This window comes from Pinus tabuliformis, chromosome X, assembly GCF_031772625.1.
Source record: "Pinus tabuliformis cultivar Carrire ecotype Pingquan chromosome X, CPIR1, whole genome shotgun sequence".
NCBI lineage: Eukaryota > Viridiplantae > Streptophyta > Pinopsida > Pinales > Pinaceae > Pinus > Pinus tabuliformis.
In genome coordinates this window covers 481,081,788-481,370,145 of record NC_142308.1, presented here as the reverse complement: position 1 = coordinate 481,370,145, position 288,358 = coordinate 481,081,788, and the positions used below count along the sequence as shown (strand labels likewise).

General features: G+C 39.8%; 1 protein-coding gene and 1 pseudogene across 1 annotated transcript; both read left to right on the top strand.

Annotated features, from left to right (window-relative positions):
* The first annotated feature begins 51,797 nt into the window (after window positions 1-51,797).
* LOC149140774 (integrator complex subunit) lies at window positions 51,798-284,776 on the top strand. Its single transcript, XM_089447315.1, has 10 exons — window positions 51,798-52,027; window positions 52,114-52,533; window positions 103,424-103,638; window positions 146,582-147,328; window positions 158,081-158,177; window positions 158,254-158,345; window positions 199,658-199,778; window positions 199,963-200,048; window positions 283,967-284,018; window positions 284,163-284,776. The coding sequence occupies exons 1-10, from the start codon at window positions 52,019-52,021 to the stop codon at window positions 284,712-284,714; spliced, it is 2,391 nt and encodes a 796-aa protein (XP_089303441.1). The 5' UTR covers window positions 51,798-52,018; the 3' UTR covers window positions 284,715-284,776.
* Window positions 235,674-252,038, top strand: LOC149140775 (cleavage stimulation factor subunit 77-like; annotated as a pseudogene).
* Window positions 284,777-288,358: the final 3,582 nt, after the last annotated feature.

Here is a 288,358-nt window from a genome sequence, read left to right as displayed (position 1 = left end):
CAAAAGACAAAAAGACAGTACATAAAACTCATTAGATCTAGATTTCTGCCCTGAGATGTAATGGCTACAAAGAGTAACAACAAAAAACATATAAATCAAAGACATGAGAAACTATTATGAATGTTCCGAGTTAGAAACTGCAATTTGAACATGTGCTTTAGCCTTCTCTTGAGCAGTGCTTCCCATAGGAGGTAAGCCAATGTGTTGTTCTATTTGCTATAATTTGCAATCCATGGTGTTCAAGTGGCTATGAAGGCACTCTAGAGAGTGGAGGACAATGTCTTTATGCTCTTGTTTGTCAACTAGTATGCACCCCATAATAAACTTCATCTGCTAGTATAAAGCAATGGTCTTCATATACTAGTTGAAGCACCCTCTGGTGTGCCCTATATCAGGGATTCAATTGTCGCATTCAACCAACACTTCAGTTTCAAAGAGGGAGGAATTTTGGGAAGGAGCCTCACTCTCCACTCTAGCAATTTCTTCTTGAATCAGATTAGGAGTAAGCACCCTGTAGCAACCTACAAAGTCCTGCAAATACTAGTGCCTATGAGATTGTCCTCTTTGGGCCCTCTCCTGATAATATGTTTCCCCCCTATGAACTCTGGCCTGTAACATATTGACTAATATTAACTAGTCACAATGTTGCTGACATATAGGAAGTGCAAGCTTCCAATGATGTAACCATAGTACACTTAAAAAATAACTTGTTCCGAATAGAGAGGTCCACAACTTAACTTATAACATCATTCTATCAACTAAGACAAAGGTGTATATACTTTTAGGTTGCTTACTTTTCTGAAATAAAACATCCGACTATACGCCCTCCCAACAAGAGCGACCTTAGGACCAAAAGTTTCCAACAATGTCAATGAACCAATTTTGAAGTAGTGTTAAGAAATGCAAGCCCAAATTGCAACTAGCTCAACCTTGTAGGCTCGAATCAGTGTTCAGAATGACTATACAAAGATCGCATAACTACCAACCTCTCGATCACTACTCCGGAGTAGAATCAATAAACCTCCTTACACCTGACTGAAACTGGCATGCTTGCAGAAAGGGGGAGGAAAGATGCTAAGACCAAAGACCAAATATATCAAGTAAATTCCCATAAACTAGTTTTTCTCTTGAAACTTGGGATAAAAATTCGTTCTAGATATCTCAGTGTCTGAGGTGGCTACAAACCAGCAACCCCAAGTCTTATGTAATCAAATTCCATAGCCATCCACAGTCCAAAGCAGGAAATAAGAAATCATCAATGCCTCAAGGGCCTCCTCCCATTTTTCCTCGTGAAATTCCAGATTGAGTGACACTAGAAGTGAGCAATCCTTTGTAGCTAACTCACAATTGTTGATTTCCTGAGCTACCTCTATCTGCTGTTAGGGATTTAACATGGCAGTTACCATAATTCCTCTGTTAAACTTCATATGATCGCGTCAACCTTGATCTCCATCTACAGTTTCCGTCTCATTCTCCATCTGCTCTTTCATTAATTCACATATAACAACATTCATCAACGCTTTTACTATCATAATTAAATCTCCCTGGGGGCTAGTGCCACATCCCCATCGTGCTTTCCAAATGGGGCAGTGACGTCTCACTCCCCCCCTCCATCATGTTAGTCTCCTATTCGAGGTTGTGTGGTCCTTCTGAACTACTTTCCAGCAAGCCCTTTTCAAAGGTGATTCGGGTAAAAGATCCCATTCTGAAGCTACCTGCTCCAATGATTCAAAACACCCACAATTGGCTAGGAAATCAACTATTTTGTTCCCCAATCTTCGTACGTGGCCAAACACTAGAGCTAGAATATAAGAAATGATGGTTGAGACCTATTCTAGAGGCGATTCTAGTCTCTAACTTGATGACACCATTTGAATGTGGGATTCATTCTGGAGTTTCCACACCATGTTTATGATAATTTGTGAGTCTCCTTCCACCATGATCTTCGAAATTCTCTATGCTCGAGCATATTCCAATTCCATACAGAGGCCCATTAATTCAGCAACATTGTTACTATTCACCCTAATTGTTCCAAAATAAATGAATGCCGACATGCCACTAGAATCACATATTATTCCTCCATAACTTGTAGGCCTCATGTTTCCTTCTGATGCACCATCAAAATTTAGTTTAATGAACTCAAAAGGTGGGGGGGGTGGTGTTCCAATCAGTTGGACTAGCAACCTAACTAGAGGATGTAGAAGAGAGTAAGATTCCATTAGGAGGTGAAGGGAACCATTCCTTTAACAATCTTGCTTCCTGGGATGTCAGCTGCCAATTTGGAGTTGACCACACCATTGGTACAATTGATTCCTTGATTTTCCTAACTACACATTTCTAGGTAGAATCCAAGGGGAAAGAATTTCCTTTGAATATTATCCTATTGCACTCTCTCCGCTTCCCTCACATTACAAATCTAGGGAACGAAGTCCAAATCTGGATGAGAATTGGATTGGAGAAGGTCTAAGATCTCCAACGAATTATGGTATTAATTATGATACTAGGCTTCTATATAATCTCCATAAGTGGTCTGGTGTTTTATTCCACAACCTCATAGAGAAACTACATCCGTTAAACAAATGCTCCAAGTCCTCTGAATGTAGAAGGAATAAGGCACATCGAGATGGACCTTGGAAGTTCCTCTTTTGGATATTTTCCCGTGTTAGTGGTTTATTTTGAAGTAGGAGCCATAGGAAAATGGAGATTTTTTTCTATACCTTTCGCTTCTAAATTTTCACCCATACCTCTTCCCTTTAAATCTCTTGAAATCCCGCTTCCAGTTGATAAACTTCATTCATGAAGAAGGTGCTTCTTGGTTGGTATCCCAACAATAGCTTGTCTTCCAGGTTGGATGCAAGAATCCTCTATTTCTGTAAATGGATCCAGAATTGTTGCCACATCATTCCCTCTGGTTTAGGGTGATAATTTTCCAACATGATCCATGGGCGCCATTTCTAATCTGGTTCTCCCTCCCTCTTATAATCCTCCATCACTACTCCTCCATAGGCTACATATGTTGCCTTAACATCTCTAGATCCGCTTGTTCTCTCAATTTAAGTAGTTTATGCTAGATATTATCCTAAAATAGTGTTGAATTTCCATTCTTAACCTCCCAAAAGCAATGTTTCTGAATCAGTTCCAGGCCTTTTCTTAACAAGTTCCAAATGGACAACTCAAGGGCAATGGTGATCAGACTTATTAAGTTTTGTTGGGGATTATTGGGGGCATACTTATTTTTCCAACTCCTTTTCCATAGATCACGCCCCCCCTACAACCATCTCCACCAGATATTTCCCCGAATACTATCACTACAACGGATGGGTCTTGCAATCCCAGGCTTCCCTTGAGTTTCAATTTACATAGATTATACCAAGCTACTACAGGCCATTTTCTCTCCATCATAGCTCGCCCCCATAAGAATGCCCTCTGCATTCTTCAGAGTTCGTGCAAAATTGAAACTAGGACCATTATAACCGATCATATAAATATTGGCAGGGATTGGAGAACCGCCTTCAACAAGACTAGTATCCTAGCCATATTCAAGGATCAAAAAGTCTAACTAGCCAATTTGTTTTGAAATTTAGTGACTAGATCTGACCATAGGCTCCATTTAATAGAGCTCTCTACTAAGGGGGGTCCTAAATATTTAGATGGGATCTTACAAATCTAAATCCCCATAAAATGTGCCACATATTGTTAGAGTGTCAAAGAAAAATACATGTGATTTTCTTTTATTAATCTCCATAGATTGAAGTTGTAGCAAACTTCTCTATTACTTTGTTGAAAGCTCGAGCTTCCTGCACCGTCGGCCTACCCATACCCATTATGTCATCCACAGACTGTTGGTGTGTCAAAGTCAATTATTCTCCAAACAATCACAGTCCATAAAGCTGATTATCCACTACCACTACCTTGGAAAACCTCTCTAAGCCCTCAATCGCCAATATGAAAGGGAAAGTAGAGAGGTGATCCCCTTGCCTCATTCAAAGGGAGGATGTGAAGGGGGTAGATGGAGATCCATTTACTAAAACCAATAAGCAAGACGAGGCTATAAGGTTATATATATCAAGGAAATCAATCTTTTGCAAATTCAAAGGCTCGAAATATTTTACACATATAATTCCAATTCAGTCTATCACGTGCTTTTGATAGATCCAACTTAATCATCATTCATGTTTTTTTAGTAATCTTTAGGGAATGAATCGCTTCATGAGTGACCATTATGCCATCTAAAATATGCCTACCTTCCACAAATCTTGTTTGTTTTGGAGTAATTTGCTTGGGGAGGAATGACTTAAGTTTGTTGGCTATAATTTTAGTGATTATCTTATATATCAAATTGCATAATGCAATGGGTCTATAACCATTAGGATCCTCCATTTTTTTCGTTCTTGGGCACTGTTACCCATCATTTTGTGGGTGATATCCCTAGGATAATTTTTTTCTCTATGATAGTCCTCAACCAATAGTCAGCAGCCCCTCGCAACCACTAACTAGCTCGATGTGCCATTTCTCTCCACCTGAGCCAGCCATGTGGTCCCTCACCCATCTTTCATGATCGTATGTTTAAAGTGTTGGAAAATCAGAAAGGCAATAAAGATTTTCTTTATCTTGATAATTACTTTTGATGTTTCTTATTATTGTGATTTTTTATATCTACTTTCTTTAGTTCATCAAGCAATTACCAAAAGCAGCAACACATAAAACAATGGACACAAGATGTAGGCACATGCCAGGGAAAAACCCCCTCGAGGAGAAAATCCAGTCAAATTAATTCTTCCTTTCAATAGTATTCTTTGAGACTTTTCACCCTAGACCAAGACCAGACCTTCCCTCCACACCAAGTCAGCCTCCAGAAGTTCGGCCTCTTCCCAACAATTCCGACTATGCAGCAACTTGCAATAGCTAAAAGCTTCTCGCAGTAGTCCAACTTAGAATACTTTGATCTCCCAATCCAGAGCATGAAATAAAGAGAGACCACCACCAAAATTTTGATTTTCCTTGACTCCTTAGACTCACCCAAACTCACATTCACTTCAGCTTCCCGACAATAAACTTTTCCAGCTACCCACTTCGCACTTCTACGCAACAACAAGATTTTTCGCACTTATGCCCAGTAGAGAAAATTCAAACTTGTTGAGAAATGTTGCTCCAAATGAATTCGATGTCCTTATAGGCATCTTGTGGGTTTGAATAGGGTCTTAGGCTGACGTGGTATGGAGGTTACATAATTCATATTTGACTCAATACTTAACCCTTTTACATGATTAAAAATCCCAAGAAGGGTCTCTTTAAATGTACAATAATTCTATAGACTCAGAATAAATCCTAGAAGTCCTCAATGGGGACTTTGACCTAAAACATGGTGACCTAAGCATGAAACCCATGCCTTAATAAGTCACAGTAATAATAATAAAAATTATTTTCTTTATCCTTTTGACAAGTACATTACATGATGACTCAAGTACATTATTGAAGACCGAACATAGTTACTTTTTCAAAGATGAAGGTGGGCCTCTGAAACCTAAGGGTATGCCTTGTTATTTGGTAATTGAGTACTCTAGTTTATTTACCATGGAAATTTTGGGCATGGATTAATGGGGGGATTCAGCGAAAATAGTGGTCTAGATCTGTGCTCTTGTCCCCTAGGTCTCTTTTGGGATGTTAACCTTCAACCATAGTCTCGCGGGTTCTTTTTTACTGACCTATTGGTTTTAGGGATGGTACTACATGGGAAACCATAATTTTAGTTGCGTGGTATCGCTCCCTGATTCACATATATTATTTCCCTTCCACTTATTACACTCCCAATCATCTCTCCTCCCACCTGGGTCCACATAGGGTTAACCACCCCATCACCTTGCCCCACAACTTGGGTCGAGCCTGGAATGATGCTCGAAGGTTGATGCAACTAAAAGAAAAAGAAAAAGCATAATTACCCACATTCAATAGGAAATTGTACCACAAAATGCAAAATATGGTTGCATGACATGAGCTTTATACCATTCCATGGCCATCACCATCGTTCCTACATGGCCCTTGATGAGCCTCCTTTATCATTAAGGAGCCCATGTTTGTCCCAACCCTCGGTGGGTGATGAATTGCCCCTCCTTATAAGGGGGTATCCATTGCTATACTTTACGCATCATGCTCTCATTACTTAGGGCCTCGAGCAATTAACCAAAGAAATCCATAAAAAGGCAAGAGGCATATGACGAAGGGTGGAAAAATCAAGGTCGAGGTAACTCATGCACCATGATTTCTCCCTCATACACATTATTTACCCAAGTGTGGGCTTCCCTTTTATTAGCTACCCTTGTACCATGTAATGTGATCCAAGTTTCCCCCTTTCATTCTCTACTCCATTCCATCATTATTCCACATGCCACCACCATTTGAAGGATGTACCACAGACATACCACCCCCTTTAGAGGTAGAAACCACCTAATAGGATGCCTGGTTAACCCTAACTGGAGCTGGGAGACATTAGCGCATGCCAAAGCCCACTATGGAAGGGCATGCCATTATGAAGTGCTCACTTTTTACCCATGGTTTATAAACTATTTTACTTGATTTATTTAATGACTTGGTGTGCTGGAAGGCACGGGGACGCATTGGATCTTATGCATGATTGCAGGTGGTTTCCATTTGGATTTGGTCTCTCTATACGAGGTCTTGACCATGTTAGTGTCAGTGTCTTCACACTGCCATCAGTGATCAAAATTCACTCTTTTGCATTCATATTAGGAGTCCCATTCTCAATGAGTTGCATTTCATTAGGTCATGGATCAACTGATGGTAGGCACATTTCAATTTTTCCCTCATGACACATATCTGCTGACCATTTTTCATGTGTGATTCAATCAATGGTTCAGGTCCAGTTTCCTTTTCAGTCTATTTCATCAAATAGGTCTTAGGGTTTCAGTTTCAGTAGGTATTAGGGTTTCACCATGTTAAATTTTCAGTAACCATTGACCAATAAGGGTCAGCAGACACATGAGGATGACAATAACATCAGGAAAGCTTTAAAATCATAATTTGTAAATTTAATAAGTTTTTCACCTCAAAACCAGTTTGAGGTGAAAAACAGAGCATTTGTATTTATTTGTAATTTCATGTAATTTCATCATTTTTTATATGTAATAATTAAGTCTCATGCTGCTCCTGGTCACCCAGCGACATTGCCTAGTACCTGCCACTGCAAAAGTCAAAAATATGAATATCAGTTCACTTATCAAATACAAAAAGGTCAAGCATCCAAAAAACAGAGTATTTGAAAAGAAAAAGCAAATAGACATTATGAAAGTGGGTTTTCACCATCAAAAATAAAAAAAATTGAAGAGATATATAAAGCCCATCCTTATTGATCATTTCATTATGAAGTTAAAGTGCCAAAGGAGAGCAAAAGTGATTTTGAAGTGTTATTGAACAAAAGAGGGTGATTTCTGCATTTTTTGGAGAAAAATCGCCTGGCGCTACGCACCTAATCCCGGCGCTGCGCATAGGATAGGTGTTGCGCACTTGGGCTTTCTCCACTGTGTATTTTTACATAGGCGTTGCGCATAGGATCGGCGCTGCGCACTTGTGCAGTCAAGCTCCAGATTGCCCAACGAAGCTCCACAATTGCAGATTTCTCTCAAAATCATTCATTCCACCTTCTTGCAAGTAAGTTCCATTACCATATCACTTGACCTAGGGTTTGCTTTGCTAGAGTTGGTTTGTTAGCATCTTTGAAGTTGAAACCCTAGTTTCTAGGGTTCTCTAGTTTTCATCATCACTCCATTGCTTGCTTACCCTACCCTCACCATCATTCCCTAAACTAATCCCCATTCCCATTCATCTATTTCCCAAACCCCATCCCCCTCATACATTTTCCCTATTCCCATTTTCCCACTTTCATTATCCCCAAAAACCATACTATCCCATTCACCATTCCCTAAAACTCTATTCATTTGTAAAATCTCTTCATACTCATCTTCATTTACCCCTCCCATCATTGACCACAAGGGATCACAGCCATCAAGAGCAATGGAAAAGGACAGTGAGTATGAGTTGGAAGAAGACACCCTTAGTGACAGTTCTAGGGAAAGAAATTTGTAGCAAAAGAAGCCTCACAAAGGGGGAAAGATAATTAGGGAGGAGCCCACTAGTTTGAGGGAATTTCTTGCTTGTCCACTTGCCATCTCATGTTTCAAACATCAGTCATGTTTTGGTTTCTGTGAAATGGTGGAGAAAGTTAAGTTTCATCATGAATTAGCAAGGTTGTTTGTGACACATCTGGACAACAATGAAGTAAACCTTGCTGGAGTTACATTTACTTTGTCACCTACTATTATTTCAAAGGCTATAGGCATCCCAAATGTAGGTGAAAAATGGAACAAAGGACAGTATATTGACAAAGAGTAATATGAGCCTTACATCAAGGCTAAATACCATGGCAAACTGAAGAGAGTGTTCCCCTTCAAATTCTTGGAGGACAGGCTTGCTCCACTTATGAAGATAATCATCAAATACTTTACTTGTGAAGGTAGATTTTCTCGCTTGTATGCCTACCACATTAGATTGTTGATGCATTTTACTAGGGTGAGGATGATGAATATTCCTTACTTCATGTTCCGAAATATTGAGAAAATGGCACTCTATGTCAAGAAGAAACCATATCCCCAACAGTTAAACAACATCTACCACTTCTCTGTCATTAAAATCATTGTCTTACATCAGCTGAATCTACTGAATATACCATGGGAGACCTTCATTTCTCATGAAGTGTTCAAAGGCCCTCAAGTATTTTCATCAGTGCATCAGGAGGAAGGTGGACCTTCAAGACATGAACAAGCCAAAGAAACTGAAACTGTTGGAGTGCCAGTGTTTGTGACATATCAGAGGGGCACTAGGAGGCTCTTTGCAGCTACTAGGCGAGTATTATCTCCACAAGGTGTGGAAGGGGTCTCGCCTTCATCTTCAGGCCACAGGAAAATGCTATCTCCACAAGGAGTGGAAGGGGCTTTGCCTTCTTCTTCAGCAAAACAGGTACATGTTGGGCAGCACAGCAAGGGCAAAGGTAAAGGCAAAGGAAAAATGCAGGAGAAGGATCCTAGTGATGAGCAAGAGAGGGACTTTGACCTAGTTGATCATGAGGAGACACAGGGAGTTGATATCATTGATTTGGAGAGTCAAGGTACAAAGATAACTAAAGACATGATCATCAAAGAGCAAGAGGCCGATATTCAAGCCTTGTCAATCAATTTAGAGAGGGAAAAGTGGATCATCAATTACCTTGAGCAAGAAAATAAGTAATTGACCGACAAGAAAGTCCTCATGGAGTTGCAAATGATCAAGGAGAATCGGTAAAAGGCAAAGAAGGCAAAGGTCAAGATGACCTCCATTGAGCAAGAGATTGAGAATGATTGGGAAACTTGGCTTGCAAGGGTCAACATACATCTTGAAAAGTTGCTTGAGAAGGCCAATAAAGAAAAGAAGATGCTTCGACACATGGCCTATCACTATATGACTCGAACAAAATATGCAATATAAGGATGAGGAAGCTTAAGGCAAGGTTGAGGAAGGCCTTGAGAAGCAAAAAGGAGCAAAACAAGTTGGAAATCCTAGCTGATGCCTCATTAGCTCATCAAAGCAGTGCATGAGGGTGCCTTGTGCCAATTTTGGGAAAATTTTGGTAAATTTTTGCAATTTTCAAATTTTAAATTTTGCAACACAGGAAATCACAATAGGTGCGCAGCACCACCGGCGCTGCGCTTTTGACTGGGGCACTTGTTGGAAGAATGGCTTGCATATTTGGATTCAGCATGAAAAAAATAAGCAAACCCAGAAAGTTTCAACAAATTTGGAGCAAATCTAGGTCACCTAAAGGTCAAAAAACCATCAAAAAATGCCCTCTCTGCCACTTTTTGGACACACAGGAAGCAGCCTTGGGAGATTCCACTTTTGAGGGGGCAAATGACCTCCAAATGCAAAAATTCAAGATGTTCCAGAAACTAGATAGGAAGACCTTTCCAACAAGCTATCTTGGGCTCAATTTGGTCAAGGGGAAGGCCTCCAAAACTAGGTCTGAAAAGGCGTTGTGCATAGGAACAGTGGCACTGCGCATAGGATGAATTTGGCCAGTTTTGCTTAAAAAATCAAAATTTCGCCTAGTTTTTCTACAAGTTGACTTTTTCTTTCATCTTGGATGAATTTATGAATGTAAATGATGCAATGCTATGTAAGTGTAATTGTAAAATGACTCTAGAGGGTAGATTCATCATTTTGAGGTGGTTTGGGGTTGAATGAATCAGTTTCCATGGTTTTAGAGGCAAGCTGTTCCACTGCCTATATTCCTGTTCTTAGTTTAGAAATGGTTGAAACCACCCCTTTTCTCATGGATTCGACCCTTGATGGTTAGCATAGGTGGTTTGATGTCTATATTATGTATTTTTTCAGTCATTAGCAAGGGTTGGACTTTTGTGGATGCTTTGAGCTACATTGTACATCTCTATAGCAGTTTGGCAAGGAAATATACCAGGATTTGTAGCTATTTTTGTGGGATTCTTGTGGTAATGTGTTTTTGCATTGTTTCTCCTTCAGTCATTTAGTTTTTCTCATGTGTTATATGTGCCAAAATCTCTTTCATTCTTCTTAACTAAATGAAATCAAGATAGATAGGTAGAATATATTGGTAACAGTGCTCTGCCTTGGGAATACATTTAGTTTTTGATGTTTTCAGTTGTCTGAAGAGGACTCATGATCCTTGCATGCCCTCCTCACCTTCTCACTATTCTTAGACCTACCATCTCACTCAATTCCAAGTGCCAAAACACCTGCCTACCTCGCTCCACAGAACACCCTGCAATTCTAACTTGATTTCCCAGACCCAAAACTACCTGCTCCATTTGATCTAGCAACAAAACCTTCAAAATCAAACAAAAACCCTAGAGCTACTATACCTAGCCTAAAATTCATATTCAATTCAGTCATCTCCATTGAGATTGACAAGGAGAGAGCCCTCTCCCGACCTGGTAGGGCTAGCTACCAGGTTAAGCTTGGTTTGTGGTTATCCTAGGATTGTCTCCTTTCAGCCTGAGGTCGATCTAGGCTCTAACAGACCCTAGAGGGATACATTGAAACATTTAGGGTGTGTGTAGAGATCCATGGTCCTCCATAGCAGTAAAAAAAACTCCATGTATCCCCACAACCATTCAGAGATTACTCGTGGTTCACTTATTGGACGAGGAAGATGCACCTGACCCATCATGTCCAACTGGCCCCAGAGTTGCACCATACACTGGGCAGATGATCCAGGGTTTGCACGATGATGTGGTACCACCTACACCATCATCTTAGCCCTTATAGACAATCTAAAAGCATCTTCTATTTTCTTCGAGACCCATGAGGACACTTATGTGCCCCCACATGTCATTTGGAGCACCACAGGTTATTACAAGGGGCCAACCCCTTGTCCACTGCTTTTGGGAGTTCAACTACATATTATGACACATACATACTCCATTAGGCCTCCTTCAAAGCCCAACGACATGCACTATTCATTATTCGACCTCTTGAGAGGCATATTATTTTGTTTATGAGCTAGTTTGGTGGGCTTGTCACTAAAAGGTAGTTATTTTGCACATTATTTATTATAGGGGCTAATGTAAGCCTAATTAGCTAAATCAAACTCATTAGAAGTGTATAAGTACAAGTGATGTGAATTCATTTTAGCATCATCGTTTGGATTTGGAACTAGTATCTCTTTAGAGATTTTCGCTATCCTTCTTGGAGGACAAATTTTTGGAGCATGGAATGAATTTTGATGTTTGGATAATTTTCATATGTCTTGGAGATTCTTGATGGCAAGTTTTTGGATGGTTGGATATATTCTTATACATGTAAGTACATTTTAATGCTATTCTTTCTTTCTAATTTTGTCACATACATTGTTGTTGGGATTTCGCTATACGAGGGCTTATTTGTTGCATCTCTTATGCGAAGTTGTGGAAATTTTGTTTCTATATAGTGAATGTTTCATGTATGGGCAATGTATAATGAATCATTGTTCCTAGGGATGTTTCATTATTGAAATTCATTTTGACAAGCCATTTATCTTGCAAAACGAAGTATAAAGTCTTTGAAGTTGCTTTTGTTGTTTCCCTAGTGCCAAGAAAAGTTGTCTTTGAGGCCTCCTTGACTTAGAAAATTCAAAGGTCCATAGTCATAATTCTACCTGAATCCAATCTCCCCAAAGGATGAGGCATTGTTCCAGCCAAAGGTGATCACCTTAAACCTATTTTCCTTCTCCCCTTTCCTCTTCTCTAAGACTAGTCACCTAGGGCATCACTTATCTCACGATCTAGCCATCCAAATACTTTAATTTTTGGTCCACAATTGCGTTGGTGTGTCCTTAATAAGCCCTACAAATTTCATGAAATTCTGATGGTGGGATCTTGAGATATCGCAAGCCCTAGCTCGAAAACCAATTCTTGCCCTTAGTTTCCCTTAGGCTAAAAATATCACTGGGATCCTTGCATTGCCTTTCATTGAAAATTCATTCCTTGATCCCTTTCCCCTCCCTAATTAGGTAAAGCATATCATTGGTTGCTAAACTCCCTCCCCTTGACCTAACCTGGGTCCACTTGGTCCCGTGTGGTCCCATATCTTATCAAAGTCAACTCTTCAAAAACCACTTGGGAAACCAAGTTCCACAAGGATTTTAGGGTTTAGGAAGCTCCTTTACAAGTCACATTCCCTAAGCAAATCCCTCAAATCCCTATTCCCATATCCTAGAGAACCTTGCACCTTGCTTAAGAAGCAAGCAAGTCCCACTCTTGAGTCTCTCTTAGGAAAGGATCATCGAGATCACTTCAAACCCATCTTAGTTGATCTATCCTTCATAAGTGATTCTCTATATATCGGGTCTCCTCCCATTGGTGAAAGTTCATAAAGAGTAGGAAACTTTAGCTATGGTGACAGTGGGCTTTAGCTTCATTGTTGCCCTTAGCTTAGTAGTAACCCTTCAAGGATCCCCGTTTAGGACTCCTGCTAGTTTGAGCGGTAACAAGAACTAAGGTGAGGAAAATGGTATCTAGGGCTTCGAGGATTGTTCTAGATTGACAAAAGTCCTCAACTACTTTCCATACCTCTTCTCCTATCATTGGCTCACAGTTTTGGTAAAATTATGTAGTGAATCCATCCTGACCTAGAGCTTTGTTGCGGGGCATAGCCATAACCGTTGCTTCCACCTCCTTGTACTCGATATTCCTTAGCAACAATTCATTTTGATCTATTATAATTAGCCTAGGGATGTGCCTTGATCTGTCATAAATAACCTTGCCTTAAGATATTGTGATAAAATTGAACCAACTCTTGTGTTATCTCCTAGCGAGTCTCTAGGTTTTTGTCCTCTGAGTCTAATAATGCAGAGATATGGTTGCGGTTCTTGTGTTATCACATGGAGTTTTGAAAAAAAATTGTATTTCTCTCCCCCTCTTGCAACCATTAGATTTGAGCCTTTTGTCTCCATAAGATATCTTCTTGCTTTCTCTTCTCCTCCAACTCTTGTAGGGTTTCTACTTTAGCCTTGACCAAGCTCTTTGATTTGCAGAATAATATTGCCTCCTACTATATTTCCTCCATTCTTTGCTCAATTTTATGCTTCTCCTTTAGTATGTTACCAAACTGATCCTTGTTCTACCCCTTCAGCTTCCCCTTAATGCATTTTAGTTTTTTATAAATCCTGAACATAATTGAGCCTCTTATACCATCTAGTTCTTCCCACCATTATTGGATGTTAAAGAGGAAATATGGGTGTTGGATCGAAATCATTTCAAACATAAAAGGGCAGTTCTACGTTTGGCTTTGAACTCAATGTCCAATCTTATGGCCACCCAATGGTACAACACATGACTAGGTAGTATGGTTTCCTCTATGAATAGGTCCTAGCACAAAATGTTCTCAGAGATGAGAAATAGATCCAATTTAGAGGCAACCTGATGCAATGCTCCCCTCCTATTATTCCACATATATACCCCATTCTTGGTTTCTATCTCCACCAATTTTGCTTCATCATCTATTTACTGGAATAGGGTAGCCTCTATATCTAGTCGCCTAACTCCCCCTTTTTTCTCCTTGAGTCACTTAATGACATTGAAGTCCCCCTCGATTATCCATGGGGATCGGGATATTAATTTACTAGTGCTAATAATGGATGACAGGAATAGGGCTTTATCTTATGGAATATTAGGGTTGTATGCATTTGAGATATGACAATACTCCCCTGTATCTATATACTAAAATTGAATATTTATGATACATAATGATGCAAACATATTTGTGACTCGAATACCCCGTTCATTCCATATTATAACCATACCTCTAATGTATCCCTTAACATATGTTGTGACTGCCTGGAAATTCCTCCCCCATTTGCTAATGATATTAGATAGGGTTCCACTTGGTAATTTGGTTTCTTAGATCATCATGATCAAAGGGTGTTTAACTTGCCACTCCTCTCTAAGGAGCCCTTTTTTTGCTCCATTGTTCAAGCCCATCACATTCCATGAGATGACCTTCATGACTAAGGTTTATTTAAGCCATGAAAAACCTCTGAGATAACCCTAACTCATCCTAAATTATATAATGTTCCTCTAATCTTATCCAATAATTGCAAATTGGTTTTTCTGCCGTGTTTCCTTTCCTCTTTGTGTGGTTTCATCAACTCTTTGAGCAGTTGTGACTGTATTCCTAGTGATCTGCTACTTGTCACATTTTATTTGGATTTCACTACTACTAGCTTGTATTTTATATAGGATTTTCCCAAGAGGCAGACTTGGTGTTCAAATAGAGTAAAATAGTCTTTCCTTTCCCATGCCTTTGCCAATTTGGGAATGTCAAGTGAGTCTAATTCCATATCTTCCACTTGGTCTACGAGTTGATCTATGGTCTTAGGCATCACATGTAGGAAGGTTGGAGGGAAATGCAGTTGATTATCTATATTGGTTGTTGTATGTGACACTAATTGTATTGGTTATGGTTATGGTTGTCGAATATCTTCAGAATGTGTTACGTGGGGTTGGGCCGACAATGATGGTTACCCCAAGGTATCTTTCACCTCCCCTTCTATCATTTTTTATGGCCTTGTTGAGTCACAGGTCTCCAAATCTTCCAATGCCTCAAATTTAGTTTGGGCCTTCCTACTCACTCCCACCCCCGTTTGTGGTTATGAATTTTGAGTTGTCACATGAAGACTTAGGGTTTATGTGGTTTCTTTCCATTACCATAAACCCACCATTGTCATGAGCCTCAACCGAATCAAAGTTAGCATTTGAGGCCACCAAAGGGAACTATGGTATAGGTCGTCATATTTGTGGCAACGCTTGAACCTAAAAGGTATATGCTCGCAATCTAATGTTTGCTTCCACAAGTCATCCTGAAAGTAAAGATCTATTGATTCCAAAAAGGGCTATGGGATGTTCATATATAGATATTCTTACATATGAGATATATTTTGTATGCGTTGTGGCCTTAGATATCTTGACAAAGTGTTGTAATTTGTTCCCAATACTTGCTAACATCTCCTCATCCCAAAACTCACATAGTAGTGAATGTATAGAAATCCACACCAGTGTCACAGTGAAATCTTCCGTGTCTAGAACAAAACACTCTATCCAAAACCACAGGTAAAGTCCTACTGAGTTAAAAAGTACGAGTCGTTTTCAAAAACCTGATTGCGATCCTCTAAGCTTGAAAACACAATGGTAAATAATTTGTTTGCTCCCAATTACATCTTTTTTTTGTTTTTTTTGTAACACAAAGGAATTGACAACTAGGTCATTCTTGTACTTGTGTGACGTGGGGTTGATTATGGTCTCTACCAGTATACCTCTGGGGGGCTACGGCTTGTCCTCCTCACTATAGACCAAGTCACGACCGAGAGATTGAACCTTGGATCTCTTAGTTTGCACTATTTCATATCACTTTGATCACCATTTGAGTTTCCCCCATGGGACTCTCCCAATTCTAAGGTTATCTAACCGTTGGGTTTCCATTTATTGTAAACCTAATCGGTAAGGGATTTTTCAATTGGCCATATCTGCAAAAACTTGCCGATGAGTGCATGATCACGCATATAGAATATGAATTCACCAATGCAATTTGAATTAATTCTAAACTTTAGATCAACAACTGCCTTTAGGTGGGATCGTCATGGTTGCCGCTTATTGGCTTGGCCACTTGAATTCTGGTTAGTATTATGTTCTCCATTATGATGAGTTCTTTCAAAAAATACTTTACTATAGGACGCATTTCCGCTCCCTCCTCTGGCCTTGGTCATAAAAAGAACGACTAGGAAAAAAAAGCCGCAGAAATTAGGGTTTGCAAAAAAGATGCAGAAATTTGGTGATCGAATTGCAAATGTTTAAGAAATTTAATCTAAAGTCAAGAGACACAATTCTACCCTACTGATCTATGGAATTTAATTCACAATTTAGAACAACATTCACAAACATGCAATAATAAAAACCACATATGCACATTATTTTTTCTAGGGGAACCCAACTGGGAAAAACCCCTCAATCTTCTTTTCATTAATTAGATGAATAGAGATGTATTGCAATTGCATGCCTACTCTGAGCACAACCTGTAAGTGAATAACCTATCTCGATGCTCAATGAGAAGCTCTGACCCAGACTAAGTCAATTTCTGCTTCTGTTGGAGCCCTTATTTCCTTGCGCAATTCCTGAGGAATTAGCCCCTATTTTTTAGGAATTTTTCTCCAATTGATTGCACAATTCCCAAGGATTGCTCATTCAATTGCATGCATGCAACACCTACACACTCAAACTAGTTTACAACTTCTTGTTACACTGCCCTGAAATTTCCACCATAGTTGGGGAACTCAAATTCTCTGCATGCACTAGCTATTTTGAGTTGATTGATCAGTTAATTGGATTATCCATGAGTTAAACTAACCTTCCACTAGTTCCATTAACTGTTACAACTGGTTGAACTGAACACAACTGGATATAACTGAACTGGAATACTAAAATTTAGGAGTCACACATGCTTCACTGAACTCCAAGTCCTCTAACTCGAATTTATTGAGCTAACTGAGTGGCAAGAGCCATGTCACACAAGTTAACTGCCTCCAAGTTGTTTGTTGATGTGGAATTTCATTTTTTCTCAATTTCACCTAGGCAAAGTCAAATTGATACTATCTTGCTACACTTCTCAACAAAAGAAACTAGAGTTTTGCAGAGCTTCTAATACAATCAACTTGTCATTTTTCCAACGGTGAATTATATTGTTGATTTCTATCTCTAATATTAATACTATAACATACTATTAATAACTTTATCCTTATTAGTCCCTGCCGGGGACTATATGCGATCGATCGATCGCTGACCGTTGGTTGACCAACGTGATTTTTCATTATATGAACAATATAACCTAAGTTGAACCAAAGTTTTGGGGGTGGAAAGGTTTTGGGGTCTTATTGCGGACTTCGCATCGTTCGAGGTGAAGGGCACGTGGTCCTGCGACTCCCAAGCGGACGGCATGTACTGTGGTGGTCTTATCGGCGGACAACTGTCCCTCCTCGAGATCCTGGAAAGTTAGTCGGCTTGGGTTTTACCCTGTTCGCGCCCTTTGGGTTATTATTGTTACTTGGTTGTTTAGCTCTGCAGTCTCTGCGATTTTTCCTTTGTATTTGTTGTATTGTCTGCGGTGAAAACACAATGCGGTTCCTGCCTGCTCGGTTAACTGTATAGCAAACGTTTGGTTGCGGTTCTGTTGTTCCAGGTCCGGCTTGTATGCCTCGACTGTCTGGTGTCACTTTGGTAAGTTCGGCTACTGTATTGTTTAGATGTTTGTTCCTCTGTCGTTTGGCGTTTTCCAGTGGCGTTGATGTTTGTCACAGTATTGTTTGTTCGTTTCCCTCAAGAGTCCATGGTTATTTGAGCATTATAAGTTAATGGCATTCTGGTTAAATACTGAGGGTTTCTCTTACCTGCATGGGTTTTATGGAAATTTCCGTAAATGTCGGTTTCGACCACCATGTGACTTCCTTATCATTTGGGCCGAGACGACCTGGGTGAAGCTGTGATTCTTGGTACAGATTGAACTCCCAAGCGGACGGCATGTACTGTGGTGGTCTTATCGGCGGACAACTGTCCCTCCTCGAGATCCTGGAAAGTTAGTCGGCTTGGGTTTTACCCTGTTCGCGCCCTTTGGGTTATTATTGTTACTTGGTTGTTTAGCTCTGCAGTCTCTGCGATTTTTCCTTTGTATTTGTTGTATTGTCTGCGGTGAAAACACAATGCGGTTCCTGCCTGCTCGGTTAACTGTATAGCAAACGTTTGGTTGCGGTTCTGTTGTTCCAGGTCCGGCTTGTATGCCTCGACTGTCTGGTGTCGCTTTGGTAAGTTCGGCTACTGTATTGTTTAGATGTTTGTTCCTCTGTCGTTTGGCGTTTTCCAGTGGCGTTGATGTTTGTCACAGTATTGTCTGTTCGTTTCCCTCAAGAGTCCATGGTTATTTGAGCATTATAAGTTAATGGCATTCTAGTTAAATACTGAGGGTTTCTCTTACCTGCATGGGTTTTATGGAAATTTCCGTAAATGTCGGTTTCGACCACCATGTGACTTCCTTATCATTTGGGCCGAGACGACCTGGGTGAAGCTGTGATTCTTGGTACAGATTGAGCGGCAGTCTTTTGTAGTTTGAAGTGTTTTTGCACATGAAGATCTAAATAAATTGGGGTTTTTGAACTGTTTGAACTGTTTGTGCCGCATATTGGGTTTTTAATGGAATGTATTGTGGTTTGGAGAAAGAAATAAAGACCTGCAAGTATTTATGTATGTATGTGCCGTTTGCCTGGTACTCTTCTGTTAAATTCAAGGGTCTGGTTTCACCAGTTGTCAGGCTTGAGCGGACTGCTCTTCCTGTCGCTAAGTTTTGCTGTTCTACTTGCCCGAAATGTTAAAATATTTAAGATTGCAGTCTGTTTTGTAACTGCACGGTTTCCTATCTTAGGCGTGTATTCAAGGTTTTTCGCTTGTATAATTTATCTGTATGCTTACTTTGGTGCATAATGTTTTTTTAAGTTTGTAATTCTGTTATGGATGTATGAATATTCGACTCTGACATTACTCCTAGAGCGGAAGGTTGCTTTGTTAAGAACTCTGTTAAGTTCATTTAGTTACTGTTAAGTTCATTTGCTTTGTTAAGAACTGCTGAATTTGGAGAAAGGAATAAAGACCTGCAAGTATTTTTCCAGGGGCTTCTGGAGACTTCGTTAACCAATTTCGTCATTTGCACATTTTCTCATGGTACTCGCACAGGCTGGGTTGTGCATGAATATGGTCTAGACGAGAAGGAATTCGAACCCTCGGCTTCGTTGCAGGTACGGCGTTATTCTACTAATTGCTTTTTGTCAATTTTTCTATTAATTGCTTTTTGTCAATTTGTTAGGCTTTTAATTTTTGCATTGTGTAGGTTTATGGTCCAGTTACTCTAGGTTTATAGTCGAGTTACTCCGTGATCCCTGCCGGGGACTATATGCGATCGATCGATCGCTGACCGTTGGTTGACCGACGTGATTTTTCATTATATTAACAATATAACCTAAGTCGAACCAAAGTTTTGGGGGTGGAAAGGTTTTGGGGTCTTATTGCGAGCTTCGCATCGTTCGAGGTGAAGGGCACGTGGTCCCGCGACTCCCAAGCGGATGTGTAACGCTCCTATGAATCGGACAGTATACAATTGATTTTGGTAATAAATTCAGATTGATTTACAATCAACTTGGGTTACGGCGTGTACTGTGGTGGTCTTATCGGCGGAAAACTGTCCCTCCTCGAGATCCTGGAAAGTTAGTCGGCTTGGGTTTTACCCTGTTCGCGCCCTTTGGGTTATTATTGTTACTTGGTTGTTTAGCTCTGCAGTCTCTGCGATTTTTCCTTTGTATTTGTTGTATTGTCTGCGGTGAAAACACAATGCGGTTCCTGCCTGCTCGGTTAACTGTATAGCAAACGTTTGGTTGCGGTTCTGTTGTTCCAGGTCCGGCTTGTATGCCTCGACTGTCTGGTGTCGCTTTGGTAAGTTCGGCTACTGTATTGTTTATATGTTTGTTCCTCTGTCGTTTGCCGTTTTCCACTGGCGTTGATGTTTGTCACAGTATTGTCTGTTCGTTTCCCTCAAGAGTCCATGGTTATTTGAGCATTATAAGTTAATGGCATTCTGGTTAACAGGGCAGAGATAGGAAGAAGGTTGGCATGGTTTCTGAGAAGGACAGAGAACGAGAGCTTACCAATTGAATTAGCTTAGTTTGTTGTTGTTTATATATTGGATGAAATGTTTCCTTTGTGAAAATTATAAGCTTTTCCGTGATACTGAGGGTTTCTCTTACCTGCATGGGTTTTATGGAAATTTCCGTAAATGTCGGTTTCGACCACCATGTGACTTCCTTATCATTTGGGCCGAGACGACCTCGGTGAAGCTGTGATTCTTGGTACAGATTGAGCGGCAGTCTTTTGTAGTTTGAACTGTTTTTGCACATGAAGATCTAAATAAATTGGGGTTTTTGAACTGTTTGTGCCGCATATTGGGTTTTTAATGCAATGTATTGTGGTTTGGAGAAAGAAATAAAGACCTGCAAGTATTTATGTATGTATGTGCCGCATATTGCCTTTTTTTTTATTAATGGAATGTATTGTTATTAATTGAATGTGTTATGGTTTGGAGAAAGGAGTGTTGTTTGCCTGGTACTCCTCTGTTAAATTCAAGGGTCTGGTTTCACCAGTTGTCAGGCTTGAGCAGACTGCTCTTCCTGTCGCTAAGTTTTGTTGTTCTGCTTGCCCGAAATGTTAAAATATTTAAGATTGCAGTCTGTTTTGTAACTGCACGGTTTCCTATCTTAGGCGTGTATTCAAGGTTTTTCGCTTGTATAATTTATCTGTATGCTTACTTTGGTGCATAATGTTTTTTTAAGTTTGTAATTCTGTTATGGATGTATGAATATTCGACTCTGACATTACTCCTAGAGTGGAAGGTTGCTTTGTTAAGAACTCTGTTAAGTTCATTTAGTTACTGTTAAGTTCATTTGCTTTGTTAAGAACTGCTGAATTGAAGGTTTGCTATACTGGTACTAGATGTTCTTCGTTTGTTGTTGTTTATATATTGGATGAAATGTTTCCTTTGCGAAAATTATAAGCTTTTCCGTGATACTGAGGGTTTCTCTTACCTGCATGGGTTTTATGGAAATTTCCGTAAATGTCAGTTTCGACCACCATGTGACTTCCTTGTCATTTGGGCCAAGACGACCTGGGTGAAGCTGTGATTCTTGGTACAGATTGAGCGGCAGTCTTTTGTAGTTTGAAGTGTTTTTGCACATGAAGATCTAAATAAATTGGGGTTTTTGAACTGTTTGAACTGTTTGTGGCACATATTGGGTTTTTAATGGAATGTATTGTGGTTTGGAGAAAGAAATAAAGACCTGCAAGTATTTATGTATGTGCCACATATTGCCTTTTTATTAATGGAATGTATTATGGTTTGGAGAAAGGAATAAAGACCTGCAAGTATTTTTCCAGGGGCTTCTGGAGACTTCGTTAACCAATTTCGTCATTTGCACATTTTCTCATGGTACTCGTACAGGCTGTGTTGTGCATGAATATGGTCTAGACGAGAAGGAATTCGAACCCTCGACTTCGTTGCAGGTACAGCGTTATTCTACTAATTGCTTTTTGTCAATTTTTCTATTAATTGCTTTTTGTCAATTTGTTAGGCTTTTAATTTTTGCATTGTGTAGGTTTATGGTCTAGTTACTCTAGGTTTATAGTCGAGTTACTCCGTGATTGTTTTAAAAAATATAGATATTTAAGCTGTATTGGCTCATTTATATTTTTTCTCTCATTCAATTATATTGGAATTCAAATCTGGAATCGTCGTTGTTTATTCTGTGTTTACATTAATATTAATATTAATATTATTAATTATTATAATCATAACAATAATATTATTTGAGATGATCCCAACAAGTAGAAGTTGGGTAATGCATCCAACTAGCTCCGTATAATGATGTATCAAGACATTTTGTCTATTTAAACCTTAGATTAAAATCTCATGTTAGCTAGTTATAACCAAATTGGTTCTGATATGATGTTCAACTACCTTATTCTCCTCAGAGAGAAAAAATAATTTTATTATGAAAACAAAATTACATTTACTATATATGTTTCTGCATTTCACAGATATCCTTAAGCATAGGAAGTGATAAAAGTATTGCTGAGAACATATCTTGCTTCATAAACAGTTTTCAAAAATGTCAATATGACAGCCCTATCATAGTCATTCTAACATATATCAGAGCTTTGAAGCCAGTTTTGTCTCATAAGAAATTAGCTCCTAGATATGTCCATAAACAGTCCCATAAAAAAATATACATATAGAGATATCCTTAAGCATAGGAAGTGATAAAAGTATGGCTGAGAAGATATCTTGCTTCATAAACAGTTTTCAAAAATGTCAATATGACAGCCCTATCATGGTCATTCTGACATATATCGCAGGTTTGAAACCAGTTTTGTCTCATAAAAAATTAGCTCCTAGATATGTTCATAAACAGTGCCATAAAAAAATATACATATAGATATTCACATTTAAACAGTCCCATGATTATATGAAAAGTGTGTCAAGACATTCCATGAGCTGCCCTTCCACTTTCTCTTGAATCATCCAAGCTCGTGCTACCAAGTGTAATCTAGCTTTTGACACTCAGTCGCATGATTATATGAAAAATGTGTCAAGACATTCCATGAACTACCCTTCCACTTTCTTTTGAATGATCCAAGCTTGTGCTACCAAGTGTAATCTAGCTTTTGACAGTCCACCAGTTTCCATGTTCCTGTCTTTGTAGACATGTTGAAAGATAATGTGTTAAATACTCTGTTCAACCAAGTTGAATCTCCTGAAATATAGGCTGAAATTTATAATTATCCAATGAATTTGTTCCATTCATCCAATTCACCACAATTTGTGAATCATCAAAGATCTGTAATTTTTGGGCATCTTTTTTCACGTGCCAGAATTGGCAACAGTCTTGGGACAATTTGATTAGGCAGATTGTTGCTGTGTTTGCCAAAGCTGTCCTTTGAACATATTACATGTTCATCATTTATATGAATCATACCTCCAGCATCACATAATGATGGATCTTCTTGACAAGCCTTATGGAAGTACGCGTATGCACTACTCGTATCTGGTTCTCAATGCCTTGTTTGGGTTCCTTGATCCTTGAATTCTGTTTAGATCCATATAGTATAACCATACTCTGATACCGAATAGCAGGAAACTTTTTACCTTGAAATATATTGGAGTTGCAACCTAGCACAAATTGGAGACAATACTTTTTATATTTTGACAGTTGAATTGGTGCACCACTTATGTAAAACTCATTAATAGCCTCACAGTTATTTTATTTCACAAATGCAATTGACAATGATGTTAACTTTCAGAAATATTCTTAAAGTTATGCTGCATTTCTTCATTTTGTCTTTCCATTGCTTCCTTTTGTTAACTTCATTTTGTCTTTCCATTGCTTCCTTTTGTTAACTTGCACAAATATTCTTAAAATTATGCTCCATTTTTTCATTATGTCTTTGCATTGTTTCCATTTCCAATTTCTTTGTTATTTATAAATATGGCTTCTTGCTAGAAATTTGATATTTGTTTAGCAACATAATGCAATAGCCTATTTTTTTAATATACATACATTTTGTTCAAAACAATCATCTTCAGTTTTTGCTAACTTCATCAATATTTTTTGCAAAGCTGTACAAGACAATTGCAAAAGGCAACTCTGGTAAGCAATTGCAAATGATGGAAGAAATAATAGATGTTGACAATTACAAATTCAGATTGCAATGCATTTTTCCTGAGAACATTGATATTGTATTAAAAAGAAATGGTCTTTTTAGACTAAATGCATTTTCATATACTGTAGGAGATTGTCTATTTGACTCATTCGAAATGCTTCTACATTTTCGTTATACTTCAAATGAATTGTGAAATGGGTTAATAGACCACTTTCTTTTTTGCTTAAAGAACAATGACGTTGAAGTAATACAGTCATATCAGTATGAACTAGCACCTGACTTCCTATACGAGTTACATGGTGTTAATGATATTGGTACATATCTTCATAAAATGCGTTATTCTGCATCTACAAATATAAAGGAGTCTGACCGAGGTTTATGGGGTGATACCTTTTGCATACGTTGGTTAGCTAAATGGCTAGATATATCAATTGCAGTTTGGTCATTGACAAGAAAAACGAGATATTTTCTCTTTAATCAACATGAAAATGCAATTCCATATTGCATTCTCTTTCATGATGCAAATCCTGTTAGTGGTCATTATGAACCATTGGTTTACCAAAAGTTTCCAGTTTACATTTGCAACCAGTCTAATATCTACCTGTCACCTATTTGCAAAGATATTGAAAGCCATTGGATGCACATTGCAAATAATATGCTTTTAAATGGACTAACAATTGCAAAGCAAGTGACATCTAATTGTGGTGACAGTCTCTTTAATGCAATTTGCTATTTAGTAGCAACAGAATTCAATGCAGAGTGTTTGCGACTTTACATTGTGCAATCTTTTTGCAATGCACTTATGCATAAGAATCAAGAGGCATTGCATTGTTTAGAGCAATACCTAGTAGTTGATGCGATACACTATACAATGAATAGCAACTGGCAACAATATCTGATAAATATGGCAATGCCATATGAAAAAGGACAAGTGGAAGGCGGACCATTTTGTCTACAATGGATATCTGTGATATTCAAAATCAATATCCAAGTATGGTCCTTTGTTGCTAATAACTTTGTCAATTACAGTTCCGCTTATTCGAGATGCAATGATATTGTTAACATCTTGTCATTCATGACAAATACATCACATATTCACTACCACGCAATGATACAAGAATATGTTCACAATTCTCAACAACTGCACATGGAAGCAAATGACGTTTGTAATCAATTGCGTCATAAGCATATACTAGAAAAAGAGCAATGTATATCTCAAGTACATTTTAGCAATAATATTGCATTTGAGATAGCATGTCATTTAGATCAAATGCAACCAACTAAGGATTGTAGGCTGAATTATCACAAGCTAAAGCAATTCATACGTACAAAACGCAAATGCAATGACAAATGTAAAAAACCATTTTCTAATAAGAAGTCAAGAATTACAAGCAAGAAAAATGCAATACAAATTTATATGGAAAAAGTCGAAGACACGCCTAGGAATACATGTGCAGTTTGCAACAAATTGCATTTTGCAAAAAATATTAGATTCTTCACTATAGATTTGCAAGAAAAGCATATGAATTTGACGTTGAACAATAGGACCTTTAGCAATGAAAACATATGTGTTTCTTACAAGAAAGCGCTCGAGAATGGAAAGCTACCACAATTTGCAACACCTGAACAAATAAGACGTAACATTTCATTGCCAACTGTAAATATACTTTCAGACCTAGAAGAAAGACTTGTGTCATTGAGAATTGCATTTGCACAAATCAGACAATGGGGACATAGACGATCACAAATTGGCTTAACAAGATCAATTATAAATGTACCAGTTCATATGGACATTGTGCAAAAAGCATTGCCACAATATCTAAATGATACAATGACAATTGCAGTTGCATTGAAAAGACGATTGCAATACAAAAATGCATACCAAACAGGTAAAGTACGTCCAATTATTGTCATGAAAGCATTGAACGAACTATGTTCTAGAAGTCTTTATAAAGCTAGCAACATTTGTATAAATGAGAATTGGGCCCATGTTTTACAAGAGAATAATGAATACATTGTACAAAATTCAAACAGTGACAATGAAAGTGATACAGATAGTGATGCAAATAATGAAACACCTACTGAAACATTGGTGCATGGATTAATAGAATCACAACGCATCTACGATTTGCAAGACAAGATTATTGAATTGGCACCTGCTGAAGGACAACGACCATTAGGCATTTTCAAGGACAAATATGCAGAAGAAATGAACTTTCCAACATTATTTTATGGCAATGCACGTGATCATGACATCACAAATAGGTTTAGTTACCAAAAAATTGTACAATGGGAATTGTTACAAGCAAGTGGTGACTTCCAATATCATACAACAAATTTGTTTTTCAAGACAATGCGAATAATAATTGATAAAGTGCTTTCTTGCATATGGGTACGAATAAGAAAAGGACAACTAAAAGGCAGGAAAATATTAGCAAAAGATGTCAAGTATCGAGCAAATTTGGAAAAGTTATTGAAGTCTGACATTGGATACATAGATTTCAAAAACATTCGCATATCTTCTGACCATTTGGAACAAATTAGGAAAAACATATTTGCAATGATACGACAACTGGGGCCTCCAACTTTCTTTGTGACATTCACAAGTGCAGAACATCGATGGAAACCATTAGTAGATACACTCGTCACATTGTTTAGAAATAAAGCAAATAAAAATGCTATTGATATATTAGAAGATGATGACATTGACTACCTTATAAGAAAATATCCAATCACATGTAGCCAATACTATAGACATAGAATTAATGCTATAAAGCGATTGATATCTCAAGATACTACATTCTTTGGAAAAATATCTGATTACTATTTCGTAACAGAATTCCAAAATAGAGGAATTGAACATGAACATGGACTGTTATGGATAGAGAATGCTCCAATATATGGAAAAGAAAGCAATTCAGAAATTGAGAAGTTTCTTGACAATTACATCACTTGTAATACAGATCATTTGGAGCCAGATGTTGCTAAATTGCATAAACATCACCATACAAAAAGTTGTAAGAAGCGAAAAAATTCAAATTGCAGATACAACTTCCCCATGCCACCAATGAAATCAACAATGATCATTGAACCAACCAATGCAGAAAATAAAAAAATCGTAGAGAAATCAATATCGTTTTTTGCATTCTTGGAGCAAACAAACTACAATGATTCAATAACACATGACAATTTCCTCCTAGAAATAGGGCTACTAGAAAATGAGTACATAGAACTATTACAACATACAATAAAGCAACCAACAATTTTCCTGAAACGAAAACCTTCTCACATTTGGAATAACAGTTTTGCAAAGGCTATGCCTACTTTATGGAATGCAAATACAGATGCACAATTTGTGCTAAATGCATATGCCGCAGCGTCATATTGTAGTTCATATATGACCAAAATTGACAAGTCTATGACAAATGCATTTAGAAGAATACGCAAAGAGCATCAGAAAGATGAAATTGATGCTATGCAAATGATTCGTAAACTTGGAAATACATTACTCAATCTACAGCAAATGTCAGCTCAACAAGCAGTGCATATAGCACTTTTATTGCCATTGAGTTGTAGTTCAAGGGAATGTATATTTGTAAACACGTCTCCAGTTGATGAACGCACATTTATGCTTAAACCGCCTATTCTTTTGAAACAAGAACCTGATGATTCAGAAGATGTTATGTGCCATTCCATTGTTGACTACTACATTGGACGACCAAGTTCCATTAGCAAAATCTGCCTTGCAGAATTTGTATCAAATTACAAGAAAGATGGCAGACCCATATCTAAAAGGAAAAAACCAAATGTTATACGATTTGTCAAATATAACAAACACAATGATATTGAAAACTTTTGTCGAGAGAAATTATTGTTATATATGCCATTTGAAAATTGTGAAGATACATTGAAACAAGAATTGCCTACATGGCTCTCTGCATATACATTACATGAAAAAACAATTCAAGTCAATGAAGCCAAATTTACATATAACATCAATCCAACATGGGGTGATTTAGAGACTGCAACAAATGAGTAAATTAGTTCTTTGAATACTAACCAAATGAATATGCAAAACCAAGAGAACAATTCCCATTATGAGGAATATGATTTGCAATCGGACTTGCAATTTCCAAAACAATTTGAAATGAAGAAAAAAATCAATCTTGGATTTCAAATTATTGCCCATCCATTTTTAATGGAGAACAATGAATATTACAAACTTAGAAGAATCTTGAACAAAGAGCAACAAGCAATTGTAAAAGACATTGCAATTAAAAAAAAAAAACCCCAAGGAACCAATTTACCTTTTTATTACAGGTGGAGCAGGTGTAGGTAAAACGCTCACAGCAAAAGCGATTTTCCAAATGCTTATACGAATTTATGATTCACAAAACACAACTGATCCTATGAAACCAAAAGGTCTAATATTAGCATACACAGGAAAAGCTGCATATAATGCAGGTGGAACAACAATCCATTCTGCATTGCTAATGCCTTTTAACAAGTCTCAACTGTTCTCACTGAGCAAAGAAGTATTGGACAACTTATCAAAGCTATATCAAGAATTGCAAGTAGCTTTCATAGATGAGATCTCGATGATTGGAAGTCGGTTCTTATATTCTATTGACAATAGACTCAGAAACATAAAACATGTCCAAACGAAATACTTTGGGAACATTGACATCATATTTTGTGGTGATTTCTATCAAGCACAACCTATTCAAGACTCTCTTATTTTTGAACAACCAACAATCAACAATCAAACAATAACACATGATTTCTGGAAGGATAATGTCAAGTGCTTCCAATTGCATATGACGATGCGACAAACAAATAAGAGATTCATATCAGTGTTAAATAGAATGCGAACAAATTGTCAAACATCTGACGATATAACATACATGAATACAAGTTGCATGCGCCCTGTACCAAATGATCCAACATTTCCCTATTTATTTTACAAAAACAAAGATGTTGCAATGCATAACAAGAAAATGTTGATGCTGATGCCTGGCAAAGAAATTTTAATTAATGCAATTGACGAAAATGAGGAGAATAACGACAATTTCCCAACTCATCAACATACGGCTATTTTTCCTCCACACCTTTTGATAAAGTTGAACATGTTAGTTGAAATGTATGCTTGCAATTATGATGCACCAGATGGGCTAGTGAATGGTGCAGATGGAATAGTTAAAGCATATACCCATACAGATAAGGTCGATGTTCTATGGATTAAGTTCCATGACCCTAATATTGGTCATCGACAATCTAGAAAACTAGCTCATTTGTATACTTCAGAGATAGCACATGATTGGACACCAATATTGCGAATATCAAAAGCAATGCCTATGACATCAAAGATGGCCCCATTGAAAATACGAAAACAATTTCCAATTCAACTTGCATGTGCACGCACAATACATAGATCACAAGGCTTAACCTTGGATAGGCTTGCATTCGACCCTACTGGAGTACAAGTGCATGGCCTAGTATACACAGCACTATCACGTGTCAGAAACATAGAATCATTGTATTTGCTTAATCCTATTAAACATAATAATTTCAAGGTCAAGCAAAAAGTAAATTGTGAAATGCAACGTTTGCAAACCACTGCAAAATGGCAATTAGAATATGACTCTTCATCAATACAATCATTGCGATCCATCTTTATTCTTTCATTGAACACTCGCAATCTTCATGCGCATCTTACTGACATATGCAATGACTATGACACAATGCAATCTGATATCTTGTGCTTACATGAAACACATATGTTGCTGTGTATGGAAAATGAATACTTCAAAAATTTCAATTGCATCTCAAGTTGCATTAAGCATGGAGTAATGATATTGATAAAGAAAAATATCATTATCCTTGAACATACCCATTTTGAAGACTGCTTTGTAGAAGCATTGCTCGCAAAAATAAAAGTTCACACATTACAAATTGCAATACTCAATATATATGCATCGCCACATGCAAACCTAAACAATATCCTCAATGTCATTGCAAAAGCTTTATACCACTTAGATCTAAACAATATCATAGTTATATTAGGGGACTTCAATATTGATATGGTACATTGCAATCAAAAAACAAAGCAGCTAGAAACCTACATGCAAAACTACAATCTTCATTTCCTAGTTGACAAAACTAATAGCATGCACAAATCATTGATTGACCATGTTTGGGCAAATCTAGCTAATATAAAATATAGAATTTTCGTATTGGATACATATTGGTCTGACCATGATACAATATCTCTTGTCCTTCAGCTATGATATACACATGAAACAGTTTACAAAATTCCAAATTTTGACATTTTTGCAATACCTCATTGGTTTTACCATATCTATTTTACTAAAGCATACTACAATATCCTTTTTGTACTAAACGAAGTGATAACAGCATACATACTATGCATTCTATTGTACATTTACATATATGGCGTTCTGTATTGATCAATGCAAGTTATGCCAAAGACAGCCTTTTCAATTAACCAACACAAGTATCCTATCATAAATTTGCAGATATGACCTCATCTATTTATGGATGCAGATTCTGCTAGTAAAACCCTTTTCAATTGAACAAAACGACCAAGAAAAAAGAACAACAACATGCAACATAAACAAACAGAGTATATTCTTTTTGCCTTTCCTTTCCTATGGATCTTCTGTTCTTGTTCAAGTTTTACTTTTATATGTTCTTTTGACTTGCACTAAATATGTCTTACTATTCTATAACATAGCATAAATCTTGAAAAAGGAAATGAAACAATTGAAGAAATAGAATGCATAAGCCAATTAGAAAGCGCAACCCAACCACTTGTTTTGCAAAGGTATGTCTATGAGAACTACACAAATATGCTAATTTGTATTTAGAATATTAATGTTTACTATATATGCATTCTATTTTTATTTTTACATATGTATGGTTCTATGGTTTTAATGTTCTTGTTCACTTTTTACTTCTAATTTGCACTAAATATATGTTACTATTCTATAACATAGCCTAAATCTTCAAAGACGAAAAGAAACAATTGAAGAAATAGAATGCATAACCCAATTAGAAAGGGCAAGCCAACCACTTGTTTTGCAAAGGTATGTCTATGACAACTATACAAATATGCTAATTTGTATTTAGAATAATAATGTTCACTAAGGTATGTCTATGACAACTATACAAATATGCCAATTTGTATTTAGAATATTAATGTTTACTATATATGCATTCTATCTTTACATATGTATGGTTCTATGGTTTTAATGTTCCTTGTTAACTGTTTACTTCTATATGCTCTTTCAAATTGAACTAAATATATGTTGCTATTCTATAACATAGCATAAATCCTGAAAAAGGAAAACAAACAACTGAAGAAATAGAGCGCATAACTCAATTAGAAAAGGCAAACCAACCACTTGCTTTGAAAAGGTATGTATGACAACTATACAAATATGTTATTTTCTATTTAAAATATTAATGTTTACTATATATATCTTCTCTTTTTACATATCTATATTTAAATGTATATATATCAGATTAATGTTTACTATATATATCTTCTCTTTTTACATATCTATATTTAAATGTATATAAATTAGAAAATCTTGGACGAGTGAAGAAAGCACTAGTAGTAAATCCCCCCAAACAATGCAGCAAGAAGACATGTACAGGTTACATATCACAATTTCTTTATTGATTGCTTATCACAAAATACATGTGATAATATCCACATCATATTGAACCATGCGTTTGCCTGTGTTAGTCCAACTGAAACAATCGCAGCCAAACTTCATTCAACAAATGTACAAAATGATACATCAAAAAGGTATGCATATGAAACACAACACTCTAATCTATTTCTACTTATTCAGTCTTTAGGAGAAACATACTATTCTACAAATGTTTATAGCAATTTCTAACTAATCAATTTTAATAGGCAAAAACAGATACTGCCAATTAAAGTATCAATTGAAGATCTCAATAGTCGTAAAATTGGGCAGCTATTTGTTGGAGACATAATGGTTGTCTATACTGCATTCCTTGATAAAGCAAACAAATCACGTCAAGTATTGCGAGCTGATTTGACAGATGCTCAAGGAATGATGACTATAATGTTGAGTGTACCTGCACATTTGGTGGAGCGACATGAACACAAAATTTTGCAAGGCAACAACATCTCAATTACAAATTTCAGGATATTGCCTAAAACTGTTTATGATCGCGGTGACTGTGACAAAATAATATTGCTTAATGAATCAAGTATCATAGAAACTGTACCTGAAGTTTGCAAAGAATATTGCTTCATTCCCAATACAACCATTAGGCAATTTGCAAACAAAAAAGAAATGTACCCAATTGGCACAATCGCTGCCGCCGTTACACTTGCCAAACGAGTTGGATTGCATTACATAGTTCATATCAAAGATGGAGATTCTGAAAACGACAATGCAACTGTATGTATTCAGATGTTACTTATACCTAATTTTCAGTAGATAACATGCATCACTTCAATACATAGTTGTTGTAATTTGTCTATAGTTTTTGTAATTTGTCTAGTGCAATTGCAATTTTTCAATGCATACGAACAATGTATTTGCATATTACTTTTTGTATTTTTCAATACATAACAATTTTTGTTTTGCAGTTGCAACTCTTTGACACATATGAACAATTTTTCCTTTCAATGGAAAAACAATTGCAAAAAGGACACTTTCCGCTCATCCTTTTCAAAAATTTAACAAAAAAGGTAAACACAAAAGAAACAATATTCAGAGCATCGAAGTCAACGTTCATGACTGAACTTAACACAGATGCACTCAACAATCTCAGAAAACTAACTACATCTACCTATGCTGTAAGTATAGCAATAATAATGTTTTTGCTGCCTTTGCATTTGCCATGTAATAATGTAAATTAACACTTGAATGTTTTATAAACAGGTCGAAGGTATTCTGATCGCAACAAATCCATATTCAACTCCTTTCGAACCTGTTTGTGCAATTTGTAACTCCCCAGTGAATTCATCCATAGCAATAGCCAATGCAACAATTTTCTGTTCACAATGCAATGATAATTGCCCTTTCCTCTACAAGCATTGTATAAATGCTGTAATAGAATCCATTACAAATAACTTTGTCCAGTGCATTATCAGGGAACCCTTATTACATGACTTGCTTCCTGATTTAAAATCAATGTCATATGAAACATATTTGCAACAGAAAGCTACCACTGTTTACATCTTACGTGACTTCAAAATTCAGAGCAAGTTCACACTCAATGAAGATAGTGAGCTATTACATGTCAACTAACAAATGGAAGGTACATCAACATATGCCTTAACATGTTTTCTCTCAAATATGTCCTCTCTTCAATTTACAATGTTATCATTTTGTTCTAACTAACCATTTGTTATACAGATTACAAAATCCAGGAACATGGCAGCCTTCACATCCACAACAAATGCAAAAGTAATATGAATATGTTTCTTCATATTATGCTCTTACTATAATACAAGTATTTGACTTGCAATTTTGACTCATTTACAAAGAATATGTAACGCAACGGTTGATGAAAAAAGGCTAGAAAGTCTTTATGCATCTGTGTTTGTACTGTTTCTGTTTCTGTTCTCTATCTCGAATGGAACGCATTCTGCATCATGCTTCAAGCTTGACAACCAGAGATTGTCTTGCCACCTTTTGTATTTATATTTTTGCCGCATCTTAAAAAGTACCATGTTTGGTTTAAATTATATCATTGAATACAGCAAATGCAACATCAGATTAGCAATAATTTTGTATCTACAGCTGCTGAATGCAAACACCAAAGATTCCATAGATTGATTAAACATGGCACTTATTATCTACTCAAGTTAAATGACATTGTATATTGAATCGGCTAGTCATTTCTGTTTCTTCCTATGTTATGGCTGAATGCTATGTTAGTTTTTGTTTCTTGCATAGTGTAGGTAACGATTCAGGAAAGAGGGCTAGAAAGTCTTTATACATGTCTGTTTGTACTGTTTCTGTTTTTGTCCTGTATTTGAGATCGAACGCATTCTGCAACATGCTTGAAGCTACGCTTTATAAATAGCACCAAACTATATGGACTTTAAAATGAATATATGTTGTTTGAAAATGGAATTATGGCATAATGCATTTGGTATTATTAGTCCTTCCCTGGGACTATATGTAATCGATCAATTGCTGACCGTTGGTTGACCGACATGATTTTTCATTATAATAGCATTATAACCTAAGTCGAACCAAAGTTTTGGGCTCGAAAGGTTTTGTTTTATTTTACCTATGTTTCTGTTTACTGTTTTTTTTTTCTCAGTGAAACTATTCTATTCTATTAAATTATGTACATAAAAACATTACAGACAGAAAAGCATGATGCCCAAGGCCTACTGTGGCACTGTGGGTTGGCGTCTTGCAACTCCATAACAGCCCTTACAGGGGCGACATTTCCATCCGGAGTTGTGACCAGTACAGCAAAACACATCATAGTTTTCATTCCAGACCATAATCACCCACGCAGGGGCCTTTAAGCAAAAACTGCCCGCGCAGGGGCGACCAACTAGCTGAACCAAAGCATATAAAAAACTGGACATAAACTTTAAAGATCCAGACATAAACATATAGCTTATCCCATACCCAGACACAGGTGGCAACCGAGACAGAAAACTTAAACAGAACCTGAACAAAAAGATGGTCGACGGAGCCTGCCGCTGAGTGCTACTCCTCAGGCTTCTCCTCAACAATCGGAACCCATCCATAGTACTCAGGGAGGCCATCCCCTTCTTCCCCTGCAGCGTTCTTCGAGGACGACGCCTCCGGCTTCTGAGATTGGGTGGGAGCCTGCTCCATAGTTCCCTCTGCCTTTTCCTCAGCAATTGTCGGTTGTTCAGCGTATAGCATCGCCCTGCTGCCCTCACCGTCTTCATTTTCCTTGGTATCCTTGATGAATAAGACGGAGAGGTGTGCACTAATGCTTCCAATAGTAAAAACTGCTATGCCAAATGCTGGAAGGGAGGGTGGTTCTGTTGTGGGGCTGCCCGCGTCCATGAATTGGGTAGCCTGCATGTGGGTAGCCCCGGCTCTCCTGTGACAGTAGCAACAGCAGCAATGGTGGTGGGCATCCGCTGCTGGATGGCGTGAGGAGCTCCCTCGACCAGAGCCGCGTCTACATGGCATTCTTTCCCTTGGCTTGACCATTTCGACAGTGGAGCTGGAGGTGCGGAACAGAGCTTCAATTGCTGGCAGCCCCTGCTCGAGTCTCTTCCCAACGAAGCTAAGGACTCTCTCCTCGGCTCTTGGCAGTAGCACAGTGATGCCCGCAATTCTTTCAACAGGGAGAAACAGCACGAGATATTCCGTGACCTCTTGTTCACTGTCTGAACCAGCCGCAGCGTCTGCCAGAAGGAAGAAATTGCCCACACCAGCCTGCGCAGCGTGCCTCTCACTCTGAATATGGTTCTTCCCCATACAAACCTCCGCTTTAACCCTCTCAACATTCTCTTGAACCTTGGGCGCCATAAATGCGCACTGCAACTTCCCCAATTCGTCTCAGATCTCATTAAAGGCCCTGAGTTAATGCCTCGGAATTTAATTCCTCGGCGGCGATCAGAGTGTCCTCCCATATATCAACGCGAGGCGTCACATGTTGGCCATGTGGCCTCACACCTTCTGCCGTGCGAACACCCGCATCCGGGGATGTTTCTGTTTACTGTTACCTGTACAATTTGCTTAGATTTTTTCCATGTTCCTAAACACATCTGATTCAAAGTCAAACGTAGAGTTATATTTTCGAAACGAATGCTACAGGGCAACTGCTTTGCATAAAATCTGGTAACACTACCAGGAAAGAATTTATCCCACAGACCATCTGAATATGCCATATATCTGGAGACTGCTGACATGATTTGCAATTTACAATCTGAAGAATGGTCACATGGTTTCCAATCTACAAAGCACGAAGAGCACAATGACTGATATACATTTCTGGTAGCTTCCACTCATTCCATTGGTATTCTTGCTCGGACTCAATGCTGAATTTCAAACCAGTAAGTTTATCTCAACCCATTTCATTTTTTATATCATTTGAAGTCCACTTCACACAGAGAGTAAGTTTATCTCAACCCATTTCATTTTTTATATGATTTGAAGTCCACTTCACACAGAGTGTCGTGTATCAAGAAACTACCTTTGGAGTTCTTCGACAAGGGGACTTAAAGGTTTTTATGAAACCCGTGCCTAGAATTTCTAGTCGGCTATTTGCATTTTCTTGCACCATTTTGCCCCTTTGTTGTATACTAAGACAATGGCAATCTCATAATTGCCTACATCCTCAGCACTGTGGAATATTTTGAGCCAATGTTTGTATTAGATCTCGTTGAAAAGCAAGCACTCCAAGCCTTATTTCAGAAGTTTATGACTTTGTAGCCTCATGGTTTTGATCTCTCCTTCTGCATTGTCATGTTTAGCTACTTAGCGTGAATGTGAAGTTTGATGACACATACAGTTCTGTAACCAGTAATAGGATTGCATGTGATAAAGTACCTTTGAACAGCTTGATCTTATTTTGAAATTCTGTTGTCTAATTAGCAGCGCTGCTGCAGTGACTTCTGAAATGATGCACACAACAGCTGCCAATATTAGAATATTACCAAGAGAAGACCTTCCTCGGTGTGCTTTCGAAACTGATCAGTTGGTTCAGGTATATACAATACTCAGTTTCTAATAAATTGTTTTTGCAAATTAAAAGAGATCTCATCAAGATTGGAAAGCTGGAACAAGCCATGTTAGAGATCTGTTTTACTCTTATACAGCTTTAGTCAATCAAATACTCTTTTTAATGTTAAACAAGCTTTTGACACATTGTACATGATATAAGGATTGCACAAGAAGCTTTAGTTCACATAACTCCTTAAGATGTTTTGTCTCAAATATGTCCTCTCTTCAATTTACAATGTTATCATTTTATTCTAACTAACTATTTGTTATACAGATTACAAAATGCAGGAACATGCTGGCCTTCACGTCCAGAACAAATGCAAAAGTAATATGAATATGTTTATTCATATTATGCTCTTACTGTAATACAAGTATTTGACTCATTTACAAAGAACATGTAACGCAAGAGTTGACGAAAAAAGGCTACAAAGTCTTTATGCATCTGTGTTTGTACTGTTTCTGTTTCTGTTCTGTATCTCAAATGGAACGCATTCTGCATCATGCTTCAAGCTTGACAACCAGAGATTGTCTTGCCACCTTTTTTATTTATATTTTTGCTCCATCTTAAAAACTACCATGTTTGGTTTAAATTATATCATTGAATACAGCAAATGCAACATCAGATGAGCAATAATTTTGTATCTACAGCTGCTCAATGCAAACACCAAAGATTCCATAGATTGATTAAACATGTACTTATTATCCACTCAAGTTAAATGACAAATTGTATATTGAATCGCTTACTCATTTCTGTTTCTTCCTATGTTATGGCTGAATGTTATGTTAGTTTTTGTTTCTTGCATAGTGTAGGTAACGATTCAGGAAAGAGAGCTAGAAAGTCTTTATACATGTCTGTTTGTATTGTTTGTGTTTCTGTCTTGTATTTGAGATCGAACGCATTCTGCAACATGCTTGAAGCTAGACTTTATAAATAGCACCAAACTATATGGACTTTAAAATGAATATATGTTGTTTGAAAATGGAATTATGGCATAATGCATTTGGTATTATTACTACCTCCCTGTGACTATATGGGATCGATCAATTGCTGGCCGTTGCTTGACGGACATGATTTTTCATTATAATAGCTTTATAACCTAAGTCGAACAAAAGTTTTGCAATGGAAAGGTTTTGTTTTATTTTACGTAAGTTTCTGTTTACTGTTACCTCTACAATTTGCAAAATTTTTTTGCATGTTCCTAAATACATCTGATTCAAAGTCAAACGTAGAGTTATATTTTCAAAACGAATGCTACAGGGTAACTGCTTTGCATAAAATCTGCTAACACTACCAGGAAAGAATTTATCCCAGAGACCATCTGAATATGCCATATATTTGAAGAGTGCTGACATGGTTTGCAATTTACAATCGGAAGAATGGTCACATGGTTTCCAATCTACAAAGGACGAAGGACACAATGGCCGATATACATTTCTGGTAGCTTCCACTCATTCCATTGGTATTCTTGCTCACACTCAATGCTGGATTTCAAAGCAGTAAGTTTACCTCAACCCATTTCATTTTTTATATGATTTGAAGTGCACTTCACACACAGTGTCGTGTATGGAGAAGCTACCTTTGGAGTACTTCGGCAAGGGGACTTAAAGGTTTTTATGAAACCCGTGCCTAAAATTTCTAGTCGGTTGTTTGCATTTTCTTGCACCATTTTGCCCCTTTGTTGTATACTAAGACAATGCCAATCTCATAATTGCCTACATGCTCAGCACTGTGCAATATTTTCAGCCAATGTTTCTATTAGATCTCATTGAAAAGCACGCGCTGCAAGCCTTGTTCCAGAAGTTTATGACTTTGTAGCCTCACGGTTTTGATCTCTCCTTCTGCATTGTCATGTTTAGCTAGTTAGCGTGAATCTGAAGTTTGATGGCAGATACAGTTCTGTAACCAGTAATAGGATTGCATATGATAAAGTACCTTTCAGCAGCTTGATCTTATTTTGAAATTGTGTTGTCTAATTGGCAGGGGTGCTGCAGTGACTTCTAATATGAGGCACACAAAAGCTGCCAATATTAGAATATTACAAAGAGAAGACCTTCCTCGGTGTGCTTTCGAAACTGATCAGTTGGTTCAGGTATATACAATACTCACTTTCTAATAAATTGTTTTTGCAAATCAAAAGAGATCTCGTCAACATTGCAAAGCTGCAACAAGCCATGTTAGGCATGTGTTTTAGTCTTATACAGCTTTAGTCAATCAAATACTCTTTTTAATCTTAAACAAGCTTTTGGCACATTGCACGTGATATAAGGGTTGCACAACAAGCTTTAGTTCAGATAACTTCAACACTGCCCGAAAATTTAAACCATGAAAAGTCCAGTTATTCCTTTCTCCAAACCACAATACATTCCATTAAAAAGCCAATATGTGGCACATACATACTCCAGCTTCAATCTAAATACCCATGAACCCCAATTTATTTAGATCTTCATGTGCAAAAACTGTTCAAATTACAAAAGATTTATGCTCAATCTGTACGAAGAATCACAGTTTCACCCGAAAAGAAGAAAAAAGAAACCCTACAACGCTGTACCAATGGTTTCTTCAGCTAAAGCTCGCCAGACTTCGCTCAGGCTTCGAAGAAACACGACAGCTTCTGTAAAAATCCTCACACTCCCACCCAAAAACAAAAACAAGAAATGTGCAAATGACAAAATTGGTTAACGAAGTCTCCAGAAGGCCCTCGAAAAATACTTGCAGGTCTTTATTCCTTTCTCCAAACCATAATACATTCCATTAAAAACACAATATGCGGCACATACATACTCCAACTTAGTGATGTACCTATGTAGCCATGGGAATGTACATCCGTCTGCGTTCAAAAGGACTCCCGTCTGTACCGCAGTAACGTCAAACACTGAGCCAAAGCCTGCCATTCACCTCGAACAATGCGAAACCTGCAATAAGACCCCAAAACCTTTCCACCCCAAAACTTTGGTTCGACTTAGGTTATAATCGCTTGGTTCAATGTATCATGTTTCAATTTCAGAATTTTAGCAAATGACAGTTTCTGTCATTTTCAGAATTTTGTAGTGGATCAATTTTTGACAGGACCTGTTCTGTATATTTAAAACTGCTGCCACATACTGGTTCCTGTATACCTTATGAGTTTTCTATTTTGAATATTCTTTTGCCCCAATGAAATAACATGGCAGCAGTATCAGATTAGCGATAAATTTGGCTAGTGATTAAAGCTCGATTGTTGATACCTTGCTATGAAGATCCTTTATTGATCATGTTTTCTTTGTATATTCAGATTTCTCGTGCCAAAGCTAATCTCCTTGAAGTTAGACAACTCATGTTAGGGATGTCTCTTACTGTTATACAGCTTTAGTCAATCAAATACTCTTTTTAATGTTAAACAAGCTTTTGGCACATTGTACATGATATAAGGGTTGCACGAGAACCTTTAGTTCAGATAACTTCAAGACTGCAAGAAAATTTAAACCATGACAAGTACAGTACTGCACCTATGGTTTCTTCGTCTCTGCCACCATCAAGTACTAGAACAAGGTTTGAATACCGCTCTCCTCGTACATCTTTCTCTTCTAGCATCCCGTTTCAAGATTCTGGCCATTCATCATCAAGCTATCCGACTATGCAGTCTTCACCAGCCCCATGGTCATCAAAGGTCAGCTTTGTTTAAACATTTTTATTTATTTTCATCCACTGTTAATTAAAACAAGGTTTTTTGTCTTTGACGACTGTTATCAACTATTCGACATTATTTCTGCTCTGGTATTTGTACTGGATCAATTTTTGACGGGACCTGTTCTGTATATTTAAAACTGTTGCCACATTTCGCCGCAATGAGATAACATGGCACCAGTATGAGATTAACCATAAATTTAGCTTCAATGCTAGAGGAAATAACAATGTGTTAAATCGCTAGTGATTCAAGCTCAATTGTTGATACCTTGCTATGAAGACCCTTTATTTACTGATCATGTTTTCTTTGTATGGTCAGATTTCTCATGCCAAAGTTAATCTTCTTGAAGTTAGACCAGGAACATCTGAAGCACTGGTTGAAATTTCAGGCACTCCACAGCAAACAAGTGCACCCATTTTGTATGCAGTTCTTGATTTCCCTCCGACATTTTCCAACATTTGCCAACAATTCCTCTACTGTCCCTCTGTTGCTACTTTTTGATTTTGATTTCTTAGAATAAAAGCAGATTCCTTGCTGCAATTAAATTTCTATTTAAGATAATTAAGCATAAATATGTTTGCAAACACCAACCCCTGTAGTACTAACTATATGCTTTGTTTCAAAATTCAGTCAAATCGCGATATAAACAGTATTGGCAATTTCTCTGAGTTTGAGGAGCCAATTCTTCGTCAAGGGAGTTCTGCCAGATTTGGAAGGTACACAAGATTTGCAAAACTTTGTCGATTGCTGCTATCATGGGGGTTTTGCTGATCACCATTTCTGTACTAATGTCCCTGGCATTGTATATCACCTTTGGCAGTGTCACAGCAGCTGGTGAGCTTATCACAAAAACTACAGTTGAAGTTGTAATATCTGAACGCACAGTTGCAGCCATTCTAGGAAAGTCTGGAAATGATGTTGTTAAAATTCAGCAGCTAAGCTCGTATAAAGAAGCATAAATTTCTGCAAATTCCATGGGATCCCCTTCAACTGAAATTTTTGAAACATGGAGACTTGGAATGAAGTGTTGTCATTGCTGACAAAATGACATTGTACTGACAAAATGACAAAATGTTACAGCACAAAATTTGACATTGTACTGACACAATACTTCTTTATCCAGCCTATAAAGTGCCATTTCTTTGACTTGACATAAATGTATTTTGCAACAAAAATGACAGAACGATTTTGATAAACATGAACTGCATTATATTTTGAATTTGGATTCTACTGCCACTGCTTATGCTCCAAAACCAATGTTCTCTGTGTAAAAAATATATATTTTTATATATATTCAATATATTATTACACAATGTATTAGCTTATCAGTTTAAATTATAAATTATATTTTTTAATTCGAATACTATGATATTGCAGAGAGCAAGAGTATAGAACACCAAAAGATAATGAATTTTTTCTTGGAGATCATGATCAATTTACATTTCAACTCGTAAAGTTTAAATGTTTTTTTAATTTTAATTTGTTTATTTTAATTTTTAATTTATAAAATAAACTTATCAAAATTATTTTATTATTGTACTTAGATGCTATATTTACTAACCCAAAACTATAAAAAAGGCCAAAAGTCATGTCCTTTTGCATCACAACAAATTATTAATTAAATGCAACAAATTACTAATTAGAAATTAGATGCAGGGTTTATTTTCTTTGCTAATTAGTAATTGGACAAATTTAAAGTTCACACTAAAGTTATGATAAACAATATTTTTAAATAAATATATCTTTTGTTCTTTTGACCATGGAATAATTCCTCAATCATTGAGATTAACCTGAATGGTATCATTTATGTCCAAACATGTTACTAGATATGTAATCTTTCAATCATGGGTTCAAGACTCCATAACTATAATTTTTAAATGCTTAAGTTCTTCTTTGACCTTCGAGAATGATCTATGTAAATATTGAACACTCTCCACCACGAATTTAATTAACAAATTTATATTCATAATAATGTTTATTTGGTCATTATCATTTTATGAATATTTCCATAATATTCAAATGTAAAAAAATAAGAAAATTCTATGTTTTGTGCACCATGGTTATTAAAATACATAACTTACTTTAACACCTTCCTATTATTTTAATATGTTTTGTGCACCATGGTTATTACAATACATAACTCACTTTAACACTTTCCATTATTATGATTCATTATAATTCATTATTATGCATTTTTATTATGATTCATTATAATTTAATGTTCGTACATTATAATTCATTATTATGCATTTAAATATATTTTATACCCCGTGCTTATTAAAATACATAACTTACTTTAACACTCTCTAATTCTTCATACATTATAATGCATTATTATTACCTTTTATAGTTTTTTTCCCTCAAGTTTTCTATGATTCATTGTTAAATTTTATTATATTTTAATTATTAATCTAAGCGTTTTTTAAATCATGAGACATTGGAAAATTATATCTAAAACTAATCTTATTTTAAGAAATACAAACTCAACATTACAAGCATTTATCAGTTCAATGACATTTATGACAATTCTTACTTAACAAAGGCAAAGTTCATTATATTTCACTCTTCGCATAAAGTCAAAAAGTTCATACAACAATTGGCCATCCAATTCATTAAATCTTAATACAAGTAAGCATGCCTACAACACACTAGTAATGGAAACCAGCTCTCATGATAACGCAAATTAAATCTCATAATAATAACTGACCAAACTGTTCTGTTAACCGGCAGGGACTAGCGCCACAACAGTGGCTCCTTGTTTTAAAAATTATTTAGTATTTAACAACATATTAGGGAAGTCAATCAAAAATAAAAATGATAAGTATTAATATATCTTAAATCATATAGGATTTTTTCAAGAGCATCCAAAAATAAAATAAAATAAGTATGGTAAATTTTGATAAAAAGATGAAAAAAAAACTAGATAGATATAATGCTTATATATATATATAATTAATTAATATTTTTATCTAAAATTCATAAGGATATAAGATATTTTTTTTTCCTAAATACTTGAGATTAATACAAAATAGTGAGTATTATGTTTTAGTGAATTGTTATTTGTGAAGTTTTTAGTTTTGGATGCTATATACAATGTAAAGTAGAGTAATTATTTGAAAGTTAATAATGATTATATGTTTTTTTAAATATTTTTGAATATCAAATTTATAAGATAATAGATTAGAGACGGAATTGGATTCAAAAGTATGTCATCACCTTCTAATGAAAGAGACCTTGCTTTAGCTCTTATTTATATTTTTATTATTATGATACTGTTGGGTATACGACCAAAGTCCCACATTGACTAGAAGTGGGGAGGATCATGGGTATATAAGGATGGACAAATATCTCCATTGGTATGAGGCCTTTTGGGGTAAAGCCCAAAAACAAATCCATGAGGGCTTAGGCCCAAAGTGGACAATATCATACCAATGTGGAGATATGTGGTGTCCAGAGTCCTTACAAGTGGTATCGGAGCCATGCCCCGAAGTTAGCCAAGTGGATGAATCCTCGGAATGCCGAACGAAGGTGGTGGGCCCCGGTAATATCACGATGGGATCCGTGGATGAGCTCGGTTAGACAGGCAGTGTGCTCCAGATTCTTCATGGACGTGTCCTGGTCCCAACACGGTGAAAAGGAGTTGACCTGGGATAGAGCAAGCTCTCGAGGCAGGTGGTGCTTCCATGTAAGGCGTGTGCTTCCAACGCATTGGAGCGGAGAATCCTGGTTGGTAGAGAGTGGACGGATGGATAATCGTTTGAGGGGAGGCTCGATGGTCCTTTGTTCGAGGGGAGGATTGTCGGGTATACGACCAAAGTCCCACATTGACTAGAAGTGGGGAGGATCATGGGTATATAAAGATGGACAAATATCTCCATTGGTATGAGGCCTTTTGGGGTAAAGCCCAAAAACAACTTGTATCAGAGCCGAAGGTCTATTTGGCTGATAAACTCGCAGGAAAGAAGGGTTCCTGGTTCGAGTGGGAGCAATGGCGGAAGATGGTAAGTTTAGGGTCGAGAAATTTAACGGCCAAAACTTCTCGCTGTGGAAGATGCAGATGGAAGATTATCTGTATCAGAAAGATCTATACCTACCATTGGGCGGAAAAACAAAGATGCCGACGAGTATGAAAGACGAAGAATGGAACCTTCTCGATAGAAAGGCACTCGGAACAATACGGTTATGCTTTGTTGCGACAGTCGCCTTCAACATTTCGAAGGAAACCACGACAGAGGGTTTGATGCAGATGTTGTCGAAACTATATGAAAAACCCTCGGCCTCAAACAAGGTATTTCTTATGAAACGGTTATTTAATATGAATATGTCGGAAGGTGGATCTGTTGCAAACCATTTAAATGATTTTAATACAGTTACGAGTTAGTTAAGTTCTGTAGGGGTAAACTTTGATGATGAAGTTAGAGCTCTGTTATTTTTGTGCTCATTACCAGAAAGTTGGAATGGTTTGGTAATGGCCATTAGTAACTCCATTTCTGGATCTAGTACTTTAAAGTTTGATGATGTTGTCAGTGCTATCCTTAGCGAGGAAATGCGACGGAAAAGCTCCGGTGAGACATCGGGAAATGCTTTGAGTGCAAAGTCTAGAGGAAGAAAAATGGAAAGAGGAAAGAGCTCAGGATATCGCAGTAAATCAAGGAAAGGCAGATCCAAGTCCAAATCGGGGATAGTGTGCTGGAAATGTGGAAAGAAAGGACACCTAAAGAAAGACTGTAGATCTCGGAAGGGAAAAGAAGGAGATGCACAACAAGAAAACAATCATGAAGCAAATGTGACAGGTGAGGTGTTACAAGATGCTTTGATTCTTTCTTTCGAAAATATTACTGATTCCTGGGTGGTAGATTCAGGGGCTTCATTCCATGCCACACCTGATAAGAAATACTTTCATGACTATGTTCAAGGAGATTTTGGACAAGTTCGTCTGGGTGATGATAAACCCTGTAAAATTGTTGGAATGGGTAAGGTTCTTGTAAAATAGCAGAATGGAAACCAATGGCTATTAAAGGAGGTAAGGCATGTTCCAGATCTAAAGAAAAATCTGATTTCAACAGGGCAGTTAGGCGGTGAAGGTTGTGTGACAACTTTCACAGATAAAACTTGGAAGGTCACCAAAGGAGCCCTGGTAATAGCAAAAGGCGAAAAGGTTGGTACATTGTATTTATGCAATGGTATTTCTAACTCTGTTAATGCTTTAACTTCCAAAGGAGCAGATGCAGCATTATGGCATCATAGGCTCGGACACATGAATGAAAAGGGGATGAAGATTCTTCACTCAAGGAATTTGTTGCCAGGTTTGAAGAATGTTGATTTGGACTTCTATGAGAATTGCATTTATGGAAAACAGAAGAGAGTCAGATTTCTCAGAGTTGGGAAAGAAAAGAAGAATGGAAAATTAGAGCTTGTGCATACAGATGTATGGGGACCTGCTCAGGTATCATCTCTCGGTGGCTCTCGTTATTATGTTACTTTTATTGATGATGCAACTAGAAAAACTTGGATTTATTGTATTAAGAATAAATCTGATGTATTTGATACTTTCAAGAAATGGAAAGCTTTGGTTGAGATTGAGACAGGAAAGAAATTGAAGTGTCTTAGATCAGACAATGGAGGTGAATATTGCAGCAAAGAGTTTGATAGGTACTGTTCAGAACATGGAATTCGCAGAGAGAAGACAATTCCAAGAACACCACAAGAAAATGGTGTGTCAAAAAGGATGAACAGAACAATCATGGAGCATGCAAGGTGCATGAGATTGCATGCAGGATTGCCTTTACAGTTTTGGGCAGATGCTGTAGATATTGCTGTTTATCTAATAAACAGAGGGCCTTCAAGTTCCTTGGATGGTGGTGTTCCGGAGGAAGCATGGACAGGTAAAAAGGTAAACTACTCTTTTTTAAAGCCTTTTGGTTGTGAGGCCTTTGTCCATATTGATAAAGAAAATAGAACAAAGCTTGAGGCAAAGTCAAAGAAATGTACCTTTATTGGATATGGTGTTAATGATTTTGGTTATCGCTTATATGATTACGAAAATCACAAAATCATTAGGAGCAGAGATGTAATATTCAATGAAAAGGTCTTGTATAAGAATCAGTTGCAGGAAAAGAAACAGGAAAAAGAAAACAAGGAATATGCAGTTCTTGATGAAATCACTGAAAAGGTAAAGGTGCCTGAAAATAATAATAATCAACAACAGCAACCACCACAACAGCAACAGGCACCCCAAACACCTGAAAGTGGTGTTAGAATATCTACCAGGATAAGTAGACCCCCTGAACGATACTCTCCTTCATTATATTATTTATTGTTGACTGATTCCGGTGAACCCGAATGTTATGAAGAAGCAATGCAGGTTGAAAGCAGGAAGAAGTGGGAGGTAGCCATGGAAGAAGAGATGGACTCCTTAATGCATAACCAGACTTGGGATTTAGTCAGGTTGCTTGTAGGAAAAGCTCATTGAAGAATAAATGGGTTTACAGGCTGAAGGAAGAAGATGGAAGAAAACAAAGGTATAAAGCTAGACTTGTGGTGAAGGGGTTTGCACAGAAGAAAGGTATTGATTTTGATGAAATATTTTCTCCTGTTGTTAAAATGACTTCAATCAGAACCATTTTAAGTCTTGTAGCAGCTGAAGATTTGCATCTTGAGCAGTTAGATGTAAAGACAACCTTTCTCCATGGGGATTTGGAGGAAGAGATATATGTGCAGCAGCCACAAGGATATGAGGTGAAAGGGAAGGAGAAACTAGTGTGCAGGTTGAAGAAGAGCTTGTATGGCTTAAAACAGGCTCCAAGGTAGTGGTATCTAAAATTTGACAAGTTTATGTCTGAACAAGGTTATACTAGATGTCACTCTGATCATTGTGTTTATTTGAAAAAGCAAAATGATGGCAGCTATATTATATTGTTATTGTATGTAGATGACATGCTTGTTGCAGGATCTAACATGCAGGAAATAAATGTGCTCAAAAGAAAATTGGCAAATTCATTTGCAATGAAGGATTTGGGAGCTGCAAAACAAATCCTTGGTATGAGAATCACTAGAGACAGGACAAATCACAAATTAACATTGTCTCAAAATGAGTACATACATAAGGTGTTGAAAAGATTTAATATGCACAATGCAAACCAGTTAGTACACCTTTTGCTAGCCATTTCAAACTTAGTAAGGAAATGTGCCCAAAGACCCAAGAAGACATGGATTATATGTCTAAAGTTCCATATGCATCAGCAGTTGGAAGCTTAATGTATGCAATGGTCTGCACAAGGCCTGATATTGCACATGCGGTGGGAGTTGTAAGCAGGTACATGAACAATCCAGGAAAGGAACATTGGATGGCAATGAAATGGATTCTCAGATATTTGAAAGGTACCACAAATCAAGCATTATGCTTTGGTGGTGCAAACATTTCTCTACAGGGATATGTTGATGCAGATATGGCAGGTGACAAGGATAACAGGAGGAGCACTACAGGATATGTATTTACTGTTGGTGGAACAGCTGTCAGTTGGATTTCAAAAATCCAAAGTGTTGTTGCACTTTCAACAACAGAAGCAGAGTATGTTGCTGCTACAAAGGCTAGTAAAGAAATGATTTGGTTACAAAGGTTTATGGGTGAATTGGGTAAGGAGCATGATATGGGCACGTTATACAGTGATAGTCAAAGTGCCATTCATCTTGCAAAGAACTCAACATTTCATTCCAGGACTAAACACATACAGCTCAAGTACCATTTCATACGATCAGTGTTGGAAGATGGAGAGTTGAAGCTGGAAAAGATACACACTAGCTAGAATCATGCAGATATGCTAACAAAAGTTGTAACCAGGGAGAAACTGAGAATATGCTCAGTTTCAATTGGTCTTCAAGGATGACGATGAAGATGAGAAACAGCCAGGTCCAAAGAGGAGTCATTGTCCAGCAAATGAAGCAGCGGTGGAGTTTCTACAATCATTCTCCAAGTGGGAGATTGTTGTGTGCGGAGCATGATTGTTCAGAGGTCTTTGTTTCAGTCGGATGTATACCCCAGGAAGTTTGTACACCCCTCCACGCGGGGGGGACTTGTCCCCCTGCGGGGGTCTGGGGGGGCCGATCCCCCCCAGCTGGGGGGTCCGGGGGCCAGCGGTCCCCCGGCGGGGGCTCGGGGGCAGCGCCCCCGAAGCCAAAAATAAATGTAAAATTGCCTTGTAAAAGTATAGTAATTTCTAGTCAATCTGGGCCGTTCATTAGGCGGACGATCTGACGGTAGAACTTATGTTTAGCTTAGGGTTTTTTGCCCTAGAAGGCAACCCCCTCTCTTTGTATGAGGGCATTGTATTTGAGGCTGAGATATAGATGTGTATTTTGTGAGCGAGAAATAGAGAGGTGAGACTGTGAGAGAAAACAAAGGATATTACAGCGGATTTGCTGTAGGTTGTGTCTCTTCATTTTGCTGGATAATAGAAAGGAAGGACTGGCTGTTCGGGGTGGACGTAGCCCAAACTGGGTGATCCACGTATATCTGTGTCTCTCTTGTTTTGTGCGTTTTCTGTGTTTATATTTCTGCAATATTTCATATGTTCTATTATCTTATATGTTTTAGTGAATTGTTATTTGTGTAGTTTTTAGTTTTGGATGCTATATACAATGTAAAGTAGAGTAATTATTTGAAAGTTAATAATGATTATATGTTTTTTTAAATATTTTTGAATATCAAATTTATAAGATAATAGATTAGAGACAGAATTGGATTCAAAAGTATGTCATCACCTTCTAATAAAAGAGACCTTGCTTTAGCTGTTATTTATATTTTTATTATTATGATACAACTTTCGTGTTATTAGGTTCAACAATTATTTTCAAACCCTACCATGAATTTTAGAGACAAGATATGGCATGGTTATTAATTTTATGGTAAGATGAGAGGTGCTTTGTGCACTTGAGAGAATCTAATTTTTATTTGTAAAATCATTATAACTAGAGGAACACTCCAGTGGGGAACATTAGGAGGGTACATGTTTCAAGGGACCAACTTGAGGTGGCAAGTTTGAATAAATTTTTAAAAATGAAGCAAATTAAATGTGGATGGTTTGTTTTCAAATGACTAGGCACATAGATTGTTTGACATTAATGAAAAATTAGTTGAAGTGTTTGAGAGAGAGATTTGCAAAGGGACATGTCCTTTATTTTCTTGTAATGCTACAACATGTAGGGTTTTTTTTTCCATATCTCAAAAATTTGTTGATATAAAGCAAAAAGTCCAAAACTTGTTCAAATTGTATGACAAAGGCCTTTGATGATGGTTACTCCTGCATTAGATCCTTGATCAAAGGTAAAAAAATCAAGTTTGTTCGTTTAGATCTTTCTCTTCCAATGTCTTGCACATCATGTGTTAATATCTTTTTATGGCCACAACAACCAATTAGCATGGCCAAATACACAACATCACAATGCTTAGTGGATTCAAAGCTTTAAAATAGAAAATTGATGAACATAAAATTAATAAAATTAGGTTTAGCCAAATTTAGGAATATAAAAGGGAAAATTTTTAATACATGCGCTTCACATATATGAGAATTGAGCTACCATTGTCATGGTACTTTTGTTAGAATAGTAAATGCAACATACTAAATTTAAGTTTTGAATAGTTTAACCATTTAGCAAGGAGGAGTAGGTTGTTGGTGCAATTACTTTTCTTATAGAAATATGATTTTGAAATGGCTGTGAAAATAAAAAATTCATATTTAACTTTCCATAATTTAATTTTGTTTCTTTAGTGCCCTGTACTTAATGCACTCCTTTCACTATACAATCTTCCTTAAAGCAATATTGGAACAACAAAATAAGAGATAAATGAGAAAACTACATTATCACCTTTAAAGCATTTGTCCTAATCACTACTATAAAACTGACATAATAAACAAACAAAATGATAAATCTGATAAAAAATGAGTCAAACATAAACTTGATAAAGAAATGAGACATAGAAAGATTGCAAAGAAAAACAAAGAACTATAACTTCTATGGATTTCCCAACATGTATTTTTGAACATCATGGCCATATGCAAGCTACCTAGTCTTTTTGCAAATGGATTGATGCCTTGTTTGACATAAATGTATACATACTACTTGTAGTTAATCATTGGCTTCAAAGACTCTATTATAAGGTTGCAAGTTGCATATGAAGGGGTTATTCATAACATATTGGTTTTCTTGTAGTTTCTCTTACTCTAATTTACAAATAACTAAAGATAAAAATAAGCACAAAATTGGAAAAATTAATTAAGATAAGATAAGAACCATAGATATAAGGTACATCTATGAAATATTTGTATTTCAAAATGTTTATAAAACATAATTGGACTTGAAAATGTTATTCGAATATCATAACCCACATCACACTTCCAAAAAGAACACTCTACTTTTCTTTTACAACATATCTAACATGTATTTTCTCCACTATTCCTATTCCTTTCCCTTGCTTTAAAGGTATGCTAATTGCACCGAGAGGTGCATTCTATAATCGAGTATGAGGGGATGTGAAAGTATGTCATGTCCCCAATAAAGTAATAAAAAAAATAAAAAAAATTAATGTTGGCCCAAAACAAAAATGAAAATAACCATATAGATAACAAAACTGCAATACAATTCAACACAAAAAATTGAAAATCCTACTCTAAAATCTTTTAATATTTCTTTTAATTAAATAATTGTAAAATGAATCTTTAAAAGGAAAAACCATATCCTATGGATATATTAAAATTTTTAAAGACAAAAATATTTTCACGGCAAAGTTGTAATATTTGAAAATATTAATTTAATGTAGTTTTAATATAATTTTTATTAGCATACAAAGTAAAAGAACATCATTAAATATAATAATAATATTATTATATTTAATATTAATATTAATATTTATAAGTAGAACTTTGGCGTAAATCACATATAGAAAGACCTTTGTCGACGCGTTTCGAACCAACCAGTGTGGTTCATCGTCAGGACAAGTTGAAGAAACAGATCCAGCTTTAACATGCAAAGCTGGATCTGTTTCTTCAACTTGTCCTGACGATGAACCACATTGGTTGATTCGAAATGCGTCGACAAAGGTCTTTCTATATGTGATTTACACCGAAGTTCTACTTATAACTATTATGGATCACAGAAGTCTCAATTCAACAATATTAATATTGTTAGATTAATAATTTGAAGAAAAATTTACATATCCCGAAATTTAATTCCTCTCAACACATGATAAATCCATAATTAAATGATTCTAAACTGATACAATAACACATTTAGTTTCACACCAACCTTACAAATTACCATTCATTGAAAAATCTCTTTAACTTTCAAAAACCAAATTACCATTTATTTAAAAAACTCACTAACTTTTAAAAACCTATATTAACTTTTTAAAAACCTCAAAACTAAAAGCTTGGATACACAAAATCAATCCTTACCCATTATAAATCAATGTAACATTGTAACCATTTTTGAAATTTCGTTTCACCTCACGATGGAAAAGTGTGGCGCTATGTATCAACCACTTTTAACGACTATCCCTTGCTACTTTTTTCAGAAAGTGTTTTTATAAATTGTTTCCGATGCTTGACAAAACTTACGCAATTTATAAAATCTTTCTATACAACTCTACCAATGTCACGTTCAAGCTGTGAAACTGGTCGAGGATCCTGAGGACCGGATTTTTTCATACTGCTTCGGGGAGGCTAATGCAGTGCACCCAAATCAAGTCATCACGTGGAAGATGAAGCTGGTAAGTCTGGTAATCCAAAATTTTAATTGCAAATCTCTATCCTGTTAAATCCATCCAATTAAGTTTTCCTCGATTGCATGCTGCAGACTTGTCTCAATACCGGAAAAGGTTATCATTTCCCCGCCTGCCATTTGCTTCAAATGTGCGGGGTTCGAATTCTGCTGGAATGCCCGCTTGACTTGTCATCCTTAGAGCTCTTTCTGCCCGTCAGCTGGTCTGTTCGTGGGAAGCTGCCCTCTGTTCCATTTTCCCCGCAAAATTGTTCCTTTCACGATGCATCTCAGCCACGAAAGCAGCGCAAGACAGAGGGAGTGGGGAATTTAAGGGATTCAGGCTGCCTATTTAAATATTGTGAAGGTTCGGTGCTAATAGATGCAGAGCCTTGGTACAAAACTGCAGACCTGCACATGTGGGATCTTTCGTTAATTGATGTGGTCTTGGTTTCGAGTCCCGCTGGCATGCTTGGCTTGCCCTTTCTTACTCGCAACAAGTGCTTCTCCGCTAAGGTATGCTTTACCAGTGTCCTGGTTCTTGTGTCGAAGTACACTTGTTATGGTCACGAGGGTTCCTTGTTGTGTAGTTAGGCAAAATTGTAAGTATTAGTGAAATTCAAGAATTTTAATGCATTCGTGTTTGGGTCCTTCCATCACCCGATTCATCGTCCTCGTTGATATGATGCTTGATGCTTACTTCCTTGGTCGCTGTAAATTATGTTCTATGATAATTGTACACGAAAGTGCATGGTTTAGTCAGTCCCTAAATCCCATTTGCAAGCAGTTATCATTTTTTTCGTGGGGAGTTGGGGAGGGCAATCTGTGACGATGACCACAGATTATACTGTTGCTCTCAACTTTAAGCAAGTGTCAAAAAGCAGTCAGGGAAGCCAGGAAGGGTTAGCATAGGGTTTAGGAGGAATTGAAGGCTGTAGGATATCCATAGTGTAAGAGAACTTAGAGATATTACGTAAAATCTTTTATTCCAATAACAAATCGGCAAAATGGAAATTAAAACTTTAAATAGGCCTTTAATGTTTTATTGCAGATGGTCTGCGATAAATGGACTACTTTGCCAAGTGCAACACCCATACCGATCGTGGAGATTCCTAGGTCTAAGTAGGCTTCTACGTTGCTTCCAATTTCAGGCATGGGGGGACGAGTTTGAAGGACACCTTGAAGGTACCCCCAATTTTCTTGGACGGGGGGGACAGGGTCAACTAAAACTATATTAAATAGTTCAGAACTCACTAGGACAAGTAAATATGTAAAAACCTAACACAAGAATATAAGATAAGATAATTTTATTAATGTCCTTCAAATGACCACAAAAGTAGGTCAAGGGTCAACTAAAACTATATTAAATAGTTCAGAACTTACTAGGACAAGTAAATATGTAAAAGCCTAACACAAGAATATAAGATGAGATAATTTTATTAATGTCCTTCAAATGACCACAAAAGTAGGTCAATGGTACAGCCAGTGTAAGTAGGTCAATGGTATTAAAAGGTACACCCAGCGTGTTGAATCTTGATAGCATGGAAGTGCAAAAGCAACTCTTGTATCAATGCCGAAAACCCAAAAAATAAGTGATAACAAGGAAATATAACTGAATTTATAAGTGATAACAAGGAAATATGACTGAATGACTGGCTAAGCTATTTGCAATACACAGTAAATGAAGGAAATCCAAGTGCCAATAACTTACAAATATAAACAATGATCATATTTGGACAGTTTCTGTGAAACATATTGATTATACCAATAATATTCATGCTTCCATAACATTATGAATGACAAATGCTGATAAAATGAGTTATTGTAGTACTTAGTCCAAAATGGAAAAATACTAAGGCTGATACAGTGATATGTGTATACCGATTTATCTAATGGAATCAATAATATTATTTTCCATTATTAAGTGTTTTTTCTTTCTTTAGTGGATGCTTCTAGTGAACATGAGCACAAGGACACAAACTTGTGAAAGCAAGCCTTTTGCGATCGGGTGATATGTATTCAGCCAAACTTGAAAATGTCGGCAACTTAGAAAAATCGGTAGAAAATTGAAATTAAAGATATTTGTAACACTGTGGGCCACAACAATGATATAAAAATGAAAAAATAAGAAAGATAAAAAATAGTACGAGGAAAGAGATTAAAAAGGAAAAACAACATGTTGCAACAACATAAATCTGATACATTAACAATTGTTCTTATTGTTGAAGTTTTTAAATTTAGAAAGTTAGAAACCCTTCATGCACTTTTTCTGATTTATTCCTACCTACTTGTTATTTTTCTTTAACAAGTTATTTACAAAGTAAATACTAAAAATAAACACTAGTGCATGCTCAACATATTATAGATCAACAACTAAAAGAAACAAGAACAAACACACCACATGACACCATTATTTTTGGACCAATGTCCCCGGAAAAACCCAATGCGGGAAAACCGGTGCAACTATCTGAGGGTCTTTTTATTAAGCAATATCAGAGTACAATTTGGGCGCCGAAATTGGCCTACCCAACAGAGAATTTCCTTAGCAGCTATACCTCGCAGTTTGAGAGAAATCTCCTGGCAGAAACCCCGGAAAACCCTTTCGGGAGCTCCTTAGCACAAAGCTACTCTGCAACCTTAGCGTTTGCCTAAACTGGACTGCGTCAGTTCCTCTCTGTCTCATGCTCGCCTTGCGTCAGCCCTAGGAGGCCCTGCGTTAGCTCTGGGAGCCTCTGCGTCAACTGTGCTGATCCAGGTGGATATTGGTGGCCACCTGCCAAGTCCACTTGACCCCCACCATTGTTTCTCTCAGCATTTTCAGTTTCCTTAATTGTAGCACAACTTACTATTTTTAGTAGTTTTTTGGGTCCTGAACTTCTGGAGCCGTTTTGAGACCCTAAACGACGTTTTTTGGGAAATCTGGGGGTAACATGGGCCCATATACCGATGTTGCCCTTCCCAAAGTTGTAGTGCTCGGATAGGTCTTTCTAACGAGCTATTGTACGCGTCAAACAGAGATCGTATGCCAAAGTTACGACCCCGGGAAATTGATGTACCAATTTACCCAAACGGAGCCCACAATTTGGCATTTCACCTTCTAGGGTTAGGTTTTGGGATGTGAAGGGTTTTTCATTGTTTCTCAACAGTAAATAGGCTTTGGAGCTTCATTGTAACACAATTTAGAGGCATGTAGCTACCACATCTCTTCTTAGAGATAAGCTACCATCGCCCTAGCTGGTTTATTTCCATTACTGTTTATAAGCATATTTCAGTATTTTACATTAATGAAATGAAGTATTATTTCCGCTGCATATCTGTGTTTATGGTTATCTCTGTAATTTGTTGTGTTCCTGTTTAAATCCGGATGAGTGGTATCAGAGCGGTCTGCTTTGTCTCTGTTTTTCTTTGTATGTCCCCAACGACGTCGGTTTAGGGCTTGAACTGGTCGAACCTTTGCAAGACCAGCCTCGCAAATCCCGACGGCCTCCCATGGCGGATGAGAAGAAAGATGAGGGGGCAGGAGATCCTATCAAAATCTTGCTCCAAGAAACCCTCGAGCGACAAAGGAACGCGATGATGGACAACTTTGCCCAGATCCTTCAACGGCTACCCAAAAGCGACGCACCGGCTTCCAGCAGCTACTCTGGAAATGCCACGCCCTTTAAGGTACAAGTTAATTTTGAAATCCCCATATTCGAGGTTCAGATAGATGCAAATGCCGTAGATAAATGGTTAAATCTGCTAGAGGGTTATTTTTCTGTTCATGAATTTTTGAGTCGGGAAAAGATTATTTTCGCTCTTCTCAAAGCAGCCCCCCACGTCAAGGACTGGTGGGAAACCTACTGCGAGCAGAAGGATGAAAATACCGGCTCACTACCCTGTCGGAAGCTATGAGGATCAATACATAAAGTGGACCACGCTGCGGCAGGGAAGGGACCAAGACGTGCTGGAGTTTACCAATCTTTTCGATACACTTCGCACAAAGTTGGGTATCAAGGATTCGGAGCAGCATTTGATACTCAAATACCGCGGTTGCGTGCACAAGTACATCCAGGAAGAAATAGAATTCCTGAACATCTCCTCACTCGACACAGCATACCGATATGCCGTCAAGGTCGAGCAGAAGTTTAAACAGAAGAAGCGAGACTTTGGATCTGCGAATCCGAAGCAAGGGAAAGGTGCCCCTAAACCACAGAACAAAGGACAAAGCCAAGGCGGGGTAGCCTAAGACAACCTGCCAAAGTTGCAAGCAAAGAACAATGTCGCGAAGCCGAAAAAGGACACAGGAAAATGGTGCGAGTTCCATAAGAGCTCCACTCACAACACAAGTGAGTGTTGGGCCAAGCAGTCACTAGTGGCTGAGCTAAAGGTTTCAGAATCAGATGCATGTTCCGACTCTGAGTCAGAACCCGACAAGGGGAATGACAAAGGGACGCAGATTATCGATACGGAGCCCAACGCCACTGTTGCCACCACGAAGATACAGAAGGAGGAACCTGAAGATCCAGAGGAGGAGGAGCGTCTCTTCCACTCCCAGATGTGGGTAAACGGCTCCCTGCTACAGTTCATTGTCGATAGCGGGAGCCAAAGAACCTCATTTCGGCAGAGGTAGTGAAGCGGTTGGGCTTACCGACCACAGCACATCCACAACCGTACACCATCGGGTGGCTTCACCAAGGACGGGATCTTCGCGTGAGCCAACAATGTCGCCTTCCATACAACATCAAGCCCTTCATGGATGAGGTATTGTGTGACATTGCTCCCCTTGAAGTTTGTGATGTATTATTAGGACAACCTTACTTGTGGAAGTGACATGCTGTGTATGAATCAAGACCCCGTGCTGTTATTGTTACATTGGGAAATAAGTTGTACAGGATACTGGAGGTAGCACTGCCTACCGCCATCTCTTTGGTTACTGCAAAACAATGCAGTAAGCTCATTTCCAAAACTGGGAAATTTGTTTTCCTGATGATACGCCCTCAAGGAAAGAAGAAGACGGTGGCCATGACCTCTAGACAGGGCCCCTCCGCACGACAATTACAAATGGACAAGGTCGTGGAGGAGTACGAGGACATCTTCACCTCCCCCGCAGGGGTTCCTCTGCACTGTTAGGTTAAGCACTCCATCGATCTGACCCCAGGTGCACCACTACCCAATGGACCAATCTATCGACACTCCGTTCTGGAGAACAATGAAATCAAGAGGCAGATTCAGGAGCTGCTGCAGAAAGGTCACATCCGTCCGAGTTCATCGCCTTGTGGGAGCTGGATCGTGTTGGTACAGAAGAAGGATGGGACTTGGAGACTCTGTATTTACTATCGGGCATTGAACAAGATCACGATCCGTAATAGGTACCCGATACAGCGGATTGATGACTTCCTGGACCAACTAAAGGGGGAAAAATATTCAGCAAAATCGATCTGAAGTCAGGATATCACCAGGTACCAATCGAACCCTTTGATGTGTGGAAGACTGCCTTCAAAACCAAGGAGGGCCTTTTCGAATGGTTGGTTATGCCTTTCGGATTGACGAATGCTCCTGCAACCTTCATGAGGCTAATGGATGACATCTTGCGGCCATTCACCAACTCATTTGTAGTGGTATACTTGGATGACATCCTGATCTTTAGCCAGAGTTGGGAAGAGCGCACCTCCACCACATCCAACCAGTGTTCCACGGGGATGCACCCGGGACGGGGAGTCTCTTGGGGGTGCGTTTCCCCACGCACCCTTTTTGGGGAGTCTCGGGGAGACGCAAGGGGGTGCGTTTCCCCAGTGTGGGAGTCTAGACTCCCCAAGACTCCCCAAAAAGGGTGCTTCTGGGTGTCCCCCTTCAGTGTGGGAGTCTAGACTCCCCAAAAAGGGTGCGCCTGGGCGTCCCCCTTTAAATTTGTCTAATAAGACTTAAAAATTAAAAATCAAAAATTCAAAAATCAAAACCATTAATTTTTTTTTTAAACTAAAATTAAAACTAAATAACTAAAACTTAAAAGTCTAAGCTGAGGGACGGTGAGCCGAGTCATTGCCGTTGAGAGACGCTGAGCCGAGACAGCGTGTTGCGTCCCCTTGCAGGCTTGCTGTTGGCAGTTGCTCCAGCCGCTGTTGTTTAAAATTTTGACCACGACTTTCAAGTTTCAGCCGCAGCCCAGCATCCTCGGACCTCCTGAGTCCTTTGCCGTCAACCCTCTGTCCCTGACGCTGTGCGGCTCCACCTCCAGGTAGACATTAAAGCTTGAAATCTGAACTGTTTTAATGTTGTAGTTTAAAAAAAAAATGTTGTAACAGTGAACATACAGCCTGCGGCCCTGCTGTAATTTTTAAAATTTTTATTTTAAAATTTTTAATTTTTTTTTGTTTATTTTTTAATTTGATATCATTTGTTTAAACTATAATTATAATGTTTTAAATTTTAATAGTTTTTAAATATAAATTTTAATTAAAACTTCAAAATGCTTCAAAACACAGTCACTTGACTTTAATTTTTATTTTTTGTTTATGTTTTTGTTTTTAAATTTTAATAATTTAAATTTAATTCTACTATATTTGCATTGTAAATTTTAATTTACATGATGAATTTTTTTTGTTTAAACTCTTCCTGCTGGGCAGAAAAACAAAAAAAATTTGCAAAATAACTTAAAACAGTGACACAACAAGCTGCAAGCCTGCAAGTGTAAAATCTGATTACAACATGAGCATTATTTGAATATTTTATTATTGATTTTTATTTTTGTTTTTCGAATCTCATGGTATGTATGAATAATAATTAATTCAATAATGAGACTTGTCACTTGAGTATGTCATATGAATGATGTATGTATCAAAATGAATGATGAGGATGGATCAATGATTCAAATTTCAATTGTCTATTTAATATTTTATGCTTTCATTATTGAACAGTGAACAATGAATATGAACTTGAATTTTATATATATATATACCTCGACGACTCCCCGCACCCCCGAAATTTCCCTAAAATTTGAGGGTACTTCCACACGTCCCCCCTATGCGTCTCCCCGCACCGGAGTCTTGGTGGAACATTGCATCCAACAGGTTCTCTAAACACTGCGGCAACACAAGCTATGTGCCAATTTGGAGAAATGCACTTTTGGCATGACCCAGGTTCAGTATCTGGGATACATTATTGATGAACGGGGGGTGCATGTGGATCCAGCCAAGATCCAAGTCATTCAGGATTGGCCATCTCCAACCACTCTGACAGAGCTTCGCAGCTTTCTAGGCCTTGCCAACTTCTACTGCAGGTTCGTGTTGGGGTTTTCTCATATCACTTGGCTCTTGAGTCAAGTCACCGAGCGAAAGCAAAATTCTTTTGGTCTGAATCTCAACAGAAGGCATTTACAGAGTTGAAAGATTGTCTCTGCACGGCACCAGTGCTTGCGTAACCAGATTTGCAACAACCATTTGAGGTCGAGACAGATGCCTCTGATTATGCTATTGGGGCAGTCCTTACTCAACACGGGCATCCAGTGGCATATCACAGTGAGACACTTTCAGACATAGTCCAGAAGTATCCCACTTATGACAAAGAGATGTATTCCATTGTGCAGGCCTGCCGGCAATGGAAACATTACATTTTGCGGAAGGAAACAATCATCCACACAGACCACTGACCCCTGCAGTTCATACAGACCCAAGGGAAATTGTAGAATGATCACCATCAAAAGTGGTCAACATACCTGCAACAGTTCCATTTGAATATCAAGTATAAGAAGGGCAGCACCAATAATGTTGCAAATTGGCTCAGTCGACCACCGATCATGGCGTTAACCATCGTGCTCAACTCTTGTGGGCACGAGACTTCTGCTTGGCCACTTCTCTACAAAAGCGACCCGGAATTCAGCCACACATACCAGACACTCTTGGAGGGTCGGCATGTTCCAGATTTTCACCTCCAGGATGCCTTGTTATGCCACCTGGGTCACCTTTGTGTTCCTTCAAGTGAGCGTGCCAAGATGATTTGGGAAGCACACTACAGTCGGGCTGCTGGGCATTTCGGGGTCGAGAAAACGGTGGCAGTACTACAAAAGTATTTCTATTGGCCGAATCTTCGACAGGATGTCAGGAAGTACATCAGATCATGTACTGCTTGCGCCATTGCCAAACCAACCATCAAGAAGCAAGGCCTCTATAACTCGCTGCCTACCCCTAGTCAACCTTGGGAATCCATCTCCATGGATTACATGTTAGGCCTTCCTTCCACTAAGCATGGAAATGACTGTGTTTTTGTGGTCGTCGACAGGTTCTCGAAGATGGCCGTTATGGCGGCCTGCAAGAAGAATATCACAGCAGAAGCCACTGCTAAACTCTTCTTTGAACGAGTGTGGGTGCACTTTGGGATCCCACAGTCTATCATCTCAGATCGGGACAGTCGGTTCCTCAGTACATTTTGGTCCAGTGTCTGGTCGATGCTGGACACCAAACTCACTAAGTCCATAGCCTTCCATCCTCAAACTGATGGCCAGACAGAGGTTGTTAACAGGATGATTGTACACATTCTGCGCATGTACAACTCAAAGCATCCACGCACATGGGATGAGAGCCTCCCCTATGTTCAGCATAGCTACAACCGAGCTCTTCACAGCTCGACTGGCCACAACCCTTTTCAGGTGGGCTTGGGATTCCAGCCACGATGCCCCATTGATGTGGCCATGCCATTTGCAGCTACCCACATAGATTCGGCTCATGTCCAGTTCGAAACAGATAAGGCAACCAACTTCATTGAGCACATCCAACATATTTGCCAACAGGTACATGACATTTTGGAGAAGTCAAATGCCAAGTACAAGCAACGACATGATCAACATCGGGTGCCACACAAGTTTCAGGTGGGCGACAAAGTCTGGTTGCATTTGCAAAAGGAACACCTTACTGGAGCCTATCGGAAGCTGAGACCACTTCGATATGGTCCTTACACCATTACTAAGGCTGTGGGAGACAAGCATTTGAGCTCAGCATTCCCCCATTCCTTGCCCTGCACCCAATGTTCAATGTGGACCGCCTTCGGCCATACTTTCCACCATTACTAGACACATTCGACATTGCAAAACAGCTCACACCCACAAAATTAAATCTAGATTGCATGGAACAAGCTGCAACTGATAAGATCATGGACACACAGATCAAGCACACTCGCCAACAGAATATCCAACTGTATCGAGTTGTCAAAGCGGGTCAACTCCTTCACCAGGGCAAGTGGCTCACCAGGGACCAAGTTCAGCAAAAGTTTCCTCATCTCATGGAGGAACTCAACGCAATGGGGACCATTGCTTCCTAAGGGGGGAGGAATGATCCAGGTGGATATTGGTGGCCCCCTGCCAATCCCACTTGGACACCCACCATTGTTTCTCTCAACATTTTCAGTTTCCTTAGTTGTAGCACAACTTACTATTTTTAGCAGTTTTTCAGGTCTTGAACTTCCGGAGCCGTTTTGAGGCCCTAAGCGACGTTTTTTGGGAAATTTGGGGGCAACATGGGTCCATGGAGCAATGTTGCCCTTCCCAAAGTTGTAGTGCTCGGATAGATCTTTCTAACGAGCTATTGTACGCGTCAAACGGAGATTGTATGCCAAAGTTACGACTCCGGGAAATTGATGTACCAATTTACCCAAACGGGGCCCACAATTTGGCGTTTCATCTTCTAGGGTTAGGTTTTGGGATGGGAAGGGTTTTTCATTGTTTCTCAACAATAAATAGGCCTTGGAGCCTCATTGTAACACAGTTCAGAGGCATGTAGCCGCCACATCTCTTCTCAGAGATAAGCTATCATCGCCCTTGCTGGTTTATTTCCATTACTGTTTGTAAGCATATTTCAGTATTTTACATTAATGAAATGAAGTATTATTTCCGCTGCATATCTGTGTTTATGGTTATCTTTGTAATCTGTTGCGTTCCTGTTTAAATCTGGATCACGTGCTGACCCCTCTGGTGCTCTGCGCAGCACTTCGCTGCCTTTGCGTGGCCCTGCATGAGCCCTTGCTGGCTCTGTGTCACCCTCCTTGGCTGCTGCACTGCTCTCTTGGCACAATCTCTGCCTTCTCTGTACTTAATGCCCCTCAGCTGCTCTCCCGATCACTGATTTTATCTCTCTTAGCAAACCCCGATCTAGAGAATAGAATGACTAATCATCTGGTGTGTTCTCCAAGTGACCCTCAAGCCTCCTCTTATACTTTTCCTGTTGACATCTCAACGGCCGAGATTAAGTCCCTAATCAACAACTAAGATTAGATCTGGCTTAATCTATGTCTTTTGGACCATTCTAACACAGATTCATATTAATACACATTAATACTGAACTTAGGGACTCCATTAAAAAATATTAATTATTTTAATATCTCTTGATTTGTTTAGAATCTGCCCAAACCCTTTCTGGGTATTGGAGATCTCATGTGCCCCAATCTCTCCACCAAATTTCGTGGCTAGAGCACATCCAATGCTACCCCAAATCAACACTCTCTCTTAGCGAGGACTGTGCTATAGCAATACTCCTCACTGAGTATAACTCTGATCATCCGGCATCGGTACTTGTGCTAATGCTAGGAGTTCCTACCCATCATCCTCTGCAATATTGCATCATGCGCTGTTGCCCATGGCTCTGCCACTGCCACTGCTGCATCTGTACGACAACTCCCTCTGCATCCGTGCTGCTGCTGGTCCTTTCTCCCAGCATTGCATCCGCACTACACCTCCTCTCATCATGTTGCATTGTGCTTCTCACTGCTGCACTGCAACTCAGTTACTGAGAAGTAAGTAACTGATCTCCCAACTGACCTACATGTTGGGCTAGAAACACCCATTGATGCTGAAGCTCCCTCTGCCGCTAACAAGTGCTCCCTCTCTCTGACCTCTGCGCTGCTGCAACAACTCCCTGCATCTGACACCGTTGCACACCTCTTTGTGCCTTCCTGCAGTGGTGCAACACTCCTGTGCCTCTCGCACTGTTGCAGCCTGCTAGCTCTGCGCTGTCTCGGGACACCTGCACTGTAGCTCTCTCTACCGCTCCATCCACATCCCTCTCTACCCACTCAGCGAGTCTCGCTACTCCTCGTCAGGGCTCTCGTAGCAAGGTCTAATCCAAGAGGGTGGGTACCTCAAGGATCCTGCCCCTCATCGCCTGTAGTCTGCTTGACTACAGCTCAATGTCTTCCTACTTCCGCTCAAGTGGCGCGTGTGCACTCATGGCACAATCATCGTCTGTCAAAACTTCCTTCTCTGCCCATGCTGGCACTGCTTTAGTCTCGGAAGACTCTCCCTTACTCTTCTTCCTTGCGCACCGGGTCACATAATGACCCATCTCCCCACAGCGGAAGCACTTGATCTTGGAGAGATCTTTCTTCTTCCGCTTCTCATGCTTTCTGTCACGCCCCCAGGCCTACGGTAGTCTTTCAACTGTACTTGGCGAGGTGCGACACCACCGAACACTTTCTTTTCACCAATACTTATGTTCATGGACTACGCCTAACCACTTGTCCTACTTAGTTTGTGTTTCTCAACCAAGTAATTATTATGTTTCCTTTATACCAATGAACACCCATACACATTCATTATCATCAGCAATTATACAAGAGAACACAATTGCACAGTATAGAGGGAGGGGTAACTCCCTGAACAATGAGTCTGCCCGAATACAATATATTATACAACTTTACAACAGTTACAATGCTTTACAAGTATACTTGGAAACACCAAGTTTCATACTTAGCCAATTTTTACATCAAGGTCACACCTTCGTGTGCCGACCAAAGTTCCTTTCCCGAGTTGGGCGAGCACGCCCTTACACGGACCGCCAACCGCATTCCTCAACCGAACTTTGCACGACGGGCGGGCAACCCACCCGAGTCACCCGAGTCACCCTTGTTTCGTTTTAACCGGCGAAGACCTCACCCAAGTCTCCACTGCATATGCTTTCGCACGGCAGGCGGGCGACCTCACCCGAGTCGCCACATGCGCTCCTTCACCAAACGCCGGGCACCTGCCCACCCGCGCCTTCACCTACACCCAAGTCTGCGTGCTAATGCCATGTAGCGTCGCCCAAGAGCGGGCTGCGACCTCCTACACCTCCTTCGCACTTCTCTTTGTGATGTAGAGCAAATGATTCGTGTTCGAATGAGTTCCATCAAGCTCCAACGCCTTCATTATATATATGAATGGTGGGGCGAGTCGAGCTGCCCAAGCCGACTCGTCCCTCATGTGCCAATGCCCTCATAATGCTTGCAACTTCGTTTCGTTTGTTGGTCGGCCAACAATCTCCGTTCAAGTCGCCTTCGCATACACGGTCGGCTCGTGGGTGTGTCCAAACGCTCCCACGTTATAAACAACCTTCGCTCAACCTCTAACGCGCATTATTTCATTGTGACTTTGCACATTTGGTTCAAGCTGTCTTCACACTTCGTGTGGCGGTCGTGCCTTGGACCGCAGGTCCTTATATCTTTCCCCACTTAAAATCATTGTCGTCCTCGACAATATCTCGTCCCGGCAACCATATGTCACCAAGATCACCATACCAAGGTATACACCCCATCGGTATGTCATATATCGGAAATCATCTCAATCCATGATCATCAACCACCCTGTTACGATCTCCACATGCTGCTCCCCATTGTGGAAGGGTGGTCCCTCCATCTCAAGCTACATGCTTCCTGCAACCTCTCATGTCGACCTTATCATGTGTCGTCCTCGTGTGAACTGCTGCCATGATACTCCAACTCAATGCTAACACATCTCTGCACATTGAGCTCCCTCATGTTTGAACTAGTCGGGTGATCAGTCCAACTATCACGCTCAAACCATGAGAATGCACATGCTGATGCCATCATCAGTCGTTTCTCAGAACATCCCGTCACATCCTCAACTCGACCAAGAATCCATCTCCATATAAGTAAGCCATGCTCAGGTCCATGAAGTAGTCCTCATCTCATCTGCAACACACTGTTCATGATGTTTGGTACCAATGTGCTGCATGAAATCAGCCGCATCTATCCCAACATCATCCATCTGTAAAACATCCATCTCCTCAAGTGAAGAGATCATCTCATCAAAATTCCGACTCTCGATGTGCCACATCCAGGTCCATGAAGCAATCTCCATCATATTTGTATGTGCCATCCCTCAAGTCTGCTATAGAAACAAGTATACACCTATCTCATCTATCCATGTGCTGCCCATGATCATAGATCAATCAGCTCCCATGTGTCAAAAGTGGTTAAGTCTCGGCTCAACCCATGCCCAAGTGTTGCCACCAAAGCATCAACATCGTTGTAACTCCATCTCCCAAAGTCACAACCTCATGTCATCATGAGCTGCATGTGTCATCTCCAACCAACATCCCAGCGAACATACAAGTCTCGGCCCAAAGGTCTCTGCAAGATGCTTCAGCTCTACATGTAGTAGGGGTGCTCCATAGTCTGCTCACAACTCCATCCAAGTCCATGGCCTTGTTGTACATAAGTGCACAACCTCTCGATCGGCTCATAAGTAAGTCATCTCCATGTCACACCAGCAAATCCACCTGCATAACATCCCTGCCTTGGCACTTCTCATTGGATGCCCATAAGTGACACCTCTACAAGTGCTCCTGCATCATGTCCGTGCATAAGACTGCCATGCTTCATGTCTCCAGCCTGATGTCCATGACTAAGTTGCCCATGTTGTCCAACCAAGTAGACCCATCACAACAATCGGTAATCCTCATCCAAGTCCGCAATCTTCGGTCTAGTGAACTCGGTCACCCAACCATATCATCATCATGAGTCCCTTCATCATAGCTCCCCCACTAAAGGTTCCACCAAGACTATCTCTTGGTCTCGGCCATGAGAAGTCCACCCAAGCAACTCAAGTGTGTGTTTTCCTAAATCTATCCATGAGTCATGCCGGGCACTTAGCCAATTCTTCATGTGGCTAAAGCATGACTCTATCCTCCGCAACGATCATCATGTTCCTCCCTTGTCACGGGCCTTTGTACCTTCTATCACAAGGCGCAAACAACCCCAACAAGTCCTGCAACAGTCAACAATCCTTGCTTCTCCATACAAGGTCTCATCATAGACATCCATGGTAAGATGCTCCCCTGCGTTAGCAAACTGACTTTGCCTTTCCCTGCATACGGTTCATCTACCAAATGCTCAAGTGAAACACAAGTATCAAACACAAGTATCAATAGTACTTACATCATTATCATGAGGTTCCTCCATGTGAGTATCCTCATCCATCCATGTCTGCAAACTACACGATCCTGGTCCGACTTGATCAACCTCAAGTTCATCCTCCATCGTTGTCACATCTACAACATCCTTAAACATCACAGCTTCCTCTTTCTTGTCAGCACAATCTGCAACTTCATCCTGCTCCATTGTCCAACCAAGTTGAAGAAGTTCGTCTTCAACATTCTTTTCCAAGACTTCAAGTTCCTTTCGAATCCGGGGGTTTTCTTCTTTCAATCTCTTCAACCTGTATAAGGTAAGCAAGAGCTTCCCTTCGCATTTGTCCAAACCTGCCATGCCTTGTCGTTTAGCTTGGTCTAAGCACTAAGCTTCACCTCGGCTAAACCTGTTTCACCATTCACCTGAATCACCCTGATATTCCACTTGTCACCTGCAAAACTTGAACTCCCTTTCAAGTCTTCGGTCTTCGTAGAATCAGCTCCTTGATTCAGTTCTCCAAGTTTCCTGCAAAACTTGGACCAGCTTTGATACCAACTGTCATGCCCCCAGGCCTACGGTAGTCTTTCAACCGTACTTGGCGAGGTGCGGCACCACCGAACACTTTCTTTTCACCAATACTTATGTTCATGGACTACGCCTAACCACTTGTCCTACTTAGTTTGTGTTTCTCAACCAAGTAATTATTATGTTTCCTTTATACCAATGAACACCCATACACATTCATTATCATCAGCAATTATACAAGAGAACACAATTCCACAGTATAAAGGGAGGGGCAACTCCTTGAACAATGAGTCTGCCCGAATACAATATTTTATACAACTTTACAACAGTTACAATGCTTTACAAGTATACTTGGAAACACCAAGTTTCATACTTAGCCAATTTTTATATCAAGGTCACACCTTCGTGTGCCGACCAAAGTTCCTTGCCCGAGTTGGGTGGGCACGCCCTTACATGGACCGCCAACCGCACTCCTCAACTGAACTTTGCACAATGGGCGGGCGACCCACCCGAGTCACTCGAGTCACCCTTGTTTCGTTTTAACCGGCGGCGACCTCACCCAAGTCTCCACTGCACACGCCTTCGCACGGCGGGCGGGCGACCTCACCCAAATCGCCACCCGCACTCCTTCACCGAACGCCGGGCACCTGCCTACCAAAGCCTTCACCTACACCCAAGTCTGCGTGCTAATGCCATGTAGCGTCGCCCAAGAGTGGGCGCATTTGACTGCGCCTTGCTGCGGCCTCCTACACCTCCTTCGCGCTTCTCTTTGCGATGTAGAGCAAATGATTCGTGTTCGAATGAGTTTCATCAAGCTTCAATGCCTTCTTTGTATATATATGAATGGTGGGGCGAGTCGAGCTGTCCAAGCCGACTCGTCCCTCATGTGCCAATGCCCTCATAATGCTTGCAATTTCGTTTCATTTGTTGGTCGGCCAACAATCTCCGTTCAAGTCGCCTTCGCATACACGGTCGGCCTGTGGGTGTGTCCAAACACTCCCACGTTATAAACAACCTCCGCTCAACCTCTAACGCGCATTATTTCATTATGACTTCGCACATTTGGTTCAAGCTGTCTTCGCACTTCGTGTGGCGGTCGTGCCTTGGATCGCAGGTCCTTACACTTTCCCTCAGATGCTAGGGCCACATCCTCCTTCTCCTGTTGAACTTTGATCCCTTTATTGCTGTTACCTGTCTTCGACTGCCGTCTGATCTCTTCCTGGCGAAGCGCTGCCCACATCTCGTCCTAAGATAGGAGAGTCCCTTTGCCCAGGATACTCTGGACAAACACTTCCCAATCTTCTGAGACAACATTTAGGGTTGTCCTCACCATAAGCTTATGATCCGGTGTCGCTCCTATAGCAATCAACTGGTCTCAGATCTCATTCAGTCCTCCGAGGAAGGTGTCAATCGATTGACCCTTCTTCATCTGATATGACCTCATCTGGTTCTCGAGCAACATTCTTCTCTACACAGAAGTATGCTGGTACAGGTTCTTGAGAGCCTCCCACATCTCAACTGCCGTTTCCTTCTCGGCTATATGTGGTACCACATGATCCTTGACCTCGTCAAGGATAATGCACTTGGCCCTCGCCATCGCCTCTTCGTACTTGTCATTATCATTTGGGTCGACTAGGATAGTTATCGTCTTCAAGACGAAGTTCTTGACACGATTCCTGTCAAGCACTGATAAGATTCTGGCCTTCCAGACTGCGAAGTTCGATGCTCCTTCCAGTCTATCCTGGTCCCTTACCCCGTGTAGTGCCACGACGCTCCTCTACTTCCCTCCTGGAAGTTCTCTATTTGACTCTTTTGAGTCTCTACTTCTCGTCTGGAAGTGCTCTTCTGGTCTCCCTCTCAGGCTTGAGGCTGGAGATTTCGCTTGTCGAATACACTGCTGATCTAGGTTCCTCGGCTAGAAACCCTTGGTAACAACTCCTCTGGCCCTGCTCTATTAGGTGCTGTTCTGACTACAGTACCTCACCAGGTCCACTCTGCAATATTTCTGCAGCCTTCTTGTCGCGCGGAATGAGTCGATCTTGCGGACAAGATAGACCTTCCTAGAATTTAAAGAAGACCTAACGACAAGCAGACCAACCAGACACTATCTTTCTCTAAATATGCTTCAATTAATCAATAGCAAACAAAGGTTTTTAGGGCCTACCTTTGGTCCAAAGCAAGCTTGTGGATGCCCTCGCTCCTTTGATCCAAATGAGCTCCTTTTCGCGAATCTGCAAACACAAACAAGGCAAACACATTAAATAGCACCTGAAAAACCAATTGCATAAAACATATTTAACATGAAAGTCAAGGAGTCCATGAAACAAATAACATAAGATACTTGTTGAGAAAAATGAGTTTGATTGTATTAATTCAAAAGAAGAAGAACCTTACAACCTTTGCCTTGACGTTGTACAAGCTCCTCCCAGGGTCCAACAAGATGTCTCCTCTACTTTGACAAGTTTCACTCACTCTCCAATGGAACCAAGAGGTATGTGATCTCTCCTCTCAAGCTCAACCAAAGAGTCTTAATTTCACTAGCATTTACCCTCAAAATGTTCAGCTTCTAACCTCCTTAGTCCTCACCCCAATGCTTGTATTTATAGTGCAATGGAGGGAAGTTACTAGGTCCTCCTTCAAAGGGATAAAGCCCTCCTTCAAAGGGATAGCTCCTTTAGTCAAGGGATTCATAAACCACTTCAGAGCGAACAATCCACGTCAAAATTCCTTCTAGAAAACTTTAGAATTAACCCAAAGTGAGTTTTTTAAGATAAAAATTGCGCCTTTTGACTTTCACAGGGGTCCGCACCTACACCGTTAGGAACAGAGCGGGTAGGTACGCAGCTTTTGTACACAGAAGGTGCGGGACTGCAGGTGACCATAGGAGAAAGTGCGGAACCAGAGTTACATTGATTTTTAATGTCTTTCTCCCACTTCCAAAGCTTGATTTGAAGAGCTGAGGTCTTAGACTTGCTTAGGAGGACAGTCCAAGTGATGATAGACCCATACTGACTGCAAATAATCATGGTGACGATATTTTTGTGTAACAGATTGCCCCCTAAAGTGCAAAGTCTGTAATAGATGAGGATTTCATTTATCATATAGGAAGAGTGAAGTACTTTATCATTTCGAGGATCATCTTGTGGATAGCCCGGTCGGAACCTGTAAAAACATTCAATGCAAGATATATATATGAGATCATATCATCGCTGAGGTAGGCATTCCCATACTTAGATCAAAACTAACTAGAAAACTATCTACTGCTCTGATATAGGAATGATCTTGTAAAACATCACAAGTATAGACCCATGTGAACACAGTATGGACACAACCATCTGTTTATGAATAGTCCACAACATAATGAATACAAAATTCCTCGCAGCCTGGATGGTGGAAACTAGATCCAGGGTCTTCATTTCTACTTCCCGAAATAGTACGATTCTATCCATGCGAATAAATGTGTTGATGTCGAACATGGTAGAAGCCACTTGATTACCAGTCAATGATGTAAACTGTTAACAAGTGTGAGAGAAACCACCAGTGATATCAATGGCTCTCAAAGTACTCAGTACAATCCATGAGATGTGAGTAGATGTGTTGATGTCGAACATGTCACGGAATCCTTCGATCGAAAGTCAATGATGCAAACTGTCGTCAAAGGCGAGAAACTTGCCATTGAGGCATGCAGATTTCAAGGTACTGATGATTCCTAGATCATCTTTCTAGATAATGTGCTGATGTCGATAGAAAGCGATCCGTCGTAGGCAAGCCCACAACACGAAATCATAGATCAAGTTGAAGAAATTTAGTTGCAAGGACTGACTCAGGGATGGTCAAGATGGATGACAGATATTTTGCAGATGAATGGCTTATTGGCAGTGACCTCTTGAACACATAACGACACAACAGATGGCTTGGTGACAATTGACCCAAAGTTAATACCCAGAAACCGGTTGAAGACTTTCAATGTGGTTTGATCAACTGTTAGGCAAAGGATTTCCCAACCCAGGTGGATAAAAGTGTCGTGTTTAAGAGTGGTTACAAAGTATGACAAACAGACTCATTTTCCTCTCTTTTCCCCCACCATTTCTGGCAAGTACCTCTTTATTTTTGACAAGCTTGAGGAGGATAACATTTGCTTGATTATAAGCTCATCCTTCGGATGAGTCCAACTTAGTTTAGATTCGTACCCTAAGAAGGAGTGGTTCGTTCCTGTTTGTAATTGAACAGGTCCTTTACTGTGCAATTTTAACGAGTCCAGTATAGGAAAAACTCGGTGTTTTTCAATTTTAGAGAGTCTGAAAAACTTAAGAAGACTCCAGGGTTGACATTTTTCGTAAATTTGTGTCTCCCAAGCCCGAAAAAGTATAAAATAATACTTGAGAGAACCGCTTGATCTTTTACGACCAAGGAGTACTTTTCATTATTAGTGTCACTGACCCGAAAAAGTAAAAAAGCGATCAACGACACGTCGTTTTATAACCAATATCGAATTTGAAACGACAAAAATCCGGCAATCTTTTCATGTTTTTTACGGTCGGAAAAGAGCTGTAAGTGGACCGTCTTTTAATTCCGTTTTAACGAGTGTAAAAGAAACGCTCGGCAATCTTTTCATGTTTTAGGAGTCGGAAAAGGGCTTAAAGATGACTACTTGTTTTTTCGTTGAAAATGATAGATTTTGCCTGAATAATCCTTTATTCTGCACAAAAACACAAACATTACTCATACCTGTTTGAAATGGATAAAAATGTCGTAAAATACCTTTTCAAAGTGAAACATAAACAAATTTGCGATTCATTTACTCAAAAAACTTATAAAAAGGGGTTTTGACAATTCATTTTTACCGTTTGAGTTTGGGTGAGAAAATAGTGCTTTTGCTTAGAAAACTTCCCGTGAAGATTGTGGAAAATCCAACCGTCGGAATCGAGCGCCGTCTTCTCCAGGTAATCCACATCATCCTACTCTTCATTTTCAACCGTTTAGTTTTTTGATTTAGTCTTTCATTTCATTTTTTGGGAGGGTTTTTAGGCGCAAAACCCGCGCGCGGGGGTCCGCAGGTTTACCATTGCGGACCCCGACCTTTTCTCCATTGGGAAACAGCTCGGGGTCCGCACCTTCCGTGTAGACAAAGTGCGTACCCACGCACTGTGTCTAACGTGGAGGGTGCGTACCCCGCCGCAAGGGTTTTGAACCCAAAATTTCTCAAAATTGGACCAAACAAAAACATTTCTAGCAATTTAATTTATCCTTTTACTTGATGCAGGGAGTACATCATGCTAGATTGGCGTGAAAGAGAGCATGAGGACGTTGATACTGCCGCATGGAATCATCAGCCTTCACTTGATGCTTTGAGGGCATGCGGACTGTACAAGTTCTGGACCATTCCTGGCATAAGGGCTCAGGTAGATTTCTTACAGTGGCTGGTTGACAGGTGGAGCATACAGGACCAGTGTTTTTTCATTTGCGGGCACTGGCTTGAAATTGAGTCGGAGGACATTTATTTCTTGATTGGTTTGCCTAAGAGAGGCGAAGACTTGACTCTATACGGGACTAGGCCAGGTGGCCAGTCTGTCGATAGCCTCCGGCTAGAGTACTGCAACAGCCAGGCTAAAGACAAAGGGATAGACATAAAGACCATTTCCCGTCCTGAGCTCATGGTGATTGCGTTTACCGTCACCAGACTTTGCGGAGCTGCCGCATTACATGTTGCCACCGGATCCCAGATGCGTATGGCAGTTGATTGCTTTCAGGGCACCATCTTCAACTGGTGCAATGCTGTGCTGGCTAATGTGAAAGGCCAACTGACCAGGGCCAAGAGCGGACGACTAAAGACCTTTGGTTATGGGGCTTTGGTCGTGAGTTTTGGCCTGGAGAGGGTTCCTATGCTGATCCCACAACATCTTACTGTTGGAGCTGGGCTTCCTCGAGAGCCCAAACTGATGCGATGGGTCGCAGTCATGGCCCGTCACCCGGACGAGAGGACAGAGGTTGCTCGATTCAAACCTGAGTATTTCCAATGGCTGAAAAACCAGGTCTTTGCCATTCAGGATTTCCCTTACGCTGGGATAGATTTTCGTGGTGACCTAGACATGGCTCTTCCACCAGGAGAGCAGTGGGATGACTCAGGTAAAATCCTTTTCAACATTTTTCCTATTTTAAATTTTTTTATTTTTCCATCGTCTCAAAACTGATAGTAAAAATTTAAAATGCAGATGTGGGTCCACAGCGACTAGCCGCTCTCCGGCCTTTCGAGAGGAAACAACCAGTTGCGCCCTTGCCAGCCCCACAGGACGAATCAGCAGAGGTTTTGGCCGAGTTGGAGGGCCATCTTGAGCGCTTGACAGGGGATATTCCTGAGACCACTATAGACGACATTCCTCGTCGACTTCAGCGTTATGTGATTGGAGTCCCGGGACCTTTTAGGAGGTTCCTTTGCAAGGTGGCCCGGGCAGTGGTTTCTTATAGAGATTATCACCAGTGATAGGATGATCGCCTTTTGTGGGCACATGTGACATTTTGTTTTTTGTACTTATCATTTTTGCCGATCATAAGGTGTTTTTCAACCTATGATCGAAGACGATGTATTTTTTGACACACTCCTATATATATATATATATCACTCTTACCGGCTTATCTTGTAAATCATGTTATGGAATGGTTTTAAATTTACATGTATGATTATTGCAAATGTCTATTTAACATTCGAGAAGCAATTGCATCTGCTAATGTATTTAAAGACCTTGGAATATGCTGATATTCAATGTAATCAAACTCACGTTCCAAGAGACGCACTCTCAAAAATAATCTTAATAACACTGGATTTCTAATGGCATACACTCTATTAAGCTGTAATACAACGAGTTTAGAATCTAACCTCACTATCAAACTCCGAATCCCAAATGAAATAGATTCAGATAATAACTCAATCACTGCACTATACTCGGCAATGTTGTTTGTTGTTTGACCGAGGCTTACCCCATGCATAGAAACTAACTCGTCAGAGGGCGAATAGATAACCCAAGCTGCGGAAGAAATATTCCGTGTATTACGACAAGCACCATCAGCAAATCCAATGTATGTTTGGAGAGGGATCGATATCTGCAATATCAAGAGTAAAACCAAGATAAGCCAGAATAATGACGAAAAACACTTTCTAAGCTAAGCACACTTTTTAAACTAAAACACACTTGCTAGAAAGAAAAACTAACCTAACTAAAAATCTCCATACCCATTCTTTTAAGCATAATACCTCTTCAAGTAAAGACCATTTCTGGGTTTACCTAAAGAGTCCCCGTCAAAGTCTACCAACTCATAGGCCCCTTTTGCTAGCTTTCGCTTGACAATATAGGGCCCATGCCACATAGGAACGAATTTTCCAGCACCTAATTTATCATTAGCTTGATCATACAATAACACTAGGTCTCCTTCCGAAAAATTTCGAGGGGTCACATTTCGATCATACTGAGCTTTCATACGTTTTGCGTGAGTCTCGATTGCCAATGCAGCATCACGTCGATTCTCATCTAATTGAGCTAAGTATAATAAACGCTTTCAGTATGGGTCTATCATCACTTGTACTGTCCTCATAAGATCTAGAAATTACATTAACTCTGCAAAAACTAAAGATTTCTTAGACTTAGATTTCTCAAACTCCAAGTCGAACTCCTGCAGGATAACAATCCATTTAGAGTACTTGCCCCCTAGTAATTGTTTGGTCAAAATGTAGATCATAGGGTTGCAATCTGAAATGACTGTAGTTTTACGTAGTAAAATGTAGTGACGAAAACGTTGGACAGCTTGAACGGCTGCCAATGCCAATTTCTCCACATGTGAGTATTTTAGTTCAGTTGGATTTAACGTGCGACTAAGGTAATAGATCACATGTTCCGTTCCGAATTCATCTTCCTGAACTAAGACCATTCCAATGGTGGAATGGGAGGCGGCGAGATACAAAAAATAATCCTGTTTGTAGTTGGGAGGATGCAACAACGGTGCATGGGTCAACGCGTGTTTGAGTGCATCAAAAGATTTCTGAGCTATCTCATCCCAAGAGAATTGAGCGTTCTGTTTCAACAACCGTGTAAAACCCTTTGTAACCTCGGCGTAGTTAGGAATGAATCGTCGTAAAAAGTTTGCTTTCCCCTGCAAACTTTGGAGTTGGCGAAGACTCGAAGGAGGAGGCAAATTGATAATAGCTTCGACCTTCGAGGGATCAACGCGAATGCCGGCTTTCGAAACTACAAATCCCAGCAATCTACCCGTTTCTATACAAAAGACACATTTGTGTGGGTTCAAACGAATCCGATAATGCCTACACCTCATAAAGATTGCTCGTAAATGGACAAGGTGATCAGCTTGATGTAATGAATGAGCAGGCAAATCATCGAGATACGGTTGCACAATGTGTTTGATGTCATGAAACGCATAAGACATCGTCCTTTGAAAAGTTGCTCTGGCATTCTTAAGCCCAAAAGGTAATTTGCAATAAGCAAATGTCCCCCATGGACAAATGAAAGCCGTTTTTGGTTGATCGGCAGGTAGAATATTGATTTGATTGTAACCGGAAAAACCGTCCATAAAGGAAAATATTTCGCTGTCGGCACAATCATCAATGATTTGATCGATATAGGGTGTTGGATAATTGTCCTTTGGACAGGCTCGATTAATGTCCCTATAATCGATGCATATTCTTATTGTTCCCTGCTTTTTGTTAACCGCAACAATATTAGATACCCAATCCGTTAACGAGATCGGATAAATGAAACCTGCTTTCAACAGTTTCTCAACTTCTGCTTTAATTGCAGCAGCTTTTCGTGGGTGAATCTGACGCAAACGTTGCCGGACGGGTTTAGCGTCCGGGTAAGTCCTGATCTCATGAACAACAATCACGGGATCAATTCCTGGCATTTCCTCATAGGACCAGGCAAACACGTTGCGGAATTCTTGAAATAGGGCCTTATATAATTGAATTTCGTCATTTGTACACGAGGCACCTATATGAATGTTCTCAACAATTCCGGGCTTAACCGAACTGTCAATGGGAATAGTTCGAGAGATATTTCCCAAATTTAACTCTGAATCTGGATGTTTCATTGGATTCTGAGGTTCCTTGACATATTCAGTTGTAAAAATTGATGAGAAATCATTTTCAAAACGATCATCCTCAGGTAAGAACGAAGATCTGTGATGGAGATCTTCCCATGGTAAATCATCTACACATAGGATTTCACGACTTTGCTCATCAGAGTGAACAAGTTCAGAAAACGTAGTTAAATCCGAGGTTGATGTGAAAAGTGATTCCTCACAGATCACATTCATTAAGTCTTTTTCGGTTGAACACGGGTCGGTAAAACACTGCACGGCTTCATAGGCAATTTCATATGGACTCAAAGGCATAAAATTACCAAATGAGTCTATTTCAGATTCAGAAGGAACGATCCAAGGATCGTCATAAAAAATAGTGTCTGATGTAATCATATGAATGGTTGCAAATGAAGATGATGCGTTGATTGGAGGAAAAGGAAAAGTTCTCAGTAAACCGACATCTTTAACTAATCCTACTCCAACATCCTTATATGGGATAGTCGTTTTACCGACATGCTGAATACTCTCCGAAGAGGCTGGGTCGGATGAAAAGTAAGCCAGCTGGTCTATTGTTACAATCTTTCCATTATGTGGGAACTTTATTACTCGGAAGACCGATGAAACGACCGCTGTCATAGCGAAAGACCAACTTCGACCCAAGAGAAGGTTGTAGTCTAGAGGGGCATCAACCACCTCCACATCTAGACTAACGGTTTTTCCTTCAACCCCTATAGGAAAATCCCGTAGAATGCCAAAAGGATGAAACCCACGGCCATCAAAGGCCTTAAGAATTGTCGGGGATTGATTTAATGAAGGAGAACCAAGCGATCTCCAACACTGTATCGACATAATACACGTTGAAGCTCCCTCATCAATTACAGTCCGATGAATAGGCCTGTTTTTGACTATCACTGGGATCTGGAAAGCCATTTGATGAGGCAAACGCGGTGTACTATTTTCTAGATCAAAGATTATTAGGTTCGGGTCCTGAACATCAACAGCTCCTATAGCCGACAAAAGTAATTTACGCTGTGCTGGGCATGATTGCAGCACTTCCAAAGCCGACATTGCTGAGGGTGAAACAGCTAAGTCCTCAACAATGTTATAATTCTGGGCCGCTCTCGCATGTGGATTGAAAGCAGACTTTCGAAGTATACCCTTGGCGGGCGGTTTGATTGCTAAGTCTGGATTAGGCTTCTCGATCTGTAGTGGATCGGAATCGGGAGCTGAGGTTGATGGATTAGAATGAGAAGATTCTGCTTCTTTGCCATCAACAGGACTTTTACTACCATAATCTTGCGATCGAGTTGCAATCCTTACATGGGACATCATCAATATGGGTTCTTCATTGGCACTCGAGGAAGAACCTATCATCTTGCTATCTTGATTTGGAAATGGATCCTTCAAAACAGCAGGAGTTTGGGAACCTTTGACGATCTTCGCAACCTCTGCTCGATGAGGGCAGTCTCTTGTAAAATGTTCTTCGTCACAAATGAGACATGGATAACGAGGTTTGCGCTTTTCATCATTGGATTCCGCCTTTTTAGATTTCTCTTTTGAACTTTTGTCCGTTTTATTCTTCTTCTTTCCTTTCTTCTTTCCACCGGATTTTGATTTAGTCGTAGATGATTCTACAACGTGAATATCGGCAGAAACCTCTGTAGAAGAATCTCCTGTCGGGGAATCAGGCAAGGTTATGATAGGAGAAGAATTCTTGGAAGACTTCTTCTTACTTTTAGTGTTAACCGTACCAATCATACCGTCAGCAGCATGAGATCCCGAAGGAGCTGCAGTGATTTGATTTGACTTGGGAAGATCGGGGATCTTTTCGTGTAACGTACCTGACTAAGTATAGACCAAGTCAAGGTACTGTGCTTGAGCAATGACTTGCTATTCAGTAACAACTCCGGCTTTAGCAACATCTTCAGTGATCCTTGGCAACAAAGATTTTACAAACCACTCAGCCAAGATTTGATCCGGAATAAATACCTTCACTAAACGTCGTCGACGTCTCCACTCATGAATATGATCTGAAATGTACGTGGATGTCGATTGTTTTAGCGAAGTTAACAATTCCGTGCCATTGTTATATCGGACTGGCAACTGGAAATGAGTTAAAAACGAGGTAGCTAACTGACTAAAATTATAAAAAGTGCCTCGCGGTAACTCAATGTACCACTTGGCCGCGAGACCAATTAAAGTGCGCTGGAAAAGTCTAAGATGGATCGAATCATCTGTGATGGAGTTAGACGCACACCAGAGGTGGTAAGTCATCACATGGTTCGACAGGTCCTCTCCAGATTTACCTTCGAACTTGGGAATGTCACTGGGCAACTTATTCGGCATTGGCGGCCAAAACGGAAGATAATTAATTGGATCGTTCGTTAGGCGCAACAAGTCTGGTAAGTCCAAAGTTGCGATAAATGGTAGCTGCCGATTAGGATCCCTAAAACTCTGGGTCATGAGACCAGCCCCAGGAGGAGGATATCCAGGATAACTAGGAATAGGAATCGCGTTCGGGATGTTGTATGCTCCTGGAAAACCAGGATTAACCGGACCGTACTGGGGTTGTTGCGGTTGTTGATAAGTGTACCCAGGATACGGTTGATACTGATAAACTGGCTGCTGGACAGCAGGACCGAATTGGTACTGTCCCTGGTATGGTTGATAAGTGAATTGTGGTTGACTTGTGACAACCGTACTTAAACCAGGTTGTCCTACAGGCATCTGAACCGTAGTTTGAATCGTGGATCCAGACGGTGGTAAAGATGTCTGAGGAGTAGATACAGGAACAGTAGAAACCGGAGCTGTCGATACTCCAGAAGTAGGTGGGGTAGATTGAACAGATGTTGCGGCAGTTGCAGCAGTCGTTTGAGATGGAGTACGAGGCGCAGTAGGCCCAGACTGAGAAACTACCGAAGGTACAGAAGTTTGAATATTAGACTGGACTGGTTGCTGGGGTGAACCAGAAACTAAGGGTTGTCCAGTTTGAGATGACAACTGTACATTTGGCTGCAACACCTGTTGAGTTTGCGATGGATCCCACACTATGTTCATTCCGGGGTACTGACCCATAACAGGTTGAGAATATTGAGATCCAAAACTGGGTTGAGGGTAGGATTGATAATTGAAAGGTACATTTCCCGTTCCTTGAACATAAGATTGACCTTGGGGTGGTTGGAAACCTTGGTTCGAGTACTGACCTTGGGGTAGATACCCTTGAGGCATGTACTGATACTGGGGTTGACCTTGAGGTATAAATTGATACTGGGGTTGACCTTGGGGTACATATTGAGTCTGGGGTTGACCTTGAGGAACGTAATGCACCGTAGGCACGTACTGTCCTTGAGGTTGCCCCCCAGATGCAAATTGTGTACCTTGAGGTTGCCCCCCAGGCGTTAATTGAGGCTGCTCCCAGACGGTAACTGGCCACCTTGAGGTTGAGAATTGGGAATAGACCCTGACATCATAAGAATGTCTTCTACGCTCAACGGCTTTGCACCATTGCTTCCAGTGAATAACCCTTGTTCAATGGGTTGAGGAGATGCTCCCGAAAAAGTACCAGAAAGTGACTGATACCCAGAGGGAACAGAAGGACCGCCGTACAGAAAAGATTCAGGCGATTGAGTAAACATGGACGACTGACCTGACATATTTACGTGAGTATAAAAACCCCTAGGATGATAAGGAGCACGAGGTGGTGAAAAACTTAACACTGGGTTTTCCAAATAATTAGTTAGAGAAAGATACCAAGTAGTACTTCTAGGTGGACTGTAAAAAATTGATTCACGCTCTCTTAGATCAATAACAGGTTGATTTTCAGGGATAGGGATGCCTACTTCTTCTTCTGGAGCAAGTTCTTCAATAGCTATCAAACCAGAAGGAAGATTTTCGGTGATTACTCTTTCTACCCTAGGTGAATTAGGAGCACCAGAAGTTGGAGAGACAAACCCCGATGTTGGAGTAACAGGTTCAGATATCTCAGGTTCTTCACCTATATCACTAGTAGATGAAAAGCTACCAGCAAGTTCGGAAACTGAAATAGACTCAGGATTATAGCCTGTTACTAGAGTTTGGTAATCAGGATGTACAACCAATGAAGACTCTTCTTCCTCAGGTGACCCAACTTTACTACTACTAGGAGTTACGAGGACTTTCAAACCTTCAAGCTGGCTCGGGACTTCTTCAGGAGGTTCGCCCCGAAGTCTACGAGACTTCCTCAGTAAATCAGCCACGGTTACAACCTCAGGAGACTGGCCCCGAAGTCTACGGGACTGTCTTGGTAATTCAGCCACAGTTAAAAACTTTTAACTACTTCACACGCAAACAAAGTAAAATCTCAATGAAAAACACCTAAAGCCTCTAAAGAACCAAACAAATTTGAATCACACGCCTAAAGAATCTAGAGATCAAACACACACAAACAGTAACTTTCCGGACCGAAAACACTAGTTGGTGATGAAATCCAACGTCGCAGAATTCAGTACAGAAATGGCGGTTGGAACAGTTACCTCGGCAACCTGCTTAATGAATAGACTGGACCAAGTTCCTCCACTTTAACCGTCTCGAGTGAAGTGAACCCCCCAGAAAATCCAAGTGAGCCTAGGCGACGTCTGCTCCAGGTACAGTGGGATCTTCCCACCACTGTCACCTTAGGAAGAATCCTAAAGAATATGGTCACTAAGGCTACCAACTGAGACAAATACACCTGGGGGAACAGTCTACGATCCGATACGCACGCAAGGGCAGAGTAGCAAGCTCAATCCCCTTGAAGGCTCCTTGACATAAACCAAGGTTTATCAACAAGTGACCCCAGGCTCCTCGACAATGATTAATCCGAGGTTTCCCGTTTTTTAATACGTGAATATCTGGCGTCGTTCCCAATGAGGAAGGATTGATTCCCACATTGGTTCGGACACGATCTCGTGCTTCTCCTTTAAGAGGAGCTTTCCCAGAGCATAAATGCAACAATTGGATTTCTTCCTACCACAAGATACAGCTACTTGTTTGTTTTTACTGTCTTGGAGAGTTAATTACTCTCCTACTCCAAGACACTAGCCTAAGCTAAGTTGGTGTATCAGAGCCCTAGAAATAAAATGTTACTAAGTGAATTTTACTTTAAGCGTTAATTTTAGTGGTTGTTGTTTAAGTCAAGAGGTGGTGGAGATGAAACTCGTGGTGTAAAGACTCGACTCGAAATCACTAAAAAGATGCACCTAAGATGATTTAAACAATCTTTTCTCTTCGATGAACTTCTAAACTAAGAAAGAGTTTGAGAATGCAAATACTTTGTAAACACAAATCTTTCTCAATCAAACAAATTAAAAGAAGAGCTTTTCCTTTTCCAAAGCACTCAAAAACGAGACAACTAGCTATTTCACACAAATTTCCCTTTTCTTTTCAAAGCACTCAATCACTACAAAAACAAACTTTTCCAAAAGAGATTTTTTTTTATATTTTGTAAATAAAACACTCAAAACTAATGAAAATGACTAACTTTGAGAGCTACAAACTATAAAAAGCTACTTGAAGTCAAAGCCTACTAAAAGTCTTTTTGAGGATGTTTTACTTAGCTAAATGTGAGCTAAGAACTAATTTATGCAGAATCACAATTAGTCAAAAAACAACCAATTTTTCGTTTTCTTTTTGTAAAAATGAAAATTCCAAACTTTCAACTACAAGCCTTTCGAAATTTTGAAATGAGAAAACTCAAAGCGAATTCCTCAACAAGGGGAGATTTCATAAACGGTCAAACTCACAAGAAGACCAGTAGACACCAAGGTAATTTGAGGTCCCTAGGGCTTCTAAGCTCAGAGCCACTACACAACCAAAAATGAAAACAAACCCAACAAGCAAAATTCCTAGGAATTCCACCTAAAACCCTAACACTAATGAAATTAAACCAAGGAAAGTTTTTGACAGGGAAAAAGCAGGTCTGGGCAATGGCTAAAACCTATAAAATTCTAAATTGATAAACAGAGAAAAATTTAAAATTTTTCAAATTTTTGATAGGGTACGCAGGCAACCTGTTTACACAGGTGCGTCTACGCTCTGTGCACAAAGGAAAAGTGCGTACAGGTACGCACTGTGCCTAACTCAGAGGGTGCGTACCTCTCCCAAAACTATGAAAAATGAAAAATAACTCAAAATTAACTAAATTCACCCAATCCCACAATCATCAAGTCAAAAACAGAAACAGGAAAAATAGTTTCTCAGGTCAAAGTATAGACAAAGAAAACAATCAATTCCCCAGCGGAGTCGCCATTTTGTCGCGCGGAATGAGTCGATCTTGCGGACAAGATAGACCTTCCTAGAATCTAAAGAAGACCTAACGACAAACAGACCAACCAGACACTATCTTTCTCTAAATATGCTTCAATTAATCAATAGCAAACAAAGGTTTTTAGGGCCTACCTCTGGTCCAACGCAAGCTTGTGGATGCCCTCGCTCCTTTGATCCAAATGAGCTCCTTTTCGCGAATCTGCAAACACAAACAAGGCAAACACATTAAATAGCACCTGAAAAACCAATTGCATAAAACATGTTTAACATGAAAGTCAAGGAGTCCATGAAACAAATAACGTAAGATACTTGTTGAGAAAAATGAGTTTGATTGTATTAATTCAAAAGAAGAAGAACCTTACAACCTTTGCCTTGACGTTGTACAAGCTCCTCCCAGGGTCCAACAAGATGTCTCCTCTACTTTGACAAGTTTCACTCACTCTCCAATGGAACCAAGAGGTATGTGATCTCTCCTCTCAAGCTCAACCAAAGAGTCTTAATTTCACTAGCATTTACCCTCAAAATGTTCAGCTTCTAACCTCCTTAGTCCTCACCCCAATGCCTATATTTATAGTGCAATGGAGGGAAGTTACTAGGTCCTCCTTCAAAGGGATAAAGCCCTCCTTCAAAGGGATTCATGAACCACCTTAGAGCGAACGATCCACGTCAAAATTCCTTCTAGAAAACTCTAGAATTAACCCAAAGTGAGTTTTTTAAGATAAAAATTGTGCCTTTTGACTTTCACAGGGGTCCGCACCTACACCGTTAGGAACAGAGCGGGTAGGTACGCAGCTTTTGTACACAGAAGGTGCGGGACCGCAGGTGACCATAGGAGAAAGTGCGGAACCAGAGTTACATTGATTTTTAATGTCTTTCTCCCACTTCCAAAGCTTGATTTGAAGAGCTGAGGTCTTAGACTTGCTTAGGAGGACAGTACAAGTGATGATAGACCCATACTGACTGCAAATAATCATGGTGACGATATTTTTGTGTAACACTTCTAGACTCCAGCAATTGCCTCTCTGTGAATTGCGTCAACCCCTCTTTGCCTCACGTTGGCTCTGCATCACCCTAGATGGGTTTGCGTCAGCCCTGGGATGCCCTGCGTTAATCCTTTGGCCCTCTGCGTCAGCAACGTTGGCCTCTCTGAGGCTCTGCGCAACTCTAGGCTTCTTTTGCATGGCTTTGCCTGGCTCTGCGTCACACTTCATCGCTTCTGCGCTGCTAGAAACAACTTCTGTCACCTCGGGACAATTGTTTTCTGCTGCTATTGCTCTGCTCAGCTGATGTCTTTTAGTCCTCTTGTGATTTGCAATCATGCTCTGATACCATGTTGAAGTTTCTATGTTTACTTTAGTTTAGAAACGCTTCATGCACTTTTTCTGATTTATTCCTACCTACTTGTTATTTTTCTTTAACTAGTTATTTACAAAGTAAATACTGAAAATAAACATTAGTGCATGCTCAACATATTACAGATCAGCAACTAAAAGAAACAAGATCAAACACACCACATGACACCATTATTTTTGGACCAATGTCCCCGGAAAAACCCACTGTGGGAAAACTGGTGCAGCTATTTGAGGGTTTTCTTATTAAGCAAAATTATAGTACAATCTGGGTGCCGAAACTGGCCTACCGAACAAAGAATTTCCTTAGCAGCTATACCTCACAGTTTGAGAGAAATCTCATGGCTAAAACCCCGGAAAACCCTTCTGGCAGCTCCTCAACACAAAACTGCTTTGCAACCCTAGCGTCTGCGTAAACTGGACTGCGTTAGCCCCTCTCTGTCTCACGTTGGCCCTGCGTTAGCCCCAGGAGGCCCTGCGTTAGCTCTGGGAGCCTCTGTGTCAGCTGCCCTAGCCCCTCTGGTGCTCTGCGCAACACTTGGCTGCCTTTGCTTGGCCCTGCGTGAGCCCTTGCTGGCTTTGCGTCACCCTCCTTGGCTGCTGCGTTGCTCTCCTGGCACAATCTCTGCCTTCTTTGTTTCTCTATACTCAATGCCCCTCAGCTGCTCTCTCGATCATTGATTCTATCTCTCTTAGCAAACCCCGCTCTAGAGAATAGAATGACTGATCATCTGGTGTGTTCTCCAAGTGACCCTCAAGCCTCCTCTTATACTTTTCCTGTTGACATCTCAACGGCCGAGATTAAGTCCTTAATCAACAGCTAAGATTAGATCTGACTTGATCCATGTCTTTTGGACCATTCTAACACAGATTCATATTAATACACATTAATATTTTATTTTCCCTAAGTTTAGACTTAGGGACTTCATTAAAAATATTAATTATTTTAATATCTCCTGATCTATTTAGAATCTGCCCAAACCCTTTCTGGGTATTGGAGATCTCATGTGCCCCAACCTCTCCACCAAATTTCGTGGCTAGAGCACATTTGATGCTACCCCAAATCAACACTTATATGCTGAGTTAAATATCCTTCAATATCCATAATATGTCAAATTTCTATCCCATGGTTTGTTATTATAGATTACAAAATATCCATCTACATCATTGATTTTGGTTTGTAACTTAACTTACTACATAATACCCATGGTTGCCAGGGTTTAATGTGTTATATCTCAATTTTTTTTTCCCAATAAAACCTTGTTTGAAAACCCAAGGGATGCTTCCCCACTTTCATGGATGGTACCCCTAGTGAACATGTCGGCATAGCTTAGTGCAACTAACCCAGCAGGAATTAAACCAAGAATTTGTTGGCACAATACCAGTGAAATGGCCAACAATATTTGTAACAATTGGTTGAGCTAACCCCTTGGGCTGAAAAATATTTGGAACATCTTATCCCACCTTCAAGCACTTTAGTGAGAGCGAGATTGTTGGTACCTTGCCAACTCTAGTTGGCCCATGAAGGGAAAACATGTCACAAGTGGGATTTGAACCTAGGTGGGGAGGAGAAGAGGTTCTCCTCTTAACCACCCAAGCGAGGCTGAATTGATAGTTGTTATATCTCAATCTATGCTTAATCTTTTGGTTATAAACTGTGTAAAATGTTTTTGAGACATCCTATGTTTTGAGTGGGTGCTTAATCCATCATTAGGGACAAACCACGCTGAAATGATAGAGAAGAGTGCTGACATAAGGATGTAAAGAGTAAAATTCTAAAATGAACATTAAGGAATGAGAGGATAAGGAAAAAAAGAGACGTTGTGAACTGATATATAATTAATATTAAATTAAATTCAAGAACAGTTGCAGATTAATAATATATTATTGAAGCCGACGTGAAAGATTGGTAATAAAGAAAGGGGGAGAAAGCTAATAATTAAGGTTAGAATAATCTAGCTAAAAACAAAAAAGATAAAGGAAATTGATGGGGAGTGAAAAAGGATTTTCAGTTGCAAAGTGGAACAAAAAATGGCAAAGGTTAAAATAAAAGTTAAAAAAAATAATTTTTTTAAGCAAGATTAAAAAAATTAAGTTCCAATGTGAAATACGTAAAAATGAAGGAGGTCAAAGGATGGAGAAAAGGATACCTCATAAATTTTGAAGAAGGAAAAGTACAAGCTCAGGAAAAAGGTAATTTCAGGGAGGCCATTGAAATATGAAAATTTTAATGAAACAAGGAGAGTGGAGGCTCAAGGAACAAGTTGATGAATAGTGGGTTGCCATGATTGGCTTAGCTTGTACCCATTTTCACGATTAAAATGATTAGGATGCTTTTCAATTTCCAATGCTTCTTGAATGATATGAGAAGAGTATTGAGGCGCGAAGGTGAGTTTTGGTTTTATCAAAGCAAATGAGGTGTTTCAGATTATGGGAATGCTCCATGATGAGGTGTTTCAAACTTCAGTTTTATATCCCAAATTTTTAATGATATATATTGCTATTTTATCATTTTGTAAATTTTAGGGAAGCTTGTTCTTGAAACCATCCTCATTCCAAAAACTTTTCTTTTTTGTAATTCTTGCAACTTGGATTATATATACTGCCCACAATAATCCTTGTAGCTTTGTAAATGGGTGCACTATCAAGATTCAATAGTAGTCTTACATTAGAATGCTTACTGCCTCGATGGCATGAAGACTACTTTGGGTGATACAGATTACGATTGATAATCTTTGTTCATGAGTTGTAATTTTCGATGTTCGTGAATATGGGGCTTGTTACCACAAATTATAGCAAGCCTAGTGCAAAGCCTCACTAGGTAGGTCCAAACCTCGCAACGATAAGAGATTGGCCACCATTGTTGCCTCAACAACCTTTATCCAACTATTTAATGGTAATTTATCCACAAGAGAGGCTTCTCTATCTGCAGATCACCTAAGGATATTCAATAAGATGGGTTCAAGGTGATGAAAGAGGTTTAATGATTGGGATAGGGTAATAGCAGAGCATGGAAGGATAAGAGATTCTTCCTAAGAGTACATGCACTCCATCATTAAACCTCATACTCTCAATGTATGTATTTTTTAAGGTTGATTATGTAATGTGCGTGACTTCAACTGACATTCCAAAGATCACGTGAAACAATAGTCACAAAATTGTTTGAAATGATTCCTGTGTTTGTGTGTCCATTCTTTGCTTTGTCTTGCTCTGTGTTACCGCTCAAACTAGCAGGAGACCTTAAGGGAATCCCTAAAGGGCAAATGCTAGGCCAAAGGGCAACAAATGGAGTCGTTGCCCACTGTCACCTCAACTAAGGCTCTCTTCTATTTACAAACTTTCACCGATGGGGGGAGACCCGATATGTATGGAGTCACTAATGAATGATAAGTCAATGGATATGAGTGACCCAAACCCTTTCCCAGAAGGTTTTGAAGGATGGAGCTTGCTTTCTAAGCAAGGTACTATGTGCTTCTAGGGAAAGGAAAAGGATTTTGGGGGTTAGGTGTATGGGAATAGGCTTTGCAAGGAGTTCCCCACACCCTAAATCCTTGTTAGAATTGGTATCTTTGATGGTTCTTGAAGAATGGTCCTTTGAAGGAGCAGGACCACACGGGGCCAAGTGGACCCAATCTAGGGTATGAGGAAGGTATGAAACAATCAATGATGTTCTTACCCTAGACAAGGCGGGAAGGATCAAAGAAAGTGTTTCACACAATAATGTTGCTTTGACTCTGGGAAGTGCTAGCCTTGGGGATGACAAAGCAAGTTTTGGTCTCGGAGCTAGGGCTTGGCTTTTCTCCCAATTCCACCGTCAGAACGTCTTCAAATTTGGAGGGCTAGAGGAAAGGCCAGCGCAGGAGACCCTAGGAGATCAAACTTTTTCAGTGGCCAACTTGTTGTCGGGAAATTGATGCCCAAGGCACCCCAATATGGCTAGACTTGGGAGAAGGTGAAAGAATAAGTGTTTTAGTGACCACCCTTGGTAGATTAGTGCCTTAATCCTTGGGAGAATGGAGTCTATGTTGATTATGTGTAAGATTTCTTGGTTCCCAGTCAAGGAGGCTTCAAAATTACTTCACAAACCCCTCTAGGTCAAGTGAAAGCAATCTTGTAGCTTTTATACTTCAAATGCACAAGAGGAATGGCTTATCAAGGTCAGATTTACCCCTAGGAGATTTCACTCATACTACATGGCCCATACTTGGAGAGAAATGTTATAATAGAGACAATCCCACAATATTAAGCAATAATTTGCATGCAACAATTAACCCTAAAACAACGAAAATCCCAATCTAGCATATATGACAAAAGTAACAAGAATAACATCAAAATTTCGTACTTACATGCAGTAGAGTATATCCAACCATTCACAAATGACAATAGAGAAGCTCCAAGAGAAGATAGACCAATAACCATACATCAAAATTCATCCATAAATGCTCCAATTCATCCTCTAGGAAAAAGTGCGAAATTCTCTAAAGAAGAGAGAGATCCAATCCAAAGTGATGATGAGAAATGATCTCACCTCACTTGTATTTATACACATCTTAGGAGTTCGAATTAGCCTCCTTGGCCTACATAAGCCCCAAAAATAAAATAATGTGCTAATAATACAACTTTTGGTGACAAGCCCACAAAACTAGCTCATAAATGAAAAAGTAAGCCTCTTAAGAGGTCGAATAATAAACTATGCATGTCATAGGGCCCTCTAAGAGGCCTAATGAGGTCCATGGGTGCCATAATGAAGATAAGGACCCTCAAAAGTAGTGGGCAAGGGGGTGGCCCCTTGTAATAACCTGTGGTGCTCCAAATGACATCTAGGGCACACAAGTGTCCTAATGGATTTCCAAACAAATCGAAGATGCTTGTAGGTTGCCCTCAAGGGCTAGGATGATGGTGTAGGTGATGCCACATCATCGTGTAAGTCTTGGATTATTTTCCAAGTGTATGGTGTAGATTTGGGGCCGTCTGAGCGTGATGGATCAAGTGTATCCCCTTCGTGCAATAAGTGAACCACGAGCAATCTCTGAATGGCTGTGGGGATCCATGGAGTGCAATCTGTTGCTGTGGAGGCCCATGGCTCTCAACGCTTACCCTACATGTGCCAATGTAGCCTTCTAGTGGATTGGGACCCCATATAGGGAGACCAAACCTCAAATGAAAACCATCTGCGATCCTGCATAAGATCTAATGCTTCCCCTAGCCTTCCAGTACAACAAGTCATTAGAGAAATCGATTAAATGAGCTTACCTAATCATGGACCATAGGTGGGGACTTCATAATGGCCCGCCCTTCCATTATGGGCTTCGGGATGTGCCAATGCCTCCTAAACTCCAGATGGGTTAACCAAGCACCCTATTAGGTAGTTTCTATCTCTAAAGGGGATAATATAATCAAGGTATATCCGTCAGAAGGTGGTGGCATGTGACAGATAGGTGAGTGAAATAGGGGATGAGAAGGGGCAGTCGTGGGTCACATTCTAGGGTACAAGGGTAGCTAATAAGAGGGAAGTCCACACTTTGAGTTCATAATGTGTAGGAGGGAGAAATCGTGGTACATGAGGTGCCTCGACCTTGGTTTTTCCGCCTTTCTCTATATGCTTTTTGCCTTTCATGATTTTCTTTGATTAACTCCTCGAGCTCAAGGAGCTAGAGCATGATGTGTAAGATATAGCAGTGGAATCTACCTTTTAAGGTGGGGTTGTTCATCACCCACCAGGGGTTGGGACAATCATGAGTTCCTATATGATGAAGAAGGCTCATAAAACCTGTAGGAACCAGGGTGATGGCCATGATGATGGGTGGAGCTCATGTATTGGCTTTTGTCCACGTGCTAAAATGTTTTTGTCCGGACCATCTTTTACATTTTGTGGTACTTTTCCTGTTGAATGTAACCATATATGCTTTTAAATTTCTTCTCAGCTGCATCAACCTCTGTGCTTCATTCTAGGCCATGACCCAAGGTGGGGGCAAGGGGAAGGGGCAAGCTAACCCTATGTGGACCCAATGGAGGAATGTGGACCCAGGCGGGAAAAATGATGGATGGGATAATAATGAATGGAAAGAGGGTAATATAAGCGAATAAGGGAGTGGGACCATGCAACCAAAATTGGGGTTTCCCATGAAATACCATCCCCGAAACCAAATGGTCAGTAAAAGAGATCCCACAGGACTAGAATCCAAGGTTAATTCATAAGAGTGGTATAGGGGATAGAAGCACAAACCTAGCCCATTCTTTCCGCCAAATCCCCCCATTAATCCATGCCCAGAAGTGTCCATGATAAGCAAACTACAATACTCAATTTCAAAATGACAAGGCATACCTTTAGATTCGGGAGGCCCACCTTCAAACATACGATCATGGAAGATGGGCGAGGGACCACATGGCTAGCTCAGATGGCAGAGAAATGGCACAATGAGTTAGTTGATGGCTGCAAGGGGCTGTCGGCTGAGGACCATCTTGGAGATTTTTTTTTTCTCCTAGGGATATTACCCACAAAATGGTGGGTAACATCTGGCTCCAATTGGGACGTGATCTCTCGAAGAAGTGGGTGAAGCTACTCGATCAGGAGGTCACGAGAACTCCAACAATCTCTTGGTTACCATAGACTTGTCACATGCACATATACTTGATGGAAAAAAACGGGGCAACATGCTTTTGCAACGTCTCATGATTGCACATGCTAATATGTTAGGCCATCAAATCAACAGAAAATAAAATATGCATCTATCTTTCATAAGGAATATCATAGGATGTTATTTTTAATGTAAAAATCAGCATGCAATGCATCTTACTCTACCATGCATATGATACAATGTCAAGTGCTAGGTATAATCATAGACCCAATGCAACCAACATGTCAATCGATCAATATAAGAATGCATGCTTCCATGATTATTTTTGCAGTGGACTCGGCAACAGGAATAATAATATGAGGGGTTGTGAGGGAGGGAGGTGGGAAAACAAGAGACCCATATGTCATAGAAAGGGATCCTGGAAGAAGGAAAAGAGACTAGTTGATAGGATTCGGTTTGACCCTTCAACTAGGAGATGGAAATGTCAATAACCCAGTATATGAATCTTTGATGGGAACTATCTCAGGTTTATCATCCTTAGGGTAAGAAGGGGTGAAAGACTCGAACATATTTAGGAGGATACTGCTTTGGTCATTGGGAAAACAAGAAGTGGGATCACCATTCTATTTGGGGAAAAACCATGATTCCTGGTTCTTTATAGGGGAAATCGTTCCTTCATCAAAACTAGAGGGATGAACATTATCACAAACATCTATCTCCAGGGTAGGGGAAGAATGCTCAAACATGGAGAAAAACCCCTTATCGGTGGCATAGCGTAGGGAAGCATCCTCCTCAATTTCTTCTATATTAGAGTCATCATAATTTCCCACAATCTTGGAAGGCTCTTCTTTTATTGAATCATCTTGGAACATAAAGAAAAGACCTTTCCAATCACTAGGAAGGAATTCATAAGGACCAACATTGTTATTCGCAAGGGGCGAAGCATTTTCGTCTTCCTTGAGCTCATTCTTATGGGCTTGAGGAACCATGGGGTCTTCATTTCTATATTCATACCTAATTCTCCAATCAATAGCCCCAAAGTCACTCATAGATTCTCTGTTAGTTGACTATCATGATCTTCCTTAGAATCCTCAAATTCTTCACTATATATTTGGCGTTGGTTAGAATGCCATTCATTCCCTTCTTTGGACAGGGAGGATTTTTCCCCCGTCATTCGTTCTCGAAGAATGATCTCCAAGGTATTTATTATGTGATTTCGAATAAATGCCTCAAGAAGAAGGTCATCAGTAGGATTCTTTTTATATATACTTTTCGTGTGACAGGGCCTTTTCGATTACTCACAATAGTGGGAGAAAATCTCTTGAGAGTCGTATGTGGCCATCAATTTGTTGTAAGACTTTTCAAATTTCGTCATCCATTCTTGCAATATCTGAGGGCTCTTGGGGCTGAGATCTTTCTCATTGTCCTCATAGGACATGCTTTCCAATTCATGAGTCTCTCCCTGGGCATTATTATTAAAGTATACATCAATAAGAGGCCCTTCTTCAAACATAAAACCATATTCAATAACATCCTCCTCTCGAAGGGCCATATCTAACATTTCGGATATGTCTTCTTGAGATTGGAAACTCGGTCCTTTATGCAACAGGAATTGCGTAACCAACATCAAAAGAGAAGGAATGCTTTTAGGTTTACATGATTCAAGCCAATCAGTACTTGGGGCAATGGATAGAACAAACCATTCCATTTGGTCACAAAGTTGAGTTATATTTTGCTTTGAAAGCTACCTTATGAACCTTACCATGTGGTTAGCTGCGGAATGTGGATCCCTATCAAACATTGGTGTATTCTTTATGGATTTCGATGAAGGGCATCTTGGGGTCCTTGTCATATCTATGGCGGGAAAATATGTGGTCAACATGTTGTTGGGTCGTTAATGACATGGGAGTCGCCAGGGTGAATGAAATTGCCTTAACAAACACTTGCTTCACCCTACAAGCATTGACTTTAAAGTTCAATGAAGAACTAGGGCTTTGTTCTTCCAATGGAGTCGCCGATAATGATATATGAATATGTCATATAGGGAACAAAACACACGTTTCGTTTCTCCGACAACAACGCCAAAATGTTACTGCTCAAACTAGCAAGGGACCTGAAGGGAATCCCTAAAGGGAAAATGCTAGGCCAAGGGCAACAAATGGGGTCTTAGCCCACTGTCACTTTGGCTAAGACTCCCTTCTATTTATGGAATTTCACCGACGGGAGGAGACCCGATATGTATGGAGTCACTAATGAATGATAAGTCAATGGATACGAGTGACCTAGACCCTTTCCCAAAAGGTTTTGAAGGATGGAGCTTGCTTGCTTTCTAAGCAAGGTACTATGTGCTTCTAGGGAAAGGAAAAGGATTTTGGGGGTTCGGTGTATGGGAATAGACTTTGAAAGGAGTTCCCTACACCCTAAATCCTTGTTAGAATTGGTATCCTGGATGGTTCTTGAAGAATGGTCCTTTGAAGGAGTAGGACCACACAAGGCCAAGTGGACCCGGTCTAGGGTACGAGGAAGGTATGAAACAATCAATGATGTTCTTATCCTAGACAAGGTGGGAAGGATCAAAGAAAGTGTTTCACTCAATAATGTTGCTTTGACCCTGGGAAGTGCTAGCCTTGGTGTTAAATTATGGTATGTTCTATGCTTAGAGCAATTTACTTCTTTTCTTTTTATTAGTCACAGATTAGCAATCACATATAAATTAAGTAAAGTGTAGATAGAACATTAAACGATCAACAAAAAACAAGCGAAGACAAGAGACACAAGATGTGGCGGCTAGCCAGGGACAAACATCAATGCGGGGAAACCCTTTGATCAAATATTCTTTTATCTTCAATAGTTCAATAGAGAGAAATAGTACAAAATCAGAATTCTGTAATTTTATATCAGCAACAACAAACCCTAGATCAGCAAAGTCAAACTTGGTCAAATGAGTTGAAATTGACCTGCAATATGCTTGGTCAATTTCCGATCAACTAGCACTCGAACAGCCTGAAGAAACAACCCTTGAACAACCCCAAAAACACATTCAAACTGCTGTTGACTGAAGTAAACATGTTGCTCAAAACTAGGGCAGTGAATGCTGGTCAAACCTATGGACGGATTGCCTCGATTTTTGTGCCAAAATTTGCGGCCTGCCTAGGAGAGTCAGCCACACCAAAACCGCACCCTTGATGAGTCAATGCTTGCTCAACGCAGGTCAAAGAGACCTTCAATAGCTTCAGCGTCCTCCTTGCCCTAATGCGCCCTCCTTCCCACGTGTGCGCTGCTCCTTGTATAACCCAAAGCTAAGGAGAGAGAGAGAAGAATGAGTGAGATGAGATGATGAGAAAATGAATCAACCTCTCTTGTATTTATGTGATTCATTGGGCATGTCTGCCACACATTTAACTGCTGGCCGACCTTGATAATTTGTCAAGTAAATACAAATAAATTCATATCTCCATAAATACTTTTGTCGGAATCAGATGATCTTTAGATTAATCCTACACCTCTCGACAAGAGGAATCTAGGAAAAATATCAGCTGCCATAAATGAGGTGACCCACATGGAGTTTGGTCCTAGTTTCCAATTTTAACACTCCCTCTCAACTAGGGAGAACTCCATCTGCAATCCGTCTGACCGTTGCTACTATCCCAGCCATCAAATGCACTGCCTTGGACTGCTTGGCCCTGCTTTGCTCTGCTCGAACTATGAAGAAGAAGAAATGATCGAGGATGTATCATACCATCCTTCACTGACCCGAAGTTAGTCTTAGAGCGTGTCATACCACTCTCACTAATCCCAGATCAGTATCATTGATCCCAGATCAATGGAGGTCATCCTAGCATAAGGAGTACGGTAGATACAACGATGCGTCCATCAATAGTACTACTAATGGTCCCTAACCCCATTTCCCTACTCATTGATAAGATGAGAGGTACTTCCCATGAGTCCTAGACTGCATGGATAGGATGCCTCGACATGAGGACTAATCATCTTGTACAATAGTCGCCACAGGAGAACTAATCATCCTGGCCCACAGGAGAACTAATCATCCTGTTCCACAGTCGCCACGGAGAACTAATCATCCTGGCCCAGAGGAGAACTAATCATCCTGTCCTACAGTCGCCACGAGGTGTCACAGGGGAAGGTTGAACCTTTCACCTTGTACATAGTGCACCACGAGGGGATGTTGAGTCGCCCTGTGGTCGCATGTTGTTCCAAGAAGTACCCCGCGCTCCCCTGGAGCTCCCAGAACTCAATACATGATACTCGACCCTCATAAGAGGGTCTCTAAACAACACCAAGTCGTTCTCGGAAAGTCAAGAATTTGACCTTTCCCAGGGGCTTTGTCAGAATGTCGGCGACCTGTTTATCTGTACCAATATGTTGGAGCTTTATTGGTCCCCGCTGCACCATATCTTGAATATAGTGGTACCTGATATCGATATGCTTGGAGCGATCATGAAATATAGGATTCTCTGATAAACGAATCCCGCTCTGGTTGTCACACAGGATCATAGTGGTATCCAATGTAAATCCAAATAGCTCACTAAAGAGCTTTCGCAACCATACCGCCTCACAAGAGGCCATACTAGCACAATGTTTTAAAACTCTGACTCCAACTACGACTCGGCCGAGGGTCGATTTCGACTCCGATTCCGACTCGGTATCGACTCGGCCAGCTCGATTTCAATGACTTTGTAGTTGTAAAAAATACATTAAATATTTATTTTTTATAAAAACACATAATTTTAAAGGTTTTCATTTATGTTTCCAAACACACAACATTAGAATATAGATAGAAGACAACATATGATCAAAGTAGGCTCATGAATCTATCCATTATATCAAAATGGCACCTAATGCACTGTCCAATACATACACGATGATGATATAGAGATCAAAACAAAAACACATAACCAAGGAGGCTAGAAATGTCCTCTACAACAAAAGTCCGTGACCAGTACTAGTGGCTACTGCTAGAGTTGCCAACATCATCTGGCTCAATGTTATTTGGGAGCGGGAGCGAAAACGAGAGTGGGAGCGACATTTTCAGAAGCTCCCAGTTTGGGAGCGAATCCCGGAGGAGTTTGACAACCAATGTCACTAACATCAAGGTACATAGAGGGATTGATGCTCTTGATTAAATACGAGTTCCATACCCTAATACATGACAAAATTCAATGGAAACATTGCAATCCCCCAATCTTGAAATCCTGAAAAACTGACAAGTCTGCTGGATTTTGAATGAAATCTAAAATTCTACTTTCTCCATATGAAATCCAATGAGGTCGGAACCAGTCTCAAACATCCTCAGTCATTTCATGGTAATGTTAAAAATTTAAGTAAAAGGATGAAAATGAAGATTAAGGAGAATGTCACGTTTATTTCAAGAGTTTAACATTACCATGAATAGCATATCAATACTAGGGATCAGAGTCAGACAGGGAAACCCACGAGTTAGATAGGGAAGCCCAGGGAGTCCCCAAAAATGAAACTTAAAAAAAAACGCCGCTCAAGTGATTTGACCGGCCGCTGTTACCGAGTCGGCCGGGTTGTTACCGAGCCGATCGAGTCGTTAGCCAACTCGGCCGGCTCGGTAACAACCCGGCGACCAGCCGGCCGGTCTGGTTCAAAGGCTGAGTCGACTCGGTTGGGCTATGACTTAGACCAACTCAGCCGAATCGGAGTCAAAACGGCCAGTTTTTAAAACAATGTACTAGTAGTAATGTGCTCTGCCTCGGCGGTGCTCAAAGCCACCGCCTTCTGCTTCCTGCTCATCCAGGATATTGAGGCAGATCCCAAAGAGAAACAACACCCAGAAGTGCTCTTTCGGTCTGCCACACTGCCTGCCCAATCAGCATCGGTATATCCATCTAGCCTCACATCTCCGACAGTGTATCTCAACCCATGAGTGATTGTGCCACGAAGATATCTAAATAGATTCTTGGCACCAATCTAATGTGAGTGGTGAGGCTCAACCATATGTTGAATCAACGTGTTGACTGCAAAGCATATATCCGGATGAGAGTTCACCAAGAACATCAATGCTCCGATGAGTTGATGATACTCGGTAACATTTCGTAAAACGGGTTCGGTAGCACTACCGCTTAACTTCTTGAAGTCAAACTCCATCGGGGTAGTCACGGGCTTGCAGTCCACCATACTGAATCTCTCCAGTATCTTCGCCACATATTTTCCTTGAGATAGGAAAATCTCCCCTGGCTTCTACCACACTTTTAGTCCTAGGAAATAGTGCATCAGTCCTAGGTCTTTCATCTCAAATTCAAAAGCCAACTCCCTCTTACATTTGTGAATGAGAGGGTCTGCACCTGTTAGAAAGAGGTCGTCAACGTACAACACCAGTATGAGAGGATTGTCATCTTCAACCTTAAAGCAAAAGGTTAGGGTCGGCTTCACTCCTAGTGAATCCCAGCTTCATCAAGTAGTTACCCATCCTCTGATACCACGCTTGTGGTGCTTACTTCAGCCCATAGAGGGCTTTCTTCAACCTGCACACATGAGATTCTCGATCATGAATCTCAAATCCTTTGGGTTGCTCCACATAGACCTCCTCTTTGATCGAACCATGCAAGAACGCGGTCTTGACATCCATCTGATGTAGGTTCCATCCTTGCGAAGCAGCAAGGGCTATGATCGAGCAGATGGTGGTATATCGGGCAACAGGTGCAAATATCTCGTCATAGTCTATAACTTCCTTTTGAGAGAAGCCACGAGTGACAAAACGAGCCTTATACTTTTCCACACTTCCATCAACTGCATGCTTTATCTTGTAAAGCCATTTCAAAGTGACAACTGCTTTGTCTTGGGGTCTAGGGACCACATCCTAGACATCGTTTTTCATGATGGACTCATATTCCTTAGTCATAGCATCCTTCCATACTAGATGCTTGATGGCTTCTGCGAATGACGAAGGCTCATTTTGGATGATCGAGCTCATGATGGTCAAGTATCCCTGATACTTGGTCGGCTTCTTACTTTCTCGGAAGGTTCCCCTGGGTGCAACGTGCCCTTTAGCATCATCAAGTGTCCCCCTAAGCCATGAAGGTCTCTTCCTAGAAGAGGAAGGCTCTTGCGTAGGGGGATCCATAGGTTCTTCCACATCGGGCATCGTCTCATCTTCCTTTTACTTTGGTTCTCTGGTGTTAGCCTCTTTAGATCCCCTTTGAGTAGGATGATTGTCAACTTTGCTAAGAGCCATATCTTCGTCAAAGGTGACATCATGGCTAATCTCGATTTCCCTTTGACCAGCCACATAGATTCTATAGCCCTTAGTGTTTTCGCTATAGCCCACGAAGATTCCTTTCTTTCCAGATGCACCCAATTTATTCCTCTTCTCCTTTGGCACATGAAAATATACCGGACTTCCAAAAATTCTAAAATGAGATACGTCAGGTTTCTTATTAGTGAACATCTCTTCGGGCGTCTTGGAACCCAATGCTTGATAAGGGCATCGGTTTTGCACATATACGACGGCATTCGCAACTTTGGCCCATAGAAACTTCGGAAGTCTTTGATCATGGAGCATAGCACGGATAGCTTCCACAATTGTACAATTCTTCCTTTTTGCCACACCATTTTGCTCAGGAGTATATGGTGTTGTAGTCTCCCTCTTAATGCCAGCCTCTTTGCAAAAGTCATGGAATTCATTGGATTCATACTCAGTCCCATTATCAATCCTTAAGATCTTGATCTTCTTTTCAGTTTAATTCTCGATCAAGGCTTTGAAGTGACGAAACCAAGTGAACACTTTGTCCTTCTTTTTCAAGAAGTATATCCAAGTCTTGCGAGAATAATCATCTGTAAAAGTGAGGTAATATAAATATCCTCCCAAAGAGTTCACAGCCATTATTCCAGATATGTCTGAGTGAACCAACTGCAATATATCAGAGGTCTTGCTTTGGTTTGAGGGGAATGGTCCCCTTTTGAGCTTCCCTTAGACACATCCAGGACATACACCTTCTTGCTCTACTCGGAACTTGGGCATCCCTGTCACTATTTGTCTTGCATTGGGTAGAGCTTTATAATGAAGGTGAGCAAACCCTTGATCCCATAGTTCACACTGAAGTGATGTGTCACAAGACATGACACCCAATGGACTTCCTCTGACCTGATATAATGAATCGACTCGAAACCCAAGAGTGAAAGCTTCCTTAAAATTCTTTTTCCATACACGTACCTTGCCATTAATGAAGGTTACCTTGTAGCCTTTGTTCTCCATTGCCGAAACGAACACCAGGTTCTTTTTGAGATCAGGTACATATAGGACTTCTTGCAAATGAATTGTATTACCCTGATTCAATTGAAAAGTGACATTCCCTATGCCTTTCACGGGATATTTTGTGTTGTCCCCAAGAACAATTTCCAAGTTGGTCTCCTTTTGTACCAGATTGGAGAGAGCTTCTTTGTAGCCAGTGAAGTGCCTTGAGGCACCACTATCAATAAGCCAATTTCCGAGCAAGTCCGGGGGAGCAGTAGTAGAGAGGGCCACTAGTAGACAATATTCATCTTGCTTATTGTTAACAACATTAGATTCATACCTGGAGTTTCTTGCCTCCTTGAAGGGTTATCCTCTTCCTTGATTTCCGACATTTCTTTTACCTCTGCCATTGGACTTGGCATTCCTTTGATTGCCTTAAGAGTGATTTTAGTCAATGTCATGGTGTGAGTCCCTTTTATCAGGGCACTCCCTCGCATAGTGGCCCATTTTGTTGCAATTGTAACATTGACTTTTCTTCCACCCTTTGGCCTAGCCTTTCCTTTGGATTTAACCCTAGAATTGTTTCTTCTTTTATCATGAGAAGAAAAGGCAGAGGGATGGCCTTTAAGTGCGGGCATTTCTTGCTCTTCCATTCTTGTCTCTTCTTGAATACATCTAACCATCAATTCCTCAAATCCTGGGATGACATTATTGTTGAGAAGAGTAGTCCTGAATATATACCATTCACGTGGCAATCCTCCAAGAGTTGTGATAGTCATTTCCCTGTTAGGAACTACTTCCCCAATAGATAGGAGGTCATTCTTGATCTCGGTGATCCTTAAGAAATATTCTTGCATACTTTCATCTTTGCCCTTCTTAATTTCGTTCAGCTTATTTCTAAGGAACAAAACTTGATTTGCATCATTAACTTTAAATAAACTCACCAGTGTATCGTAGATTTCCTTGGAGGTTGTCAGATCGGAAACATAGGTCACCAGGCGCTTGTCGATAGAGTCCCGGATGATCTTCCTTGCTTTAACTTCTCCCTTGGACCACTTGCTTTTGGCAGTGGTGGATGCATTTGATGGAGGCGCAACAATATTGCCTCTCACATGGTCCAACAATTCCTGATCTTCTAAAGTCAGATCAAGAGAAATCTTCCATCCGTGATAGTCAGACTTCTCATAGAGCTTGGCTTCGACCGGGAAGAGTGTTGAGGACCCCATGAAGTTTTTAGGATAGCCTTGCCAACCTTCTCTTCGGTGATTGCTCTTGCTCTTGCTCTTGCTTGGGCTTTGTCTTCACCTCAGCTCCAGTACCATGTTAAATTATGGTATGTTCTATGCTTAGAGAAGTTTACTTCTTTTCTTTTTATTAGCCACAGATTAGCAATCACATATACATTCAGTAAAGTCAAAGAGACTTCAACAGCTTCTGCATCCTCCTTTCAGTGTCTTCCTTGCCCTAATGCGTCCTCCTTCTTCCCACGTGTGAGCTGCTCCTTGTATAACCCAAAGCTAAGGAGAGAGAGAGAAGAATGAGTGAGATGAGATGATGAGAAAATGAATCAACCTCTCTTGTATTTATATGATTCACTGGGCATGTGTGCCACACATTTAATTGTTGCCCGACCTTGACAATTTGTCAAGTAAATACAAATAATTTCATATCTCCATAAATACTTGTCGGAATCGGATAATCTTAGATCAATCCTACACCTCTCAACAAGAGGAATCTAGGAAAAATATTAGCTGCCATAAATGAGGTGACCCACATGGAGTTTGGCCCTAGTTGCCAATTTTAACACTTGGGGATGGCAGGGCAAGTTTTGGTCCCGGAGCTAGGGATTGGATTTTCTCCCAACTCCATTGTCGGAATGTCTTCAAATTTGGAGGAGGGTTAGAGGAAAGGATAGTGCGGGAGACCCTAGGAGATCGAACTTTTTCAGTGGCTAACTTGTCGGGAAATTGATTGCCTAGGCACCCCAATGTGGCTAGACTTGGGAGAAGGTGAAAGAATAAGTGTTTTGGTGGCCACCCTTGGTATATTAGTGCCTTAATCCTTGGGAGAATGGAGTCTATGTTGATTATGTGTAAGATTTCTTGGCTCCCAGTCAAGGAGGCTTTAAAATTATTTCGCAAACCCCTCTAGGTCAAGTGAAAGCAATCTTGCACAAGAGGAATGGCTTATCAAGGTTAGGTTTACCCCTAGGAGATTTCGCTCATACTACGTGGCCCATACTTGGAGAAAAACGTCCTACAATATTAAGCAATAATTTGCTTGCAACAATTAACCCTAAAACAACGAAAATCCCAATCCATCATATATGACAAAAGTAACAAGAATAACATCAAAATTTCATACTTACATGCAGTAGAGTATATCCAACCATTCGCAAATGACAATAGAGAAGCTCCAAGAGAAGATAAACCAATAACCATACATCAAAATTCATCCATAAATGCTCCAATTCATCCTCTAGGAAAAAGTATGAAATTCTTTAAAGAAGAGAGAGATCCAATCCAAAGTGATGATGAGAAATGATCTCACCTCACTTGTATTTATACACATCTTAGGAGTTCGAATTAGCCTCCTTGGTCTACATAAGCTCCAAAAGTAAAATAATGTGCTAATAATACAACTTTTGGTGACAAGCCCACCAAACTAGCTCATAAATGAAAAGGTAAGCCTCTCAAGTGGTTGAATAATAAACTATGCATGTCGTAGGGTCCTCTAAGAGGCCTAATGAGGTGCATGGGTGCCATAATGAAGAGAATGACCCTCAAAAGCAATGGGCAAGGGGGTGGTCCGTTGTAATAACCTGTGGTGCTCCAAATGACATCTAGGGGCACAAAAGTGTCCTCATGGGTCTCTAAACAAATTGAAGATGCCTGTAGGGCTAGGATGATGGTGTAGGTGATGCCATATCATCGTGTAAGTCTTGGATTATCTGCCAAGTGCATGGTGTAGATCTGGGGCCGCCTGGGCTTGATGGATCAAGTGCATCCCCTTTGTCCAATAAGTGAACCACGAGCAATCTCTGAATGGCTGTGGGGACCCATGGAGTGCAATCTATTGCTGTGGAGGCCCATGGATCTCAACACTCACCCTACATGTGCCAATGTAGACCTCTTGAGGATTATGACCCCATATAGGGAGACCAAACCCCAAATGAAAACCATATGCAATCCTGCATAAGATCCAATGCGTCCCCTAGCCTTCCAGTGTAACAAGTCATTAGAGAAATCTAGTAAATGAGCTTACCTAATCATGAACCATAGGTGGGGGCTTCATAATGGCTCACCCTTCCATAATGGGCTTCGGGATGTGCCAATGTCTCCTAAACTCCAAATGGGTTAACCAAGCACCCTATCAGGTAGTTTCCACCTTTAAAGGAGATAATATAGTCAAGGTACATCTGTCAAAAGGTGGTGGCATGTGACAAATAGATGAGTGAAATAGGGGATGAGAAGGGCCCACTGTGGGTCACATTCAAGGGTATAAGGGTAGCTAATAAGAGGTAAGCCCACACTTTGGGTTCATAATGTGTAGGAGGGAGCAATCATGGTACATGAGGTCCCCCAACCTTGGTTTTTCCACCCTTCTTTATATGCCTTTTGCCTTTCATGATTTTCTTTGGTTAACTGTTTGAGGTTGAAGGGGTTAGAGCTTGATGTGTAAGATATAGCAGTGGAATCCCCCTTTTAAGGTGGGGCGGTTCATCGTTCACTAGGGGTTGGGACAATCATGGTTCCTATATGATGAAGAAGGCTCATAGAACCTGTAGGAACCAGGGTGATGGCCATGATAATGGGGTAGAGCTCATGTATTGGCTTTTGCCCATATGCTAAAATGTTTTTGTTCCTGCCATCTTTTGCATTTTGTAGTATTTTTCCTGCTGAATGTGGCCATATATGCTTTTAATTTTTTTTTTCAACTGCATCAACCTCCGGGCTTCATTCTAGGCCATGACCCAAGGTTGGGGCACGCTAACCCTATGTGGACCCAATGAAGGAATGTGGATGCAGGCGGGAAAAATGAGGGGTAATAATTTATGGAAAGAGGGTAATATAAGCGAATAAGGGAGTGGAACCATGCAAACAAAATTGGGGTTTCCTGTGAAATACCATCCTTGAAACCAAATGGCCAGTAAAAGAGATCCCACAGGACTAGAATCCAAGGTTAATTTCTAAACGGGGTCTAGGGGACAGAAGCACAGACCTAGCCCATTCTTTCCGTTGAATCGCCCCATTAATCCATGCCCAGAAGTGTCCATGATAAGCAAACTACAATACTCAATTTCAAAATGACAAGGCATACCTTTAGATTTGGGAGGCCCACCTTCAAACATACGATCATGGCAGATGGGTGAGGGAGCACCTGGCTGGCTCAGGTGGCGGGGAAATGGCACAATGAGCTAGCTAATGTCTGCAAGGGGCTGCTGGCCACCGGCTGAGGACCATTTTGGAGAAATTTTTTTTTCTCCTAGGGATATTTCCCACAAAATGGTGGGTAACACTCTGCAAAATCATTTTTTCTTATACCATTCGAGTTGATATTTATTTATACAAAAAAGGAAATGGGTTGAAGATTCACTAATCTGGCCATTGCCTTGTGATGGTAAAATTACAAATAGTACAAGTTATCATTGGATATTGTACAATTCTAGTTTCACTTTTATATTAATGATTAATGAATAGTAGATTGTTAAAAGTTAAACTACAGTGTGAGCATTAGCTATTCTAGTTGAAGTTCCACTCTTATCTTAACAATCAAATTTGAATGAAGTATATTGAAGTGTTCATGGTTTAACTAAAGATGAAGTTTAAACATTTACTATTTTCAATACACATTAACATTTCATCAAGTTTTAAAAGTTGAAAATTATAAGTATATTTTAGCATTTAGTTAACTTTACCATATCCATACCATGTTGAATAACTGCCGAATGTTGAATTCCATGCATATTTCTGTACACAAAGGGCCAATACTGCCGAATCTGCTACTATGATTCTCACAGCCTCCCTTAAACACAACATGGAGGATCTATGATGATAGCATTATCTTAGCATTTAGACCAATATCTATATGCTCATATCTTTCTGAAAATATAGTCCCTGTTTTCTTGGTCTAAATTTTATTTTCAAGTATTTGTCAAAGATAGTCTCTGAGTCTGCTTTTTTAATCTTTTGTCTATTACTGTTTTCTTATTTGTCCAGATATATGCAACAGAGGCTACAGCTAAAGTGGGTCAGCTGATGATGGAGGACCTTCTTACGATGCATTCAGAGTTTGTAAAGTTATATGGTCCTCCAAGTTGTATGTTACCATTTTGGTTGGACTGTAGAGAACTTGAAGCTGCACCAGTAATGTTAAGAGAGAGAATACTTGGGAAAGATGGCACTGATGTTGGAAACTGGCACCCTTTGTACAGGTATTTCCAAATTTTGTTTGTTTCAAAAGATTCTCTTTGTGCATGTTCCATGTTTTGGATGCTTTTGCCTATGCCCTTATACCTTTGATTCAAGGGTCAGCTATATGGACTACCATTAGAATAAAATATAGACAGTTAAAAGATACATGCAAAGTCACGTGCTTGTAAATGGCACGAGCAGTGGATTTTTTCAGAGTTACTGAAACATGAGCTAAAATCAGGTTCAAATATCAGCTTTTGTATCCATGAAAGAAATTTTATTGTGCTGAAGGGTGACTAGAAGTGGTCAATGGGTCTGGATATTTGAACAGTCACAATCTAAGACAGGAGTTTTAAAGCATCTTTATATAAGTACTGAAGATATAACATAACAAAAATGTGTGATAAAACTTTACAAAAAATGCTATAATAGAATATACATCTCCATCATTAAACAAGTATGTGGTTTGCAACTATGTATAGTTGAAGCAACCTGCCCATGTAAGTGGGTTCAGGACTCTGGGTTTGCATCATGAGGAAATGCATCGCTCTTTCTTTTTCTGTTGATGCTCCTCATGGTGATCGAAGTTGTTGGGGGATAGTCTAGGAGGTACTTGTATGTGTGATTGACAATCCATTAGGTGTGATTCTAGTGTGATTCTTCAGGAGTCCTTGGAGTCATGGGTTATATATGATATTTGTCATTGTCCAACTAACTGCAATGGGACTGTTGTCGCCTAAAGTGTACACCTAAGGTTCAACGCTCAGAACAGGGGCTGTCACTCTAAATCCCTATTCAATCCGTTTAGACACTCTCCTAGCTAAGTCAAGAGGGGTAGTCCCTAAAGGAAGATGGAAGGGGGGAATTTGTTGGAACAACAAGTTCTAGGAATCTTTAAAAGGGCAAGACAAATTATTATTAGAATAAATTGATTGTTAATTTGAGCAAGTATGAGAAATTATGAGCAATGTATATTTAGACAACTACAATTGAGATCAATAAGGCAGATGCAAAATATAAATGTAGTAGACTAGTGACTTCAACAATGTTCAATGTAAACAGTAAATGAAGGTACTTGCAAGGAGATAGATACCTCAAGTCACAAAAATAACAATGTTGCAAGACAAGTTAGGAATGACAAAATATCAAATATGAGCAGATAAAAATAACTTGCACAACAGAAAAAGCTTGTACTTCCAAGAAAATGCTCAAGATAAGAATGACAATGTAAATAGACAATGGGCAATATAACCAAAGATGAGTATAAGGACAATAATACAATATGCAAGGAAAATATAATGCCCACAATGATAGTTATGCCATAAGAGATGTAAAATTAGAAGGATGAAATGCAAAACTGAACTAGGTCTAATGCAAGATCTTGGTTACTTTTAGTTAAATATCTAGTCTAGATGAATCCTTCTTCTCAATTGTTTTGAAATTAGTCACAAACACAAGTTGTAGAGAGAAGGTCCAGGGAAGAAAGCTAGGGCTTTATTAACGATACCTCCCCTTGCTTCTAACTACCCAAGTGTCTATGGCACTACAAGGACTCTGGCCTTGACGACTGCAAGGTCACCTGTGTTAACCATGAATGAGGGTCTAGCCTCTCAAATTAGATGAAGAAGGTGGCCATAAAACTTTCTATACAACCAAGCTTAGGTTGGAGGTAAATTCTAGGATGTAGATCTAAAATGTAAGATGCAAATGACAGTGAGATTAGTTAGTTTCAATGAGATATAATAATGTTAATATGCTACAATGAGAGAGACTAATCCACAATGAATTGATAAGCACTTAGATCAAGATTAGCTTGCACAATGATCAGTGATAACTCAATGAAACAAGAGTAGTATGATAATTAGATTTGAATGCTTAGAGCAAGATCTCAATATACCTGAAAGTGTGCTTATTAAATGTATTCTTACTTATTTAGGCAGTTAGAAAAAGCAAGAAATTTAAGTGATAAAAACAATACTTTAAAATGGCAGATGAGATTGCTAAAAGAGATTTAATAAATCACTACTTAGATCAGCACAAGAAATGTGCAGTTGCTGTTAGATCAAGTAGCAAATCAGGAAATTCAAGTTAAAGTGCAGTTAGGATGCAATGATTGAAAATGTAGGTGTTAGTGCTTAGATCTTAAGTTAGCAAGAGTTAGCTCTCCCTTTCAAATAAGGTGCAAGGATGTCTTGGAAAATGAATTCCAAGCTCCTTCAAGAGAAGAGATGATTTTATTAATGAGGCCTACAAAGATGGAAAAAGCCTTCTCGACAATATAGAAAGGAGCTTCCAAGAAAAGTGAGCTTTTACAATACAATGGATATCCCTAAAAAATGGAGCCAAATGATCTAACTTCTATATCCCTTAGTCAAATAGTTCACGAGTGTGATGATTTTTTACTACAAAAGAGAATCAGAACTTCAGTAGTGAATACCCCTGCAAAATGCAAGATCAAGTCAGTCAGCTGTAGAATCAGATCAATCCTCAAATGACCAAAAATGAGTCAAGGAATAAGAGCCAAACACTTGTGTTTTTAGGATTTGGAGTGTTTTTAGGCTTATTATTATGTGCTTTTAATGTGATTAGGTTCTGTACGTAGATTGCTTCAGATCTTGTAAATTGCGACAGTCTGCAATATGTATACTTCAGATTTAAAGTGTATGCAGTGAATAGATATGCTACAGCAGGGGACAACAACGCCTTAGGGGCCTGCGGCTAGCCCTAAAGGATGATCTCCTGGATGAGCACACAAGTTACAAAATTTGAGCTACAAAGAAGTGCCCAATTCTTCTCCAATGATCACGTTATACCTGCATTCACCAACAATTAGCCCAGCAGTGATATATAACAAGAAATAACCACAAAATTCCTTGCGGCCAGCTTTTGGAAAATCCTCCAAGTGATTATACTACAAACCATCCAATGAAAACCCTTGCAATGAGGGTATACACCAACAATCAAACCTCAAATGATGCACAGTCAAAAAAACACCCTAATAAGTCAACGAAAGAGAAATGGGCCTCAAAGAGGCTGTGGCTGAGGTGACTAGGCCTAATTAGGCCTACAGATCCCCTCAAGGACAGATGTGCTAAACTAGAACCCCTGCAAACAAATATTCAACCCTTGAAAACAATGATCAAGACTGCTCACAGTTAAAAAAAAAATGAAGTGCAGTTCCTTGATATGGCTCACAAAATAGAGAATCTCAGACTTCAAAGAGACTTGCTAACTTAATGAGTGAATGTACTGCTTGTAGCCCTGCAAATGGATAAGTCACTTCAGATCTCTGTGTGCACCAGGGGAAGGCGAAAGCTTTAAAGCTCACAGCTCGAGGAAAGAGACATCTCGAAGAGGCCCTAAACCCCGCCAAAAGAGAACTGTCAAGTCAGCAAAATTTTAGTGGAGAAACCCTCTTAAAATCTTTTGTGAGATCCCTGCAAAATATTCAAGGTTAGTTAGCGATTTTAATGCATGCGATCTATATAGAGATAATTTCAAAAGCCCCTGTCACTATATCAGAAAATGAATGAAGCCTGCCTCAAAATAATATCAAAAAAATGTTTAAGATGCCTGAGGAAATTCTGTGGTAGTGGATGAGGAGTTAATAGCTAAAAAAAAGGCTTGCGACCTTCCTGGAACAATTTCTGGATTAGAAAAATAGAGCGATGGCTTTTGAAACCAAAAAGGGCTGCGGCTCCCTCAAAGCGATGACCGTTAAGCCTGCAAATACATTGGATCATCGAGTAAACCCTGTAAAATTTATCCATGGCAATTTTATAACGTAAGTCCCTCCCAAAAAATTCGGATCCTTATCTAATGATGAATAAGAGCTGCAAAAAATTAAACTTATGACTCTAAAAATTCTGCGGCCTTGATAGATAAAAAATTAGACCCCAACGAGGGCTTTACATAAAACTCCAAGAAATTTATAAGTTAATTCCTTAAAAAGGGCTTCCTCTTGAGCGAAGCTTCAACGTCAAAATTTTCTCAGCCTAGGAGATAAGGCCTGAAACCAGGACGACTTAAATAATAATAAAAAATTTCGCTATCTCTTTCAAAAAACCAATGCCAAACTAGCTCATGGCTTTCACTGCAAATTTGATCTTTATAAACTTCAAGGCATGACCTTAGAAGGCTAACAAATATTTGCGGCCCCCTTGTTGGAAAATGTAACTAGGTTCGTGTTGATTTGGGGTAGCATTGGATGTGCTCTAACCATGAAAATTGGTGGAAAGGCTAAAGCACATGAGATCTCCAAGACCCAAAAATCGTTTTGGAAAATTCCATCCGGATGAGAAATTATTAAAATAATTAATAATTTTAATGAGTTCCCAAGTCTAAACTTGGGAAAATAAAAATATTAATGGGTATTAATAAAGATAAGGATGAGAAGCTTCTAAGGGACGAAGATCAAGTCTATTTTAATCTTAGCCATTGATTAGGGACTTATAATCAACCGTTGATTCATCAACAGGAAAAGGATAAGAGGAGGCTTGAGGGTCAGTTGGACATACACCAGGGGGAGACAATCAGTTCGATTTTTGGAGCGGGGTTCGCTGTGAAATTTGAACTAGAGGTCTGGATTGCAGTGAGGGGTAGCGAGTACATAACAGAGAGTCAGAGATAGTGCTGGAGGACAATGCAGAGATCAGAGAGGCAGACGCAGAGCCAATAAGAAAGACACAAAGGCAACTGGATTGTGCAGTGACTGGAGGGCTTGCGTGGGTGATGCAGAGAGGCCAAGTGATGACACAGTGAGGTAGAGTGTTGACGTAGAGGGTCTGGGAGCTGCGCAGAGGCTAGCTGGACTGACGTTGAGCTTAGGGGAAGTGCCAAAGGATTTTTGTGGTATTATTGCCGTGTGGTTATCTTTGTTGGGTAAGCCAGTTTGGCACCCTAGTTGTACTCAAGAAAAGCTGATTAATAAATTCCTTCTCTGCTGCATCAGTTTTCCCGCATTGGGTTTTTTCCGGGGACAATTGTCCAAAAATAACTGTGTTGATGTGTTTGATTCTTGTGCATGTATTTGTTTCTGTATAATGGTGTGATATGTGCAGTAGAATTTATTTTAATATTTACTGAAGGGATTTCGGAAATAACTTATTGGAAAATAAGTAGGTAAAATAAATCAGTTGCTGTAGTAATAGAATTTCTATTTCGAAATTTTCACAGTTCGGTCTTCATTAATGTGTTTAAGTCATCATGTAATGTACTTGTGAAAAGAATAAAGAAAATAATTTATTATTATTATTATTATGGCTTATTACAAGATGGGTTTCATGCTTGGGTCGTCATGTTTTAGGTCAAAGTCCCTATTGAGGACTTCTAGGATTTATTTTGAGTTAATAGAGTCATTGTCTTTTAAAGAGACCCTTCTTGGGCTTTTAAATCATGTAAAAAGGTTTAGTATTGAGGCAAAAATAAATTATGTTGCCTCCACACCAAGTCAGCGTTAAGATGATCAAGTCGGCCTCAAGGAGGGCTATTCGATCTCACCTAAAGGCTATAAAAGAAGCAGTTCGAATTCATTTGGTGGAGATCATCTCAAGCAAGTTTGATATACTTCTAGAAGCTGGGAAAAAGTGCGAAGTGAAGGAAGAGAGCTAAAGGAGTGCGAGTTTGGTCAAGGTGAAGGAAGAAAGGAAAAACGAAGTTTTGGTGCATCTCTCTCTCTCCCTCATGCCCTAGATTGGAAGATCAAAGTTCTCTTGTTGGTGTCGCTGCCAGTTGCTGCTGCTAGAACAAGTATAGGTCGAAGTTGCTGTTGTTGGGTGTTGTTGCCTCAAGAAGTTGTGAAGATCGAAGTTCCTAAGTCAATATCGGAGTCTTTCAACCAATATCGAAGTCTCCTAAGCAAGGTCAAAGTTACTGGGTCCAAGGAAGTGCTGCATGGGGCTGCGACTACTGCTGCTGTTGCCAGGTCAAATAGGATCATCTGCAAAGGAAGAAGGCTGACTTGGTGTGGAGGAAAGTTTGTGTCAAGGTTTAGAGTCTTGGAATATCTCAGGAAAACTATTGAAGGAAGAATTACTGACTGGGTTTTCCCCTAGAGAGGGGTTTTTCCCTGGCTGTGTGCCTATATCTGGTGTCCATTGATTTATGTGCTATTGCTTTGGTAATTGCTTGATGAACTAAAAGAAAGAAGATATAAAGGAAATCTAATAAGAAATCAAGAATATCACAAGTAATTATCAAGTATAAGAAAATCTTTCTGCCTTTTTGATTTTCTAACATGGTATCGGAGCTTTGGTGAAGAAAGAAGCAAAAGGCAATCTCAAGCATTTGATCAAGAAATCATTCAAAAGGATTATTCCAAGGGAGAAGTCTACTATCTTCAAGGACAATGTCTAACACAATCAAGGGAGAGAACAAACTTGAAGGAGCCTCAAACTACAGGTCTTAGAAGAAGAGGATTGACCTCGTTCTTGAAAAGAACAAGGTACTAGACTTTGTAAAATGAAAAATAAAGAAGCCTACAGAAGACTCTAATGATGCAGATAAAGTGAAGATCAGAGAATTAGAATTAGTGGCCATGACTCAAATGGTAGAAGGAATAAATGACAACCTTGTCCTTTTCATAGCCAACATTAACCATGCTCAAGAAATGTATGAGGCCTTGTCAAAGTTATTCACTATCCAGAACATTGGTCAAATAGCAAGCTTGAAGAATGAACTAAGGACCACAAAGATGACTAAAGAAGACACAATGGCCTCCTTATTTGTGAAGATAACAAGAATCAGAGATGATCTTTTGGCCATTGATGAAATTGTTCCAGACAAAGAACTTGTGATCACTGCTATATTAGGATTGGCCCCTACTTGGGGTGCATTTGCTGCAGGACTTAACAATTGGAAGGAATCTCCCACTTTTGAAGAACTATGGACTGCTTGTAGCTAAGAAGAATTAAGGATCTCATTAGTTGCCAATCCTGAAGGAGTTTCGAAAGGACCAAAAAGGAAGGTAGACATGTCCAAACTAGAATGCTATCAATGTCATAAGAAGGGTCACTATAGGAGTGATTGTCCCGACAATCCAAGAAATAAGAAAGAGAGAAAGAGATCAAGCTAATATTGTTGAAGAAGAAGACCTAAAGAAAGCCAAATCCGAAGAATTTGACATAAGGGACTTACACTACTAAGTCCTTTGCTTCTAGTCCTAGATATTCTATTTTTGTATTTTTGATGTTTAGAATTTATAGGTTTTAACATGTTTTTGAAAAGACATTTTTCTTTTGTTTTTATAAGTTTATAGGTATCCCTCAAGCTTTGGAGGGAGCCCTCAACATCTCCTAAAGATAAGTATCTCATTTCTTTTCAATTTCTGGTTTCATGTACTTATTTAAGTTTTGATTATATTAAATACTAATAACCATTATCTCTCTATTGTTTTGATTAGGATAAGATTTGCTATATCCTCAAGTAGTATAGAAGAGGGTCTCACAAGACAAGGTTTATCAAGGAACAAAGGTATGCCTTAAACCACAAAACATTGATCTCTTTATAATAAATGTCTATTCATTTGATAATATATTACTAACATCGTTATGTCTAGTTGTATTGAATCATAATGATTCTTGTTTTGGGTGATTCATCTTTTGATAAATCTACCCTCCTCATTTTCTTAATTGATTTTATAGAACCCTAGACAGGTTCTCTGGAAAACCCTAACCTAAGGGTATGTTAATGTTAATATTTGAAACCCTAAAATTGCTTAGGGTTATTGGGAAATGTTATTTGAAGTTTTTGTTGATGATGTCAGGTTTAGGATTTCGATATGATCATGAAAACCTAACTTGTTAGGGTTGAATGATGTTGTCTGAAATCCCGAACCTTTGAAATTTTGGTATAGTAGGGTTTGCCTTGCTAAGTTATGAAACCCTAGATCTTCAGAATTTGGTTGGGCATATAAGCAAAACCCTTGCTATGTCCTTAAAATAAGATCCTAGGAATGAAACCCTAGGTATGTATCCATTGGTTGAAACCCTAGCTTGGTCTAGGTCGCTATATGTCTAATATATTAATGTTGTCTGACATATGATGTGCTTATGCATGATAATGAATTCCTAGATATGAGTGTTGGCCTAATTATTGATGGTCATAAGTCTTAGGGTTTAATATGACAATCCGGAATCTATGAATCTATATAATGATTGTTGAGATTGTGTAAATGAGAAAATCTAGGGTGAACATCAAGCCCTAGTAGAAGCTAGTTATGTTGTTAATTAAGCTGTGACCGGTTTTTGATTGTTGAATCTCATGTATAAAATCTGGGGTTTGTATGAAACCCTAGTAGGAAGTCTAACATATGAATTTTGAAACTTGTTAGATACGTTGTAGATCTATATTTGTTTGAATTGTTTCTAGGGTTAGCTATATGTTGTAGTGGGGTATGTCATACCATTGGAAGAAACATTGAAACCCTAGATGTAATGAAAGCTGTTAGATAAGCCTTGATGAAATAGTCTAGTGTTTAGAACAAAGTCCCTAGCAAGATGTTGAAGAGTATGTGTATCTGATATATATAAGATTGAAATGCTTCTGTGATTCTTATATGGCTAACTTCATGCTTCTATAGATTTTGTTGTAATTGCTATCTAAGTTGTGCAAGTACCCAATCTTCAAGATGATAAAGATGTTCATAAAATGAAGTTGACGTGATAAGCATGATGTGAATGGTGATGGTAATGATAACTATAAAGTGATGGATGGAAGCTACGAAAGATTCTTCGATGTCGAAAATAAGAAGCTGATTTCCCTAGGTTACTGTGGAAGTTATGTTAATTTAGGGTTTTTTGCCCTAGAAGGAAACCCTTGGTTTATATGAGGGAATTGTATTGCGGTTGTGCATTATTTTGTGTGAGAAGAAGAGAGGAGACTGTGTGATACCAAAGAGGAAGTTACACCGGATTTGCTGTAGGTTGTATCCCTTCAATTTGCTAGATAATACAAAATGAAGGATTGGCTTTTTCTCTGTGGACGTAGCCCAAATTGGGTGAACCACATATATCTGTGTCTCTCTTGAGTTATGATTTTTTCTGCGTTTGTGTTTCTGCAACTTTGTTATTTAATTTCTAACAACAAGTATCATAGCCAAATGTCGATTTGGCTTATAAACTCGCAAGAAAGAAGGGTTCATGGTTCAATTGGGAGCAATGGTGGACGATGGTAGGTTTATGGTTGAGAAATTCAATGGCCAAAACTACTAGCTATGGAAGATGCAAATGGAGGATTATTTGTATCAGAAAGATCTTTACCCACCATTGAGCAGATAAGCAAAGAAGCCGACAAGTATGACAAACTAAGAATGGGAGATTCTAGACGGAAAGGCATTGGGAACTATACGGCTGTGCCTGGCTGCATCGATGGCCTTCAACATTTCAAAGGAAACAACAACAAAAGATCTAATGAATGAATTGGCCAAACTATATGAAAAACCCTCAGCCTCAAACAAGGTATTTCTTATGAAGTGTTTATTTAATATGAAGATGTCAGAAGGTGGATCTGTTGCCGATCATTTAAATGAATTTAACACGATTACCAGTTAGTTAAGTTCTGTATGGGTAAATTTTGATGATGAAGTTAGGGCTCTATTGTTTTTGTGCTCATTGCTAGAAAGTTGAAATGGCTTAGTCATGGCTATTAGTAATTTTGGCTTCAGATCTGGTACTTTAAAGTTTGATGACGCTGTTGGTGTTATCCTTAGCGAGGAAATGCGACATAAAAGCTCAAGTGAGACAACAGGTAATGCTTTGATTGCAGAGACTAGGGGAAGTAAACTAGAGAGAGGAAAGAGCCCGAGACATTGCAGTAAGTCAAGAAAAGGCAGATCCAAATCCAGATTGGGGATAGTATGTTGGAAAACGTAACTAGTTTCGATCTACATAAGTGTCAATGTACTCAAATCATTATGTATATTTTATGTTACAAGAAAAATAAAGAAAAATATTATTTTGAGTATGGGTTTCATACTCCATTTTGATGGTCATATAGGTAAAGCATGTTCTTCATGCTTCTAGGGTTTGTCATGTCAAAAGAACAATTTTTTTAGTCAAGAGAGTCTTTATCATTTATATAAGACCCCTCAAATGTGTATAAATAGAAGCAAGATCGACCTCATTTGATCACCATTTCTATCTCTCTCATTAAGAAGTTCAATTTGACGCTGACAACATTAAGGGAGCAAGTGCAGAGATCAAGAAGGCAAGAAGAACTCAAGAAGAAAGAAGAAACATTGTTTTTGGGCTACTTTCCTCTCACACGTGCGAAGAAGCTAGGGTTTCTGCAGTTGTTACAGGACTGAAGTTGCAGGTCGAAGATGAAGCTGGAAGTTGGTTGAAGCATAATTGATCCTTGCTAATTTGGTTGATCTTTGACCTAATTGGAAGGGCTTCTTGGAGGGATGACTTCGTGCTTGGGAGGACTTGGTCTAGGGTTTTGGGTCTTGGTTATCTCATTTGAAGCAGATTCTATAAGAGGAGAAGAGATTTTCTGGGTTTTCCCCGAGCTTGGTGCCTATATCTTGTCTCCATTGTCTTCACTGTTTTTTCTCTTGATAATTGTTTGATGAAAAAAATCCAATAAAGAAACACAAGAAGATAAATATAGTTCACCAGAAATTATTAAGGTTAAGGAGAAAATTGAATTAATAACTGCCCTATTGCATTCTCCAACATGGGGTCAGAGCTAAGGTGAACAAGAGAAGGTGATTGAATGGACACAGAGAAGGGTTTTGCTTGTCAATGGGAATGTACATAAGGACACAGGGAAAGAAGAAGAAGACCTATTGATCTAGAAGGAGGATTTCCACATCAAGCTTTTGTTGAAGAAGACCTCATCATCAAGGTCTCATTAAAGGAAGGAAGGACAAGTATTTGTTGAAGATTCTCTAGTACATCATCTTGAAGAAGAGGAAGCATCAAGGGATCTTGATATCATCATTCACCCTTTGAAGTTGTTGAAGGCATTCTAGAAGACATCTATATAGCGCATCTTTGAAGTCTCCTTGGAGGTCTTGAAAACATCAAGATAGTTGGAGACATCATCATAAAGGAGGACTCTTGGTTGGAAAGTAAGTGGTATATTGTTTTATATGTCTATAGATAACATGGCTACATTTTGCAAGGAAAGCAACAAGCTCTTTGGATCGACAAACTTCCTAGCATGGAAGAAGAGGATTGACTTAGCACTCACAAAAAATGAAGTCATGGAATATGTCCTTGGTGAAGTAGCAAAACTCGACAAGGAGAAGACTTGAGAGTTAGCAAAATACAATAAGGGAGAAGTAAGGGCACGAAGGATTATTGTTGAATCCATTGAGGATCATCTTGCTACCTTTATTACTAATTTGAAGACTTCCAAGGCTATGTAGGACAAGTTGGTAAAGTTGTACCCTATAAGTACATCAGGTCAAAAGATCTCCTTGAGGAATCAACTATACAAAATAAGGAAGTCAAAGGATGAAGACATGTCTACTCATCTCATGAAGATCTCACAAATAAGGGATCAATTGCAAGGGGTTGGGGAAATTGTTTCTGACTCTGAAATGACCATTTGTGTATTGAATGCTTTGCCACCTGATTGGAGTAGTTTTGCAACTAGCATCTACTCAAAAAATGACGCCACATCTTTTGATGAATTATGGGCTCAATGTATCTTGGAAGAATCTAGGATCAAGGCAAAGGATGATACTGAATCAAATGAAAGGTCTCAAGCCTTCGTTGTAAGGACTAGGAAACTGAAGAAAGGAAAGTTTGGAAATTCCAAGAAGGAAACAAATATATGTCCAAGATTCAATGCTATAGATGCAATGAGTATGGACACTATAAAAGGGATTGTCCAAACATTAAAGTGAACAACGAAAGGAAGGAAAGAAGTGAAGTTCACATAACCGAGGAAAGGGGAGAACCTAAGATGCAGCCGAAAGGAGAAGATTCTAAGGATTTCTATTATTGAAGGAAGTCTCGTCTCTATCAGGTTCTTTATGAATTTTTGTCTTTCTTTTATTAAATAGAAAGTAGAGTAACATGGATTATTACTCTAGAAGAGTCTTGGTTTTGTAAAAAGCATGGCATCATAGATAGAAGCACATGATAGTAGAAAGATTAGAATCTACTTGTTTAATTTGCTTTGGGAAAGATCATCTAGTTTAAAGAGAATGAGAAGTTTGGAACCATATTGCATATTATAGTTCATCCAAACATTTTCTAACCTAATGTTAGAGGTAGTCATTCTGCAAAAGGATATCATCAAGATCCTATAAGAATCATCATTTTGGAAGATTCTTGGAAGCAACATTATGACTGGTATATATTCCATCTAGTATGGAAACAATACTCTTGAAAGATGAAGGAATGCATATGGTCAAGTATGAAAGACATAATGAAAGTCTTTCTCTTCTTGGAAAAGGAAACCTATCTTTGACAGGTATAAGAAGCAAGCTCATTCAAAGGATGGCTAGATGATTATATGAAAGCAAAGGTATGCATATTCTTCCCTAGAGCATGGTTCATATCTACAAGAATCATGAAGGAAGAGTTATGAATGTGCTTGGTAAGTCTTCCTTTTGGCTACATGATGCTCGAAAGAAGAAATTTGACATGCTTTGGAATAAATGGAGATCAAGACTCTCTCACAAAATTGCATGGTATATGACAATGTTGATCAACATCAAGTATAGTCTTCGGAAGAAAGAAAGGGAGTTAACAATAACAACTCTGAGAAAGATATTGTAGCTTGGTAATCAAGTTTGATCCATGGGCACTCTGATTAGATGAATGGACGTAGAAATATTTATATGGAAATGGATCATGCGAAAGGATGACGATCTCGAAGGACTCAAGTATGCAAATATTTTGATGAAAGGGGCCATCATGATAAGGTAAGTTTGATATTTATATTTTGATATTGGTTATTTGGTTAACATATTGTTTTGCTACCTGGAAGGATATTGTAGGAATACATAATGACAGTTGAGGTAAGTTCAATTGGTGGTGTTGAGCTTGATTCAAAGAACATATGAATTGAGTAAATGGTTTTGACAATCCTTGGAAGGTCATGTAGTCAAGGTGTTCATATCATCACCTTAAGATTAAAAGGTAGCAGTGCAAGAAGATAACTTGATGTTCATGCATCAACAAATATCACTTTCATGAGGGAGCTGTAACTAGCATGAAGTTTGACAAGGCTCAACATAATTCCTTCATTGATGATGTTTGGAGGAAAGTGATGTGCAAAGTTGATGGCCCGAATCTTGTCACAAGATTAAAGGAAGAGCATGGATCCATAATATCTTGGAAGGAAGAAAGTTCGATATAATGATACAAAGTAAAGAAGGAGCCATGCATTTATCTCCATGAATAACTGGTAGCTAATACATTTATGAAGACAAGCTATAAAGCTTGCGGTGATGACTTCCCAAATTGAAAGGAGGTCAAGGACCTCCTCTATATTTTAGAGGGAGTAAAAGGAGTCTCTTGGAATGTATGAAAAAGGTGTAAGGATCTTTTCCCTAATCCAGAGGGAATGAAGATCTCCTCTCTAGTTGAGAGGGGTGATGATGGACATCGCATTTGTTTTCTCTTCTTCATGTGTCATGCACTTGACCAGGACCAACAACTGTAAGTCTAAGTGAAGGCCATGGAGAGAGAATGGTGTATGGAGGATTAGATAAGCATCTGTGATTTCCTTGAGGATAGTAAAATCCAAGATAGGAAATGGACCGACACTCTTTGATGATTGGACATGTATGCAAGACAAGAGTGGTCGAAGAGGACCGATATTCTTTGAGGATTAGGAATTTAAGATAAGATAGTCCTACAAGGGTATACCTACTAAACATTCGGATGGGGTATGTGCCTTGTAGAGATAGTGTGATATCTTATTAAAACTTCCCAACATTATGCTCTTGTATATGAAAGAGCTTGTCAAATTTACGGCCTTACTATGTTGACAATGCTGGTAATGATGTTGATGCTTAAAGATGGCTTATCAATCTGACTCTTCTTATGAGAACTCTCCTGTTTTAGAATAACCTTGTACTGGGTGTACAATTATGAATACCTCCCTAGTTAAGAGGGATTGTTGGAAAATGTAACTAGTTTCAGTCTTCATAGTTGTCAATGTATTCAAATTATTATGTATATTTTATGTTGCAAGAAAAAGAAGAAAGAAAAATATTATTTTGAGTATGGGTTTCATGCTCCATTTTGATGGTCATCTAGGTAAAGCATGTTCTTCATGCTTCTAGGGTTTGTCATGTCAAAAGAATATTTTTCTTGAGTCAAGAGAGTCTTTATCATTTATATAAGACCCTATCGGGCAAGATGTAACATGTAAAAAATATTGATTTTGAGTCTAGAAAGTCCTAGAAACCTCCAAGCACAAGTTGGCCCAAGAAATGAGAAGTCGGCCTAAAAGAAGGAATTCAAACCCCTCAGATGTGTATAAATAGAAGCAACATCGACCTCATTTGATCACCAATTCGATCTCTCTCATCAAGAAGTTCGATCTAAAGCTAGCAACATCAAGGAAGCAAGTGCGAAGATCAAGAAGGCAATAACTCAAGAAGAAAGTAGAGACATTATTTTTGGGCTATTTTGCTCTCACATGTGCGAAGAAGCTAGGGTCTTTTTAGCTGCTACAAGGCCGAAGTTGCAGGTTGAAGCTGGGGGCCAAAGTTGAAGCTGGAAGCTCGTTGAAGCAGAATTGATCCTTGCTAATTTGGTGATCTCTGACCTAATTGGGAGGACTTCTTGGAGCGCTGACTTGGTGCTTGGGAGGACTTGGTCTAGGGTTTTGGGTCTTGGTTATCTCATTTGAAGTAGATTCTATAAGAAGAGAAGGATTTTAAGAGTTTTCCCCTTGGAGGGGTTTTTCCCTAGCTTGGAGCCCATTTCTTGTGTCCATTGTCTTTACTGTTTTTGCTCTTGATAATTGTTTGATGGAAGGATCTAATAAAGAAACACAAAAAGATAAATAAGTTCACAAGCAGTTATTAAGGTTAAGGAGAAAATTGAATTAATAGATGACCTATTGCATTCTCCAACAATGTGCTGGAAATGTGGGAAGAGATGACACTTAAAGAAACACTGTAAATGTCGGAAGGGAAAAGAAGGAAATGGATATCAAGAGAACAATCAATAAGCAAATGCAGCAAGTGATATTTTGCAAGATGCTATGATTCTTTAATTAGAAAATATTATTGATGCCTAGGTGGTAGATTCAAGGGCTTCATTCCATGCCACACCTGATAGGAAACATTTTCATGACTATGTTCAAGGAGATTTTGGACAAGTTCGTTTGGGTGATGATAAAACTTGTAGAATCATTGGAATGGTTAAGGTACTAATAAAGCAACAAAATGGAAACCAATGGCTATGAAAGGAGATAAGGCATGTTCCATATCTAAAGAAATATCTAATTTCAACAGGGCAGTTGGGGGGTGAAAGTTGTGTAACTACATATATACAGACAAAACCTGGAACGCCACTAAAGGAGCCCTGATAATAACAAAAGGAGAAAAGGTTGGTACATTGTATTTATGCAATGGTATTTCTAATTTTGCTAATGCTTTAACCACCATAGGGGCAAATACGACACTATGGCATCATAGGCTATGGCACATGAGTGAGAAGGGGATGTAGATTCTTCACTCAAGAAATTTGTTGCCAGGTTTGAAGCATGTTGATTTGGATTTCTCTGAAATTTGTGTTTATGGGAAACAAAAGAGAGTCAAATTTCTCAGAGTTGGGAAAGAAAAGAAGAGTGAAAAATTAGAGCTTGCGCATACAAATGTATGGGGCTTGCTCAGGTATCATCTCTCGGTGGCTCTTGCTGTTATGTTACTTTCATTGATGATGCAACTAGGAAAGTCTAGGTTTCTTATATTCGAAATAAATTTGATGTAATTGATACTTTTAAGAGATGGGAAGCACTGGTTGAGGATGAGAAAGTGAAGAAGTTGAAGTGTCTCAAATCAGACAATGGAGGTGAACACTGCAACAAGGAGTTTGAAAATTACTGTTTAGACCGTGGAATTCGTAGAGAGAAGATAGTTCGAGGAACACCACAAGGAAATGGTGTGTCAGAAAGGATGAACGAAACAATCATGGAGCGTGCAAGGTGTATGAGATTGCATGCAGGATTGCCTTTACAATTTTGGACAGATGCTGCTGTTTATTTAATAAATAGAGGGCCTTCAAGTTCCTTGGATGGTTGTATTCCAAAGGAGGCATGGACAGGTAAGTAGGTGAACTACTAATTTCTAAAGACTTTTGGTTGTGAAGCATTTGCCCACATTAATTAAGAAAGCAGAACAAAGCTTGAGTCAAAATCAAAGAAGTGTACTTTTATTGGATATGGTGTTAATGATTTTGGTTATCGCTTATGATTATGAAAACCATAAAATCATCAGGAGTATAGATGTGGTATTCAATGAAAGGGCCTTTTACAAAGATCAGTTGCAGGGAATGAAACAGGGAAAAGAAAACACATAATACACAGTGCTTGATGAGGTCATAGAAAAAGTAAATTTAAAGGTGCCAAGAAATCATAATGATCAACAACAACAACAACGACAACAATAGACGCCTCAAACTTCTGCTAGCGCTGTTAAAAGATCTACCAGGTTAAGTAGACCCCTTGAACGATACTCTCCTTCATTATATTATGTATTGTTGACTGATTCTGGTCAACTAGAAGGATATGAAGAAGCAATGCAAGTGGGAACTAGAAAGAAGTGGGAGCAAGCCATGAAAAGTGCGAGCAAGACATGAAAAGAAGAGATGGACTCCTTGGTCCATATCTAGACTTGGAACTTAGTCAGGTTACTTGTAGGTAAAACAACATTGCAAAATAAATCGGTTTATGGGTTGAAGGAAGAAGATGTTGGTAAAAGAAGGTACAAAGTTAGACTTGTTGTGAAGGGGTTTGCACAAAAGAAAGGTATGGACTTTGATGAACTATTTTCCCCTGTGGTTAAAATGATTTCATTCAAAACTATTTTAAATCTAGTGGGAGCAGAAGATTTGCATCTTGAATAGTTAGATGTAAAGACAACCTTTCTCCATGGGGATTTGGAGGAAGAGATCTATATGTAACAGCCACAAGGGTATGAGGTCAAAGGGAAGGAGAAATTAGTGTGCAAGTTCAAGAAGAGCCTATATGGCTTAAAACAAGCTCCAAGGCAGTGGTATCTAAAATTTGACAGGTTTATGTCTGAACAAGGTTACACTAGACATCACTTTGACCATTGTGTTTATCTTATGAACCAAAACGATGGCATCTATATATATTGCTATTGTATGTGGATGACATGCTTATTGCAGGGTCTTAACATGCAGGAAATAAATGTGCTCAAATGAAAACTAGGTAATTCATTTGCAATGAAGGATTTGGGTGTTGCAAAGCAAATCCTTGGTATGAGAGTAACTAGAGACATGAAAAATCACAAATTAACATTGTCTCAGAGTGAGTACATAAAAAAGGTATTGGAAAGATTTAATATGCAAAATGCAAAACCAGTTAGTACACCTTTGGCTAGCCATTTCAAACTAAGTAAGGAGATATGTCCCAAGACTCAGGAAGAGATGGATTATATGTCGAAAGTTCCGTATGCATCAACAATTGGAAGCTTAATGTATGCAATGGTGTGCACAAGCCTTGATATTGCACATTCAGTGGGATTTGTGAGCAGGTATATGAACGATCTAGGAAAAGAGCATTAGATGGTAGTGAAGTTGATTCTCAGGTATTTGAGAGGTATCGCTAATCAAGCATTATGTTTTGGAGGTTCAAACATTGTTCTTCAAGGACATGTCGATGCAAATGTGGTAGGTGATAGAGATAACAAGAGGAGCACCACAGAGTATGTGTTTAATGTACGTAGAACAACAGTAAGTTGGGTTTCCAAAATGCAAAACATTGTTGCACTTTCTACAATGGAAGTGGAGTATGTTGCTGCTACAAAGGCTAGTAAAGAAATGATTTGGTTACAAAGGTTTATGGATGAATTGGCCAAGAAGCAGGAGATTCGCAGGTTATACAGTGATAGCTAGAGTGCCATTCATCTTGGAAGGAACTCAACATTTCATTCCAAGACTAAACATATACAACTCAGGTACCATTTCATACGGTTAGTTTTGGAAGATGGACAATTTGAAGCTGGAAAAGATACACACTAGCTAGAATCTTGCAGATATGTTAACAAAGGTTGTAACCAAGAAGAAACTGGGTTTCTGCTTAGTTTCAATTGGTCTTTAAGTATGATGGTAAAGATGAGAAACAACTAGGTCCAAGTGGAAGCATTGCCCAACAAGTAAAGCAACAATGAAGTAGATATACTCAGTCTCCAAGTGGGAGATTATTGGGTGTGGAGCTTGATTATCTTCTTGATTCAGAGGTTTTGTTTCAGCCTTGGTTGGATCCCAGTCCTTGACGGGGGCAGGGAGGTGTGGGGGGATTCCCCCTAGTGCTGTCGCTTCGAGGGTAGCATCCCTGAAAGCAAAAGTTATAAAAACAATTTCCTTGTAAAATATTGTAATTTCGTAGTCAATTTGGGTCGTTCATTAGGCGGAAGATCTGACAATAGAAGTTATGTTAATTTAGGGTTTTTTGCTCTAGAAGCCAAACCTTGGTTTATATGAGGGAATTGTATTGCGACTGTGTATTATTTTGTGTGAGAAGAAGTGAGGAGATTGTGTGAGAGCGAAGAGGAAGTTACAACAGATTTTCTGTAGGTTGTATCCCTTCAGTTTCTTGGATAATACAAAAGGAAGGTTTGATTGTTTCTCTGTGGACGTAGCCCAAATTGCATGAACCACGTATATTTGTCTCTCTTGATTTTAATTATTATTATTATTATTTTGTTTTTGTTTTTGTGTTTCCACAATATTTTTATGTGTTCCGTTGCTCTGTTATTTAATTTCTAACATGCATGTCATGTTATACCCATCAGTCACGACAACGTTAAAGAAAGTGTCATAGGGTTCACTAAACTTGAACCTCGAGGTTTGAAGTTCAGTGAACATCAAAACAAAGTTAAGATTCATCTCAAGTTCACTTCAGGTTCAATTTTATGTTTGGTTCAACCTTGCAGCAGTTTGATGGAAGGTAAGTTGGAGATAAGTATGAAACCCAAAAATCCTACTCTACAGAACCTCGAACCGTTACTTTTCGGTGGCCAACAGTTACTCTTGGACTTGTTTCTGTATTGCGTCAGGTTTGGTTTGGTGGCTCTTTGTATACCTTTGAGAAAAATCTAAGCTGCCAATTGCGATTTGGAAAGAGAAAAATGCCGACGTGAATATCGACACCATTTGTGCCTTCTCGGCTTCTAGAGAATTTGCTTGGCTTTGTCAATTATATACATTGGTGGGTTACTCACATTATTATTGTTCTATCGCTTTGATATGTTTATTTGTTTTAATACTAGATATTTATATATGTTATGAAATTTTTTATATGAATATAAACTTATATCACTTTATATAAAATACTATTTTATTTCACAATTTTTTTATATTAATGTAAGACTTGTTATTAAATTAATTATATATATATATATATATATATATATAGTCAAATTTAATGCTGAACCTCATTTGATTTTTATCGAAAAATTTGAATTTGAATCAAACTTAATCGTTGTTGAACTCGAATTGAAACTCAAACCATGTGACATAGGTTAAAGCTCTCAAATTCTTTTGTGTGAATACCTCTCTCTCCTACCAAGGCTACATCGATGAAGTTGCAAGTTTCCCTGCCATCAACCAAAGCAGTGACTCATTGTCCTTGTATGACCCCATTGATCTTGAAGTTGTAGTACCTAGGGACTCCAGAAAGAGTGGCGATAGTACTACCCTTAATTCCCGTACAAGGTATCTCATCCCCTTTGGCTTCCTCATGGGACTGCCCCACCTCTAAACTACTAGGCTCAATGCTTTGGTGTTAGCATTGTATCTTCTTCATCTCCACTATCTGGCATCTCCTCACAATTAATCACAGTAGGACCTAGAGTCTTCTCGAACAAATTTGTCAGACTGTAACCAAACAACCCCTTTTCCTACTCCACATGTAGCCACATATTCTGCCTCAACACTACTTAACGCAACAGGATCTTGCTTACTACTCATCCATGAGATCATAGCGGCTCCTAGACTAAAACATCCTTCGGTAGTGCTCCTTCCATCAGTCTCACTGACACCCCAATCAGAGTCTGTGAAGCCAATTAGCTTGACTTCCTTACTATCATACTTTAGGCAGTGATATATAGTTCCACGAAGATACCTTAGTATATGTTTAGTGGCTATTCAGTGATCATGACGAGGCTCCAACTGAAATTGACTCAGAATGTTTACTGCAAAACATATATCTAGCTTAGTATTTACCAGATAGATTAGGGAATCCACCAACTGTCAATAGGAGGTAGGATCCACGAGACTAGGGTCAGAGTCCCTCAACTTCTTGAGATTAGTGATCATAGGAGTAGTCATCGGCTTGGAATCCATCATCCCAAATTTCTGCAACAACTTGATGATGTACTTTCCTTGCCCCAAATATATCTCCCCAAGTCTTTGCCATACTTCTAGACCCAGGTATTAGTGCATCAGTCTTAGATCCTTCATTTCAAATTCAACTGGCAACATCTTCTTGCATTCTTGAATTCTTTGCTCCACACCTGTGATGAATAAATCATCCACATAAAGTAGAATAATGATGGGCTCATCATTCACGACCTTGATGTAGAGATTCAGATCAAGAAAACTCTTCACGAACCCAATTCTAAGTAGATATGCATCCATCCTTGCATACCATGCCCTAGGTGCTTGCATAAAACCATATAGGGCCTTCTTAAGTTTCCAAACATGATATTCCCTGCTATTAACTTCAAAGCCTTTGGGTTGTTCAATGTACACTTCCTCATCAATGGTCCCATTTAGAAATGCGGTCTTCACATCCATTTGACAGATATTCCACCCCATTGTAGCAGCCAATGAAGCCAACGATCTAATGATAGTGTACCTTGTTGTGGGTGCAAATGTTTCTTCATAATCAATGCCTTCCTTTTGAGAGAAACCCCTTGCAACGAATCTTGCTTTGTACTTGTCTATACTTTCATCAACAACATGTTTGATCTTATAGATCCATTTAGATGTGACAACCGATTTGTCACTAGGTCTAGGAATGATTTCCCAAACCCCATTCTTCATGATGGATTGATATTCTTCTTGCATTGCTTTCTTCCAAACCTCTTGATGTGCAACTTCCTTGAATGTAGATGGTTCGATTTCAATCAATTTCGTCATATATGCAACATAACCAAAATATCTCTTCGGTCTCTTTCTTTCCCTGAAGGTTCCTTTCATAGTTTCATGTCATTCAACATCTTCTAATGTAACTTTCAACCAATGTTTTAAAATTCCGACTCGGGTTTGGAACTGGCCGAGGGTCGACTCTTACTCGATTAGTTTGATTTCAATGACTTGGTCGTTGTAAAAAATACGTTACATATTTAAATTTTATTTTATTTTATGAAAAGACATAATTTTAAAGATTTTCATTCATGTTTCCAAACACAAAGCATTAGAATTTAGAGAGAAGACAACATATGGTCAAAGTAGGCTCATGAATATATCCATTATATCAAAATGGCACCCAGTGCACTGTCCAATACATACATGATATAGAGATCAACACAAAAACACATAACCAAGGAGGCTCTAAATGGCCTCTACAACAAAAGTAAAACATCACTAGTCACTAATCACTACTGGCTACTGCTAGAGAAGCCAACATCATCTGGCTCAAACTCTGAATTAAAGTCAAACAGGGAAACCCATGGCTCCTCCTCCTCATCACGATCTCCAACTGCAACTATAGAAGTAGTAGCACTAGCAGGCGGAACAATTGCACGCTAAGATAGATGAGCTATGTGCTTGCGTCGTGGCTAAGTAGAGGAAGTGCCTGCAACTGGAGGACTTGGGGCTAGGCCTGGTACTAGTGGATTTGCATTTAACTGAACATGATGTTCAACTACTTCCTCCATCTATAAATCAAAATCAATACCAATATCCTCATCAGAATCAAACTCTGTTGGATGACTCTCCACTACCCAATTTGATGTTGGATCAATATATGCCAACACGATGAGAGCTATATTAGGTCTTTTGCTCAACAATTGGTTGCGTCTTAGCCGAAGGTTGTATTGGACATAGACCAGATGATTTAACTGTTTTTGTTTCAAACAGTTTCTCTTCTTCATGTGAATCCTCTCAAAGACAGACCAATTGCGTTCACACCTAGTAGCACTGCAAGTTTGACTCAAAATAAGGATTGCAAACTTCTGCAATTGAGGACAATGGCTACCAAATGCCTCCCACCATTGTGCTGCAAAAAACATAGTTGTGTAATGAGTTAGCTCAACAAATTATATCCAACTTTCAAATTATAAACAATTTAACAAAAAAAGAATTTCAAAATTAAAATTGTTTGTTTACCTGGCTCATCTGCTTCCTTTGCAATCCTTGCTAGGTTCTTGCCAAAGGTACCTATGGTTCTGCTAAAACAAGTGATCTGTCAGTGTATCTCCAGCTGGTCACTCTCCTTAGGGACCATGCGGTCAATGCAGTCAATCAATCCATCTCTAACCTCCCCAGTCAAAGCTTCTGCCTTCAGAGCTTTATACCTTCTCAATGCTGCTCCAACAAACCAACTTCGCAATGCTGCTCCAATGGTTGCCCAAGAAGCTCCTCACTGCTGCTCCAATGGTTGCCCAAGAAGCTCCTCATTGCTACTCCAATGATTGCCCAAGACTCCTCAGTGCTCACTGCTGCTCCAAAACCCAACTCCACAACTCTTCACAAACTCCTCACAAATGATCACACAAATGCAATGAAATAACTGTGAGGAAATGTGAGGGGGATGGGTAGCTTTTATAGGCTTGGGAGAGGCTAGATGGACATGCAAAAAATCTAAAACCAAAAAATAACCAAGTTTGGAGTCTGCTTTCCCTCCAAATTCCGCCGCTGATTGGGTTTGACTAGCTTGACCGGTTTAAGTCAGAATTGGTTGAGCCCACTAGTTTTTACCGAACCGGCCAAGTCAGTCATCGACTCGGCCGGTTCGGTAACAAACCGGCCTTTGAACTGGTTTTTGTATCGAGCCGGCCCAGGTAGGGGTTTGGCTCGGTCAGCTCGACCGATTCCGAATCAGCTTGGCTGAATTTTAAAACACTACTTTCAACCAATTTGGCCTTTTCCTTGTGGTTGGGATGACCACTGATTGAATAGGCTCACTTGATCATTTTTCTTCGAGATTTGTAGTAGAGTTTTCATGATGAACTTCTTCTTCTTCAAATATGGAAACTTTTTCGTCATTAGAATCAATAGGAATATCTTTTGATTTCTTGTATGCTTGATTTTCATCAAATATGACATCCCTGCTTACTTCAATATATCTTCCTTCCTTGATGTAGATTCTATATGCTTTTGAAGAGAGACTATATCCAATGAATATTCCCTTGATACTTGTAGAATCCAACTTCTTTCGCTTGTCTTTCGGAACATGGATGTATGCTGGATTTCCAAAGATTCAGAGGTGATCCACACTTGGCTTCTTTCCTGTGAATACTTCTTTAGGTGTTGTATTATCAAGACTCTTATGAGGACTTCTATTTTGAATGTATACGACTGTCATTGCTGCTTCTCCCCATAAGAATTTTGGTAGGTCTTGATCAAGGAGCATAGTTCGAATGCCTTCTTCAATTGACCTATTCTTCCTTTCGTCCAATCCATTTTGTTTGGGATAATAGGGAACAATGAGCTCCCTCTTAATACCTGCTTCCTTACAATATGCAATCAATTCCTTAGAAGTATATTTCCCTCTTAATACCTGCTTCCTTACAACATGCAATCAATTCCTTAGAAGTATATTCCCCACCATTGTCAGACCTCAGAGTTTTTATCTTTCTTTCAGTTAGGGTTTCCACTTCGGCCCTAAACTCTTTGAACTTATCAAATACTTCATCTTTTTTTTTGAGGAGGTAGAGCCATGTCTTTCTAGAATGGTCATCAATGAATGTCACATATTAGAGATGACCTTCAAGTGATTTGTCACACATGGGCCCACACACATCAGAGTGGATGAGATCTAATATCTCTTGAGACCTAGTTTCATTATGTTGAAATGGATTTCTTGTATGTTTTCCCAAAGAGCATCCCTTGTACACACCTTCATGATCTAACTTCATATTGGGAATATCATGAACCAATTAACTAAGAGTAGGGATGACCTTATAATGTAGATGACCATACCTCCTATGCCACAACTTAATGGGACTTATTTCCATATGAACCAAAGCTTGAGGAGGTGGTGTAATGACTCTGTAAAGACTTCCTTCACGAACTCCAATAACCTAGCTTTATCGATGCTAGAGTCTTTTCTTAAGACCAAAACTTTTCCATCAACAAAAGCACTTCTTTCCCCTTTATCTTCTAAACAAGAAATAGAAAGCAAATTCTTTTTCAAACCTGGAACATATAGAATGTTGTTGAGGTGCGACTTCGATCCATTATCCAACTTCAACGATCCCATGCTTCTAACAACATAGCTTTTGTTGTCACCCAATTCCACTGCATGAGAAGATGTCTCCTTTGATAGTGTATGGAGTTGTTTATTTTCTCTTGTCATGTGTTTCAATGCTCCACTATCAATGATCCATGCATTGTCATCATTAAGGGAACTTGTAAGAGCAACCAAGAATCCTTGACTTTTGACCTTGTTGAATAAGTAGTAGATGACCTTCTTGATCCATCTTCCAGCGGATTTGATACCCATTCTTATGTAGTTCATCAAAGAGGGAGAATCCATGCCAACAAAGTGATCTTCGAGTCTTTCTAACCTTAGCTCTGATACCATGTTGGAAAATCAGAGAAGTTATATTAAGGTTTGATTCTCCTTTCTTGATAATTACTTGTGAGTGTGTTTGCTTCTTTTACTTCTTGATTATCTTATCTTTCATCAAGCAATTACCATAATAACTGTGTATGAAGATCACAAAACAAGAGACAAAAGATGTAGGCACTATGCCAGGGAAAAAACCCTCTCGAGGGGAAAACCCAGTCAAGAAAATTCTTCCTTTCAATAGTATTCTTTGAGACTCTTCACCCTAGATAAAGACCAAACCTTCACTCCACACAAAGTCAGCCTCCCAGATCTTCGACCTCCTTTCCAACAACTTTGACTAGGCAACAACTTCCGGCATCAGTGAAACTTGGAAGACTTCGATCTCCCAAACTAGGGCACGAAACAAGAGAGATAGAGAGAGAGGCACCAAAAGTTTGATTTTCTTCTTCTCCTTAGACTTCCCCAAACCCGCACTTCCTTCGGCGTCCTTAGACCCACTTCGTCCTTCTCCGCACTCCTTTAGCTACTCTTGAGATATTGAACTAGCTTGATATGGGATACTCCAAATGACTTCAACTTGCTTGTATTTATAGGCTCCATGTGAGGTCAAATTAGTGAGGTCAAATTAGTGTCTTCCGTTTGATAAGGTATTCTTTAATAGTCTTAGATCGTAGTACCTTTTGTCTGCTGGCGAGTACTCCTTCAAGTTCTAATATGATACTTCCTTCTTCGTCAGTCTCAGGTATCTCTGTGAAAATTCCTAGATCTAACAATCTCAGGAATCCTACTGCAATTAGCTGAATCTACTTCTCCTAGATTGTAAATTACATTAGAAACTTATTTCAGATTTCTTCTTGAAATATCGAAGCAAATTACTGAAGTAGCCTACACCAAATTAAATATGATTCTGAAACATAGAAACTGAGCAAGGAGATACAAACACATAGGACACCGTTATTTTTGGACAAATGTCCCTAGAAAAACCAAATGCGGGAAAACCGATGCAGCAGTTTTGAGGGTTTATTATTATTAAGCTATAGTTCTAAATACAACTCTGGATGCCCTTCCGACAATCCAGTTATAGAGAAAAGGCACTGGCAGAAAACTTAGTGAGGTTACCTCACTTCACCTGGCAAATCCTTCTAATCCTTCGACTGAAATGACTATCCCTGACTACAATAACGCTGCCCTTTCCCAGTAACTGCGTGGAGCTCTGACGTCAACCCTCCCGGCTAATCTGGCTGCTCCAGGCAATTTCGGACTTCTACTGGAAGGCAACTCTGCCTTTGCGCTGGCCCTTTTGGCTCTGCGTCAAGCATTGCGTGGGCCCTCCTGGCCCAACGTCAGTCCATTCTGGGTTTGCGTTGCCTCCACTGGTGTTTCTCTGCCTCTTTGCTGAGTATTTGGGGTTCAGAGAAGATCCTCCAACCCAACTATCCCTGCCCCTCAATTGCAAGAGATCTCCTTAATCGAATTTTCCTTCTGAGAACTTCTCTCTTCAGAAAATCAATTTCTTGATCTCTCCTAGTGCATTTTCCAAATGATCCTCAAGCCCTTTATATCTCTCTGTTGGACAACCAACGACCTAGATTAAATCTTAATCAAATGCTTAGATCGTTTTGGCTTGATCCGTGTCTTCTTCTAGAAGTTTCACCCATTATTAGATTAATACTCATTAATATTTTAATTTTCCTAAGTTTACACTTAGGAACCCCATTAAAAATGTTAATTATTTTAATAAAATCACTTATGGGTGGAATTTTGCAAAACACTTTCTGGGTTTTTTGGAATATATGTGCCCAAGCCTCCTTGCAAAATTTGAGGCTTAGAGCACATCCGATGCTACCCCAAATCAACACTTAGACTTCCTCAACTACGCACTTCCTTCAACTTCCTTAGATCCACTTCGTCCCACTTTGCACTTCTTCAGCTACTTTTGAGATATCGAACTAGCTTGAGATGAGATGCTCCAAATGACTTCGACTTGCTTGTATTTATAGGTTCCATGTGAGGTCAAATTAGTGTCCATGAAAACGTTCTGTCTCCCATGATGAATTTTCTTTTGGTAGCCTCTTCCGTTTGATAAGGTATTCTTTAATAGTCTTGGATCGTAGTACCTTCTCTCAAGTGGCGAGTATGCCTTCAAGTTCTAATATGATCCTTCCTTCTTCGTCAGTCTCAGGTATCTCTGTTTGAGTTGTTTGATTTTGACCCAATACTTTTTTGAGACTTGATACATGAAATGTGTTGTGGATTTGACAATGGTTTGGTAGCTTTAATCCATAAGCCATGCTACTTATTTTTTGATTATATGGTATGGTCCATAATACTTGGGAGATAACTTATTTTTCCCTTGTTGTTTTAATGATAACTGTTTATAGGGTTGAAGTCTGACAAAAAACCAATGTGCTTCTTCGAATTCTCTTTCTGTGTGGTGTTGGTTGGCTTGTTGCTTCATTCTATTGCGTGCCATTGTTAAATTTTCTTTTAACAAGTTAATAATTCCTTGGTTTTCTTCTAAGTGGTTCTTTACTGCTTGAACCTTGGAATTGTGCAATGCAAAATCCTTCCACCCGGGTCGTAGGGCTAGGAAGGGAGTCATTTTAGTTGAAGTATGATAGGTGGTATTGTACCACCATTCTGCCAGGGTTAGCCACTGAGACCATTTGTTTGGTTTGTCGGTGATGAAACAACGAAGATATGTTTCCAAACATTTATTTACAGCTTCAGTTTGACCATTTGTCTCGGGGTGATAAGCTGAACTCATGTTGAGAGATATTCCTGTATGGTGGCAGCAATCTTTCTAAAAATTGCCTTTAAATTTTGCGTCTCTATCACTGACAATAACCTTGGGAAAACCATGTAGTTTGTAAATGTTTTTACAAAACACTTCCGCAATTTGCTTGGTTGTGTCAGTTTTTTTGCTTGCCATGAAGTGGGCATATTTGGTGAGTCTATTTACTACTAAAAATATCTTGTCCTTACCATCAGACATAGGTAGCCCTTCAATGAAATCCATCGAGATTTCCTCCCATTTTTTATTTGGAATATGTAATGGGTGTAGTAAACTAGGAGTTGGAATATTTTCACCATGTAATGGGTGTAGTAAACTAGGAGTTGGAATATTTTCACCCTTACTTCTCTGACAAACATCACATTCAATGACATACTTTTGGATTTCCTTACTCATACCTTTCCAGTAGAACGATTGCTGAATGTTGTAGTAGGTTTTGAAGAATCCAACATGCCCAGCTGCAGGAGAACTGTGAGATTCTTTTAGAATTTTCATTCTAAATTTGGATGATGGAGTTAGATAAATTCTACCTTTGTACCATAATATGTCATTTTTCCATTCAAAGTTGGCATATTGACTAATATTTTCAATCATAGAACCACAGTCCAAATCCTTGGCATACTTAACTCGTATTTCATCTAACCAGTTAGGAACAACTACCAAGGCGACACATGTTGTGTTGTCATCATCTTTCCGTGAGAGTGCATCAACTACGACATTTTCCTTTCCCTTTTTGTGTAGTATTTCTAGGTCGAATGCCGAAAGTTTCTCCATCCATTTTTGTTGTTCTGTTGATAATGTTTTTTGTTGAAGTAGGAATTGAAGACTATTGTGATTGGTTCGAATTGAGAACTTACTTCCGAGCAGGTACTGTCGCCATTTAGTTAATGCATGTATGATGGCAAGCATCTCCTTTTGGTAAGTTGACTTCAAGCTTTCCTGTTTGTTAAGCTTCCTGCTTTCGAAGGCTATAGGATGGTTGTCTTGCATTAATACTACTCCAATTCCAAACCCTAAAGCATCACATTCGACTATGAATGGTTTTGAGAAATCTGGAGTTGCCAGTACTGGTGTGGGTGAGATTACTTTTTTTGATTCTTGAAGCATTCGTCTACTTCGTTATTCCATTGGAAAGTGTTTTTTTAAGAAGTTTTTCACTGGCACAATCAAATGTGCATAGTTCTTTATGAAACTTCTGTAATACCTAGTTAAACCTATAAATCCTCTCAATTTTGATATGTTCTTGGGTTTTGGCCATTCTTTAGTCACTTTAATTTTGTTGGGATCCACTTTAACTCCTTTGGATATCGTCTTCTTCTAGATGCTTGAGGTGCTCCTTCCACATTTCACTGTAGACGAGGATATCGTCAAAGAAGACTAATACGAATTTTCACAAGTATGGGTGGAAGAGTTCGTTCATGGTTGCCTCGAAAGTGTTTGGTGCATTTGTTAAACCAAATGGCATTACCTTAAACTTGTAGTGCCCTTTATGAGTTCTAAATGCAGTCTTCTCGATGTCTTCTAATCTTACTCGAATTCGATAGTAGCTTGACCTCAAATCTAATTTTGAAAAATATTCTGCAACATGGAATTCGTTTAGCAACTCATAAATAAATGGAAAGGGAAATTTGTGTTTAATAGTAATTTTGTTTAATCCTCGATAATCTATACATAACCGGAAGGACCCATCCTTCTTCCTGACTAACACTACTGGTGTAGCATATGGACTTCTGCTTTTCGTAATGACTCCACACTTTAACAAGTCTTGTATCAACCTTTTGATTTTGGTTTTATGATGATGGGGGTAGCGATATGGTTTTACATTTACCGGTGTCGAATCTGGTTTGACTTAAATGATATGTTCAATTTTCCTATCAGGAGGTAACTTCATCGGTAATTCTTGAAATACTGTGTCATATTTTTGGATTAAGGATGTAACTTGACACTGTTGGTGAATCCCTTCCATCGATAATAACTCTAACTGTTGGCATTGTGCGACAAATATTGGAGCTCCCTTGCGAATAAGCTTCTTCATTTGCTGAGCAGAAATGATTTGGGTAGGTGGGGCTTGGAATCCGAACAACCTATACTTTCTCCCATCCATTTTGAACTTAATGAATTGTTTTTGGTGATTTGCAAAATATGTTCCTAGCGTTTGCAACCATTGTACTCCTAAGATGACATCTACACCTCCTAAGGGGACTGTAGAAAAAATGAACTCCATTTCGTATTCGTTTAGTTGCATGTCATAGTCATATAAATACTTAAATTAATTTATTAATTTATCTTTAAATAAATAAATTAATATATAACTATATTAAAATTATATAATATAGTATATATTTTATATATGTGTGAATCAAATTATATCAATGTTATAAGAAAAATCGTGATTTGAAAAGGTACTAAGTTTTCAACGGGCGCGAGCCTCATGATTTAACACGAACCGATGTCAATGGTCATCGGATCGGGAGTAGCGCGGCTGAACAGGAGTTTGGTTGTCAGGTCCAAGGAATGACGCCCGGGGAAGATGGGTACTAGTTCATGCATGACGGGTTGATAAGGCGGTGGAAGGTATGACTGTGTGGTACGACAACGTGCGGAGGTCAGGGTTGACAAGGGACGGTGGAAGGCTAATTGTGTGGGCACGACAGTGTGTGGACAGGGTACCGTTCAGTCGCGGAATGGAGGTGACGGGGTTGCTCGGATAGGCAAGGAAATGAGGACGGTATGGGTGGTGAATGGTATGACAGAAGAGGAGATGGTGTGAGCAACAAAGATGAACAATGAACAACAACGGAAGTGGAGAATGTTGAATGCACTCCGATATCATTGATACGTGAAACCCTTATTCATTGTAATTTGTCAATTGAAGACTCATTTATTGTTAAAATTGGCAACTAGGGCCAAACTCCATGTGGGTCATCTTATTCATGGCAGTTGATATTTTTCTAGATTCCTTTTATCGAGAGGTGTAGGATTGATCTAAAGATCATCCGATTCCGATAAGTATTTATGGAGATATCAATTTATTTGTATTTACTTGACAAATTGTCAAGGTTAGCCAGCAGTTAAATGTGTGGCACACATGCCCAATGAATGATATAAATACAAGTGAGGTTGATTCATTTTCTCATCATCTCATCTCACTCATTTCTTCTCTCTCCTTAGCTTTGGGTTACACAAGGAGCAGCTCACATGTGGGAAGGAGGAGAATGTAGTAGGGCAAGAAAAACACAAAAAGGAGGACGCAGAAGTTGCTAAACGTCTCTTTGACCAGTGTTGACCAAGCGTTGACCTTAGAAGAGTGCGGTTTTGATGTGGTTGCCTCTCCTAGGCATGCCACATTTTTTGGCACAAAAATCAAGGCAATCTGACCTCAGGTTTGACTAGCGTTGATTGCCCTAGTTTGGGGCAGCAGGTTGACTTCAGTCAACTGCAGTTCGACTGTGTATTTGGGGCTGTTTAAGGGCTGATTCTTCAGGCTGTTAGAAGACTAGTTGACTGGGAAATTGACTGAGCATATTGGAGGTCAATTTCATCTCGTTTGACTAAGTTTGACTTTGCTGATATAGGGTTTGCTACTGCTGATATAAAATTACAGAATTCTGATTTTGTACTATTTCTCTCTGTTGAACTATTGAAGATAAAAGAAGATTTGATCAAAGGGTTTCCCCGCATTAGGGTTTGTCCCTGGCTAGTCGCCACATTTTGTGTCTCTTGTCTTGGCTTGTTTTCTGTCGATCGTTTAATGTTCTATCTGCACTTTACTTAATGTATATGTGATTGCTAATCAGTGGCTAATAAGAAGAAAAGAAGTAAATTGCTCTAAGCATAGAACATACCATAATTTAACATGGTATCAGAGCTGAGGTGAAGACAAAGCCCAAGCAAGAGCAAGAGCAAGAGCAATCACCAAAGGTTGGCAAGGCTATCCTAAAAACTACATGGGGTCCTCAACACTCTTCCCTGCCGAAGACAAGCTCCGTGAGAAGTCTGACTATCACGGATGGAAGATGTCTCTCGATCTGACTTTAGAAGATCAGGAAGTGTTGGACCATGTGAGAGGCAATACTGTTGCACCTCCATCAAATGCATCTGCTGCTGCCAGAAGCAAGTGGACCAAGGGAGAAGTCAAAGCAAAGAAGATCATCCGGGACTCTATCGATAGGCGCCTGGTGGCCTATGTTTCCGAGCTGACCACCTCCAAGGAAATATACGATAAACTGGTGAGTTTATTTAAAGTTAATGATGCAAATCAAGTTTTGTTCCTTAGAAATAAGCTGAAGGAAATTAAGAAAGGCAAAGATGAGAGTATGCAAGCATATTTCTTAAGGATCACCGAGATCAAAAATGATCTCCTATCTATTGGGGAAGTAGTTCCTGACAGGGAAATGACTATCACAACTCTTGGTGGACTGCCACCAGAATGGTATATATTCAGGACTACTCTCCTCAACAATAATGTCATCCCAGGATTTGAGGAATTAATGGCTAGTTGTATTCAAGAAGAAACAAGGATGGAAGAGCAAGAAATGCCCGCACTTAAAGGCAATCCCTCTGCCTTTTCTTCTCATGCTAAAAGAAGAAATAATTCTGGGGCTAAATCCAAAGGAAAGGCTAGACCGAAGGGTGGAAGAAAAGGACGATGTTACAATTGCCAACAAAATGGGCTATTATGTGAGGGAATGCCCTGATAAAAGGGACTCACACCATGATGATGACCAAAATCACTCTCAAGGCAATCAAAGGAATGGTAGAGGTAAAAGAAATGTCGGAAATCAAGGAAGAGGACAACCCTTCAAGAAGGCAAGAAACTCGAAGTATGAATCTAACGTTGTTAATAATAAGCAAGATGAATATTGTCTACCAACGGCCCTCTCTACTTTTGCTCCCCCGGACTCGCTGGGAAATTGGGATAGTGGTGCCTCAAGGCACTTCATTGGTTACAAAGAAGCTCTCTCTAATCTGATAGAGAAGGAGACCAACCTGGAAATTGTTCTTGGGGACAACGCAAAATACCCCGTGAAAGGCGTAGGGAATGTCACTCTTCAATTGAATCAGGGTAATACAATTCATTTGCAAGAAGTCCTATATGTACCTGATCTCAAAAAGAACCTGGTGTCTGTTTTGGCAATGGAAGACAAAGGCTACAAGGTGACCTTCATCGATGGCAAGGCACGTGTATGGAAAAAGAATTTTAAAGAAGCTTTCACTCTTGGGTTTCTAGTCGATTTATTATATCAGGTCGGAGGAAGTCCACTGGGTGTCATGTTTTGTGACACATCACTTCAGTCCAGACTATGGCATCAGAGGTTTGCTTACCTTCATTATAAAGCTCTACCCAATGCAAGACAAATGGTGACAGGGATGCCCGAGTTCCGAGTAGAGCAAGAAGGTGTATGTCTGGGATGTGCCAAAGGGAAGCTTAAAAGGGGACCATTCCCCTCAAGCCAAAGCAAGACCTTCGATATATTGCAGTTGGTTCACTCAGACATATTTGGTATGATGCCTGTGAACTCCTTGGGAGGATATTTATATTACCTCACTTTTATAGATGACTATTCTCGCAAGACTTGGATATAGTTCTTGAAAAAGAAGGATGACGTGTTCACTTGGTTTCGTCACTTCAAAGCCTTGATCGAGAATCAAACCGAAAAGAAAATCAAGATCTTAAGGACTGATAATGGGACTGAGTATGAATCCAATGAGTTCCATGACTTTTGCAAAGAGGCTGGCATTAAGAGGGAGACTACAACACCATATACTCTTGAGTAGAACGGTGTGGTGGAAAGGAAGAATTGTACGATTGTGGAAGCTGTTCGTGCTATGCTCCATGATCAAAGACTTCCGAAGTTTCTATGGGCCAAAGTTGTGAATACTGCCATATATGTGCAAAACCGATGCTCTCACCAAGCATTGGGTTCCAAGACTCCCGAAGAGATGTTCACTGGTAAGAAACCTGACGTATCTCATTAGGGTTTAGGGACCACTAGTAGTACTATCGATGGACACATCGTTGTATCTACCATACTCCATATGCTAGGACGACCTCCATTGATCTAGGATCAGTGAGAGTGGTATGACACACTCTGAGACTGACTTTGGGTCAGTGGAGGATGGTATGATACATCTTCGATCATTTCTTCTTCTTCATAGTTCAGTAGAGTAGAGCAGAGCGAACAGTGCAAGGTAGTGCATTTGATGGCTGGGACAGTACAAATGGTCAGACAGATTAGCAGATGGAGTTCTCCCTAGTTGAGAGGGAGTGTTAAAATGGGCAACTAGGGCCAAACTCCATGGGGGTCATCTTATTTATGGCAGTAGATATTTTCGCTAGATTCCTCTTGTCAAGAGGTGTAGGATTGATCTAAATATCATCCGATTCCGACAAGTATTTATGGAGATATGAATTTATTTGTATTTACTTGACAAATTGTCAAGGTCAGCCAATAGTGAAATGTGTGGCACACATGCCGAGTGAATGATATAAATACAAGTGAGGTTGATTCATTTTCTCATCATCTCATCTCACTCATTTCTTCTCTCTCTCTCCCCTCAGCTTTGGGTTACACAAGGAGCAGCTCACACATGGGAAGAAGGAGGATGCAGTAGGGCAAGAAGGACGCAAAAGCTGCTGAAGGTCTCTTTGACCAACGTTGACCTTAGAAGAGTGCAGTTTTGGTGTGGCTGGCTCTCTTAGGCATGCCGCATTTTTTGGCTCAAAAATCGAGGCAATTTTACTTCAGGTTTGACTAGCGTTGACTGCCCTAGTTTGGGGCAGCAGGTTGACTTTAGTCAAATGTAGTTTGACTTCAGTCAACTGCAGTTTGATTGTGTATTTGGGGTTGTTTAAGAGCTAATTCTTCAGGTTGTTCGAAGACTAGTTGACCAGAAAATTGACCAAGCATATTGAAGGTCAATTTCATCTCGTTTGACTATGTTTGACTTTGCTGATTTAGGGTTTGATGCTGCTGATATAAAATTACAGAATTCTAATTTTGTACTATTTCTCTCTGCTGAATTGTTGAAGATAAAAAAAGATTTGATCAAAGGGTTTCCCTGCATTGGGGTTTGTCCCTAGCTAGCCGCCACATCTTGTGTCGCTTGACTTGGCTTGTTTTATGTCGATCGTTTAATGTTTTATTTGCACTTTACTTAATGTATATGTGATTGCTAATCAGTGGCTAATAAGAAGAAAAGAATTACACTGCTCTAAGCATAGAACATACCATACTTTAACATTTATGTATATAACATTATATATTATTATTCAATATTCAGATGATGGTTTACAAGTCCTTGGGTGGTTCTCCTTTATAGGAGTTGACTGGCCTCAAGGGTTAAAGAACATGTCTTTTGACATAAGTGCCCTTTCATAATTAATGGACAACTTAATTTATTAATTAATTATATATATATATATATTTTATTCATAACATCCTGTCTGAGAAAATGAATGCCCACTAGAATGTAATTTGTTCAACCCAGTTCTGAGAGCAAGGTTGACCAAGCTACGAGAATAAGCTCTTGTAAATGGATGAATAAGTGGAGTCGCCACCCAAACAGGAAACCAACCGAAACATCTAGGTGCTAAAGGTGTGGATAGAGAAGATGAAAAGATTAGTGAGAGGACAAAAAAAAAGGTGATGAAAAGATGAATAGATAAGGAAAATATTGAAACATGCCAGAAAATGTGTTGACTGACGGGTTAATGAGTGGATGAAGAATGATAATATTGATATGATAAAAAAGGATGTCGTTAAAACCAAGGATTGAAAATTGCTCCTCGACAATGATGCTAAAAAATGTTGTCGCTAAGATTGTACAAGCACGGTGCGACAACGACTTAGGGCGGGTGTTGTCACTTTGATCCTCGCCGACTCTGTTCTCGCTGTCTTCCAACAACAGGCTATGGGGGTAGTCCCTATGAAATGAGAGAATGCAAGACTCGTTGGCAACCAACAAGTCCGTGAGACACGGTTGAATGGCCTAGCCATTTGGTTAATATTAGCAAGTTTTAAATATTCGATTAGATTTATATGCGAGAGCAGTGCCTTATTGAGTCAATAACTTGCTTTATATCAATTAAGGACCAAATGGCCCGATGAAAAATTGTTGCTTAATAGATTCTTGACTATCCTAGATGAAGTGCAAATCCTACAAACTAGGTGAAATGCAAGAATCTTAGTTTATTTTATTTAGATGCCTAACTAAGTGTATCCCTTGATCTTTATCTATATTGAGCCTAGTCTCTAGAGTAAGTGGCAGAGAGAAGTCAAGGTGAAACAAGCAATGGTTTGGTTAACGATCCCTCTCCTTGAGACTGTGGCTCTGACGACTGCAAGGTCACCATTTTAAATACTAGAGAGCCTAGACTTCTCAAGCAAAGATGGAAGGGTGTTCCTATCTCTCTATCAGCCAGCCTTATGCTTGGAGGTAAATTATTAATGCAAGACTAACTCTAGGATGAGAATGGAAGATTATTGAGTGATTCTTAAGGTGAGATTGTTTAATGTTCCTTTAAGAAATTAATTACGATTGATTTTCAATTATGACAATAAGTACTTAACAATGGTAAATAAGAGACAATGTCAACCACAAGAATTATGTGCCAATTTTACAAATGCCAAAAAGATACAAGATATATCCACGATATAATTGCTTAATAATCACAAGATATATGCTCTTAAAGAAAAGATCACCAATATGCCAAAAGTCCACAATAGATATCAACCATTAGATAATAATAACAGTGATGGCAAGAAAGAGAATTGGAGCACTTATCAAAATGTTATCTAGAACAACTATCCAATGATAATTTATCAATAAGATTAGCAATGCTCTTTAGACAATTAGAAGCTCAACCGGATAATGCCAATGACAATTATTCAAAAGAGATTGAGAACACTTTCAATACCAATGTGTAAGAGAGCAAGAGATACCAATATCCAATAAATTCTTAGATTTACCAACTTAAGCAATCATTCAACAAGATTATTGGACTATGAGATTAATGTGCCAATAGAGTGAGTTTATTAGTGCAAGTTTGGAACTTACGAAGATCTAACAAGACAATAATATGTTAGTGCTCTTATTAACGATACCAATTGTCAAATTACTTTAGGAAACTTAATGTAAACAATGCCTTCAGTTATGAGCAATTATTATCAATAGACCATAAACAAGTGAAAGCACTTTATGTTACTCATGTTCCAATGATATCCAAATGAGCAGTAAGCAAACCTTATGACAACAGTGAGTTAATTTATTTTATATCACTTAAAATGCTAGATATGAGGTGCCTACCAATGCAAGGATGAAAATGAGATAACCCAAAGTCAAAATGCCCTGCCAAAACAAGATTCTTGATGAGGTTAGATGCCACTGTCACTGTTATAATCAGACTTTGTAATGCAGCCCTAAAGAGGATGACAATCATCAAAACTTCATGAAATATGCCCAACAAATGGATGCCCAATTTATGCAAATAATTCCTTAGTATGTTAAGCAACTCATGAGTAATTTTTAGGGCATTTAAATAATTTTTTTTACCACTGTTAGGAAAAGATTAGACTGTTGTAGCAAAACAGTGAGGGTATGAAGAGTTTAGGAGGCATACCAATAGGCCTTGGGCCTAGAAGATGACTAGGAGATTGCCCACAACTCCTCCAATGGCTAGACCACCTGCAAACACGAAATTTTGACACAAAATATCTCCAAGACAACCAAATGTTAGCTTCAGAAATCAAATGATACCAACAGAGATGAATAGAATCAAAGGAGCGTTAGGAAGAGGGCGAGAAGGCCAACGAAAAAATAGAAGAGGGAAGCAGTGAAGGGATGAAGGCCCTGAGGGCCTGCGGCTCAAGGGAAGGAGCCCAAAGGGCTCATGGCAGGCCCTAAAAGGGCTGCCATTTGGCTAAAGGGAGGGTTGAGAGGCCTGTTTTGGCTCTCTGCAGGGGCTGATGGGCTAGCGGAGGGCAAGAGAGGGGAAATAGAGGAAGGAGGGGCAGCAGAGGAGGAGGAAGAAGAGAAGGTCTCTAGGTGTGCGACAATGCTAGATGAGGCTGCCAAGGAGGGATAAGGGGAAAAGGAAGCCATGAGAGAGAGTTTAGAGGCTGCCAAGGTCTATGGCCAGGCCTATTAGGCTAAATCAGGCCTGCGGCTAGGGGTTATAGGCCCTAGGAGGCTAACGACAAGGCCTTGGAGGCCTATTCAGGCCTACAACCAGCCAAGGAAGAGGAAATAAGGGCAGTGGCTAGGCTGGAGGGTGAATGCTGGGGCTAGAGGCCCTACAAAAATTTGAAATCCTCGCCAAAACTTTTATCTTGCTTCAGATATGCAATATTTGCCTAGATTCACTGCAAAATTCTTGATGCTAGCCTTGCAAAAATTTTAGAGTCTAGATCTTACCCTCAAGGACCTAGATCTAGCTCAAACCCAACAAATCTTCTTGAAACTCACCTGCACAAATGAAAAATAAAAATACCCAGAACCCCAATATATACAAAATAAAAAAATAAGAAAAAACCCAAATCCCAATCGTTGCAAAACAATGGTTAGAGAAATTTATTTACAAAAATTATTATACAAAAACAATTTACAAATATATTTACAAATCTGCAATGCTTGTGAAATTAAAATATTTTTTGAGAAATAATTTTTAAATGATGAACAATCACAATAGATGATGTGTTTCGAAAGTTATGGTGTTTCCCACAACTTTAACGAAGTAAGAAAATCAAACAAAATTCTCGGAGTCCAAACAAGGTTAGCTCTTCTCCAAAGTTTGTGAACTTGGAGTCTAAGGGCTGAGGAACCTGCAAACTCTATGTATTTCTTTAAGAAAACTTGTTAGACATATGGTGAATCAAATCACCTAAGATAGACCCAAAATCTACTAATAGAATGTTCTTATCACCATCTAATGAATAAACAAGCTTATAAAATTTTAAGCACAATATAGGAAAGCACATATCCAGCACATACCACAGATCATCGGACAAAGAACAACATGAACTGGACTCCAAAGTCTTTTATTATGATATTTCAAACGTTCCTGGTAGATTAGTGGAACAACACCAACGTTACAAAATTACATAGACCAAAGTCAGAGTTTTCATCCTTCTTGAGAAGCAAATGGCTTCTAATTTATAGATAAATCTTTTAAGTGGAAAATAATGGCTAGTTGGCTTGATCCCGGTCAAAATAATCTCAACCGTCGATAAATATTTAATCATCTTTTAATGTTTGCTATCGAAAATATTTATTTTTGAGGAATTTTCTAATTTTTTATAAAAGCCATTTTTTGTTAATCCAAAAATAAATATTTTGGATTATTTTGCTCAAAAATTTGACTTTGACATAACCAACAAGGTCCAAGGGCTCAATTTTTCTTAAAATATCCATTTTTGCATTGGTGGGGGACCTCCAAAAATCAATTTTTTTTGAAACACTAATTTTTTGATTCTAAAGTAATTAATTTTCTAGCTTAGGATTTAATTTTTATTTTTGCCAAAAAATTAATTAATTAACACTTGAGGGGACAAATTATTTTTCCACCCTGAAATATTTTAGCCATGGTGTTTGTTTGTGAGGGACCATGCACTAAAATATTTTTTACATAAGATAATTACAAATTCAACCCTCAAATGGGGAGTACCCGTTCATTATAGACCCTTAAAATAATTGTCCAATTCTGTGACACAATATAATCTAGTAGACCAAGTGATCTGCAATAAAATAATTTAGCCAAAAAGCTTAAATTATTTCCAAATCACTTTAATAATAGACTTGACCAAAAATACTAGAACTCACCTAAGACTTTGTCAATAAATTCCACCCTAGCTTTGGGGTTTAAGCTGGAGGGAAAAACTCTGCTGATTATCTGTGTTTAGAAACACAGATAATGCGGTGAGACGAAAAACCTCCTAGGATGAAATTCGTTGCCAAAATCATAGGCTTACCTAGGTTGTTACATAATTAAATGGTCACACTAACATCATTTACATTACAAATTTGCAGAAATTGGGTTTGCGATGACATAAGAACTGATTGGTTGACGACTTTGAACGTTGAAATTTTTTGTACCACTGCTTCCTTGGAATTTTGACAAAATAGGTGCAACAAGTCGTATTGACCTCCTTTTGGGCATTTGTTTGAAATGAATCAAATTGTCTCATCTCGTGTTATCTTATGAGAGTTTCATGGTAGTGGAGACCTTGAAGAGGTGTTGCCCTTCATTTCTCAAAGGTTAGCTTCTCCTCATCATCTTGAAATATTGGATTGCTCTATGAAGTTTCAGGTTTAGTTGGTCCCCTTTCTTTGTGCGAATTACGTCATTTCATGCGAGAAATTTATGAAAGCTACTTCCAACTATTCCTTAATCACATAAGATCGGGATCTAGTCCTCCACATTATTTTTCATTGTTTTACCCTGTTGTTTTTTTTGTAAAATACTAATTGAGAATTAAACACAATGAGAGTGAGAATCCACTAAGCTCTCATACCAACTCGCAATGGCCCTCTAACCAAATGTGGCCACTACTGCAACAAAAATGGAAAATGAACAATAATAACATAAAACAAGCAAGAAACAATAGTGGTGCCTGCACACATATGGGTGGATTGCTGTGAATCCAACTAATGGAGGAAGATGTCTCCAAGAAACACTAGTAACTGGTTGGTTTGTATTGATAAAATGAGACAAATACACAAGGGGAAAACCCCCTATTTATATCTATAGAGAGGCAAAAACCCTGATAAAGCCCTTTCTAATTAAGTAATTGGGTCCTTTTTATTCTAAAGTGGCCTGTTTACAAATATAACACGATATAAAATAATGAGCTTATAAACAAAATGGCTCATGTACATCAAGTCTAATACCTAATATGGATTTTCTGATTAACAGAACTTAGCATAATGGCTGCTTTTGAAATGCTTCAGTGAATTCTTTGGAATGTCTTTGTGGCTATTGTCAACCATATTGCCTTGAAAGTGATACACTGGGGTTTACTGTATTAAAATTTATAATAATATTTGCTTCTATTAGGAGTGCCTGATATATTTTAAAACTCTCTCTATAGTTTATGCTACATCTTGTCCATTTAACTTGGGATGATACTGGTGATAACTTTAAGCCTTAAGGTAATACTCTTCTTAAACTGGTGAATCTGAGTTAAATGGGACTCTCTGCTTATTAGGCACTGATGTTCTCACTGTGGCTTGGGGGATTTGCTCTGGGCAGTCACAAATTTTTGATCATCATGGTCTATCTGCATACGCTTTTGCTTGTAGTGGTCCTGGTGATCTGGTCACTTTGAAAATCACCTCCCACAAAAGGATCCAACAAAGGCACTAGAAAGTGGGCCTGCCTGAATGATAGAAACACACTAGTGTGTTTCTGTAATACCCGTAGAGATGGCAGGCCCTACCTGTCTGGGCATGGGCTCACTATACGTTTGGCAGATCTCACAGATCTGAAAAATAAGGAATTTATTGTTCCAAGGTGACAGCTCCAAATCTGTTAAGTAGTACATGATTATGGAGATTAATGGGTAATGCCTTAAAATTAAAATTAATGCATTTTATTCCTAAAATTAGGCAAATATATTGGATGAATAATATAACTGGTGGTTTTGCGAATGTCTTTTTCAAATAAAATGTAAAAAAATTTAAAATACCCCGAGTCACAAATATTGGCCCCTAAAATTAACCCTGCATCAGTGTTGCACTTTTTACGATATTATCGGAATTATTGCGATAATATCGCCAAAACCAACCTCAGCGATAATATCAGCAGTAACTATCGCGATAATTTGAATTTATTGCTATAATTTAGGTAATTATTGCGATAATTTTGAAATTATCTCCCTGCTTCTGTCAATTTCAACTTAATACCAATTTTTTTTCTTTTGAGTTTTGACCCTAATTTTTTAAAAGTGAGTTAGGGGATTGACCTGTGAGGATACTCTGACTATTTCCATCAAGTAAAGAAGAGGAAATTTATTGTTTTCATTTCCCATGGTTCAGCTCATGAGATAGATACCCTAGTAGTTAATGGTAATTTTAAATTATTAAAGTAAAAAGACATTTTCATCCTTTTACTTAAATTTTTAACATCACCATTAATTGACTCAAGATGTTTGAGAGTGGTTCCAACCTCATTGGATTTCATATAGAGAAAGTAGAATTTTAGATCCGACTCAAAACCCAACAGACTTAACAGTTTTTAGGATTTTAGGATTGGCGGGACTGCAATGTTTCTACTAAATTCTGTGATGTACGAGGGTTTGGAAATAACATTTAATCAAGATCACCAAGCCCTCTATGCACCTTGATGTTGGTGGCATTGACTGTTGAGCTTGTCTTTCATGACCCTAGCAAAAATGTACACTTCACTCAAGCAAAATCATTGATTAGGATGTTAAGCATTTCCTATATTATTTTAATGCTCAGGGGGTGATCTTGATGACGAGGATCCCAATATAGGCATGATTTTGATGTTATGTAGCTATTTGTTGTAGCAGGATTTTCTTTGGATTTTGGAGGCCATTTAGATCCTCTCTATTGATCTATTTTGATTCACTTGGTGTTATTTTGGTTATATGCACCCTTGCTGTATACATGAGAAATTTTGCATATTTTTATATAATAATTTGGATTCATATGGATGCACATGAATTATATGTTCTTTCCTAAATTTGAATATTTTATGTATTTTTTGGTCAACCAATTTTTTGGTCCAGTTTTGATAACATTGTTGAGGATGTTGTGACCATTTTCCGTCAAGCAAACAAGGGAATTCTGTTGTTTTGCATTACCATGATTCATCTCATGACATATTTTTGTTTTGATATGATTTTGTGTCATTCTATTAGATCTTATGAATCGGGACAAATATCATATTTCAATATCAATTTCTGATGTATCACTTGACATTTTATACATCTTATATATCAATTTTATTTTTGTATTTATGTAGAAATGTGTTTGTTTGAAGTTTATGTTGTTTTAAAAATTAAAAAATTGAGAATAATGATTATTTTTGTATTTTTAAAATTTCCTGATAATTTCCGATATTCTCACCAATATTGCCAATAATTTAAATTTTGGACCCCTGGCAATAAATTGCCAGTAACGTTAAATGTAACATTGCTTTGGATGCTACCTTTTAAGGTCTGTAGGATTTGTTGCTAGAAAAAATGCTCCTCCACATTCATTCATTTATTATAGACTCATTGATGGACACTTGCTTTTGTTAGTGCTGCAGATGTGAAGGTGTGCATGGAGAGAGTTCATTTGCTTCGATTTGCTGAGGAAATCTGTTACAATGGTATGCTGATCATTAAGCCAATCAGTTCAGGGTTGGAAATTGGTGCCTCGAACTGGATAGTTACAGGCCCCAGAAGAAACTTAACATACATCTCAGGTTCCATCATTGATACAGGCCATGCAAAGGGTCTCGATATTCCATTATTACAGGGAACTGATTTGATTTTGTTTTCAGATTTTTCATCTTTGAATGAAATGGATAACCTGCCTGAGGAGAATGTTACACGCATTGAACATGATAAGTCTGACAGAAATGACCCTACACATCCAACTGTCCCAAAGTTCAGATACAAATTTCCAGTATACAGACATTTCAAGCCTTCAACTGGCATATCTAGTGCCCATGAAATGCAGTCTCCAATTAATTCCTTTTCTTCAGCAAGCCCTGGGCTAAGTTCTGTAGGAATGCTGGATTCAAATAAGTCACAAGCAGTGGGGATGCTTCATTCATCTCCTGTAAACAGCAACGTTGAGAAAGGTATTGGGATTGAGTCTGATGAAGTCTCAGGAAGTGGATGTGTGACTCCAGTTGAGAGGGAAAAATTTGTACTTATATGCAATTCTACAAGAAAGGCTGTTGAAGCAGGTGGTTCTGTTCTGATACCTATAAGTCGTACAGGTTCTATGTTCCAACTAGTGGAGGAGATATCTTCAGCACTTAATTCAGCAGGCTTATGGTATGGATCTTTTACCCCCTTGTTTCTGTTGGAATTGTGCAATTGAACCAGTAAAAATAATTAGTGCTGAGTGTACACTGTCTCATCTTTGTGAAACTGAACCATAAAATTGGGATGTTGCATGGGATAAGGGGCACCCAAACCGGCCCTATTTCCAGCAAGCTTTCAGATTGAAATCTGGCAAAAAAACCAACGGAGAGTATAGCTCCACCATAGGTAGAGTTCTGTACATGGAGGAACTCTGCCTGTGGGGTTTTGGCCCTCTCTGTATTGACCCAGAAATTTAAAAGTCCCAAGGAATGAATGGATCAAGAGGGATTGGAACATTGCCTGTGATGTTGCACCAGATTCTGGCATATCTTGCCCCAAGTGGGGCATGTTGAGTGTCCCTTATAAATACCTTGGAATGTTGTTCAACTTCAGAAATATGTACACAACTAAGCTTTTGATTTAGATGGATGATCCTTGTTTCTTGAATATGAGCAAGACTTGATTAGATGCTCTGTAGGCTTTATATGGTCCTTATGCACAAGTAATTCAATCATGACTTTTACTCTTTAGGCAATATTTATGAATCCTGCAGTTTTAGGCAGGGAGAAGACCCACTGATGAATTCATTGCTTTTAACTTTAATTTGCATACTATGGGTTTATGCATGGAGATATGACTACAATATTTTATGTGTAGTACAGATATGGTACAACTGGGGAAAGCCCTAGATTTTCTGTGCTCAAAAATAATTCTCCTGTACTGGTTTCAATAACGAGAAGGGCATCTAAAACCAAAATTTGATGCTGCAGAGGAATCAAGGGATCTGCTTTCTGTTTTGGTATTTTTCCAAATTTCCTGTCATATGGGCCTATGGCAAGCATATTCCAGTTGTTGTCAGGAACTTTACACGGGTCATTTCGCTGCTAAAGTTTTGGCCATAAATCATTGATGTTAGGGCTTCCTCCACGGGACTTCAATATTTATCAACTGGCATGTTTGGGTTTCCTCTATGGCCTTTCTCTGCTATTGAATGGCATCTCGATTCTCAATTTTGTGCTGCTCTGCTACTTAATGGATACTGAGATTGTTGATGCTTCACCATTATATGAACATCTAAAAGATGATGTGTGTAGAAATTTTGGAGCATGGGTGTCTCTGTGAATGTGTGCAGGTGCCTGCTGTTTCATGCCTGATATGGCTTTAACCATCAAAGGGGAGTACCCATTCAGAGTCTTTATAGCAAGAACACCAGGGATATATATATATTGTTGGGTGATTTGATTGTGAGTTAAATCCCCGTCATTAATTGTCAACCCGCGGTTTGGGAATTGACGAGGTATACATGTACTATATGTACTAGGTGGTTATTTATTAAAATAGATTAATCTAATGCAATTGAAACTAATTACAAAGCAAATTAAATCAATCCAATCCAATTCTAATCCAATCATAAAGAAATTGAATTCACGCTTGCATAAAGGAAATCACTTGCTGAAATAAAAATCACACTTCATGCTTGCTTGAATTGAAAATCACACTTGTTGAAAGGAAAATCACATTTGCATAAAATGAAAATAAATGAAATAACATAATTACATAATGTTACCAATATGTACAACAAATGAAAAAGAGATGTGCAAACTGTGGTTGATGGGGGCCCTCCATTCCTCAGCAAGCACACCGAACAATTATCACATCTTGGAGATCAAAGTAGCAGTCTGTATTTCATAAATGAAGTTACAAGATATTACAAGAATTGTCTATTCTCACTTTATAAATTACATCTTGGAAGGAACTCTGAAATCGGGAATCTCCAACCAACAACTTCTAACTAGCAAATAGCAACCCTTTGTATGAAGGACACACTCCTATTTATACAAAAATTGAAGATAACTATTCAATAAATATAGATCCTTAAATTTCTCCTAAATCCACATTTATCTCTTGTGGTTACAACCAATCACCTAAAATTATAAGATATAAATCCTCTCAAAATTCTCTCTTAGTTTTGATAAGACACATATCAAAATATCCAATTTATACAAAAATTGAAGATAACTATTCAATAAATATAGATCCTTAAATTTCTCCTAAATCCACATTTATCTCTTGTGGTTACAACCAATCACCTAAAATTATAAGATACAAATCCTCTCAAATTTCTCTCTTAGTTTTGATAAGAGACATATCAAAATATCCATGATTCTTCTCCTTTGAATGTGCTTAGTTGATGATCCACATTGTTATATAAAAAATTAGTTAGTTTATAATTTATTAGGCAAAGGATCATGGCCGTTCACCAAGAGGCACCCAAGGCAGTATATAGTCAGGGCCTCCCACAAAATGTAATCATCATCTATTCAATTATTAATAAAATATTTATTATGGCTTTCAATTATTAAACTCATGCGTTTCATCTAGTATCAGAGCAACATCCGTCGTTACATATGCTTTGAGGACAAAGCATTCTCTTGAGAGGAAGTTAATGTTATATACAAAATTAGTTAGTTTATAATTCATTAGGCAAAGGGCATGACCAAAGATCATGCTTGTTCACCAAGAGGTACCCAAGGCAGTATATAGCCAGGGCCTCCCACAAAATGTAATCATCATCTATTCAATTATTAATAAAATATTTATTATGGCTTTCAATTATTAAGCTCGTGTGTTTCACACATCTTCTACAAATATTCCACAAATCTTCATTAGTTGGAATTTGAAATTCGAATTTGTGGTTGGGTGACCAAATAGGACCCTTTTAGAATCTCCAAGTAGGCCTACAACATCACAAAACTTATACCACTTTTAGATATATATGAAAACATGTTAATTTCCTAATATTTAATCATAAATTCTCTTAAAATACTTAAAATAAATGACTTGGAAAATAATAATGATAAACCCATATATTCATGAAAATGGTTTCTTAATGTAGGGTTATGGGGCTATAGAGTTACAGAATGAGGGTAAAATGATGGAAATGTGGGTAAAAGTGGATGACATTTTGGACACACACACACACACACATATATATACCCAGACCAACAACTTCTCTTTCTCATCAAGCTTTTAGGTATAGGGAATAGTGCATCAAGGCTAGGTCTTCCATCTTAAAAGTCAACGTCCTCTTACATTGATAAATGAGAGCATGGACATCTCGAATAACTGCATATTTACAATATTTTGTCCATAGTACCTTCTGAACGTAGAGAGAGTGACATTGTCAAAACATAGACATCGAGCAATCTGCAACCTACTACTTTTCTTGTTATTATTCCTTTGGACATTTAGGCAAGGTCTTCCAACTGTTCTGACAGGGATTCTATAGCTCCCTCTGAAGCCTTGCTTCAGTTGGTCATTTAGCCTTCATGAATCCGTTCCTTATCTTATCACCAAATTTCCAACGCACTTGGCAGTCTCTTTCACATGATCTGCCTGACAAACCTTAACAACAGTATATTAGATGCCTGCTGCAAGGGAGGATGCCATACACTGATTCTACTTGAAACTATTTCTAAAGAAGTAGTTTAACTGACAATAAGCCAGACCTTTGCTATCACACTATCTTGATTATGACTCTAATCTTGTGCAGTAGGTGATGATGCTTGAAAACAACTCTTGATAACTGTATATCAAAACAATGGACTACTACCAAATCTCCAAAAAAAATAAATAAGAATTCCTTGTATGCTGGTAATTTTCTTGCTGCATGATACACTTTGGATCAGGCTCCAAAAGAGCTCATACATATATGAATATGTATAGAACTGTCATTGTTTGATGCTTGGGACAGGTACACCAAAACTACACCTCAATAGTCATGAATTTTCTTTTTGAAGATTGATTATGAATTGATCACATTCAGGTGTGTAATAATTCACAGAGGTTCCATAACTTTATTGGATATAGAGAATTGAGATGAATATGCCGCAAATTTAACCACTTCAGAACAGGTTCTTACTCTGCCAACAAAATTGACATCTGCTTGTGATGAGATGCCCTAGAGGGTGAAGGGTCAGAAGTACCTTTGCTATTCACAAGTCTTTTGATGTTGGAACTGTTGCTCTGGATAAGGGCTGAGAGTCTGTAAATGGAGAGCTTGTACCTGGTATTCTTCGATCTTCCGCAGACAAGGCTTCATTGAACCTCTGCTCTCCTTGCAAAGATGGTTAATAGATGAACCTTTCAAAAATTACCCTTGCTCTTCCTATGATTCCTGTGCATGAGGTTATAGAGAAATGTTGAGATCGCTGAGATTACTTAGGCCGTAGATATAACATGTTTCTTCTCAAACCTGAAAGAGGATGAATAGTTTTGCAAAATGTACTTGGTGCCTCAGGATTACTGTAGGAAGAGAATCTTCGTAAGATGATAAGATCAAGAGATGTCGAAAGACTGATCCTATAGAAGAGCATCAAGATTGATTTCCCAACCCAGCCAGTGATATTAAATCTGACAGATGGCTTACAAGAATTTGATTTCTGATGTGTCCACTGAATTCATTAATCAAAACCATACGATATTAACTTCAATGAGTCATCAAACCCTTATGCATAACATACTGGAGCTGAACCTCTGTGCAACGATTGAGACTGTCTGTCCTTGACAGAGATTGCAAACATTGTCATACTTAGGGTGACAGATGACATCTGAATCAATCTCAAAAATGGATTGCATCAGGAGCTCAACTTCACTTCTCCAGAACTGGACCAGATTTAGCTTAAATTCTTAGGGTCGAAAATACTCCACAAGACAGCTTTATGAGCAAGACTTTATTGAATTGAATATGATTCAGAAATGCTGCAAGCCTGCAATAAAGCCATACATGACTATAATACTTCTGATCCTTCATCAATACATGGCAAGTTATGCTGAACCAAAATTGATACATGATGCCAAAAGGGGTCATCCAATCGTTACAGTCATTTGAGCTATATTATAGTGCCAGGGAAGGCAAGACCAATCATTATACTATAGAGCTTGCTGTAATAATGAACACTGATGCCATTGAGATGTGGATCATATCAATATAAAAGAGTTGGATAGAAATACTAAATCAAAGTCCTTACGAACTAAAATGCCTGTAGCTGTGAACATGTGAGACTGTCATAGGGGAGGGAATAGCTCTACCACAAAGATGCAAAGAGATATCTATAGTGCAAGCCATAGTCCAGAAGAGAGTGCGAGATCCTGAGGTAAACGACCCATAGATCTAAAACAGATGCGAGCTATTGTTCATAAAGATTGGTCACTGGTATGAATTTGAATCACTATTCGTATCAGCACTGCTTTCTTTGATAAGATGCTCAGCCTTGAATGACAATTTGACATGCTCCTCAGACTTCTGGCACAGAGATCATGGGAACTAGTCCTTTACATATTGGACTGTAATTGAGTCTCTGATTAGGGCTATCAAAATTAAAGGGTTTCTCCCTCTGCTTCCATTCTTTCTGATTTGAAGATTTCAAGACCCTCTTCTTTTATAGTCACAGCAAATGTGCATTCCACAGTCTAGAGTCTTGTCAACAAACTTCTTCTAGTGATTGCTTTCTTTTTCACCCTTGCTTGGGCTTGTCCTCTCCTAGCTCCGATACCATGTTAATTTTAGGTTAACATGTTCTTTTCTTAGGACAATTACTTCAAAGATCCATATAGCCCATTTTACAGTCCATTATATTTCCATTAGCAATCACATAAATCATTTTGACAGTAATTGAAGAAAGAACATAAACGAAAAATGCCGAAGACAGACCATGACAAGAGAACACAAGAATATGGCTCAAACCAGGGAAAAACCCCAAGATGGGGAAAACCCTTGATCAATTCCTGTTATTATTAATGTCAAATGTTCACCAGAGAGAAAGAGTACAATAATACTAGGTCAAGATTGACTTGCCAATTAGGAGATTCACGATCACTGCCCTCAATCATAGATGTACTTCTAAAGCTGACAAGATCTACCTTCTTAGGTTGGTGACATACAGTAGAAGAAGCTTGGACTGGTTAGGGCTACTTCCAGTCTATCAAGGAGCTGCTATAATCTGACCAATCAGGTCAGCCATCCAACTAGCATTCAAGGCTACATAAATACATCAGATCTTAGGTTGTAGAATACTGCTGTTGCTAGCTACTCCTGGTTAGGGCATGTGGCACACTGCTTCTGCCCTTACATATTCACCCAAACAACCTTCTACAACTGTGGCTCTCCTCCAAGACAGTCAGTCCTCTATCAGCTACAAGACAGGGCTTAGTCCAGCCCCCAAACACACCTTGATGCCAATCTTCCTTCACCAAAACAGGTCTGCATTTACCTGGGCAGGTATTTACCCTCACGGACTAGTGTTCAACAACATAATGTCCACGGCCTGCCTGAGAGGAACTTTTGAAGGTGCGGCCTACCTAAGAGAGGGTTTTCCCATCATAAGAAATACATCTAACCACCACAGCTCTGCCCTTACGGCTGCGGTCAACCCCAGGGATAACTCGGACCTGTAATGGAAGATAAACATGCTCAGAACAATTCATAGATAAGCCCAGACTTGCCCCTAAGAAGCTCGGCCTTCTGCCTATGAGACTCGGCCCATCAAACAACCCTGCACAAACGTCAACCAATCCCTTCTTCCTTCGCTGGAGACAGTTCCTTCTGTGGTCATTTCAGAGAGAAGCAAATGTATGGTTGATGTGTCAAATAAGGTTGGAGGACACTTCCTTTTATAAGATTGTGAGAGGGGTTCCATTTAATTAATTTACCCCAAGCCGACCTTGACAATTTGCACTTAAGAGGGTTTAATTTCAAAAACATATTGTTCCTTGTCCAAATTTGTTAAATTATGGTATGTATTATGCTTAAGAGCAATTTACTTCAAATTTTCTTATTAGCCCAATATCAATTTCCAGAATAGCAATCACATCAGCATGATAATAAAATGCAGATAGAACATAAATATAAATAGTAGAAGACAAGCCAAGACAGGAGGACACAAGATGTGGCACTAGCCAGGGACAAACCCTAATGCGGGGAAACCCTTGATCAATTCTTCTTATATTCTTCGATAATTCAGCAGAGAGATAGAGATAGCACAATTACACAAATATGTAATTTTATGACCGCTGCAACAAAACCCTAACCAGAATAGACAAGGCTGGTCAAACAGGTCAGAATTGTCCTCAAGTCAACCCCAGTCAACTCAGCCTCCAACAGCAAGAATATACAACCCAAAACAGTCTAAAATGATGGTCAAACTGCAGTCAACACAGGTGCAGGTCTGCGGTCAACCCTTGACAGTCAACGCTGGTCAAAGGGTGGTCAAACAGAGGTCCGAATTGCTGACCAGAAATGCGACTAGCCTAGTAGAGGCTGCCCAACCCAAATCGCAGTCAAAGTACCCTCCAGGTTGGTCAACGCTGCCAAAACTGTCCACCTGCACCTCAATCAACCCAAGTCAACGCTGCCCTTATCAGATCTACGTCCTCGTTCTTCCCACGTATGAGAGATCTGCTCCTCCTATGCATACCTAATCAAGCTAGGAGAGAGAAGAATGAGATGATGAGATGAGTGTGTTTATGCCACAAGGTCTCCTCCTTTTATATGCCACGTTGAGGATAAGCTGGGCGTGAAAAACATTGTTTTGCTCGCTGGCCGACCTTGACAAATTGTCAAGAATACAAATAAATTCATATCTCCATGAATACATGTCAGAATCGGATGATCGTTAGATCAATTCTACACCTCTTGATGAGAGGAATCCAAGAAAAATATCAGCTGCCATAAATAAGGTGACCCACATGGAGTTTGGCCTTAGTTGCCAATTTTAACAAAATTTGATGATCTTTAGGTTGATTTTTGTCCTCTTGAAAAGAGGAATTCAATGCCTCAATTATCTTCTTCGTAGGAGCTGCCCAAAGAGGAATTTGGCCCTAGTTGCCAATTTTAACACCAACCCTATGGAAGATTTTCCCAGTCTCTGGAAGCTGAATCGATTTTTCCTCCAGCCAAATCGAATTGCTTTTTTGAAGCAACCGCACAGTCCTCTACGCTAATTCATTGCGAATAACTCGAACTCCTTGTTGTTGCCTCTTCGGATGTGGAAAACTTCCACCAGATTACTGTCTTTGCCCCTCACTGTCTCTGCTTCCTCACTAAAGCAACCCTCTTGCAACTGTCTGCTGCTACTCTGGAAATCGAATTCTCCAAGTGACTGGTGTATTCTCCAATTGATCCCTTCTTATGTCTTCCTGTTGGGACTCCAACGACCAAGGTTAAATCTTAATCGATGGCTCAGATCATTTCAGAATCAATCCATGTGAGTTTCTAGATAATTTGCACCTTGACTTAATTAATTATGATTAATTAACCAGTTTTCCTAAGTTTATATTTAGAAAACATTAAAAAAATTGGTTAATAATCTAATTAAGTCATCTCTAGGTGGAATTTTCTAGGAACGATTTTTTGGTTTAGGAGATCTCATGTATTCTAGCTTCACCACCAAATTTTGCAGCTAGAACACATCCAATGCTACAGAAACTAACAAAATTGAACAAATTTTAGGAGCATGCTCCCGATTCGCTCCCACTGGGAGCGGGCTTTGGGAGCAAATTCGTGGGGTGGGGGTGCACTTCCCCACAGCCCTGGTCAAGACCCATGAGTACTTGCGGGTCTTATAAGGGTTGTGGCTCATGGAAAAAATGTAGTTGAAAGATTTTCGAAACCAAAATGATAAAGTTGAAGCTCTTTTTTCCAAATTGAGAGAGGCCAAACAACCTAGAGATTTGATTCTATTATCCTTGGTCGTGCCATATTGGAATAGAATAGCTCCCATTGGGAAGACCATCTCAAACATACACACACATATCAACATATACATACAATATTACAAAGATATACATGCACAGACCTCGCCACCATGTTTGGCAATATATTTTAAAGAAAAATCAATTTTGTTGAAACTCACACAGTGGCATATTTAATGTCAGGCAGATTGTTAGCTTGTTGGGACATCATCATATCACATGAAAGCCTCGGTCGTATCATGGTGGAGCCTCTCCTTCCTCTCATATGTTTTTTTTGTGTGCTTTCATTTAGTGCCTAAAGTAGATGTAGACCTGTTATTTCATTTGCAATAGTAGTTTGTAGATGTATTGTTAAAATTGGCAACTAGGGCCAAATTCCAGCTTAGGACAACTCATATGATGGAGATGATTATTGCATTGGATTCTTCTTTTCGAGAGATCCAATTTTGATATAAAGATCATCTCATTTTGACAAGCAGAAGTGGAATTTTGAATTTATTTTCTCTCATGCACAAATTGTCAAGGTCGGCCTCAGTGAAATAAAGACCAATAGATGTGTCTCCACACCCTCAACGAATTGTATAAATAGGAGTGACCTCTCTCCTCATTTGGACATCACTCATCACATCACACATCTCTCTCTCCTCTCTTGATTGGTTTGTATAGCTTGGAGACAACCTCTCTCTTCTTCGCACGTGTGGCAGGAGGCCGAATTCTTCTGGGACAGAACAGGCCAAATTTTAGGAAAACAGACCAGCATTGACCAGGGCTCATTTGACATCCGATGACTTCGGTTTTTAGGGCATAATTTCGATCTTTGGAGGCCGCATTTATTGGCACAAAAATCGATGAGTTTGGGACAGTTTGACCAGTGTTGACTTCAGATTTGACCGCATAAATTACTGCACTGTTTTTCCCTCCTTTGACTAGGGTTGACGAACTGTTTTGGGCTGACTTTGACTCTCTTGGAAGGCTGAATTGGACTGTTGTTGACTGAGCTGCTTGGAGGACATTTTGGTGCTGCTTTGACCAGCATTGACTTTCTGGTTAGGGCTGCAGTTGACTGTTGTTGACTGCTGATTTTGACAGGGCTGTTTTGGGCAAGTAAATTTGATATTTGCACTCTCTCTCTCTGCTGAACTATTGAATAATAATAAGAAGATTTGGTCAAATGGTTTTACCCACATTGGGGTTTTTCCCTGGCATCTGCCAAATCCTATGTCCTCTTGTTTTGGGTTGTCTTCTGCACATGGTTTTATGTTCTATCTGCATTTACTATCAATGTGTTTAAGTTAATATGATTGCTAGTGGAAATAATTGGAAATTGTCATTGGGCTGATAAGAAACATTGAAGTAAATTGTGCTGAAGTATAGAACATACCATTGTTATCTAAAATTAATGTGCATGAATGATAGAAGACTTAGCATTTCATTTCCAGCATTTAATTTCTTGATGTTTACGATATTCTCTGCATTCTGAAACATAAATTTCAAAAAAATATAGATCACACCTGTAATCCCCAGGGTTTGGTAGTGTGTTGAAAGAATAGGTCGTTAGTATGTGACTCTGGATAGACACAATATGGAAGTTTTTTACATGGGTGTCCATGATTCCATTGTGCAGGATTTAACCATCAAAATTGTCCCGGAGATATATCCACTTGATGTTTCCTTATTAATATTTTCTGCTATTTTAGTTGCATCATTTGCTTAGCATCTATGATATTCATGGTGCATGCACGTGGAAAATATTTTTGTCAGGAATCTCTTGGGAATAAAGAAATATGGGATGCACATTGAGGATTTAGTTTGGTTAAATGGAGTTGTATTCATGAGTAAATTATGACATTTTTGTTTACCATATTGATTAAAGAGACCATATGTTGGACATGAATGTTGGAGAAGCTTTTACAGTTGTTAGAGCTGATTTTTCCTAATTTCTTCTTGTGTACTGAACTGATCAATTGATAGGCAGGTTCCCATCTTTTATATATCATCTAATGCTGAAGAGACTTTGGCATTTGTTAATACTATACCTGAATGGCTTAACAAGCAGCGGCAAGAAAAGGTATGTTAATTTGTTGCAACAATTATTGTTATAATAATGGAAGTTTCAAGAATTTTACGTTGACTTTATGATGCAGTTATATGCAGGGGAGGCTTTATTTGGCCACATTGGTCTGATGATGGATAAAAGGCTTCACTCATTTTCTGCACTTCATTGTCAGCAGCTTGTGTGAGTTTCTTTGTTTTCAGTTTCTCTGATTCATTTCTTTCTTTATTGCACTAAAATAAATTCTCATAGATCATCTGTATAAATTACAATGTTTGAATTCTATAGACGTGCAGATTAAAGCCTTGCTTCTAAAAAATCTTTCCTTTGGAAAAAGAACTAGTTATCCTCTAGGGGCTTATATATGCGGTGAAGATAATATGGATGGCTCAGAAACTATTACATGTATTTTATGCTATTTTCTACACACGTTTTGTAGATTGAGGAGTACAGGAGAATTGTTGAATGGAATCTGCTAATAGTATTTATATTGTAACTTCTGTATCTTGATTGCCCCATCTATCATGGAATTTAAATTTATATTTTCTTCCACTTAATAATTCACTTGTGCAGTCTGATAGATCCTCTATGTTGGGAGCTATGGCACATGGTTCAGGTTCGAATTCAAATTCGGCAACGATTAAGTTCGATTCGAATTTGAATTTTCTGATGAGGTTCACCATTGACGTCGTCTATATACATCTAATTTTTTTTCAAAATATATAAAAAATATTTGGAATTATATATATATATATATATTTTTTTTTTTTTTCTCCCTGCAGAAAAATTGTAACCTTTTATTAAGAGATAAACAGTCATATATGCACATGCAAAAGCATTTCAGTTGCTGTTCCAAAAAGAGACGGCAAGAACAAAAATGGGCTTTTTCCAAAAAGACACAGCCCCTAGATCCAAAAAGGAAAAACTGACAAGATTTGTCCTCCTGAAGTAATAGCATCAAAACCTTCAGGAGCGACCAGTCATATATGCATCTGATATAGTCCAAGAGTTTTATACATCCACTACATAAATAAAAGAGTGACATGGCATCAATGTAAAATGACCACTGTGATAGCATCATTCTAAACCAGAAAGAGTCAAAATTATAAGGTGATGATTGACTGATGTGGGTATGTCTGGAGTCTGGACTGTCCCCTCTATGTGTTCGATGACCTGCCATACACCCAACACCTGTTGAGCACCCTCCTTAGAGAAAAGTTCTGCATCACTGTTGTGTTCCCTGTAGATGTGACAACAAGTTAAATAATCAAAATATTGTTATAATTGTTGAACTTCCTCTAGAATAGGCTGCAAAGTATGATTATGACACCTCTGGACAGCATTAAACCAGTCGATCACGTTTAAGGAATTCCCAAAGATTTGCAAGGATCTGCATTCTAATTCTCTGGCCTGGCATGACAAAAGTTTAAGAGATAGCAGCTCAGTGTAATTGTTCGAACTTCGAGCCTCTCCCCAGGCCTATTTTGGGCTTCAGGAAATGTTGTCTGCTAAAGTGAAGGATGAGCCCTCCTCTGCACATACCATTTTCATTTGTGGCTCTGTCAAAGTACGCCCAGGGGATATGATAGTTTATCTCTTCTTCCCTTACAGCTCGGGGAGCTGGAAGAGACTGATTAGAAGGGAGCAGTGAGTAGATCGCTGCTATTTCTGAGGCAATGATTGCGCGGGCAGAGGTCCGGTCTCTAAATATTGCTTTGTTCCTAGCTAACCAGATTCCCCAAAAGAACAGGGGAGGGATGTTCCTGTACATTTCATCATGTTCTGAGTCCCACCATGTTGCCAGGCTTCTCCGATGGTTTGCCCTCTCCAGTCCGGGTTACATCCCAATATTCGTTTGGTATTCTCAAAGGTATTGGCCGAGAGTATTCACAAAGGCATTGGCATAAACATAAGTTATATTAATTTGTAATATATGTAAGATTTATAAAATTTATAATAACACTTCCCTTAATTCCTTTAATTATATATAATTTAAAATATGTTAACTCACATTTATATATATTAATTTTATTATTTAAAATAGATTAACTTTATAACTTGTTAATAATATTATGATGTATGAATTATACCCTGCATATCATATTTGTCGATTTTTGTAGCATTGGGAGGTATTCCCGTGTTGAGAAATCAATGCATGTAGTTATTAGGGTTTGATTCCTCTTTTCTTGATAATTACTTGTGATATGTGTTGGCTTCTTTTACTTCTTTATTATGTTATCTTTCATCAAGCAATTACCAAATCAAAAATGCATGAAGATCACAAGAACAAGAGACACAAGATGTAGGCACTCAACTAGGGCAAAACCCCTCTTCAAGGGGAAAACCCAGTCAACTCTTCTTCAATAATAGAATCAAGTCAAAGTGAGACAATCCAAGACCTTTTGACCTAGACAAAGACTTCCTCCAATCACCAAGTCAGCCCTCCTTCCAAGTAGATAGATACTGTCAAAGTCAATGAGAGTAACTTCCTTCAAAACTGCTTCAATTTGGAATTTCGACCCCCTGCAACTCAAAATTTCAGACCTGCAGTTACTGCAGAAATTTTGGCCCCTGCAACTTGCCTAGAAACCCTAGAAAAATCACACATGTGAGAGAGAGATGCCCCAAAAACTTCGATTTGGTCTTTATTTAATTTGTTCTTCCTTCTCCTTGACTTCGCACTCCTTTTTCTTGCTCTTGTACTGCAGATCGAACTTGTGGATGAATGGATGCCAAATAGGTTGAGCTCTTCTTCTATTTATACTACTTCCACAGGGTCAAATAGCCCCAATCTGGGCCGACTTCTTCAAGGCAGGGCTGACTTGGTGAGGAGGTGACAAATGACTATTTTGACTCAAAAATAATTTTCTTTACATGATACAAAAGCCCAAGAAGGGTCTAATAAATATGACAATGACTCTTATGACTCAAGAGAAACCCTAGAAGCCTACAATGGAGGCTTTGACCTAATAAATAAATAAAATGAGCATGAAACCCATGCTTGAAAATAATTTTCTTTTTCTTCTTTTTCAATTTTACAATAAATACATAATGACAAAATACAATAGCAATTATGAAGACCGACCATAGTTACATTTTCAACACTCCCTCTTAACTAGGGAGGTATTCATAATTATTCTAATAGGTACAAGGATGTACTCAAATTGACATTGTTCATTGAAGAGTTACAACATACGCAATGCTAGGGATACCCTAACTGCCAAGGTATCCACACAACAAGGACTAAGGTGTCATCTAGGCAATTGCCACTATAGGTAACATCATGCTACAACCCTGGTATCCATCCAATAGGATATAAATACCATCTAGGCCTCCATGCCCTGGCACCAACTCTTACAGGGATCCAAGTACCCTCCCTTTGGGATCTAGACGTCAACTGAGATCTTGATATTAACTAGGCCACGATGTCCTCCCAAATACCAACATGCAGACAATTTTATGGTACTTCATCTCTCCCTCTCAACCAAATCAAAGATATCCACTAATCTGAGCATGCTCCTAAAATAAACTAACTTCTTGTTGGGAAGAGATTTTGTCGACACATTAGCTACTTGTTCATTTGTTGGTTTGTATTGTAGTTTCACGGCCCCATCTTGAACCAAACTTCTAATGTAGTGATACTTATTGTTAATATGCTTAGTCCTGGCATGGAACACGGGGTCCTCAGACATTTTGATGCTGCTTTGATTATCCGAATTTATAACTGTGGGATCCAAGGGCCCTGATAGAAGTTTCCTTAAGCAAACCGCTTCTTTTCCAACTTCACAAGCAATAACATATTCAGCCTCAACACTATTCAAAGCAACCTAATCTTGTTTACGACTTATCCAAGAAATCATAGTGTATCCCAAACTAAAACAACCACCAGTAGTGCTTCTTCCATCCTTCTCACTGCCACCCCAATCTGAATCGGTGAAGCCAATTAATTTGATCTCCTTTCCATCATACTTTAGATAGTGATGAATAGTCCCACACAAATACCTCAAAATATGCTTGGCAACTATCTAATGATCAAGACGTGGCTCCAATTGAAGTTGACATAAACATTCACTGCATAACATATATTGGGTCTAGTATTCACCACATACATCAAATGAACCAAGCAACTAACAATAACAAGTAGGATCAATGAGGCTAGAATCTGAACTTTTCAATTTCTTTAAATTTGAGATCATTGAAGTTGTCATATGGTGAAGAAAGTTTAACTAGGTTTGGTCTTCATAATGACATGATCTTTGTAAATGATGTAATAAAAGGAAATAAATTATTTTTGTATGCCTTGCTACATGGGTTTCATGAGCAAGAAGTGTCACTAGGTGATAGACTTCTTGATGTCTTTAGGATTTATTTATATGTCAAAGAGTCATGTCATATGTATAGAAACTCTTCATGCATTTATGTAAATGTATACAAGTCTACAAAGTTGTGAAGAAGCCCTCCAAAGACCAAGCATAATCCTCCAAGAAGTCTGCAAGCAAAAACAAGAAGAAATTCTTTATGTCGGCTCCAAATAGAATTAGTTAGTAAATGAAAGTCACGTCGGCTCAAGGAAATAGTCATGACGGTTCATGGGTTCATGTTGGCTCAAATATAGGTGGTTCACCACTATAAATACCCTGTCAAGGTATCCACAAAATGCAGATCACAGTCTCACATTTCTCTCTGAAACTTCATGAAGATGGGTGCAGGTCTCTGCAAATAAGAAGAGACATCTCAGTTCTTTCTCTGAAATTTCGCATGGGAATGGAGAAAGCGGATCCGCACTACAAGTAGGCATACAAGGAAAGGCTTGACTGCACCTCGGATGGGTATTAGGTGCAGGAAAGCTACACTTCGGATGCATGGAGGAGCAGACAGGATCTCGAATGGATAGTTAACCTCGGCATAAGAATATCTCCATAGTCCTGGTAAGCCACAGTATCAACAGTAACAATATGATCAGTCTCGGATCCATAACAATGAAGGAGCATGACAATCTTGGCATGATGAAAGGAAGGTAAGATCACAGTCTCGGCCTAGTGAGAAGGTAAGATCACAGTCTCGGCCTAGTTAGAAGGTAACATCACAATCTCAGTGGAACTACCTCACAGCAGTCTCAACTTAATAGATATCACAATGATCCTAGATCTCAGTCTCGGCATATGTATATATCATCATGTTGAAAAGAATTCCGAAGTCCAGGTATATAGAGGTGCAGTGATGAGGGTTTCAAGCAGTGTCAAGTGCTACTGTAGCAATGACAGTGATGGTTATATTCTCGGCATAATGGAAGAAGCTGTGACAAGGATAAAGTCATGATCCAGTTCGTGTAAGATCATGATCTTGTTGAAAATGCAGAGATCACCTCTGTAGCAATTTCAAGGGACAGTCATGGTGCAGCAATGAAGTGATCAATGATGGCAGCAGAAATGAAGATATCAATGATGCAGTAGTGCAGCAGTGATGATGATCTCAGCAGTGGCAAGGAAGAGGATTGATGTCTTGGTCTTGGAGAGGCAGATTGTGTCAAGGGTCATGGTCTTGGTATTCATCAATGGAATCTCTATAAGAAGAATTTTGCGTGGGTTTTCCTCTCCAAGAGGGAGAGGTTTTGGCCCTGGCAGAAAGCCAAATATTTGTGTTCTTGTCTCTTTTGTCTTGATAGCAGTTTGATGAAGCTAACATACACACACTAATAATAATGGAAACATCAAGCTAAGATAAATTGTATAAATACTTCACAAATTGTTATCATGTAATGAAGAATCATTGTATTTTCTGAATGCCCTAGATTCTTCAACATGGTATCAGAGGGTTGGTTCAGAAGTCAAAGAGGGCAGAAAAGAGACAGGCCAACATCAAGTTTCAAGCATAGCAAGCTGAAAAATATCAAGATCTCTACCTTGATCAAACCCTAGTCTACAACAGCAGTATGTAAACACAAGGATAGCTGATCAAGGAGACAATCTACAACAGCAAGCTCTTGTATCTCAAAGACGACACCATTTAGAAGAGGATCGAAGTCCAAGAAGCAGTCTACAACTACAGTCAACTACAGCAAGGGCTTTGGAGATCAATAATCTGAAGACGAAGTATTCAGAACTCTGGTTTATAGCAACAGCTTTGGTGTCTTCCACAATCCACATCATAGCATGATCTCAACATTCCTGTGATTGGATCCTTTCAATAAAGAACATTTCAGATTCCTACTCAAAGAAGCAGATCATCTACTGCATAGTGTTCAAATTTGTATGGACAGTACTCGATGTAGAATGAAGGTGTTCACTAATTGATGGATCTCTATATCATGACAAGCAATCACAAGTCAATGCTGCATACTACACAATTATATCAGCAGTTTGTTGATATATATATCAAGATAGCTTGAAGGCAAGGAAGGCAATCTGCCTATCAAAGATCTCAACCGAAGGAAGCACCAATATGTCTACTCTAACTCTGCCAACTTGATCAAGGTGAAGATTTCATCTTCACAATAAAGTAAGTACATTTTATAATCAAGTTTGGTTTTATGACTTCATGATTACAAGAAGACCTATATATTGGATGGGTCATCAAGGTTCTTGAATGGAATGAAAAAGATTGTTATAATCCTTAGAGAAGTCAATACATCAAGGTCTCCTTTGAATTCATGAGAACTCTTAAGAAAGGAGACATAAGAAGGATACATGAAATACTAGAGGATATACTATCTGAAATGCAGTAAAGAAGAATGAAGAAATATCTTCATGAGATCTCAGTTATGAGATTTGGGAAAAATGATGAGAAAATAATCATCATTGATATTGATATTGACAATTCCATGAACAAGAAGGTTACCTAGATCAACAGTTTGTGGTCTCTATGTTGAATAGAGAAAGACAAAGGACTCAAATATGTGCAAAGGAAAGGTTGACAAAATAGTGCTATGGAAAGATTACCTGAAGGATGGAGGAAGCTGAAGAAAGGGATCAGGGAAAGAGGGAGTAATAGATCTCCATTATGAATGAGATGGTGTCCCTCTCAAAAGGATCCTATCAGAAATCCTTGCAGGTATGATCATGGTAAGAAGATGCATTGTGGCATCATGGAAGCAAGGGCTGAGAAGCTTTGTTAAGAGATAGGTGTTTCCTACATATGAAATCTAGAAATATGCCAATCAAATTAGTAGTATATATCACTGTTGATAATATCGCCGAAATATCGGCGATATTCGGAAATATCGCGATATTTTCGGCGAGCCGAAATATCGCCGCCAAAATATCGCGATATTTTCCTGTTTTAAAAATCTCGCGCGATTTCCGATATTTCGGCGATATTTCCTAAAATATCGCGCGACGAGTGAAAATATCGCCGGCGAGGTTAAAAACTTAAAAACAGTCCGCGCGCGCTGTATAAAATGATTTTTGGGTTTTTTCACGTCATTGTTTTTCTGAGAGCTGGAGCCGGAACGTGGTCTGTGCTTCTGTCCCCTAGACAAGAAAGGGTTATCAGTGATACACATGGTTCATCACTGTGCTATATTCAGTCTCCCTCAGTTCGGTCACATGATTCAACAAGCTCAGATCTCAGTCAAGGAGTACTACCTAATATACTGAACACAGTCCCGGCATACTTATATATCTGTGATTTTCGGATAGGAAAAATTGTAGTGATTACAGTGTCATCTATATAGTTGTTCGAAGGCTCTGCAATACATACCGTTATAATTGGATGACATACCACAGAATGTCACCATGATGTGCCAAACAGTGATTAGTTCAACCTAGATTACAGTACACAAAACTTGGACAAAGTTTCAATGCTAAATCACAGTGCACAGTAGCGGATTACAGTAAAGATAATAAACACAGTTTCCGTGACAGATTATAGTATGGTTCAGTGCTGAAGTTATCAACAACGAAAGGACATCAATATCATCATAGTCACATGTTCTTGATCCTACAATTTGGTGATACAATCTCAATGGAATCCTGGTAAGAGTCTCGATGCTATCTCAGTCAACCATAACGGCACAAGTAATCTCGGTTTAGTGCAAAACGGTGCAAATAATGCCACAATAATATGCCGCAATGATATGCAAATCGTAGTATCTAGGATTCTATACCAGCAAGGAGGATTAAACTCTATAACAAGACCACAAGGATCTACAATGAATAGAGAAACAAAATCACATCAACTTTGAAGATCACCCGGAGGAAGCATCAGTGCATCTTCAACGTGATCAAGCTGAAGATTTCATCTTCAGTGTTTTCTTCATATTTATGTGCCAATGTGTTTATTTCATGTTGTTATTGCTTTATATGTTTAAAAATCTGAAAAAAATGAATATATTATGCATTTTTTATGCTTGCCGATATTTGCCGATATTTTGCCGATATTTTCGCCGATATTGCCGATAAGATATTTTCTGGACCCTCGCCGATATTTTCCCGATACCGATATTATCAACACTGGTATATATAATCTCGAATTCCAAGATGTAAGACAACAAATAGATTTAATAAATAATTAAGTTTTGAAAAATCTATTCCTATTGGGTAACAATACCCCTTCAAAGGCTTGCAACAAATCTTAAAGCAAAAAAAGCACAAAGCAATGTTACCTCATATGTTAAACATCAAGCATCCACACAAAGCTTGTACACCATTATTTGCCTCCTAAGTCTTTTATTCCAAATGATAAGAACAATTTACAAATGCTAGCAGAGCTCTCTTTCCTATCTTCTTCTCCAACCCCCTTCGCAATAAAGCAGAACACTTTGTTTTATAGACCAAGAGGGAGGAGTTTCCAAAGAGGAGTGCAAATCTCTAGAAGAGAAAAACTCGCCATATGCCCCACTTAACTCCCCCTAAAACATGTTACTTAACTCCCCCTAACTTGTCTCCAACTCATTATTAACTAACTGTGAGTCTTAGTGAGACTGGAGACAAGTAAACTGTCACTTAACTCCTCCTAACTTGGCTCCAACACTGTGTTAACTAACTATGAGTCTTAGTGAGAGTGGAGACAAGTAAAAACCTATCACTTAACTCACCCTAACCTCTCTAACTCATTATTAATGTGAGTCTTAGTGAGACTGGAGACAAGTAGAAACATGTTTTCTTAATAATAGGGAGCAATTTTATTCACCTTTTTTGAGTGAATAATTGATTTTCATGAGGAAAAATTAATATTTTTCTCAAGAAGGGGGTACTAAGGTAAAGTGGGTGCTCTGGGTTAGAAAATGAATACCTCTAAGGCATACAACATCTATTAGTACCACCCTTTTGTTATTTACATAAAATTTACAAGGAAAATTCCTGTTTGCGAGAATTTTTAATTATAGAAAAAATTCCTAGAAAAATATAATGCAATTCCATGAGACTATGGATAATGATTAGTATGGTAATATACATTGACTCTAGAGTTAGACAACACCACTAAGGCCTAGCCATTAGGCGTACTCCAACTTTGGAGGTGTGAGTGAAAAAAATTAGCAAATTATTAATGGCTAAAAAACAAATAATAATTAACCAAGTAAACAAAAACACTCTAGAGTAACTTCCCTAATAACCAAGTCCTAGGGAGCTAAGTCTTTTAAATAAGTTCATCATGCTAACATCATTTATTACAATTTCGCCATCGGGGTACAGAAATTGCATAGAGAAGAACACCGGAAGAATGAGAAAAATTGTTCTGCAAGACTTCTCAATTGAAATTTGAACAAGTGTCTTGTCCAACTTTGTGACTCATTGCAAGTCTTGCTTGGTACATTTGGGGAGGTATTACCCAACAAAAGTGGGTGACCCTATAGATGAAAAGTTTTCTCCACACACTTCGCATGTAGCTGGCCAGACAATAGCCCTTGACAACCTCCACTAGTCAATGACGTGCAACTATTCATCTCGGCCACTTGGATTAGTGATATGCCTCTGACCCATCTCGCAAGCGCACATGTACGAAGGCGGGCTTCTGGTCAAAAGTTACTTCATTCATTTTGTAATTAGGTGCTTATACTTGTTTGTACTTTGGGATTTCGATATGGATTACTTGGAAGAAGGAGGGGTTTGACCAAGATCTTGTTCCCTCACCTTAAATGGGGGGTTAGTCTACAACTCTAGTCAATGGAACCTCCTCTAATGGCCCAATGGGTATAGGAGGGGTACTACTTGGGAAACTCTGATTGAGATAACATGTCCCATCTATCCCTATTCCATACTTACCACTTTCCATCGTACATTACAAGTCGTTATTCCACCTTCATTCTTTGGGTTCAACCATAGTTTTTAAAACCGTTTTTGAAAACTGGTTACCGGTCAAACCGGCCGGTTAGCAAGGCTGCCGGTCTGAACCGGCCAAAAAACCCGGTTTGACTGGGCCTTTCGCCATTTTTCAGCCCTAACCGGTGAAAACCGGCCGGTTTAGGACAGAACCGGCCGGTTTGTATCAAACCGGCCGGTTCTGTCCTAAACCGGCCGGTTCTGTCCTAAACCGGCCGGTTTTAGGCATGCCCACCAAAACATGGAAAAAGGCGGATTTTTTACTGTGGTTTAGGGAAATTTGACTGTGGTTTAGGGGTTTTTGACTGTGGTTGAGGCTGATTTTGATATCGACACCACAGGTTTGGATTTGTCATAGCCTATAGGTTAAGATTTCTCATGTATACTCCTTGTCTTTGCCATATAAAACTCCTCCCAATCCTTAGATGCTTCATTATATTAGACTTTGATGCTTCCATGTCTACTTTAAACTTCAGGAAATTCAGATGCCAAAGATAGCTCAGATCTTGGACAAGTATTATTGTTTCTAGTTGTCATAAAAAATGCCTTAAATCTGTCAATAAGTTAGGTTACAGAATTCCACGTTTTTGTACTTTAGATGTCACTGTCCAAAGAAACTCGGATGTCAGAGTTCTGATTTTTCATAGAGGTGTTATTTTGGATGTTCGCGGGGTAATGTAATTCAAAGAGTTTCTGACGTCCACAAGAACTTTCACATTAACATGTACAGTCATCAGAACTCCAGTGTAACTTCTCATTAATTTCTAGTGAGGAAGTTCGGCCTTTATATCTGATATAACATAAGCTTTTTGGTTCTCTTTCAAAGTCTCGGCTCACCTTGCTATAGTACATAGAAATTTAGAATTTTCCCTGAAATACAGAGAGAGAAAATGCAAATGCCTTACAGGTCTTGAACAGACTATTTAAACCTTCTTATATTCTTATTCCTTTGGAGCACTCCTTGACCTCAGCACTTTTATGATCTTTGACTTCTTTGAAAATCAGACTTTTTGCTCTAAGTCGGCATCAGAACCAGGATTAGTAGCGACATCAAGGAAAGGCAAAGAAGCAATGGAAGGCACTAGTCGTGCAGGTCGACAAACTCGTTCTTCCATTAGGTCCACTTCTATTATCATTGGTGGCATTGATACTGAGGTTGCAGATCAGGCTGAGGCATCCTCAGACTCTGAACCAGATGATGTCTATGTAGCTCCTGATGATGATCCTATGTCTAGCAGTGGTGATGAACTTGATGATTGATCATGTGTACAGTGTAGACTTGTAGTAGGCCAATGGCCTCATAGCTTGCAGCATTGTTTTTGGACTTTATAGGCCATTTAGAGCCTCATTTCTTATGTATTTTGCTATTTTGTCGATGATATGTATTGTACTCGGTGCCATTTTGATATATTCACCTTTACATGGTATATAAATGAGCAAACTTTGCATATTTTGTCTCTATTGACTTGGAATCATGGTTTTACATCTTAAAATAGTTTTGTTTCATTAAAAATTAATTATTTAATGTATTTTTGTAAAACCGGTTCGTTTAGACCAAACCAGTCCCGGTTAGACCGGTTCCGGTTGGTAAACCGGTTCATTAGGTGGACCGGTCCGGTCACCGGTTCCGGTTTTAAAAACATTGGGTTCAACTGACCATTGGTTCTCTGGGATTTGGCACCCATACATCCACATACCTACGTAGGGCCCGAAACTTGGCGCTGGGAAATTGAAGCAACTAAAAGAAAAGGAAGAAACATATATTGACCACAAGCAAAATAGACAAAAGAATATCAAAATACAAAACATGGTCGGGACATACACATTAGCACGTGGGCAAAAGCCTAGCATGAGCTCAATCTCACCCATTATGGCCATCACCTAGTTCTTGAGCACCATATCGCTCCTATACATCGTGAAAGGAACCCTCGCATGTCCCATCCCCAATGGGCAATGAGCTGCCTCATCATTAAGGGGTGATACACTGCTATATATCATACAAAGCATGATCTAACCCTTTGAACTACGAGAAGTGATACACAGAAAAACCAAGAAAAAGTAAAAGGTGCACAAGAGGGGTGGAAAAACAAAGGCCGAGTTGGTAACTCATGCGTCCATGATTGCTCCCTCCTCACATCTATACACTCAAGATGTGGATCTCCATCATGCTAGACCCTTTGACCATGACACTTAGCCATGAAGTCTTCTTCCCAATGTTATCATCATTGTTCACATAACACCTATTTATTGAAGGGTAGACTGAGGAAATGTTACCTCCCCTTGGGGGCTGAAAACACCTAATAGGGTGGTCCTTTAGCCATTGCTACCTAGGGAGGAAACACCTTTGTGAGTTCAAGACTCTGAATTGGGAAGGGAAGCCTTGTTTGAAGTACGAAATATCCCTTTACATTCAAGCTTGGTCCACTTAGATGCAAAAATGATTATTGTATCTAATGACTTGTTGCTTGTTGGACTTAGTGATGTGATTGTTAGGTGGTTCCACAACCACGACCTAGACAATTTCGCTGGATCCCAGGCCTCTAGAGAAGCATATTGACACCCACAGGTGAAGTGTTGAGAGCCATGGGACTCTAAGTAGCGGCAGAGCATCACATACACCCTTGGGAACCTCCAGTACCCACAATGTTCTGGCACTTTTCCCTACACTTGATGACTTTTCGGGATGATGAACCTAGACCCAACAATCCCCCAATTGTCTTAGCACTTCATGATGGATGACAACTAATCCAAGGCCCAGATGAAGATGGTCTCACTTCTTGAGACATGGGAGGGCTAACACCACCTTGTAAGACCTCAATATTGGAGCAGAGAGTGACACTATGGCCATTTGGAGACCCATGAGACCACCTTTGTGCCCCAAGATGAAATTTGGGGTCGATAGAGGGATATTGACAGAAATATGAGGGCCAACCCTCAGAGGATGATTTTAGAAGGTTTCTACATCTAGCTTGGCACCAAGAAGCCTTAACGCATGGCTCATATAGCCCTACGCATGGATGACTTCAGCGCTACGATTCAGATCTGTGGGCAAACCTTATGTTTTATGTGTTGGCTAGTGGGTTGGCTTGTAACCCAATTCATCATTGTAATCTTACTTGAGATTTAGGGGCTTTTAGTCTAATTAGGATCTATTACTCATATAAATAGAGGAAAGGACTATTGTATTTCTCATCATCATCATTGGGAGATTTTGTTCTCTCTTAGGAGAATTTCGACCTTCTTTACTAGTGGGAGAGATGTGACCTATGGAGTCTAATTTGTATTGGAGCTATTTCTTTGTCTTTGGAGAAGTTATCTTGGATCAATGATGGATTATTTCATGCATGTTATCTTGTAAGTGAGCCTTGTATTTGATAATTTTTTGCTTTATGTCTAATGTATGGAATATATTGGTAATCTAGGGATTTTCTATTGTTCCCTAATTTGTTGAAAATCAATTATATAGAAGCTAGACATTGTTATTGCATGCTTTGCTTGTTATATAACATGTGAATGGTATTCCCCTTGGGAACTCATGTTGTAGCTTGCCCAAGTGCCTTCGATCCCTCACAAAGATAATAGTTAGGGTTTTGATGCTAGCGCATCAAAATATCCTTACTCCGTTGCAAAGATTAACTAGCCTCAAGAATCCATAGACTCCATCCACCCTAGGGCTATTCACTGGCCATCCTTTGTTGGTGATCAAACAAACTTTTATCCATAAATTTCTTCCTTTCTCTATCTTGCCTATTTCGGCTCTCTTAAGGCCAAGCGACCAACTAGGGCTTGGAGCGAATTTCTTGGGAAGATAAAATTTTGGTGTCGGGGAATCTAGATGCCAAGGGAAGGGTAGTTGCACATAAAACAGAAAGTAGCACATATCTAGTACAAAATTTGAATGTGCCCAATGGCTGTCAAGGCGCAATTTTCTTCCTAGTTGTAGGCATTTGATGTGGACATCACCAACGAGGTGGCTTATGAGGTGACAAGGGGAAGGGTTCGCATTGAATTACTCTCTGTCCTAGATCTCACCAAAAATAACAATGCTGCAAGACCCAATGGAAACAAGATAATCAACAAGGAAGACAAGAACTGTTGCTAGTCTTAGTGGTGCCGGATTCTACAAATACTCACTACCAACAATCACATAAGCACATGAGCCATCCCACATTATCAGTGCCCACACTTGCTCAACCATTCCATTGCTAGTGTACCGATTGCACAAGGAACTCTTCATTGTTGTTCAGTTAACCCAAAAATATGAAGTTTATTGAATATTGAGTGTTATGTAACTTGTTTTGGGAAGCATCACGTGATAAAGGTTATAATATAATTACAATTTTGAGGTTTTTGTGGTTGTTGTTTGTAGAGTGAGGACTTGGATTATCCACAATGTTGGAAGACGAGTGCATGCTAGCAAGAGGAAGTAGGGGTGGCAGAGAGGTTGCTTGACAACAGATAGTCGTGACGAGTGAAGGAAAAGAGAAGATAGGTCGAAGAAAATTACTGACAACTTTGGGCTGTAGATAACGGAAGCAATCGTGGTGCATGCATGAATATGATAGAGGAACAAGTGGCCAGACAAGCCTAGTCGTCAAGTGAACAAAGTTTGTTGCGGGGACAAGCAAGCATGACTGACAAATTGAAGATCGTAGCGGCCAAAGCTGATAGGTCACAAGACTTGGGACATCGATCGATGGTTTGGGTGACAAACGACACAGTCATAAAGGAGTCGTGGCAAGTTGGATTTGGTAGCAGTAAGCTGCCAGTGCGCAAAGTTGACTGATAGAGTATTGTTGGAGGAGGAGTGGCTGTTGACCATTGACATGATGCAGGGACTCGGGGTGGCAGAAGATTCATTGCAGCAGGCAAAGACGTGAGCGGGTTTGGAAGTTGGTAGTGCATAGGGTTGTAGCTCGGGGCCACACTGGTTGAGCACATGGAGGAAAAGGTAGAGAAGTTAGAGGATGTGGAGGCGAGGAAAAGCAATCGAGTTGAGTGCAGTGCTACTAGTCGGCAACATTCAAACCAAGATCTAGAACTTGAATGTTGAGTCGACCGCCAGAAGGTACTGCAGAGAACAAGAAAGAAGTTTCCGTCATATGTTTAATGTGAAAGGAAAACACAAGATTAGTCGTGTGCAAGGGCCGAAAATAAAGTGGAGTAGTCGGAGACACACGAGAGTCCAAAAAATTTCAATATGCAGAGGAGATAAAGTGTCAAGTAGGGTGGAAGAGCACAGTGTAAAGGTGCTATGGTCGACAATGTAAGTAGTGTGAGAGACACTGCATCAGGGATATGCACAAGGGTGTTGGGGCAATATGTGAGGAGCCATTGAGAAAGGGTTGCACAATGAAGTTTGTAGTTGGACTATGAGCGGGTCAATCACAAAGGGAGAGATAGGGTCTGGTACAAGTGGTGCCACAGAGCAGAGAATCGTGCTGGGCATGATCGAGTAACTGCAGGATGCCATTGCCAATAGAACTTGTTGGGCAAGGGATCTGTTGTGACAGGCATGAGTTGGTAGTGGTCGACAGAGCATGGTACAAAGGACAATACCAACAGGGTTTCACTAACCAGACTAACAGAGGTCAACCCTTAGAAGGAGAGAGGGAGACTGTACCAGTCGAAGGCATGGTAGTAAATTTAGTGGATGTCTCAAAGGACTAAGACAGATCCACGTGGAATGATCTTTGCAGATCTATAAACCAACAAGGTTCTTGTGGGTGCTAGAAGGACGTAACACCAATGTCACATGTGTTGATCAAAATTGTCATTGATGTTAATATGAGCAATGATGAAGATAATGATGCATGGATGATTGTTGAAGCTCCAACCTTGTTGAAGATGCTCTAAATGAAGAACACACTTGGAGCCCTAAAGAAAAAGCCCTATCATATGATGAAAGCCTAAAGGCTACCAGGGAAAAACATATGATTGTGATGAATAAAATAATGATGGCAGTTCACAAATATAATTTTATTGATGGTAAAATGACCTTATTTAAGGATGAAATTGGCATAGGCTCGTAGAAGACATTGAACTCTTTCCAACAAGCTATTACACGCCTTCTAACTCCTCATAGTCTAAGAGAAAATGATTTTATGCTGCAAAATGTCCTCATAAACATGATAGCGATGATGAAGACGAATACAAAAAGAAGATGTTCAAGAAGAAAGGGTCATATAAAAAGAATTTCTTCTCCAAACAAGATGACTCCGATGAAGAAGAATTCATGATTACAAAAGAAAAATCAACTAAAAATACCTTTCTACTCAAAAGGGATAATGATGAGTCTGATGAAGAGGATGACTATGCTGGAAGCAGTGAAGTTATTCATGGCATTCATGTTGATTTGGGGTAGCATTGGATGTGCTCTAGCCACGAAATTTGGTGGAGAGGTTAGGGCACATAAGATCTCCAATACCTAGAAAGGGTTGGGGCAGATTCTAGACAGATCAGGAGATATTAAAATAATTAATATTTTTAATGGAGTCCCTAAGTCTAAACTTAGGGAAAATAAAATATTAATGTGTATTAATATGAATCTGTGTTAGAATGGTCCAAAAGACATGGATCAAGCCAGATCTAATCTTAGCCGTTGATTAGGGACTTAATCTTGGCCGTTGAGATGTCAACAGAAAAAGTATAAGAGGAGGCTTGAGGGGCACTTGGAGAACACACTGAAGGAGACCAGTCAGTTCAATTTCTGGAGTAGGGTTTGCTGAGAAATTGAACCAGTGGTCTCAAGAGGCAGCAAGTATGGAACAGAGAGACGGGATATTAGCGCAGAAGAGGCAGACGTAGAGCTAGAGGAAGCCACGCAGAGGCGCAGAGACTGCGTAGAGCCAGAAGGGCCTGTGTCATTTGCGCAGAGGCTGCAGGAGTGATATAGAAGCCCAGAGAGGCTGCACAGAGCTTTAGTAGGCTGACACAGAGAGTTTCAGGCTGACGCAGAGGGTTTCAGGCTATAACAGAGGTCAGAAGGGCCTATGCTGGGTTTAGAAAAGTGTTGGAAGTTTGTCTATCTGTGTCTAAGCCAATTTGGCACCCTGTTGTACAAGAAAATTGCTGAATAATAAAATCCTCCCTTGCTGCATTGGTTTTCCCACATTGGGTTTTTTCGGGGACATTAGTCCAAAATAAATGTGTCAATGTGTGCATATGTTTGTTTCTGTATTACGGTGATAGCTGCAACAATATTTATTTTAATGTTTGATGAAGTAATTTCATGAATAACTTACGATGAAATAAGTAGGAAAAGTAAATCAGTTGCTGCAGTGATAGAATTTTCATATGGTATCAGAGCAAGTAATCAGAGACAGAAAGGGAAAATCAGTTATGGGTTGAGACCACGATGCAGAGGCATCCATCTTAGGGGACTCACGTAGATTTTTAAAAGATTGCACAAGAGAGAGATTTTGATTTCTCTATGTTGGCTTCCAGGTTGGAAGAAGAAGTGGCGTGCATGACTAGTGCTACATCATCAGAAGTATGGTATATAGACAGTGGAGCCTCGTGGCATATGATGGGAATCAGGGAGTGTTTCTCAGAATATCGAGAAGAGAAGATGAACTTTCAGATCACCATGGGGAACAAGGCAAAGTGTACTCCAGTAGGAAAGTGTACCATAGTTTTTTAGACAGAATCGGGAGAGCGGTTCCGTGCCATAAATGTGTTGCATGTGCCAGGATTGGGGATGAACTTACTTTCCGTGTCACAACTACAAGGCAAGGGCTATGACGTCTACTTCATCAAGGAAAAAGGTATACGTCAAACACCCGCGCTGGAAAAAGAAAGGGCATATCAGGATCAAAAGTAATCGGTTGTACAAATTACAACTAGAATCTCTAATGGCACTAATAGGTAGTCATGGGGACAAAGACTTGAACGAACTATGGCACAGAAGGATGGGTCACTTGCACCATGGAGCTCTGAGAATTCTCAGGAGCACTGTAACAGGAGTTCCGAAGCTGAGTACGGAACGAGATGATGTATGCAGGGGAAGCGCTCTAGGAAAGTATGCCAGGGCGGCATTTCTTAGGAGCAACCACAGGGCCAAGAGTGTACTAGGATTGATACACTCAGATATTTGTGGACCTATGTCTGTCAAAGCTCTTAGTAGTGCCGAGTATTTCCTTACCTTCATTGATGACCACTCAAGGAAAACTTGGATCTATTTTCTGAAAATCAATGATGAGGTTTTCTGTCGATTCAAGGAGTTCAAGGCTCTAGTGGAGACTCTGACAAGTAAGAAAATAAATGTCTTGCGCTCAAATAATGGTGGAGAATATGTCGATAAGGACTTCACTGATTATTGCGCTAAGGGGGGCATTAGAAGAGAGTGGGCAACTCCCTACAGTCCGGAGGAGAATGGGGTGGCAAAAAGGAAAAACAGGACTATTGTAGAAGCAGCGAGGGCCATGCTGTATGCTCAGGAGATGCCAAAATTCCCGTGGGCAGAAGCATGCAACACAACTATCTACGTTCAGAACAAGACTCCTCATCGGGCATTGGGCAAGATTACTCCAGAGAAAGTCTTCACTGGGAAGACGCCTAAAGTCAGTCATTTCAGGATATTTGGGAGTTTGGCATATTGTCACATACCCGAAGAAAAGAGGAAGAAGCTAGATCAGACTATAGAAAAGGGGTATCTGGTAGGATATAGCGTGGTAGGATATAGCGAGAATGCTAAGGCATACAGGATCTATCTTCCAGGGGTAGGAAGGTAGTAGTACGATGAGATGTAAAGTTCATGGAGGGTAGAGATTTCAGAAGATCTCGCGAAATGCTTTCCAAGGAGCAGTCGAAAGAGGATCTGTTGGTCATGCCTCTTCAACCAACAGAAGTGAAGAATCCTTCCTCAGATCAGGAAGATTCTCAGGATGAGGAAGAGGAGAGAACAAAAGCACTTGTTGGCAGAGGGAGAACCAGTAGAGAACTTCGTCAGATTCTGCGTGATGCAAAGAACTTCATCGGAGAGCCAAGGAACAGTAAAAGGGAGCGGAAATAGCCAAACAGGTATCAGACATTAGTAGCTCAAGATGGAGAGCCTGCCAGCGTCAAAGAGGCAGCTCAACATCAGGTTTGGCTAGATGCGATGGTGGAGGAGTATAACTCCATAATGGTAAACGATGTCTGGGAGGTGGTGTCAAGGTCTCAAGATAGATCTGTGGTAGGTTCAAAATGGATCTACAAGATCAAATATGATGCGGATGATAGTATTGAAAAATACAAGCCCAGGTTTGTGGCTAAAGGGTATGCTCAAAAGGAAGGGATTGACTATGAGGAAACCTTCGCCCCGGTAGCCAGGTATACATCTATTAGGACCGTGATATCTCTTGCAGCCCAGATGGGATGGGAGATCCATCAGATGGATGTCATGACGACATTTCTGAACAGGGTAATAGAAGAAGAAGTATACATTGATCAACCAAAGGGCTTTGAAACTCATGAGAAGAAGTCTCATGTATGCAGATTGAAGAAAGCCTTGTATGGGCTGAAGCAGACACCACGAGCGTGGTATGGTTGAATAGATGGCTACTTGCAGAAGATGGGGTTTGTCAAGAGTGACGTGGATCTGAATCTCTACTATCTGGTCGTGGAGAAGGTGCCACTTATCTTAGTATTTTATGTGGATGATCTCTTCTTGACAGGATCATCCAAACTCATTGAAGACTGCAAGAAGAATCTAGCCACAGAGTTCGATATGAAGGATCTGGGACGAATGCACTATTTCCTAGTGTTGGAAGTTTGTCAACAGAAAGGAGAAATCTTCCTTGGGCAAGGAAGGTATGCTACAAAAATCCTGAAAAGGTTTTGGATGGGAGACAGTAGACCTATGGCCACGCTAATGATCACCAACTAGAAGAAGATTGATGCATCAGAAGACAAGGATGTAGATCCCACCCTATACTGACAGCTCATAGGGTCCTTGATGTATCTAGTCAATACTAGGCCAGATATTTGCTACATTGTCAATACCCTTAGTCAGTTCATGGTGGAACCAAAGAGGGCTCATTGGGCAGTAGCCAAGCACGTTCTCAGGTATTTACAGGGAGCAATTGATTATGGGCTCTTCTACAAGGAGGGAAGGATATCAGGTTGAGTGGATTTACTGATGCAGATTGGGCAGGAAGTTCAGTGGATCGGAAAAGTACCTCTGGGTATTGTTTCAACATTGGATCAGGAATAACCTCCTGGTGCAGTAGGAAACAAAAGTCTGTGGCTCTGAGCTCGTCTGAGGCAGAATATATGTTAGCAAGCACAACTTCGTGTGAGGCCATATGGCTTAGAAAATTGCTTGTAAACCTATTTAGAAGAAATATGGAGGCGACTAGGATCATGTGTGATAATCAGAGTTGCATCAAACTCTCTGAGAATCCAGTATTTCATGATAGGTTGAAGCATATTGATATCCGGTGTCACTCTGTCAGAGATTGTGTCCAATGAGGAGCTGTAGAGTTGAGCTACACTCCTATAGGGGAACAAGTGGCATATATCCTCACCAAGGCCCTTGGAATGTCAAAACTTGACTACTTCAAGGAAAAGATGGGGATGGTAAAGAACCCCTTTCAGAAGTAGTGTGTTAGCAGCACGAATGAAGAGGGAGTTGCAGTGTAGATGCAGTGTTGGGAGAAAGGACCAACAGTAGCATAGATGCAGAGGGAGTTGCAGCGCGGATGCAATGTTGGGAGAAAGGACCAGCAACAACACAGATGCAAAGGGAGCTGTCATATAGATGCAACAGTGGCAATAGTAGAGTCATGGGCATCGGTACATGAGGCAGCAGTGCAGAGGATGTTGGGCAGGAAGGCCTAGCATGAGCATAGGTACCGATGCCGGATGATCAGAGTAATACTCAGTGAGGAGTATTGCTAGAGCACAGTCCTCGCTAAGAGGGAGTGTTGATTTGGGTTAGCATCAGATGTGCTCTAGCCACGAAATTTGGTGGAGAGATTGGGGCACATAAGATCTCCAATACTTAGAAAGGGTTTGGGCAAATTCTAAACAGATCAAGAGATATTAAAATAATTAGTATTTTTAATGGAGTTCCTAAGTCTAAACTTAGGGAAAATAAAAAATTAATGTGTATGATATGAATCTGTGTTAGAATGGTCCAAAAGACATGGATCAAGCCAGATCTAATCTTAGCTGTTGATTAGGGACTTAATCTCGGCCGTTGAGATGTCAACAGAAAAAGTATAAGAGGAGGCTTGAGGGGCACTTGGAAAACACTCTGAGGGAGACTAGTTAGTTCAATTTCTAGAGTGGGGTTTGTTGAGAAATTGAACCAGTGGTATGGAGAGCAGTCAGGAGGCAGCAAGTGGGAACAGAGAGACGGGAGATCAGTGCAGAAGAGGCAGAAGCAGAGCTAGAGGAAGCCATGCAGAGGCAGTAGAGACTGCACTAGAAGGGCCTGCGTCATCCATGCAGAGGCTGCAGGAGTGACGCAGAAGCCCAGAGAGGCTGCGCAGAGCTTCAGTAGGTTGACGCAGAGGGTTTCAAGCTATAGCAGAGGTTAGAAGGGTCTACATTGAGTTTAGAAAAGTGCTCGAAGTTTGTCTATCTGTGGGTAAGCCAGTTTGGCACCCTGTTGTACAAGAAAATTGCCGAATAATAAAATCCTCCTTTGCTGCACCGGTTTTCCCACATTGGGTTTTTCTAGGGACATTAGTCCAAAATAACTGTGTTAATGTGTGCATATGTTTGTTTCTGTATTATGGTGTGATATCTACAGCAATATTTATTTTAATGTTTGTTGAAGTAATTTCATGAATAACTTATGATGCAATAAGTAAGAAAAGTAAATTAGTTGCTACAGTGATAGAATTTTCACAATTCACAAATGACGATGATTCCGAAAGAGAAGAAGAAGGAAATGTAGATGAATTACTAATGAGTGCTATTGAAGAAAATGAGAAATTAAGGAAGAAGGTCATTTCTCTCAAAATAGAAAAGGAAGAAGCAAAAAGGAAGGAAGAATTTTTGAACAACAAACTAAAAGAAAGAGAAGAAATATGCGAGAAACGTGAAGCTGAAATTGTCTCTCTAAAGAAAGAGTTGAATCAGGTTAATAAGAGTTGGAAAAGTTCTCAAACTCTTGATAACATCCTTAATACTCAAAGACCTCAACATGATAAGACTGGAATTGGTTTCAAAGGTGAATCATCAAGTTCAAAGAAGAATGCCAATGAAGAAATCCAAAGAAGTTATGCTGACATCCTTTGCAATCATCCAAAAGAAGAGAAGTCGTTCCACCTAGAACAAAGATCCACCTACAACAACCCAAGGAATGAAAGAAAGCTATCTCCAGGAAAGAATATTACATCAAGTCAAGGCTATCCAAACAGGTATCAAACTATCTTTCTTGGTTATTATTTCTACTGTAAAAATTTTGGTCATCAAGCTAAGCATTGCAAGGCTTATAAGGATAATAGCTCAAGGAGATATAAGACCAATTATCAAAGTAAGCCGCTTGGCTCAAAAGAACAAGGTCAAATCAAGACCTATAATTCATTTGATCCTTTAGCTAAGTATGATCTAGTATGTTCAAAATGCAATGATTTTGGTCATGATGCACAAAATTGTTCATTTATGTAAAAAAGGGAAGAGTCTAAAAAGGAGGAACCCACTACAGGTAAATGTGGCCTTAGCTTTATGTGCACAAAGTGATGAAAATCAATGGTTTGTGGATAGTGGATGTTCAAGACACATGACAAGTGACCAAAAGAAGTTTATCTCATTAAACAAAAAGGATAGAAATGTATCCTTTGGAAGTGGATTTGCTAAAATTGCCGGAAAAGGGACAGTTGCTCTTGTTAATGGAAAGGGAAAAGCACAAAACGCATTGCTAGTAGAAGGGCTCAAACACAATCTTCTAAGCATTAGCCAAATTTGTGACCAAGGACATAATGTTATCTTTAGTACTAAAGATTGTGAGATAAAAAAATCCTCTTTAGGAGAACTTGTGGGAAAAGGAGTAAGAACACCAGATAACGTATACATTTTGAGTAAAATTCAAGAAGAAAAATGCTATATGAGTCAAACAGATGAAAGCTGGTTATGGCACAAGCGATTGGGACATCTAAACTTTGACAACTTGGTTAAAATCAACAAAACAAGTGCAGTGAGAGACATTCCAAAAATTCTAAAGCCGGAACAGGTTGTGTGTGGCCCATGTCAACATGGAAAGAAAACTAGAACTTGCTTCAAGACTAAGGAATTCTCAACATCAAAACCTTTGGAGATCATACATGCAGATTTATGTGGACCAACTAGAACTCCAACTCTACAAGGTGAAAGGTACTTTGCTCTATTTGTAGATGACTATACTAGAAATTTTGTGAGTATTCTTTATAAAATTTAAATCCGAGGCTCTTGAATGTTTTAAGAATTTTAAAGCTCTTGTGGAAAATGAAAAAGAATGAAATATCAAGTGTCTTAGAACAGATAAAGGAGGAGAATTTACTTCAAAGGAATTCAATGATTTCTGTAAAATACATGGAATCAAAAGCAAACTTTCTGTAGCAAGAACTCCTAAATAAAGTGGAGTAGTCGAAGGAATAAAGAATTGTGCAAGAAATGGCGAGAACAATGTTACTAGCAGTTGATTTGCAGGCCAAGTTTTGGAAAAAAGCAATTGGGGCAATGATGTATACCTTGAATAGAGCCCAACTAAGACCAAATAATGACAAGACTCCATATGAATTATGGAAAGGAAGACCTGCTTCAGTAAAATATTTTAGAATTTTTGGAAGTAAATGCTTTATGAAGATCAATGATGACTCACCAGGCAAGTTTGATTCTCGTGTTGATGAAGGAATATTTCTTGGATATTCTACAAGGAGCAAAGCATACAAATGCTACAATAATTGACTACGAAAGATAGTAGAAAGCATTGATGTAAAGATTGACGAAGTGCTTCCAGAAAAGGAAATTGAAGTCCGTGAAGAAGATTCTATTCTTGAAGAATCTAAAGAAGATTCAACAAAGGAAGAAAAGGGCCAAGAAAAACAAAAGGAACCATCTCAAACTCCATCAAAAGTAAAATTCCTTCAAAAGCACCATTCAAAAGAACATATTATTGGTAATGTAGATGATTGAATACAAACTCAAAGAAGGATGACAAATACACCAAGAAAGGATGATGTTGCCTTACTATCCATGGTAGAACCCAAAAACTTTGCTTAAGCTAGTAAGGACCCTCATTGGGTGAAAGCTATAGAAGAAGAAATGTTTCAAATCGAAAAGAATGAAACATGGGAACTCGTACCTCGTCCAAAAGATAAAAACATTATTGGAACCAAGTGGGTGTTCAAAAACAAAATGAATGAAGATGGTCAGATCATTAGAAATAAGGCAAGGCTGGTTTGTAAAGGATACTCACAAATTGAAGGAATTGACTTTGAAGAGACTTTTTCCTCAGTAGCTCGATTGGAAGCTATAAGATTGTTTTTGGCATTTGCTTGTTTAGAAGGGTTCAAAGTTTATCAAATGGATGTGAAATCAACATTTCTAAATGGTGATCTAAAGGAAGAAGTTTACATGGAGCAACTAGAAGGGTTTGATCTAGCAAAAGGAAAATATTTCATTTGTAAATTAAAAAAGGCGTTATATGGATTAAAACAAGCTCCTAGAGCTTGGTACTCAAGATTGGATCATTATCTACAACAACAAGGGTTCAAATAAACATGGTAAATTACTAATTACCCTTGTATATGTTGATGATCTGATTTTTTGCCAGCAACAATGATGATATGAGTCATGAATTTGCTCAAAACATGTCTAAGGAATTTGAAATGTCTATGATTGTTGAATTATATTATTTCCTTGGACTACAAGTAATTCAAACTAAAGCAGGTATGTTCATATCCCAAACAAAATATCTTAAAGACATGCTTAATAGATATGGGATGGAAGAATGTGTTGTTATGAGCACACCGATGACTATAGGTTGCAAATTAAGCAAAGATGATGAATCCCCTTCGGTAGATGCAACTCTTTACAGATCAATAATTGGAGCTCTTCTATACTTAACTGCTTCACGACTCGATATTATGCAAGCAGTAGGAATGGTGGCAAGATTTCAATAAGCTCCTAAGGAATCCCATTTGATGGCTATTAAAAGAATTCTCAGGTATTTGAAAGGTACTCTTAATTTTGGACTATGGTATCCCAAAAGCACAATTCTTACTTTGACAACTTACACTGATGCTGATTGGGCTGAAAGCATAGATGATTGAAAAAGTACTAGCGGAAATGCATTCTTCACAGGAGACTCTCTTGTATCTTGGCTCAGCATAAAACAATCATTTATATCTCTCTCCACAACTGAAGCCGAATACATAGGAAGCTCTGAAAGATGTCAACATAGAAACTAATCAACCAATCACTATCTATTATGACAACACCAGCGCCATCAATTTTTGAAAGAATCCGGTAATGCATTCAAATACCAAACATATCCCAATTAAATACCATTTCCTTCGAGAACAAGTTGCGGAGCAAAATGTTAGATTGGAATATGTCAATACAAAGGAACAAATTGCAGTTATTTTCACAAAGCCCCTACCACGAGAAGCATTTGAATATCTTCGCTAGAAGATGGGGGTCATTTCTCTTGCATCACATTAAGACAACACATTGACAGGGGAAGGAGCACCATGACAGGGGGAGCAACATGACAAGAAGCAACTTGATAGGGGGAGTACTTGGACACCCGCTTTTCCATTAATGTCAAAGGGGGAGAAAATGTTGGATGACGAGAGAATATTGCCATCAATGACAAAGGGGGAGATTGTTGATAAAAATTGTCATTGATTTCAATATGAGCATTGATGAAGATAATGATGCATGAATGACTGTTGAAGCCCCAACCTTGTTGAAGATGCTCTAAATGAAGAACACACTTGGAGCCCTAAAGAGGAAGCCCTAACATATGATGGAACCCTAAAGGCTACCATGGAAAAACATATGATTGTCATGATTAACATACTGATGGAAATTCACAAATATAATTTTATTGATGGTAAAATGACCTTATTTAAGGATGAAATTGGCATTGGCTTGTAGAAGACATTGAGCTCTTTCCAATGAGCTATTACACACCTTCTAACTCCTCAGAGGTTGAGAGAAAATGATTTTACAAGTTGAAATATAATGATTTTTGATGCTAGCTGACGTGAGCCTACATGTACAAGTCAGATTGTCATCATGTGACGCGTCTCTTCATTATAACTCAAATACATGTATAAATATAAGCTCGAACTCTTGATTCTAAGTATCAATCTTGGATCAGATTCAAGACAGAAGTGTAAGAGTTCACATCTCGTGAACCAAGGAGGCCAAGGAGGATGTTGAAGATTAAGTTTGGGCATATTTTTATATTGGGTTATCCTTCCAGCTCGAACTACAGACCTAAGGAACAGTGACCTATTGTAACTCTGCAGACCTATCGATAGTCATCTTGTAAAGGCTCAGATTTGTTGAAGAACTCGGATTTACAAGAGCTCGGATCTACACCTGTGACAACCCCCTGTGGAGAAGCTTCGAGCCACAAGTCTCGGAGACCAGACCTGTGGACAACTACCACTACAAAAGCTCGAAAGCTTAAGGTCAAACCTATTGGAGGCTCGTTGAAACTCGGACCAATAATAAACCTTAAAGAAAAGTCACTTGATTTGGTTCGGACCTGTCGAAGTATTTCTGAGGTGGTTCAGTGATTTAGACAGACTTCTGAAGAGGCTCAGATTTGTGGTGGAGGCCTTGTTGCAGACTTTTAGGACCTACATTGTTCTCGGACCTGTGGACAGGTGGTCGAAAAATTATTTGTAGGGCTCGGTCTACAAATCAACAGTCACCTGTGGGTTACACACCATTCAGACCCGTGGAACCTTGGCACACACATAAGCTTGGCACTGTGGCTTGATTGGTGAAGGTTTGGACCAATTATAGCTCAGACTTGTGGTAAACTTATCTTTGACACTTCAGACTTAAAACCTCTGGACAATGAAGAACTCATGGCCTTGAACAATGAAGGATTGAAGGCTTGAACAATGATGAATTTGGAGGCGTGAAACAATAAATAATTTGGGGCTTGAATAGTGAAGATCTTGGAGATTTGGAATAGTGAAGAAAGCTCTCATTCAGATCTTGGAGAGTGTACAAATTGGAAGTTTGGAGCAGTCTTGTGGAACAATTGTTTGACTATTGAAGTAAGTCGTTTATACATTCTGTTTATTAAAAGTTGAAGGGTTGAAGTCCTAGGTGTTGGTGCCTCATAAAAACAAGGTTGGGGCCTTGTGAAAGATAGGGTTGGAGCCCTAGAGGTTAGAGCCTCGTAAAGCCCAAGTTGGAGCTTGGTGGATTGAAGGGTTGGAGCCCTCAACATTATTGTACTCAATCTATTGTAAAAAGAGGATTGGTGTTGTCATCTGTTCTTAATAAAATCCCCATTACATACTTTCTGGTTGTAATTGTGAAAAATCTTAACTGGCATTAATTATAACAATTGAATGAAATACTGATTCTCCCCCCTCTCAGTATTTCAACAACATGGTTCAGGTTCGAGTTCGACAAGGATAAAATTTGATTCAAATTAGAATGTTTCAGTAAAATTCGAATAAGGTTTGCAATTAGATTCCTCCATTATATATTTTCAAAATATAATGTTTTTATAACATATTATATATATTTGTATTTTATAAATAAAAAATAGCATCTAATATATTTATATATAATATTTATCACACTTAATATATAAAATGGTTTATAACATATGATAGACAAGATACTTTTAACATTATATATAATATACAAAACACTTTATACAATTATCACATAAAATATAAACCTATGTATTTAATAAATATATAATTTAAAGCTTACTTATCCTACACTCTATGAAAAAAATTACCTCATAAATAAAACTATCACGACTCGCCCACTATTCATTTGCACATTAACCAATATAGTTGCACGATCATCATAATATTCACTCGCATAGTCACTCGATAGTAGGAATACTTGCCAGGTTTTATATCTCTCATTTTGTTAGTTTATGGAGCTCGGACAAGTGTTCTAGTCTCAGATGGTGTCTATGAGACTAAGGAACACAATGGATTGATTATCTCTAATACCTAGAAAAAGATTCTAAGGAAAAATGCCTTAACTAGAATTCATTAGCCAATTTATTAATTTTCCTAAGTTTAACTTAGGGAAATGACTTAATTAATCAGGTTTAATTGAGGTAAATCGATTTGCTCTAGTGACTTCTAGAAAAGTCATTTGAAGGGGTCAAGATAGCTGTTCCAACAGATCCAACACAACTTGCAACATACGAGGAGGATGCCAAGGCAAGGAGGATAATCCTTGATGGAATCAAAGACCATATAGTTCCGCATATCACTGAGTTAGATAGAACAAAGAAAATGTGGGACGCAATTTTGAAACTATTCCAGGATGCTACCACTAATAGGAAGCTACTTCTTAGAGAAAAGCTGAGGAATACCAAAATGAACAAGGGAGAAGATGTTACAGTCTACCTCACTAGGCTTAGATTGGTAAAGGACGAGTTAGCTATAGCGGGAGATAAACCAGATAATGATGAGATGGTGCATAGAACGCTGAATGGCTTTATGAAGCAGTGGGGTGCTTTTGTCCAAGTCATTAGTGGATGAGACACATTACCAGATCGATTATGGAGCAATTTCACTTAGGAGTATTTGAGACTCGGTCTTGTCAGTGCCAGTAATGGTAGAACTCAAAAGAGTGAGGAGCTGCATGTTGAAATTTCTAAGTGTTACCCGTTAGAAATTTTATCCGTATTCTTCTGTTTTATTTCTCCTACTTGTTAATTATAGACAAGTTATTTAAACATATAAACATCGAAATAAACACAATACTGTCTCAACCATCTACAGATCAACAACTGAAAGAATTAGCAAACACACAAGTGACACCGTTATTTTTGGACAACTCGTCCCTAGAAAAACCCAACTTGTGAAAATCGGTGCAAGAATTTTGAAGGTTTATTTATTATGCAGTATATCCTTGAGTACAATTGGGTGCTAAACTGGCTTACCCGATAGAGAAAAATAACTAGTAGTAATACCTCTCTATTCAGGAGCAGTATTCATAAAATCTGCCCCACGAAACCCTCTCCAGCACAACTGAAGCACTGTGTCAGCCCTCCTAGCCTCGGCGTCAGCCTCAGAACCCTTTACGTCAGCCCTCTGAGGCACTGCGTAGCCTCTGGGACCCGCTGCGTCAGTGTTGCTGCCCTCTGCGTGGATGACGCAGGCCCTTTGGCCTTTGCGCTGTCTCTGCGAGGCTTTGCGTGGCCTGCTCTAGCTTCTGTGTCTGCCTCTCTGCCTCTGCACTGGTCTCTTAGCACTATCTCTGCCTCTCTGTCCAACACTCACTGCCCCTCGTTGTTGATCACATATTCAACTTTACTTAGCAACCCCGCTTTAGTAAATCAAATGATTGATCACTCTGGTGTGTCCTCCAATTGACCCTCAAGCCTCCTCTTATACTTTTCCTATTGGTCCTTCAACAGCTGAGATTACATCTCTAATCAACTGCTAAGATTATTTTTGACTTGATCCATGTCTTTTGGAACCTTCTTACCCAATTTTATATTAATACCCATTAATATTTTATTTTTCCTAAGTTTAGACTTAGGAACTCCATTAAAAATATTAATTATTTTAATATCTCCTAAACCGGGTAGAATCTGCCCAAACCATTTTGGGTCTTGGAGATCTCATGTGCTTTAGCCTCTCCACCAATTTTCATGGCTAGAGCACATCCGATGCTACCCCAAATCAACACCCCCTTGTAGCAAGGACTGTGCTCTAGTAATACTCCATACTGAGCATCACTCTGATTATACGACACGGTACCTGTGCTGATGCTAGGCCTCCTCACCCAACATCCTCTGCATTGCTGCATCTTGTACTGTTGCCCATGGCTCTGCCACTTCCACTGCTGCATCCGTACAACAGCTCCCTCTACATTCGTGCTGCTGCTGGTCCTTTCTCCCAACACTGCATTTGCAACCCCCTCTCATCATGCTGCATCGTGCTACTACATTGCAACTCAGTTATTGAGAAGTAAGTCACTGATCCACCCAACTACTAACATCCCTGTCGGGCTAGAAACACTCCTAATGTTGAAGCTCTCTCTGCCGCTATCAAGTGCTCCCTCTTGCCTCTGCGCTGTTGCAACAACTCCTTGTCTCTCGCACTGTTGCAAACCTCTCTGTGATTCCCGCACTGTTGCAACCTCCTTTGTGCCTCTCGCACTGCTGCAGCTTGCTAGCCTTGCGTTGCCTGGGGACTCCTACACTGTAGCACTCTCTGCTGCTTCATCTGCATCCCTCTCTACTGACATTCGCCAGTCTTGCTACTTCTCACTTCAGGGCTCCCGTAGCAAGGATCTGATCCAAGAATTTGGGCACCTCAAGGATCCTACCCCTCATCGCTTGTAGTCCTCCTGACTACAGCTCGATGTCTCCCCACCTCTTCTCTAGAGGTAAGTGAGCACTCATGGCACAAGCGTCATCCTCCTCTACCTCCTTTTCTACCTTCACTGGTGCTGCTTTAGAGTCAGACGCCTCTCCCTTGTTCTTCTTCCTCGGACACTGGTTCGCATAATGACCCAGTTCCCCACAGTGGAAGCACTTGACCTTGGAGAGGTCCTTTTTCTTCCTCTTCTCCTGCTTCCCCACAGATGCCAGAGATGCATCTTCTTCCTCTTCCTTCTTGATCCAGACTCTTTTGCTGCTACTTCCTGCTTTGCTCAGGCGTCTGGTCTCTTCTTGGCGAAGAGTCGCCCATAATTCTTCCAAATCTTGAAGATTCGCCCTGCCTAGTGTGCTGTAGACAAATGTCTCCCACTGCTTGGAGACTGCGTTTAGTGCGGTCCTCACCATCAACTCCTGATCCAATGTGGCCCCTACGGAAGTCAGTTGGTCCTGGATCTCCTTCAACTGACCGAGGAAGTGATCTATCTGCTCCCCCTTCTGCATCTGGTATGACCGTAGTTGATTCTCAAGTAACATCTTCCTCTGCACGAAAGTATGCTGGTACAACGTCTTCAAGGTGTCCCACATTTCCTTTGCCGTATCGACAATATGTTGGACCACATGATCCTTGACCCCATCAAGGATGATGGATTTCGCCTTGGCCATTGCCTCCTCTTACTTCTCATTATCAACCGGGTCAACTAGGATAGCCACTGTTCTCAAAGCGAAGGCCTTGATGCGATGTCTGTCTAGAATGGACAAGATCCTGGCCTTCCAGAATCCAGACCACAAAGTTGGATGCCCCATCTAGCCTGTCCTGATCCCTCAGTCCATTCATGGCCATCTCTCTGCTCTTCTCGTCGACTCATCCGAGTCTCTCTACTTCCCTCTGAAAGTTCTCTGTTCGTCTCCTGCTGAGTCTCTCTACTACCCGCCTGGAAGTTCTTTGCCGGACTCCCTCTGAGTCTCGATTTCCCTCCTGGAAATCGCCTACCAACCGTCGAGTCGCACCTCTCTGATCTCCTTTGCACCTGCGACACTGATCTGGATTCCTTGTTTAGAAATCCACCTCGGTAGCGATTCCCTCTACCTTGGTTTTTCCCTGTTAGGTACTGTTTTGCCCACAACACCCCACCAGCTCCACTCCTCGCAAACTACCCACAGCCTCCTATGCCTCAGCAACTGAAGGACTGAGCCTCTAGGCTATGTGCAATCCCAACATTAGCTGAAATGCTCTCCTAGCCAACTTTGTCAACCCTCCTAGTCTCTGCATGGCTCTGCGTGAGCCCTTTTCTGCCCTCCTCAGCCTCTGCGTTGGCCTCTCTCTAGCCCGGACTGATGACGTAGTCCCTCTCCGTCAACCCTTCTTATGTCGCTTTCTACAAGGAACAACTTCTATCACTTGGAACAACTGTTTTTTGCTGCAAATGCTCTGCTTCAACTGGTGCCTTCAACTCTCCTGTGATCTGCAACCATCCTCTGATACCATGTTGAAATTTCTAAGTATTACCTGTTAGAAATTTTATCTGTATTCTTCTGGTTTATTTCTCCTACTCGTTAATTAGGAACAAGTTATTTTAACATATAAACATCGAAATAAACATAATACAGTCTCAATCATCTACAGATCAACAACTGAAAGAATTAGCAAACACACAAGTGACACCGTTATTTTTGGACAGCTCGTCCCCGGAAAAACCCAACTTGGGAAATCCAGTGCAACAATTCTGAGGTTTTATTTATTATGCAGTATATCCTTGAGTACAATTGGGTGCCAAACTGGCTCACACGATAGAGAAAAATAACCGGCAGTAATACCTCTTTATTCAGAAGCAGATATTCATAAAATCTGCCACATGAAACCCTCTCCAGCACAACTTAAGCAGAATAATACCTGTCTATTCAAAAGCAGATATTTAAAAAATCTGCCACATGAAACCCTCTCTAGCACAACTGAAGCACTGTGTCAGCCCTCCTGGTCTCTGCGTCAGCCTCAGAACCCTCTGCGTCAGCCCTCTGAGGCACTGCGCAGCCTCTGGGACCCTCTGCGTCACTCCTGCTGCCCTTTGCGTGGATGACGCAGGCCCTCTGGCCTCTGCACTGTCTTTGCTGGGCTCTGCGTGGCCTGCTCTGGCTTTTGCATCTGCCTCTCTGCCGCTGTGTTGGTCTCGGCACTATCTCTACCTTTCTGTCCAGTACTCACTGCCCTTCGTTGCTGATCACTGATTCGTCTTTACTTAGCAACCCCTCTCTAGTAAATCGAATGACTGATCACTCTGGTGTGTCCTCCAATTGACCCTCAAGCCTCCTCTTATATTTTTCCTGTTTTATATTAATACCCATTAATATTTTATTTTTCCTAAGTTTAGACTTAAGAACTCCATTAAATATATTAATTATTTTTATATCTCCTAAACCGGGTAGAATCTGCCCAAACCATTTTTGGGTCTTGGAGATCTCATGTGCTTTAGCCTCTCCACCAATTTTCATGGCTAGAGCACATCCGATGCTACTCCAAATCAACATTGCAGGAGAACATGGTCCTAGCAAGAAAAGGAAAAGCGAAGAAGGGGTACAACAAGAGATCGAACCCAAAAGATGAGAAGAAGAAGAAGGACCTTTCCAAGGTGAAATGCTATGGCTGTCATGAGTTCGACCGCTATGTCAACAATTTTCCGCACAGGAATATTGAGAAGAAGGGCAAGAAGCAAACAATAGCTTCAACAAGTGCAGATGAATTCTCTAGCAAAATGGATCAGGAATTCACACTTATTGCTTGCCTATCTAGCTCGACCTCACAGGGTGTTTGGTATATAGACAATGGGGCGTCATTTCACATGATAGGAGTTAGAGAGTACATCTCCAACTATAAGGAGGAGGACATTAGATTCCAGATTCAAATGGGGAATATGGCCAAGTGCAATCGAATTACAAGAGGGACTATTCTGTTAAATATGGAGAATGGCAAGCCGATTTTCATTTCATGATGTGTTGCATGTGTTGTGCTTGGGTATGAACATGATTTACATATCTATCAAGATAAAGGGTACGATCTACTCTTTAGGGGGCACAAATATTGATTAGGCACAAGGATTGGAAATCGCCTATAGTGATTGGATTTAGGAGCGTCTAGTTGTACAGGTTGCAGATGGATACTCCTAAGGCACTAGTTAACAACAATAATCCGAGGAATCAGGGGGAGCTATGACATAGGAGGATGGGCCATATACATCATGGAGCACTTAGATTGCTTCATGAGACCATGACAAGTGTTCTAGATGTGAGCACAGTGCATGTCGACACTTGCAGGGGATGTGTGTTGGGGAATTTTCTGAAAGCATTCTTTCCAAGGAGTGACACCAGATCAAAGGGTATTATTGACTTAGTGCATTCAAATATATATGGCCTGATGTCTACGGAGTCTCTCAGGGGCTTCGAGTACTTTGTTACTTTTATCGATGATTTCTTCAGGAAGACTTGGATATACTTACTAAAGACCAAGGATGAGTTCTACGGTCGCTTTCAGGAGTTCAATGCTCTAGTAGAAAATGCGACAAGCATGAACATCATGGTTTTTTGGTCAGACAATGGAGGTGAGTATACAGGAAAGGAGTTCCAGGAGTTTTGTACCAGGGCAGGAATCAAGAGAGAGTGGACGGTTCCTTACAACCCACAACAAAATGGGTTTGTTGAGAGGAAGAATCGTTCTATTTCGGAGGCAGTTAGAGCTATGCTGTATGACTAGGATCTACCACGCTACTTATGAGCAGAGGCATGCAGAACGACAATTTACATTCAGAATAGGGTTCCACATAAAGCATTGGGCAAGATGACACCAGAGGAAGCATTCACAGGGAAGAGGCTTGATGTCAGTCATTTCAGGATATTTGGCAGGTTAGCGTATTATCATTCGAGGAGATATACGTTCCAAGCTAGATCAGACTGTAGAGAGGGGGTACTTTGTGGGGTACAACGAGACCTCAAAGGCATATTAGATTTTCATTCCAGGGGTCAGATGGATTATAGTGAGAAGAGATGTGAAGTTCCTAGAGGACACGACATACAGGAGGTCCAGAGATTTGCTAGCAGCTGATGATCAGAGTGAGCAACCAACAAAAGATCCTAAAGTTGAGCAGTTGGATCAGGGACAACAGAGCACAAATACAATTACCAGTACGAGCATAGGCTCAAGTGCAAGAGTACTTGAAACTTCACAGAGTATGAAGCAGCAGATGCAATAGATCAGGGAGATGCATCAAGGGGATATAGAGGTGGATATTCCATCTTCTATAGTTGGCAGGAGGAGCCGTGAGGTTCAATAAACACTCAGGGATGCACAGGAGATTGTTGGAGCTCCTAATACGAGCAGTAGGCAATAAAGACAACTAGAGAGGTACACTGGCTACATTGCATTGGTCAGTTAGTTAGTTGATAACATGCCTTCCAGCTATCAAGAGGTCTCACAACAACAAGTATGGTGGGATGCGATGGTTGTGTATACCTCAATCATGAAAATGATGTGTGGGAAGTTGTGCCTAGGTCGACAGTTACAACGGTGTTGGATCACACTGGATCTATAAGATCAAGCATGGTGTAGATGGTAGCATCAAAAAATACAAGGTAAGGTTCGTGGCCGAGGGGTTCTCTCAGAAGGAGGGGATAGAATAGGAGGAGACATTCACTCCTATGGCCAGGCATACTTCTGTACGAGTTGTGATCTCATTAGCATCATAGATGGGATGGAAGATCCATCAGATGGATGTCAAGGCGACGTTCCTTAATGGGGAGCTGGAATAAGAGGTATACATAGAGCAACGAAAGGGCTTTGTGGCACACAACAGTGAGACCCACGTGTGCAGGTTGAAGAGAGCATTGTACGGGCTCAAGCAGGCTCCCAGGGCATGGTATGAACACATTGATAGGTACTTGTAGGGCATGGGCTTCGTGAAGAGTGAGGTGGATGCCAAGCTCTACTACTTGGTGGTTGGGGGTGAGATTCTCATTCTTGTCTTGTACGTGGATGACTTGTTTCTAACAGGTTCACTGAGGCTCATAAAGGAGGGCAAGAGGCATCTTGGAGTTGAGTTCGAGATGAAGGATTTGGGCTCATGCACTACTTTCTAGGCATGGAGGTGTGGTAGATAGATGGTGATATTTTCCTTGGACAAGGGAAATACTGCATCGAGATCATGAGGAGTTTCTTGATGGAGGTCTACAACCATGTCTACACCCATGATCACAAATTGGAGGAAGGTAGATGCATCCAGGGAGAAGGATGTAGACCCCACCTTATATAGATGGTTGATTGGCTTCCTTATGTATTTGGTCAACACGAGGCTAGATATATCCTATGCAGTAAACTCTCTTAGTCAATTCATGGTGGAATTTAAGGGAGTGCATTGGATAACAACGAAGCATGTGCTGAGATACTTGCATTGTACAATTGAGTATGGGATTAGGTATGCTCAAGGTGATGGTATCAGGTTGGTGTGCTATATTGATGCACATTGGGCATGTAATGCAATGGATCGAAAGAACACTTCAGGGTGCTGCTTCAACATGGGATCAAGAGTTGTTTCTTGGTACAGTCAGAAGCAAAAGTTTGTGGCACTGAGTTTGTAGAGGCAGAGTGCATAGCAACAAGCATGGCTACATGTGAGGCCATATGGCTTCAAAAGCTACTGGTATCCTTGTTTGGTAAGAGGGTAGAGACGACAATGATACATTGCGACAATCAAAGTTGCATCAGGTTGGCTGAGAATTCGTTGTTTCAGGAGAAGTCCAAGCACATAGACATCAGGTACCACTCCATTAGGGATTTTGTGCAACACAGGATTGTTCAACTGCAGTACACACCCATAGATGAGTAGGTAGCAAATATATTGACGAATGCTTTGGGGAAGGTGTGATTCATCTTCTTCAGAGACAAGTTGGGTATTATGTAGAACACCTTCCTTGCTAAGAGGGAGTGTTAGTTTACGCAGGTCGGACAAGTGTTCTAGTCTCAGATGATGTCTATGAGGCTAAGGAACACAGTGGACTAATTATCTCCAATACCCAAAAAAAAGTTTCTAAGGAAAAATGCCTTAATTAGAATTAATTAGCTAGTTTATTAATTTTATAAGTTTAACTTAGGGAAATGGCTTAATTAATCAGGATTAATTGAGGTAAATCAATTTTCCTCTAGTGACTTCTAGAAAAGTCATTTCAAAAGGTCAAGATGATCTTAGCCATTGATTGAGATTAGATTATGGCAGTTTATTGCTCAATGAGAGATTATAAGATGAAATTGATGGGCATTTGGAGAACACATCAGAGTCACAAATTTGCAGTGATAGCAAGGGTGCAGTGATAACGTGGAGGACACTAGAGGTTTCAACATGAAAATTGAGAGAATTTCCAGAGGAATTATTCACAAAGATTCTAGTTATTTCGATAGGGGGAAGAAGGCCAAATTAATTTTGTAGAGAGGTCGCATTAGCCAGTGCGAGTTGTTGGGCAGTTGTTTGATTTCCAGTTACAGGAGGAAGCGCAAGTTGTTGGAGGCAAAGAATATTGTGAGAACAAATTTCTGGAGGCAGTGCAAGTTCTAGAAGAGGCAATACACATTTCCAATTTTACTAGTGCATGTTGCTGGAGGAGGTGTGAGTTTCATAAAGGAGGGCTGAGTTTGATTGCTGATGGTTGATTTGGCTAGTAGAAGTGGAGAAGAGATATTATCGGAGCTTTGCTAGTAAGAGGCATGCAGTCTATGTAATTCTCAATTGCTGAAGATTTATTAATAAAATAAACCTTCATCTTCTGCACTAGTTTTCCCTGCATTGGGGTTTTTTCGAGGGACATTTGTCCACAAATATCAGTGTCGATTCTTTTGTGTGTGTGCAATATTTTCCCAGTTCTTGTGATTTTTTTTTGAAGTTGCAGTAGTGTTTTATTAGGTATTTGCTGCATATAAATTGCAAAAGAGAAATATCTTTTCAGATAGGTGAATAATAAATAGTAAGTGCAATAGTATTAAAAATTTCACATATTCAAGTGAAAATGTAGGTCAACAAAACTCTGTGGTATTTTCTTTCGAGCCTTTGTTTTTCATCTAGCTAATCAGGCCAACAAAACTCTGTGGTATTTTCTTTCAGGTTTTCGTTTTATAGTTGACGAATGTCTAACAAAATTGATGGTGTTTTCATTCGAGTTTTTTAATAACCAAAAATTAAAAAGGGTTTTCGTTATTCAACCAACAAATTCGTAAAAGCTCTTTCAATCTCCACTGGCGAATTTCATTGTTGAACTTAAACGTTTATGTTTTTCTTGAGATTTGTTGAATTTCGAACCTCAAGGTTCGGCTTCGACGAACCCTATGACATAGCTTAGCACAAGGGCTACAACCAGAGCAGTGATAGAAGACAAGGAGTGGGAAGCTCCGAAGTTTGAGTAGCTCAAAGGGATTCAACTTTTAGGTGTAAGAGGGGAGGAGCAGTTGACAAATTTCCCCAAATCTGTCCCAATTTTGTCAAGAAGGTCTCTTGGTATTAGATGACCTTACAGGATGTTTAGGAGTAGGAGGCTTCTAGGAAGCAGGCCAAGGGCAACAAGATTTCGAGGATGTTTCTAGACCAGATGGTAGAGAAGGCTTCCAGTTTAGAGGGAGCAGCCAAGTCAATAGATGTAGTCCTAGGATCAAAGTCAGTTCCAGGTGGCATAAGTGCCTCCCTTGCTAAGAGGGAGTGTTGATGTTTGAAGCTCGGGTAGGTACTTCTGCACATGCCTAAGTGTCTAGGCAGCCAAAAGTCGCCCAAAGTATCCTTAGACACTTGTTGTAGTGTGAGCAAGGTGTTTTTGTAACTTAACCTAAGTTAGACTTAGGAAAAGCACACGATTATTATGTTGGCTTATTGAGCTAAAGTAAACTTAGGAAAAATAAAGTAAATTACTTTAGTGATTTTGTTTTAATCTTAGCCCTCTATCTCAAGTGAGGCGAGACCTAATCTTGGCCGTCAATCACTTTGCAGATTATGGTTAGGGATTTAACTTAATGTAAAGTTATAAAAGCAAGGCTAGGAAGAAGACACACCATACAAAGACACAAGATTTAGAGAGGTATCTCAGTGAGTGTGTTGGGTCTGAGGAAGGGGCATGAAGGAGATCCAAATCAACCAAGGAGGGTTTGATCAACTAGATCAGATCCAATGTTTTATGTAATCCTTTAGTTGGGCCATTTTCCTAGGAAGGGAGGCCAGGTAAGTTCAGAATTTAATGAAGAACCCTGATTGGGCAGGATCTGTGTCATTTTTGTGATTGAGTTTGGTACATTTTGTTTTTTGCCGAAATTACTGTAAATACCCTAACTGTGATTTTATTAATAGACGTAATTCTGCTCGGAACTGCCGGATTGCTAGTGTAAGAAAATCTAACACTAAACCATATTAATCAGGTTATAAGGAGAGAACTCCTACAAGTGCAGCTTCAATTAAGTTCCCATAATATTATTTGATTAATGAGTTGAACTCTTGTTGACAACCTTTAATACTTTGGTAGATCTATCAATATGAGAATCAAATATAATTGCCTATTCTAAAATGGCAGATGGTCATAGTGAATTAAGGAAAAATCTGCCAACATTTTGTACTTGGGAAAAATGCAACTGCTGGTTTGTGGCACGAGTTGTTATTTAACATTGCTTTTGTGTTTTTGTTGACTATAGGGAAGGATGATCAACAACCTAAGGAATAAAATAATCTATATTCCAGTTGTATGGATTAGTTTATAATGGCTAATATGTGTTACAAAGTGTTATGAGTTATTGTCATAAAGGGCTGTGTCATGTGATGACACTCCATGTATTCTGTGCAATGTGAGAGGACATAATGTCATAAATAAGAAAGAATTATTAATCCTGAAAGAATTATTAATGGGATGACTCTTATGATTGTTGTTCTATTCCATGTGCACTATGCTTGTGTATAGATAGATAAATTGTCACTGAGAGGCACACAGAGACACCTGGTTTTTGTGATTGCTGCAGAGCTTGTAAACATTATATAACCTAAGAATTGAATAAGATGAAAACATCACTACAACATGAGAGGTAGAGTGACCAACCATAAACTTGAGTTTGGGGTGTGTCTCTAGACATACTGAGTATGCATCCCCATGTACTAGAAGCTTGGTGTAACCTAGGTAAAATCATTAATGTGCACCTAAGAAGAGGGGAGGCTTTGCGAATCTGTACAGGAGTGCATTGTTGGTAGCCATGGTGGCTATAGTATTAGTGCCACACTTGTTTGAAGAGTGTATTAACAGCCAACACATTGGAAGGGAAATGAGTGAAAGGTTCCAAGAAAGCTCTTAGTGAAAAAGAGAAAACATTGATGTTTTACAAGAAGCATCAGAAGTAAAAGAGATTTTGGATGAATACTCTGCAGTTCCTAGAAGAAATGTTGATATTTCAGGACAGATTGTCTGAACATCAAATAAGGGATAGTTTCTGATTACCAACGACTTTAGTGCAAATAGAAAATGTTGTGAAAGAGAGAAGATGGCTGTTATCTCTTCACTTCCTCAATACTATTGGTGCATAAGATTGTACCGGAGAGTAAAAATAGCACTTAACTGGTATGATATATTGCATGTGACTCTTGCAGCTATTTTAAACTGAAATGACATGCATTTATAGAGATTTGGTCTAGGGACAAAGTTGTGACGAGTGTCCATAAGCACAAGACTTGCCAATCTGTTGACTTGACTCATCTGCAAATTCTAGCCATGCTCAATAGACATATAAGCTATCTGCCTTACTTAAGAGTCCCCGCAAGCCATCTACAGAACTGAACAGGCATCACAAACTCTTGCATAGCAAAGAATAATCCAAACGTGTTATTTGTCTACATATCTGCAATTCATCAAAAGACAGCATTGGAGGTTATTTTAGTATCGTTGGAGACTCCCAGATTAAAGTAATAGTATCTTTAGTGAACTATAGAGTAAGTCTTCCATTGTTGGGCTGCTCAATATTATTCTTGACGACAGTGTATGTTTTTAGGAGGGCCCATTAGAGGTTCTGTGGCTACTTGTTTAACTAGTTCTTTAATTCTGCAATGTTCAATATGACATTATTTTCCAGGTTTTTCTCATTGTAGACCCAGGGATTGTCTTGGACAGCATGAGTTCTGATCTGTGCTATTGCTCAGAACTTAAGCAACTCCTACAGTTAATAATTCTGAATGCGAAATAACTGGACTAGACTGAGACTAGCACATCTCATATAATATCTGCACAACACTTGTTCAAATGCATTGTAGTGCTTTGAGGAGAGCATATTATGAGTCCTAATATTCTGACTGAGTAAAGCAAGCCAAATCCCCTTGCAGGATGCTTGTTTGTAATTTGTGGCTCTTTATCCAATTAAAGCACAGTGATTGTCCTACTAGAATGCTTGATTGAGGTAAGTAATGTATATCTGTATGAACAAGGTGTATAGTAGATCATCCAGTTGTGGCTTTTTATGGTTTCTCAACCACCCTTGATTAATATTGATCACAAATGTGTTGATTTAAAAAGGGATGCTCTTGTTATGTTTGACTATTATTAGTGGTCAGATACAATTGGGTTCTTTTCTCAGTTTCCTCCTGTATTTTAACTTTCTTTTTGATATTTACACAATAGTTGTGATCCTAATATACGAAGGCACTAATAGCATCTTAAACCAGGGATGCTTGGCAGGAACCATGTATAGTGTTTGCTTCCCACTGGAGTCTACGAACTGGACCAAGTGTACATTTGCTTCATCAGTGGCATCAAAATCCAAACTGCTTGCTTGTTATGGTAGAAGTATGTTTAATTCCAATGTATTTCCCACGATGTTTGTTTCTGGACGAATATACTTTTTGGAAGATCATCTTGATTTGTGTTTATTAAGAATTTCATAGTTTGTAGCTCCAACCAGAGATTGTATTCGCATAAAAACCATGTATGCCAATGATATATTTCTTGTGCTCTTAAATTCTGTTTTCAGGCCATGCTGGACATCGATGTGGTACTTTCTCCATTCAAGCCAATGACAATGCAACTTCTTCAGTGCCCATTTCTATCAGGACTGAGGTAAATTTACTATACTTGCTATTCTGCATCTCTATTGTCAATTTATTGTGACCCCAAGGGACATCTAACAGAATTACTTGCAACCACAACAACTTCTGCAATGGATCATTCCTGCATACATTCACTAGAATATGTTATGACAAATATTGAAGCGATCATATAATATCAGAAATGGATGTCCTATACAAATTTGCACAGTAAATTTTGGCAGATAAGATATGTTTATTAAAGTCCAACAAATGACCAAAACTAGGTCAACAGGACTGCTCAGTTCATAACAGACGGTTGATAGTGGGAGTGCAAAGGTCAATCCTATAAGAGAAAAGAAACAGTAATCTATCATATCTAAACTCCACTGGTGCAAAGCCAAAGTAAAATACAGTGCTCTGGAAGAGGGTACAAGGAAAATACCCTCAAGGATCAAAATGCCTGACATCGAAAGGGGGGGGCTGTCCTTAGCTGAAATATCCACTATTGAGTGTGCAACTCTACTACCATTTGTGGTTGAAGGATGTATACTTTGGATGAAGGACTGGCTGGAAGATTTGGACCCAGCCTGTGGAATGTTTCTCTCTACAAGAGGTGGCCCTGGTTCCAAGTCAGCAACTCCATAGGGATCTCGCTCTTGGGGGGTGGATTGCCTCCCAGGGTTTGACAGATCTGGGGGCTGAGATGGTTCTTTTGTTTGCTGCCTCTTGGTGTCCCTGTCCACTACTATGCAATATATCAACACCAAATATTCATTAGAAGTAGTCTATAGTACTATACAACTATAAACTGAACTACATGTAGCTTTACCAACTAAAAATAACAATTTATTGACTACCATCGCCAACTCGAATATCTGAATTATCAAAATGATCCAGGTGGATATCAATGGCCACCCACCTATTCCACTAGCCCACGACACAATTTCCCTATTTTGGCAATTCTCTATTTTTGGCAGTTTTTAGGTCCCAAACTTCTGGAGCTGTTTTGAGGCCCTAAATTGTGTTTTTTTGGAGAAATAGGCCTTTGCCAGTCGAAAATTGTACTCTTTGGATATACCTTTCCAATGGCCTACCACACACGCTAAATGGAGATCACATGCCAATGTTATAACCCCAGGAAGTTGACGTTGCAACCTACCCCATCGGGGCCCATAAGCCTTTGGTGCTTCATCTCCTATGGTGAGGTTTTTGGATGTTTAGGGTTTCTCATTGCTTCTTGATGATAAAAGGGCCTCTGAGCCTCATTGTAACATTTTTTAGGAAGGTGCGTAGCCATCACATCTCTTCTCGGTGATAAGCTACCACCGTTCGAGCTAGCTTGTTTTCATTTTGCATGTATACATTTTCAACGTTTTCCATTTTTGAATTGAAGTCAAGTTTCATTGTATCTTTGTGTTTTAGTTATAAATCTATGCTTCATTTCATTCTCTTCATAAATTCAGATCAGTGGTATCAAAGCGGTCTGCTCTTTCTTTGTTTTTATGTGCATGTCTCGAACGAGGTCGGGGTATAAGGAGATTGGAATCGAATTGCTTGAGCCCTTGCAAGACTGTCCACAACGACCTTGATGACCTCCCATGGTAAAAGAAAGAAAGACGAGGGAGCAAGAGATCCCATCAAACTGTTACTTGAAGAAGCCCTCAAGCGAAAAAGGAATGAGATGATGGATAATTTTGCTCAGATCCTTCGGTAGATGCTAATAGGCAACATATCTTCAAGTGGCCACATTGGAGGCGTTGTCCCCTTTAAGGTACAAGTTAATTTTGATATTCCTATAATTGAAGGCTAGATTGATGCAGGTGCTCTAGAAAAATGGTTGAATCTACTAGAAAGATATTTTTCAGTCCATAACTTTCTTGATAGAGAAAAAATTACTTGTACACTCCTTAAGGCCGCCCCCTAAATCAAGAACTAGTGGGAAACTTAACGTGAGAAAAGGGCCACAAAGGAATCTGCACTATTTCAGTCACACCCACTTGGGACTCTTTTAGGGATGCTATTAAGGGACAATACAACCCTGTTCACAAATATCTTTCATGCCCTTCATAGTAAGCTAGGTATTAAGGACTCTGAGTGACATTTGGTGCTCAAGTACAGTGGCTGTCTACACAGATACATCCAGTCAGAAATGGAGTTTTTGGACATCTCCTCGCTTGTTGCAACATATCGATATGCTATCAAAACTGAGCAAAAATTTAAACAAAATAAGCGAGAGATTAGATTTGTGAATCCTTCATAGCAGAAGCAGGGCAAGGGCATTCCCAAACCGCAAAATAAAGCATAGAGCCAGTGTGGACCAACCCAGGACAACCCATTGAAGTTGCAAACAAAGAATGGCAACGGAAAGACGAAGAACGACACTAGAAAGTGGTGCGGGTTCCACAAGAGCCCCATGCATAACACCAATGAATGCTGCATAAAGTAGTCACTGGTGGTTGAGTTAAAAACTAAATAGTTAGACGAAGGTTCCGACTTTGAACTAAACCTAGACAAGGGGAAACAAAGCATTGAACCCAATGCCACTGTTGCCACCACGAAGGCCCAACAAAGTGAGCCCGAAGACCCAGAGGAAGGTAAGCATCTCTTTCACTCACAAATGTGGGTAAAGGGTGTTCTATTGCATTTCATTGTCGGTAGTGGGAGTCAAAAGAACGTCATCTTAACAATGGTCGTTAAGCGATTGGGCCTGCTACCAAGTTCCAACACCACACCCGCAACCATACACCATCGAGTGGTTGCACCAAGAGCGAGGTCTTCGCATCAGCCAACGGTGCCACCTACCCTTCAACATCAAGCCTTTTAAGGATGAGGTATTGTGTGATGTTGCTCCCCTTTGAAGTTTGTGATGTTTTGTAATGCTAACCATACTTGTGGAAGCATCATGTTGTGTATGAGTCTAGACCTTGTAGTGTTATTATTACTTTGGGTAGACAACTATACAGGTTAATATAGGTAGCCCCACCTATTGCCATTTCTTTGATCTTTACTAAGCATTGTAGTAAGGTCATCTCTCAAACTGAGAAATTTGTCTTCTTCCTAATTCGCTCTCAAAGTAAGCAGAAGATTGTGGTTGTTGAAGAAAAGTGTAACTAGGTTTGGTATTTGTAAATGCAATTTTGATCTTTGTACTTGTCAAGAAAAATAAATATTATTTTTGTAAATTAAATGAATGAGTTTCTTGCTCATTTCATAAGTCTGGAAAAAGTCAAAGAGTCAAAGTCATATGTAAGAAGCTTTTCTTGAGTCTTCATGTAATGTCTATGGGTCAACCTTGTGTCAAATAGCCCTCCAAGTCAAGAAACATCCTCTAAAAAAGAAGACTACCAACAAAAAAATGAAGAAATAGTCATATAACTGTCAAGTCAGCTCATAAAAGGTGACACACTAGTTCAGTGGTCATGTCAACTTATTTATGGAGACTAACTACTATATATAACCTGCTGAACTTTGCAAAATAGTGGAACAAAAACTTGGACATCTGTGAGATTTCAGACATTCTGCAACTTCGGATAATGAGCAGAAATATCTTTGCATACACCTCTGAAGTCTCGGTCAAGAACAGTGGTATAGGGTTTCGGATGAGGTGCAGGAATACTAGTCCAAAAATAAGTGTGTCCTTTGCATGATTGTCTCATTTATTTTTCAGTACTTGATCTGTATAGAGGTGTAGGCTGCAGTGTATTTACATTTATATTTTTTGAATATTTCCGAAAATAACTTGTTAAATGAAGAATACAAGTAGGTAATGTACATTAGTTTACTGCAGTAGGATTTCTGGTTTATTAGATTCATAAATTTTCACAAACTCATGTTCAGTTTGATGGAATGTATTAGTACCATTCCTAGGATCCACACTTCTTGATCATTGAACCTTCTCTATGAAATAAAAGATAGTCTTAGCATAAATTACATACTCAAGGATATATATATATATATGGCAAAACTGACCCAAGGAGTGCCTCTCACAATCTAGGTTATGCCACTGTCTCAATCTATTGCAACGAGGTAGTTTCGGTAATAAGAAAGTCTCTTTATATAGTACTACACACAATTTAGTTATCTATTAACAAGTTTGGGCTCTCCATACAATGCCTCTCTACACAAATCATATGTACAATGCATCACTGTCTTGGGATAGTGCCATTCCAATACACTTATCACAGTCTTGAATTTTGTCTATGATCTCAATGGCATAGTGCTCGGATTAGAACATAAGTCTCTCTATCGTAGGTTGGATAATGCTTGATGTAGGCGCTTGTTGATACACTCCGAGGAATACAGAGTGTGATAAAGTCCACTTGTGGAATAACAATATCACTAGCATGTCAACAATATGCTCAAATGTAGAAGTCGAAAGTACCTTAAAAGATGAATTGGGAGTCAAGATGATCTCAAAACAGTCTCGGTGATGTCAAGATCACAAATGTCATGATGTTAGAAGGTTCCCAAAGAAGTTTTGGTAAAAGGATACTAGTGGTTCATGATGGGCAACTCAAGCAAAAGAAGCATCAAGGTGAAGATCTCCTCTTCACATGCCAAGTAAGTATCTTTCATGTTTTTGGTTTAATGACTTTGTTTTGCAAATAGAAATATTGGAGGATAGTCATAGTTCTCATGAAAAAGGTCCTTGCATAGAATAAGGAGGATTATCATAATCCTCATAGAAAAGAGAAGTCATTAATATCTATGGAAAGGTCTTTGAAGATCAAGCAGTGCTTGAATGTATCAAGAGACTCATAGGAATCATATGAAGTCACTCAAAGGTCCTCACATGCCAAAAGAGGAGACACAAAGAGAGATATATGAAATACTAGAAGATATATTCTCTAAAATCGTGGTAAAGAAGGTCACATCACTTAGACCTACACAAAAATTTGGTCCACTAAGAACAAGCAATAGAGATATGTCCAAAGTCCAATGCTTTGGATGCCAAGAATATGGACACTACAAAAGGGATTGTCCTAAACTTACAAAGGACAACGACAACAAAAGAAAAAGGGAAGAAGCTCATGTAACTCAAGAGGTGAAAGAAGAAGACAAAAAGTAGAAGAAGGAAGATCCATGAGATCTCTACTATGATTAAGTCAACCTCTTTACTTAAAGTCTTCTTTCAAAGTTTTGAGTTGTATAGGAGCATGCAGAAATAGAATAGAATGCATGGTTAAAGATATCTTCTAGAATATAGGAGCATGGTGTAGATATAGCTCAAGATATTCATGTAGAAGGAGCATACCTAGTATAGGACCTCATCCACGATGAAAGAATAATTGATCATGATTAAAATCTTAGAAGGCCTCCATCATCAAGAAGAAGAAACATTTGCAGGATAAGGGTCTTCAAGATCCTCTGATAGAATCTTCAAAAGAAGGTTCATAAATAAGAGCAAATGTCTCATTGGGAGTCCCACTCATGGGATTCAAGAAAGGATGATATGCAGGCAAGAAAAGATGGAGCAAGAAAGGCTACACCAATCAAGGAGAACCATCAAATGAAGTCGAGATGATCAAAGCAGAATCAAGATGAGGTATGTATGCATCAAAGTTTAAGTCATGTCATCATATATATTATTGAGTCATAGGAATAGTTCTATAGCATGATCAAGTATGAAAGAATCTCTTTCACCAATGACATGCTCGAAGGCATGTACTACAATGCAATAAAGGTCAACATAAAGAAGTGCTCCCATAAGGAGTATAAGGTGGTTGACTAATCATTCTAAGAAGAAGCAAACAGAGAAAGAGATCAAGCATGTGAAGAACACCATGGTCACACTATCTAACATGATCCATTCAAAGATATCTCTCGAAAAAAGGCATGACAAATCTGACAAAGGAGGAAAAAGATCAAAGTACCCTTGACACGTATGAAGGCCTTGGAGATATCAAGATGTAGATTGCTGATTCAACTCTACAAAGATGTCATGTCGAAGAAGCCATCCAACAAAAGCACTATTTGATGTTGAAGCAATGTTAGGATGAAGCCATGAAGGGATAGTAAATCAAAGTATGGGAATAAGCAAGTACAACTAAGCATCTATGTAACAAGTATTCTGAACCATAGACAAGATGATGAAGGAGTAGCCATATGACGAAAGACCTGACATATATCAAGAAGGCCACTTTCCACAGAGGGAGCAATGACATGACAAGCCAGGAAGGAAAGTGATCGATGGCTAGTGCCTTACCAAGAAGAAGTTCAAACAAAGACTTCATGATATCAAAGGAAAGAAGGAGATCAAGCAACTGAAGGACCCACAAAGAAGAAGTTGTTGATGAATGGACAAGTCCCTAGCTAAGAGGGAGTTCTAAACAAGTTCCCAATTACAAAGGAGCTTGGGCAAGTTCCTTGTTAGAGGAAACTTGGGCATGTCTTCCTCAACTAAGGAGGAAGAGATAGACACAACATTCTTGTCTTCACTTGGGAAGAAAGAATGGGAGGATTGGGTAATCATCTGGCATTTGATACTCTTTGAGGATGTGTAGGGCATCCAAGACAAGAGTAGGCAAGAGGACCAATATTCCTTGAGGGTTGGGAACCCAAGGCAAGAATAGTCCTAGAAGGTCATACTCAGTGAACACCCGGGTGGGTATGTACCTTGAGAGACAATGATTAAGGTGTCTATAAGTCATTGGTCTCACCAACATTGTGCTCTAATCTGATGAGAGATAGAGTTATTAGTCAAGGCCTTGCTATGAACAATGTTGGTTACTATGATGCTATACAAATGGGTTACCAATCCGATTCTTCTTATGAGAAATTCTTTAGAGTGAGAATGACCAAGTACCATTGTAAATACCTCCCTGGTTAAGAGGAAATGTTGAAGAAAAGTGTAACTAGGTTCGGTATTTGATCTTTGTACTTGTCAAGAAAAAGAAATATTATTTTTGTAAATTAAATGAATGAGTTTCTTGCTCATTTCATAAGTCCGGAAAAAGTCAAAGAGTCAAATTCATATGTGAGAAGCTCTTCTCGAGTCTTCATGTAATGTATATGGGTCAACCTAGTGTCAAATAGCCCTCCAAGACAAGCACCATCCTCTAAAGAAGAAGACTACCAACAAACGATGAAGAAATAGTCATATAACTGTCAAGTCGGCTCATAAAAGGTGACACACCAGTTCAATGGTCATGTCAACTTATTTATGGAGACTAACTACTATATATACCCCACTGTACTTCACAGAACAGTGGAACAGAAACTCGGACATCTCTGAGATTTCGAACATCCTACAATTTCGGATAAGGAGCAGAAATATTTTCGCATACACCTCTGAATTCTCGGTCAAGCACATTGGTATAGAGCGTTGGATGAGGTGCAGGAATACTAGTCTCTGAAACTTCGGGTTTAACTACAGTATGTAATTACAGTGTGATCTTCTCGATGATAGTACTCTCAATGATGGAGCTCTCAGTGCAGGAGGAGAATCAAACGTTTTGGGCATAGTTCTGATAATAAGGATCTCAGTGATACACTCAACATGCTCTCTAATCAAGTTACAATGTTCATATAGTTGTAGAAGCTCGATGATCTCACAGTGATGCATTCACATACTCAACACAGTCATAATTTCGGTAATATAACATTCATGGTCTCTGTCATAATGAGGACAAGATCATGATCTTGGTGCACAGTATAGAAACCTTGTTGACATGATGAAGATCTCAAGTAAGAATGAAGCAATGAAGGAGCAACAATCATGACCTCGGGGAGCCTAGGTACAAACCTTAAGAAGATCTCGGTACAGTTAAGACCTTGATGAAAGTGCAAAGATGTTACAACAACAGTGAAGATCTTGATGATGACCTCAGTGGTGCAACAATGATGATTATCTCAACAGTGACAAAGAAGAGGATTGGTGTCTTGGTCTTGGAGTGGCATAGTAAGTCAAGGGTCATGGTCTTGGAGTGGCATAGTTAGTGAAGGGTCATGGTCTTGGTGTTCGTCAATTGGAATCTCTATAAGAAGAATTATGTGCGGGTTTTCCTCTCCAAGAGGGAGAGGTTTTGGCCCTAGAAGAATGCCAACATCTTGTGTTCTTGTCTCTTTGTTTTTGTTAGCTATTTGATGAAATAAGAAACACACATTCTAATAATGTCAAAGAGAAGATTGTGTTAATAAGATAATTAAAAATGCCTCTCAAATAGTTATCAAGTCAAGAAGAATCTCATTAGATTCTTCAACAGTGGTCACATCCATGGTCTCCACACAAGGATCCTCCATGTAGCAGATGTGAGTGGATAAGGCCGTGGAAGAATATTGAGACATATTCTCCTCACCCACGGGGGTACGTCTGTACTGTTAGGTCAAGCATTGAATCGATTTGACCCTCGATGCACCTCTACCCAATGGGCCAATCTACTATCGCTTTCTCCTGGATAATGAGGAAATCAAGCGACAAATCCAAGAGCTACCATGAAAAGGGCACATCTGACCAAGTTCCCACCTTGTGGAAGCCCCATTGTACTCATACAGAAGAAGGATAGGACTTTGAGACTTTGAATTGATTATTGGGCTTTGAACAAAGTCACAGTCAGGAACAGGTATCTGGTTCCCCGAATTGATGACCTTCTTGGCTAACTCAAGGGGGCCAAGTACTTCAGTAAGATTAATTTGAAGTCCGACCATCACGAAGTCCCGATAGAACCAATTGATATGTGGAAGACCGTTTTCAAGTCCAAGGAGGGACTTTTTTAATGGTTGGTCACACTCTTTGGTTTGACGAATGCCCCAACAACTTTCATGAGGATGATGGATGCCATCTTGTAGGGTTTCACCAACTCTTTCGAGGTTGTATATCTGGATGATATCCTCATCTTCAACAAGAGTTGGGAAGAGCACTTGTTGCATATTTAGTAAGTCCTTCACACTCTATGGCAACATAAGCTATGTGCTAATTTCGAAAAATGCTCCTTCGGCTTGGAAAAGGTCCAATATCTTGGTTACATTATTGATGAGCAAGATGTGCATATCGATCCAGCCAGGTTCCAAGTCATTCAGGGTTGGCCAGTCTCCACAACTCTAACAGGGCTTCACAACTTCTTGGGCCTTGCTAATTTTGATTGAAGATTTGTGTTGGGGTTCTCTTATATTGCTTGGTCCTTAAGTCAAGTTACCAGGGTGGAGCAAAAACATTTTTTTTTTGGTCCGAGTCACAATAGAAGGTATTCAATGAACTGAATCATCGTCTTTGCTTTGCACCAGTCCTCACCCTGTTAGACCTGCAACAACCATTTGAGATTGAGACAAATGCCTTTGACTATACTATTGGTGCAGTCTTCATTTAGCAAGGACATCTGGTGGCCTATCATAGTGAGGCACTCTTTGATACTATTTGGAGATACCCAACTTGTGATAAGGAGATGTATTCCATCGTGCAGGCTTGTCGACAATGGAAACATTATATTCTAGGAAAGGATACTATTATCCACATGGATCATAGACCTTTCCAATTTATGCAGACACAAGGGAAGTTATAGAAAAACCGCCATCAGAAATGGTCCACATATTTGCAACTATTCCATTTGAATGCTAAATTCAAGAAGGATAGCACCAATCACGTCGTAGATTGTCTCTGTCGACCCCCAGTTGTTGCGTTGACCACCATTCGTAACTCTTGTGGGAATGAGACCTCTGGATGGCCACAACTATAGAACAATGACTCAAAAGTTGTAGCCACTACCAGATGTTGATGGCAGGCAAGCAAATTCTAGACTTCTAGCTCCAGGATGCACTGTTGTGCTACTTGGGACACCTTTGCGTGCCTTTAAGCGAGCATGTCAAATTGATTCAGGAGACACATTATAGTTGGGTCGCTGGGCTTTTGGTGTGGAGAGAGACAGTGGCAGTACCACATAAGTATTCTATTGGCCAAAACTTCAATAAGATGTTTGCAAGTGTATCGGGTCCTGCACCACTTGCGGCATTTCCAAACCAACCATTAAGAAGCAAAGCCTGTAAACCCTTTTGCCTACTCCTAACTGGCCTTGGGAATCCATCTCGATGGAATATATGTATGGCCTTTCTTCTACCAAGCATGGTAATGATTGTGTTTATGGTTGTTAATAGATTTTCTAAGATGACCATCTTGACTGCCTACAAAAAGCATATCACAACAGAAGCCACTGTGAAGCTCTTGTTCAAACATGTGTGGATACATTATGGGATCCCATAAACCATCATATCAAATCGGGATAGCAGGTTCCTAAGCGCATTTTGGTCAAACCTCTAGTCATTGTTGGACACCAAACTCACAAAATCAATTGCTTTCCACACCCAGAATGATGGCTAGACAGAGATGTCAATAGGATGGTCGTGCACATTTTGCACATATACAACTCCAAGCATCCATGCACATGGGATGGGAGTATCGTATGTTCAACACAGCTACAATAGAGCTCTCCATAGCTCAACTGGCCACAACCCCTTTCAAGTGGGCCTATGATTTCAACCATTAGTTCCCATTGATTTCGCACTTCCCCTTGTAACTACACATGCATAATTTTCACATGTTCAATCTGAAGCCAACAAAGCTACCAAGCTTATTAAACAAATTCAACATATCCGCCAATAGGTCCATGATATCTTGCAGAAAGCCAATACTAAGTATAAACAACGCCATTTATCAACATCGTGTGCCACACAAGTTTCTAGTGGGGGACAAGGTTTGGTTGCATTTGTAGAAGAAACATCTTGTAGGAGCCCATCGGAAGCTTCGACTGGTCCACTATGGACCTTACACCATCACTAAGGTTGTGAGTGACAACTCTTTTGAGCTAAGTATCTCCGCTTTGACTACTCTGCTATGGACTTTACACCATCACCAAGGTTGTGGGTGATAACACTTTTGAGCTAAGTATCCCCCCGTTCCTTGGCCTACATGCACTGTTCAATGTGGACCGCCTTTGGCTATACTATCCATCATTTTTGGAGACATAAGAAATCACAGACAAATTGACACTGACAAAGCTCAACCCAAATCATGGACACACAAATTATGAGCAGTTGCCAATAAAGTATCTAGTTGTATTAGGTTGTCAAAGCAGGCCAACTCTTGCACCAAGGCAAGTGGCTCACCAGAGGCTCAAGAGAAGTTTCCCCATTTCGTGGAGGCACTCAACACAGTGGAGACCATTGCTTCCTAAGTTGGGAGGACTGATCTAAGTCGATATCAGTGTTGATGTTTTTGTAACATCAGACAAACATTCGCCCATGGGGTCATGCTGATTTGATTAGTGGGGGAATGATACATTCACCCAAGAAGCCCTTAATGATTTGGTTGGGCCATGTTGATATGGTTAGGGGTGAATGGCCCAGGGGTAGAATTTCTCCCATTGGGTCATGCTGATTTGACTAGGGGAGATTGATACATTTACCCATGGGGCCATGTTAATTTGGTTAAGGGTAAATGACCCACGATACTCACATTGCTAGCTCCAGGTTAGAGTGATCTATTTTATAGAGCGGATTTGAATTGTTTATCTAATGGGGTTTTTACCCATTAGTGGGGTTAACAATTCTAGTCTAATGTTGTGTTGTGATGTAGGCTTTATAAGTGAGGGGGTGGAGAGCCATCTCTATGGGTGTCCACTCAACATTAGAGCTCTATATAAATAGACCAACATATGAGAGGCAAATCAATCTACATAGCAAGCTCATTGATCTTTTCTAAGTGGAGGAGAAATTCAACTAAGGAGAAATCTGTTGGAGATCATCTTTATCATTGATCTCTCCCTTGTTTTGGTTGCACATATGAGAAGGAATAACAATTTGACCAAGTGAGTTGATTGAGTTCTTGCACAGCTTGATCTACTGCATGTGTGAAGAATTAACTGAGTTTGACCGCTATAAAAGGCTGCACGTGCAAGGGTACTGTTAGCCCTGAGATGCAGTGCTGACTTTTTGAAGGTTGAAGGAAAAGGCTCGGTTTGCTTCGTTGTTCCTAAAAGGGTCTCACATGGGCCATTATTCCTCTTCTTCCCTCATTATGCTCACACTCTACCCTTTCTATTTCCTAAGTTAACCCTACTACCTCGACAAAACCCTCTTTAACCTTAGCCCCAAGCGCAATAGCCCAAAACCCCCATAAAACCTCACCTATATGCCTAACACGCCTATAGTGCGTTCCCCGAAGACATCTCGTACCATCACCTCCTTCCGCCGTTGATCTTTTCCCGCTGATCCAACGGCCCACATTCCGTCTGATACGCCAACTTGCTCGACAGCTCTTAGTCGTTAGATCACCCCCGCTAAATCTAACGACTATTGTCCATATCGCGCGGACAACAAGCGTGTAAAGTACCCATGCGATGAGGGCGGTTTTTCTTTTCTCCTGCTGTTGGCTTATATGGGCCTGACCCAGGATTGGAAGAGTTATTTAGCCAAACAAATCCCGCAGCTACCGGCCCTTTCGGCAACAGCCCGCAGAGTGCGGACTGAGGTCTCACTCGAGGTAGCAGGGATGGGTGCTGGAACCAGGTTTCCACACCCTAGGGATGTCTTGGTGTGGTTCGGAAGTTTCACGCACTGGTTTACAACTCCGCGCTGTTTGGTACTCGCACAGATCCAGAGTGATTATATTTTTCTTATTATTGCGCTATTCTACTTGAAGGAAGCGGTTATGATCCAGAACTATTCGACAGGGACTTTAAGCAGACATTTAACCAACATAATCGATTCGCGCACAGAATGAACCCAGATTCGCATACACTTATCACATTTTTGCATTAACCAAATATAGAAAGGTAAACCGTAAAGACAGATGAGCGATAACACAGAATTACAGAAGCAAACTTATCTTTATTATTATTCTCTACCAATACATCCAGATCTACCCTGTGCACTCAGTTGCAGGGGTCCGTGCACACAGTTGTGGACTTTCCAGGTCTCTGCGCACACAGCTGCAGAGCCTCTACCTACTACCCAACCTTTGACTCGGACTTACAGACACTTTCAGACTCTCTTCTTCAAGAACCCATTATATTTTATCACTCAAAAGAACTGCCTTTCCCTCATAGAGCCGCGCTCTATTTATACCCTTCCTTGGCCCACAATCCCTGCGCGGGCCGACTCTATTTACATTACTTTTTATTATTTTCGGGCGGACTACCCTTTGACTCAATCTATTACACTTCGCGCTCCGCATACTTCGGAGTTTTTACAATATTTTAATCCTACTTCTTGGGCTTTCTGCCCCAAAACTGTTACGCGAGACCTCCGCTACCCAATAGTCCCCCAACACAATCATCGTGACTCGTCTCGAGTCACTTGTCGGCACGGCTAGACGCTCTGCCTTGGCTTCGTGGTTTTCCTCCCTCTGAGTGGTGCTTGTCGTCCTGCTGCTCCTTCCTTGTCTCCTACAACGCTTCAGCCGTCTCCTGCTTCAGTGTTTTTACCACATCCCACAACCGATGATGCTCATTCTGCTCTGCTCGGTTAACACAGAACACCTCCTCCGAGGATTCTAGTGCGAGCAGGGGAGTTGCCTACGGGACGTCCTGGTACCACCATAGCTACTTCCGACCTTCGTATCTGCCCTTCGCACTGTCTACTGCAGCTTGTGTTGCAATTTTGCAAGACCTTGGCTGCTGTCCACAAGATCCCAATCTTCAAGGGACATCAGAGACGACTTATTAATTGCATATCTACCCGTGGTCACCGTCTGTTCATCCTTTCGTTGTTCTTTTGTAGTGCGCCGACCTGCCCCTGAGCGAGGCGACGACCGTTGGACCAATTCTGCTTAGTGTTCCCTCTTTTCCGGTACATCTCCTACTGGTGATGCTGCAGCCTGCGAGATGCCTGCAGCTGCCATCGGCATACTCCTTAGAGAGTCCTGCCTCTCCATCGGCCAAATTACTACCTTCAGGCACATACCTTGTGCATAGATAATGAACAACTCCATCTGTGTTTCCGAAACGTAGGCCACCCAGTGGACTCCCCTCGGTAATTTATAAGTCATGGGAAATTCAAATGCAGTGATTACCGCTCGTTCCTGTTCGTGTAACCTTCTCGTGTGGAATCTGTGGCCGTTCGTTCCATATCTGACTCGTACTGTTTCTCTTAATTGCCCACCGCCCGCTCCCTTTTGCCATGATGCAGCCATCTTGTCATACCTAGTGATATCAACGGTCATCATTCCTTTTATCAGTGCGTCCGCGTGAGCCTTCTCGTGCGACTGCGACCCTTGCGTGTGGTCAAATGTACGCGTACCGTAGTACTCGCGCATTCGTCCCCCAGTTTGCTTTATCGTCCTCCGCTCTCTTACAACTGGGTGGAGTGGTGAGACTATCTTCGGAACGGCTAGTCAGGTGGTCGGCCCGCCCGTGTAGAGCTTTAGGCGACTGCTGTTCACTCTCCCTGGAAAGGGGTATTCGTTGAGTTTAGCCAGCTGAACTGCGCCTCCATCAGTAACTTCTTTGACGACATAGGGTCCCAACTAGTGCATTCAGAGTTTTCCTGGGAATTTTTCGAACTTACTGTCATACAACAAGACTAGATCATTCTCCTTGAAGGTGCACGCCTTGATATGGTGATCATGCCTTGCTTTCTCGCGTTGTTTCTGTACCTCATGATGGAATCTAGCCAGAAACCATTCCTCCTCCAGTTCTTCTAGCTGTGCGAGCCTCTCTTCCAATGCCCCGCGGTCTGCCATACCGGTGATTGCCGCGATCCGCAGACTAGGCACAATATATTCCATAGGCATAACGACCTCCTGGCCATAAACTAACCGAAATGGTGTCTGGCCTGTCAGCTTCTTGCATGTAGTTTTGTATGCCCATAGCACGACAGGAATGCGCAAATCCCAGTCATTTCATCGCGCATTGCAGACCTTCGTCAATGTAGTCTCTAGAATTTTGTTGAATGCCTCAACAGTCCCATTCGCTTGCGGATGGTAGGGCGTGCTTTGTTGGTGATAGATCTGGAATTCCTCAATGAGTGCACTGATCGTTTCATTCAAAAAATGTGTTCCCCCATCACTCATGAGAATTTTGGGGCAGTCGAACCTGGTTAGTACATTCTCGAACAAGAATTTTGCTGCTGTCGCAGTCGTGCAATCTTTAACCGGCTGTGCCTCGGCCCATCGGGTCAAATATTCAGTCGCAGTGATGATATAGCGCGTGCCCGTCTTTCCTCGCGGTTCGATAGGCCCGACGAAGTCAATCGCCCATTTCTCAAATGGCCGTAGCATCATCTGTGGCTGAAGTGGCATTTCGTCCCTCCGCGATGGTTTGCCTGTTCGTTGACATACATTGCAAGCCCGACAGTATGCCCTCGAATCTTGATGTAGAGTGGGCCACCATAACCCGGCGTGAAGAATCTTCTGGGCTGTGGTGCGGTCTGCATAATGTCCGCCAGCCACCCCTCCATGTGCTTTGGCCAGGATCTGTCTGCGCTTGAATTCGAGTACATATCTGCGCAATATTTCATCGTTGCCCATTTTGTAGAGGTGGCCTGCAATTACGGTAAAATCTGCTGCGCGTATCACCAATTCCTTCCTTTGCTAGACAGAATACCCCTATGGCGCAGTGCCCGTAGTTAAAAAGTGGATTATATCTTCAAAGTAGCCCTCTGCAATACGCACGACATATAATTGAGCGTCCGAGAGTCCCTCCTCTAGATTTGTTGGTTCTTCGCTGGTCTCAATTCGGGACAGATGATCCAGTCTTGCATTTAGGCATCCTGGCTTTACAACAACCTCAAAATCATATTCTTGAAACAACAACAACCACCGACAAATGCGCCCCCCCAACACAGGCTTATTCACTAGGTACTTGAGCACAGAGTGATCTGTGTACATCTTAAAATGTCCTCTGAGCAGATAGTGATGGAACTTTTGGAGCGCGTATACCATTGCTAATCCCTCTTGCTCAGTAGTAGAGTAATTCTTCTCTGCTTTGGACAACCTGCAACTTGCGAATGCAATCGGATGGTCCAGTCCCTCCGCTCCTGGTTGAGTGAGTACCACTCCCAGCGCGATACAAGACGCGTCCACATGCACATGAAACTCGACATCCCATTTTGGAAAGACCAATATAGGGGCTGAAGCCATTTTCTCCTTAAGCGTCTCTAGGCTTCTGTTGCATTCCTCGTTCCAACAATAAGTAGCATCCTTTTTCAGCAATTGCTCCATCGGAGCCGTAATTTGGGCGTAGCTTTTGATGAACTTCCGATAGTAGCCCGTGTGTCCTAACGTAGCATGTAGCTGCTTTACACTATGCGGCGCTTGCAGATTCAATATGACAACGATCTTTGCCGGATCCACCATTAGTCCTTGCTTACAAACCACATGGCCTAGCAGTTTCTTGAAAGGGACGAGGAAAGTACACTTCTTTAAGTTGAGCGCAATCTGGTGTCATCGACAGGTATCCAACATCAATCGTAAGCTCGCGACATGTTTCTTAACCAGGCCAAATACAGTCCAGTCATCCAGGTAGACTTCTAAGAACTTGTGGATAAATTCCTTGAATGCGGCTACCACAATACGGGAAAATATCGCAGGCGCATTCTTCAGTCCAAAGGGCATTACCGTATACTGAAAACAACCCCATTCGATAGCGAATGTTGTCTTGCTCCGATCCTCTGGCGCGATCTTGATCTGATGGTACCCGGAGAACCCGTCTGTGAAGGAGTATGCTTCCTGCACACCCACATTTTCGAGTACCTCATCTGCAAAGGCTGTTGGAAACGGATCATTAACGCGCATGATTGAGCTTTCGCAGATCCACGCAAATGCGGATCTCCCCCTTCTGTTTCTTCTCCTGTACGACCATAGGGCTTATCCAATCGGACTCCTCAACTGGTTCCATAACTCCTGCTGCCAACATCTTATCTAATTCTTCGTGGACCTTTGCTTTGTATTTTGGATTCAATCGATAGGGTCGCTGCTTTACTGGCTTCGCATCTGGCTTCAAAGTTATCTTCATCATCCCTAGGTCTCCTAGAATCCCCTTCAGCTCTGTCATTTTTGTAGGGAATAAATCGCGGTATTCTCGGAGCAGCTCGACGACCTTTTCCACCGTGGCATCGTCCCAGTAGTCCCCAAGCGTAGCATACTTTGGCTCTTCCTCTGTTTCGATATTCACTTGCTTTGTTTTCAACGACGCCGTGATATCTGGATCTTCTATCTCAGGGCCGTGCACCTCACGACTTCCTTCAGATTCTGGTATATTGATGTTACGCGGGTCATCCTCATCATCTTCTGCTTGTACATTGTAACATGCACGACCAGTCTGATGGCACGACTTCTTCTCATTCTGGCGGTGTTCTGAATATGGCGGCCTTTACTAATTGTAATGCATCGTCCACAGTATCCATCCATTGGTCTTCAAAAAGAAATGTTGACAAGAACCCTTCGCGCAGGATATCCCACTCGCCAGTGCCATGCTGGAGCTCTGTTTTCGTATACTAGTTCCTTGGAATGACATCCAGAGTATGATAAAATAAGTGCACCCATTTTGGTTGAGGCTTCATCCCATAAGCTTGGGTCTAGTTGGTCAGGGGCATGCGCGGATCATCTCGTCCATTGTATTTCCCCGTTATTCGTAGCTTAGGCTTCCCGAATCTTATCTGCATCATGTGCCTGCAACTTTGCCAATCTTCGAAGGTTCCTTCATGGGTATCCCACCATCGCGCCGATGTCATGCGCAATGCCCATTTGAGTGCATCGAACTGTTGGTACTTTGGTACTGCACTTTCGAATTTAACGAGGAAGTCTTCTACTACTGTCAGCCCGTCATACATCGGGAGTTCACGGTTTTGAACTTTAACGTAATACAGGGATTTCGTCATCATATTATAGTGCAATGTGGTTGCCTCGCTCACCCTGTTGCGCCATGGCTCGTCCTCCTCATCTAAATCACTGGCATAGCCCTGCGAGAATCTCCGCTCCTCCTTTGCAACGATTTTGTAGATACTATCCAATACATCACTGCTCTTCGCTACGTGCCAGTTCTGTGTACTGCGGTCCATCTGTTGGATCCAGCGAAACAATGACCCGGAGCGACTTTTTCTCGAATATCATCTTCCTCTGTTTGAGGTTAACCCCATTCATATCAATGGTCCAGTCTATCCCTAGCAACGCAGGTTATGGACTATTGTCGTCCATGATTTCAATAACTTCGAAATTCGTCCAGGTACTTACGCCATCAATGTCTACTGTAATCCCTTGCAGCCGTCCATGGGCAAGATCTTCTGCTGGTTGGCCATCCGCAATTGGATAGGAGACCATTGTAGTGTAGGCTTACCTATGCGCTCCGAAGTCTGTTTAGGCAATACGTTTGCATCAGAACCCAGGTCTAGAATGACCTAATCCATCTCGTAGTCGCCAATTTCCATCGTTAGCCGCATTTCCCGACCCGTCCGTGATACGTGTCTTCCTATTTTCCGAACTGTGCGAGGTTCACCCCACCCTGCGCATCTATTAATCACTTCCTGTAACTCTCTAACTGCCCGGTTGTTGCGAAGCAGTTTTATGCATGTCTCTAAGAAGGTAGTCATCATCGAGGGATCCCTAGTTGGCTCAGGCGGATCCCTACTACCTTGAGTAGAGACGCTCGTGAAGCTTTCCCTAGCTTCCATATTAGTCTTCCCATCGACCTTTCTTGTGGCTACGCTACGTCGCAATATCATGTTGACCGTGGGTTCGTCGTCGCGGGGTTCGGATCTCATCATCTGCACGTTTTGCGTTGTCGTAGGAGGCGCTGCCTTCGTTTCGTGAATCTGTGCTATCAACATGTGGCAATCTAACAGCACATGATCAAATTGCTCACAATAAGGACATGATACTCAGGTTGGATTGGTACAATCCCGCGCGTAATGTCCTAGTCCTCCACAGTTGTAACAGATTAGCTGCCCGCAACCCCTTCCTGGTCCCATTCCACCCCGTCCTTGATCGCGTCCTGGGAACCCACCTCGCACCTCAGTCTGCATTCTGTAGGCCGGTGTCTGGTCCATCAACATTCGATAACTACGACAATCTCTTTCTTCGTGACCCATCGATCTACAAAAGTTACAAAAGAGCTGCTGGGGGGTCTAGTTGTATTTTGGCAATAGATGACAGTTATCCGTGTTGTGCTTTCCTCCTACCTGACAGATTGCGCACCAGAGCGGGGCGATCACGCTCGGCCCTGTTTGTGCCTCTGGTTGCAATGGTGTTAGTCCCCCTATGACCACAAAATTCATCGAGACTGGACAGTGATCTTTATCATGTCCCTGGCTCCTGCACTTTATACACCATACTTCCTCCTGGATTTCGGAATGCGGCGTCTGGTCTTGCTTTAACTTTTGTATCTCCAAACACAAATTTTGGACCTGCGCTTGGATTTGCTGAACTCCTAACCCTGGGTCCTGTACCGGGGTTTCGTGCAGCCGCATTGTTGCTTCCAGTGCTTCCGCTTGGGTTGAGATCTTCTGGTGTGACAAAGCCGACTTTAGATATGGCGTTAATGATGCTACGAACCAAGCGCAGTGTTGTGCATCTGTCAGGGTCATGTTGGCCTCGCGAATGGTGCTTTTCAACCTCTGATCCAGATCCCACGGGGTTTTGCCAGGCATCATTGTGATCTCTTTGAATCCTACGACCGACTGCGCTTGTTTCTTTGGCCGGTTAAACTCCTTTTTCAATTCAGTATAGATGTCTGCTGTTCCTGCCGTTGGGTTGATGCTTTAATACTTCATGTACCATGTTAGCGCTCAGTCCTGCGGTGCGCTGACTAAGATGGATTTCTTGATGTTATCATCCACGACTTGCTGCACGTTCCATACTGATGTTAGCACAAACCAAAATTGTTCCGAGTCTTCGCCTCTGGCTCCCTTAAATACAAGTAACTGAATTGTGTTCGCCATCGTTACCCTTGATCTATTACCGTCCCTGATCCTCTTGAATCTTCAACGCTCTCTTGCTATATGGTCCCCACGTCCCACACCTAAACACCCCTTAGGCAGAGCCCGGTCCCGGCAATGGAACCATTTGTTGGCTTATATGGGCCTGACCCAGGTTTGGAAGAGCTATTTAGCCAAACAAATCTCGCAGCTACCGGCCCTTTCAGCAATAGCCCGTGGAGCGCGGACTGAGGTCTCACCCGAGGTAGCAGGGGAGGGTGCTGGAACCAGGTTTCCGCACTCTAGGGATGTCTTGGTGTGGTCTGGAAGTTTCGTGCACTAGTTTACAGCTCCGCGCTGTTCAGTACTCGCACAGATCCAGAGTGATTATATTTTTCTTATTAATGCGCTATTCTACTTGAAGGAAGCGGTTATGATTTAGAACTATTTGACAGGGACTTTAAGCAAACATTTAACCAACATAATCGATTCACGCACAGAATGAACCCAGATTCGCATACACTTATCACATTTGCATTAACCAAATATAGAAAGGTAAACCATAAAGACTGATGAGCGATAACACAGAATTAGAGAAGCAAACTTGTCTTTATTATTATGCTCCACCAATACATCCAAATCTACCCTGCGCACTCAGCTGCAAGGGTCCGCGCACACAGCTACGGACTTTCCAGGCTTCTGTGCACACAATGACAGAGCCTCTACCTACTACCCAACCCTCGACTCGGACTTACAGACGCTTTCAGACTCTCTTCTTCAAAACCCCATTATATTTCATCACTCAAAAGAACTGCCTTTCCCTCATAGAGTTGCTCTCTATTACTCTATTTAGATTACTTTTTATTATTTTCGGGCGGACTACCCTTTGACTCAATCTATTACACTTCGCGCTCCGCATACTTCAGAGTTTTTACAATATTTTAATCCTACTTCTTGGGCTTTTTGCCCCAAAACCGTTACGCAAGACCTCTGCTACCTAGCACCCGCCGCTATGTGTCATCTCGTGAATGGCATCGGGCGAGTTCTGACACTTACCGCTTACCGCCCGATGCATGTGCAATAAAAAGCATTACCACTCCATTCAAACCACCCCGCATGTTATCGCCCGCACATCTCCGCTGCCTGATAACCGTATGATCTGCTCGCCTGAAGATCTAATAGCCCGGATATGTCCCGCTCCCACCATGATCGCTAGCCTCTAGAACATGATCTCCACTGTACGTCTCCCTTGATCCGACAACCACCATTCATGATCACTCACAACTGTCCATCCGCCCATGCACTCCATACCCCCACGTCTTGTCTGTTACCCGAAGAAGAAGATGGTCGACTCTGTCAGTCTAGTGACAGTCTGGCCATGAAACTAAATTAATCGAGAGCATGGCCGAAGGAAGAAAGGACACAACACGACTCAACAACCGAATTAGACAGTCATGGAGCTCCACTGCTATAATTAATCCGACCACCTGAAGGACAACACCGTATCAGAACCGATCAGGTTTTCGTAGTGGAGAAAGCAGCTACGTTCAAAGACCCTATCAGAGAGTTAATGGTAGTTGGTGGTCAATTAAGACCCCTCCATCCCTAAACGGCTAAGGGCCATTGTAATGATAGATTAGAAATAGCCAAAAGAAACAAAAGGTAATCAGAGGTTGGCAATTGTGTTTTGGTTCAACTTCTAGAGACTGTAGATATTTTGTAACTCGTAGCGTCTCATCTTCATTTTCAGAAATGCAAGCTTCTTTTGTTGTTAATTGCTCAATGCCCATTTCTCTTCAGTTCTAAACGTGTACCTAGAATGTTTTATTCATGATATCTTCTATGCCTAATGCTAGATAACTGTCATCTTATCTTTGTATTAGTAAATTGAATGTATCAGTGAGTAGGTCACTTGGTTTTTTCTGTATCTAATGCAAGATAACTGTCATCTTATCTCTGCATTGATAGAAGATTTGTAAGTTTCTTTACTAGTTGCAGCTGACCATCATACATTTTGTATGCATCTGCTGGTGTGGTTAGTATTCTTCATTCATTCTCTTAATCTGCAAATTGTTGAGCATTGGTGGTTTAAAGCCTTGTAGTCTGAGGGTGTTCATGCATGTTTGGAGTGAAAACAGAGTAGAAGTGGTTATCTGGCTTGAACCAAACCACCACCCATCCCAATAAGTTCCTAGAACCATATTGAAGATTATATGTTACCAGGCATCTCCGAGCTACAACCTAGGAGAGTTTCCTGGAGTCCTAACATAATTGGCGCCATTGTCGGGGAGAGGAGATTGAAGCTCAGCGTCCCTGGGAGAACGACACAAATCCAACTTTGATGATAGACAAAGTCTGGACACATTTTTCGTTGTAATCATCTATCTGGCGACTTTACTGGAGGCCGAACCTTTTAGCGACCCCACATCATAGTTCTGGCTCAGTTTGTGAGGCATACTCGGAGAAATCCTCAGAAGTCACCAGCTGACCCAGTACCTGACCCTGAAAAGATCATCAAAGGAAGAAAGATATCATAGAAAGGAGCATCAGGATCTGGTAAACCTAAACAATCTTATGCATTTTTGCAAGAAAGGCTTGTAATAGAACAAATACATGTTAACAATATAGCCTCTAGCACTAGCAGTGAAGAAAAATTTTCAGAGATTCATAAAGCTCCTTATTCTTTAGGTCCTCCTTTGGATTTCAGCCCAAAGGAAACCTCCCCTCCAGTCCTTAGTCCTGCCAGTCACTCCTCAGCTCTCTATCATTTAGACTGCCAACACTCTTCCATCCACCACAACTGTGGCAGGCCCACAAGCACTCACCAAAATGGAAAGAATTATAGCTGTTAGGTATGGACCTCTAGTACTGCCCACTCCTTTGAATGCAATGCCTTCTGGAGAATATCAAAAATACATGCCTAAGTTCACTGGAATTGAGGGGTTACAACTGAAGAACATCTTGAGTCATTCTATAGCTATGCTGATAACCTAGATATTAGTGAGGATGATGTATGGATGAGAGTATTTGTCCAAAGCCTAGATGGAGAGGCAAGAAAATGGTTCAGAGAATTGACCCCTAGATCTATAACAGATATTGAGGCCTTATATGATGTTTTCCTAAAGCATTGGGGGGATAAGAAAGATTTGCTCTATTATCATACCGAGTTTGGCAACCTAAAAAGGGAGAATGGGGAGTCATTGTCTGATTTCAATAAAAGGTTCAACCGCATGTACAACAAGATACCGGCCGAAGTGAAACCTACTCCCACCTCTACCAAGCTCACCTATGCCAATGCCTTTGATTCTGACTTCTGCCTGCTATTGAGAGAAAGAAGATGTGCTTCTCTGGCTGAGATGCAGGATGCAGCTTTGGAGGTAGAGTCTAACATCATGGCTGCAGAGAAACTCAAGGGACATGTTGACAGAAGGAGACAGAGGGGTGAATCTTCTTCATCCTCAGACCCCAAGATAGACAAAATGACCAAGATGATAGAGTCATTGGCCTTTGAAATCTCCAAGCTGAAGGTTGAGCAACATTCAGGGAAAGGAAGGGTTCCTAATACATTTGCTCCTAGAAATCCAAATCCATATAGGAGAGCAAATGAGCAATTGCAGATCATGCAAAGGGGCAAAGAGGCCAGTGAAGAACAGAAGGTGAAGACTCCTTTCCAGAACGTAGTCATGGAGGAGGAGCAGTTTGATGAAGAGGATGAGATCCACTGCATGGAAGACAAAGGCAGTGCTTCCTTTTTGACATTAGCTGCCTATGAGGAGGCATTGCTCAAGGACCAGACCAGCCAAGAGTGGGATAGAGAAGCTGTTCTACAAACTGAAGATCAACAGAGATATAATCTGAGATCAAAGATGAGTAATGTCAAAGAAAGCCCTGTCCAAAGAGCTGCTGTCCCCACAGAGCAACAAATTAGCAAGCAGAAGCGACCAGTAGCTGATCCGATTAGCCTCAAAGCAGCAGCTCAAGAGGTAAGAGGTTCTGACAAGTCCCCTTCCCCTTTCAGTTTTGAGTTAGAAGTCCAGAAGTTGAAAATATCTGTACCTCTGGTAGAACTGGTAAAGAGTGAGGCCTTTAAGAAACCCATCCTTGATGCCCTTGAGCTCAAAGCCACACAAGCACCAAATGCCCGTGTCAATTTACAAGATGACAAACCTGCAGTTGTGCTTAGCCCAATTACTGAACCTTCTGATGATAGCTCCCCATCATTCTATGTCTCCTTGACTATTCATGACAAAACCCTTCACAACTGTCTGCTGGACACAGGTGCCAGCCATAATCTAATGCCAAAGGTTGTCATGGATGAGTTAGGCCTTGACATCACTAGACCCTATCATGACTTGTTCTCTTTTGACTCAAGAAAGGTGAAATGTTTAGGGTTAATCAAAGATCTAGCCATCACCTTCTCCCAGCTGCCCATGAAGAGCATGATGATAGATGTTGTGGTAGCAGATGTCCCTCCTAAGTTTGGCATGTTACTTTCCAGAGGATGGATTAAGAGATTAGGTGGGACATTGCAGAATGATCTGTCTTATGCCACTGTCCTGGTTTTTGGGGGAGAAAGCAAAAGGTTATACAGGGAAGCCCAACTGACCTATATCATTAGTGATGAGAAGAATCCCACTAATCATCCCATTTATGCTGTGGACACTGATTTTGGAGCATGTATTCTCCAAATTGAAGAATCCCAGTTGGCCTCAGTGCAACTCAAGAAACCAGTATGCCAGGTCACAGAGAAGGAAGGGCCACAGATTTGGGATATGTTCTTTGATGGAGCTTGCTCTAGGGAAACTGCAGGAGCAGGTGTAGTGATGGTATCCCCAACACAGGAATGCATACATCTGTCTTTCAAGCTGACTTTTCAGGTCACCAACAATATAGCAGAGTATGAGGCTTTGATATTGGGCTTAAATGCTGCTAAAGAAATGGGAATCAGAGACATAAAGGTGTTTGGAGATGCCGATCTCATCATTCAACAAGTGAACAAAACCTTCCAAGCAAAGCACCCAAGGCTGAAAGCATACAGAGATGAGGTATGGAGGCTCAAAGATTCTTTTAGTAGCTTTTGTATCTCATATATTCCCAGAGTTAAGAATCAGCTTGCTGATTCCCTTGCTATGTCTGCTAGCATGTTCATCCCTCCCATGCCTCCTAGATTGACTTATGAAATCCAAGTGAAATATAGACCATCCTTGCCCGACAATGTCAAGTATTGGAAAGTTTTTGAGGATGATGATGAAGTCAATAGGTTTCTACAAGTCATTGATGAATTCTCTGACATGCAAATTGATCAAGAGAATGAAGCCATGGGGGAATGTCACCAGTGTCATCTAAGAAATAGAATTGGCCAAGACAACATTGTACAACTACCTAGTAACCATATACCCAAAGGGTTGGTGCCTTTTGAAAAGCTATTTGACCATAATGATGTACCTTATAAGCCAGCTCAGCAAGAAAATGAGTCTGCAGTCCATAGACACAATATAGGGAGTCCAGATCATCCAAAGTATATAAACCTATCCACCCATTTGTCTGTTGCCCAACGTTCTGACTACTGCACCCTAATGAACCAATTTGCTGATGTTTTTGCTTGGGAGTATAGTGACCTTAAGACTTATGACAAGAACATCATTCAGCATAAGATTCCACTGGAGAAAGACACCATCCCTTTCAAGCAGAAACTGAGACCCATTAGCCCTCTACTACTTCCTTTGATTGAAAAGGAAATTAAGAAATTGTTGGCTGCCAAGATCATAGTTCCACTGAGGTATTTGAAGTGGGTAGCCAACTTGGTAGTAGTGAGGAAGAAAAGTGGAGAAATCAGGCTTTGTGTTGACTTCAGAAACCTGAACAAATGCTCTAAGAAAGACAACTATCCCCTGCCCAAAATGGAACATCTACTGCAAAAGGTCTCAGGGGCTAGAGTCATGTCTTTTTTGGATGGATTTTCAGGGTACAACCAAGTGGCTGTACATCTAGAAGACCAAGAAAACACTGCCTTCACCACTCCTTGGGGCACTTTTATGTACTCCAAGATGCCTTTTGGATTGATGAATGCTGGGGCCACCTTTCAGAGGGCTATGGATATAGCTTTTGTGGGAGAAAAGGACAAGTTTGTCCTGATTTACCTTGATGATATAACAATTTACTCCAGCAGTCATCAGGATCACTTGCAGCATCTGAAGAGGGTGTTTTTGAAGTGCAAAAAGTTTGGGATTTCAGTAAATCCCAAGAAGTCACAGTTTGCTTTGGAAGAAGGCAAGCTTTTAGGGCACATTGTTTCTGCTGCAGGTGTTAAGATTGACCCAGAAAGAGTCAAAGCAATACAGACATTATCTGTTCCAAGGTCAAAGAAGGACATTCAATCCTTTTTGGGTAAGATAAACTTCGTAAGGAGGTTTATTCCAAATTTTGTAGAACTAATGAAACATATCACCTCCATGTTGAAGAAGGGATCAGAGATCAAATGGACAGATGCAACAAGAAAATATTTTGAAGCCATTAAAAGAGCTATTATGGAAGCTCCCACTCTAATCAGCCCAGACTATAACAAGGAGTTCCATATCTTCTCTTTTGCTTCCTGTGACACCCTTGCAACAGTCTTGTTGCAGAAAAATGATGAAGGTACAGAGCACCCAGTGGCCTTTTTCAACAAAACTTTAAGAGATGCTGAATTAAGATATGACATTATTGAAAAACAGGCTTATGCTCTTATTAAGTCTTTGAAGGCATTCCGAATCTACATTCTGCACTCCAAGGTGATTGCCTATGTACCTTCTACCTCAGTAAAGGATGTCCTAACACAGCCAGATGTTGATGGAAGAAGGGCTAAATGGATTGCAAAGCTCATTGAGTTCAACATAGAATTGAAGCCCACCAAGCTTGTCAAAGGCCAAGGCCTGGCTAAGCTTATGGCTGAGGAAAATTGCAGTCTGCTGGACATAAATTGCATGGGTACAAATTCAGAGGTTGAACAAATAGGGGAAGAAACAGTGGAACGAGGGCAGAGTCAGTCTTTGGATGAAAACCTGGCTTCTTGTGAATGGTATTCTGGAATAACTCACTTCCTGTTGAAGCTAGAAGTTCCCCCAGGCCTTAGTTCAAGCCAAGCTAGGACCCATAAGCTCAGAGCAGCAAAGTTTTGCATTAATAGGAACCTGCCTTATTGGAAGGACCCAACTGGAATCCTCTTAAGATGTCTAGAGAAAGAGCAGTTTGTGGAAGTCATGCACCAGTTCCATTCTAGTATCTGTGGAGGACATCATTATTGGAAAACCATAGCCCACAAGATCCTGGGAGCTGGGTATTATTGGCCCACTCTATTCTCTGATGTGTTTTCATTTGTGAAATCTTGTGACAAGTGCTAGAGATTTGCAGGAAGGCAACAGTTGAAATCTTTGCCCCTGAAGCCAATACATACCAGTGGCCCTTTCTAGCAGTGGGGTTTGGATTTCACAGGGGAGATCAATCCACATTCCAGTGGCCAGCATAGATGGATTTGAGTAGCCACTGATTATTTCACCAAATGGATTGAGGCCATCCCCTCTAAGAAAGCTGATCACCAAGTTGTCATGAAATTCTTGACAAAAAACATTTTCACCAGGTTTGGTTGCCCAACCAAATTGGTTACAGACAATGCAACAGCTTTCAGGGCAAAAGAGTTGGTGGATATGTGTGAATCAATGGGCATCAAATTAGTGCATTTCACCTCATATTATCGTCAAGGTAATGGCATAGCAGTATCATCCAATAAACGCCTAGTAAGGATAATAAAAAAGCTGCTGGAAGACAACAAAAGGAACTGGGATTTCAAGCTAAAGTTTGCATTATGGGCTGACAGAGTTACCACCAAGAAATCCATAGGGAATTCTCCATTCAAGCTGGTATATGGCACTGAGGCTGTTTTTGCACTCCAATTGATCCTCCCTGTGGCCAAATTCTTGCAAGAAGAGCAGAACGAGGAAAGTGACATGGCAAGGAGGATGAGTGACTTGGCTGAAGTTCATTAGATCAGAGATCAACTGATTTAGAAGTCTGAAATAAATCAAAGGAAAATCAAGGAAGCTTTTGACAGAAAGACAAATATGAACAACTTTCAGGTTGGTGATTGGGTTCTCAAATGGGATGCACTGAAGGAAAAGAAAGGCAATCATGGTAAATTTGATGCTTTATGGACAGGACCATTTGTTATCTGTCAGGTCCAGGTAAACAATACTTTCATGCTGCAAAGTTTGGAGGGAGAAACGGTTTTTGATAGCCCAGTCAATGGGCGGTTTTTGAAAGTTTATTTTGTTTAAGGCTTTCAGGCCTTAGTGTTGTGAATATGTTATTACTTTTTAAAGTTTTAGTGTAGGCTTAGATAGACTCCATGCCCAATGGAATACTAGGCAATATTTCTAATCTTGTTTTTGTGTAAAAGGCAGTGGTCTATGGTTCTTGAAACCCCACAGGGAGAATTTCACCCCTAGAAGGAGCCAGTGTTAGCCTTGAGATGTAGTGCTGACTTTTTGAAGGTTGAAGGAAAAGGCTTGGTCTTCTTCGTTGTTCCTAAAAGGGTCTCACATGGGTCATTATTCCTCTTTTTCGCTCATTATGCTCACACTCTACCCTTTCTATTTCCTAAGTTAACCCTACTACCCCGACAAAACCCTCTTTAACCTTAGCCCCAAGTGCAATAGCCCAAAACCCCCATAAAACCTCACCTATATGCCTAACGCGCCTATAGTGCGTTCCCCCAAGACATCTCGTACCTTCACCTCCTTCCGCCATTAATCTTTTCCCGTCGATCCAATGGCTCACATTCCGTCCGATACGCCAACTTGCCCGACAGCTCTCAGCCATTAGATCACCCCCGCCAGATCTAATGGCTATTGTCCATATCGCGCGGACAACAAGCGCGTAAAGTACCCGCGTGATGAGGGCAGTTTTTCTTTTTCCCCGCCGCTACATGTCATCTCGTGAATGGCATCAGGCGAGTTCTGACACTTACTGCTTACCGCTCGATGCCCGCGCGATAAAAACCATTACCACTCGAATCAAACCACCCTGCACGTTATCGCCCGCACATCTCCGCCGCCCGATAACCATTCGATATGCTTGCCTAAAGATCTAATGGCCCGAATATGTCCCGCTCCCACCATGACTGCTAGCCTCCAGAACACGATCTCCATCGTACGTCTCCCTTGATCTGACGACCACCATTCACGATCACTCACAACCGTCCATCCGCCCATGCACTCCATACCCCCACATCCTGTCTGTTACCCGAAGAAGAAGATTGCTGACTCTGTCAGTCTGACCATGAAACTAAATTAACCGAGAGCATGGCTGAAGGAAGAAAGGACACAAGTGAAGGAAGAAAGGACACAACACGACTCAGCAACCGAATTAAACAGTCATGGAGCTCCACTGCTATAATTAATCCGACCACCTGAAGGACAGCACAGTACCAGAACCGATCATGTTTTCGTAGTGGAGAAAGCAGCTACTTTAAAAGACGCTATCAGATAGTTAATGGTAGTTGGTGGTCAATTAAGACCCCTCCATCCCTAAACGGCTAAGGGCCATTGTAATGATAGATTAGAAATAGCCAAAAGAAAAAAGGTAATCAGAGGTTGGCAATTGTGTTTTGGTTCAACTTCTGGAGACTGTAGATATTTTGTAACTCGTAGCGTCTCATCTTCATTTTCGGAAATGTAAGCTTCTTTTGCTGTTAATTGCTCAATGCCCATTTCTCCTCTGTTCTAAACTTGTACCTGGAATGTTTTATTCATGATATCTTCTATGCCTAATGCTAGATAACTGTCATCTTATCTCTGTATTAGTAAATTGAATGTATCATTGAGTAGGTCACTCAGGTTTCTTTTGTATCTAATGCAAGATAACTGTCATCTTATCTCTGCATTGATAGATTAGATTTGTAAGTTTCTTTACTAGTTGCAGCTGGCCATCATACATTCTGTATGCATTTGCTGGTGTGGTTAGTATTCTTCATTCATTCACTTAATCTACAAATTGTTGAGCATTGGTGGTCTAAAGCCTTGTAGTTTGAGGGTGTTCATGCATGTCTGGAGTGAAAACAGAGTAGAAGTGGTTATCTGGCTTGAACCAAACCATCACCCATCCCAATAAGTTCCTAGAACCATATTGAAGATTTTCCGAACTACAACCTAGGAGAGTTTCCTGAAGTCCTAATAGGTACTCACATTGCTAGCTCTAGGGTTGAGTGATCTATTTTATAGAGTGGGTTTGAATTGTTTATCTAATGGGGTTTTTATCCCTTATTGGGGTTAACAATTCTAGTCTATTGTTGAGTTGTCATGTAGGCTCCATAAGTGAGGGGGTGAAGAGGCACCTCAATGGGTGTCCATTGAACATTAGAGCTCTATACAAATAAATAGACATGTGAGAGGCAAATCAATCAACATAGAAAGCTCATTGATCTTTTCTAAGTGGAAGAGAAATTCAGTTAAGGAGAAATCTATTGGAGATCATATTTATCATTTATCTCTCTTTTGCTCTGTCCACTCCTGTGAGAATGAAGGATAGTTTGACCAACCAAGTTGACTGAATTATTGAGTAGCCGTACCAACGACTCATGTGAATAATTGACTGAGTTTGATAGCTGGAAAAAGGCCGCACATGCGAGGGTTTGACCGTAGTCGCATGAGCTGACTGTTGACCACAGTGCCGAGGGTTGACTGTTATGTCGAAATTGGACTGCAGACTGTAGTTTGACCAATGTGGACTTTTGATTGTTTCAATTGATTTTGACCAACATTGACTTGCCGAAGTTTGACTAGGTTCCATTGGTATTTTGGCTAGTATTTTTGGCACACATTTCTATACAATTTTTTGATTTGTAAACTTTGTTGAAAGACAATATCTCCTTAAGAAAAGATTGCTAGGTTTTCTTCCAAGGTTGGGTTTCCCACGGTAAAATTAATCTCTATTGTGCATTGTTGTCTTTCTATGATCTTTACTGTTTCCATTGCATTTACTGTAAATATTTTTGGAGTTATTCAATGATAGCAGTGGCATAAAAATACTACTTGAAAATCATTAGTAAGTAATTATCTGTTAGAATTTTGTATTCTACTGCACTAGCCATAGAATTTCAACATGGTATCAGATCTTTGTTGAAAGAGCAACCATTGAAGTTAGCCTAAGAGATGGTATTCAACAACTTGATTGGATTTTAGATCTCTTGTAAAAATGGTGCCAAGTCTTATTGTAGAAGACAGTTCAGATGGTGCCACCAATTTGAGATCTTGGAATACCAAGATAATCTTTGTCTTGGAAGATAATAAGCTTCAAGATCATGTGAAGGAAGTCATTCCAAAGCTAGGAGGAGTTGAGGAGAAAGCCAAGTCTAAGAAGAGTGAAGCCAAGGCTAAGAGAATCTTGATAGATTCCATAAAGGACCACTTGGTTCCTCATGTTGCCGAGTTGAAGATGGCCAAAGAAGTGTATGATGCTTTGGTGGGATTGTTCGATAATAACAATACTAGTAGGAAACTAACCTTGAGGCATCAACTCTGTAGTGTCATGATGACTAGATATGATTCTGTTGTCTCTTATCTTATGAGATTCTCTTAGCGGAGAGGTGAGCTTCGAACCATTGAAGATACCAATGTTGATGCAAAACTTGTTATAGTGACTTAATGTATTTCCTTCCTCAGGGATCCATTTGTTCAGGGTATTTGTGCTCGAGATAAGCTATCCAAGTTTGATAAGCTATGGACTAATTGTGTCCAAGAGGAGGCCAAATTATTGTTGAAGAATAGCTTGCAAAATCCTCAGGATTAAGAAGTCAAAGGGAAAGGAAGAAGAAATTTTGGAAAGTTAGATAAGAAAGATACAAGTAGAAGACCAACTCTAGTTCAGGATCAGAAGAGGAAGGATATGTCAAAGATTAGGTGCTGTAATTGTCATACTTTTGGTCAGTATGCCTCCTAGTGTCTTCTAAAGAAAAGGAAGGGAAAACCACATGCATCAACAACTAATGTTGATGATGATGATGATGATGAGCATCCGCCACAAAAGAAGTCAAAAGAATATTTCTTTGTCTCCGCCCTTTCAGACACTATAACTGATAGTAGTGATATCTGGTTGGTGGATAGTGGTGCTTCTAGGCAAATGACAAGTTTTCAAGATTCTCTCACAGACTTGACAGAGAGGGATTCGACATTGCAGGTGGAATTTGGAGATAATGACAAGTATGCAGTAAAAGTAGTTGGGAAAACATCGCTTCAGCTGGAATCCAAAGTTATTTTGTTTGTACTAGGATTGAAGAAGAACCTGCTCTCTATCTCATTGTTGGAGGATAGAAGTTACAAAGTTGCATTTGTAGATGGTCAAGTTCTTGTATGGCCTAAGGCTTCGAGCATAGACTCAAGAGAAGTGACTGACGCTCGAGACGAAGGAGTATATAGTTTGATAGGACGACTAGCCGAGGCATTGGTACATGACAATATCAGTTTATGTGAGTTACAACATCAAAGATTTGTCATCTGCATTACAGGGCTTTGCCAGCATTGAGGAGGATTGTTATAGGGCTTCTAGAGCTCCGGGCAGAGCATGAGGTTGTTTGTAAGTGTTGTGCACTTCGGTAGAATGAAAGGGATGTTTTCCGAGTAGTGATAATAGGTACAAGGGAATCTTGGATTTAGCACATTCAAATGTATGCGAACCAATGAGAGTATCATCTTTTGGTGGACACTTGTACTATGTGAATTTAATTGATGATTTCTCCTAGAAGACTTGGATCTACTTAATGAAGACCAAGGATGAGGCCTTTAATAAGTTCTAGAAGTTCAAGGCTCAGGTAGAGAACATGACAGGGAAGGAGATCAAAGTTTTGAGGTTAGATAATGGAGGAGAGTATACTTCTAGGGACTTCAATGATTTTTGCAAGGAGGCAGGAAGAAAGAGGGAGTGGATAGTTCCTTACACCCCTCAATAGAATGTGGTTGTGGAAAGGAAGAACACGTCCATTGTGGAAGCGGTGAAGGCAAATGATTCATGATCAAGATCTACCCATGTTCTTATGGGCAGAGGCATCTAACACAACTATTTATGTTCAGATCTGGAGGCCTCACTTGATATTGGAGGACATGACTCCTGAGGAGGCATTCACAAGAGCGAAGCTAGAGGTCAGTCATTTGAGGATCTTTGGTTGTCCAATATACATTCACGTGCCCAAGGAGAAGAGGAAGAAGTTAGAGCCTTTCGGGATGATGGTACTTTTGTGGGATACAACGAGACTGCGAAGGCCTACAGGATCTACATTCTAGGACATCAGATTGAGGTTAGTTAGGATGTTTCTTTTATTGAAGTGAGTAGCTTCGGAAGGTCCTCTATATAGGCTTGATGTCTTAGTATGTTGAAGACATTATTTGCCTCTTTTAGTGATTTATGTCTTCTTTCGTAAGTCTAACCTAGGAAAAGTACAATAATTAAAGTAAATTAATTATTGTGGACTATTGGGATATTTTGTAAGAATAAATAACTTATTTATTTAAGTGACTTCAAAATAATCTCAACCATTGATTTCCAAGATGGTTCTAAAAGGAAGATTGGAGTTAGGGATTGGGGCTCGATGAAGATTATAAAGGGAGCCTTGTGAGAAGGTGAAGACACAAGATGAAGACCACATGTTGTGTGAGCGAGTCATCATGAAGAGAGCGATTTTCTTTGAAGTGAGAGGGGTTTAGTGAACCAATGCGCAAGGAAGGAGAAGTGCGAGTGGGTTCGTGCAAATCCAGGGAGGCTGAGTAGGAAGAGATAGCAGGGTTGAGTTGCTGTAGGGAGATTGTATTTATCTAGAGGAGGTCGAGTTGTTGGAGTGTTGGGGTTTTCCCAGTGCACATTAGTGGTAGGGCATGTGAGTCATTGGAGGGCGCAGATCGAGTTGTTGGAGGCCGATTTCTTCATGTCGGTTTCATCCGAAGGCAGATTTCCTTGAGGCCGATTTACTTGGGCCAAACTTATTTTGAGGGAGCCAAGTTAAAGGTTCTAGATTTGTATTTTCCCTTGTATCTCTATGGGCCGTAAAGCCTATATTTTCTAGATAATGAAATGTTAGAGAATTGGTTGTGGGTTAGTTAATTTTGCAATGTGTGATTGATGTCTCTAGTTTATTTCCGCTGCATATTTTTAATTCTAGAAGTTAAAAATACCAGTGATTTTATTTTTCAGTAAATCACTGTTCATTTGGGTTAATAAATAAACTATCAGAGATAAATTAATTTGACGTGAAAAAATAAATCTAGCTGGTATTAGAAATTTAACATGGTACCAAAGCTATCTAGAAGAATCCGAGAGAGAGATATGAGACCACGAGGTTTTGCAGTAATGAGTTTTTCCTTTTTGCAACAACTTAATTATTTGTTCAAATTTTGTAGTCGAGTTTTGTGGTCGCAGTTGATTTGTAGAGATGGGATCATTGTTCAGTTTGAGATATGAAGACGTGTTCGATATGGTATCAAATTTCAGCCCATGGAAGGAGAAAATTACTTGGATTTTGAAGTTGAATGGTCTCTGGGATTTAGTGAGCAGAGACGTGCAGGTTCCTTCAGATCCGAATCTTGCAACCGAGCATAGGGCTAAGGATATGAAAGTGAGTTGCATAATTCTGGATGGTGTGAGAGATCATATAATCCTGCACATATCAGGGAAGGACACCAAAAGACATAGGTGCTTTGCTTTAATTGGTCTTTATTGTAGTACAAACAATGATAGGAAAATGGTGTTGAAAGAGAAGTTGAACAATATTAAAATGAACAGATCTGAGACCATGACATCTTATCTCACAAGAGTTCAACAGGATTGTGATGAGCTTGCAATTGTTGGGGAAACTGTGCATGATTCAGATTTAGTCAAAGTTGCTATGAAGGGGTGCACGAAGCAGTGGCCCAATTTTGTGGATGGGATTCTTCCTTGTCAGTAGCTTGCTAATTGGATCCAATTGCAGGATGAATTCATCCAGAAGGAGAACTGGGAAAATTCCTTGACCGGAGAATAACGAAAAGATGGTGAGGAGAAAGATGAAATTGCTCTTGCTGCATAAGCATAAAAGAATGTTACGAATATAAATTACATAAAATAAAATGAATATAAATAAATGTAAATAATAATGATTATCTAAAATAGTCATTAGTTAAGTGAAAAGGCATGTCTAAAAGACATGCCTAATCATGAAAGGTCACCTGTCTAGGTATAAAAGCAAGGCCTCATTGTAACATTCATCATCACTTGTACAATTTTTATATATTAATAAATTATTATTTCAAATACCTTTGTGTATTTTTACATTCAAGCCAACAAGCTATTGATTTGTTGCTTCAGTGGTATCAGGGCCATGGTACACAATATAATCATGCGGGTCTTTGAACGTAGTTTGCCGCACAATATGCCATTATGTTTATGTCTTGAATGCTTTGAGCAGTTTAGTAAAATTCAAGAAGCATTTCAGCGTTTAGAAAAATCATATGCAAAAGTTAAAGCATGTCAAAAGGAAGATGATTGCGACATTGAAGAAATGAAACGAGGTGAAGCAGGAGAAGAAGATTGTGATCAGAATGATGATAATGAATATGAAGATGTAATAGATAATGATGAATATAAAAGTGATATCAGTCAAGATGATGATTCCGATGAAGTGGATTATGAAGATGAACAATATCAAAACAATGAGGGAGATGCTGAAGAAGACATTGATGAAGAGTAAAATGTAGAAGAAGAAAAAGAAGAAGATATCAAAATCGTTGATTTGGAGGGAAACATAGAATCTGTGAATATAAATGACATGGACATTGATAATGAGACTAAGAAAGAATTTGAGTTTATGCTGTATCATATTGGAACACACATTGCATCAGGACCTCTATGGATGGAGTACATTTCACTTCTAAAATCATTATTGGCCACAACAACGCAGGAGGAATCTCAACGCATGACTAATGTGTGCAAATCTTATCAAAAATCCATACTTATCCCAACACATCATATAGAACAACTTTGGAAGGACTATGAGAATTTTGAAAATTTCGTTAGCCATGCTCTGGCAAAGGGTCTTTTGGTTGAATATCAGCCGAAATACATCAGTGCAAGTGTTGTCTATAGGGAGCGCAAGAAACTTTGTGACGAAATTGATGGCAACAAGTTAGCTGTGCCTCCTACAGGTTCTCTCAAAGAGGAGCAACAGTGCAGTGCATGGAGGCAATTGCTTGCTTTTGAAAAGGAGAATCCTCAAAGGATAGATAGTGCATCTTCAGGAAAACGAGTTGCATTCACATAAGAGCAGTGCCTTATGTATTTGCATCACTATCTAGATATTTGGTATGACTATGCGACATGGCATGCACGAAATGGATCAGTGGATTCTCCTATTACAGTTTTTCAGAGAGCTTTGAAAGCTTTTCCAGATTCAGAAGTGTTACGATATGCTTATGCTGAACTGGAAGAGTGTTGTGGAGGAATTTAGCGATCTAAGAAAATATGAGAATTTTTTAAGAAATAGTAGTACCGCAACAACTTTAGGTTATATTCAGTTCCTTCGATTCATAAGGAGGATTAAAGGAGTTGAAGCAGCCCGTAAGTTCTTTTCTGAGGCACGAAAATCTCCAAACTACACGTACCAAGTCTTTGTTGCTTATGCCATGATGGTGTTTTGTCTAGACAAGGATCCCACTGTTGCACATTTTGAAGCAGGGCTCAAGAGATTCATGCACAGGCCGACATACATACTTGAATATGCAGACTTCCCTTGTCGCTTGAATGATGATAGAAATGTTTGTGCATTAGTTGAGCGAGCTCTTAGCCTTCTTCCAATAGAGGAGTCAACTGCGGTATGGAATCATTTCATTAGATTTGAGCAAACATATGGTGATTTAACGAGCATCCGGTCCAATTTGCGTCCACACTGCTGTTGTTTTCTTCCTCGGGTGAGACCTCAGTCCGCGCTCCACGGGCTATTGCTGAAAGGGCCGGTAGCTGCGGGATTTGTTTGGCTAAATAACTCTTCCAAACCTGGGTCAGGCCCATATAAGCCAACAAATGGTTTCATTGTCGGGATGGGATCTGCCTAAGGGGTGTTTAGGTGTGGGACGTGGGGACCATATAGCGAGAGAGCGTTGAAGATTCAAGAGGATCAGGGACGGTAATAGATTAAGGGTAACGATGGCGAACACAATTCAGTTACCAGTATTTAAGGGAGCCAGAGGCGAAGACCCGAAACAATTTTGGTTTGTGCTAACATCAGTATGGAACGTGCAACAAGTCGTGGATGATAACATCAAGAAATCCATCTTAGTCAGCGCACTGCAGGACTGAGCGCTAACATGGTACATGAAGTATTAAAGCATCAACCCAATGGCAGGAACAACGGACATCTATACTGAATTGAAAAAGGAGTTTAACCGGCCAAAGAAACAGGCGCAGTCGGTCGTAGGATTCAAAGAGATCACAATGATGCCTGGCAAAACCCCATGGGATTTGGATCAGAGGTTGAAAAGCACCATTCGCGAGGCCAACATGACCCTGACAGATGCACAATACTGCGCTTGGTTCGTAGCATCATTAACGCCATATCTAAAGTCGGCTTTGTCACACCAAAAGATCTCAACCCAAGCGGAAGCACTGGAAGCAACAATGCTGCTGCACGAAACCCCGGTACAGGACCCAGGGTTAGGAGTTCAGCAAATCCAAGCGTAGGTCCAAAATTTGTGTTTGGAGATACAAAAGTTAAAGCAAGACCAGACGCTGCGTTCCGAAATCCAAGAGGAAGTATGGTGTATAAAGTGCAGGAGCCAGGGACACGATAAAGATCACTGTCCAGTCTCGATGAATTTTGTGGTCATAGGGGGACTGACACCATTGCAACCAGAGGCACAGACAGGGCCGAGCACGATCGCCCCGCTCTGGTGCGCAATCTGTCAGGTAGGAGGAAAGCACAACACGGATAACTGTCATCTATTGCCAAAATACAACTAGACCCCCCAGCAGCTCTTTTGTAACTTTTGTAGATCGATGGGTCACGAAGAAAGAGATTGTCGTAGTTATCGAATGTTGATGGACCAGACACCGGCCTACAGAATGCAGACTGAGGTGCGAGGTGGGTTCCCAGGACGCGGTCAAGGACGGGGTGGAATGGGACCAGGAAGGGGTTGCGGGCAGCTAATCTGTTACAACTGTGGAGGACTAGGACATTACGCGCGGGATTGTACCAATCCAACCTGAGTATCATGTCCTTATTGTGAGCAATTCGATCATGAGCTGTTAGATTGCCCCATGCTGATAGCACAGATTCACGAAAAGAAGGCAACGCCTCCTACAACAACGCAAAACGTGCAGATGATGAGATCCGAACCCCGTGACGACGAACCCATGGTCAACATGATATTGCGACGTAGCGTAGCCACAAGAAAGGTCGATGGGAAGACTAATATGGAAGCTAGGGAAAGCTTCACGAGCGTCTCTACTCAAGGTAGTAGGGATCCGCCTGAGCCAACTAGGGATCCCTCGATGATGACTACCTTCTTAGAGACATGCATAAAACTGCTTCGCGACAACCGAGCAGTTAGAGGGTTACAAGAAGTGATTAATAGATGCGCAGGGTGGGGTGAACCTCGCACAGTTCGGAAAATAGGAAGACACGTATCACGGACGGGTCGGGAAATGCGGCTAACGAAGGAAATTGGCGACTACGAGATGGATTAGATCATTCTAGACCTGGGTTCTGATGCAAACGTATTGCCTAAACAGACTTCGGAGCGCATAGGTAAGCCTACACTACAATGGTCTCCTATCCAATTGCGGATGGCCAACCAGCAGAAGATGTCGCCCATGGACGGCTGCAAGGGATTACAGTAGACATTGATGGTGTAAGTACCTGGACGGATTTCGAAGTTATTGAAATCATGGACGACAATAGTCCATACCCTGCGTTGCTAGGGATAGACTGGACCATTGATATGAATGGGGTTATTAACCTCAAACAGAGGAAGATGATATTCGAGAAAAAGTCGCTCCGGGTCGTTGTTCCGCTGGATCCAACAGACGGACCGCAGTACACAGAACTGGCACGTAGCGAAGAGCAGTGATGTATTGGATAATATCTACAAAATCGCTGCAAAGGAGGAGCGGAGATTCTCGCAGGGCTATGCCAGTGATTTAGATGAGGAGGACGAGCCATGGCGCAACAGGGTGACGAGGCAACCACATTGCACTATAATATGATGACGAAATCCCTGTATTACGTTAAAGTTCAAAACCGTGAACTCCCGATGTATGACGGGCTGACAGTAGTAGAAGACTTCCTCGTTAAATTCGAAAGTGCGGTACCAAAGTACCAACAGTTCGATGCACTCAAATGGGCATTGCGCGTGACATCGACGCGATGGTGGGATACCCATGAAGGAACCTTCGAAGATTGGCAAAGTTGCAGGCACATGATGCAGATAAGATTCGGGAAGCCTAAGCTACGAATAATGGGGAAATACAATGGACGAGATGATCCGCGCATGCACCTGACCAATTGGACCCAAGCTTATGGGATGAAGCCTCAACCAAAATGGGTGCACTTATTTTATCATACTCTGGATGTCATTCCAAGGAACTAGTATACGGAAACAGAGCTCCAGCATGGCACTGGCGAGTGGGATATCCTGCGCGAAGGGTTCTTGTCAACATTTCTTTTTGAAGACCAATGGATGGATACTGTGGACGATGCATTACAATTAGTAAAGCCCTCCATATTCAGAACACCGCCGGAATGAGAAGAAGTCGTGCCATCAGACTGGTCGCGACAGTTTTTTATAACTGCCACTATTGCGAAGATGATCTAACATCTTCTTACGGTAATCATCCTTGTTAAGGATGACCGTAGCCTAGGTCAGAAGGCTTTCCTTAAAGCCTCTAGAAATGCGGTAATTAAGAAAGAACCAAAGGAGCGCCGACTAGGTGTCCATATTCCTTATGTCCAAGGAACCACGGACAAGATTGCTCGGATCCTTAAGAGGTATGATATTCCCTCTACATTTAGGCCCCTCAACACCATTCGTAATTCCCTCTGATTGGTGAAAGATCCCATTAACCCTAAGGACATGAAGGGTGTCTACTTGATCCCTTGTTCTTGTGGGACCCCCTATATCGGGGAAACAGGGCGCTCCATCCGTCAGAGGATCAGCGAACATGCTGCTGACCTAAGACATGGGAGAACCAAGTCTTCAGCGTTAGCAGAACATGTGGAAAAGACCAAGCATCAGGTGTGTATAAAGGAGGCCAAGGTTGTTGCCAAAGTTGCCCAGTTCCATCATCGTAAATTCAGGGAAGCTATTGAGATCGAAAGAAGGCCTAACAATATCAATAGAGATGATGGTTGGAAGATCAGTAGATGTTGGATCCCTGCCCTTTCATCTTAGTCTTCCCCCCCGCTCTTTTATCTTTTTCGCTTTCGTTGTTCCCCCTGGAGCCTTCCTTTCTCCTAGGGTTTATCCTTCTTGCTCTGGACTTTTTCCGGTCCTTCTCCTTCTTTTTAGTATTTATAATCGTAACTAATATATATATATATATATATATATATATATATATATATATATAATTTATTTATCTATTTATTATTATTATTATTATTTTTAATCGTAACTAGTATATATATTATTATTTTTATTTGTTTATTTTTTTATTTATTTTTTTTATTTTATTTTCATTTTCATTTTGATTTTGATTTTATTTTATTTATTATTATTATTATTATTATTTTATTTTTTTTTTATTTATTATTATTATTTTTTTTAACTAACTATCATCTTAAATTTACCTTATTTATATATTTACAAAAAAGTTAGGTCTTCAATTTAACTAATTCCCATTTAAATTACAATTTTTAAATATTAAATTATACCTTTTTAACTAACTAATAACATAAACACCATCTAAAATTATTTCATTTATATATATATATATATATATAGGTATGGTCAATAACTAACTTCCTTTAAATTATCAAATTGAGTTTTTGACTCTGGTCCCTAAGTCAAAATTAGCCGTTGATCAAGATAGCCGTTGGAGGCTCTGCTCAGACTATTTAACATGCTAAGCTGGATCTATTTCTTCAACTTGCCCTGACGATGAACCACACTGGTTGGTTCAAAACGCGTCGACAAAGGTCTTTCTATATGTGATTTATGCCGAAGTTCTACTTATAACTAATATGAGATGTATAAGATGTAGATACTAAACTCTGAAATATGATATTTGTCATTTTGTCTGGACTCCTCAACGATAAGTTCTGACAAGATAATAGTTAAAACTTAATCCAAAATCACCTTAAAACAAAGATAAATGTAGGTCATGAGATGATCATCACGAAACAGTTAGATTCTAGATACTATAACAATAATCTGATAATAATACTCCACTAAGAAGGTGTGGCCAAGGATTAGGTTTCCCTCGCCCTTGCGAAGCTTGTGGTTTCGATGAAATTCCTTAGTTCCTCCCTCTAATCTCTCTTTCTAGCAGTATCAAGAATTGAGTTCTTTGCAATAAGGACAATGTCTGGGGTAGCTATAGGGAAAATATCCACACCATGCCCTGAGATTTTGGCAAGGTGGTATTTCAAGTGGATGATTCCACCAAACATTTCCATTCCATAGAGCTTGCACCTCGGCTTTGTTTTATTATCAACCTCACATGGCTCACCATGTTGAAGAAAGTGTAACTAGGTTCGGCCTTCATAATGCCATGATCTTTGTATTTGATGTAATGAAAGGAAATAAATTATTTTTGTAATCTTGCTACATGGGTTTCATGAGCAAGAAGTGTCACTAGGTGAAAGACTTCTTCTTGATGTCTTTAGGATTTATTTATATGTCAAAGAGTCATGTCATGTGTATAGAAACTCTTCATGAGTTTATGCAAATATGTACAAGTCTTCAAAGTTGTCTAACATCTCTCAAGACCAAGATCAATGCCTCAAAACAAGCCTTCCGAACTCTGCAAGCAAAGCGATAAGGAGATGATCATGTTGGCTCAAATAAATGTTTTAAATATATATAATTATGTCATGTTGGCTTGAAATAATAGACACGTCGGTTCACAAGTTGATGTCGGCGTGCATATATGAGATGATTACTATAAATACCTTGTTGGGGTATCCGCAAAGGAGAAGGACAGAACTTGCATAGAGGTGAAGCCACAGTCAAGGTATGAAGCTGCAGAGAGCCGCAGTCATGAAGAAGAGGAGCCACGGTGATGAAGAGGGCGATGCATGGAGCAGTGAACGATGTCACCATACCTAAGTTCTGAAGGTGGTAACCTCTCATGGAGAAAGAAACAAAGTAGTCTGGGCATGTCACTATCTCTGTCTCTACATTCTACAGTGTCAGCATACCAATGATATATTTGTAGCAGTCTCGGTGATAAACACAATGGATCAACATTTTTGGTTAAAGAGAAATACTGTGATATAGAGTTTCAGTGAGATGGGTATCATGATCCTAGTCTCAAATGTGGAGACTAAAAAGAATGTTACCACATTCTTGATGGATTTATCTCTCAACAATCATTGTATATATATGAGGAAAAGGAGCTCAGAGTCCTCACTGTCTTTGTGTATTCTCACTGTCTCGGAATAAGGTTCCCCTATTGTAATCACAGTGTAGAAATACACTCTTGACATGCTCACAATTAACATGATGATAATCTTAGCGAAAGTATAGTGATGAAGGTCAAGCTCTTAGTGCATTGATGAAAGTATAGAGATCACAATGGAGATCTCAATAGATCTTGTTGATATGGTAAAGAGGCAACAACGAAGATCTAATGATGATGTAATAGCTTCAATGATGCAGCAATGAGGATGATCTTAGCATTGACTGAAAGGAGGTTTGGTATCTTGGTCTTAGAGAGGCAAAATGGTTCAAGGGTCATGGTCTTGGTATTCGAATGGAATCTCTATAAGAAGAATTTACACATGGGTTTTCCTCTCCAGGAGGGAGAGGTTTTCGCCTTGGCAAAAAGCCAAAACATTTGTGTTCATGTCTCTTTTGTTTTTGGTAGCAGTTTGATGAAGTAATCAAATACACTAATAATGAATGGGATCTCTAACTATGATAAATTGTTTAAACACTTCAAAAATTGTTATCATGTAACGAAGAATCAAGCTAATATCTACATGCCCTAGATTCTTCGACATGGTATTAGAAGGATTGGTTCAACAGTCAAAGAAGGGTAGAAAAGAGACATGCCAACATCAAGATTCAAGCATAGCAAACTGAAAGAAGATCAAGAACTATACCTTGATCAAACCCTAGATCAAAGGGTAAGTCTACAACAACAGTATGTAAACACAAAGATGATCAAGGAGACAATCTACCTACACCGTATCGAAGAAGATCAAGGTCCAATAAAGCAGTTCACAACTTCAATCATCTTCAGCAAGAGTTTTGAAGTCTGATCTATAGCAATAGTTTCGGTGTTTCTCACAATCCACATCATGGCATACAAAGATTCATCCTTCCAATAAAGAACAACTCGAATTCCTACTTAAAGAAGCAGATCATCTGCAACATGAGGTATATGGACAGTTCTTGATGCAGAATGAAGGTGTTCACAGCCATAATAACACCTATTGATGGATCTCTACATCATGGCAATCAACCTCAAGTCGATGATGCAAGGATCAGATATTCAGAACAATCATTTTGAAAGTTTGAAGATAAGCTTCAGCAAGGATCCTATCCGGAGGAAGCATCAATGCATCTACCTCAATCAAGGTGAAGATCTCATCTTCACGTATCAAGTAAGTATTTTTATTCTATAATCAAGTTTTGGTTTATTGACTTCATCAGTGCAAGAAGATCTATGGGTTAGATAAAGCTCTTGCAGTAGGATTGACAGAATCCTTATGAAGAAGTGAAGTCAGCACATCAAGGTCTCCTTTAAGTCATAAGAACTCTTAAGGTTCTATGAAGTAAGAAAGGAGACACAAGAAGATTACATAAAATACTAGAGGATATATTCTCTGAAGTAAAGTGTAGAAGGCACCAAAGAGTGAAGAAATATCTTCATGAAATATCAATGGAGAAATCTAGTAAAATAATCATCATTGATATTGATATTGATAAGTAAGGTAACAGATGTCCATAAACAAGAAGGTTACCTCGATCAACAGTCTGTGGTCTCTATGTCAGATAGAGAAAGGCAAGTTGTATAGGATACAAATAAGTGCAGGGAAGCTGAGGAAAGGATCAAGGGAAAGAGGGAATAATGGATCTCCACTATGGATGAAATGATATCCCTCTCAAAAGGATCCTATCAGGAGTCCCTGCAGATATGAACATAGTAAGATGCATTGTGGCATCAAGAGCTTGTATGGAATCTTGAAGAACATAGCTCTGGGGAATCTTGTTATACATTGAAGAAAAGGAAGAAGTCATTTAGGTCAAAGGAAACATTTGCCAGATGGGGATATACTAGATCTTGAAGGATCTTTAATAGAGATCTCAACGGAGGATCTCCTAGTCCGAGAAGGCAGCAAATGTCTCGTCAGAAATTCCAACTCCTGGAACTCATGAGTTGGTGGTTCAATGACATGAACAATGGAGTAGACCGAAGGATTGAAGATCTTTTCAATTAAGGAAGCTATAGGAAATATCGGAAGGAAAATAAGATATGTATGATTGTATTTGTATTTGCATTTGATATTGTAATGTCATGACATGTGGTTGTAGATAAAATAGATCAAGCATGATCAAAAGGGAATAGATCTCCTCCTCTAAAAGGATGCAGAAAGACATAAGTTAGACTAGATGAAATCAACATAATATGTCCTCATAATATGGTATGAGGTAGTTGGTGACCATTGAAGAACTATGAGAGTTACTGGGAATGAAAGACATGAGGATGAAAGAGATCGTGAGACATGCAACCATGATGAAGGTAGTCAACATACAGAGGATTAGGAAGACTTAACCAAGAAACCTCCCGGAATGATGTGAAGACTTTGTTGGAAGTCTGAAAAGATGAGGACCATTGACAACAGATATCATCGGGAGATGTGTCAACATGAATGCAGGATGATTGATGCCTACAAGAAGATGTCACTGGAAGAAGGCTATCACCAAAAGGTAATATGTGATTTGTTTTTGGTGTCTAGCCTCTTGGAAAAGTCTGGGTATGTGTGCAGGATCAAGGAAAGGAGAGTTGTGAAGGATGTCACAACTATGTACCTTGTGATCCAGATCCATCATTGTTGAAGAAAAGTGAAGACATATGAGCTTATGAAGGAAGCCCCAGATGTAAAGCCAAGGAGGATACTTTCCAGGAACGAAGGAATGACATGACGAAGGAAAGTGATGGATGGATGAGCCCTACATATGAAGGAATTGATGACATCGAAGTCTTGAATCGTCAGTCAACTAGAAGACCCTATGAAGCACTGATGATAGAGTCCTTGGGTAAGAGGGAGCTCTAGGAAGTTCCTATGAGCAAAGGAACTCGAGCAAGTTTCTAAGTAAAGAGAAACTTGGAACTTGTCCCTGATTAAGAGGGAGAGTCAAACACGACATTCTTGTCTTCAGTTTGGAAGAAAGAATGGAGGATTGTGTAATCATCTGGCATCCGACACTCTTTGAGGATGTGGTAGGGCATCCAAGACAAGAGTGGGCAAGAGGACCGATATTCTTGAGGGTTGGGAACCCAAGATGAGAATAGTCCTAGTAGGGCATACTCGGAGAACACCCGGGTGGGTATGACCCTAAGAGAGACAATGATGATGTGTGTCTATCAGTCATTAGTCTCGCCAACATTGTGTGCTCTGATCTAAGTGAGAGATAGAGTTGTTAGTCAAGGCCTTGCTAAATGGAAACAATGTTGGTTGAAATGATGCTATAACAGATGGATTGCAAATCTGATTCTTCTTATGAGAAATTCTTCAGATTGAGAATGACCAAGTACCATTATGAATACCTCCCTAGTTAAGAGGGAGTGTTGAAGAAAGTGTAACTAGGTTCGGTCTTCATAATGACATGATCTTTGTATTTGATATAATGAAAGGAAATAAATTATTTTTGTAATCTTGCTACATGGTTTTCATGAGCAAGAAGTGTCACTAGGTGAAAGACTTCTTCTTTATGTCTTTAGGATTTATTTATATGTCAAAGAGTCATGTCATGTGTATAGAAACTCTTCATGAGTTTATGTAAATATGTACAAGTCTTCAAAGTTGTCTAACAGCCCTCCAAGACCAAGATCAATGCCTCAAAACAAGCCTTTCGAAGTCTGCAAGCAAAGCGATAAGGAGATGGTCATGTCGGCTCAAAGAAATGTTTTAAATATATATAATTATGTCATGTCGGCTCAAAGAAATGTTTTAAATATATATAATTATGTCATGTCGGCTTGAAATAATAGACACGTCGGTTCACAAGTTGATGTCGGCTTGCATATATGAGATGACTACTATAAATACCCTGTTGGGGTATCTGCAAAGGAGAAGGACAGAACTCACATAGAGGTGAAGCCGCAGAGAGCCGCAGTCATGAAGAGGGAAGCCGCAGTCATGAAGAGGGAGCTGCAGTAGGGTTGACTGCACCTAGTTTGGGTTTTAGGTGCAGTCACAACCTCGATGCATGGAGCAGTGAATGATATCACCATACCTAAGATGTGAAGGTGGTAACCTCGCATGGAGAAAGCAGCAAAGTAGTCTGGGCATGTCACTATCTCTGTCTCTGCATTCTACAGTGTCGGCATACCAATGATATCCTTGTAGCAGTTTCGGTGATAAACACAATGGATCAACATTTTTGGTTAAAGAGAAACACTGTGATATAAAATTTTAGCTGTCACATGACACGAGGACACGAGACATGGAGGACACGTAAATACGAGTATTCAATACGAAACGCAGCGACCTGGAAACAGGACACGGGGGACACGTTTTTATATATATATATATATATATATATACCGAAATATAGTTTTTTATCCATATTAAATTGCAGGTTATAACTCAGTTATCTGACTTATCTCATTCATTTCAATATCACAAAATACAAAACCTTCTATATCAGATTATCTAATCTTATTTAATTTTGACCTTATCTAATGTAATCCTAACTAATCTTGATTAACTATTGACAGTTGTGCTTGTGCTTCTACCTAGTTTCACATATAGAATTGAATGTTAATTAATTGCAATTCAAGCAAGCTGTATGCACGTCTGATTTCATCAAGATTGCAGTCACTAGATTTACCTGACTAAATCTCTAAATTTGAAACTCCAGCAGATTAGCCTCTCTTCTAAAATGGAAATCCGAAAGTGATATGTTACATCAGTTGAAAACTCACAAGTTAATAGGCACTCCCTGAAGGCTGAAATCTCTATGTAGCACACTTTTCTGCCAATCATTGGAGATTCAAAATTTGTATCACATCAGTTTTTTTATTAACTGGCTAAATATGTCAATTTGAAATTCACTGTGCCCATACTTCAAAACTCACATTTTGTTGTGGCTGCTTTATATTTGACAGGGTATTATATTCCTTAAAGGCTATAACATATCAACTGTTGAACCCTGATCCCATTAAGTCAGTGAGAATTTATGCATTGCTAACCATTAAGACATGTTGATCTAACATTGATTCCCTACCAATAGCTACTACTGCTAGCTTGTCTGCTTGTGGGATTCCATTCTTCAGAGCTTACTCCATTCCTTTAAGATGTAACTTTAGTTATTCCTTCAATACAGAACTATGAGAAACTCGACTGCTGACAAAGCTGAGTATGATTACAAACGCTGACTCCCGTGGCAAACAAGTTGATAGCTGAAACTTTCAGCTTTCCACAGAATATGAAAAACCACCTTTTATATATATATGCAGGCTGCAGCTATGCTTATTGTGTGAAATGAAGTCAGTGCTGTGGAGTTCACTGTGTATATTTCCTTTGTTACCATGGGTACTGTCACCTGTGGCTACAGTTTTTCCTAACTTTTACGGGCCGGTCTTGAACGCTGCACACTGGCACACTCTGCTCCAGACTTCAAATAGCTCCAGACTTCAAATATAATGCTAACTTCAAAGACAAACACCCTGCTCGCAGCTCCAGACGACAGCAGGACGAAAATAACCCGGAATAGACCAACGCGTAGGCTTTAAATTATGTTTTTTTCGCGGTACGTATTCAACCTGTCGAAATACGTTAGGGCAACGTATTCTACCAACCAAATACGCGTATTCGAAATTTAGGACACGACGGAAAACGTAGAATACGTATTCAAGTTTTCATGACACGTTGAAAATCGTATTCGACACGTATTAGGGCCGTTTTCGTGTCCAATACGTAAAATACGGGACACGGGACCCTGGGGGACGTGTCCTGTGACATAGAATTTCAGTGAGATGGGTATCATGATCCTAGTCTCAAATGTGGAGACTAAAAAGAAACGTTACCACAGTCTCGATGGACTTATCTCTCAACAGTCATTGTATATATATGATGAAAAGGAGCTCAAATTCCTCACTGTCTTTGTGTATTCTCACTGTCTCGGAATAAGGTTCCCCTGTTGTAATCAGTGTAGAAATACATTCTTGACATGCTCACAATTAACGTGATGATAATCTTAGCTAAAGTACAGTGATGAAGATCAAGCTCTCAGTGCATTGATGAAAGTATAGAGATCACAGTGGAGATCTCAATAGATCTTGTTGATATGGTAAAGAAGCAATAATGAAGATCTCAGTGATGATGTAATAGCTTCAATGATGCAGCAATGAGGATGATCTTAGCAGTGACTGAAAGGAGGTTTGGTATCTTGGTCTTGGAGAGGCAAAATGTGTCAAGGGTCATGGTCTTGGTATTCGTCAATGGAATCTCTATAAGAAGAATTTACGCATGGGTTTTCCTCTCCAAGAGGGAGAGGTTTTGGCCCTGGCAGAAAGCCAAAACATTTGTGTTCTTGTCTCTTTTGTTTTTGGTAGCAGTTTGATGAAGTCATCAAATACACTAATAGTGAATGGAATCTCTAACTATGATAAATTGTTTAAATACTTCACAAATTGTTATCATGTAACGAAGAATCAAGCTAATGTCTACATGCCCTAGATTCTTTAACACACCACACTCCCACATTTGCTCCAATGGCTTTGCCATTTTGTAGAGTCGAAATTTATAGTATATACTAATCTTGGAGCACAAAGAGAAGGAAGGCACAATTTTTTTTTACATACCTAGAAATATGGATATGGTATGCTGGAGTAAATCTCCACTCCAAATATGCTCAGCTGATGGCAAAGAAAACTATGGATTTTCCCTTGCTTGCTTGATGAAAAATGGTCACAAGATTCACACAACCCTTAGAGCTCAATCTTAGCACAAGAAAAAATGAAAACGACCTTTGAAAAATGTAGAAAAAATTTGTGTTCTGCTGGTAGTCTTCACGGTTTCAAGTTTTTGCACAATTTTGTTTCCCACAGTCCCAAACTAGAAGGTCTGATATAAAACCTTTTAATGCAATTTATTTGAAACATTTAAGCTACCTCTACATTTCAGTTTCCAGCTGATATAAAGACTAAATGCAAGCACAATCACAGAAAATTACACACTCTTTTTGGTCTAATGACCCTGGAAAAACCCACAAGTGGAAAACCACACTTCAAGGAACTCTTAGATTGCTTTTATGGAAAATTTTATACAGCAGAGAGAAAATCAACTTATCTCCCTTTAGCTTGGAGAAGACACTGCTAGGTTTCATTGTAATGTGAATCTCCTGACAGTCATAAACTCTGACTGATATGTGCATTGATTTATGTGCACAAAATTCACCCAACAGAACTCGATTTTTGTGCCTGGTAGAGCGGACAATAACCAATAAATTTCAACCCTCTCACAGCTTTGAAAACTGTGTTTGTAAGTTTCGAGCTTCACGCTGAAATACCCAGATTTCTGTGCAGGTCCAGGCCATGATTTTGTGCAGGTAGTCAGCTGATTTTTCAGCCTTCTCTCCCAGAAATTTCAGCAGCCTGTAAAACGTCTAGAAACTAGGCCTCCTAACACCTGGTTTCTCCTTCAAGCTCGACCAGAATTGAGCCTGGTAACTACCTTAAACTTTGGCCTGAACTTGGCCTGAAATTTGCCTCCAAACTCGTGCTGGAAGAAGCCCAAATTTTATGCTGACGAGACCTATATTCTCGGCCTCCTTACCCAGTAAACTCGGCCTGTAAACTCACCTGAACCTTTTCCTTGAAACACACCAGAAACTCGGCCTATAAACTCACCTGAACCTTGTCCTGGAAACACACCACTCAGCCTTGTACACTTACAGACTCAGCCTGGAAACCTTGCAAACGAGGCCTGCAAACAACAGTGTGAAAATCTATGAATACGGGCCAGACTGTACCTGGAAACTCAGGTTTCTCTAGGGCTGTACGCTGCTTCTTCCTTGGCTATACACAGTTCTTCCTCTTCTGCAATGTTGTCATCCTTGAAAAGCTTCTTCTTCTCCTATGCTCTCCACTTCTCAAATCTTATGAGAATGAGGCTCTGCCTTTTCCAACAAGCCTTAAACACTGGCCTGCATGCTCCTCTCCTTGGCTGGCTTGAGCTCCTACTTAGCTCCTCTTCCTAGTCTCATATGCTCTCCTCAATTCCTTGTGAGAAGAATGATAAGAATAATCCTTTTCCTTTTGTCTCTCCATAAGATGATAAACTTAACCCTAGTGATCTAATGACAGATTAAATCTCAGCTCATTAGATCAAGGGTAGAGATCAAGTTCCCCACTTGACTCCTTTCTTATGTTGTCCCCCTCACTTAAAGAACTCCTAGACACCTTTTTAATGTTATGTACCTTGTGCACTTTTTTCTCATAAAGTGACTTTTAAAACATAAAAATCACTTTAATAATATAAAGTGCATTTAATACTTTTCTCATAAAGCCACTTTTATAACGCGACTTTTGTAAATTAAAATACATGGTACATATCTCATAAAAAGGTGATTTTGCTCCTAGATGTTAATAGACTCGTAATGTCCTAGACAAAAAGATTATTAATGTGTCTTCGTAGGCCAAAATGATAAATGCCTAGGAAACACTTCCTTGGTACCAATTTTTTCAACAAAAAACCCAAACCACAACTTATATTCATGTTTTTTTGTATTAGGCTGATAATTTCCCTTCACCTCACGATAATTTTGAAATTATCGCGATTTTTTCTGGCGAATAACATTGGCAAAGGCTCTTTTGGTGATAATATCGCGATAATTTTGATATTATCGCGATATGTGAAACATTGAAGAGGTATGAAGTTTATTTTCGCGATGGACAAGTACTTGTTAGGTCAAGAGCTTCTAGGCCAAACTTAGGATGAGTAATTGGGAGTAGCGAGTGGAACTTGTACATGATGAAGGCTTAGCCTGTATGTGCCCTGGTTCATGATAGTGATAGTTTGTGCGGGTTATGGCACATGAGGATGGGTCACTTGCAGCACAAAGCTTTACTGATATGGAAGTTGTCATTGGTCTTCTAGAGTTCATTGTAGAGCAACAGGGTGTGTGCAAGGGATGCACGGTTGACAAGTATGCCAAGACTACCTTTCCTAGTAGTGATAGCAGGTCCAAGGGGGGTATTGGATCTGGTGCATTCAGGTGTATGTGGTCCTTTGTCAGTGGCATCTTTGAGTGGTTATAGTTATTTCATGACTTTTGTTGATGATTTCTCAAGGAGGATGTCGATCTACTTCATGAACACCGAGGATGAGGTATTTAGTTGGTTTTGGGAGTTTAATGCTCTTGTGGAGAACTAGACACGGAGAAGATCATAGTCCTCTATAATACCTTATTTGGAAAAATGACTCATGTTGCAAATAAATGAGTACTTGATTGTGTGCCTTGGAGATATTTTGTGCAATTCCATGAACAAAGTAGAATATTGCTGCAATAAATTGTCCAACTTTTTCTAGTCTTCAAACTTTCCCTATTGGCTAAATTTGTGCATAGTGAGGCTTCATCGTCCTTGCGCACGTGATTGGAGAGTGTCAACTTTCTCATCTTTTCAGGTTTGTAATACTAAACTAACATAGCATAATGTCTTACAGCTTTGATTAGTGTTTGGGATTTTGCAGCTGAATCGAGGGCTAACAGTATTGGATCCTTTAAATGTTGTCATTGAGTAAGCTCAACCATTCTTAACAATTCTGTCATATAGATTAAATTCATATCATTGATCTTGGCACCCTGAGCTCACATATATAGATTTCCAAATAAGACATAAATGATATCAAATTTTACCTCATCAATGATAGTGGTTGCATCTTAGTTAATCCCACATATATAGATTGCCAAAAGTGACAAGGAATGACATCAAACTTTACCTCATAAATGTAATTGGCTAAGATGGTGAACTTTGCCTTGCACTTATATTAAACACTCAAAGCCCTTGTTCCTTGTATGCCAATACAAGTAGTAGGGTTTGGGATGCACAATGTAAACGAGTTATTCTTCTTCAATACTACTACTTCTAAGAGACCTCACTGCGATTATTGACTACTATGGTCACAAGACCCTTATTAATCTGCATCTGAAAGCAGAATAATTTCTTGTACTATTTGTGAATAGGATGCATGACTACCATTAAAGAAATGTCCTCTATTGCACTATTAGTGACTAATATTTTGTTTTCTTTTGTTTTGGTGTGGTTGGCTTTGACGGACTACTTCTCTTGAATATAGCCTCCAAACATTCATTCTTGGGATGCCCTTTGAGAATGAAATATTTGCAAAAGGGGACATTCTTCTTTTTCCTCATCCTTCTTCATTACCCCTTTGGCTATTTTGATTTAGTGGTTTGTTGTGTGGTCCTGTTGAATGGCTTGTTTTATGCATCTTCTATTACAACAATATTTTTTTCTTTGGCTAGAATTATTGCCATCCACATTGTTAGGCTTCCTCCAACTATTCTTAACCTCTCGATAAGTGTTTTCAGTAGTGCAGATGTTTAACGTTTTAAGCTCTTTTTGAATTTGTGTTATCAATCGACTAGTGAACATGATTACCAAGTTGGCCTCTTCATCCATCACTCTAATAAGCCAAATGTTGTAGTGGGTGAACTCTTGGACATACACATCTACCATCTCATTGAAATTTTATTGCAGGGATTACTACTGTTGTTGTTCCTTCCAATAATTGACAAGATAAACTGTCTTTGATTGAGTCTTTGAATATGTCCCATATCATGGTTTGCATGGCTCTAGATTTGCTCACATAAATTCTCCCACGAGAGCAAAGCTTCTCCCCATGTGTGTTTTTTGTTGAAGTTATTGGTAGCTTCAAAAGGTCTTCTACATGAGCTTGGTGTCTTAGCATGTAGAAGATGGATGATGGCCTCTTTAGGTGCTTGCTTGGTGGAGTAGGTGATTTATGACTTTTTTCTTATGTCTAACTTAGGAAAAGTACAATAATTAAAGTCAATCAATAATTGTGTACTATTAAGTCGAAGCACTAAGGATAAATAATTTAATTTTTAAAGTGACTTAGATATTATTTCAACCATTGATCTCAAGTGAGGCGAGATCTAATCTCGGTCATGAATCACTTAGAAGATTAAGGTCAGGGATTTGGCTTAATAAAGTTATAAAAGAAGCCTAATGGAGTGGTGAAAACAAAACACAACTATACATCATTGATAGAGCGATTTTCTCAAGGGGAGGAAGTGATTATTTGTAGAGCAAGAAGCTCAACTAGATTGAAGAGAAGGGAGGAAGAGTGCAGGGAAATTTTGAGAGTAATTCCAAGAGGCCAACTTCAAGGAATCAGGAGGCTGAGTAGCTGAAGCTTAGAGGAGGCTGAATTGTGGAGACGCCAATTTATCCACTGAGCAGATTTCCTTGAGTGTGTAGGGGTCATACAAGGAGGAAAAGGGACAACTGATTTGCTGGTGCAAGAGGTAGAGTTTCTACAGGGCCAAATTCTTTAGGAGGTTGACTTTTTGGTGGGCCGAATTCCTTGGGCCAATTTTTCTTGTGGAGCTAAATTACATTTTCCAACAATGCATTTTTCTATTTATTTTTATCTATGGGTTTAGGCCTAGATTTTCTTGTGAATTTTAACGAGGAGAAATTGTTATGGGTGTATACTTACTATTGTGATGTGATTGTTCTCTTTAATTTTATTTTTTTGTTGCAAATTATTTTTCGGAAGTTAAATACTAGTGATTTAATTTCCAAAAATTCAAAAGTTTATTTAATAATTTTATGGGAACAAAAACTGTTGAGGTATAAATAATGCTGGGCTAGTATTGGAATTTAACATGGTATCAAATCTCTAGTATCTCTGAGGGAGAGATATGATATTACAAGGGTTTTACAATAGCGATTTATTTTTTTTCGGTAGTAGAATTTTGTGTTTTGCAACTATTCTTTTGTGGCCAAGGTCGATTTGTGAGATGCATCAATGAGCTTGAGATATGAAGACAGGGTGGATGGGGCCGCTAATTTTAGTCCATGGAAGGAGCGGATTACTACTGTTCTAAAAATGGATGGTTTGTGGGATTTTGTAAACACAGAGATCCAAGTTCCTTTTGACCCTGCCTAAGCATTTGAGCACAACCTGAAGGATGTGAAACCGATGGGTATTATCTTGGATGGTGTGAAGGGATCATATAATTGCTCACATAATAAAGAATGACAAAACACATAATATGTGGGCAACTTTGTCCAATCTTTATCAGAGTAAAACTGAGAATAGGATAATAGTGTTGCAAGGAAGCTGAATAGCATTTGGATGAACAGATCAAAGATTGTAACCTCATATCTCACTAGGACCCAACAGACTTGTGATGAGCTATCAATGTGGGAGAAGCTATGAGTGATTCAGAGATAGTGAAGGTAGCTTTAAAGGGATGCGCTAAGCAACGAACCACCTTTGTGAAGAGGAATCTTGCTAGAAATAGCTTCCTAATTGGAACCGGTTGCGGATGACTTCATTTAGAAAGAATTCGAGGAGAGTTCAATAACTCATGGAAAACATAGGAGTGGTGGTGGGGATGAGGAACTTGGTCTTGATTTGCAAGCGAAAGGCCAAGCAAAATCGGGGTGGAGGATATTCACAAAGTAAAAGGGAAAAGGACATGATCAAAGTAAAATGCTTTGCATGTCGTAAGTTCAGTCACTTTGCCAGACAACGTCCAAAGTTAAAATATGAAGAAGGGCAAGGGAAATATATAGACGACAACCACAACATAAATGGATGAGTTGGCCGAGAAGTTTGAGAGGAACTTTGTCTTGGTGTCCCGCCTTTCTGGCACCATTACGAGAGGGGTGTGGTTTGTGGACAATGGAGGATATCGTCAAATGACAGGATCTATAGATATTTTCACCAACATGGCCAAAGTGCCTAGAGACGTACATGTGGAGCTTGGAGACAACACCAAGTAGGTAGTAGAGGGCATTGGTAGCATTGAGTTTTAGATGGACTCAGGGAGTATCATGGGGGTGAACCAAGTTATGTTTGTTTTGAGGTTGGAAAAGAATCTCCTTTCAGTGTCACCCATGGAGGATAGAGGACTAGAGGTCAACTTCATAGGAGATGAAGTTGTTGATAGGCCGAAAGGAGTTGATCCCAACAAGAGGTGAGTAATTGGGAGAAGGGTGAACAACCTATATCTATTGAGAGGACAATCAGTGAAGGCTCTTGTTCATGAGAGTGATAACCAGAGTGAGCTTTGGCACAGGAGGATGGGAGAGCTACACTACAAGGATCTTCCTACATTACAGAGGATGGTTATAGGTTTTCTAGAGATAAGGGTGGAGCAAGAGGGAGTGTGTAAAGGGTGTGTCCTTGGCAAGCATGCCAAGGTAATGTTTCCTCACAGTGAGATCAAGTCCAAGGGAGTATTGTACTTGGTGCATTTAGATTTATGTGGTCCTATGTCAGTGGAATCAATCACAAGGCCTAGCTACTTTGCGACAATTCATAGATGAATATTCCAGGAAGACTTGGATCTAACTCTTGAAGACCAAGGGTGAGGTCTTTGATTGGTTTCAAGAGTTCAGAGCTCTTGTGGAGAACCGTATTAGGAAAAAATTAAGGTACTAAGTTATGATAATGGGAGCGAGTAAACTTCCAATGAGTTTCAAGATTTCCGCAGGGAGGTAGGGATCAAGAAGGAACTCACAATGCCTTACAACCCAAAATAGAATGGGGTTGTCGAAAGGAAAACCAAGACCATAGTGGGAGTAGTGGAGGGAATGAACTATGATCAAGACTTGCCTATGTTTTTATGGGTGGAGGCTTGCAATATGGCTGCTTATTTGCAGAATAAGAGTTCTCATAGATATTGGAGAACAAGACTCCTGAGGAGATGTTTAGAGGGGTGAGACCAGAGGTAAGTCATCTGCACATCTTTGACATTCCAATTTATGTCCACGTTCCTACAAAGAAGAGGATTAAGCTAGATCCCTCATCAAAGAAGTGCATTTTTGTGGGCTACAACGAGGTCTCAAAGGCCTATAGGGTTTACATTGTAGGATAGAGGAGGTCATCGTCAGTTAGGATGTCATATTCGAGTAGGGAAGGACATTTAGAAGGTCTCATGATATGAAGCCAACAAGGGTAAAGGATCAGGAGAAATAGGCTCCTAAGGTTGAGCAAGGACCAACAACACCAGCAGTAGGGACATAATTTGTAGATCTAGATGAGGAGCGATATGTTCCTTCAAGCTCTACCAAGAGGAGGCCACGATGGACTGAACATGCCTTGAGAGATTCTGAGCAACATGTGGAGGCTCCTAGCATTACCTTTAGGTAGAGTAGACCACCAATGATATTTTCTAGTTATTTGGCCTTGACAAGCAACATTAGTGAGTTTGAGCCTTCCACTTTTGAGGATGTTGCAGATGAGCATGTCTAGAGGGATTGTTGATTTGTGTAGCTTGGAAGGTACTCCCACAACCTAGGGTACAGGGTTTGGCAAAATGTTTGACCCACATGGATTTCGTGGGTGAATCACCTAGGCAGTGGGTTTTGCACCCAAAGTTTTGGGGGCAAAACCAAGAGGTTTTTTTGATGGTTTGACCATTGTTGCAAGGGGAGCCTGCTTAAAGGAGCAAGGGGGTCCTAAGGCAAACACAGAGGCTTTGATCCAGTGAAGAAAATAATTTATATTTATGTGAGTTGGGCTAATGACCATATGTTCAAGTTGACTAGGCTTTAAAGGTGCTGTTTGGAGGGTTAGTCGTTGCACCAAGAGAAGATATAGATAAGAGAGTAGGAGACTCATTTGATCACATAACCATCCAAGTGCAAATATCAAAGGAGAAGGACACCTGAGGTAGTCGCAGCTTAGGAGAAAATCCAAGTGAAGGAAGGACGAGTTTTTGGGCATCTCTTTCTGTGTTTGGATAGGCTGAGTTTAGGTAGATGCTAGCAGAGTTAGAGAGTTGTTTTGTGCATGTGTTTTGGGGTTGATACTTCTATAAACAAGCCATAGATATCCCTGTGCGTTGAGGAAGGGCCGAGCCATGGTGCTCATGTAACTTGTGTTAGGGCAGTAAAGTGTAGCCACATTGCCTGAAGGATAGTGCAGGAATAGAGGGCCTATAGTGGAGGAACAACACAGGTTTTGGAGCATTACTAGGTCGAGTTGGAGTAGTCCTGTAGCTGTTGTAGGAAGCCCTAGACAGGGCCGAATATCTTAGAGTTCAATGCACAGGTTGTGGAGTATTTGAGGGTAGAAAGAAGTCGTCCCAAAGAGGTATGTTTGTGTTTCTAGGCTGATTTTTGCTAAGGGATGGTAGGTCCAGTTTGGACAATGTAATACCAGCTTATGTACAAGTTGTTGGAGGGTTGTTAGTGGCTACTTGGAGTGCCCTAGTACAATGGAAAAGGGCAATCTTGTCATTGTTAAGAGGGATGGTTGTTTGGGCTCTAGTTCATTGACCTCAAGGGTGGAGGATTGATGATAAGAGGGATGGTCATTATGCCCTAGTTTAGTGAGTTGCAGGAGGTCAACTTCAGTGATAAGAGGACAACCTCCAAGCCCTAAGTTTTGTCTTCTTTGCAGCAATAGAGAGGCAAGAAGTGGGTAGTGGTGAAGTTCCTATGTGCTAGTGTCCTTAAGGAGCAGGAGAGAAGCTAGTGGGCATATTTGTTTTGGCTAAAGTTCAGTGACTCTTGGAGTAGCAGGAGGGCTGATAGTGGCAAATTGTTGAGCTTTAGAAGCAAGCCTTTAGAGGAAACAAAAGTTGCGTGATTAGTAGAAGGGAAGGCAAAGTACCCGCTAGATGTGTTCAAGGTACATTGATTGAAAGGAATGTGGATGCACACCTTCAACAGGTAGGTCAAGTGTACTTTGTTCAGAGACAGATTGGTCATCATAGTTGTTGATACCAAGCCCTAGTTGTTGTCTTGTATCAGGGCTGATTGTAAGGGCCATGATCCTTGGTACGGGAGCCCTAAGATTGTTGTATTAAAGATTTGTAATATAACAAGTGTTGGTTTAAAATTTGTCTTGTGTACTAGTTGATTCACTGTTGTGTATTTTCTGTTGTGCAAAGTAGAAGTGTTGTGGCATTTGAGTGTGTTTGTGTTCGTGATCTTAGACTCAAACCAGATTCTTGAGTGCCGTGGAAAAATCAACATGGTATCAGAGCTACTTTGAAGGGCCAGTGAATCAGAGTGTGCACAATGTACAACTCAAGAGGGAGTTGGTTCCATTGTTGTTGAAGCACTAATAGCAATGGCGAAGTTGTCGGTTGGTCTGCGATTCAAGGATAGGTTGGATGGGCTATCCAACTATAGTCCTTGGAAGGAAAGGATCAAGTTGGTCTTGATGGTGAACAAGATCTATGATTTTGCCGACAAGGATATCAAGAAACCAATTGACCCTAAGGAGTTGGAAGTGTACAAGGAGTTGGATACGAAGGTGAAGCTGATCATCCTAGATGGTGTCAAAGATCATTTGATACCTCATCTGTCTGGGAAGAGCTCTGCCCATGAGATGTGGAAAGCTCTTCAGAATCTGTTCTAGAATAAGAACGAGAATGACTGTTGGCATTGAAGGATAAGTTGAAGAGTGCTAAGATGTTGGATGGAGAAAGAGTGGCCTTGTATCTAACGAGACTATCGAAGGTTTGAGATGAGCTTGCTGTCATCGATGAGACTATTACGAATTTTGAGATGGTGAGGATTGATTTGAAAGGGTTTATCGAGGAATGGAAGCTCTTCATCAAAGGGATCATCGCTTGAGAGAAGCTGCCAGACTAGAACAGGTTGTGGGATGAATTCATTTAGGAGGAAATGTGAGACGAGGACCTTCATAAGAAGAAGAAGACTTTTGATGATAATGTTGCTCTTGTAAGGAGGATGAAGGGCAAGGCGAAGAAGGACTTGAGCAAGTTGAAGTGTTTCAGTTGTGGAGAATATGGTCATTGTTCGACAAAGTGTCCGAAGAAGAAGAAGGGGAAGGAGATAGCAGGTGTTGCTATTACTTTTGAGTTCGATGGCCTCTCAAGAAGGTTGGAGGACAAGGACTTTCTCTGGTTTCTCATTTCTCTGAGAGTACTGTCGATGAGATTGCATGGTACATGGACAGTGGTGCATCAAAGCATATGACAGGTTCGCGTGAAGTGTTTGACACTCTAATTGAGTGGGACTCGAAGTTGCACATGGTGGTTGGTGACAAGAGTCAAAAAGAGATCAGAGGATCAAGTGTCGTGCCATTCAGGATGGAGTCAACTCGGTTGTTGTGAGTTAAAGATGTACTGTTTGTATGAGAGCTCAGATACAACATGTTGTTTGTCTTAGTGATCAAGCAGAAGGGGTTTGAGGTGATTTTCCTAGATGGGAAAGTGAGAATCAAGCCTAGAGGCTCTAACTCTGCTAGAGTTGTCATTAGAGTTAGAGAGCATGGTCTTTAATGGTTGACAGGAAAGCGTGTAGATCATGAGAAGTAGGTGCAAGTTCCCGAGGCTTAGAGGAAGCTAAGTTCTAGTGGGAATATGCAGGTTTAGAGAGAGATTCTGCAACCCAAGAAGAGTGCGCAGTCAGTAGGGAGCAAGCGAACTTCTATAGCTAGAAAGAAGGAACTGTGGGATGACATGAAGGCGTATTAGGAAAGGAAGAAGCAGTAGGAAGCTTTTGGTGGCAGAGGCACTACTGAGACGAGTGTGGTTCATTTTACAGGGTATGCTGCAGTGGTTAACGCTAGGAGTTGGGCTAGTGTCGCTATTGATGATGACGACTATATACTTCCGAGTGGTGGAAGCACCTCCTCCGCTAAGAGGGAGTGTTGATTTGTGTAGCTTGGAAAGTACTCCCACACCCTAGGGTACAAGGTTTGGGAGAAAGTTTGACCCACATGGGTTTTTGTGGACGAAGTACCCAAGCAGTGGGTTTTGCACCCAATGTTGTGGGCGCGAAACCAAGAGGAGTTTTTGATGGTTTGAACATTGTTGCAAGTGGAGCATGTTTAAAGGAGTAAGGGGGTCCTAAGGAAACCATAGAGGCTTTAATCAAATGAAGAAAATAATTTTTATTTATGAGTTGGGTTAATGACCATATGTTCAAGTCAACTATTCTTGAAAGGTTCCCTTTGGAGGGCTACTTGTTGCACCAAGAGAAGATATAAATAAGAGAGGAGACCCATTTGATCACATAACCATCCAAGTGCAAATATCAAAGGAGAAGGATATCTGAGGGATCCACAACCTATAGGAGGAAATCCAAGTGATGGAAGGACGAGTTTTTGGGCATCTCTTTTTGTGTTTGGATAGGTCGATTTTAGGCAGATGCTGGCCGAGTTGCAGGCTTGTTCTGTGCACGTGTTTTGGGCCGATCCTTATGTGAATAGGCTGGAGATATCCCTGCAAGTTGAGGAAGGGTCAAGGCCCTGTTGTGTTGATGGACGATGCTCTTGTAACCTATGTTATGGAAGTAAAGTGTGCTCGCATTGCTCAAAGGATATCACATGAATAAAGGGCTTGTAGTTGAGAAACAACACATGTTTTGGAGCATTACTAGGCCATGTTGGAGTGGTCTTGTAAGTGCTACAGGAAGCCGTAAATAAGGACAAAAATATCAAAGTTTAGTGCACAGGCCGTGCAGTATTTGAGGGTAGAAAGAAGTCGTCCCACAGAGGTATGTTTGTGTTTCCATGCTGATGTTTGCTAAGGGATGGTAGGTCCAGTTTGGACAATGGTATAACAGCTTATGTACAGTTTGTTGAAGGCCTGTTAGTAACTGCTTTGAGTTCCCTAGTACAGTAGACAAGAGAAAGCTTGTCACTGTTAAAAGGGCTGGTTGTTTGGGCTCTAGTTCATTGACCTCAAGGGTAGAGGATTGATGATAAGAGGGCTGGTCATTGTGCCCTAGCTGAGTGAGTTACAGGAGGTCAACTTCAGTGATAAGAGGGCAAACTCCAAGCCCTAAGTTTTGTCTTCTTTGGAGTAGTAGAGAGGCAAGTAGTGGCTAGTCCTTATATGCTGGTGTCCTTAAGGAGTAGGAGAGCAACGAGTGGGCAGATTTTTTTTTGGCAAAAGTTCAGTCACTCTTGTAGCATCAAGAGGGTTGATAGTGGCCAAGGATAATTTTAGGGGCGAATGTTTGCCCTTTGGCGAAATTAAGGGGTTTTAAATTTTTAGTGGGCGAATATTTTGTATCATAGTAAATTTTTACAAATCACCTCAAATAGCCCACCTTATTTTAAGGGAGAGTGTAAAAAAGGTAAATTTAGCCCTTGAAATTAGGACTTACAACCTTCCATTCACCCATTTTCAAGAATAGGTTTTATTTAAGTGAATCAATTCGCCCATTTTCAAGAACAGGTACCATATTTATAAAAGAGGTATGGTAAATTAATAAAAATATAAATAAATGAGAGGTATGGTAAATAAATAAAACGTTTTTTATATTTACTCCACAAGTCACCTTATATACATGTAAGGGTGTAAACAAATAAAAATATAAGTAAAGTGGAGGTATGGTAAATAAATAAAACGTCTTTTTATACTTACTCAAAGGTATGGTAAATAAATAAAAATATAAGTGAATCCTATGGGCCAAATACCATATTTATAAAAGAGGTATGGTAAATTAATAAAAATATAAATAAATGAGAGGTATGGTAAATAAATAAAACATTTTTTATATTTACTCCATAAGTCACCTTATATACATGTAAGGGTGTAAACAAATAAAAATATAAGTAAAGTGGAGGTATGGTAAATAAATAAAACGATTTTTATATTTACTCCATAAGTCACCTTATATACATGTAAGGGTGTAAACAAATAAAAATATAAGTAAAGTGGAGGTATGGTAAATAAATAAAACGTCTTTTTATACTTACTCAAAAGGTATGGTAAATAAATAAAAATATAAATAAACTAGACGTATCGTAAATAAATAAAACCTCTTTTTATATTTAGCCCATAACCCTCGCTCTATTTATGAAGGCTCAAGAAAGAGGTTTTATTTAAGTGAATCCTATGGGCCAAATACCATATTTGTAAAAGAGGTATGGTAAATTAATAAAAATATAAATAAACGAGAGGTATGGTAAACAAATAAAACATTTTTTTATATTTACGAACACTCAAAAAATGGGTTATATTTAGGTGAAACCTATGGCCAAAATACTATGGGACAAATACCATGGACTAGATTGTTATTAATACCATGCAAAAAACCATTATTAACCCTAATATTAGAATTAATAAAAACAAAAATGGCACATGGTATTGACCCATGGTATTCACCAAAATGGCACATGGTATTGACCCATGGTATTCACCTGGAATGTAGCCTATTTAAATGGGGGAATTAAACCAGCATGTAGTCTATGCTAAGATTCACTAGGACTTTACAAAGTTTTATTATTTAGTGAAAGACTCGCCAAGATCTTACAAGATTTTACAATTGAGTAAAATATTCGCCATGCCTGGTGAGAGATTCGCCAAAAAATTATATATACATATTATATTATTGATAAAATCGCCTTCCATTTTTCCTATATACCATGGAGATTCGCCCATTTATTATATTTATAAATTTAGGGGGGGTTCTTAAAATTTTCCCTGATAGTGGCATATTGTTGAGTTGTAGAAGCAAAGCTTCAAAGGAAGTAGAAGTTGTGTGATCAATAGAAGGGAAAGCAAAGTACCTGCCAGATGTGTTCAAGGCAATGTTGCACTAAGTGGGGACGTTTTATGGAAGGAGGGACGTGCAAGCATCATTTTTAAAAAATGTAGGAAGCGAAGTGTCTACTATATATATATATATATATATTATATTTTTTGGCATCTACATTAAAAAAAGCATCCCAAATATCAAATTAGTTGTAGAAGACATGAAAACACACATATTTTTACATAAATCAAGATAGATATGGCATCCATGATTCCATTGTACATCAATGATTAATTATTCAAGCATCAACCATCTAGATTCTAGCAATTACAAACATACATCAAATTTTTAAGCATATCATAAAACATAAAACATTTAGAAGATAAAATCATCAAACATTCAAGTAACTTATCTAGCAAGTGAGCAACTGTCAACATGAGTCATGTCCAAAATTCAAATAATAATGTTTACAAAATAGGCCACTTGGCCTCCAACAAGACTCAAGTATACACTGAACTAGGAAGAGTAAGACAAAACAGTTCAAATTCACAATAAGAGTCTATATGTCTAATCTATGACAAAAGTAGTAAACTGTGAATATATCTTACTAATCTCTCCTCCTTCCACCACAAACCGGACATGAGCCTCCACATGGTGGCAATGAAGAAGATGGTGGCTCTGTAAGTTGTGGCAGTGACTATGGAATTGATGAAGATGAATCCCCTGTTGATGGTGTTGGAGCATGGAACCTGGAAACCAACCGGCTGGATGGGGGTGGCATCTCAACTTGATCACCATCATCCTGGATAAGAGCATCCTCTAATTTCTATAATCGCAACACTCCATCCTCCAAATTGGGCTCCTTTGGATTTCTGTCCCAAACCTTAAAGTCTTTATTAGTCTCTGCATCATCATAGTAATGGGACAACAATCGCAAGTTGTAGTGAACATAAACCAAGGTCTCTACCTGGTCTAAACTTAACCTGTTCCTTTTAACACTGTGGATAAAAGAATAAGAGCTCCAAAACCTCTTTGCAGAAGAAGTGTTTACCACCTGTGATTGCACCCACAATGCCAAAGTCTGTAGAAGTTTAGTAGCACCTCCATGCATGTTCCACCACTCAAGAGAAGAAAAATTCTCCCAATCTCTAATTGCATGCATGCTCCCAAATGGACCAGTGCTAAGCATATAGTTGCTCAATTGTTTCCGTACCATGGCAGCCACCTCCTCATCAGGGACTAATTTATCCAATGCTCTCATATAACTAGATAGAACCTTTGGATCTAGGTGTGGTTTTCTCCTGCTCCACTGCCCAAGTGCTGGTGTTGAAAGCCATGATGGATGATAGTATTTAGGTGTCAAAACATATGTTAAGGCATGCAATGGAACGTTTAGCATATCCCATCGTTTTTCCACCTCTGTACGAATATAACAATACAAGGTGATATCTCTAGGCCCAACAATGTCTTTAATTTGCCCCAACATGCTATCCATTTGCTCATACACCTCCCCAATTATTAGTCGATTTGAATCTGAAAACTTGATCATGTAATAAATTGGTTTGGTGAATTGCAAAACACATTTAATCTGTGGCCAAAAGAACATGTCAAGAATAGTATCCTTGGCTACATTAGCACTATCTCTATCAGTGTTAATTTTCTCCCATGATTCAGAGGTCACTATATTAGTTAAAGCTTGTCTCACCTTCACTAGCCCCCTAAAGGTGAGGTAATAACTTGCAAATCTTGTTTTTGCAAGTTTAAGCAACTGCAACTTGGTGTAAGTGCCATAAAAGTAGTTTACCCTTGTATGCCCTATGCTAAATTTAATGAGTTACTTCCCTCTCTTGTAACTAATCCATCCACATTCTTTATGCTTCACAATATCATGCATCAAAAGGTTCAATGTGTGCACCAAGCACCCAAACCAAAAGATGTGTGGATGAGTACTCTCAATAATTTTTCCTTCTGCCTTACAATTTGCTGCATTATCAGAGATCACTTGAACCACATTATTAGGACCAACATGTTTGATTGATTGCAATAGGAGATTTGCAATGTTTTGGGAAGTTGCATTGACGGAGGAGTCATGACATGTAATAAATATTGCGCCACTAGCAAAAACACCAAGAACATTTATCAAATGTTTGTTTCTAATATTTGTCCACCCATCTGATACAATGGATACCCCACAATCCACCCACTCATTTGTAAAATGTGTCAAAGCTCTTTGAACTTTTGTTTTTTCTCTTTCTAATAACACTGTTCTATCTTTCTCATAGTTGGGGCTATTGTATCCTTTTGGGGCTTCATTGATGGCCTTAACCATATCATGCCAATAGGGAGAAAAAAGCACATTGAATGGTACACCGCAAGCACAAAGAAATCAGACTATCTTTCCATCCACATCATCCCTCCCAACAACATTCAAGAAATCCCCTATTGTTGTTCTACTTCTAGAGGTTGTAGAAGTACCATGAGGAGATGAGCTACCGAATCTAGAGGTTGCACTTGATTCAAATTGAGTTTTCTGTTTCTTATTTTTTTGTTGTGCAACATCCTCTATTTGGATGTATTTTCTTCTTTGTTTAGTTGAAACGTTTGGGCAAATTTGTATCCCCACGACACCCTTTTTGTCATCACTATCCAACACCCCACAAAGATACCTCCTCACACAGTTATATGAACCACTATATGGTTTCCCTGCATGACAACCACGAGGGCACAAAAACTTGTAGCTTCGACCACCTTTTCCCCCTTCAAGTTTGGTCACATAGTAACACAAGGGTGTCAATGCAGCTTTCCTTTCTAGTGTTTCAATGTTCTCTTCAGGTTCATTCCCTTCCTGTTCAAACCCTTCCTCCTCATCATACATTGGGTCACTCATATGGGGACCACTATCCTTTTGTTCTTCTTCTCTTCTATTCCTACTCCCCCTTGCCATTATGAAAACCAAAACTGGAATGATACATAGAAGCCAAAAGAACATCGTCTTGGAATATGAATATAGGTGGTGGACAACCTTCAATTAAATGAGCAAGAAGAAAGAATGGGAAAGAGTAGGAGAGGGAGGAGAAAAAATACAAACAACAATAATAGAAAAGTGAGGGAGTTTGGGGTTTGCACTTACCTCTTTAGCTCTTGTAGATGGAAACCCTTCTTTACTCCTCCAAGCTCCTCCTCCTTCACTGCTCCTAGCTCTCCTCAAGCCTCTCTTCTCCTCTCTTCTCTAAGTTCTCCAAAAATACAAGAGTAAGGAAATGAGAGGGGGAAATGAGTTTTATTACCATCATTTTTTTCCCTAACCCAAGCTAAACCCACCCCCAACCCCAATTAAGTAAAAAAAAAAAATCAATTTAGTGGGTCCGCCTCGTGGAATCGACTCGGGGCCCTCGAAACTGTGTGGGATCCGCCCAGAGTTGGCCCCAATCCTCGACGGATCCACAAGATGATTACGCTGTTGGGTTGTGTTATATTCTTTCCACGACTAACCTGCGTAGTTAACCAGGGGGTTAGAGGAGGGGTGGAGCCCACCCCTTCGTTGCGCTGATTGCATAGCGGGGGGGTCACAGGGGGTTTGAGGGGTGCAGGTAAAGCCCCCTCTATGGGGTCCTGGGCAGCACCCCGAAAAATTTTGTTTTTGGACCCTATATTATGTTGGGCGGACCTACCTATGGTTTTGTGCATGATTTTCACACATGGTTTTGGACGCAATGGTTTTCGGTCCATGGACGCGATGGTTTTTGGTCCATGGTATTGCATGCTTCGACATGTATAAATATGTATTGTAACATTGAAAGGAACATAATGAAAAATCAAGCTAGTAGTCCCAGTTTTGGGATCCAGGGGAAAATCTCTGCGTATATGTGTTTTATGTGTTATGCTCTCACGTTGTTTATTCTCTGTGTTTTAGAATTCGTATTCAGGTAATTTCTATACGGGGTTAAAACCTACATTTGGTATCAGATCTGTTTTGGCTTCAAGGGGATGCCTTTATTGCTGAGGGGTTTCACTCGGGCCTGTGGTAGACCCTGTTCAGTGGGAGATTTGCAAGATCGATTCTGTCGGTGAAAGAAGATGGCGAGCAGTGGAAAGATAGAGATCGAGAAATTTAATGGTCAGAGTTTTGAGTTGTGGAAACTCAAGATGGAGGATTTGTTGGTGGATAAAGATCAGTGGATCGCAGTAGATCCGGGTGCTAAACCAACGAGAGTGTCTGATGAAGAATGGAAGAAGTTGGATCGGAAAGCAAAGAGCACAATACGATTGTGTGTCTTAGATTCAGTATTGCTGAATGTATCAGAGGAAGCTACGACGAAGGCTTGGATCGGAAAGCAAAGAGCACAATACGATTGTGTGTCTTAGATTCAGTATTGCTGAATGTATCAGAGGAAGCTACGACGAAGGCTTTGTGGGACAAGTTAAGGACTTTCTACCAATCTAAGTCTTTGGTGAATAAACTGTTCCTGCGGAAAAAACTGTATAACCTGAGGATGAAAGATGGAGACTCGGTGACAGAGGATCTGAACGCATTTAATACTGTGGTAAGTTAGTTATTGTTTGTTGATATTAAAATTTCAGATGAAGGTAAGTGCATCAATTTGTTGTGTTCTCTACCAGATTCGTGGGATAGTCTGGTTATTGCAATAGATAGCAATACAACTGCCTTGCAGTTTGATGAAATAGTCTCATCCTTGGTGATGGAGGAAATGAGACGGAAAAATATGGAGAGCCAGAATGGTGATGCTTTGTCTGTACGAGGACGGTCCCAGAATAGAAACAAAAATAAGTCATGGAGTGGGAGATCTAAATCTCCAAGAAAACCTGTAAAGGTGATGTGATGGAAATGCGGAAAGGAAGGGCACTACAAAAGGGACTGTAAATCTAAAGCTCCTGGCAAAGGAAAGGGATCTGATGATGCTCCTTTTGCAGAGGCAAAAACCACCTTAGACGAAGGTGGGGATGTGTACTTGGCTTCTTCAAGTACACATGTAGATCATGAGACATGGTTGATTGACTCAAGTGCATCCTTTCACTTCACTCCCCATAGAGAGTGGTTCTGCTTGTATGAGAAATACGATGGTGGTGATGTTTTCTTAGGGGATGATAGGAAGGCTAGAATCGTTGGTCGCGGAAAAATAAAGTTGAAGTTGCAAGGTGGAAGGGTTAGAACACTTCCGGGTGTTCTGCATATTCTTGCATTGGCCAAAAATCTGATTTCTGTAAGCAAGCTGGATGATGTAGGTGTAAAAATGGTGTTCGAGAAAGATACTTGCAAGATGGTTCAGGGAGCACTGGTATTGATGTGGGGAGTTCGAATTAGAACTCTGTACAAGCTGCAAGGTAGCATTGTTGTTGATGGGTGCAACAGTTCTGTGGTTCCTGAAAGTGGAGCAGAAAATCTAGTGGTCTCTGGAGAGAAGACCATGCTGTGGCATCAAAGGCTTGGACATATTGGAGAGAAGGGCCTTCGAATACTTCATGGTAAAGGTATGGTAGAAGGTATGAGTAATAGCTCTTAAGATTTTGATTTCTGGGAAATTGTGTATATGGGAAGCTGAATTGGGTGAGTTTCCCCTCTGGTGGTAAGAGGGCGAAACATATATTAGAACTTGTGCACAGTGATGTTTTTGGACCTGTGAAGGTTCCATCGCTGGGTAAGTCTGTGTACTATGTATCATTTATAGATGACTTCTGAAAGAATACATGGATATATTTCCTTAAGAAGGAATCTGAAGTCTTTCACAGGTTTAAAGAATTTAAGGCTCTGGTGGAAAACTAGACAGAGAAGAAGATAAAGGTGTTGAGGACAGATAACGATGGAGAGTTTTGCAGCAAGGAATTTGATGAATTCTGTAAGAAGTGTGGTATAGCACGGTAGAAGACTACTCCATACACAGCTGAGCAAAATGGTGTTGTAGAAAGAATAAACAAGACGTTGATGGAAAGGGCAAGAAGCATGCTCAGTGGTGCCGAGTTAGGACATGAATTCTGGGCAGAGGCGGTGGGGACAACATGTTACCTGGTCAACAGATCACCTTCATGAGCATTGGAGGATAAGACTCCACAAGAGGTATGGACTGGTAAGAAACCCTCTCTTTCACATCTGAGGGTATTTGGATGTGATGCATATGTACATGTTCCGAAGGAGAAAAGAACCAAGTTGGATAGTAAATTTGAAAAGTGCATCTTTATTGGGTATAAGGATGGTTTAAAGGGTTATAAGCTTTGGAACCCAGTAACAAGGAAGGTTGTATACAGTCGAGATGTGGTGTTCAGAGAGGTGAAAGATGTTATTAAACATGAAGTCTAACCAAAGGAACCTGAAAAGATAGAGTTTGAGCTTAAGGAGGAAGAATCAGACTCTACAGCAGAGGAGGAATTAGAAGATGAAGAGCCAAAAACTCCGAGTGTGAGAAGATCAGTTCGAGAAAGAAGGCAGCCGGAAAGGTATAGTCCATTTGCTTTCTGTTCAAATTTTACTTTATTTGTTACTGATGATGATCCCAAAACTGTGAAGGAAGCAGTAGACTCAGAGGATGGCGAACTCTGGAAAGAGGCCATGGTTGATGAAATGGCATCTTTGCACAAAAATGAGGCTTGGAATCTGGTGGAGTTGCCGGCGGGAAGGAAACCCATTGGCAGCAAATGGATGTTTAAGAAGACCAATGCAGAAGGAAAGGTGGAGAAATACAAAGCTTGGTTGGTAGCAAAAGGTTATTCCCAGGTGTCGGGAATTGATTTTGGTGATATTTTTTCTCCTGTTGCCAAGGTGAATTCTATTAGATTACTTTTATCTGTTGCTGCTGCTTTTGATTTTGAGGTAGAACAGATGGATGTGAAGACATCATTTCTTCATGGGGATCTGAAAGAGGAGATTTACATGAAGCAACCTAAAGGCTTTGCGGTGAAGGGTAAGAAAGAACTGGTATGCAAGTTAAAGAAGTCTCTTTATGGGTTAAAACAGTCACCAAGGATGTAGTATCAGAAATTTGATACATTTATACGAGGACTTGGCTTCACAGAAGCAAAGTAGATCACTGTGTGTATTTAAAATTAATTGGTGACCGTGTTATTTATTTGGTCTTGTATGTGGATGATATGTTGCTGGTTAGAAATGACAAAGAAATTATCCAGGATTTGAAGACCCAATTATCCTCCAAATTCGACATGAAAGATCTTGGTGTTGCAGACTATATTTTGGGCATGGAAATTAGAAGAGATCGGGCAAAGAGGAAGCTCTGGTTAAACCAGAGGAAGTATGTCGAGACAATATTGCAGAGATTTAATATGCAGGATAGTAAATCGGTGAAGGTTCCTATTCCTGTAGGTGTAAAGTTATTTGCTGAACAGTGTCCCAAGACACAAGAAGAGGAAGAGGACATGTCCCGTGTTCCATATGCAAGTGCAGTTGGTAGCCTGATGTATGCAATGGTCTGTATTAGACCAGACATTGAACATGCAGTGGGAGTATTGAGCAGGTTTATGTCAAAAGCAAGAAAGGAGCATTGGACAACAATGAAGCGAGTTTTCAGGTATTTGCGTTGCACTAGTGATTATGGTTTGTGCTACCAAGGAAGACCATGATTAGACAGAGTGTTGGATATTCGTGGCTTTGTTGATGCACACTGGGCTTGAGATCTGGATCAAAGAAGATCTACAAGTGGGTATGTGTTTAACCTATTTGGAGGTGCTGTCAGCTGGATGAGTAAGAAACAATCTGTAGTGGCACTATCAACTACAGAGGCAAAATACATGGCAGCCACTCATGCAAGCAAGGAAGCAATTTGGTTGCAGAAATTGTGTTCAAGTATGGGGTTAGTACAGGTAGCTATAAGGATAGACTGTAACAGCCAAAGTGCAATTTTCTTGGTAAAGAACCCTGAATATCATTCAAAGACAAAGCACATTGATGTTCAATATCACTTTGTGAGGGATATGATAGAAGACAAAAAGGTGTTGCTGATAAAGGTGGACACTTTGAAGAATACTGCAGATGCATTGACAAAATCTGTGAGCTCTGAGAAGTTCTCTTGGTGTAGAGAAACAATGGGCGTTGCAGGGCTGGATAAATGACTAAGCTCTCTGGTGGCCCCCTGTGGAAAGAAAACAACAAGTGGGAGAATGTTGGGTTGTGTTATATTCTTTCTACGACTAGCCCACGTAGTTAATTGGGGGGTTCACCCCCCTTCGTTGCGCCGATTGCGTAGCAGGGGGGTCACAAGGGGTTTTGTGTATGATTTTCGCACATGGTTTTGGACGCGATGGTTTTCAGTCCATGGTCTTGGACGCGATGGTTTTTGGTCCATGGTATTGGATGCTTCGGCATGTATAAATATGTATTGTAACATTGAAAGGAACATAATGAAAAATCAAGCTAGTAGTCCCGGTTTTGGGATTCAGGGGAAATCTCTGTGTATATGTGTTTTATGTGTTATGCTCTTGCATTGTTTATCTTCTGTGTTTTAGAATTCGTATGCAGATAATTTCTGTACGGGGTTAAAACTTACAGAAGCCACAGAGCCGCAGCGCGAACGCCCGAAATCACAGATTGGGCTGGACGGCTCCCACAAATCAGGAATCGTTTTTTCCGACCAAACCCGCGGTTCCGGGGCCGGGTCACCCATGGATCCGTATAGGTCGTGAATCTCGCTTTTGGTCCTGGGGGGGCGGGGGTTCCTGCAACATTGGTTCAAGGTACGTGGACTGAAAGGATTGTGGATGTGCAGCATCAACAAGTAGGTCAAGTGTACTTTGTTCAGGGACATATTGGTCATCATAGTTGTTGATACCAAGCCTTAGTTGTTGTCTTGTATCAGGGCTGATTGCGAGGGCCATGATCCATTGTACGAGAGCCCTAAGATTGTTGTATTAAATATTTTAATATAACAAGTGTTGGGTTAAAATTTGTCATGTGTACTAGTTGTTTCATCATTGTGTAGTTTCCACTATGCAAAGTAGAAGTTTTGTTGCCTTTGAGTGAGTTTGTGTTCATGATCTTAGACTCAAACCAGAGACTTGAGTGTTGTGCAAAAATCAGCAGCGATGCCACAATGGAGCAATATAGCTCCATCGCAAGGAATGATGTGTGGGACATAGTGCTAGGGCTAGAGGGAAAGTCTATGGTAACTTCTTGATGGATCTACAAGATCAAGTGTTAGGTCGCTATATTACTAATGTAACCCCTTATTGTTATTAGTGCAACCCCCTTATTGTATTATTGTGCCCATATAGTTCCCATGTTGTTATTATTATGCCCCATAGAAGCCCTTGTGCCCTTACAATATGATTGTTATGTAGACTCTGATTGTATTGGAACCCTTTAGACTCCTATATATAGAAAGGAGGTCTTGTCATTTGTATCATCCAAGAATTGTTCATTTGTGTAATGTAAAGGAGGTTGCCTCCGCAAAGAGGCTGATTTTTAAGTCGTTGATCTATCTTTTCTATTTTTTTGTGAGATGGTTTCATAACATTTGGTATCAGAGCTTTGGATTCTATTGTTTCGCTGCTGTAAATAGGTCATCGTGGCATTTTCGCTGTAACGTTTTACTAAGAAGTTTCAAAAGCTAAATAAAAACCCATTTGAGCCGAAATCGTTTTGAACCTCAGGTATGGAATTCAGATCTTGTCTCGCTATATTTTTGGAGATATGATTTGAGAAAGTTAGGGTTTTTGCAAGTTGCAGAATTCCATCTCAAACAGGTCATTGTGGCATTTTCGCTATAATTTTGTTGCTACAAAGGTTCAGACTCTAAAATTAAAACCCATTTGAGCTCAAATCTTGGTGAAGCTCAGGCCCGAATTTCAGATCTTGTTTCGCTATATTTTCGGAGATATGGTCCAAGACATTTAGGGTTTTTGCAGGTTCCTGAATTACATCCCAAACATGTGACCTTGGGAAAATCTTCATAACTTTCTCTCCGAGCATCAGATTGAAATTTCGTAAGAAGTTAGAGAAAGAGGACGCACTGTACTTCTCTGTATATTGTTTTTAGGTCTGAAGGTCGAAACAATGACACGTGGCACTTAGTACAAGTTTTCTCTACTGAAAAAGTATATAATCAGGTCATCTTGGGAGATTAGGCATAACTCTTTCTTGGAGAATCCAATTTCGACCAGACTTGTGGCATTGGAAGGAGGACGCAGAGGGCTATCGTAGGTCACAATTCCAGACATTGGAGATCTGAAAGTTCAGAGATATAACAGATTCAACATCGAGATCCTAAAAGCAAGAAAAATAATGACTCAAATCAAGAAAATAGAAAGACATAGTAATCAAAATTGGATGGATGATTTGAAGAATGCGATCGAAGCTAAGATAAATAGTTTTATTTATGCCATGGAAGCTGATATCGATGGTTTGGAAGCATATTGGAAGAAAAGCATGGAAGTTTTGAAGAAAGGCATAGAAGGTTTGGAGGGAGGTGGGACAATGCTGCTATAAGAAAGACCTTCTAATGGCAAAAATGTAGTAGATGAAACTCATGATGAGAACAAAAGTAATGTTAATCATGATTTTATAGAATCTAATGTTGGATTGAAGACCCAACATATTCCAAATATAGATATGAGGAAGTTTGATGGCAAGGATCTTGTAACATGGATACTACAGATGGAGAAATATTTTGATCTACATAATGTGCAAAACACACAAAAGGTATGTATTGCATCTTTATATTTAGAACCAAACCAGTTTGTATGGTATAGAGGGATTTGTTCTCATAAACAACTTGTCACTTAGTCAATTTTCACAGAGGAAATGATAACACATTATGATGATACAAAGAGCAACACCTTCTTTAGTTAATTGATAAATTTCAAACAAAAGGGTTCAATGGCAGAGCACATTGAGGACTTCCTAAAATTGAATATAAGGGTAAATGATATTCTAGGAAGCATAGGATTGAAGTTTTCATAGGGACTTTAAATGATAACATTCAACATGAGGTTTGCCTTTGGGAACCTGATTCATTGGAGAAGGCGTACATGTTGGCAAGAAAAATTGAAAGAAAAATTATGGCAACAAGGAAGCCTACCACTCATAACTATAAAGATGAATCTGTTGTTGCTCCTAGCCTTTCACCACCTACAAGGTTGACACAAAAACAATTGCAAGAAAAAAGAGAAAAAGGGCTTTGTTACAATTGTGATCGAAAATACACTAAAAGTCATAAGTGTCTTGAGAAGAAATTAATTTACATAGATGGGGAAGAGGAGCAAGAAAAGGAAAAAGAAATGTCAAAAGAAGAGGATATACACTAGGAACCAATCCCAGATAAAGAAAAAATGAATCTAACCATATCTTGTAATGCATTGATAGGAATTACCACTCCTCAAACTCTCAAGATGGAAGGGCATATCAAGAAGAAAAATGTAATAGTGTTGATTGATTTGGGTAGTACCCATAATTTTATTCATTGTAAGATGGCCAACGAATTGAATTGCTTCCTATATCCAGAACCAAAGTGTCAAGTAATGGTTGCAAATGGAGGAACCATAAATTGCTCTAGAAAGTGCGATAATATCAACCTATCCATGGGAGAATATGTCTTGAATAGTCCAATGCTTTGCATTCTAATGGGTGGTGCAGATGTTGTACTAGGAGTCCAATGACTACAATCTTTGGGTACGATAGCTTTTAATTTTCAAGAATTTTTCTTGAATTTTTTTTTGGAAGGAAAGGAAGTTGAATTAAGGGGTATTGAAGGGAAACCAGGAAAGATAGTCAACTCTAACATCATGACAAAGCTTCTAAAGAAAGAACAACGGGACGTAATTGCACAATTATGTTCACTAGAGGTTCCCACATCGAAATCATCTATTTCTCCAGATCTCCAAAACTTTTTGGACAATAATTCCAAGATATTTGAGACTCCCAAAGGCCTCCCACCTATTCGTGATCATGATCATGCTATTCATTTGATTCCAGGAAGTGTTCCTCCAAACATCAGGCCTTACAGATATCCATATGCCCAAAAGAGTGAAATTGAACGTATGGTTGCAAAAATGCTAGATGTTGGTATAATTCAACCTAGTCAAAGTTCTTTTTTTGCTCCAGTGGTATTGGTACACAAGAAGGATGAATCATGGTACATGTGTTCGGATTATAAGGTGTTCAATAAGCTTACTATTAAAGATAAATTTTCCATTTCTGTCATTGATGAATTATTGGATGAATTACATGGAGCAATTTACTTCACCAAGTTGGATCTTCGTTTAGGATATTATCAAATTAGAATGAAGACTGAAGACATTTTAAAAACAACATTTAGAACTCACGAGGGTCATTATGAAGTTTTGGTAATGCCTTTTGGCCTTACTAATGCACCTTCTACATTTCAAGGTTTGATGAATTCCATTATCAAACCCACCCTTAGAAAATTTGTGTTAGCATTTTTTGATGATATACTAATCTACAACGAGTCTTGGAAGGATCATGTTCAACATGTTGACAAGGTGCTCAAACTATTGGAGGAGAAACAATTATATGCAAAAGGCTCCAAATGTTTCATTGGAGTACAAGAGGTGGAATATTTGGGTACTCAGTTAGCTCATAGCTCATCTTATCATCCTCAATTTGATGGGCAAATTGAGATAGTGAAAAAAATGTTTGGAAAGATATCTTCGTTGCTTTGTATCTAATAAACAGACACAATGGGTCAAGTGGTTGTCTCTGGTTGAATGGTGGTATAACACTTCCTTCCATACTGCAACAAAAATGACCCCATTTATGGCACTTTATGGATATCATCCACCGTCCATCACATCGTCTTTAAAAGAAAATTCTAAGGTTCAAGTAGTGGAAGATCACATCGAGCATCAAAAATAAGTTCTCAAACTCTTAAAGGATAACCTCACTTTGGCGCAGAATAGAATGAAACAACAGGAATATCAACATCGCAATGTAAGAAGTTTTGATGTATGTGACTAGGTATTTTTACGACTACAACCATACAAACAAATGTCCCTCAAGCAAGCTAAGAAGGATAATAAATTATCACCAAAGTATTATGGTCCATACAAGGTGTTACAAAAGATTGGTACTATGGAATACAAATTGGAGCTTTCTGCATCTTCTCGAGTGCACCCAATTTTCCATGTTTCATGCTTAAAGAAGGTTATAGGTGAGAAGGTCCTAGTTCAAACAATATTGCCAGAACTTGATGAGGAGGAAAAATCATATTGGAGCCGGAAGCAGTTACAAAAACAAGAAATCGGCAGCTACGGAATCGATCAATTTTAGAGTATCTCATCAAGTGGAAGAACTTACCCATTGAAGATTCCACACGGGAGGATGAGAATTTTATATAGAAGCATTCATAACTACTCAAGCATTGAGGACAACACTTTTTGAAGGAGAGGGGCATGTTAGGTCCCTATACTACTAGTGTAACCCCTTATTGTTATTAGTGCAACCCCCTTATTTTATTATTGTGCCCATATAGTCCTCATGTTGTTATTATTATGCCCCATAGAAGCCCACTATTGTTATTGTTGTGCCCCTACAATATTATTGTTATGTAGGCTCTGATTGTATTGGGACCCCTTAGACTCCTATATATAGAAAGGAGGTCTTGTCATTTGTATCATCCAAGAATTGTTCATTTGTGTAATGTAAAGGAGGTTTCCCCTCGAAGAGGCTGATTTTTAAGTCGTTGATCTATCTTTTCTATCTTTTTGTGAGCTAGTTTCATAACATCAAGCATGTCATTGATGGGAATGTCGAGAAGTACAAAGTGAGGTTCGTGGCGAGAGGGTTCTCCCAGAAGGAGGGAGTGGACTATGAGGAAGCATTTCTCTTGTTGCGTATATGAATCTATTAGGACAATCATATCTGTTGCTTCAAATATGGAGAGGAGGATACATAATATGGATGTTAATATTTCCTTTTCAATGGGGTGATTGAGGAAGAAGTGTATATTGAGCAAACTCAAGGCTTTGAGGTGCATAGGAGAGAGTCTCATATATGCAGGCTGAAGTAGACCCTTTATGTGTTAAAGCATGTTCTATGCGCATGATATGCTATGATTTATGGATATCTTATTGGTTTGGGCTTCACCCGGAGTGAAGTGAACTCCAACTTGTATTATGTATCTGTTGAGGGTGAGCCGCTTATCGTGGTCCTCTATGCGGACAATCCCTTCTTGATGGGATCAAAGAAACTCATAAAGATTTATAAGAAGGAGGTTGATTTGGAGTTTGAGATGAAGTACATTGGTTTGATGCATTACCTTTTAGGATTGGAGGTGTGGCAACAGGCAAGAGAGATTTTCGTAGGACAGGGAAAGTATGTAGTTGAGATCTTGAAGAGAATCGAGATGGAGGATTGCAAGTTGATGTCTACACCAATGAACACCAACTTAAAGAAGTTGAGTGCTTCTAAGGGTGATTTGGTGGATCCCACGTTGTATAGGTAGCTAATTAGGTCCTTGATGTATTTGGTCAATAGTAGGTTGGATATACGTTTTGCTGTGAACACACTCAACCAATTCATGATGGAGTCGAGATAGGTTCATTGGGTGGCAACGAAGTATGTATTGAGATACCTACAAGGTACAATGGACTTTGGTCTATAAGATATGTTTGAGTTGGTGGAGTAGAGTTTCAGGGGTACACAAATTCTGATTGGGCAGGGAGTGTCGTGGATGGAAAATCCACGTCTACATGTTGTTTCAACTTGGGATCAACCATGATCTCGTGGTGTAGTAGGAAGCAACAATCAATGGAACTAAGCTTAGTAGAAGCAAAGTACATGGCAATTAGTTGTGAGGCCATATGGCTTCACAAGATACTCATAGGGTTATTTGGTCTGGAGTTGGGGCACCCTTGCGGCGGGGACCGCACCCTCCAGGTTAGACACAGTGCGTGGGACCGCACTTTGTCTACACGGAAGGTAACAGTTGTTCACTGTGATAATCAATTGCATTAAGTTCTCTTAAAATCCTATGTTTCATGACAGATCCAAACATATGAAGATCATATATCACTTCATCAAAGATAAGGTCTAGAGAGGTGTTATGAGACTGCAATACATTTACACAGAGGCGCAGGTAGCAGATATTCTCACCAAGCCTCTAGTGAAAGGGAAATTCGTGCTTTACAGGGACAAGATGGGGTGGTGAAGAATCCTTTCCTTGTTAGGAGGGAGTGTTGAAGTTATTGGTAGCGTTGGAAGTTCTTCTACATGAGCTTGGTGTCTTAGCATGTAGAAGATGGTTGATTGCCTCTCTAGGTGCTTGCTTGGTGGAGTAGGTGACTTATGACTTCTTTCCTAACTTAGGAAAAGTACAATAATTAAAGTCAGTTAATTATTGTGGACTATTAAGCCAAGGTACTAAGGATAAATAATTTAATTATGTAAGTGACTTAGATATAATCTCAATTGTTGATATCAAGGGAGGCTAGATTTAATCTCGATCGTTAATCACTTAGTAGATTAGGGTTAGGGATTTGTCTTAATGAAGTTATAAAATAAATCTAATGGAGAGGTGAAGACGCAACACAATTATACAACATTGACAGAGTGATTTTCTCAAAGGGGAGGAAGTGATTTTCCATAGAGCGAGAGGCTCAACCAGTGTTGCACGAAGCGGGAGCGAAGCGGAAGCGCGGAAGCGTCATTTTCCAAAAATCTAGGAAGCGAAGCGTCCGCGGAAGCGTCTGCTATATATATATATATTTTTATATTTTTTTGCATTTATACTCAAAACAAACATCCCAAATACCAAATTAATTGTAGAAGACATGAAAACATGCATATTTTTGCATAAATCAAGATAGATATGGCATCCATGATTCCATTGTAGTTACTAGTATGTACAACAATCATCTATATTCTAGCTATTACAAACATACATCAAATTTTTAAGCGGATATACGAATCTCTGTGGCACATTTTGGTTAAAAAACCGAAGTTTGCACTTAACACTTCGCTTTGGTGCAACCATATACTACATATGGTATAACAAAGACCCGACAGTGACAAGGCCTTGTGGCATCAGATATGATATAGTCGTAACCATATGATAAACATAAGCTCAATTGAACCGACAGATGATATGTTTGAGTTCCGCATGGCATATATTTGATAACTTTGGCATATGCATTATAACCAAAGTCCGACGGTGCGCCATCCGTGATTGGATATGACAATTATAAAAAATGTAACCTTGGCATATGAGCGCATGAACTCCGATAGTTATGTAACTCCCCTCAGTGGTGTGGCAAACATTGACGGTGTAATATTACTCCGACCCGTGGCATATATCAAATATAACCAAAGTTTGACATAGCTCCCTGCGGAATATTCGTGATATACGATTTGACTTTGGAATATGGTGTTGCCGTAAAATTTCTCCACGCCGAGTTTGGTGGAGATTCCTGTGATATTTGGAGTGTTGCTAACCAACTCCGGAATGCCAAATATAATGAACCAGCGGACATATAAACCAAAGTTTAGACATACTCCGCCATATTGACTTCGCGTTGAGTTGCTGCTATCCATGAGTTTCAAGCATTGATAACATTGTCTAATGGTTTAGCGGGGCTGCTAGGTTGGCGGGGCTCCACCAATCCTTACCCCCATTAGCATTACAACAAAACTTTAAATAAGACTTGTGCGTCACCATAAATAAAATAAACTCATAGCGGATGGTAAGCGGATATTCCAGGAATCGTTTCAAAAAATAGGAATCGCGCTTCGCCTGGAGGTTCCGGAACGCTTCCGTACGGGACGCGATTCCGGCTTAGGATCCGGGGGGGGGGGGGGCGATTCCTGCAACTATGGGCTCAACTAGCCTGAAGAGAAGGGAGGAAGAGTGCATGGAAACTTTGTGAGCAATCCTAAGAGGCGGAGTTCAGGAAATTGAGAGGCTGGGTAGCTGAAGCACAGAGGAGGATGAATTGTGGAGAGGATGATTTATCTAGTGGGTTGATTCCTTTGAGTGTGCAAGGGATGTATGAGGAGGAAAAGAGAGGGCTGATTTCCTGGTGCCAGAGTCCGAGTTTCTATAGGCTGAATTCTTCAGGATGTCAACTTTTTGGTTGTTCAATTTTCCTTATGGGGCCAAGTTACAGGTATCAACAATGCATTTTTCTGTGTATTTTCTCTGTGGGTTTAGGTTCAGATTTTCCCGAGAATTTTAATAAAGGAAAATTGTTATGGGTGTATACATACTGTTTTGATGTGATTGGTCTATCTAATTTTATTTCTCTGCTGCAAACTATTTTTCAGAAGTTAAATACCAGTGATTTTATTTGCCAGCAATCTGAATTTTATTTAATAATTTTCCAGGAAGAAAAATTGTTGAGGTGTAAATAAATCCGGGCTGGTATTGGAAATTTAACATTTCTTTCCCAAGGCAACTTTATCTTCATCCATGAATTGTTGTTCTTTGAAAAAGAATATAATTGCCTCAATGAATCATCAAATTGTAAGGCATACATGTAACTATCTTTCTTTCCACTTCAAAGGAACCTAGATTCAACATTGGACCCCCTCTAGTACCCTACTCGACTTGTGCATGGGTTGCTCCATTAGGTCTATTGGTGGATGGTATCCTATAATGCTGTAACAGAGGTTGTTAAGTTTCGCAACCAATGGGTGTTTTTCATCATTTATTCATTCATAGCCCTATCTTTTGAGATAAGAGTAGACACTTCATTTTCGAGGAAATCAACATGACTTCACAATTTGTCCTTCATTTCTTTCTTCCTTTGAGAGAGTCTTGACCATGCTCTAAGAACATTTTGATCCCAAAGTATTCCTAGCGGAATCAAGTGCAACCACAACAACTACAATGGATTATTATTGCATACATAGTCAATATGATATGGAGCAAGGAGTGTTTAAGCCCAATAGATACGATGATAAATGGATTTCAGAATATCCATACACATATTGGCATTATGATAAATCTCACCAGAATATCAACTCAGAATATTGAAATATACATTAAAATTGGTCTCTACAACAATGATATGAATAACATGAAGCTTTACCAACTAACACCATGTTATTGGGAGTGCCCCCCTAGGGTGCACTCCCACCCTGGAGGAGCATCCAGGGAGTGTGTTCTGGGTACTTTTGGCATCCTCTCTGCCACTATCGAGAGCTTGAATGGTTCCAGACCCTAGAATCATGCTCTCGATGCCTCCATCGTGCCCCACCCCCCCATGTTCCTCCCATGCTTCTGCCACGTTACTCCCTCTCTCCTACCATGCTGCCCCCACACTCGTGTGAAAATGAAAAAAAAGTCCATTGTTTAAAATTTTATATTTTTCACCCTTCAGTCTTTGTGGGTCAGTTGATTTACCATTTCAAACTTATGCAGGTGGCCTATTTTATAACATAACTCTCATGTTGATAGTTGGAAGATAACCTATTTCATTTTGAAAATCACAGGTCTACTTCCTATTATATGGTTTAAGAATTTATATGTTTGTAACTGATAGATGGCTGATGCTTGAATGATGAATTATTAATATACTGTGGATGGCATTTCAAACGTCATATTAATGTAGCAAGATCTCCTCTTCTTAAGGCGATAGATATCGGGAGCACTGCCCTTGTGCCTTCCTCAAAGCCATTTCCCCAGTGAGCCTTTTGTTTTTATCTTTTAAATCTTTGGTGATTCTTGTATACATCCAACTCTTCTAGTAACAATTATTTTTCCCTAGTCTAGAGAGTTTACATCTTATATTATATTTAACTTTGGTTTTTATAACAGTGGTTGTTATGCATCCACAATGTATTGATACTTTTGTACTTAGCAGTGTCATTGCCATAGTTGAGGTCATTTGTTGGACATTAATAGAATTATCGTATCTTATCTATTTCCTTATATTCTTTTTCTCAAATATACATGCATTATAATATATTAAAAAACATTTGCATGATGCTCTGCTCTCGGTGTTTGTTTTGGAAACCTACTTCCATGCTCTGGGAACTTTGAACTAACAATTACATTACATCTCCTAATACCACCAACTCCAAAGATGTGAATGAATTGAATCCACAGTACAACTACGCCCAACCCCATTAAATCTACGGAGTGTATACAAGGCATTTCCTATCTCATCTATTCATAGCTAACATTAAATTATTTTACAGAAGTTAGGAAGATGAAGAGATGGAAAAATAATGCTACATTGTTTTATAGTTGGCCTTTCTTTTTTAATGGTTTACTGAGTTGTCCAACCTCTTCAGTGCACATGCACTGAGCTAATCTTCTCACATCTTTTACCTTAGGTGTGTGCCTAAGTTGTGCGGTGAATCAAAGCACATTGATTACACAAAAATATTGCCAATTCGATGTGCACCAATGCTGTCACCACAATGCGTGCTCATTCTTGGACACCTTTTAGGCTGAATTCCGTGTGGTATGACTATCATGAAATAGTTGATCTCCTACTCTGTTATGGACATTGTTTTAAGATCCGGCCGGCTCGGAACCGACTTGGCCGAGTTGGTCCGAGCCGGAAAAAAATATTTCAACCCGGCAGAAAATTCGGTTCGGTCGGCTGAGTTATGACTGACCCGGCTGAGTCATAGCATGACTTGGCCAAGTCAGTCATAACTCGGCTGACTCGCCGGATCCGTAACTACTTGGCCGGGTAGCTGATAGTGGCTAGTGAACCATAAAAACACGCCTTTTTTTAATTTTTTTTTAATTTTTCTAAGTGTGGGGGACTCCAAAGGGGTTTATGAATTAGTTTGCTAGTCTTTGGGGTCCATTCCCCTCTATTGCCCTACTAAGGCTATGCTATTCATGGTAATGTTAAATTCTTAAAGTAAAAGTGTAACAGTAAAAGTGACATTCTCCTTAATCTTAATGAAAATGAAGATTAAGGAGAATGTCACTTTTACTGTTACACTTTTACTTAAATTTTTAACATTACCATGAAATGACTCAGGATGTTTGAGAGTGGTTCCGACCTCATTGGATTTCATATGGAGAAAGTAGAATTTTAGATTTCATTCAAAATCCAGCAGACTTATCGGTGTTACAGGATTTCAGGATTGGGGGATTGCAATGTTTCCATTGAATTTTGTCATGTATTAGGGAATGGAACTCGTATTTAATCAAGAGCACCAATCCCTCTATATACCTTGATGTTCATTGTTAGTGACATTGGTTGTTGAACTCCTCCGGGATTCGCTCCCAAACCGGGAACTTCTGAAAATGTCACTCCCGCTCCCAAGTAACACTGAGCCAGATGATGTTGGCAACTCTAGCAGTAGCCAGTAGTACAGGTCACAGACTTTTGTTGTAGAGGCCATTTCTAGCCTCCTTGGTTATGTGTTTTTGTTTTGATCTCTACATCATCATCGTGTATGTATTGGACAGTGCATTGGGTGCCATTTTATTATAATGGATATATTCATGAGCCTACTTTGATCATATGTTGTCTTCTATCTATATTCTAATGTTGTGTGTTTGGAAACATGAATGAAAATCTTTAAAATTATGTGTTTTTATAAAAAATAAATATTTAATGTATTTTTTACAACGACCGAGTATTGAAATCGAGTTGGCCGAGTCGATACCGAGTCGGAGTCGGAGTCGGAGTCGACCCTTGGCCGAGTCGGAGTTTTAAAACATTGGTTATGGATCATATTGACAACCCAAATAAATCAAATCGTACTCAACTCTTTTGGCTTAAAGTCTGCAGAACATATGTCTTTTTGGATTTTGTTTTTCTGATAAGGTGTTTTCCTTGTGGTAATTTGATGTCCCTTCAACACTTCGAAGCTCTTTGATAGAAAATGCCTATCAATTCTGATCCGACTAGCACTGTATTTGCCTGAGATATTAAGCATAAATTATCCCGAATTACAGATATGTTGGGAATTTGGGACAATTCAAAATTTAAATAAAAATAAAGATTTGAAATGCTTCAGCTGCCTAGTGGAAAAACCAATACTGCCTTTGTTTTATTGTTGCAGTATTTGATTTGTTTTTTCGATTTTCTTTTTAGGTTCAATGAAATTGCCTCAGTTATGAAGAAATTGCAGCCAAAGCTTGTTCTGGTGAGTTGAGTGTAGAGGTTGGAAATTTTTATCTCAGTTTTGGAGTTGACATGTGTATTCTGTTATTCAGCATATAAATGATAGACATGTATATGCAAGTTGTTATGTAAAGAATCATAATAGATATTAGTAATGCGTTTGCAGTTTCCGGAAGCTTTGCAGAAATGGATACACAAAATGGCCTTAAAAGAACAATCAGTTTTGTTCTACTGCAAGGGACAAACATTGCGCATACCCTGCCTAAAGGATGAGATTGAAGTAGATATGGCAACAGATTTAGCATTTCAGCTTAGGCCAAAGCAAGTTGGACAAGAAAAATCTACAGTGGCTAAACTTAAGGCAGAACTTCACAGGGAAGATGGCAGAATTTTGTTAAAGTCCGCAGCACCATCATGTCAATCATCAACTCTCTCCAACCAGCAATGCAGAAAAGGAGTGGTTAATTCAGATAATTTATTGCTGGCTTTGAGAGATCGAGGATTATGTGCTTCCATTGAAGATGATGTTACATCAGAAATGGTCAGCAAGGATGAGAAGGAAAATGACAGAAGTGCATTACAATTTATTGTAAAAATTAGTTCCCCGTCAAAAGCTATAATAGAAATCAGAGATAAAGATATTTCAATTAGAACAGATGATGTAGCTATTTGTGACAATATTTTCAACGCTCTAGATAGTATTATGCATGTCACTTAGATACTCTCTGTCAATTTTATAAGGTTTTGAACACAAATAAAGTTTCAAATCAATTATTTAGAGTCACTTTTCTAGTATTTGATTTTGATGAATGATATTTCTAAACTTAATTGGTATTTTAGCGTAATAGATGGCTATGTTAGTGCTTTAATGTTAATTTTAGTTATGTTCTATGCTGATAGTAAATTTACTTCAATTTTCCATATTAGCTCAATATTAATTCCAGATTAGCAATCACATTTAGCATGATAGTAAAATGCAGATAGAACATAAACATAAATCGCAGAAGACAAGCCAAGACAAGAGGACACAAGATGTGCCAGCAAGGGACAAACCCCAATGTAGGGAAACCCTTAATCAATTCTTATATGTTCTTCAATAGTTCAGAGTAGAGAGAGATAGTACATATACATTAGAAGTCAACATTTTTACTTATCTAAATAAGAGCAGAGATCATCTCTAAGAAGATGACACGAGGTAGCTTAACTGAACTCAGTTGAAGGCATGCTGCTTCAACTGATCCTCCAAGGTGACTCCATCACCATGTGGCACCTATCATTGTGCTGCACCACGTTGCGCCATCATACCATGTCCAACATCACTGACCTGCAGTACATATACATTAGAAGTCAACATTTTTACTTATCTAAATAAGAGCAGAGATCATCTCTAAGAAGATGACACATGAGGTAGCTTAACTGAACTCAGTTGAAGGCATGCTGCTTCAACTGATCCTCCAAGGTGACTCCATCACCATGTGGCACCTATCATTGTGCTGCACCACGTTGCACCATCATACCATGTCCAACATCACTGAGCTGCACCATGCTGCACCATCACTATGCCTCACTGTGTTGCATCTTTCATACTGCTACACTATGCATCATACCATGCTGCACCCCTTTACATCAAGCTGCTCTGTGCAATGTGCTGCACTATGCATACTGCTGTCATATACAATGCTGTCTACTTACAACATTCATCATAAGACACCAAGGTGGCTAGCTATGGTGCTATGGCCTGCGGCCTAGCACATAGCAATGCCAATGTCTTCGAACAACGTATTAGATTACAGTGACTGATTAGGGCATTACGTTTGCTGCAACAACCCTAACAGATTCATCAAACAACCCTTATAATTTGCGGCCTAGGCAAGGGAGACTTCTCTTCAACCGTGCTGCTGTTCTGGGCACAAATCTCCCCCAAACCTATCCACGCTGCCCTTCTTCTGACGTGATTAGGTCTGCGGCCTATCACAGTTCAGCTGTCATCTGTAGCTCACCCCAAAACTAGTTCTCCTTACCTTGATTGCTGTCCAAACAAACTTGATTAGGCTCCTGAAGATACTCGGCCTCCTAGCTGAAGCAACAACCCTACACATAGCTCCTAAAAGGCTCCACACAACCTCTTTTCCCGTGCAGTAGTAGCCTCTCTTCTGCGGTTCAATAGAAGTGCCCTAGCTGCCTTTACTCCAGCATATTGGTGCTCTTGAAATGCCTTCAAAATGGGCCTGCAAGGAGCCTCCTCAACTCAACCTAACCTCCAACTCTTTGATCCTTGAGATAACATTGTTCTCAGGCCTGTTTGCACCCTCAAACAACCCTCAAACTAATCCGCACTCCCACAGCAACTCGGCCTAACCTCCAGCTCTTTGATCCTTGAGACAACCCTGTTCTCGGGCCTGTTTGCACCCTCAAACAGCCCTCAAACTAATCCGCACTCCCACAACAACTCAACCTCTAATCTAGGCTCTCCATGCTGTCCAGAAGTGACCTTACCATGCTGTCTTCAATTCCTCTTCTTGCTATGGTTAGGCATTCTGCCTTCGTTTCCATGACTGCGTTTAGGGCATCATAGAGAAGCTAGGGCATCTCTTCATTAGAGCAACATTTTCTGTTAGTATCTCTCCTCCCACCAAAACCCAAAGACAAGTGGAGAGGAAGAGATCACAAGAAGAGTGTGTGCAAATGACTAGCAAGCCACCTCTTTTTATACAAAAACGTTGAGCACAAGTGGCGGCAATTTGGTTGCTCGCTGACCTGGACGAATTGTCCCATAACACAAATAAATTCATATCTCCATGAATACTTATCGGAATCAGATGATCTTTAGATCAATCCTACACCTCTCGATGAGAGGAATCCAAGAAAAATATCAGCTGCCATAAATAAGATGACCCACATGGAGTTTGGCCCTAGTTGGCAATCTTAACACTCCCTCTCAACTAGGGAGAATTCCATCCGCTGATCCATTTGTCAGATTGTACTATCTCTGCCATTAGTGCCATGCATTGCTTTGCTGAACCATGAAGAAGAAGAATTGATCGAGAATGTCTCATACCATTCTCTACTGACCCGAAGTCAGTTCCATATGCAAAGAGTGTCTCATACTACTCTTACTGAACCGAAATCAGTCCCATATGAAGAGAGTGTCTCATACCACTCTTATTGATCCAAAATTAGTCCCATATGAAGAGAGTGTCTCATACCACTCTTACTAATCCGAAATCTGTTCCAAATAAAGAGAGTATCATATCGCTCTTATTGATTCGAAATCAGTTCCAAAAGAGAGTGTCTCAAACCACTCATACTGACCCGAAGTCAGTTTCATTGATCCTAGATCAATATCATCCTACCATAGGGAGTACGACATTAACACGATGCGTCCATCGGTACTACTATGGTCCATATCCTCATTTCCCTACTCATTGGCCAGATGAGAGGTACTTACCATGAGTCCCAGACTGGGGTAAGATGTCTCAGCAGGAGAAGGATGAACTACTTATCCTGCCTACATGTTGCAAGGGGTATCCCAGGGGAAGGCTGAACCACTCACCCTGTACACAACAAATCACTAGGGGAAGGCTGAACCACTCACCTTATGATTGTGTCTCGGCAGGAGAAGGATGAACCACTCACCTTATGATTGTGTCTCGGCAGGAGAAGGATGAACCACTCACCTTATGATTGTGTCTCGGCAGGAGAAGGATGAACCACTCATCCTTTGTTTACATAGCAAACCACTAGGGGAAGGTTGAACCACTCATCCTATGGTTGCTCATCGCTCCATGATGTACCCCCAAGCTTGCTGGAGCTCCCAGAGCTCATTGTCCATATCATATAGGACCCTTAGGAGAGAGTCTCTCCACGCCTCCTAGTCGTTCTCGAAAAGTCACAAATTTGACCTTTCCCAGGGGCTTCGACAGAATGTCGGCGACCTGCACAACAATCCCAATGCGATGGAGCCTTCTTGCTCATCGATGTACCATATTCTAGATAAATTGGTACCTGATGTCTATATGCTTGGAGTGATCATAGAATACGTGATTCCTCAACAATCAAATCCCCCTCTGGTTGTCACAGAAGATCATAGTGGTATCCAACATGTGTCCAAACAACTCACTGAAGAGCTTCCTCAATCAGGCAGCTTCACATGAGGTCATACTCGTAGCTATGTATTCGGTCTCAACGGTTATCAAAGCAACTGACTTCTGCTTGTTTCTCATTCAGGATATCGTAGCAGAACCCAAAGAGAACCAACACCCAGAAGTGCTCTTGTAATCCTCCACACTTCTTGCCTAATCAACATTAGAATAATCATGCAGCTTCACATTTCCGGAAGTGTATCTCAATCCATGAGAGATT

Excerpts from the sequence above, each read along its gene's own strand:
- LOC149140774 (XM_089447315.1), top strand. Across the intron at positions 103,639-146,581 it reads AACTGGCACCCTTTGTACAG|TGCTGCAGATGTGAAGGTGT; the intron begins GTATTTCCAAAT and ends TGCTTTTGTTAG. Across the intron at positions 284,019-284,162 it reads TGCAGCCAAAGCTTGTTCTG|TTTCCGGAAGCTTTGCAGAA; the intron begins GTGAGTTGAGTG and ends ATGCGTTTGCAG.